We start from the raw sequence: 288,358 nt of genomic DNA, 5'->3' as shown, positions 1-288,358 counted from the left end.
GTTACAATGATTCCATATGTGCTATTTTATAGTTTTGATGTCTTGACTATTATTCTACAATGTAGAAAATAGTAAAACTAAAGAAACCCTTGAAGGAGTATGCGTTCTAAAACTTTTGACCGGTAGTGCATGTATACACTGTATTTTAGTCTGTTCTGCTCTGACATCGCTCGTCCATATGTATATCGTCCTAATTCCTTCCTACTTAGATTTGTGTGTATATGTTGTGTAATTTGTTAGATTACAGCACTGTCGGAGCTAGAAGCACAAGCATTTCACTACACCCGCAATAACATCTAATCACATGTATGTGACCAATAAAATTTGACTTGAGTTGTTTCTGGACGGGCTTAGAGAAGCGGTGAGACGACTGCAAAGGCAATGCAATTCGCTTGTTAGATAGCAACGTAACACTTATAGGAAGTGTGTTTCTTCAACTGCCATATTCAATAAAATAACGGGAATGAAATCAGAGGGGAACAGAAATGCTACATATCTGTAATAACAGAAAGACACAAAACATGTTATACGTTCTGGAACGAGTCCTGTTGCCGCACAAAACAATACGTTAGGACATAGCCATACCTAGCTAGCTATAAATATGTTACCGTTCCCCCCAGACATGTGTTTTTACATGTCTCGCCACTGCAGTAACCGGGAACTTTGATAGGGTGATCGAAAACGGCAACTATTTTTGCTGACGTGTACGTTGTCGAACAAGACTGGAGACCTATTTAGAAGTAACACCACAAATCAAAGTTTGTCGCGTACACATATGAGCAGATGTTAAAGCAGGTGGAGTGAAATGCTTATTTAGAGCTCCAGCAGTGCTGTAAGTATACAATACTATTACACAAATCCCCCCCCCTCCAAAAGGAAGCAAGACATTAACAAATATCAGAGCGAGAGCTAAGACCTTTATAACTAAAATTAAGACACACCACAGCCTGTCGTTTCAAATGGGAACACATATGCCATAGTGGCCAGAACAAGAAAGGAGGTGGGCAGAAAAATTACATTACATTAAAAGTAAACATTACTCACAACAGTGCCAAAATACATGTCTATAATATGTGGCAAGAACAATTGTGAAGTTTTTGTAATTACCTGGATTTCTGCATAAATTGGTCATAACATTTGATCTGAGCTTCACCGAATTCACAACAATTAACAAAGTCTTTAAACTAATAACGCATAATTGTTTGTGCGTTTTCATGTCTTTATTGAACACAACGTGTAAACATTCACAGTGCAGGGTGGGAACAAGTTTGCGAACCCTTGGATTTAATAGCCGGTTGGCCCTCCTTCGGCAGCAATAACCTAAAAAAATAAAAAATAATCTGTAGTTGCGGATCAGACCTCCGTCGATGATAGCAAGCTGTCCAGGCCCCGAGGCAGCTCAAACCATGATGCTCCCTTCACCATACTTTACAGTTGGGATGAGGTTGATGTGTGCTGGGCCTTTTTTTCTCCAGTGTTGTGTTCCTTCCAAACAACTCAACTGTAGTTTCATCTGTCCACAGAATGTTTTGCCAGTAGCGCTGTGGAACAACCAGGTACTCTTTTGTGAACTTCAGACATGCAACAATGTTTTTTTTGGACAGCAGTGGCTTCTTCCGTGGTGTCCTCCCATGAACACCATTCTTGTTTAGTATTTTACGTATCGTATACTCGTCAATAGAGATGTTAGCATGTTCCAAAGATTTCTGTAAGTCTTTAACTGACACAAGGATTATTCTTAACTTCATTGAGCATTCTGCACTGTGCTCTTGCAGTCATCTTTGCAGGACAGCCACTCCTAGGGAGAGTAGTAACAGTGTTGAACTTGTTCTCAACTAGCATACCTGGTTAAATAAAGGTGAAATAAATAAAAATGTATAGACAATTTGTCTTACCGTGGACTGATGAACATCAAGGCTTTTAGAGATACTTTTGTAACCTTTTCCAGCTTTATGCAAGTCAACAGTTCTTAATCTTAGGTCTTCTGAGATCTCTTGTTTGAGGCATGTGAATAGCAAACTCAAATGTTGTGAGTGTATTTATAGGACAGGGCAGCTCTAACCAACATATTCAATCTGGTCTCATTGATTGGACTCCAGGTTAGCGGACTCCTGACTCCAATTAGCTTTTGAAGAAGTCATTAGCCTAGGGGCTCACATACGTTTTCCAACCTACACTGTGAATGTTTAAATGATGTATTCAATATAGACAAGAAAAATACAATAATTTGTGTGTTATTAGTCTAAGCACATTGTGTTTGTCTATTATTGTGACTTAGATGATCAGATCAAAGTTTATGGCCAATTTATGCAGAAATCCAGGTAATTCCAAACGGTTCGCATACTTTTTCTTGCCCTGTACAGTAACGATAGTTCAAGTTAAAAAAGGGAAAATAAACATAAATATGGGTTGTATTTACAATGGTGTTTGTTCTTCACTCGTTGCCCTTTTCTTGTTGTGAACAGGTCACACATCTTGCTGCTGTGATTGCACACTGTAGTATTTCACTCAATAGATATGGGAGTTTATCAAAATTGGATTTGTTTTCTGTGGGTCTGTGTAATCTGAGGGAAATATGTGTCTCATATTTGGTAGTGAGTGGACAAGCCAACCGGATGCTTCACATTTATACATCCGGTGAAATATGTCTCATTGTTCTGTCTGTGACGAAAGGTACCTGTCCTCTGTGTCCTGTAAGAGTGTAGTTCCCATTGCGCTATAACATAATGTATGTAGCCAGTTCCTCAGCGTAGCCACTAAGCAAGAGCCAGTACAGAGAAGTTGTCAGGAGCTGCGCATTGTGTTACTTTATTGTAGGGAAACCAGAGCACACAATTATTTTATTGAGTCTATTCCAGCCAACGTCTATATCCTCTGAATAAGCCTATCAGAGACACTAGTCACATTATACATACAATACATATACAAATGAGCTAGCTACTATAAGCATGATTATTACAAAATATTTAAATCACACTAATTCAAGGCTTTTTATTTACACTTGAAACATCAAACTCATGCATCAGAACAGGGCCCAGGGGTCTTGTATGGACCAACTTAAAAAATAAACATTATTGGGTGTAATTTTAAAAGTAATTTTTATATATATTTATTCACTCAACAAACACAATGACTAAACTACCATTCGATGTGTTACATCAGTGCTTATAGCTTTCATTATTTCCAACTCTCGCCCCTAAAAGCATTGCAGGGATAACTGTTCCCCACTATGTTAGAAGTTCAGAACACAGGGACAACATTTTTCATTACTAACATCTATATAGTCTCAAAAATCCGAGACCTTGGGAGCACATGACAATGGAACATTGTGGGAGGCAACACATCTGTCTTCAGATACTAGAACATCTATACACAAAAAAATGCAATCAAAGCACAAAAAAAAGAATCCCTTGACTTGAATTTGCTCAGTGTTCTTTCCTGTCATGTGCTTTCAAAAGTTCTGTCCGACTGAAAGCTTTCTCGCATCTTAAACATTTGTAGGGCTTCTCTCCCGTGTGAGTCATCATGTGTCTTTTCCGTACCCTTAAGTCAGAAAAGTTTCTCCCACAGACAGAACACGGATACGGCTTCTCCCCCGTATGAGTTCGCATGTGTCGAGTGATATAACAATTTTGCGTAAAACCCTTCCCACAGATTTTGCACTTATATGGCCGCTCTCCAGTATGATATCTCATGTGTACCCTCAGTTCCTTTGGAGATCTGAAACCCTTCCCGCACTCTGACTCTGTGCATTTAAAAGGCCTCTCCTGAGTGTGAATCAGGTCATGCCTTGTCAATGAGGACATGCTAAGAAACAGCTTACCGCAGTATGTGCATGGATAACGCACCCCAGCATGACAGATTTTCACATGACTTACCAATGCCCTCTTCTCCCCGTAAGATTTGTCACACTGGGAGCAGGAGTGTTTATCTTCGGGTTTGCTGTGAACATTTAGCATGTGGTTTCTCAGCGTTGTTATGTTGATAAAGCCTTTTCCACACTCCCAGCAAAGGCATTTCTCTCCTGTGTGTATTCTTTCATGTTCGGCAAGAGTCGTTGATGATTTACATTTCTTTGGACAGTGGGAACACTGGTAAGGGAGAGTGTGAGTCCTCTCGTGCCTGACAAGATCTGATAACTCAGTGTAGCTTTTCTCACAGTAGGTGCAGAGGAATGGCCCGCTGAATTTATGGACATCCAGATAGTGTTTCTTGATGGGCCTGACACCATTGAAGCTGTTTTCACACATGGTGCATTTCAAAGGGTTGTGCACCAGCTTATGCCTGTCAAGCTTTTCTATGTCTGCGAACATCCTTCCGCAAATGCAGCACACTTTTGACTCTTTCTGTTTTAGGTTCTGGATAGGCTCCCCTGTGTGGATTTTCTGGTGCCGCTTCATGTCTGCACTTCGACTGAAAGTCTTCTCACAAATCTGGCACTGCTTGAATGTATATTTTTCAGAAAATTCTGTGTCGGTTTGTTTCTGTTCTTGTGTTAGAAATGTCTTCATCTTCAGCCCTCTGTTTCTTCTTACTGGTAAAAAAGGCAATAATATCAGGTTGGTAGTGTCAACCCTTTGTAGATCCACTGAGGGCTGGTAAAGCACAGAGGATATGATCACAGACTTGCTGTTGATTACGCTAAGCATTTGTTCTCCATGACTTCCACTGGCTTTGTGTGTCTTTATTTTACGCTTTTTGAAAGATCTCTTTTTCCCGACACTTAAATCTTCAAAAGGCTGCACCATCCCGTCTTCCCCGATAACCATCACCGTTTCGTACTTTGGTTCCACCTTGCCTGTCTCGGGGTCCACAAACTCTGCATCATCCTCATCACTAACAGAGGATCTTTTGTTTTTCTCACATTCCCCTGACCTGCTATCCACCCCCTCTTCTCTTTCTTTTACATCCATACTTTTTCTTTCTTTCTCCACCTCTGTTGCAATCACCACCCGTTCCACAGGAGGAAGACAGAGAGCTGAGAGAATGCAGTCCCCATCGGTGGAAGATGGAGGGTCTGTGAAAGAAGGAAAAAGGGAACCAAAACTCAACCCAGTAATGCTCAATAGAAGTAATTTGCCATTGGGTGTGTCAAAACGAATCCATCATATTAAGCATGAAAATTATGGGTTCTGTGAGATGCCTACCATGGTTGTCCAGCGGGCCAAGGTCTCTGTGGTACTGAAGTAGGGTTTTCATCTGCTGAGGGTGAGACACAGACTCAACACATTCCTCCAGAACAGAGGGAACATCGCTGAGCAACAAGGCAGCCTGACACAACGAGGAATACAGAGTTAGAAGGAATATAGGTAGAATTCACACAATGCCTAAGTGTCAAGTCCATGGTTCCTCTATACCAGTGGTCTCTAACCTTTTCTAGCATGAGAGTTACCTTTAAAAATGAAACATGTCAAAAGCTACTTGTTTTGTTCTAGCTTTCGAATAGAAACAATGTTCTCTTCTCCTGCGCAACTCTTCACCAGGTCCTTAGTGTACAAGAGAAAGTAGTACACTATGTTTTCTGTCAATATACCTGGTAAAATAATGGTTAATAAACAACTTCCACCTGCAATTTTTATCCTCAAATTACATTTTCCGTTAAAATAAAAAACCTGGTTTTAGATTTTTTTGTTTTTCACTCTCAAAATTACAATTGTTCATAGAAAAACAACAAAATGTGATGTTCTGAGTCCATATCAATGGCTAATTCCCCTTTAATCCCATCAGATGACCATTTATTTTTAGGTCTGGAAGAAAACTAACAAATTTGGTTCTTCAAGTGTAATTCCCCTTTAATTGCGCATCTGGCAAGTGAGGAATGTGCGAAGGTTCTGTACTGCTGCTGCTCATTTCATGGCAAAGTGTGCAAATAACAAATAATAGATACAAATTATATACTTCTGCCAGGTAAGCCTACATTGCAGTTAACATTTTATTGAGAAGGTTTGGCTGCATATTTCTGTCAACCCACAAGACAGTTATCACATCAACTGGCTACACACAGAGTGATAGACAAACGTGTGCACCACACACAAGCAATATTTCTGGAAATAAAGATATTGTGTTAGGTTTGGCTTTTTAAGTCAATAGTGGCTAACAAGGGGTGGGATCATGTTAATGTTGCGTTGATTAGATAGTTGCTAGGAGCTTGCGGTGTCTGTTACTCGTGAGTTTTGTTTGTCAGTTTGCCGTGGAACACGTGAAAAATGCATGTACTTTCAGAATTGTTAGGCAAGCTACTCATAGTATGGCTGCGATCGACCTGTTGAAGACCCCTCCTCTATACGAGTTTAGTTTATTTCTACTAGTACCTGTTGGAAGTTTGATACAGGAACTAGCTTCTCAAGTCTCGAAAGAAATTGCCACATGAGTTTCTGAATGGCTGCATCATAACTGGGACCAAATTCTACAGGAAAAACATCCTAAAACAGAGTAAAGAAATATGAGCTATGAAAACCTCTCAGAAGATATTATTATTTAAATTGTTGAAATACAGTAATGTGAAAATGATCCATGGCTATTCCATACCCTCATACTGACTGACCTGGAAGAAATGTTCTCTCTCATCAGGGTCTTTTAGAAGGGTTTGAACCAGCCCCAGGAAGTTGGATTCAGATAATCCTACCTCTGCATCCGTCGCCTGAAACACAGAATATAAACATGTTGCCTTCATCAGGACATCTAGATGATAGCTTGTCATTTAGGCTGCATATATTTTTTCCATAATGTATCATTGTCTTATAAGAAATACACTACATGAGCAAAAGTATGTGGACATTTACAGTTGGCACTATGCATTCGGCAGGTAGCTTTCTTCTGGTATCCACCAAACCTAGATTAGTCTGTCAGACTGCCAGATGGTGAAGTGTGATTCATCACGCCAAAGAACGCATTTCCACTGCTCCAGAGTCCAATGGCGGCGAGCTTTACACTACTCCAGCCGACACTTGGCATTGCGCATGGTGATCTTAGGCTTGGGTGCGGCTGCTCGGCCATGGAAACCCATTTCATGAAGCTCCCGACGAACAATTATTGTGCTGACGTTGCTTCCAGAGGCAGTTTGAGCACTCGATGGTCCCGTTCTGTGAGCTTGTGTGGCCTACCACTTCGGGGCTAAGACGTCGTTGCTCCTAGATGTTTCCACTTCACAATAACAGCACTTACAGTGGACCGGGGCAGCTCTAGCAGGGCAGAAATTTGACAAACTGACTTGTTGGAAAGGTGGCATCCTATGACGGTGCCACGTTGAAAGTCACTTAGCTCTTCAGTAAGGCCATTCTACTGACAATGTTTGTCAATGAAGACTGCATGGTTGTGTGCTCAATTTTATACACCTGTCAGTAACGGGTGTGGCTGAAATAGCGGAATCCACTCATTTGAAGGGGTGTCCACATACTTTTGTATATATCGTGTATTACTGACTGATTTAGATATTAGCTGAGTCTCTGCCCTAAGGAGCTCACCTGTGTCCCCCAGAGAGGTGTGAGGGTCTGTATCCTGTCCAGGTGTGGCTGAATGGTCTGGAGGTCTGTGATCGGCTTGGAGCGACACAACTCTAGGACCAGCTGAAACCAGCGCAAACCAGTTAGGATACTTATTTGGGACAATAAACATGACTAAATGTGATCATATGCCATCGTTCCCCACATAATGATGAACACTAGTTCCATCCCTCACCCGTGCTCGAAGACCCAGAATAAGTTGGGCCCTCTGTCTGTGGTTCAGAAGCTCTGGAACCATCTCTGTGACCATGGTAACAAACTCATCCAGCATCCCATAATCCATCACGTGTCTCTGCTGGACCGTCTGCCAGATGGCAGCTGAGACCAGCCGCAGTGGTGGGACCATGAGGCGCAGAGAGTGGAGAGGAAGACCTGAAAAAGAGAAGTTGACTTAGTTTTTCACAAATCAATGTATAAGCACCTATTATTGCACATCACAAAACACTCTAGCTTGTGTAACTATTTTTACAATTCTATGTGATTCATTGTCGAGAATGTTGTGAGTGTGAGAAACATCATTCATCCAGAAACAACCCCTAGGTCTTTCCCTTATTAGAATAATTGAGTCTTCCTTTTGATTAACGTAGGGGAGTTGAACAAAGCGTGGATCTACAATAAAGAGGACAGGTAGTAAGGATTGTTTCTGGATGGGCCTAGAGATGCGGTGAAACGACTGTGCAAAGTAGCAAAGGAATGTTTGCTAGCTAGCAAGCCAACACTTCAAGGAAGTTTATTTCTTCAACTGCTTACTGTATTTAATAAAAGAACGGGCATGAAATGTTGCACATCTGCAATAACAACTGAAAAAGGACATGCAAAACATATTTTAGACGTTCTGAAACGAGTCCAGTTACCGTACGAAACAGTAAGAAGTTAGACATAAATATATATATCTAACGTTAGCAAGTATGTCCGATATAGCTCTAGTATCGTAGCTATAAACATTTTACCATTCCCCCCAGACATTTGTTTTTGCATATCTCTCCACTGCAGTCACACCAGACACCTGGAAATGCAATAAGGTGATCGAAAATAACAACTACTTTTGCCGATATGTGCCACTGTGCGTGCGTTCTCGAACAAGACTGTGGGGGACCTATTAAGATGTAACACATGAGGTCCTTGTAAATATGTAGTTCCCTTCTTCCTTCGATGAGGTTTAAAACGGCGGTTGGCATCCAATAAATGTTGCATTACCATGAAGTCAAATCGAATTGTATCAGTAACATGCGCCGAATACAACAGGTGTAGACCGTACAGTGAAATGATTACTTTCGAGCCCCTAACCAACAATGCTTTAAAAAAAATACTTATAAGAAATAAAAGTAACAAATAATTAAAGAGGCAGCAGTAAAACAACAATAGCGACACTACATACAGGGGGGTGCCGGGGTAATATGTAACGTTACATGTAGGTAGAGTTATTAAAGTGACTCCACAAATTTCTTGTTAACAAACTATAGTTTTGGCAAGACGGTAAGGACATCTACTGTGTGCATGACACAAGTCATTTTCCCAACAATTGTTTACAGATTATTTCACTTGTAATTCACTGTATCACAATTCCAGTGGGTCAGAAGTTAACATACACTAAGTTGACTGTGCCTTTAAACAGCTTGGAAAATTCCAGAAAATTATGTAATGGCTTTAGAAGCTTCTGATAGGCTAATTGACATTAATTTAGTCAATTGGAGGTGTACTTGTGGATGTATTTCAAGGCCTACCTTCAAACTCAGTGCCTCTTTGCTTGACATCATGGGAAAATCAAAAGAAATCAGCCAAGACCTCAGAAATAAATTGTAGACCTCCACAAGTCTGGTTCATCCTTGCGAGCAATTTCCAAACGCCTGAAGGTACCACATTCATCTGTACAAGCAATAGTACGCAAGTATAAACACCATGGGACCACGCAGCCGTCATACCGCTTAGGAAAGAGACACATTCTATCTCCTAGAGATGAACGTACTTTGGTGTGAAAAGTGCAAATCAATACCAGAAAAACAGCAAAGGACCTTGTGAAGATGCTGGAGTAAACGGGCACAAAAGTATCTATATCCACAATAAAACGAGTCCTATATCGGCATAACCTGAAAGGCCGCTCAGCAAGGAAGAAGCCACTGCTCCAAAACCACCATAAAACAGCCAGACTACAGTTTGCAACTGCACATGGGGACAAAGATCATACTTTTTGGAGAAATGTCCTCTGGTCTGACGAAACAAAAATAGAACTGTTTGGCCATAATGACTATCGTTGTTTGGAGGAAAAAGGGGGAGGCTTGCAAGCTGAAGAACACCATCCCAACCGTGAAGCACGGGGGTGGCAGAATTATGTTGTGGGAGTTCTTTGCTGCAGGGGGGACTGGTGCACTTCACAAAATAGATGGCATCATGGGGTAGGAAAAGTATGTGGCTATATTGAAGCAACATCTCAAGACATTAGTCAGGAAGTTAAAGCTTGGTCGCAAATGGGTCTTCCAAATGGACAATGACCCCAAGAATACTTCCAAAGTCGAGGCAAAATGGCTTAAGGACAACAAAGTCAAGGTATTGAAGTGGCCATCACAAAACCCTGACCTCAATCCCATTGAAAATTTGTGGGCAGAACTGAAAAACGTGAGTGAGCAAGGAGGCCTTCAAACCTGACTCGTTACACCAGCTCTGTCAGGAGGAATGGGCCAAAGTTCACCCAACTTATTGTGGGATGCTTGTGGAAGGCTACCTGACACGTTTGACCCAAGTTAAACAATTTAAAGGCAATGCTACCAAATAGTAATTGACTGTATGTAAACTTCTGAACCACTGGGAATGTGATGAAAGAAATAAAAGCTGAAGTAAATCATTCTCTCTACTATTATTCTGACATTTCACATTCTTAAAATAAAGTGGTGACCCTAACTGACCTAAAACAGGGAATGTTTTACTAGGATTAAATGTCAGGAATTGTGAAAAACTGAGTTTAAATGTATTTGGCTAAGGTGTAGGTAAACTTCTGACTTCAACTATATATGTTCTATTATTACTTTGTCGGGCAAAGAATCAACATCAAAAGTCAAAAGAGCAGACAAGGACTCTTCTGTTTCACCACTCACGCCACCCTGTCTGCGTCGCACCAAAGGACGAGCATCACAAACACCCGGAATCTTTACCTTCAGTTGGTCAACTTTTATATTTACTGATACCCTGTTATCACACCTTTCATTGGTGCCCTTTTCTTGAGAACAAAACAATTCATGTTTCTTGCACCCATTCGCTTAATGAGGAGCACCTTCTCCATCTGACCGGCAGTAACACAAACAATTATCACAAGACCACTTCTGTTTATCCTCACCGATTCCACAGCACCCAACTCTGTTTTCACCCACCGTGAAACCACAAATGGATCAGCCAAAAGGCAAGAGTCCACTTTTTCCATAAACTTCACTCCTACTGTCACAGACGCATCTTTATCCTGACCCTTGGTGTAAGCTTTGGGCTAAGAGAACTTCACCACACCTAGCACCTCAGATACTTCACCCTCATTCACTTCCATTTCTCCTCCTGTCGTCAGCTCACTCTGCTCACACTTTCTACCATTCTTCTTTAACAAACCATCTCCCTTTTTTCTGCAATTTTTAACCTACTCAAGCTCACCCTCTTGCTCCCTCTCTCTCTTAGGCCTCCTCTGCCTCTCTTTTTCCCTCCATTCCTCTTCTGTATTCCAAGTATACGTCTCCTTATGATAATACTGCACTTTTCCTGACATACATCTTATTCATGCCTTCTCAAGGGAACCCATTTAACCGTACAATCAGCACGAACCCCTTGGGATGTAGCGCTCAACAGTGCATCCCACTTATAAAGCAGCTGCTTTGTCTTGATGCTCTTCTTTTCTGTGTAGTTCCCATTGAGCTAAAATCGAATTGATGTAGTTCATCAGTGTAACCACTAAGCAAGAGCCAGCACAGAGTCAGGAGCTGTGCGGTGTTATTGAAAATGTATTTCACCTTTATTTAACCAGGTAGGCTAGTTGAGAACAAGTTCTCATTTGCAACTGCGTGTGTTAATTTATTTTTAGGGGAACCATTGCAGATTATTTTATTGAGTCTATTCCAGCCAATTTACAGTGACTTCAGAAAGTATTCAGACCCCTTCCCTTTTTACACATTTTGTTACATTACAGCCTTGTTCTAAAATGGTTTTTAAAAAAAAGTTTTCTCGGGAATCTACACACAATACCCCATAATGACAAAGTGAAAACAGGTTTTTAGAAGTGTTTGCAAATGTATTAAAATTCAAAAACAGAAATACCTTATTTACATAAGTATTCAGACTGTTTGCTATGAGACTCAAAATTGAGCACAGGATGCACCTGTTTCCATTGATCATCCTTTAGATGTTTCTACAACTTGATTGGAGTCTACCTGTGGTAAATTCAATTGATTGGACATGATTTAGAAAGGCACACACCTGTCTATATAAGGTCTCACAGTTGACAGTGCATGCCAGAGCAAAACCAAGCCATGAGGTCAAAGGAATTGTCCGTAGAGCTCCGAGACAGGATTGTGTCGAGGCACAGATCTGGGAAAAGGTACCACAAAATGTCTGCAGCATTGAAGGTCCCAAGAACACAGTGGCCTCCATCATTCTTAAATGGAAGAAGTTTGGAACCACCAAGACTCTTCCTAGAGCTGGCTGCCTGGCCAAACTGAGCAATCGGGAGAGAATGGCCTTGGTCAGGGAGGTGACCAAGACCAGATGGTCACTCTCTGGGAGAACCTTCCAGAAGGACACCCATCTCTGCAGCATTCCACAAATCAGGCCTTTATGGTAGTGGGCTGTCATATATCTTTTACTGAGGAGTGGTTTCTGTCTGGCAGCAGCTCTGTCTGGCAGAAGCCACTCCTCAGTAAAAGGCACATGACAGCCTGTTTGGGGTTTGCCAAAAGGCACCTAAAGCCTATCAGACCATGAGAAACAAGATTCTCTGGTCTGATGAAACCAAGATTGAACTCTTTGGCCTGAATGCCAAGCGCCACATCTGGAAGAAACCTGGTGAAGCATGATGGTGGCAGCATCATGCTGTGGGGATGTTTTTCAGCGGCAGGGACGAGGAGACTAGTCAGGATTGAGGCAAAGATGAATGAAGCAAAGGACAGAGACATCCTTGATGAAAACCTGCTCCAGAGTGCTCAGGACTTCAGACTGGGGTGAAGGTTCACCTTCTAACAGGATAACGACACTAAGCACACAGCCAAGACAATGCAGGACTGGCTTCGGGACAAGTCTCTGAATGTCCTTGAGTGGCCCAGCCAGAGCTCGGATTTGAACCCGATTGAACATCTCTGGAGAGACCTAAAAATAGCTGTGCAGCAACGCTCCCCATCCAACCTAACAGAGCTTGAAAGGATCTGCAGAGAATAATGGGAGAAACTCCCCAAATACAGGTGTGAATACTTCCCGAAGGCACTGTATTCATTCTTGTAATAAGCCTAACAGAGACAGTGGTCACATTACAAACAATAAATATGCAATAAGCTACTTTAAGCATGATTATTAAAAAAGACGTTTCAATCACGCTCATTCAAGGCCTTTTATTTACACTTGAAACATCAAACTTATGTATGAGAACAGGCCAGAGGGTCTCATGAGGTACAATAAAAAAATAAACATGATTTGGTGTGATTTTATGTTGTCTCATTAAAAAATATATAAATATGGATAGATTTTTTATTTTCTTTTGGAAAAGTTTTATTGTTGCATTTCCTTTACTAACAGCTCATATTTTTGTACATCATTTTATACACATAAAAACGGCATAAAAGCATAAAAAACAGCATTTGAATATTACATTTCAATTTGTTAAAAAGTACATGTTGTTAGAAACAACCATGAATAAAATATTTTATTTCTTGTAAAACATCCAATCTGTAAAGGCCATTTAAAATGTGCACAAATTATTTAACAAAGATGAAACATTTTTAAGACATGAAAACATGTTAAAAAGTCACTTTATTCAAAAAGCTGTCTTCGTCCTTTGTACAGGAACGGGGTGGGTCCTTATCAAACTCGCCTCCTTCTGCTCTTCCGGATCAATTACTGTCCTGTCCTTTGGGGCCCAGAGGAGATCCCTCCCCTAGGTGCATCGCCCTAGGCGCCGCAGCGCTGTCAGGCCGTCGCCGCCGGGACCTTGGGTGTTGTGGGGGACCCTTCGCCTGGAGTCGAGGCCCCGTTTCTTCTGTACCACCCCGGGGGGGTGGTCTCTACTCGTTTTGCTACCAGCAGGTTGCGGGAGGACCACAGTGCATCCTTCAGACACGCGAAGGTGGGCCAGAGCTTAGTGAAGGCCTTCGGTGGAATAGGCCTTCGACCCACCCCATACAGCACAAGCTGGGGCGTTAGGTCCTCCCCTGCTGGCAGACACAGGGACATCAGGGGGCCTGCTTCCTTCCACAGGTCCCTGGCGGCTCTGCACTCCCAGAGCAAGTGCCTCACCGACTCATCTTGGCCGCAGCCTGGTCGGGGGCACGCGGGTGTCCTCGCCATGCCCCGGGTGTGCATAACGGCCCTGACCGGGATAATCTCATGGGCGACCATCCAGGACAGGTCCCGGTGCCGGTTCAGCAGAGCAGGATAGGCCACGTTGCGCCAAACCGTTGTGGGCTCGCCTGTAGCAAGCCTGCGCACTGGACACACTGGTTCCCGCTCCTGCACAAGAGAGAGAAGAGAGCGGTGTTTAGTTAAAACTGTGACTGCCTCTTTTTCCAGTTTAAAATGTCTTAAAAACTTTTGGAGCTGGACGTAGTGTGTGGGGAGCAGGAAGGAGACTGGGGCTCCCAGGTCGACTGGGATCAGCCTCAGGGTCCTGAGGTAAGATCCCAGCCTGAACTGTGCGAGGGCCTGGGTCTTGTTGTTGACCGGGGAGGTTGCAAGAGTGAGGTGTAACGGTGTGCAGTGGCTGCCCAGGAACAAATAGAGGTCAGGCAAGCCTTCCCCCCTCGGACCTGGGCCTCTTGACCACCTCACTCTTCAGCCTCTCCCACTTGCTTCCCCCACAGGAAGTGAAAGACCATTCATTCCAGAGCTAAAAGAGTTGTTCGTGGGGAGGTAAAAACAGAACTGATTAATATAAGTAAAATCACAGCTTTAATGATTAAAACCTTGCCCTCAAAAGTCAGCTATCGAAGTCCCCAAAAACCCAGTCTCTGTCTTACTGTTCCCAGGATCCCACTCCAGTTGTCGCTTCCTCGTCCCTCCTGGTCAAACTTTACCCCCAGTACCCTTATGTCAGTCATTTTAACTGTCAGTGGTAGTCTGGTCAAGTCCGGGTCTGCCAACGGTCCGAAAAATTGGGCCTCTGTCTTGTCTCTGTTCAGTCTCGCCCCAGAGGCTCGTCCGTACCAGTCAGTCCTGTCCAGGATCCTGTCGACAGATAAAATGTTGGTGCATAAAATGTTGACGTCGTCCATGTAAAATACGCACTTGGCGGTCATCCCCCCACTCCCCGGGATACCCACCCCACTGATCTGTTGGTCCTTTCGCAAGACCTGTGCCAGTGGTTCGATGCAGGCCACAAACAGAAGAAGAGATAACGGGCACCCCTGATAGAGGCCGCAGTGTACTCCCACTGCTTTTGACAAATGCCCATTTACAAGGATTTTAGTGGTAATGTCACCATACAGCAATCCCACCAAAGCTAGAAACCTTTCAGGGAACTCCATTTTTTGCAGTACCTTGAAGAGGTACTGGTGCGAGACCCGATCAAAAGCTTTTTCAAAATCTAAATTTAGGACTACAAGCCGCATGTTTCTGTCTCTCGCATAACAGATGGCATCTCTGATCAGTATCAGGCTGTCAGTGATCTTCCTTCCGGGAATGGCACAGGTTTGGTCCGGGTGGATCACCTCCCCTAAAACACAAGACATTCTGAGTGTTAAAACCTTAGTAATAAGTTTACAGTCAAAATTTAAAAGGGTAATCGGACTCCAGTTTTTCAGGTCAGTCCTGTCATTTTCCTTGTGTAAAAGGGTTACGATACCTACTCTAAAACTGTCAGGTAGTTTGTTGAGTTGTTCAAAGTCAGTAAAAACAATCAGAAGTTCATCACAAATATGGATAGATACAACAAACACATTGTGCGTGTTCCAGCAGATCACTTTTGTCAAGACGTTGACCAAGGTTAGTCACCGCCTTTTGAAGTGTGTTGCATTATGGGTATACACATTTTTACGATTACATCTACTGCATGACCTTTACAACAACCATGATCAAAAGATCATGCCTTTTTGATTGCAGTCGACTGGAAATTTCTGCAGTTGCCCCATCAACTGCAACTTAAAGTCGGAACCAAAGCATTGCGGGAGACAACCTTCTTCAGTTTTTTTTGGAAGCAAAATGTTCATAAATAGTTGATGTCTCCACCTATCATTGGTTATTATCAATGCATCTTTACTGTTTTGTGTGGATGACAATTTAGAGCTTAAATATAGCATAAATATTTTTCAAATACTGCAGAACTGTCATTCGCCATGGATGTTAAAAAAAATACTAATAAGCTGAGCTGACTGAGCCTACTTCTGTGGGTGCTCGAGGTTATCAGGAAAGAGAAACCAGACACATGTTCATTCCTCATCTGGAGCACTACAAACAAAGGACAATGAAAACATTTACAAAACTCGTAATGGTCATAAAATAAACCAAAACTTGTTTCTTACATGTGTAGCAGGTTGTAAACGACGCAAACAAATTTTCCAGTCTGAGAATGAGAACAACAAATTACTGTATACTAGGGATAGGCGTCCCATCAACGGGACAGTTGTAAATCATGCAGCGCCGTGTGTCACGATCGCAGATTTTGGAGAAACAAAAAATGTCGGTACATATAAGTGTCTTATATCGGCCGAAAGCTTAAATTCTTGTTAATATAATTGCACTGTCCAATTTACAGTAGCTATTACTGCGAAAAAATGCCATGCTATTGTTTGAGGAGAGCTCCTAACAACAATACACTTTTTCACTGCGATAGGTTTGATAAATTCACCTCTGAAGATGAAATGTGTAGTTACATTCTGAAATCTTGCTCTGATTTATCATCCAAAGGGTCTCAGAGATAACATGAAGTGTTGCTTTGTTAGATAGAATCATTTTTCATATCCTAAAAAGGTCCATGTAGCATGCACGATCGATTTTGTATTTCCATTCGTTCAATTTACAAAGAAAGGAATCTGTGAAAATCTAACCCTACATGTTGTTTCAACCAGTCAAATCACGTTCGTATTTATTCCTCAGAGATCCTAGAACGTAACCAGACTTCACTATATCATTAGGAGTGTAGTATATCCTATAGGACACCAAATTTGGTCAGAGAGCGACCCTTTCATGGCGCGCCAATGATGCGGGCGGTCTTCACTTGATTGACTGTAACTTTGTCAAATAAGCAAATAAGCACCAATCAAACAAAGCTAGCTAGATAGCCAATGAACTGGGCTTTCAGGGAGTAAACCCTGTATCTGTCGCAAAATTTTGCTGCTAACCTTGTGCGACAGCAAGCCTTTTCCTTTTGGACAAAAATTACAAGAATATGGAGAGTTATGAAGTTATGAAAACTGGGTGTTTTGCAAATGTTGAACTTACAATATGGCTACTAATACTGGAAAAGCTAAATCAAAGTCCAAGTATACAGATTTGACGATATTCTTGCAGAAAAATGTAATGTAAATGTCCCCTTCGCGATTTGCCCAAATGTACCTGGGTGACACACTAAATGTTATGTAGCTTGCTCATACTTCAAGTTATCAGTCTGAAACTTTGCACATACAATGCTGCCCTCTGGTGGACACCATCGGAACTACAACCAGAGTGATGGCTAGATTTGGGACCTTTCAAAGATGGTGGTAGAAAAAAAGTTGTTGTTATTTTCCTTTGTATTTTCTTCTACCAGATCTATTGTGTTATATTCTCCTACATTCAATTCACATTTCCACAAACTTCAAAGTGTTTCCTTTCAAATGGTACCAAGAATATGCATATCCTTGCTTCAGGGCCTGAGCGACAAGCAGTTAGATTTGGGTATGTGATTTTAGGCGAAAATTGAAAAAAAGGGGGCTTTCCTGTCGGGTCGCGTCAATTCGAATCTGGTATTAGGATATAAACAAACCATGCAACTTAGTTTTGCAATGATTATTTAATTAATCTTTAAGTAAATAGAATGATAGTACAAATGGAAAATATGATGTTCGTATATACGGTCTCACTGTAACACCATGCAGGGCAAAACAGCGAAGAGAACGTCACATCCTTTGTTCTCCCTTATATACTCTGACAGAGATAGTTCCCGCTCATTGCTGGCCTGTCAGAGCGAGGATGAGCGTGGTTTAAACTTCCTCATCCTATCGTCGGCGTGCAGGCTGGTCCCAGCCCCGTGACGCACTTCCTGTTGCCGGGTGTAGTTCTTGTCTTCAGCAGTTGACTTATCCCTAGTTTATATACTTAATATTGGAGCATAGCTCCTCCGTTTTATATATATATATATATATATATATATATATATATATATATATATATATATATATATATATATATATATATATATATATATATAATATAACGGAGAAGCTATGCTACAATATTAAGTATATATATATATATATATATATATATATATATATATATATATATATATATATATATATATATATGCAAACAAATAGCCAGTTCAACCCTAACAATCCCGAAGAAGATTTATTTTAATACATGCTTTTAACATAAATGTATGTAACCATATGACGGGGGATTAATGGTACATTAACTAGGCCTACTGGTGACCTATATAATGGGGGAATTGATAAAATAATAAATAAAGGGCAAACTCACACAATGAAACAATGAATGTGCAAGGTATTACGGGGAGAAAGCTGTGCGCATTCTGGAGAGCTGTGCATGCATTCTGGAGAGAGATGTGCCATATCTTTGCCACACACCCCTCTCCACACACCCCTCTCCAGGACTACCTGGTATGATGACTCCTTGCTGTCCCCAGTCCACCTGGCCGTGCTGCTGCTCCAGTTTCAACTGTTCTGCCTGCGGCTATGGAACCCTGACCTGTTCACCGGACGTGCTTGTTGCACCCTCGACAACTACTATGATTATTATTATTTGACCATGCTGGTCATTTATGAACATTTTAACATTTTAACATTTTGACCATGTTCTGTTTTAATATCCACCCTGCACAGCCAGAAGAGGACTGGCCACCCCTCATAGCCTGGTTCCTCTCTAGGTTTCTTCCTAGGTTTTTGGCCTTTCTAGGGAGTTTTTCCTAGGGAGTTTTTCCTAGCCACCGTGCTTCTTTCACATGCTTTGCTTGCTGTTTGGGGTTTTAGGCTGGGTTTCTGTACAGCACTTTGAGAATATCAGCTGATGTACGAAGGGCTATATAAAAATAAATTTGATTTGATTTGATTTGATTTGTTGCAACATTTTCAATTATACTCAAGACACATTATCTTTACACATATTTTAGATCCTTATCACTGACAGCGCAACTCAATCATCTAGACCTATTGCCACGCAATTTGCTGGCTTCCAAAACACACTTGTGATTTCAAACACAGCTACTTTTTAAAAGAAGCTAATGACCCTCTGTGGCGAAGTCATGCTCCCTGGCGAAGTATTTTGAATTATTTATTTAGAAAGCATTAATTATAGCCTATAATTTTGGCGAAACATCAATTTACTTTAGGCGAATCCACTTTCCTTTACTATTCGCAAGGGGCTGAAACCTGAGATCTGTTTATAATGACGAGATTGTCATGTCTCCGCCCTGGGAGTCTTCATCCCAAAGGCGGAAGGCAGGAGACAAGTTTAGGTCTGCATATTATGCAGACGAGCCCTCAGCGGTCTACTCGCATTAATATTTTTAATGACCGGTATACACCCACACCATTCTGTTGTTTGGGTACGCCCACACAATTCCAACACACAAAAGCTGCATTTTAATATGCTTAATTTTCCTTCCAAAAGGTAATTATTTCACTCATATTGTAATTAATTATATGAACAAAAATATAAACACAACCTGCAACAATTTCAAAGATTTTACTTCATATGAGGAAATAAATCAATTGAAATAAATTCATTAGGCCCTATTCACATGACTGGGAATACGTACATGATTCTCTTGGTTACAGATACCTTAAAAAAAAAAAGGCCATCCCAATGTGCCTCAGGATCTCGTCGCGGTATTTTTGAGCATTCAAACTGCCAATCGATAAAATGTAATTGTGTTTCGTTATCCGAAGTTTATGCCTGCCCATACCATAACCCCACCATGGGGCACTCTGTTCACAATGTTGACATCAGCAAACCACTCGCCCACGCGACGCCATACACATGGTCTGCAGATGTGAGGACTCTTATTTTGCAGAAAATAATCTGGGCTCGTGCTGCCAGCGTAATATCCTGCTGCTAGGAGAACAGCTAATGATCGCGTGCTAAAGTAGGAGTTGACTGTACTGATAGTGACACTGTTGTCTGTGGTGATAGAGTTAACTTTGGAGTTGGCCATACTGATAAATGCATAGATCAGTATAATTTGACAACAGATGATAAATTAAAATAAGTCTGTTTAATCACCAAATCTGACACATAAACTGTATGGCAGTGGCAGGGATGTTGGCAAGGATCAGAAAGTTGACCAAAAATAAAATGAGGGTACAATAACATTGTCTGGATTATCATGCCCTTTCAAATTGCAAAACATTCCATTATGCAGCATAATTAAACCTTTTAGTTCATATTTTGGTTGGAAGTTGCCAAAACGTTGCAATGGCTAATTGGAAAACCCATTGTCACTAAACATCGTGTAAAAATTCTTATGAATATGTGGGACAAGAATAGAAATAATCAGATTAAGGAACAGGTCGAGTTGACCAACCCTTTGAGCTGTCACCTATACAGTACATTCGGAAAGTATTCAGCCCCGCTGACTTTTTCCACGTTTCGTTACGTTACAGCCTTATTCTAAAATGGATTTAAAGAAATGGCCCTCAACAATCTACACACAATGCCCCATAATGACAAATATATATTTTTTGTTGTTGTTGTTGCAAATGTATTAAAAATAAACAGAATTATCACATTTACATAAGCATTCAGACCCTTTACTCAGTACTTTGTTGAAGCGCCTTTGGTAGCGATTACAGCCTCGAGTCTTCTTGGGTATGACGCTACAAGCTTGGCACATCTGAATTTAGGGAGTTTCTCCCATTCTTCTCTGCAGATCCTCTCAAGCTCTGTCAGGTTGTATGGGGAGCGTCTCTGCACAGCTATTTTCAGGTCTCTTCAGAGATGTTCGATCGGGTTCAAGTCCGGGCTCTGGCTTGGCCACTCAAGGACATTCAGAGACTTGTCCTGAAGCCACTCCTGCATTGTCTTGGCTGTGTGCTTAGGGTCGTTGTCCTGCTGGAAGGTGAACCTTCACCACAGTCTGAGGTCTTGAGCACTCTGTACAATGCTCTGTTCATCTTTCCCCCAATCCTGACTAGTCTCCCAGCCCCTGCCACTGAAAAACAGCTCCACAGCCTGATACTGCCACCACCATTCTTCACCATAGGGATGGTGCCAGGGTTCCTCCAGACGTGGCGCTTGGCATTCAGGCCAAAGAGTTCAATCTTGGTTTCATCAGACCAGAGAATCTTGTTTCTCATGGTCTGAGAGTCCTTTAGGTGCCTTTTGGCAAACTCCAATCGGGCTGTAATGTGCCTTTTACTGAGGAGTGGTTCCGTCTGGCCAATCTACCATAAAGGCCTGATTGGTGAAGTGCTGCAGAGATGGTTGTCCTTCTGGAAGGTTCTCCTATCTCCACAGAGGAACTCAAGAGCCCTGCCAGAATGACCATCTGGGTTCTTGGTCACCTCCCTGATCAAGGCCATTCTCTCCTGATTGCTCAGTTTGGCCAGGCGGCCAGCTCTAGGAAGAGTCTTGGTGGTTCCAAACCTCTTCCAGTTAAGAATGATGGAGGCCACTGTGTTCTTGGGGACCTTCAATGCTGACGAAATTCTTTGGTACCTTTCCCCAGATCTGTGCCTCCACACAATCCTGTCTCGGAGCTCTACGGACAATTCCTTTGACCTCCTGGCTTGGTTTTTGCTCTGACATACACTGTCAAATGTGGGACCTTATATAGACAGGTGTGTGTCTTTCCAAATCATGTCCAATCAATTGAATTTACCACAGGTAGACTCCAATCAAGTTGTAGAAACATCTCAAGGATGATCAATGGAAACATGATGCACCTGAGCTCAACTTCGAGTCTCATAGCAAAGGGTCTGAATACTTATGTAAAAGAGGTATTTATGTTTTTATTTGTTATAAATTTGCACAAAAAACTAATTTCTCTCAAATTTTGTGCACAAGTGTGTTTACTTCCCTCTTAGTGAGCATTCTCTTTTGCCTAGATAATCCATCCATATGACAAGTGTGGCATATCAAGAAGATGATTAAACAGCATGCTCATTACACATTACCTTGTGCTGGGGTCAATAAAAGGCCACTCTTAAATGTGCAGTTTTTCCACAATAACGCCACAGATGTCTCAAGTTGAGGGAGCGTGCAATTGGCATGCTGACTGCAGGAATGTCCACCAGAACTGTTAACAGAGAATTGAATGTTTATTTCTCTACCATAAGCCGCCTCCAACGTCGTTTTAGAGAATTTGGCAGTACATCCAACCGGCCTTACAACCGCAGACCACGAATAATCACACCAGCCTAGGCTACTTCACCTGTGGGATCGTCTGAGACCAGACACCCGAACAGCTGATGAAACAGTGTGTTTGCACAACCGAAGATTTTCTGCACAAACTGTCAGAAACAGTCTCAGGGAAGCTCATCTTTGTGCTCGTTGTCCTCAGCAGGGTCTTGAACTGACTGCAGTTTGGCATCGTAACCGACTGCAGTGGGCAAACGTTCACCTCCGATGGCCACTGGCACGCTGGAGAAGTGTGCTCTTCCTGGATTAATCCCTATTTCAACTCTACCGGGCAGATGGCAGACATTGTTTATGGCATCGTGTGGGTGAGCGGTTTGTTGATGTCAATGTTGTGAACAGAGTGCCCCATGGTGGCGGTGGGGTTATGCTATGGGCAGGCAGAAGCAACGGACAACGAACACAATTGCATGTTATCGATGGCAATATGAATTTACAGAGATACCGTGACGAGATCCTGAGGCCCATTGTTGTGCCATTCATCCGCCGTCATCACCTCATGTTTCAGCATGAAAATGTACAGCTTCATGTCGCAAGGATGTGTACACATTCCTGGAAGCTGAAAATGTCCCAGTTCTTCCAAGGCCTACATACTCACCAGACATCTCACCCATTTAAGCATGTTTGGGATGCTTTGGATAGATGGGTACGACAGTGTGTTCCAGTTCCCGCCAATATCCACCAACTTCACACAGTCTCTGAAGAAGAGTGGGACAACATTTCACAGGCCACAATTAACAGCCTGACCAACTCTATGCGAAGGAGACGTGTCACGCTGCATGAGGCAAATGGTGGTCACACCAGAAGCGGACTGGTTTTCTGATCCACACCCCTACCTTTTTTTTAAGGTATATGTGACCAACAGATGCATATCTGTATTCCCAGTCATGTGATATCCATAGATTAGGGCCTAATGCATTTCATTTGACTGATTTTCCTTGTATGAACTGTAACTCAGTAAAATCTTTGAAATTGTTGCATGTTGCCTTTATATTTTTGTTCAGTGTAGATGTAGGGGACATTGCCATTTATTCTCTATTTAACCATTGTCTTTCATTAATCATCTTCATTTTCTTGATACTCTGTCTTCCACCGACGGGGACTGCATTCTCTCTGCTCTCTGTCTCCCTCCTGTAGAAAGGGTGGTGATTGCAACAGAACAGACAGAGTCAGAAACACCAGTATCATCCTTGAATGTCTTCATGGATACATTCACCAAAGAGTTGGAGGTGGACTCTGCAACATTGACAGAGTACACAGAGATGGAACCGGGGACAAGTATGGATGTAGTAGAAAGAGAGGAGAGGGTGGAATGTGAGAGAAACAACAAACTATCTATAGAGTTTGCTGACCTTGTGGACCATGAGGACATGGAGGTTCATGCCGGTAATGAAGAAGAGAAGGTTGTGGGGAACTCCTCGAGGCCACCAGTACACCACAGGACCCATCTTAGCAACCTAGCCAGACCAAAACACACAAACAGTAAAAAGTATGCCGCATTTGCAAAAAGTGTTTGCCAAAATCTAGCAGCATGAAAGTTCACATGAGATCCCACTCAGATCTGCACCTTCACACATGTCCTCATTGTGAGAAGAAATTAATGTTCCTAATAACACTAAGCGCACAAGAACTCACCGCCAACCCACTCTTCTGTGCTCTGTGCAGAAAGATGTTCGCAGACCCCCCAAAAATAGAAATGGATCAGCTGGTATTTTATTTTCTTATTTAACTCGGCAAGTCAGTTAAGAACAAATTATTATTTACAATGACGGCCTGCCGGGGAACAGTGGGTTAACTGCCTTGTTCAAGAGCAAAATGAACAGATTTTTACCTTGTCAGCTTGGGGATTTGATCCAGCAACCTTTCGGTTACTGGCCCAATGCTCTAACCACTAAACCACTGACAAAACAAAGCTGAAATTGCACATGCTGTGTGTTCATAGCAAAGCCGAAGATAAACTCTTCTGCTTCCAGTATGACAAATCTTATGGTGGAAAGAAGGCGTTGTGGCAACCTGTCATGAGCAAAATCCATCCACCTGATAGGTGTGGCATATCAAGATGCTGATTAAAGAGCATGATCATTACACAGGTGCACCTTGTTCTGGGTACAATAAAAGGCCACTCTAAAATGTGCAGTTTTGTCACACAACGCAATGCCACAGATGTCTCAAGTTTTGAGGGAGCGTGCAATTGCCAGTGAAATTCTTAGATTGGGGCCTAATGAATTTATTTCAATTGACAGATTTCCTTATGACCTGTAACTCAGTAAAATATTTGAAAATGGTGCATGTTGCATATATATTTTTGTTCAGTATAATTGATACGTATACACCAATCAAACACAGGGAGGAGGAGAAATGCAGTGAAATGTAAATATGGTAAGGAATGTGTCACACAGCACAAGAAACCCTAAACTGTTTTGTTTCTGTAAATCACAAAATAACAGCAAACAGCAAGGATTGTGTTGACTCTCCAGATAGTCAAAATGATGTTGAATCTTCTATTTTTCTATGCAACTCAGAATCATGACAAGTTAAGTAGAGTGACTGCAAAATGGATTTAGTCTTAAAGGGAACTGTGACACAGTTATACATTCTATTGTTTGTGACAAGGTCAAAATTAAAAATGGTACAAAGAGATAATGTAAATAAGGCTCAGGTACAAAACCTATTGCCTGCCTGTTGAGAGTTTAAATGAGGGAATGTCAACTGCTCAGAGAAGACCCTCAGACTGTCAACTTAATATGCAAAATGTACACACTTTTGAGGATAAAGAACCTGTTTCTGACGAATGGGAGAGGATCCCTTCAGAAAGAAGTGGTAGGTATTTTAAAAAGTTCTCATGGGTGGGCCTATTTGCACCGCCGAGAAGCGGGGTCCAGAACAGTCGGATCCGCAGCCTCTGCCTTTTAAAAAAACATAGCAGTTGTGGTGTTGATGTGCTTATAAGAGGGCAATATGGATACACTATTTCACAATGGCATGCGAGACTATGTTTTACATGAGTTATCAGAGAGGAAATTACTTAGTTGAATGAAGTTAAGGTTTTAATTTTATTTATTTCACCTTTATTTAACCAGGTAGGCAAGTTGAGAACAATTTCTCATTTACAATTGCGACCTGGCCAAGATAAAGCAAAGCAGTTCGACACAGAGTTACACATGGAGTAAAACAAACATGCAGTCAATAATACAGTATAAAAATAAGTCTATATACAATGTGAGTAAATGAGGTGAGATAAGGGAGGTAAAGGCCATGGTGGCAAAGTAAACACAATATAGCAAGTAAAACACTGGAATGGTAGATTTGTAGTGGAAGAAAGTGCAAAGTAGAAATAGAAATAATGGGGTGCAAAGGAGCAAAAATAAATAAATAAATAAATACAGTAGGGGAAGAGGTAGTTGTTTGGGCTAAATTATAGATGGGCTAAGTACAGGTGCAGTGACCTGTGAGCTGCTCTGACAGCTGGTGCTTAAAGCTAGTGAGGGAGATAAGTGTTTCAGTCATTGGCAGCAGAGAACTGGAAGGAGAGACGGCCAAAGGAGGAATTGGCTTTGGGGGTGACCAGAGAGATATACCTGCTGGAGCGTGTGCTACAGGTGGGTGCTGCTATGGTGACCAGTGAGCGGAGATAAGGGGGGATTTTACCTAGCAGGGTCTTGTAGATGACCTGGAGCCAGTGGGTTTGGCGACGAGTATGAAGCGAGGGCCAGCCAACAAGAGCGTACAGGTCGCAGTGGTGGGTAGTATATGGGGCTTTGGTGACAAAACGGATGGCACTGTGATAGACTGCATCCAGTTTATTGAGTAGGGTATTGGAGGCTATTTTGTAAATGACATCGCCGAAGTCGAGGATCGGTAGGATGGTCAGTTTTACGAGGGTATGTTTGGCAGCATGAGTGAAGGATGCTTTGTTGCGAAATAGGAAGCCAATTCTAGATTTAATTTTGGATTGGAGATGTTTGATGTGAGTCTGGAAGGAGAGTTTAAAGTCTAACCAGACACCTAGGTATTTGTAGTTGTCCACATATTCTAAGTCAGAAACGTCCAGAGTAGTGATGCTGGATGGGCGGGCAGGTGCAGGCAGCGATCGGTTGAAGAGCATGCATTTAGTTTTACTTGTATTTAAGAGCAGTTGGAGGCCACGGAAGGAGAGTTGTATGGCATTGAAGAGCGTCTGGACGGTTGTTAACACAGTGTCCAAAGAAGGGCAAGAAGTATACAGAATGGTGTCGTCTGCGTAGAGGTGGATCAGAGAATCACCAGCAGCAAGAGCGACATCATTGATGTATACAGAGAAAAGAGTTGGCCCAAGAATTGAACCCTGTGGCACCCCCATAGAGTCTAACAGAGGCCCGGACAACATGCCATCCGATTTGACACATTGAACTCTATCAGAGAAGTAGTTCGTGAACCAGGCGAGGCAATCATTTGAGAAACCAAGGCTATTGAGTCTGCCGATAAGGGTGTGGTGATTGACAGAGTCGAAAGCCTTGGCCAGGTCAATGAATACGGCAGCACAGTATTGTTTCTTATTGATGGCGGTTACGATATCGTTTAGGACCTTGAGCGTGGCTGAGATGCACCCATGACCAGCTCTGAAACCAGATTGCATAGCGGAGAAGGTGCGGTGGGATTCGAAAGAGTCGGTAATCTGTTTTTTGACTTGGCTTTCGAAGACCTTAGAAAGGCAGGGTAGGATAGATATAGGTCTGTAGCAGTTTGGGTCAAGAGTGTCCCCCCCTTTAAAGAGGGGATGATAGCAGCTGCTTTCCAATCTTTGGGAATCTCAGACGACACGAAAGAGAGGTTGAACAGGCTAGTAATAGGGGTTGCAACAATTTTGGCAGATCATTTTAGAAAGAAAGGGTCCAGATTGTCTAGCCTGGCCGATTTGTAGGGGTCCAGATTTTGCAGCTCTTTCAGAACATCAGCTGACTGGATTTGGGAGGAGAAATGGGTAAGGCTTGGGCGAGTTGCTGTGGGGGGTGCAGTGCTGTTGACCGGAGTAGGGGTAACCAGGTGGAAAGCATGGCCAGCCGTAGAAAAATGCTTATTGAAATTCTCAATTATAGTGGATTTATCAGTGGTGACAGAGTTTCCTATCCTCAGTGCAGTGGGCAGCTGGGAGGAGGTGTTCTTATTCTCCATGGACTACAGTATCCCAGAACTTTTTTGAGTTTGTGTTGCAGGAAGCAAATTTCTGCTTGAAAAAGCTAGCCTTGGCTTTTCTAACTGCCTGTGTATATTGGTTTCTAACTTCCCTGAAAAGTTGCATATCACTGGGGCTGTTCGATGCTAATGCAGAACGCCACAGGATGTTTTTGTGTTGGTTAAGGGCAGTCAGGTCTGGAGAGAACCAAGGGCTATATCTGTCCCTGGTTCTACATTTCTTGAATGGGGAATTCTTATTTAAGATGGGGAGGAAGGCATTTTTTTTAAATAACCAGGCATCCTGTACTGAAGGGATGAGGTCAATATCCTTCCAGGATACCCGGGCCAGGTTGATTAGAAAGGCTTGCTCGCTGAAGTGTTTCAGGGTGCGTTTGACAGTGATGAGTGGAGGTCGTTTGACCGCTGACCCATTACGGATGCAGGCAATGAGGCAGTGATCGCTGAGATCTTGGTTGAAAACAGCAGAGGTGTATTTAGAGTGCAAGTTGGTTAGGATGATATCTATGAGGGTGCCCGTGTTTACGGCTTTGGGGTGGTACCTGGTAGGTTCATTGATAATTTGTGTGAGATTGAGGGCATCAAGCTTAGATTGTAGGATGGCTGGGGTGTTAAGCATGTCCCAGTTTAGGTCACCTAGCAGCACGAGCTCTGAAGATAGATGGGGGGCAATCAGTTCACATATGGTGTCCAGAGCACAGCTGGGGGCAGAGGATGGTCTATAGCAGGCGGCAGGGAAGAGAGACTTGTTTTTAGAGAGATGGGTTTTTAAAAGTAGAAGTTCAAATTCTTTGGTACAGACCTGGATAGTAGGACAGAATTCTGCAGGCTATCTCTGCAGTAGATTGCAACACCGCCCCCTTTGGCCGTTCTATCTTGTCTGAAAATGTTGTAGTTAGGGATGAAGATTTTAGAGTTTTTGGTGGTGTTCCTAAGCCAGGATTCAGACACGGCTAGGACATCCGGGTTGGCAGAGTGTGCTAAAGCAGTGAATAAAACAAACTTAGGGAGGAGGCTTCTAATGTTAACATGCATGAAACCAAGGCTATTACGGTTACAGAAGTCATGAAAAGAGAGCACCTGGGGAATAGGAGTGGAGCTAGGCACTGCAGGGCCTGGATTCACCTCTACATCACCAGAGGAACAGAGGAGGAGTAGGATAAGGGTATGGCTAAAAGCTATGAGAATTGGTTGTCTATGATGTCCGGAATAGAGAGTAAAAGGAGCAGGTTTCTGGGGGCGATAAAATAGCTTCAAGGTATAATGTACAGACAAAGGTATGGTAGGATGTGAATACAGTGGAGGTAAACCTAGGCATTGAGTGATGATGAGAGAGATATTATCTGTAGAAACATCATTGAAACTAGAAGATGTCATAGCATGTGTGGGTGGTGGAACTGAAAGGTTAGATAAGGTATAATGAGCAGGGCTAGAGGCTCTACAGTGAAATAAGCCAATAAACACTAACCAGAACAGCAATGGACAAGGCATATTGACATTAAGGAGAGGCATGCTTAGCCGAGTGATCATAAGGGTCCAGTGAGATTCAGACAGCTAGCCGGGCCATAGGTAGCAAGCTGGCAGAAGATGGAGGGAGGTCTGTTTTTAGCCACCTCGTGTGTTTCCGTCGGTAGATTAGTGGGGTTCCGTGTGGTAGGGGGGACCAATCCAATTGGAAAAATAGTTATAGTTATAGTGGCCCAAGAAAATTGTCCGATAGACCTATTCAGATAGCAGCCGATAAGACAGCTAACGATTAGCGGGCCGCAGATGGGCGTTCAGGCTATGTCGCGATGGAGGGGCCAGTTGGATAACTCCCTCGGGCAGATAACGTCGGTAGTCCAGTCGTGAAGGCCCAATGGGGCTCTGCATCGGCAGTAAAACGGACCCGGATAGGTGATTGTAGCCCAGGAGTGGCTGATGGAACTCTTCAGCTGGCTAGCTCCGGAATAATGGATGTTAGCTCCGGGACTGACGTTAGCCAATAGTCACTCGGATAGCAGCTACTTGGCTGCAAGATCCAGGTGTAAATATCCAGAGCTTGCGGTAGAAATCCAGGGATATGGAGAGAAAATAGGTCCATTATGTTCTAGTCTGAGTCGCGTTGTACAAAACTGGCGATAGCTTTTCGAGCTAAGGGATAGCTGATGACCTCCAACCGTGGTTAGCTGAATTCTAACGTTAGCTAGTGAACTGGCTAACTTCTGGCTAGCTTCTGTTGTGGATTTCAGATTTGAGGTAAATAATACTTTTAGTTTTTTTTTTAATTGGTGAGGCAGGAGAGTGTTTTGAGGTAGAGTTTTTAGAAAAATATATATAAAAAGATATGCGAAGGAAAGATGTAAATACACTGCTCCAAAAAATAAAGGGAACACTTAAACAACACAATGTAACTCCAAAGTCAATCACACTTCTGTGAAATCAAACTGTCCACTTAGGAAGCAACACTGATTGACAATAAATTTCACATGCTGTTGTGCAAATGTAATAGACAACAGGTGGAAATTATAGGCAATTAGCAAGACACCCCAATAAAGGAGTGGTTCTGCAGGTGGTGACCACAGACCACTTCTCAGTTCCTATGCTTCCTGGCTGATGTTTTGGTCACTGGCGGTGCTTTCACTCTAGTGGTAGCATGAGACGGAGTCTACAACCCACACAAGTGGCTCAGGTAGTACAGCTCATCCAGGATGGCACATCAATGCGAGCTGTGGCAAGAAGGTTTGCTGTGTCTGTCAGCGTAGTGTCCAGAGCATGGAGGCGCTACCAGAAGACAGGCCAGTACATGAGGAGACGTGGAGGAGGCCGTAGGAGGGCAACAACCCAGCAGCAGGACCGCTACCTCCGCCTTTGTGCAAGGAGGAGCAGGAGGAGCACTGCCAGAGCCCTGCAAAATGACCTCCAGCAGGCCACAAATGTACATGTGTCTGCTCAAACGGTCAGAAACAGACTCCATGAGGGTGGTATGAGGGCCCGACGTCCACAGGTGGGGGTTGTGCTTACAGCCCAACACCGTGCAGGACGTTTGGCATTTGCCAGAGAACACCAAGATTGGCAAATTCGCCACTGGTGCCCTATGCTCTTCACAGATGAAAGCAGGTTCACACTGAGCACATGTGACAGACGTGACAGAGTCTGGAGACGCCGTGGAGAACGTTCTGCTGCCTGCAACATCCTCCAGCATGACCGGTTTGGCGGTGGGTCAGTCATGGTGTGGGGTGGCATTTCTTTGGGGGGCCGCACAGCCCTCCATGTGCTCGCCAGAGATAGCCTGACTGCCATTAGGTACCGAGATGAGATCCTCAGACCCCTTGTGAGACCATATGCTGGTGCGGTTGGCCCTGGGTTCCTCCTAATGCAAGACAATGCTAGACCTCATGTGGCTGGAGTGTGTCAGCAGTTCCTGCAAGAGGAAGCCATTGATGCTATGGACTGGCCCGCCCGTTCCCCAGACCTGAATCCAATTGAGCACATCTGGGACATCATGTCTTGCTCCATCCACCAACGCCACATTGCACCACAGACTGTCCAGAAGTTGGCGGATGCTTTAGTCCAGGTCTGGGAGGAGATCCCTCAGGAGCCATCCGCCACCTCATCAGGAGCATGCCCAGGCGTTGTAGGGAGGTCATACAGGCACGTGGAGGCCACACAAACTACTGAGCCTAATTTTGACTTTTTTTAAGGACATTACATCAAAGTTGGATCAGCCTGTAGTGTGGTTTTCCACTTTAATTTTGAGTGTGACTCCAAATCCAGACCTCCATGCGTTGATAAATTGGATTTCCATTGATTATTTTTGTGTGATTTTGTTGTCAGCACATTCAACTATGTAAAGAAAAAAGTATTTAATAAGATTATTTCATTCATTCAGATCTAGGATGTATTATTTTAGTGTTCCCTTTATTTTTTTGAGCAGTGTATATATATATACACGGGACACGACAAGACGAAGACAAAGGATGTCTGACTGCTATGCCATCTTGGAGAAATACCATGTGGATCGGACTCTACTGGAAGACTTCTAACAGAATGCGGCAGTGGTCCAATGTGGACCCCTTTCCATACTGTGTGTCTGAGCCTCAACTGGGTGCTAGTAACTGCTGCTCCCTGACCTGTAAGGCACACATTATACAGCACACTGATGAAATTAAGCTATAGGCTTAATAATTAAATAATATTTAAATATAAATATGTTTTTTATTTAATGTAGTGGTGGGCACCAATATGGATAATTTGATATATCAATACATGATATCGATATGAGCAAGGCATTTCGTGATATTGCTTTATTCTTCCTGTTAAGTGTAAAAAAAAGCATACATGACACAGGCTGCTTAACAACAAAAAAAAGAACACTAAAACAAAAACGGGCTGCTTAGCATACTTAATTTTCTGCTCATGGGACATCAACTGTAGATGGGCTTCCCATCGTATTAAAACTGGTTAAGTAGATTTATGCCACCAGAACACATCTGGCCCATGGGAAATCCACAAGCAGTTGTCTGGACATCACTGAAAACTTCAGTTGCAATGTATGTACCATGAATCACAACTGATATTGTTATAGTATTTCCATACTGGTGCCCATCACTACTTTAATGGATTTATTCAATGAGTGATTGTAATAACTGAATGTATCATAGACTGTGTCAGACCATACATTTTTAACTGACACATTTATTGAAATGGGTGATTGAAACGAACGAATGCATCAAAGTGTGTTAGATCATTCATTTTTTGCCAAAACATTTTATGATTTTTAGATGCACTATTGTAAAGTGGTTGTTCCACTGGATATTATAAGGTGAATGCACCAATTTGTAAGTCGCTCTGGATAAGAGCGTCTGCTAAATGACTTAAATGTTAAATGTTATGAAATGGGGGACTGTAATGAATGAATGTATCCTAGAGGTAGTTTTACCATTAATTTGAACTGACACATTTTATAAAATTGGTGACTAGTGATGGTGTACCTATAGCCTGCTTGATATTTATTGCGAATGAATTGTAAATAAACAAGATTTTAATTTTGACTAAAAAGTTTGCTTATGTGTTGATGTCAGGACCATGGACAGCACTCGGTCATTTGAAGGTGATTTCTACTGACTGCACTGAGTACTCCCGACCACACTTTTACCTCTGCACATAAAATCATTTTTTCCCTCTATAAGCCACTACGTAATTTATCGGTCTACAGTGTATTGCATTGGGACCAATGGAGATGGTGGAGTAGAAAGTGTTGCTCGGCATATAAACCTCAACTGCTATGAAAGAACACCATATATAGATTTTACAGACCATAATGAGTAATACCAACCCCACTTTTACTTCAGCAGAATAGTTTAGTTTAAACCAATGTATTTCATAAACAGTGTATTGCATTTGGGGAATTTATTTGACCTTGGAAAATATTTTTAAACCCAAATGTGTTGCAAATATCACTTAAATATGAACAAATATGTATCATTGTTAATGTATAGACACGTTTTCATTTCATGAATAAATACAGGTTAATTATAATGTTATAGTATTACGTGGAGGACGTTTATTTTGAAAATGTCCTAAATTCCGGAAGTAACGTTACATTTATAATGTTGCTAACGAGACCGTCGAGATTGACCAACTAACCCAAGAAAGACCAGAGCCTGTCGTTTCCAATAGGGAAAAATGAATCATCGTGAGAAGAACAAACAAGGAGGTGGGCAGAGCCAAGCACGAGCTAGTGAGATTTTATTGGCGCGTTCTAGCATTTATTTGCACATTTGCGTTAGGGAACGCCTACTCTGAAGTGGCGTGTGCAATATCTCAATTCTCCCTTGCACACAAAACAACGCAAAGGGTCATGCATACAAATCGCAGAACTCTCTGTTACACGTTTTAGAAACTGAATACTGTATAGAGATCAAATGATTAATCGATGAGAACATTTGCAGAACGTTGGCCAAAACCCATCTCGCGCCATTATCTCGCACTGTGTTTCTTCTGGTAGTGAGTGGAAACGCGAACCGGATGCTTCACATTTATACATCCGGTGAAATACCTGGCTCATTGTTGTATCTGTGGTCAAAGTGGACGAGACGCTGAATCGCTTCCCGTCTGTATTAGTGACGGCCAGATGCTGAAGAAACACTGCCGGTACTCTTTTGACATTTTAGTCTTGCTGCACTAAATTTCACTTCGAGGCGTCGGCATCTATACTTTTCAACAGCCAATTTCTTCTACACTTCACCCAATAACAATTACTTATTCTGAGGGCATTTTCGATCAAATAATGGCAAATTCCGTTGCCTTTCACACTCAGCTAGCCTCCATCATGGAGGTTTTGGCTAACGCGGCCGTGGCTGAAATCTGCGAGCTTGTTGACAATGGCTATGCGGTCCTGCATTTGGAGATATCTCAAGGGCAGAAGGAGAATGAAGCGTTGAGGAGAAAACTACGGATGATGGAGCTGAAAGTGTCTCGTGCGAGTGCCATGAGAGCAGGAATGGGAAGCTCAATCCTCGCGCACAGTCGCTTTCGAACTCACGTTGGCATGGAATCGAAAAGGACATCAAGCAGTAAGATTAGCGTTCCAATAGAGAGCAATAGTAATGGCGTCTTTTTGTAGGCACTAACTCCGCCTATAGGAAATTAATTGCGTTTTTGTAGAGTTTTTGGATAAACGCCGAAAATGTCTACAAGCGTACATTTTATACGTTTTGTTCTGAGATAATCTTCATCAGCTAGTCACTTTTTAAAACCTTTAAGCATTTATGTAATATAAAAAAGCACAAAGGCTTCATAATTCATAAAGGTAAGGTAAACTGACTGATATTTTCTTATAGAACAAAACGTGTAATATCTCCTAAACCTGTGTTAAACGTTGAAAATAAGGTCTGAGTTTATCCCAAAACCCAATTTCCCCCATCGGAATAGTGCCCCACAGTGGACACGTCATAAAACCCATACTATCTAATGGTCAACACGGAAATAGTTCCAGTCTGTTTTTTTCACTATTAATTCCCATAGGGGATTTTAGATCCACTTCAAACAAGGTTTGTTTCATGTGGGCTTTCCCGGGCGAGACGTTTTGAAAACTGTAAATCTCTCTGACAAGGTGACTTTTATAAATATGTTCCGCTCTATTTACTCTCAGATTCGAAAATGCTAATTAGCAAATAGTGAACCATACATACATATGTCTTTCATATGTAACATATAAACGTCTAACTTGAAGTAAAGATACAATTATTTCTTCGTCAATACCACAAACCCGGGACATCGAAGAGCACCATATTAACTATCATTAATACCCGAGCGTGCACAGATTATTCTGCTTGTCCATTTTGGGAATTAGACCATCACAAATAACACAATGTAAAACAGCATATTGCGATTTATGGTGGGTGAGTTAAAAATGGAGAAAAAAATGGCTACGGTAGGTTAAATATAAAATACTGTGTCAACTCAAGTAGAATGAGAAATGCACTCAACAGACTCAAAACAAGGTAGCCATGCCAAAACGCAGCTTTTTCAACACCCTTCTTGTCAATTTAACAGGTCCATTTTGCTGCTGTCAATTGTGAGCAGCACATTTGACACTGCATTGTCAAAACCCCAGAATAAGCAGCAGGACAGCATTACACAGGTGAAAAAAAGTAGCAAAAACAGTAGTACACAGCCACACTTTTAAACGTGTTACTGAGTCTAGATGTTATCAAATCAGGAGAACAACAAGTGAAAGAAGCAGCATAGGGAAAATGGGTGCAGGTAGGGTGGACCATGGGGCATAAAAGGCCATGTGGAATATGGGGTAGCTAGAGGGATTGTTGGCCATGGAATAAATATAAAATGGTTTGCTTCTGCACCCCTTTTAGGTCGTTGTCACATATCCGGCCCGTGTCCAGTTATACTCGGGGTCTCAGCGCGTGTTCCTCGACATCATTCCGTCTCCGTTGCAGCCTCGTGGTCATTGTGTGTCTGAATCACATTAAAGACGTTGACTGATCACAGCATTTCCACAAAAAGAGCCATACCCAATACAACTTAAGCATTGAGGACAGAATTTTGTTGACAACATGGTGGTTCACACTGTCTACTGTGTGAATAATGGAAGAATCTTACCCCAGCTGTAGGTCCATTTGAGTGTGTGGTCACTTAGGCCTGCACATCAACCAGTACTGGGACCATTGGAGACTTGGGATGCTTGCTCAAGTTCTGCTTGAATGTCTTCGGGTCTGTGTCTAGAAAGGTCAAGTACAACATAGAGGAAGTTAATCTGTGGCTTTGATTGACTTGAAATTTTACACAAATGATAAACTAATTGAGTCGGCAAGGCTCGACTAACTTTTTTCATCACTGTCCCAGAATCATCTGGAAGTGCAATTTAAACTGTCCCAAACTGAAGATGAACCTTCCCATAATAAAATACTTATTAAAAAAAATAAACATTGATATGCCAACATGGGCCTACTCTAGGACCTAGGTCATTCACAGTGATTTAAAAGGCTAATATGAGTAGACTACTGCCGAAATGGATCAGTGAGGCTGTGAACTGAGCCAGAAATTCACATAACAAAAATTGCCTCTAAAAGGGCCATTGGAATAGTATTTCCATCTATTTTACATAAATGTAGATGCATAATTAGCCTACATGTAAATATGTCACCTAGGTTATATGCATATTGGCTACAGCCTCTCATGTCCACGCTGACATGAGGGACACTAGAAAATGTAGGCAAACTTGAATGAGACTTAAATATAGGCTCACCGCCAGTCATGTTTGACAATTATCAAGTAAGATAATTAACACATTAGCGTCTAAAGGTTTGATTCTGTTGACATAGCTTTCTCGAGGCACAGTTAGTTTAGATCAAATGGTCACAAGAGCGGAGAGTGAAGGACAGTGTCTGTTGCGCACTGCACACATCACACACCTTCAAATCCGAACGGAGGCAGTCAGCATTTTGAAACTATTTAACCATAAAGGTGATTGTTTAAAACCTGGAAGTTGTCCTTTTTTAGGCATATCTTAGCTTGTTTCAAAGTACCCTATAGCCAAAATCAGATCATAGAAATGTTGAGGGAATTGTTTATAAAAACGTCCTTATGCCATAGAAACCAGCATTTCTATGTTCTATTGGTTTTCAAACCAACTTTCTCTATTTTCCAGAAGGCAAAGACAAAATCCTAGTCATATTAGTAACCCAAGCTAGTTGTTGCATCTTTAGATCTCTCCTCTTTCTAAATTTCTAACTGATATTTTCATCTTTGTCACATCAAACCTGCTCACATGTGTAGTGCATTTATTTTTTATATCTTTATTTTTGTAGAACTGTGTGTTCCTGCTAATTGTATTTTGGAACATTTACGCTAGGCTACTGCTGTGTGTGCATTTCTGTGCTTATAATGTGAACAAAATAATAGTTTATCAACATTTTAAGCTAAACCTTTTGATATATTGCGCATTTGCCTCATTGCTTTTAAAATTGTACAGTAGTTGTATGCATTTTGGATCTATTGTCTCAGAACTACATATTTTTTTATCGTCGACGGGACAACCTCAATTTCGAGACCTGGCTACATACCCAGAGAGAAAGTACATCGTTCGATCCTCTCTCCCTCTCTCTGAAACTGTTGGATGATTGTTTCTCAGTTTCTCACCTTTCCTGTGTTGGCTCTAGTAATGATTGGTAGGTCTAGGGGCGGTCAGGATACAACAAACGAGGCAAACAAGAATTATGAGGGAGAAGTATGTAGCTAGCGAGTTAATTAGTTAGTTTTTCTCACATCACTTGTCATGACTACCTGCTGCAGCACTCTGTCAACTCTGGCCCACCCCTCCCTCCCCACCACTCAATTACTCACGCACTAATCAACAGCCTGCCTCACTGCCTGACTGTCAGCAGTAGCAGGTAACAGTGAAATTAAAATAATTAAAGAGAAATGCAATTTAGAAGTAGCCAAAAAACCTGCAAACCACGACCAATACATTTTCACCCACAACATCGTTTTCAAAGTAGCCCAATTTTGCAAGAAAACCACGGACATGGCAACCCTGCTCATTGGCCAAACCCTATGGAGAAATTAATTTGATTTCTTTTGTTGCAATTAGTGTATATGTATTTTGGGGATAAACACAGAAAATTAGGTATGTGGGAAACACAGGCTTAGGAGATCTGATATGTTTTGTTCTGAGAATCTTCATCAGCTAACGTCACTTTTGTAATCAAAACCAACACATAACGGCTTCATAATTCCGAAAGTTCATGTCTATTATCCCATAGAACAAAACGTATAAGATCTCCTAAGCCTGTGTTAACCGCAGACCTTTATTTTTGTTGTTTATCCCAAAATCCCATTCCCCAATGGGAATGGCTGAAGAACCAGAGGTAACTCATTTCAGTTTTTTTAGGACTAGAAACTGGCGAGCGCTATAGAACATATAGTAGCTACATTTATTGGTTACATCATTTTAGAAATGAACTTATCAAGACACCATTGATAAAGTGTGTTGTGTGTGAATGTAAACAATTTCTCTTGTCTGCTAATTTTAGGCGAGGTACATTGTCAGAGAGAAGTTGATTCCCAGTTGGTCACCAGCCTGTTTAGGGACGGAAAGTCCTCAGGTGATACTGGACAGACTACCACACAGAGAAAGGTAAGCATTTGTCCACACTTGTTTCAGAAAGGGCAGCCTAATATTTCAGTGGTTATCAACATAACCTAGGTCTGAATGTAAATATGACATATAGCTTACCCATGCTAGTGGTAATCTTGCAATCGGCCTGTTTTACCTGTTTACTGTTCTGTTAGTGTTCATGTGTTACATCATTTTTCAGCTGTCTTTGACTGTGACTGTACAGAGTACATTTTCTCACAGTTAGTGGATTATTCCCAGTTATAAACTGTGTGGTTCCAGCCCTGAATGCTGATTGGCAGACAGCCATGGTATATCAGACTGTATACCATGGGTATGACAAAACATTTATTTTTGTTTTACGTTGGTAACCAGTTCATAATAGAAATAAGGCACCTCAGGGGTTTGTGATATATGGCTAATATACCACGGCTAAGGGTTGTGTCCAGGCACTCCACGTTGCGTTGTGCATAAGAACAGCACTTAGCCGTGGTATATTGGTCATATACCACACCTCCTCGGGCCTTATTGCTTAATTATATCTTGCGTCCCAATTGATTTTACCCAACCTTGTGTCCAACAGCCTGCTGCGTTGGATGAGATAAAGCCCAAATCACTTACCATCAAAGAGGAGAGGCAGGAAGAAGCCTGGGACAATCATGACCAACGAGAGAGACTGAGTACCGGTAATTAAATGGGAGACGGGCTTAATACAGTGTTTTCATTATGCCTTTTGGAAAGAAGTGTTGTATTACACACATCTCACTCCACTTAGGTTCAGGGCTGTACCATTTATCCTTTTCCCATAAATATGTTATACTGGGAAAAAAACATGATAAATTAATACTGTCATGTAAAATGATTGCAATAATGTTAGACTGCATACAATTCATAATTTGATTTAATTATAAGTACAACTGATTTCATGCCAATATTTTTGGCGTTCATATAGACGATAAATGGCTCATCCTTTGACTGATTTGTGATATTTGATAACCTTCATGAGCATCCAGTTCATAGTGATTCACATACTGTTGTTGATTTTGTAGGCGCTTTAAATCACAGTATTGATGGAGGAGAAAGGCATTCCAACATCGTCACAGAGGCTACTCAACCAATCAGCAAACAGGAGAATGCCAGCTCTTGTAAATGGGTGAGTGGCGAAACCGACAACAATGAAAACCTGAGTGTGAACAAAAGATCTCAAACCCCAGCATTGGAAGATGGTGATGGAATACTTGACCATGTGGGCTTTGATTGTATGATGTTTGAGCCCCCCAGACAACTTGGGGCCCTTAGCACCCAGGGTCCTGGGGCTGATCTTCCCGAGTGCTCTTACTCTCATGTGGATGTTGTACATATTAATTCTGATTCAGAGAATAGTTTTCCCTTTTCGATGAACAAGGTGAGTCGCTCCATAACTGAGCAAAAACAACCTGTAGCTTACAGAGACAATAGACAGAGGGTGCCGTTGCCCTCAGATGAGCCTCACATGACTGTGCGAAAAGGCATGGAGACTGGATCCAATGCCTTGGTAATGACGGATGGTTGGGTCTCCCATGACAGTCATAATAACGACGCTGTGAATTACAACCAAGACGGCACAGCAGGTAACCGGTTCATTTGTACTTTCTGTGGTAAGACTTTGGCTTGTCTGAAGAACCTCAAGACACACCTTAGGGTTCACACCGGGGAGAAGCCGTTTAGCTGCATGCAGTGCGGGAAGCGCTTCTCCGACTCCAGCAACCTCAAGCGACACCAGAGCGTTCACACAGGGGAGAGACGCTATGGCTGCAGCCACTGTGGCAAGCGCTTCGCCCAGTCGGGGCACCTTAAAGTGCACCTTAGCGTACACACAGGATGTAAGCAGTTCAGATGCCCACAGTGTGGAAAGACTTTCATATCGGCCAATCACCTCAAGAGACACATCAGTGTCCACGATGGAGAAGAAAGTATTTTACCAACCACTTTTCAGTGAGTGAAAGCATACCCAAACGTGCTTCAGCCCAGCTTGAACAAAAAAGGAATCGGGGGCTCGACTGAAGGAGATGATCATCCAAAAAGTATTCCATACACTTTTGAATGAGTGTTTTTGTAACTTATATCATTGAAGTTGTTTATCACTCATCCTCAGCCCACTGTGTGAAAATCAGTTTGCGGACCCAAGGTGTCTCATCAGACACAACTGTTCACACAGGAGAAAGACCCTCCATCTGCATACAGTCTGGGTGAGGAGCTTACTGCGAAACACAACCTTACACTTCACCTATAGAGAAACCATTCTGGTTGCTCAAGTGCTGGAGATGTATTGTCACTGACTATACCAGGAACACGATCATGAATAATTCTACTTTTTAACATTTTGACTGAACACATTTTTGTCTGTAGGCTATTTGTCATTTACAGTTTAGGAGTAGTCTTATAACGAAACAAAAACAATGGAATCAACAAATAATTTGTGTGCGTCCATTAATATTAATATTTCAAGTGCTGCAAGCAATATATGAAAGGTGCAGTACAAACAGTTACAACTATTGTTAATGTAAAAAATGCTACCTCTCTTTAGGAAAAACACTCCTCCAAGCCAATCACTAGTCAAATGCTATCTCGCAAAGGCTCACATATGACATTTTTGTAATAAGTATTCTGTTGCACACATTATTTTTTTCAGAATTGCCCCTGAAAATGGATGTTTTTGTGAAATAAACATTTTTAAGAAAAAGGCCACCATATTCCTGACTTTCTTGACTCTCATCCAGTAGGATGCAGAACCAGCTTCTCGTCAGCAACGCTAAAGAAGCACTTCCGGGTCATGTAATTTCTGAAATCTTCAAAAGTCTCCCACGTAATAGTAGAAGTGTCAATAACCTGTATTTATTCATGATATATGAAAATTGTCTAAACATTAACAATGAATTATATTTAAGTGAAATTTGCATTAAAGTTTGGTTTTTAAAACTTGTTCCAGGGTCAAATAAAGAATAACGCATATCGAAATACAGCACATACAATCAATATGTTCTCCTGTACAGTGCAATATTTGTATGTCCATAAAACTACTATAGACCCTAGAATACAAAACTGATAACTTTGAACAAAAAGCTAGATCATAGGAAGTGTTGCTGGCTTTTCACTCTGCCCCTTCCATAGCCCACAATGCAACACACTATATGGCCAGCCAGCAGCATACCACCCTGCATCCAACTGCTGGCATGCTACAAAAGCTAAGCATGGTTGGTCCCTGGATGGGTGACCAGATGCTGCTGGAGGTGGTGTTGGAGGGCCAGTAGGAGGCATTCTTTCCTCCGGGGAGGCATTCTTTCCTCCGGTCAAAAAATAAATAAAGATCCCAATGCCTCAGGGCAGTGATTCGGGACATTGCTCTGCATGGTGCCGTCTTTCAGATGTGACGTTAAACGGGTTTCCTACCTCTCTGGACACTAAAGATCCATGGCACTTAACATACCATCATGGCCACCTAATGATCCTCAGCTTCCAATTGGCTTATTCATCTCCTCTCCTGAGTCACTATTTCCCAGGTCGTGGCTTTAAATAAGAATGTGTTCTCAGTCAACTTACCTGGTAAAATAAGGGTTATACTATTTTTTTTTATATATATATATATATATATATATATATATATATATATATATATTTTACTGTAGAGAATAATTTTACTGCCTGTCTCAGATAAACTGGGGTGGAAAATACTCAGTAGGGTCTCTACTAACCAAACATAATCAGTTTTGGAGGGGGACTTTGTCGTACAGATTGTTGCTGGCTTTCACTCCACCACCTCCATTGCCGCCAGTGGATAGATGCAGCTACATGTAGCTGATATAATGGAAGTCCTGTGGGCAAAGAGTTGAACAACTTTTGCAGGGATGGGGAGCATTCAAGCAAAGAAGATGAAGATTCTGTAAAACAGTCTTGTGCTGTTATGAAGGTAGATGACTAATAATGTGACAAAATGTATAATATCTCTTACCTGGGAAATGTTTACTACGGTTTCAGGCACCCTAGTTAAAATGCAGTACGTTACAGCCTTATTCTAAAATGGATTAAATATTTTCCCCCGCAACCTACACACAATACCCCATAATGACAGCAAAAACAGGATTTTAGACATTTTTGCTAATTTATTAAAAATAAGAAACAGAAATATCTTATTTACATAAGTATTCAGAGTCTCTCCCATATTTAACCTAGATAGTTTGTGTGTATGTATTGATATGTAGGCAATGTGCCTTTTTAATACATTTTTTTTAAATTGATGTAGTTCTTGTCTATTCATTTTATGTATTATGTTTTGTGTTTTGCGTGGACCCCAGGAAGAGTAGCTGCTGCTTTTGCAACAGCTAATGGGGATCCTAATAAAATACAAATACCAAGACCCTTTGCTATCAGACTCAAACTTGAGCTCAGATGCATCCTGTTTCCATTGATCATCCTTGAGATGTCTTGATTGGAGTCCACCTGTGGTAAATTCAGTTGATTGGACATTATTTGGAAAGGTACACACCTGTCTATATAAGGTGCCACAGTTGACAGTGCATGTCGGAGCATAAACCAAGCCATGAGGTCGAAGGAATTGTCCGTAGAGCTTCGAGACAGGATTCTGTGGAGGCACAGTTTTGGGGAATGATGCCAAAAAATGTCTGAAGCTTCGAAGGTCCCCAAGAACACAGTGGCCTCCATCATTCTTAAATGGATAAAGTTTGGAAGCACCAAGACTCTTCCTAGAGCTGGCCGACCGGCCAAACTGAGCAATCGGCGGAGAAGGGGCTTGGTCAGGGAGGTGACCAAGAACCTGATAGTCACTCTGACAGAGCTCCACAGTTCCTCTGTGGAGATGGGAGAACCTTCCAGAAGTACAACCGTTTCTGCAGCACTTCACCAATCAGGCCTTTATAGTAGAGTGGCCAGACGGAACCACTCATCAGTAAAAGGCACATGACAGCCCGGTTGGAGTTTGCCAAAAGGCACCTGAAGGACTCTCAGACCATGAGAAACAGGATTCTCTGGTCTGATGAAACCTATATTGAACTCTTTGGCCTGAATGTCAAGCGTCACGACTGGAGGAAACCTGGCACCATCCCTATGGTGAATCATGGTGGTGGCAGCATTATGCTGTGGGGATGTTTTTCAGTGGCAGGGACTATGAGACTAGTCAGGATCAAGGGAAAGATGAATGGAACAAAGTACAGAGAGATCCTTGATGAAAACCTGCTCCGGATCGTTCAGGACCGCAGACTGGGGGCGAAGATTCACCTTCCAACAGGACAATGACCCTAAGCACAAAGCCAATACAACGCAGCAGTGACTTCGGGACAGGTCTGAATGTCCTTGAATGGCCCAGCCAGAGCCCGGACTTGAACACGATCGAACATCTCTGGAGAGACCTGAAAATTGCTGTGTAGGGACGCTCCCCATCCAACCTGACAGAGCTTGAGAGGATCTGCCGAAAAGATTGGGAAAAACTCCCCAAATACAGGTGTGCCAACTTGTGGCGTCACATCCAATAAGACTTGAGGCTGTAATCACTGCCAAAGGTGCTTCAATAAAGTACTGAGTAAAGGGTCTGAATACTTATGTAAATGTGACATTTCAGTTGTTTATTTTTAATACATTTGCAAAAATGTCTAAACTATTTTTGCTTTGTCATTATGGGGTATTGTGTGTAGAGTGATGGGGGGAAATAAACAATTTAATCTGTTTTAGAATAAGGCTGTAATGTAACAATGTGGAAAAAGTCAAGGGGTCTGAATATTTTCTGAATACACTGTATATATTTTGTCCTTGGTCTGCCATGGCTTGGAGAAACAGAATATTACAGTTCTTCAGATCACGTTGATAAGATAGTCTCGAACTGTGCTCGTCCAGTTTATTCTCCAGTGATTGAACGTTCGCCAATAGAACGGTTCATCCACTCGCCGACGTAGTCTCGTCAGGTATCCCGCAGGCCGTCCTCTATAACAATACAGACCGTACTAACGTAATTATCTATGAGACGTCATATTATTGAAAGCTTTTAAGAAAGAATGAATCTGGTTCCCTTACAGTATATGGTGAAGGAGATGAATAAGCCTGAGTGCATCCAATTCAAAGAGGAAAGACAGGAGGACACCATAAGCCTACAGAATGACTCAAGGACAAAAGGTGGGTGCTTATATTTGTCCTATTTCACACATGCACAAGTGTGTATTATTAATACGCATGTGTGAATTGAAAATGTGTTTTTTGCATATCCCACTCTCCCTGAGACACCCTCGGCGAGTGGGGTCAAGGCCATGGTCTGCCATTCAACGTCGACCGTGGAGCAATTAGGATTAAGTGCCTTGCTCAAGTGCAGATCGACAGATTTTGCACTTTGTCGGCTCAGGGAGAGTAAGTGCAATGCAGGCCTATAATAAAATGTAAAATGCCAATCGTATGGAATGGATGATTTATCTATACTAAAAAATACCACCCCATCTTAGAATGATTTCTCCAAAAGTCAAGGAAAGGCAATTATCCACAATTTAGTATATTTCATCAATTATTTCCTCTCTATAGGCAGTGTTGAATCAGGTGCTGATGAAGACCAAAGGGGTGCGATTGGACACACTCAGACCGACAGTCTCTTTGAGGACTATGATCCGCACATCAACGCAGACCAAGAGAGGGAGCGCAAGATCCAGAAGTTTCAGCATACGAATGTTGCACACCGTGTACGGAGGCAGGGATACTCAGGCTTTTGGACACCAAGAAGCACTGAAACAGATTCTGAGGATCCAGCTTGCTCTTATTCTGAGGAAATTAGCCCCACTCATGTCAAAGCTCACACAAAGCAACAACAACAGACTTCCGTAGCTGAGGAAAGCAATTTGTTCGCTGTTGAATCTCACAATGTGAAACCAGTGTCTGCAATGCTTGATTCTGAACCCTATGAAGAAAAATATAAATCTAGCAGTAATGATAATGATTATTATGATAATGATAGCAGTAATAATTTGCATCCGCAAAACAGCATCTCTTATGAGACTAGTGAAAACTTTGGAAATCTTGCTGGGAGGTGTTTCTCTAACAGTCAAGTAAATATTAGAGGGAACACAGCAAGGCCAAAGGTGGGCATAGTTCAACGCTACATGGCAGGACATAAAATACAACACGGGGTTGGCAAGCGAGAAAAACGGTTTGTTTGTGGCTTCTGCAGAAAAAGTTTCACTTGTCCAAAGTATCTTCAGTCTCACCAGCGGGTTCACACGGGAGAAAAACCCTTCAGCTGCTCTCAGTGTGGGAAGAGGTTCGGCCAAGCTGTTTATCTGAAGAAACATCAGAACGTCCACACGGGAGAGAAACCATTTGTTTGCCTACTGTGTGGAAAGCAGTTTGCGGATGCAAGTAATCTCATCAGACACAAGAGTGTTCATACAGGAGAAAGACCCTTCATCTGAATACAATACTATGCATTGCTTGTTTTGTCACATAATCTGAAATTAGTCGAAATATTCTCATTTTTGCAACCAGGAAATGACGGAGTGATTCCTGCATATTGCACCTTTTAATATTCATATTTCAGAAGTGCTGTAAGCAATATATGAAAGGTGTAAAACAAACAGCGATTGTTACAACTATTCGTAATCTGAAAAAATACTACCTCTATTTAGGAAAACCACTCGTCCAAGCCAATCACTCGAGTAAAATGATATCCCACAAAGGCTCACATATCACATTTTTGAACAATTTAAGAAATGCCACCACATTCCTGACTTTCTAGGTTCTCATCCAGTTAGGATACAGAACCAGTATCTTGTCAGCAACAGTTAATCACACCAGGCTGTTGGAAGTTCTGACATTTTCAATATAAAAGCACCCCACGTAATAGTGGAAAAGTGTCAATAACCTGTATTTATTCATGATATGAAAATACATTTTCTAAACATTAATAATGATTTATATTTGTTCATATTTAAGTGACATCTGCATTAAATGTGGATTTTAAATTGTTTTCTAAGGTCAAATAAAGAGTAACATTTCTGTATGCAGAACATACAAATATTGCACTGTACAGGAAGAAATGTGGGTCCAGTCTACTCACTATAGTCCCTAGAATACAAAATAGATGAGTTTGAACAAAAATCTAGGTCATAAGAAGTGTTGCTGGATTTTTATTCCTCCCCCTCCATAGCCTCCAATGCAATTCACTGTATTTGGAATACATATTGGACTGTAGAGAATACACTTTACACCCTGTCTCAAATAAACTGGGGTGGAAAACATACTCAGTAGGGTCTCTACTAACCAAATATGGTAGTCTGGACCCTGATTTTATGGACACACAATCGATTGTTTTCCCCGCACATTGATACATTTGTACTGTATAATGTCCAGGCACCCCACATTAAGCTGTTTGACCACAGTAAAAGTCCAGTAATACTTGCTATGACCTAGCTTTTTGTTCAAACTCATTTGTTTTGTATTCTAGGGACTCTAGTGAGTAGACTGGACCCTGGTTTCATGGACACACAATCAATAGTTTTCCCTGTACAGTGTAATATTTGTACCGTATAGTGTCCAGGCATCCCATTTCAAGCTGTTTGACCACAGTAAAAGTCCAACAACACTTCCTTTTACCTAGATTTTTGTTCACCCACCATTTGTATTCTAGGGACTCTAGTGAGTAGACTGGACCCTGGTTTTATGGACACACAATCAATAGTTTTTCCCTGTACAGTGCAATTTGTTTGTGCAATACAACAAAAATACAGTAAGACTTTGCTTAAACACTACATTTCAAAATTGCATCCTTGAACAATAGCACCAGTAAATTAACAAGATGTATATAATAAAAATGCTTTATCTTTATTTTATTAAAGGTTTTTTAACCAGTAGACTATTATGTTCCTTACATTCATTTACTTAAGCTCCAACCATTTCTCAATGAGCTGCAATTTATATTTTTTTCTTATATAAAGTAGAAACTCTTTTTAGTTTAGAGTTTTCCCCAATGTAGTTATAATTTTGTAACAATTTTAATATTATGTACTTTGCAAAGCTGCAAAAAAGATTGATTTGAATCATACACAGCGTTTTACTGCAGACTTTTATTTTGAAGGCCAAATACAAAAACCGGAAGTCTTAATGTGGCTAGATGAAGCTACATGTTGCTGATATATCTGGAGTCCCGTGGGTAAAGAGTTGAACAATAAAAAAAACATCCCACGTTATGTCAAGATCATGACTTATTTATCTCATGAGCACTACATAACAAAAGTTGTTTTGTCGAGATACGAGATAGAAAGGTTCCAAGCATAATCCATTAATTTGTTCGGATGCACGATCACATCATCAAGGAGTCCTGTGACAGCTTTGATCAAAAATCTGGGCATTTAAGCCCTGAACGATGCCGGACAGTCAGCTCTGACTCCCAGGCTTCGTTCAGCCCCCAAGACCACTGCATGTCAAATCAAATCAAATGTATTTGTCACATACACATGGTTAGCAGGTGTTAATGCAAGCGTAGCAAAATGCTTGTGCTTCTAGTTCCGACCATGCAGTAATATCTAACAAGTAATCTACCAATTCCACAAGAACTACCTTGTACACACAAGTGTAAAGGAATGAATACGAATATGTACATAAAAATATATAAATGAGTGATGGCCGAACGGCATAGGCAAGATGAAATAGATGGTATGGAGTACAGTATATACATATGAGATGAGTATTGTAGGGTATGAAAACATATAAAGCGGCATTGTTTAAGGTGGCTAGTGATACATTACATCAGGATGGCAAGATGCAGTAGATGGAATAGAGTACAGTATATACATATGAGATGAGTAATGTAGGTTATGAAAACATATAAAGTGGCATTGTTTAAAGTGGCTAGTGATACATCTAATTATATCAAGATGGCAAGATGCAGTAGATGGTATGGCGTACAGTATATACATATGAGATTAATAATGTAGGTTATGTAAACATTATCTAATATAAATAATATAAAGTGGCAAGTGATAAATTGATTACATACATTTTCCCATTATAAAAGTGGCTTGAGTTGAGTCAGTATGTTGGCAGCAGCCACTCAATGTTAGTGATGGCTGTTTAACAGTCTGATGGCCTTGAGATAGAAGCTGTTTTTCAGTCTCTCGGTCCCAGCTTTGATGCACCTGTACTGACCTCGCCTTCTGGATGATAACGGGGTGAACAGACAGTGGCTCGAGTGGTTGCTGTCCTTGATGATCTTTTTGGCCTTCCTGTGACATCGGATGGTGTAGGTGTCCTGGAGGGCAGGTAGTTTGCACCCGGTGATGCATTGTGCAGACCTCACTACCCTCTGGAGAGCCTTCCAGTTATGGGCGGAGCAGCTGCCGTACCAGGTGGTGATACAGCCCGACAGGATGCTCTCGATTGTGCATCTGTAAAAGTTTGTGAGTGTTTTTGGTGACAAGCCAAATTTCTTCAGCCTCCTGAGGTTGAAGAGGCGCTGCTGCGCCTTCTTCACCACGCTGTCATTGTGGGTGGACCATTTCAGTTTGTCCGTGATGTGTACGCCGAGGAACTTAAAACTCTCCACCCTCTCCACTACTGTCCCGTCAATGTAGATAGGGGGCTGCTCCCTCTGCTGTTTCCTGAAGTCCACGATCATCTCTTTTGTTTTGTTGACATTGAGTGCGAGGTTATTTTCCTGACACCACACTCCGAGGGCCCTCACCTCCTCCCTGTAGGCCGTCTCGTCATTGTTGGTAATGAAGCCTACCACTGTAGTGTCGTCTGCAAACTTGATGATTGAGTTGGATGCGTGCATGGCCACGCAGTCGTGGGTGAACATGGAGTACAGAAGAGGGCTGAGAACGCACCCTTGTGGGGACCCAGTGTTGAGGATCAGCGGGGTGGAGATGTTGTTACCTACCCTCACCACCTGGGGGCGGCCCGTCAGGAAGTCCAGGACCCAGTTGCACAGGGCGGGGTCGAGACCCAGGGTCTCGAGCTTAATGACGAGTTTGGAGGGTACTATGGTGTTAAATGCTGAGCTGTAATCGATGAACAGCATTCTTACATAGGTATTCCTCTTGTCCAGATGGGTTAGGGCAGTGTGCAGTGTGATGGCGATTGCGTCGTCTGTGGACCTATTGGGTCGGTAAACAAATTGGAGTGGGTCTAGGGTGTCAGGTAGGGTGGAGGTGATATGATCCTTGACTAGTCTCTCAAAGCACTTCATGATGATGGAAGTGAGTGCTACAGGGCGATAGTCATTTAGCTCAGTTACCTTAGCTTTCTTGGGAACAGGAACAATGGTGGCCCTCTTGAAGCATGTGGGGACAGCAGACTGGGATAAGGATTGATTGAATATGTCCGTAAACACACCAGCCAGCTGGTCTGCACATGCTCTGAGGACGCGGCCGGGGATGCCGTCTGGGCCTGCAGCCTTGCGAGGGTTAATACGTTTAAATGTTTTACTCGCGTTGGCTGCAGTGAAGGAGAGCCCGCAAGTTTTGGTAGCAGGCCGTGTTAGTGGCACTGTATTGTCCTCAAAGCGAGCAAAAAACTTGTTTAGTCTGTCTGAGAGCAAGGCATCGTGATCCGCGACGGGGCTGATTTTTCTTTTGTAGTCCGTGATTGACTGTAGACCCTGCCACATACCTCTCGTGTCTGAGCCGTTGAATTGCGACTTGTTTGATTGCCTTGCGGAGGGAATAGCTACACTGTTTATATTCGGTCATGTTTCCAGTCACTTTGCCCTGATTAAAAACAGTGGTTCGCGCGTTCAGTTTTGCGCGAATGCTGCCATCAATCCACGGTTTCTGAAAGGCCGCTCAGCAAGGAAGAAGCCACTGCTCCAAAACCGCCATAAAAAAGCCAGACTACGGTTTGCAACTGCACATGGTGACAAAGATCGTACTTTTTGGAGAAATGTCCTCTGGTCTGATGAAACAAACTGTTTGGCCATAATGACCGTCGTTATGTTTAGAGGCTTGCAAGCCGAAGAACACCATCCCAACCATGAAGCACAGGGGTGGCAGCATCATGTTGTGGGGGTGCTTTGCTGTAGGAGGGACTGGTGCGCTTCACAAAATCATCATGAGGAAGTAAAATTATGTGGATATATTGAAGCAACATCTCAAGACAGCAGTCAGGAAGTTAAAGCTTGGACGCAAATGGGTCTTCCAAATGGACAATGACCCCAAGCATGCTTCCAAAGTTGTGGCAAAATGGCTTAAGGACAACAAAGTCAAGGCATTGGAGTGGCCATCACAAAACCCTGACCTCAATCCTATAGAAAATTTGTGAGCAGAACTGAAAAAGTGTGTGTGAGCAAGGAGGCCTACAATCCTGACTCAGTTACACCAGCTCTGTCAGGAGGAATGGGCCAAAATTCACCCAACTTATTGTGGGAAGCTTGTGGAAGGCTACCCGAAACGTTTGACCCAAGTTAAACAATTTAAAGGCAATGCTACCAAATACTAATTCATTGTACATAAACCTCTGACCCACTGGGAATGTGATGAAAGAAATAAAAGCTGAAATATATAATTCTCTCTACTATTATTCTGACATTTCACATTCTTAAAATAAAGTGGTGATCCTAACTGACCTAAGACAGGGAATTTTTACTAGGATTAAATGTCAGGAATTGTGAAAAACTGAGTTTAAATGTATTTGGCTAAGGTGTATGTAAACTTCCGACCTCAACTGTATATGCCTCGTCACAATTATATCTCGGAGCTCTACGGACAGTTTCTTGGACTTCATGGTATAGTTTCTGGTCTGGCATTCACTGTCGACAGGTGTGTTTCTTTCTAAACCATGTCCAAACAATTGAATTGGCAACAGGTGGACTCCAAACAAGTTGTAGTGACATCTCAAGGATGATCAAAGAAAATTGGATGCACCTCAGCTCAATTTGGAGTGTTATAGAAAAGGGGTGTGAATACTTGTGTAAATGAGATTTTTCTGTATTTCATTTTCTAAAAAGATGTTTTCACTTTGTCATTATTGTCACGCCCTGATCTGTTTCACCTGTCTTTGGGATTGTCTCCACCCACCTCCAGGCGTCACCCGTTTTCCCCATTAGTCCCTGGGTATTTATTCCAGTGTTCCCTGTTTGTCTGTTGCCAGTTCGTCTTGTCAAGTCAACCAGTGTGTTTTTTCCGTGCTTCTGCTTTTTCTTATCTCTCTTTTGCTAGTCCGCCCGGTTTTGACTGTTGCCTGCCTTGACTCTGAACCCACCTGCCTGACCAAATTGCCTGCCCTGACCTTGAGCCTGCCTGCCACTCTGTACCTCCTGGACTCTGACCTTGTTTATGATCTTTTGCCTGTCCACGGCCATTCTCTCGCCTGCCCCTTGGATTATAACAAATATCAGAGACTCGAACCATCTGCCTCCCGTGTCTGCATCTGGGTCTTTCCCTGTGCCCTTATAATAATGTGGCAGTCAGAAAATTTAATCAGCGGTGACTGCCAAGCAAATAACTGCTGGTCTCACGGTAATTGACCGTTAATTAACATAAACGCATTTAGCATCTCCTGGCTTCCACACAGCCTTTGGAACATCTACATTTTAAATAGTCTAATAACTCCATATAAAATAGCCTACACCTTCACAATAAATCAGTTATTTATTATAGACGGGTCTAAATAAACATGATATGAAGAACATGCAGTCTATTTCAGAAAAACCGAATAGCATGTGTTAGGTCCTGATCTGGCTATGCCATATGGCTGTAGGCTATACTAGTTCATTTAGCAGACAAGATTTGCTTAAAATTCTGTGGAACAGATTATTGTATGAAGAATACAACAATTGAACAAAGCTGAATTGAATAGAAAGGTGAATGTTCCATTGGCGGGAAAACGCCATTATCAAAAGTGACCGCAAATGCGATTATGCATGTAATGCTTTTATTATAAAGGTGCATTTTTATGGTGAAAATAATCTTCCCCAAACATTAAACTCATGCGCTGCTTATGTATGCAAGGTAGGCTCTACACTCCTTGTAAAGTGGATTAATGTGCTTAATTTTAAGTTATCCTCTTCAGCGTCTGATCCCGTTAGCGGGATCAAAATCCAGCGAAAAATCATATCGCCAATTAGCATTAAAAAAAATCATCATTTAAAAAAAAAAAAAAATTATAATTTATTTTTATTTTTATAGATACACCTCTCCTGAATCGACCCACGTCGTCCGATTTCAAAAAGGTTTTACAGGAAAAGCAAATCATTAGATTATGTTAGATGAGTCCATCGTAAAAAGCAGCAACATAGCCATTTTCCGACCAACCACTTGCATCACAAATAATCAAAAAACAGCTAAATGCAGCACTAACCTTTTACAAACTTCATCAGATGACACACCTAGGACATCATGTTATACAATGCATGCATTCTTTTGTTCAATAAAGGTCATATTTATATATAAAAACAGCATTTTACATCGGCGCGTAACGTTGACTGACTATTTTCCCCTCAAATGCGTCCCGGGAAACAGCGCATAATTCCATTTATTACTATTCGAAAACGATTTTTTAAATTTATATTGTCAATCTAACATTTATAGATGAATATCTCTTGAGAACACCTGTCATACCAGATTTTAAATTAACTTTACTGGGTAATCACACTTTGCGATAAAAGGAGATGCGATACACAGAAAATGAGCTAATAAACCGAGCTCGGCGCCATCTTGGAACAATCGCATGTCACATCTCATCTTGTATAATATTGTCAATAATCGCCTACCTTTAGTTGTCTTCATCAGAAAGCACTTCCAGGAATCCCAGGTCCACAACAGATGTATTTTCGGTCGAAAAAGTCCTTCCTTCACGTTCCATTAGCCTGCTGTTGGTAGCGCGTCCTAGGGCTCTCTCCAAATTCTCCGACGTGCGCAGCCTGAAGTTTCGCCTGTAGGTTCGTTCAAACATGTCAAACGTTGTAAAACATTAATCTTCAGGGCCTGTAACACCAAGAGAGCCAATAAGATTCGAGGGGGATGATTTCATTGTGTTTCAAACCGTTTACAAAGGTGGGGGTAGACATGGCCGCCGGCGTCATAATGGTGATGGCCCATCCCCTGTGACCAATTTCCAATGCGTGTCATTCACTGAGTTTCGACTGTATAAGGCTCAAACCACTGTGAAAAGACTGGCGACATCTAGTGGAAGCAATAGGAAGTGCTCACTGAACCATTGTTAACGGTGTGATTAATAGGGAAAGATGAGAAGTCGAGTCCACAATTCAGAATTCCACTTCCTGTTTCAATCGGTCTCGGGGTTTTGACTGCCATTTGAGTTCTGTTATACTCACAGACACCATTCAAACAGTTTTAGAAACTTTAGGGTGTTTTCTATCCATATATAATAAGTATATGCATGCCCTAGCTTCTGAGTTTGATTAGTAGGCCGTTGAAAATGGGAACGATTTTTTTTCAAAATGCGCTGTGGCGCCCCCTATCCTAGGGTATCCTCAAGAGGTTTTAAATGACCACTTTAGTTGTGATACAAACATTATCAAAACATATAGGCCTATGTGTGCAACTATTATTAGAAAAAGTTGCAAAAAAATTGTCATTGTTTCTTACCTTAGGCTGGGCATTATTCACAAGTGATAATATATCATTCATAAGTGAAAGGCTAATATTGTCACCCATCAGAATTTTATTGATTTAATCTTGTCTTTACATATACTAAATAATATACAGTACCAGTCAAATGTTTGGACACACCTACTCATTCAAGGGTTTTTCTTTATTGTTACTATTTTCTACATTGTAGAATATTAGTGAGGACATCAAAACTACGAAATAACACATATGGAATCATGTAGTAACCAAAAAAGTTTTAAACAAATCTAAATACACTGCTCAAAAAAATAAAGGGAACACTAAAATAACACATCCTAGATCTGAATGAATGAAATAATCTTATTAAATACTTTTTTCTTTACATAGTTGAATGTGCTGACAACAAAATCACACAAATAATCAATGGAAATCCAATATATCAACCCATGGAGGTCTGGATTTGGAGTCACACTCAAAATTAAAGTGGAAAACCACACTACAGGCTGATCCAACTTTGATGTAATGTCCTTAAAACAAGTCAAAATGAGGCTCAGTAGTGTGTGTGGCCTCCAGGTGCCTGTATGACCTCCCTACAACGCCTGGGCATGCTCCTGATGAGGTGGCGGATGGTCTCCAGAGGGATCTCCTCCCAGACCTGGACTAAAGCATCCGCCAACTCCTGGACAGTCTGTGGTGCAACGTGGTGTTGGACATGATGTCCCAGATGTGCTCAATTGGATTCAGGTCTGGGGAACAGACGGGCCAGTCCATAGCATCAATGCCTTCCTCTTGCAGGAACTGCTGACACACTCCAGCCACATGAGGTCTAGCATTGTCTTGCATTAGGAGGAACCCAGGGCCAACCGCACCAGCATATGGTCTCACAAGGGGTCTGAGGATCTCATCTCGGTACCTAATGGCAGTCAGGCTACCTCTGGCGAGCACATGGAAGGCTGTGCGGCCCCGCAAAGAAATGCCACCCCACACCATGACTGACCCACCGCCAAACCGGTCATGCTGGAGGATGTTGCAGGCAGCAGAACGTTCTCCACGGCGTCTCCAGACTCTGTCACGTCTGTCACATGTGCTCAGTGTGAACCTGCTTTCATCTGTGAAGAGCACAGGGCGCCAGTGGCGAATTTGCCAATCTTGGTGTTCTCTGGCAAATGCCAAACGTCCTGCACGGTGTTGGGCTGTAAGCACAACCCCCACCTGTGGACGTCGGGCCCTAATACCACCCTCATGGAGTCTGTTTCTGACCGTTTGAGCAGACACATGCACATTTGTGGCCTGCTGGAGGTCATTTTGCAGGGCTCTGGCAGTGCTCCTCCTGCTCCTCCTTGCACAAAGGCGGAGGTAGCGGTCCTGCTGCTGGGTTGTTGCCCTCCTACGGCCTCCTCCACGTCTCCTGATGTACTGGCCTGTCTCCTGGTAGCGCCTCCATGCTCTGGACACTACGCTGACAGACACAGCAAACCTTCTTGCCACAGCTCGCATTGATGTGCCATCCTGGATGAGCTGCACTACCTGAGCCACTTGTGTGGGTTGTAGACTCCGTCTCATGCTACCACTAGAGTGAAAGCACTGCCAGCATTCAAAAGTGACCAAAACATCAGCCAGGAAGCATAGGAACTGAGAAGTGGTCTGTGGTCACCACCTGCAGAACCACTCCTTTATTGGGGGTGTCTTGCTAATTGCCTATAATTTTCACCTGTTGTCTATTCCATTTGCACAACAGCATGTGAAATGTATTGTCAATCAGTGTTGCTTCCTAAGTGGACAGTTTGATTTCACAGAAGTGTGATTGACTTTGGAGTTACATTGTGTTGTTTAAGTGTTCCCTTTATTTTTTTGAGCAGTGTATATTTTAGATTCTTCAATGTAGCCACCCTTTGCCTTGATGACAGCTTTGCACACTCTTGGCATTCTTTCAACCAGCTTCACCTGAAATGCTTTTGCAACAGTCTTGAAGCAGTTCCTACATATGCTGAGCACTTGTTGGCTGCTTTTCCTTCACTCTGCGGTCCAACTCATCCCAAACCATCTCAATTAGACGGTAGCGTCTCACCTGGCCAAAATCTGGTGAAATTGCAGAGTGCGAAATTCAAAAATACCAAATTCAAATATTGAACATTCTTGAAAATGTGTTATACATCAAAATAAAGCTTAACTTCTTGTTAATCCAGCCGCTGTGTCAGATTTCAAAAAAGCTTTACGGTGAAAGCAAACCATGCGATTATCTGAGGACAGCGCCCCCATACAAACACATGTAAATCATATTTCAACCAGGCAGGGGAGCCACAAAAGTCAGAAATAGCGATATATTTAATGCCTTACCTTTTGAAGATCTTCTTCTGCTGGCACTCCAAAATGTCCCAGAAACATCACAAATGGTCCTTTTGTTCGATAAGGTCCTTCTTTATGTCCCAAAATTGTCAATTTATTTGGCACGTTTGATTCAGAAATACACTGGTTTCAACTTGCCCAACATGCCTACAAAGTATCTAATAAGTTACCTGTAAACTTGGTCCAAACATGTCACACAATGTTCCTAATCCAATCTCAGGTACCCTAAAACGTAAATAATCGATAAAATTTAAGACGGAATAAACTGTTTCTAATACCGGATAAAAACAACGTGAAGCGTGCTCCAGTTCACGCGTACCAAAACAGTAGAGTCCACCTGGAGTGACACTTACAATGAATAGGACTACTTCTTTATTTCTCAAAAGAAAAACATCAAAGAATTTCTAAAGACTGTTGACATCTAGTGGAAGCCATAGGAACTGCAACCAGGTTCCTAATAATAAGGGTATCCCATAGAAAGTCACTGAAAAATCCAATGACCTCAATTTTTTCCCCCTGGATGGTTTGTCCTCGGGGTTTCGCCTGCCATATCAGTTCTGTTATACTCACAGACATTATTTTAACAGTTTTTTAGAAACTTTAGAGTGTTTTCTATCCAAATCTACCAATTATATGCATATCCTAGCTTCTGGGCCTGAGTAACAGGCAGTTTACTTTGGGCACGCTTTTCATCCGGAGGTGAAAATACTGCCCCCTACCCAAGAGAGGTTAACATCTCGGACTCAGCGACCGCCTGCAGGGAGAAACTTTGTTATCGGGGCAGAGGAAAAAGAGGGAGGAGCATCGGGGCTAGTCGCATTAGAAGGGGTGGGAGATGAGGAAATGTTGGATGGCAAGGAGGCATGGCTGAGTCAAATAGGAATCCTGACTTAATGAAGTGGTGATTAAAGAGCTCAGCCATGTGCTTCTTGTCAGTAACAACCACATCATCAACTTTAAGGGACATGGGCAGCTGTGAGGAGGGTTTATTCTCCAGGTCTTTAACCATTTTCTATAACTTCTTGGGGTTAGACCCACAGAGAGAGAACTGCTCCTTAAAGTAACTAACTTTGGCATTCCGTTTTGCCTGCGTGCACTTATTTCTCATTTGCCTGAACGAGAGCCAGTCAGCCTGAGTGTGTGTGTGCCGAGTGTTTTTCGACAAATGCAATTCTTGAGGCGGAGTAACTCTGCAAGATCACGGTCGAATCAGGGGCTGAACCTGTTTTTAATTCTCATTTTCTTTTTGGAGGTGTGTTTGTTAACAATACCACTGAAAATATAAAAAAAGAAGGTCCAAGACAGAGGGGATCAAGCTGATTCTATACCAATTGACAGAGGCCAGGTCATGAAGGAGGCTTGCTCATTAAAGTTTTTTTTACGAGGCGTCTATGACAGGTTGTTTCCCTGAGCAGCCATTATGAACACAGGCTGTAAAACAGTGATCACTAAGGTCATTACAGAAAACACCAGACTGATACCTATCAGGATTATTTGTGAGGATAACATCGAGGAGAGTAGCCTTTTTCTGGGTGTTTGGAGTCATACCTTGTGGGATTGGTAATAATCTGAGAAAGATTTAGGGAGTCCCATTGCTTTAGGACCTGGTCAGGTGGTTTAAGCATGTCCCAGTTTAGGTCACCTATCAGGACAAATTCCGACTTAGTGTAAGGGGCCAGGAGTGAGCTTAGGGCAGGTAGGGTACAGGCCGGTGCTGATGAAGGACGATAACACCCAGCAACAGTCAACAAAGAGCTATTTGGAAGTATAATGCTTAAAACCAGCAAATCAAATTGTTTAGGGACAGACTTGGTGGAGACAACCGAGCACTGAAGGTAAAGATTGCCACTCCCCCACCTTTGGAAGATCTGTCTTGCCGAAAAAGGTTATAACCAGAAAGGTTAACATCAGTATTCAAAACACTCTTCCTTAACCACATTTCAGTAATGACCAACACATCTGGATTGGAGCTGTGAACCCACTTTCAATTGATCAATTTTAGGTAATAAGGTTCTTGTGTTAACGTGCAGAAAACCCAGGCTTTTACGAGAGCAGAAATCAGTGAAGCAGATATCAGAGCACAAGTCAGAATTTGGGGTACCTGCACCAGACAGGGGGAGGGAGACAAGCCAGGGCAAACGGTGAACAGATCACCAGGTGGAATCCAAGCAGCAATGCAGTAGGCAACGGGAGTAGGTGTCACAGCCACTTGGGAGAAGATTTTATTTCTGGAGGCAGATTTCTTGTAGAAAATGCTAGTCTCTGAACAGCGGGAGTGGGCTTCAAAGGCCTCTGGATTTTGGTCAGGTAGCCTGTTAGACTCCTGCCATTTGTTGAGATCAAAGGCTTCGACACCTCTCACGTCACACCTCAGTGCTAATTGAAGTTGTATCTGGTCTGTCTCAGTTCCAGGTTGGATGGTGTCCTCAGGTCTCTGCTGTTTGTTTGCCAGAGCACCCTCTATATAGCTTGGAAAAAGGAATCCTTGTTAACAGTAACCCCTCAAGGTAATTTTGTCCAAAATTAGGTTGTAGGTTTGGAGTTTTGATCTGGAGTGAAGGTTATGCTTTGGAGGGTAGCATCCTGTATATGTCCCTGCTGAAAAATCCAAGTTTATCTAACTCCAAATCTATCTTTTTGTAAAAAAAATGTTAAAATGTGAGAGCTCACATGCAGCTGTCTCTCTCTCCCTTCCTTTGTATCTTGAAGAAACTTAAATTTTCCGTATTGACTGACCTTCATGTCTTAAAGTAATGATTGACTGCCGTTTTTCTTTGCTTATTTGAGCTGTTCTTGCCATAATATGGACTTGGTCTTTTACCAAATAGGGCTATCTTCTGTATACCACCCCTACCTTGTCACAACACAACTGATTGGCTCAAATGCAGTAAGAAGGAAAGAAATTCCAAAATTGTACTTTTAACAAGGCACACCTGTTAATTGAAATGCATTCCAGGGATCAAATAAAAGTATTTGATCCCTTGCTGATTTTGTATGTTTGCCCACTGACAAAGAAATGATCAGTCTATAATTTTAATGGTAGGTTTATTTGAACAGTGAGAGACAGAATAACAACAACAAAAAATCCAGAAAAACGCATGTCAAAAATGTTATAAACTGATTTGCATTTTAATGAGGGAAATAAGTATTTGACCCCTCTGCAAAACATGACTTAGTACTTGGTGGCAAAACCCTTGTTGGCAATCACAGAGGTCAGACGTTTCTTGTAGTTGGCCAACAGGTTTGCACACATCTCAGGAGGGATTTTGTCCCACTCCTCTTTGCAGATCTTCTCCAAGTCATTAAGGTTTCGAGGCTGACGTTTGGCAACTCGAGGTTAACATGTCTTAAAGTAATGATTAACTGTCGTTTCTCTTTGCTTATTTGAGCTGTTCTTGCCGTAATATGGACCTGGTCTTTTACCAAATAGGGCTATCTTCTGTATACCACCCCTACTGTGTCACAACACAATTTCAATTCTAGATTAGACAACTGCAATGCTCTACTTTCTGGTTACCCGGATAAAGCACTAAATACACTTCAATTAGTGCTAAACACGGCTGCAAGAATCTTGACTAGAACCAAAAAAATAATCTCATTATTACGCCAGTGCTAGCCTCTCTACACTGGCTTCCTGTTAAGGCTAGGGCTGATTTTAAGGTTTTACTACTAACCTACAAAGCATTACATGGGCTTGCTCCTACCTATCTCTCTGATTTGGTCCTGCCGTACATACCTACTCGTACGCTACGGTCACAAGACGCAGGCCTCCTTATTGTCCCTAGAATTTCTAAGCAAACAGCTGGAGGCAGGGCTTTCTCCTATGGAGCTCCATTTTAATGGAACGGTCTGCCTATCCATGTGAGAGATACAGTCTTGGTCTCAACCTTTAAGTCTTTATTGAAGACTCATCTCTTCAATAGGTCCTATGATTGAGTGTAGCCCAGGGATGTGAAGGTGAAAGGAAACGCACTGGAGCAATGAACCGCACTTGCTGTCTCCACTGGGATTCTCTGCCTCTAACCCTATTACGGGGGCTGAATCACGGGCTTACTGGTGCGCTTCCATGCCGTCCCGAGGAGGGGTACGTCACTTGAGTGGGTTGAGTCACTGACGTAATCTTCCTGTCCGGGTTCGCGCCCACCCTCGGGTTCGTGCCGTGGGGGAGATCTTCGTGGGCTATACTGTCTCAGGGTAGTAAGTTTGTGGTTGAAGATATCCCTCTACTGGTGTGGGGGCTGTGCTTTGGCAAAGTGGGTTATATCCTGCCTGGTTGGCCCTATCCAAGGGTATCGTCGCGGATGGGGCCACAGTGTCTCCTGACCCCTCCTGTCTCAGCCTCCAGTATTTATGCTGCAATAGTTTGTGTCGGGGGGCTAGGGTCAGTCTGTTATATCTGGAGTATTTCTCCTGTCTTTTCCGGTGTCCTGTGTAAATGTAAGTATGCTCCCTCTAATTCCCTCTCTCTCTTTCCATCCCCTCCCGGAGGACCTGAGCCCTGGGACCATGCCTCAGGACTACCTGGCCTGATGACCTTGCTGTCCCCAGTCCACCTGGTCGTACTGCTGCTCCAGTTTCAACTGTTCTGCCTGCGGCTATGGAACCCTGACCTTGTCCCGGACCTGCTGTTTTCGACTCTCTCTCTCTCTACCGCACCTGCTGTCTGGAACTCTGAATGCTCGGGTATGAAAAGCCAACTGATATTTACTCCTGATGTGCTGACCTGTTGCACCCTCTACAACCACTTATTATGGTCATCTATGAGCATTTGAACATCTTGGCCATGTACTGTTATAATCTAAACCCGGCACAACCAGAAGAGGACTGGCCACCCCTCAGAGCATGGTTCCTCTCTAGGTTTCTTCCTAGATTCCTGCCTTTCTAGGGAGTTTTTCCTAGCCATCGTGCTTCTACATCTGCATTGCTTGCTGTTTGGGGTTTTAGGCTGGGTTTATGTGGAGTACTTTATGACCTCGGCTGATGTAAAAAGGGTTTTAAAAATACATTTGCTTGATTGGTCAGTTAAGTTGGCTAATGTTCTCAACATTTATCTGGCTAACTAACCTCAAACTTTCCAAATGCCAGTTGTTTTTTGGTTACAGCTCACGAAGTACACTTCATCACCTTCTCACCCCCGTCTCCGTGGTCAGGCTTCTCACCTACCTCTTCGTTATCGTTCAGGGGATGTGCTGCTGTAACTGGCAAACTGCCTTTCCACTCTCCGCTGTCTTTCCAGAGTGTACGTAGATGCTGTAACTAGCAAATTGGTTGTCTCTTCTCTCTTCAGTCGCATTCTGTTATGTGAACAATTGGCTGAGCCTTCGACACAGACAGTATTGCTCCAAATGCGCATCACTCGTTCGCATACAGCAAGTAGTAATCCAAAGCCCCCCCCCGTCCAAACTTTTCTCACCGGACCTATGTTCTCAAGTCACCTATTTTGGATTCAAAACGGCAAATTTCGCCCAAAAGGTGACTAGTTTGCATCCCTGATAAAGGTATCCGGATCTCGCCATAAGCTCCCAGATAAGTAAGGCCAGGCCAGTTGTGTGTTTCTGCCCTATGTTTTACCACACAACCCAGTTGTTAGTGATGCTAATGTCGTGTTTGATTTTTTTTATTGTGTCGGGTCTTTTTAATTTGGTTGTGAACTGGGTAGGCAGAATGATGGAAATGTTTGAGATGTTTTTAAATGGTTTCTGAAGTACAGGGACAGAAAATACTTAATGGTGTTGAATGACCTTTGTCCTGACTTTCAGGTGAGGCCTGATCGACCTAACTTGAAATGATAGAGACATTAGGTGAGATTTAAGTATAATATGAATGAGGGACACCTGTCTCTAGACTATTTTACCATTACCTTATGGGATACAATTATTTCCTTATGGAATTATCAAGTGTTGTAATTCTTAATTCTAATTTGATTTGTTATTCTAATAAAAAATAAAAAAATTGTAACAGTAATTTTGGGGGAATTTCACAATTTTCACCCATATTAACCTCTATGGGCTAGGTGGGACGTTAGCGTCCCACTCTATTCAACAGCCAGTGGAATCGCGTGGCGCGAAAAACAAATACCTCAAAAATGCAATAATTTCAATATTTCAAACATATGACTATTTTACACCATTTGAAAGATAAGATTCTCGTTAATCTAACCACATTGTCCGATTTCAAAAAGGCTTTACAGCGAAAGCAAAACATTTGATTATGTTAGGAGAGTACATAGACACAAATAACCACACAGCCATTTTTCAAGCAAGCATATGTCACAAAAACCCAAAACACAGCTAAATGCAGCACTAACCTTTGATGATCTTCATCAGATGACACTCCTAGGACATTATGTTATACAATACATGCATGTTTTGTTCAATCAAGTTCATATTTATATCAAAAAACAGCTTTTTACATTGGCGTGTGATGTTCAGAAATTGTATTCCTACCGAAAACTTCTGGTGAATTTACTAAATTACTCATGATAAATGCTGACAAAATACATAAGAATTATAGATACAGAACTCCTTTATGCAATCGCTATGTCAGATTTTAAAATAGCTTTTCGGCGAAAGCACATTTTGCAATATTCTGAGTACATAGCTCAGCCATCACGGCTAGCTAATTTGACATCCACCAAGTTTGGCCCTCACCAAATACTATTAGAAAAATTGGATTACCTTTGCTGTTCTTCGTCAGAATGCACTCCCAGGACTGCTACTTCCACAACAAATGTGGTTTTTGTTACAAGTAATCCATAGTTATGTGCAAATATCCCCGTTTTGTTCGTGCGTTCAGGTCACTATCCAAAGGGTAACGCGCGAGCGCATTTTGAGACAAACATTTTCAAAATGTTCCTTTACCGTACTTAGAAGCATGTCAAACGCTGTTTAAAATCATTTTTTATGGTATTTTTCTTGTAAAATAGCGATAATATTCTAACAGGACAATGCTGTATTCATTCAAAAAGGAAGAGAAAAAATGGCGAGGTCTCGTGAATGCGCATTTCCCATCTCTTAGCCACCAGGCAGTCCACTGACAAACTGTGCTCCTGTACTCTGCCCGGAGACAGGAGACGCGTCAATCCGGTTTCTGAAGACTTTAGAGAGCCAATGGAAGCCTTAGAAAGTGTCACGTAACAGCTCAGATACTGTAATTTCGATAGAGATGCAACAGAAGGACTACAAATTGTCAGACAGGCCACTTCCTGCTTGGAATTTTCTCAGGTTTTTGCTTGCCATATGAGTTCTGTTATACTCACAGACACCATTCAAACAGTTTTAGAAACTTTAGAGTGTTTTCTATCCAAATCTACTAATAATATGCATATTCTCGTTTCTGGGATAGAGTAGTAACCAGTTTAAATCGGGTACATTTTTTTATCCGGCCGTGAAAATACTGCCCCCTAGCCCAGACAGGTTAAGAGAGACAAAGCAAAAAAACAGCACTCACTTACACATGCCTGCACATATATATATATATATACACACATACCCATATACATACATACATACATACATACATACATACATACATACATACATACATACATACATACATACACCATCTTTTTCTCCCCGCTTGGCGCTTCTCTCACCCCATTCCCATCATTGCGTCTCTCAATACATACATTTTAAACAAACATACAAACAGAAATTAAACAAAAAAGCTCAGTTTAAACCAAGAAGTTAGGTTCCTCACATGGAACGTACAGTGTAATTCTGAAATGCATAGCTCACCACCATTCTAAGAGAATCCTTGCAGCATAATAGCTGATACCTCAGGTTCTAGGTAATTTAGATAAGGTTCCCATACTTTGTAGGACTGATCTGTTTTAGAATGCAATTTACATGTCAGATATTCTAGTGGCACCCATTCAAATAGTATCTTATGCCAGTCTTTAATAGAAGGAACCTTATCACTAATCCACTGTAAAAGGATGTTTTTCCTCACTGCGAAGGTAAGGATGTTGTAAAGCCTCCTCTTACCCACAGAAGTAACATGCCTACTAGGGAGACCTAACAGTAAAGAAACTGGGTCCAATTCTAGATCGACCCCTAGGATCTTTTCAATTTCTTGCAGAACACCAGACCAGTATCTTTGTATTTTGGTACATGACCATAAACAATGTGTTAGGGTGCCTGTATCAGTTTTACTTTAAGACACGGAGGAGAAGAAGAAGAGGGGCTAAAAGCATGTCTGCGATTTGGGGATATATGCAATCTGTGTATTATTCTTAATTGGATTCCTCTAGTACGATTACATATAGATATTGTTTTTGCATATCTCCAAATGTCCTCCCACATCTCTTCGTCAATAGTAACAGACAATAATTTCTCCCACGCTTGTTTTACCCTCTGTGTGTCGACAGCAGAAAAGGACCTTAAAGCATCATAAAACAGACTTACAGACATTTTCCTTTGTGGGAAAAAAAGCATTATTTCAATGACAGACATATCAGGGTTACCAATTAAGGTGGTGCTCTTCAGAATATAATGTCTTACTTGTAGGAAGTGGAAAAAGTCCTGCTTTGGGAGTCGATATTTCTCGACCATCCGCTCAAATGACAATAAAATTATATCAGCAATTAAGTCAATTAGTCTGGGTATTCCCTTATTAAGCCAAAAGTTAAAGCCAGCATCCAGCAATCCTGGACCAAAATCTGTGTTGTTAAGAATTGGGGTAAGAGCAGAGGTTAGTTTGGACCTTCCCAAAAAACGTTGAATTGACCTTCATACTTTGAGTGTGTTAAGTGTAATGGGATTATTGCAGTGATCTTCTACAGACTTGAAACTTCTGAAAAATAAAATATCCTTTAAGGGGTATTTTGAAAGAGAAGTCTCTGTCTAACCAAATAGAGGAGTCATCCAGTCAGAAATATAACATAGGTGGGCACACCATTGATAACCTGATATTGGGCAGGTCCAAGCCACCCATAGAACTTGGCAGCTGCAACATTGCCATCTTAAGTCTTGGCTTGCATTTACTCCATATAAAGGAACTTAGTCATCCATTTACATCCTTTATTACCTTATTGGAGAGTAATATTGGGATCATTTGGATTGGGTAAAGTAGTCTAGGTAAAATGTTCATTTTCAAGAGGGATATTCTACCCAACAATGAAATCAGAAGAGTTCCAGCGCTCCAAATCCTGTCTTATTGTATCAAACAAGGGAACAAAATTGGCATTGCACATTTTCTGGAATTTAGGAGTTACAAATATACCCAGATACGTAAAACCTAAGGGAGACCATTTAAACGGGTAGGGGGGAGAAGTATTAGGTACAGAGTGAAGGTTACAAAGTGGCATAGCCGCTGATTTAGTTAAGTTAATCTTGTAGCCTGGGAATTCGCTGAATAATTCAATAATATTAATAAGAGATGTAATTGAAGTCTCGGACTAGAGATGAATATCAGGACATCATCAGCATACAAGCTTATTTTATGGTGAACATCACCAATGAGCAGCCCCTGTATAGCAGGCCTCGGCCAGTGGTTCCATAACAAGTGCAAATAGGAGAGGGGACAAAGGACAGCCCTGTCTGGTACCTCTGTATATAGAGAAGCTATTTGCCCTTAACCTGTTATGGCTAGGGGGCAGTATTTTCACGGCTGGATAAAAAACATACCCGATTTAATCTGGTTATTACTACTGCCCAGAAACTAGAATATGCATATAATTATTGGCTTTGGATAGAAAACACCCTAAAGTTTCTAAAACTGTTTGAATGGTGTCTGTGAGTATAACAGAACTCATATGGCAGGCAAAAACCTGAGAAGATTCCAAACAGGAAGTACCCTCTCTGACCATTCCTTGGGCTTCTTGGCTCTGTTTTATTGAACATTTAGGATCTTTGCTGTAACGTGACACTTCCGACGGCTCCCATAGGCTCTCAGAACCCGGGAAAAAGCTGAATGATGTAATTCCAGCTGCTGGCTGAAAAACTTTAGCGCCTTGGTTAAGTGGTCTATCAGAGGACCATCAGACTGAGGCTCGTGCACGAGGGGATCCCATGTTTTTATTTTCTCTCTCTTTGAACGTAAACACGCTTTCCCGGTCAGAATATTATCGCTTTTTTACGAGAAAAATGGCATAAAAATTGATTTTAAACAGCGGTTGACATGCTTCGAAGTACGGTAGGAATGGAAGCCTTAGAAAATGTCACGTTACAGCAGAGATGTCGTATTTTCGATAGAGATGCAACAGAAGGATAACAAATTGTCAGACAGGGCACTTCCTGTATGGCATCTTCTCAGGTTTTGGCCTGCCATATGAGTTCTGTTATACTCACAGACACCATTCAAACAGTTTTAGAAACTTTAGAGTGTTTGCTATCCAAATCTACTAATTATATGCATATTCTCGTTTCTGGACAAGAGTAGTAACCAGTTTAAATCGGGTACGTTTTTTATCCGGCCGTGCAAATACTGCCTCCTAGCCCCAACAGGTTAAACTCTGTAATAAAATATGATGTGAATGTATGGTCTTTAAGAATGATTGTATTCAACCTCCAATGTCTTGACAGATTGAATGCCCCGTTGAGTTTTATGTCCAGGATCACCTCCGCATGATCAGATATGACTATGCTTCCTATCCTGGCGGATAAAACAGACTGCAAAGACGTTCTGGGAATAAAAAAGTAATCTATTCTAGTCTGACATCCATGAGGTGCGGAGAAAAAAGTGAACTCTCTGTTGGAGGGATGAAAAGTTCTCCAAACATCAGCATACCCAAGATCATCACAAATAGATTTAAGTGACTTAGCTTGAGGAGAGAGTGAAGCTATACCGCTGGGAAACTTATCAATAAGGGGGTTCAACAAGCAATTCAAATCTCCTCCAACCACTGCAGTGTCTGAGTTTAATTCTGAAAAGTCTAGAAATACCTTAGTGAGGAAATCGGGGGGTGGTCAGGGGGGAAGTAAATATTCATTATGGAAATGTTCTGCCCTTGTAAAGTACCATTAATTATAACAAAGCGACGAAATGTATCTTTCACACAATTCAACACCTTAAGTGGTAGGTTATTTTTCACAAGAATTGCTACACCTCTACTTCTGGATGTAAATGATGAGGAAAAACACTTGACCAAACCCCCCTTGTTGCAATTTCAGATGCTCCTTATCATCCAAATGAGTTTCTTGCAACAGGGCAATATCAATATTTTATTTTTTCCCAAAAAAATACAGTACCTTCTTCCTTTTAATGGGGTTATGGCTCCCTCCAATGTTCCATGTACATACACGCAGTCTGTTACCTGCCATTGCACTTTGACCATTCAATATCCAGACTGAATTTTACTGTAAAAATGGGGTGGTACCTTTTTCCATGTGTTGAACTCTCTTCTATCTCACCGAGCATAAACAAATGATATGAACCCTGAACTCGAACTATACTAAACCCAAAAATTAAACATGTAAAGATCCAGAAGGGGGTTTTCCCACTAGCTAACATGCAGGGGATTTCAACTTTCCAACGTAGACTCTTAAGTCTGCATTGCCACTCAATAGCCTCATCCTTTATATACATGGAAATGAAACTCAATAGAAGAAGATTGAGGCTCTTCCACCTAAAACCAAGCCTGGGCACCAATGTAGATTCACACATATCTCAGTCTGAGCTATAGTGGCAGTTACTTTTAGCAAGAAAAATAATAAAGATATGAATATTACTGAACAGGAGCACGTGAGAACTCACACCACTGTTTCATGATCAGATTCAAATAAAAAAAGTTTTCCAATGCTACGGAGGAGCAGCTTACAGTTATTTACCCAAGAGAGTCAATAAACACAGCAGCCTCTTCAGGTGTGTAGAGTTTTTTGTTTTTAGGCGATGCGTTGACCATAATCTTCAATATGGCCGGGTACGGCAGTGCATAGTCCATCTTCATTCTCTTGAGTCGAGCCTTCTCCTCATCAAACGCTTTGCGTCTTTGTACAACCGCTGTGGAATAATCATTGAAGAATGAGACCTTTGGACCTTTACGTTGACTACCATCAGAACCGATGTTTCTAGCCGCATCCATGACGCACTGCTTGTCGGTGAAGTTGTGGAACTTTATAACCACTGGCCGTGGGCGCTGGTTGGGACCAGGTATCGGTGCTTGAGAGTGTCATGACGTTGCCCTCTTTCTGGGTACAGCGAACACAGTTGAACCCCCTCCCTCTGCACCAGGCCTTTTCTATGCACCATCCCCCGACCTCTATACTTCTGACACTGCTGTGGTGAGAGGGGTCGTAAAATTCTAAAGGAGAATGTCCTGCCGCATGGCCCAGTTTTGAGACAGAGAGGTGTTTCATAGAGAGACAAAGGAATTCTTCCAACTCACAGAATTGGGGAACCGAATGACATTTATGTTCTGGAGAAGGTATAAAAGATCGGTGAAGAATCCAGCTACGAACTGGTCCACTTGGTACAATTTTGTGATACTCATTAGAGACAATAGTGCCATATTACCATACTAAGGTTTATATAATAGCCTCAGCTATGGGACTTGCATCTAAATGGTTGTATACAATGATTTAATAAGATTAAAGCTATTTGGAATATGTTGAGAGGCTATGTACTGATGTTAATGTGATAGAATTGTATTTCTGTTCAAAGCTTAACTCAGTCATCGGCACGCCCCCAGGGACACAGACAAGACCTGGCGTTCATGAGACAGCCTTTTTCTGTCATTCCGAATAAAACCCCCACCCAGGGTTATTTTCTTTAGACCAGCTTACCTCAGAAGAGAGAGCAGACCAGCTTAACTCAGAAGAGAGAGCAGACCAGCTTACCTCAGAAGAGAGAGCCAAGGTTTGACCATGCATCCCTCTACTGAACTTTAACCATACCACGTGGTTAAACTTTTAGACGATCGATACCGACAGAATAATAACAAGTCTTTGATATTAATTAATAGTCTGCAGCTAGAAATTTGATATCATCGAACGCGAAGACCGACGAAACATGCATTCTATAACGACATTAATGAATGTCGCTTTGAAAGATCCATTCTAACCGAGAGAGAGAGAACACGGACAAAAAAACTCTCCAACAGGACAAAAACTCTCCAACAAGGATCCCGACGACACACAGAGCATAAATATATATTGATTGCAATTGTTCCCGAATGAGTGAGCGTTCATGTGCAAAGGTTTAGCATATCAATTGTTAATATTTATCAACTCTGTAGGGTCTTCTCAGCTGACCCCCCCCCTTGTTTGTTTAAACAACCCGCCATGCCGGTTTAGCCCACTAGGGAACATTACTCTACCAATTCTTTGTGACGATAACTACTGTTTGTATGTTTTCTGTGAATTACTTTGTTTAGTAAATAAATTATTTTAAGACAGTTGATGTATGGATGACTTAGTAAAGACTGGGTTCTTGCAGATACAACAATTTACAACGTTTGGAATGAGACTGGACGCGAGGTAAAATACACCATTTAAACCAGAAGATAATCAGCCTATACTATAATATAATATAATATAATATATAATGTTATAATATAGGAAAGTTATATTAGAAAAATTATAACTTTGTAATCTGAATATTTTCCTTGGTGCCCCGATCTCCTAGTTAATTACAGTTAAACGATTAATCAGTTTAATCGCGTGATAATAATAACAGGGAGTTATTTTGATAAACTTGTCTTCAGTTAATGGTGCCCAAAGACACGACAAGAGCGATGGGCTCTGTCCAGCTTCACACGACCAGCCTTAGTGTCCATTTGTAGGTAGCCAGGGATCCATTCCTCAAAAGAATTTACTGAACGTGTCCCTTCAGAATTTTCCGGGAGTCCCACAACACGGATATTGCATCTGCGTCCTCGATTATCCAAGTCGTCAATGTGCTCCGCCATTTCGCACACCTGTTTCTCAAGTGCCTTTATCTTAGTGTCCATAGATGTAGTTGAAGTTTCCACAGTAGCAATTCTTCCTTCCGCCTCATCCACACATTTGACAACCCTCTGTAGTTCAGCTGAATGGCCTGCTATTGCTTCCATGTCCTATCCCACCGATCACTTTAGTAATGTTATCCGTCATCCTTTGAATCACCAGGTCCATTGTGCCTGGATCCGCAATGGTGTAAGCTTGGATAACGTTAGCTAACTCCTCCTGCACATCCACAGCGATGGTGGTTTTGGTCGAGTTCTTAGTAGTTCTGTTGGGCATGTTGTCGGGGACTTTTGAGAAATAGCCATCAAGACTCATTGTAGGATAACTTATTTAGCCAATTCTACCACTTTTTCAAGCTAGGTGATTAATGTAAAAATATAAATTTACGAATGACACGGGAGCTCGCTGAAACACAGTGTTTCAATAAACTGTTTATTTGTGGTATCAGGTTGATTTTGGAGGTCTAAACACAGGAAAAATCATGGTAATTTAGGTTAAAAATGCATTGAGATACCGATCTGTCATTAACCTCTTACATCTAGACGTTCCGCTAGCGGAACACCTGCTCCAATATCCAATGATGGGCGTGGCGCGAAATAGAAACTCCTCTAAAATCTGAAAACTTCCATTTTTCAAACATATGACTATTTTACAGCATTTTAAAGACAAGACTCTCGTTAATCTAACCACACTGTCCGATTTCAAAAAGGCTTTACAGCGAAAGCAAAACATTAGATTATGTCAGCAGAGTACCCAGCCAGAAATAATCAGACACCCATTTTTCAAGCTAGCATATAATGTCACAAAAAACAAAACCACAGCTAAATGCAGCACTAACCTTTGATGATCTTCATCAGATGACAACCCTAGGACATTATGTTATACAATGCATGCATGTTTTGTTCAATCAAGTTCATATTTATATCAAAAACCAGCTTTTTTACATTAGCATGTGACGTTCAGAACTAGCATACCCCCCGCAAACATCCGGTGAATTTACTAAATGACTCAATATAAACGTTCACAAAAAACATAACAATTATTTAAAGAATTATAGATACAGAACTCCTCTATGCACTCGATATGTCCGATTTTAAAATAGCTTTTCGGTGAAAGCACATTTTGCAATATTCTCAGTAGATAGCCCAGCCATCACGGCTAGCTATTTAGACACCGACCAAGTTTAGCCCTGACCAAACTCCGATTTACTATTACAAAAGTTTGATTACCTTTGTTGTCTTCGTCAGAATGCACTCCCAGGACTGCTACTTAAATAACAAATGTTGGTTTGGTCCAAAATAATCCATCGTTATATCCAAATAGCGGCGTTTTGTTCGTGCGTACTAGACACTATCCGAAGTGTAAATAAGGGTTACGAGCATGGCGCAATATGTGACAAAAGATTTCTAAATATTCCATTACCGTACTTCGAAGCATGTCAACCGCTGTTTAAAATCATTTTTTATGTCATTTTTCTCGTAAAAAAGCGATAATATTCCGACCGGGAATCTGCGTTTAGGTAAACAGAGGAAAGAAAACAAAGCATTCGGTCGACGCGGGCACGCGCCTGAGTCTCACAGTACTGTAACCAGCCACTACCCAAACGCGCTACTTTGTTTCAACCAGAGCCTGCAAAGCCACGATTCAGCTTTTTGCCGCCTTCTGAGAGACCATGTGAGCCGTAGGAAGTGTCACGTAACAGCAGAGATCCTTTGTAATGGATAGAGATGGCAAAGAAGGCCAAGAAATGGTCAGACAGGGTACTTCCTGTACAGAATCTTCTCAGGTTTTGGCCTGCCAAATGAGTTCTGTTATACTCATAGACACCATTCAAACAGTTTTAGAAACTTTGGAGTGTTTTCTATCCAAAGCTAATAATTATATGCATATTCTAGTTTCTGGGCAGGAGTAATAATCAGATTAAATCGGGTACGTTTTTTATCCGGCTGTGAAAATACTGCCCCCTATCCATAACAGGTTAACATGCCACTCGCGACAGTAAAACGGGGACAAACGGGGTCCGTAATGAGAAAAGTTAATATCTGTAATATAAGTAGTACGTACTGTTTATGTATTTTCCCTGTTTGTAAATGTACATTCTAACAGTGTCAGTTGAGGGTCTTGAATTTGAGTGATAGACTCAATGTGAAGCACTAAGGACTGTCATTCTAAATTTGGGTTGGATAAGTTATGAAGTGTTTAATAATGATTCGGAAAGGAGAGAAAGAGAGACGCTGCCCCTAAGCTGTGAGGAGAGCACAAAGTGAAGGGAGTGTGCACTACTCGGATTTATTGAGTCTATGGAGGATTTCGTCCAAGGAAACTTTCTGTTAGTGTCCTCTGAGAGGGAGGTTATTAGAGAACCACTAAAACAGATGATAGCTTGGGTTAACTATGAGGGGGTATTTGATAGTAGGGGTTTAATTTTACCATGCCATCAGATTCCTAATGTTAAAGCGTATCAATACATATGGCTTGCTGGATGATACAGTACAATTAATTACGTACAAGGCTCATAGTCTGTCTTGCTTTGACACCCGAGGATGAAGACTAGCATTCCATTGGCATAGAACAGAACGGATGGACGGTTCTTTCCCCAGTCTTATTCGCATCAAGGGTGGTGTGAAATTATTAAACATGTATTTTCTCTCTTCCCTGTTCAAGACAATACAGTTGAAGTCAGAAGTTTACATACACTTATGTTGGAGTCATTAAAACTAGTTTTTCAACCACTCCACAAATGTCTTGTTAACAAACTATAGTTTTGTCAAGTCGGTTAGGACATCTACTTTGTGCATGACACAAGTAATTTTTCCAACAATTGTTTACAGACAGATTATTTCACTTCTAACTCACTGTATCACAATTCCAGTGGGTCAGAAGTTTACATACACTAAGTTGACTGTGCCTTTAAACAGCTTGGAAAATTCCAGAAAATGCTTCTGATAGGCTAATTGACATCATTTGAGTCAATTGGAGGTGTACCTGTGGAAGTATTTCAAGGCCTACCTTAAAACTCTGTCTCCTAGAGATAAACGTACTTTGGTGTGAAAAGTGCAAATAAATGCTAGAACAACAGCAAAGGACCTTGTGAAGATGCTGGTACAAAAGTATCTATATCCACAGTAAAACGAGTCCTATATCGACATAACCTGAAAGGCCGCTCAGCAAGGAAGAAGCCACTGCTCCAAAACCACCATTAAAAAAAGCCAGACTACGGTTTGGAACTGCACACGGGGACAAAGATCATACTTTCTGAAGAAATGTCCTCTGGTCTGATGAAACAAAAACAACTGTTTGGCCATAATGACCATTGTTATGTTTGGAGGAAAAAGGGTGAGGCTTGCTAGCCGAAGAACAGCATCCCAACCATGAAGCACGGGGGTTGCAGCATCATGTTGTGGGGGTGCTTTTCTGCAGGAGGGACTGGTGCACTTCACAAAATAGATGGCATCACGAGGAAGGGAAAAGTATGTGGATATATTGAAGCAACATCTCAAGACATCAGTCAGGAAGTTAAAGCTTGGTCGCAAATGGGTCTTCCAAAAGGACAATGACCACAAGCATACTTCCAAAGTTGTGGCAAAATGGCTTAAGGACAACAAAGTCAAGGTATTGGAGTGGCCATCACAAAGCCCTGACCTCAACCCTATAGAAAATTTGTGGCCAGAACTGAAAAAGAGTATGCGAGCATGGAGGCCTACAAACCTGACTCAGATAACCAGCTCTGTCAGGAGGAATGGGCCAAAATTCACCCAACTTATTGTGGGAAGCTTGTGGAAGGCTACCTGACATGTTTGACCCAAGTTAAACCATTTTTAAAGGTAATGCTACCAAACACTAATTGAGGGTATGTAAACTTCTGACCCACTAGGAATGTGATGAAAGAAATACAAGCTGAAATAAATCATTCTCTCTACTGTAATTCTGACATTTCAGGGACAGGGAATTTTTACTCATTAAATGTCAGGAATTGGGAAAAACTGAGCTTAAATGTATTTGGCTAAGGTGTATGTAAGCTTCTGACTTCAACTGTATGTTTTCTAGGTGTCATGGAACGAGTGATCATTGTTCCAGAGGAGGGATTGTTGGAGATTGACTTTAGAAGTGACTAATGTGTTATGGGTAAGATGGAATGACTTATGTGCGAATGTATTTGTGGCCGGAGGCAAGGTATTGGAGACAGGATGTTTGCATAAGGGTGTTAATTGCAGTCTGGCAAGACCGTCATCAGTGTATTATGTGGAGTCCCAAAAACCAAGGCATTAACATTATAGGGAATTGGGAGAGCGGAATGGAATGTGACTGAGGAGATCTGTGTGGCTCATAAATTAAGGAAGGAGGTAGTATATCACTCCGCTGTGTATAATGATATCAGGAAATAGCTCGTAGGAGAGGAAGGACAGCTAACTGTGCACAATATAGAGACTACGAAGTTAAATTGAAAGTCACACACACCCAGATCATGGTGGGAGTAGCAGAGATAGTGTGATCATTTCAGGCACCATTGTCAAATTTCAATGATGGGTTCGTCAAAGGTACAATGCTTATGGATGCTATAGTAACAGCATGGAACTGGACTATAGTGCAAATTAGGAGATTTTGAAGTTTTCATCATGGGCAGTATTAGTAGTAGCAGGGGTTACCTTAGTGGCATTGTTGGGATATCATCTTCTGAGGGCATTGATGTGAAATGTATGTACAGTGCTGAGTTACCTCAAGATGAGGTAAAGTTGATTAGGGCCACCGCACGTGTATATCGATCGGGTGGCCATGGAGGAGATTTACATTTACATTTAAGTCATTTAGCAGACGCTCTTATCCAGAGCGACTTACAAATTGGTGCATTCACCTTATGATATCCAGTGGAACAACCACTTTACAATAGTGCATCTAAATCTTTTAAGGGGGGGGGGGGTTAGAAGGATTACTTTATCCTATCCTAGGTATTCCTTAAAGAGGTGGGGTTTCAGGTGTCTCCGGAAGGTGGTGATTGACTCCGCTGTCCTGGCGTCGTGAGGGAGCTTGTTCCACCATTGGGGTGCCAGAGCAGCGAACAGTTTTGACTGGGCTGAGCGGGAACTGTGCTTCCTCAGAGGTAGGGAGGCGAGCAGGCCAGAGGTGGATGAACGCAGTGCCCTTGTTTGGGTGTAGGGCCTGATCAGAGCCTGAAGGTATGGAGGTGCCGTTCCCTTCACAGCTCCGTAGGCAATCACCATGGTCTTGTAGCGGATGCGAGCTTCAACTGGAAGCCAGTGGAGAGAGCGGAGGAGCGGGGTGACGTGAGAGAACTTGGGAAGGTTGAACACCAGACGGGCTGCGGCGTTCTGGATGAGTTGTAGGGGTTTAATGGCACAGGCAGGGAGCCCAGCCAACAGCGAGTTGCAGTAATCCAGACGGGAGATGACAAGTGCCTGGATTAGGACCTGCGCCGCTTCCTGTGTGAGGCAGGGTCGTACTCTGCGAATGTTGTAGAGCATGAACCTACAGGATCGGGTCACCGCCTTGATGTTAGTGGAGAACGACAGGGTGTTGTCCAGGATCACGCCAAGGTTCTTAGCACTCTGGGAGGAGGACACAAGGGAGTTGTCAACTGTGATGGCGAGATCATGGAACGGGCAGTCCTTCCCCGGGAGGAAGAGCAGCTCCGTCTTGCCGAGGTTCAGCTTGAGGTGGTGATCCGTCATCCATACTGATATGTCTGACAGACATGCAGAGATGCGATTCGCCGCCTGGTTATCAGAAGGGGGAAAGGAGAAGATTAATTGTGTGTCGTCTGCATAGCAATGATAGGAGAGACCATGTGAGGATATGACAGAGCCAAGTGACTTGGTGTATAGCGAGAATAGGAGAGGGCCTAGAACAGAGCCCTGGGGGACACCAGTGGTGAGAGCGCATGGTGCGGAGACAGATTCTCGCCACGCCACCTGGTAGGAGCGACCTGTCAGGTAGGACGCAATCCAAGCATGGGCCGCGCCGGAGATGCCCAACCCGGAGAGGGTGGAGAGGAGGATCTGATGGTTCACAGTATCAAAGGCAGCAGATAGGTCTAGAAGGATGAGAGCAGAGGAGAGAGAGTTAGCTTTAGCAGTGCGGAGAGCCTCCGTGACACAGAGAAGAGCAGTCTCAGTTGAATGCCCAGTCTTGAAACCTGACTGATTAGGATCAAGAAGGTCATTCTGAGAGAGATAGCAGGAGAGCTGGCCAAGGACGGCACGTTCAAGAGTTTTGGAGAGAAAAGAAAGAAGGGATACTGGTCTGTAGTTGTTGACATCGGAGGGATCGAGTGTAGGTTTTTTCAGAAGGGGTGCAACTCTCGCTCTCTTGAAGACGGAAGGGACGTAGCCAGCGGTCAAGGATGAATTGATGAGCGAGGTGAGGTAGGGGAGAAGGTCTACGGAAATGGTCTGGAGAAGAGAGGAGGGGATAGGGTCAAGTGGGCAGGTTGTTGGGCGGCCGGCCGTCACAAGACGCGAGATTTCATCTGGAGAGAGAGGGGAGAAAGAGGTCAAAGCACAGGGTAGGGCAGTGTGAGCAGGACCAGCGGTGTCGTTTGACTTAGCAAACGAGGATCGGATATCGTCAACCTTCTTTTCAAAATGGTTGACGAAGTCATCCGCAGAGAGGGAGGAGGGGGGGGGGAGGGGGAGGAGGATTCAGGAGGGAGGAGAAGGTAGTAAAGAGCTTCCTAGGGTTAGAGGCAGATGCTTGGAATTTAGAGTGGTAGAAAGTGGCTTTAGCAGCAGAGACAGAAGAGGAGAATGTAGAGAGGAGGGAGTGAAAGGATGCCAGGTCCGCAGGGAGGCGAGTTTTCCTCCATTTCCGCTCGGCTGCCCGGAGCCCTGTTCTGTGAGCTCGTAGTGAGTCGTCGAGCCACGGAGCAGGAGGGGAGGACCGAGCCGGCCTGGAGGATAGGGGACAGAGAAAATCAAAGGATGCAGAAAGGGAGGAGAGCAGGGTTGAGGAGGCAGAATCAGGAGATAGGTTGGAGAAGGTTTGAGCAGAGGGAAGAGATGATAAGATGGAAGAGGAGAGAGTAGCGGGAGAGAGAGAGCGAAGGTTGGGACGGCGCAATACCATCCGAGTAGGGGCAGAGTGAGAAGTGTTGGATGAGAGCAAGAGGGAAAAGGATACAAGGTAGTGGTCGGAGATTTGGAGGGGAGTTGCAATGAGATTAGTGGAAGAACAGCATCTAGTAAAGATGAGGTCAAGCGTATTGCCTGCCTTGTGAGTAGGGGGGGAAGGTGAGAGGGTGAGGTCAAAAGAGGAGAGGAGTGGAAAGAAGGAGGCAGAGAGGAATGAGTCAAAGGTAGACGTGGGGAGGTTAAAGTCACCCAGAACTGTGAGAGGTGAGCCATCTTCAGGAAAGGAACTTATCAAGGCGTCAAGCTCATTGATGAACTCTCCAAGGGAACCTGGAGGGCGATAAATGATAAGGATGTTAAGGTTGAAAGGGCTGGTAACTGTGACAGCATGGAATTCAAATGAGGAGATAGACAGATGGGTCAGGGGAGAAAGAGAGAATGTCCACTTGTGAGAGATGAGGATTCCAGTGCCACCACCCCGCTGGCTCGATGCTCTAGGGGTATGCGAGAACACGTGGGCAGACGAAGAGAGAGCAGTAGGAGTAGCAGTGTTATCTGTGGTAATCCATGTTTCCGTCAGCGCCAGGAAGTCTAGGGACTGGAGGGTAGCATAGGCTGAGATGAACTCAGCCTTGTTGGCTGCAGACCGGCAGAGATGGGGAGCGAAGTGAAAATGACATGGCTTGGGAACACCTCTTGGAACCTGTGGCCGGACGGGGGAAGACTGGGTGAAAGCATGAGGTTTTTTAGGGCCTTCATGTTTGTGGTCCCCAGCAGAACAGTATCCTGAAGGTATAGAGTCAGGTGAAGAGTAGGAATCATCATGTTATCAAACTTTGGTTTTTCTTATATAATTATGCATAGCTTAGCACATTTTTTATACTTGTTATATTTTGTTTTTTCTTTTCAAGTCTTGCTATCACTCTCTTATGAACCAGAAGGAGAAAAATAAAATAAAAAATTGTTTATGTAATTTCCAAGTTTATATAATGTTGAACAGTGGAATTATTGTTCAAAAAGGGGGGACTGATGGGTTCTGACTTCTAAACTTGAAAATATGAAATATCCTTATTCATGTCACTGAGGGATAGAGGGGAATGCAGAATGTTAACATTCTGTTCAGAATATGTTATTGTTAGACATCAGGTATCCTATGGAAAAGAGAAGGTCCACAGTCTGTTACAAGTCAACAGGACAGCCGTGAGTTGGGGAGGAGTGAGGAATTTGGGCCGAGGTCAGGTCAGATGAAGTGAGAAAGAACAGGCATCACTAAAGTCCAGTCTAGCAACCGAGATGTATTGACTGTCCAGATGTTTAAGGAGGAGACTCAGCATAGGACGAAGGTTAAATACCAGTGCTTGTGTAAATATGTCTTTGTCTTATGCAACCGTGACCTAGTGGGTGAATAAATTTGGTTTGAGCTTTACTAGTCGTCTGAGTTTTTACTCTATTTATTTAGAACCTAACACTGGTAATGTGAATGTGTCTTTCAAATCTTGGAATGTTCTTAAACCATTATTGTCCATGATATCTGCAAGGATACGGATGCCACATCTGAACCATTGGGGGGGATGCAAAAGGCCGCCCTCCAGATCACAAGGCATTATTGTGAAATACTGGAGTATGGACATGCCATTTTGATTCCCAGTTACATTGTTTTTCAATTGTACACCAAATAGAAATTATGTGAGCAATAATAGGACCAAAGCGTAGGTTACATTGTTTAAGGTGTGTGTGTGTGTATATATATATATATCAGTAAAGACCACCTCTTCCAGGGCAATAGGAGACACCACATTTCTCTCTATACTCAGCCAGAAAGCTGAAGAATCATGTCTAAACCAATTTAGGATGGGGTGAAATGCTAGTGCAGCAATCGATTGTTTTTCTTGTGCAGTGCAAATTGTTTGTGCAATACAACACAAATACAATAAGACTTTTCTGAAACATTACATTTCAAAATGTGATTTAAAGGGGAATGGAAACACTTTAGGACGTGATATCCCATGTATAAATACAGTAAAGTACACACACTAAAGGGAGAAAAAAAATGGTCTGACAAAATAGTGTTTCTTAGACACAATTGCAAGCTTCAAGGAGTTGGTTTGATGGTAAGTGGCGATGTCAGCAGTAAGACTGTCAAGACTCACCTGGACCACCTATTGTGGCCTTTTGTTAAGTAAATTAGCCTAAAAGGAGACTGGAGTGCCACTTTAATGTGGATAGATCATAGAGATAGATATAGGACATATTTGTATATGTGACATTATAGTGTCTGTAAAAGCATGGGCAGCGCCATTGAGGCTATCTCCCTTTTAAAGCAGGGGTTGGAACCAAAATAATTTTCTGATTGTTTTGATCTGAACAGAACCATTATTTTTGGGGGTCAATTCCACTGTTCGGAAAAGCAAAATAATGTTCTGAACCGGTTCGAAACAAAAAAAGTACTGGTTTATATCGTTCCTTTTTAATGCTCTGAAATCTTTATTTTATTTAGCTCAACATTAAAATTACTTCACCAATCAGTGTGGATAGAGCAGCTTGCTATGGAGCAGGCAGGCTATTTTATCTGTATAGGAAAGTCGATAAGAGCTAATTGTATTTTGCCATAACAGCATGGTTAAATCATGATGAAAGACAAACAAACACTGTGCTGCCAGTCACTATGGACAGACAAGTGTAGGCCACGAGATGCAACTGACATTTTGCGGGTGGGGAGAAAGCGAAAGTGGGTGGAGTAGGAGGCTTCGCTTGAAGCGCTGGTCATATTGTTATGACATGCATTATATGAATTAGGCCCACAGAATTACACCTCTGGAGGAGCGGCTTCTATGGAGGAACTTTGAATGTTTTTGAACTTCCGAGAGTTGGCTTAACGTTGGACCAGAGCTAACGTTAGCTAGCTAGCTAACAAGCTTGTGTGTGCAGAGCAGCACGAGAATTAAAAACACACCTTACCTTTTTGTAGTTAATAAATCCAATGTGAAATGTGATAATGTCTTCAGTTGGCTACAGAAACGTATGCTTCGGAGGGGGAGGGCAGGTAGTACACTGTCAAAGATTTCCAGCTGGCAGGCAGACACTGGAATAAGTTTGAGTGACAGAGTGAGGGCTTTGCATAGGCACTTTGTTGCGATTTTTGTGGGACTGGGAAAAAATGCAGCGAACAAAAAATAACTTTATTAACCAGTTCCCATGCATTTTTAAATAATGGTTCTGTTCTGGAACAGTATAAATCACTTTCATTGCCGGTTCTGATTCTGTTCCTCATATAATTGTTATTATTGGTTCTGTTCCATTCCGTTTAAAAGTAGTACATTTTCTTCCTATATCTACTTTAGTGGTGGATGGCAATGTCCATGCTAAAATGGGCAATGTCCATGAGTCCCCTATCTATCTCTATGGGATAGATGCAGCTACATCAGAGATTTGGATTTAATGAGGAGATGCCTAACAATGGGATTCGTTGTCTACAGAGCGGAACGGCAGGCTGTCAACTACCGCCTGTTCTCAATGGAGAGTGAGATGCTATGCTATCCTCATGAATATGCATAGGCCGTCTCGAATTTCTACAGGGACAGCACTGATATAAAGTGTTTTTTTCCGGGTTAAGCTGGCGGGTGTTAAGGAGCGCGGTTAGGCGGGTCATGTTTCGGAGGCCGTGGGGGGGGGGGGGGGGGGGGGGGGGGCAGCGATGAGACAAGATCGAAAATTGGGGAGAAAAAGGGTGTAAATATAACAATAATAAATTTATAACATCAATTTTAAGGGCCAATTCTGGAAAAAAAGAATGTGTGCAAAAGAATACATATTTAAAAATGTCATGTGAGCCTTTGTGAGATATAATTTTACTAGAGTTTTTTGTAAGTCGCTCTGGATAAGAGCGTCTGCTAAATGACTTAAATGTAATGTAAATGTAGAGTGATTGGCTTGGAGGACTGTTTTTTCTAAGGAGGTAGTATTTTTTATATTAATAATAATAATAGTAGTAACAATCACTGTTTGTATGGCACCTTTCATATATTGCTTAAGCACTTTTGAAATATGAATCACACATTTTGTTACAATAGTCCTCAAATGTAAATGACAAATAGCCTACAGACAAAATGTGTTCAGTAAAAATGTTTAAACAATTTAATCATTCATGACTAATTGTGTTCATGGTATGCTGACAATACAATCTCCAGCACTTGAGCAACCTGAATGTTCTCTCTAGGTGAATTCTAAGGTTGTGCTTTTGCAGCAAACCTCTCCCCAGACTGTATTCAGATGAAGGGTCTTTCTCCTGTATGAACACTCTTGTATCTAATGAGATTACTTGAGTCCACTAATTGCTTTCCACACAGTAGGCAAACAAATGGTTTCTCTCGTGTGGACGTTCTGATGTTTCTTCAGATAACCAGGTTGGCTGAACCTTGTGGTGGAAGAATCAGAATTAGTTGTGTAACATAGATAATTAAGATGTCTTATCTGCATAATATGCTTATGTGATATACTTGTTATTAGAATGTATCCCTTCGTACTCTTGTGTTGGCAGTTGCACTTCTTCCTTCAGTTGGGGCTCAGTCACTTGGGGCCCAGAGAGGAGAGGTCAGGCTTGTCTTTCACATGTCCCTGGTGCTATGCAGAATATCAGAAAGGGAAGAGGGCAGGAGGGAACATTGTCTTCATATGTGAATGTGTTTACCTATTCTTAAACCATGTGAAGGGATGGCGTGAATAATGGGGAACCAATTACTTGTCTCCACAATGTCTGTGCGCCAGTCACTCCCTCCTTTGGCATTGGGGGATGTGTGTGGTAGTGTCTGGAACCATTGTATGGCATCTCTGATGTTGCACTTATCCTGGGCTAGTGTATGACCTAGAGGCTCACTACCCTCAGTGACCTTGTCCAGGAGTGGGGTCAAGAAGGGGTTTTACTTGAGATGGGAGTATCTGGAGTTGACAATTGATTTATGCCATTGGATGAGTTGGTGTTTCTGTGCTATGAAGTACCAGGAACGAGACTGGAACCTCGTCTTAGGGGCCAAACTGAACGATAATTAATAGCGAATGCTATCTGGCTACACCTTTCTCATTTAAAAAGTCTCACCTTGTGATCCGTTCAAAACATCTGTGGTTTGTTATGTCGACTAGGGGGTGAATCTTTGCTATAAAAGATCTCAGTAGCCTTTGTCTCGCCGCTCTCAACGGATCATCAGAAACGGTGATTCGTCGACAAGCCATTGCTATTGCAAAGCTCTCACTATTAAAGATTTTGTTTAAGTATAACTCTGACTTGTGTGATAAGTTTGTCTCTCCTCATTTGATAGTAAAGAAATGAACCACCACAACCTCTACCCACACAGAGCAGCTGAAGGGTTTCTCTCCTGCGTGAACCCGCTGGTGAGACTGAAGATACTTAAGACAAATTAAGCTTTTTCTGTAGAAAAACAAAATGTTTTACTTGCTTGCAAACCCTGTGTTACATTTTATATCCTGGAAGAGATGGAGACCAGCACACTGTCGAAAAAAGGAAAACATCCAAAACTGAGCCTTGAATGGAAAATCAAGATATTTATTAGAACATGGTGCCCAAAAAATCATAGTGCAAGAAAGGTTTAAACAAAACAGGTCATCCTCAGTGTAAATCGTCGGCACACAAAGTTGCTCATCCGTGTCCTAGTCTATTATACCAGTACTGCATTTTAACTAGGGTGCCTAAAACCGTAGTAAACATTTCCCAGACAAGAGATATTATGGACTGTCACATTATTAGTCATCTACCTTCATAACAGCACAAGACTGTTTTACAGAATCTTCATTTTCTTTGCTTGGATGCTCCCAAACCTGCAAAAGTTGTTCCAACACTTTTGCCCACAGGACTTCCATTATATCAGCAGCATGTACAGTTGAAGTCGGAAGTTTACATACACCTTAGCCAAATACATTTAAACTCAGTTTTTCACAATTCCTGACATTTAATCCTAGTAAAAATTCCCCGTCTTAGGTCAGTTGGGATCACCACTTTATTTTAAGAATGTAAAATGTCAGAATAACAGTAGAGAGAATTATTTATTTCAGCTTGTATTTCTTTCATCACATTCCCAGTGGGTCAAAAGTTTACATACACTCAATTACTATTTGGTAGCATTGCCTTTAAATTGTTTAACTTGGGTCAAACGTTTCGGGTAGCCTTCCACAAGCTTCCCACAATAAGTTGGGTGAATTTTGGCCCACTCCTCCTGACAGAGCTGGTCTAACTGAGTCAGGTGTGCAGTTCCAAACCGTAGTCTGGCTTTTTTAATGGCGGTTTTGGAGCAGTGGCTTCTTCCTTGCTGAGCGGCCTTTCAGGCTATGTCGATGTAGGACTCATTTTACTGTGGATATAGATACTTTTGTACCCGTTTCCTCCAGCATCGTCACAAGGGTCTTTGCTGTTGTTCTGGGATTGATTTGCATTTTTCGCACCAAAGTACGTTCATCTCTAGGAGACAGAACGCTTCTCCTTCCTGAGTGGTATGACGGCTGCGTGGTCCCATGGTGTTTATACTTGCGTACTATTGTTTGTACAGATGAATGTGGTACCTTCAGGCGTTTGGAAATTGCTTCCAAGGATGAACCAGACTTGTGGAGGTCTACATTTGTTTTTACTGAGGTCTTGGCTGATTTCTTTTGATTTTCCCATTGAAATACATCCAAAGGTACACCTCCAATTGGCTCAAATTATGTCAATTAGCCTATCAGAAGCTTCTAAAGCCATGACATCATATTCTGGAATTTTCCAAGCTGTTTAAAGGCACAGTCAACTTAGTGTATGTAAACTTCTGACCCACTGGAATTCTAAGTTAAATAATCTGTCTGTAAACAATTGTTGGAAAAATTACTTGTGTCATGCACAAAGTAGTCCTAACCGACTTGACAAAACTATAGTTTGTTAACAAAAAATGTGTGGTTGAAAAACGAGTTTTAATGACTCCAACCTAAGTGTATGTAAACGTCTGACTTCAACTGTAGCTGCATCTATCCAAATTAAAAACTTCAAGTTTTCAGATTTTGCTTTCAAAATTAAAAGTCCACTGTAAACGCTATGTGTATTATAAGAAATCAAGATTTTTTGTAGATTTGCATAATGCTAGAACTGTTACAAAATGACAGCCAACTTCATCATGGAAAAATCTAAACCAAAGACAATTACTACTTTATATATGATAAATAATATTATAAATTGGAGCACATTGAGAAATGGTTGGAGCTTAAGTCAATTCATGTAAGGAACATAATAGTCTACTGGTAAGAAAATAAAACATAATACAAAAAAAAAAGATTGTATAATTACTGTTAATTTACTGGTGCGATTGTTCAAGAATGCCTTTTGAAATGTAATGTTTAAGCAAAGTCTTACAGTATTTTTGTTGTATTGCACAAACAAATTGCACTATACAGGTAAAACCTATTGATGGTGTGTTCATAAAACCATGGTCCAGTCTACTCACTTGAGTTCCTAGTATACAAAACAGTTTGAGCAAAAAGCTAGGTCAATGGAAGTGTTGCTGGCCTTTTACTGTGTTCAAACAGCTAAAGTGGAGTGCCTGAACAGTACAAAAACAGCCCTGTACAGAAAAAAAATTGTGTGTGCATAAAACCAGAGTCCAGTCTACCATATTTGGTTAGTAGAGAACCTACTGACTATTTTCCACATCACTTAAGCTGAGACAGGTAATAAAGTTTATTCTCTACAGTCTAATATGTATTCCATATTCGGTCAATTGCAATGGCCGCTATGGAGGGGGAAGAGTAAAAAGCCAGCAACACTTCTTATGACCTAGCTTTTTGTTCAAACTCATCTGCTTTGAATTCTCGGGACTATAGTGAGTAGACTGGACCCTGGTTTTATGGAGACACAATCAATAGTTTTTCCTGTACAGTGCAATATTTGTATACAGAAATGTGTTATTATTTGACCTTGGAACATGTTTTAAAACCCAACTAATACTAATCTCACTTAAATATGAACAAAAATGAATAATTATGATTGTTTAGGCAATCATTTTTCATATGCCATGACTAAATACAGGTTATTTACACTTTTCTACTATTAGAAATTCTACTATTCAGAAATTTCATGACCCGGAAGTGCTTACTTAGTGTTGCTGACGAGAGGCTGGTTCTGCATCCTACTGGATGAGTCAAGAAAGTCAGCAATGTACTGGCCTTTTTCTTACAATTGTTTATTTCACAAAAACACATTTTCAGAGGAAATGTTTACAAAAATAATGTGTGCAAGATAATTCATATTTCCAAATGTCATACATGGGCCTTTGGGAGATATCATTTTACTTGACTGGTTGGCTTGGAGGAGTGTTTTTCCTAAAAGAGGTAGTATTTTTTATATTACTACTACTACTACTACTACTACTACTACTACTACTACTAATAATAATAGTAGTAACAATCAGTTTGTATTGTTCATATATTTCTTGCAGCACTTTTGAAATAATAATGGAGGTACACATACAAAATCATTTGTTTTAATTCCATTCCTTTTGTTATAAGACTACTCCTAAACTGTAAATAACAAATAGCCCAATAGAGACAAAATGTGTTCAGTCAAAATGTTCAAGTAGAATTATTCATGAATAGGTATACTCAGTGACAATACAATCTCCAGCACTAGAGCAACCAGAATAGTTTCTCTCTAGGTGAATTTTAAGAATGTGCTTCGCAGCAAACCTCTCACCACACTGTATGTAGTATCCGGTGTGACTAATGAGATTACTTTGAGTCCACAAACTGCTTTTCACACAGTGGGCTGAGGATGAGTGATAAACAACTTCAATGATAAGAGTTACAAAAACACTAATTCAAAAGTGTATGGAATACTTTTTGGATGATTAACTCCTTCAGTCGAGCACCCAATTCCTTTTTTGTTCAAGCTGGGCTGAAGCACGTTTGGGTATGCTTTCACTCACTGAAAAGTGGTTGGTAAAATACTTTCTTCTCCATCGTGGACACTGATGTGTCTCTTGAGGTGATTGGCCGATATGAAAGTCTTTTCACACTGTGGGCATCGGAACTGCTTGCATCCTTTATGTATGCTAAGGTGGACTTTGAGTGAGCCTGACTGGGCGAAGCGCTTGCCGCAGTGGCTGCAGCCATAGCGTCTCTCCCCTGTGTGAACGCTCTGGTGTCGCTTGAGGTTGCTGGAGTCGGAGAAGCGCTTCCCGCACTGCATGCAGCTGAACGGCTTCTCCCCAGTGTGAACCCTAAGGTGTGTCTTGAGGTTCTTCAGACAAGCCAAAGTCTTACCACAGAAAGTACAAATGAACCGGTTACCTGCTGTGCCGTCTTGGTTGTAATTCACAGCGTCGTTATTATGACTGTCATGGGAGACCCAACCATCCGTCATTACCAAGGCATTGGATCCAGTCTCCATGCCTTTTCGCACAGTCATGTGAGGCTCATCTGAGGGCAACGGCACCCTCTGTCTATTGTCTCTGTAAGCTACAGGTTGTTTTTGCTCAGTTATGGAGCGACTCACCTTGTTCATCGAAAAGGGAAAACTATTCTCTGAATCAGAATTAATATGTACAACATCCACATGAGAGTAAGAGCACTCGGGAAGATCAGCCCCAGGACCCTGGGTGTTAAGGGTCCCAAGTTGTCTGGGGGGCTCAAACATCATACAATCAAAGCCCACATGGTCAAGTATTCCATCACCATCTTCCAATGCTGGGGTTTGAGATCTTTTGTTCACACTCAGATTTTCATTTGATTCTGGCAAGAGGCTGTTGTCCGTTTCACCACTCACCCATATACAAGAGCTGGCGTTTTCCTGTTTGCTGATTGATTGAGCAGCCTCCGTGTCGATGTTGGAATGCCTTTCTCCTCCAACACTGGGATTTAAAGCTCCTACAACATCAACAACACAGTGTGTGAATCACTGAACTGGATGCTAATGAAGGTAATCAAATACTACACATCAGTCAAAGGATATGAGCAATTTCTGAGAAATGTATTAGTATAAATCTAGTCTATATGAAAGCCAAAAATATTGGCATGAAATCTGTTCTACTTATAATTAAATCAATTTATGAATTGTATGCAGTACAGTCTAACATTATTGCAATCATTTTACATGACAGTATTCATTTATCATGTTTTTTTCCCAAAAGGCATAATGAAAACACTGTATTAAGCCCGTCTCCCATTTAATTACCGGTACTCAGTCTCTCTCGTTGGTCATGATTGTCCCAGGCTTCTTCCTGCCTCTCCTCTTTGATGGTAAGTGATTTGGGCTTTATCTCATCCAACGCAGCAGGCTGTTGGACACAAGGTTGGGTAAAATCAATTGGGACGCAAGATATAATTAAGCAATAAGGCCCGAGGAGGTGTGGTATATGACCAATATACCACGGCTAAAGGCTGTTCTTAGGCGCGACGCATCGCTGAGTGCCTGGACACAGCCCTTAGCCGTGGTATATTGGCCATATACCACAAACCCCCGAGGTGCCTTATTGCTATTATAAAACTGGTTACCAACGTAATTAGCGCAGTAAAACTAAATGTTTTGTCATACCCATGGTATACAGTCTGATATACCATGGCTGTCTGCCAATCAGCATTCAGGGCTGGAACCACACAGTTTATAACTGGGAATAATCCACTAACTGTGAGAAAATGTACTCTGTACAGTCACAGTCAAAGACAGCTGAAAAATGATGTAACACATGAACACTAACAGAACAGTAAACAGGTAAAACAGGATTGCAAGATTACCACTTGCATGGGTAAGCTATACGTCATATTTACATTCAGACCTAGGTTATGTTGATAACCACTGAAATATTAGGCTGCCCTTTCTGAAACAAGTGTGGACAAATGCTTACCTTTCTCTGTGTGGTAGTCTGTCCAGTATCACCTGAGGACTTTCCGTCCCTAAACAGGCTGGTGACCAACTGGGAATCAACTCCTCTCCGACAATGTACCTCGCCTAAAATTAGCAGACAAGATAAATTGTTTACATTCACACACAACACACTTTATCAATGGTGTCTTGATAAGTTAATTTCTAAAATGATGTAACCGATACATGTAGTTAGTATGTGTTCTATTGGAACGCTAATCTTACTGCTTGATGTCCTTTTCGATTCCATGCCAAAGTGAGTTCGAGAACGACTGTGCGCGAGGATTGAGCTTCCCATTCCCGCTCTCGGAGCACTCGCACGAGACACTTTCAGCTCCATCATCCGTAGTTTTCTCCTCAACGCTTCATTCTCCTTCTGCCCTTGAGATATCTCCAAATGCAGGACCGCATAGCCATTGTCAACAAGCTCGCAGATTTCAGCCACGGCGGCGTTAGCCAAAACCTCCATGATGGAGGCTAGCTGAGTGTGAAAAGCAACGTCATTTGCCATTATTTGACCGAAAATGGTCTTCGAAAAAGTAATTATTAATGGACGTGTAGTGTAGAAGCAATATACTGTTGATAAGTACAGCTAGATGCAGACACCTCGAAATCAAATTTAGTGTAGTTCACTAAAAAGTAAACAGAGGACCACCAGCGTCTGTCGCCTTTTCTTCTTTGATAAGGTTTAATGACAGTTGGCATCCAATAAATGTTGCATTACCGCCACCTACTAGACTGGAGTACAACTCCCTTATACTTTGCTTGAAAAAAAATAATAAAAAAATACCTTATCATCTACACCACTCACAAAAAAATCTAATAATAAAAAAGTAACACCACCAAACTCCACGATTTAATTGTATTTAGTCCTACCTCAGGCCAACAACCTGAAAGGATGGGAAACCCTGTAACTCTTCTGATGTCAAGTCTCGTATACCCAAATATCTCTCTGCAGCTGCCAACATAACCTAAATTTTCTGCGACTTACATTCCATCCGTGCAGTACAGTTGATAACCATTTCAATAAATGCTAAAAATCAAATCTTACTGAAACATATATCAATTGTTGGCCTATCCCTCTGTACTGGTACAGATCTACTACACACACCACTCCTTAACGTACGTCCTCTCAGGATCCCTCCCCCTTGACCCATCTTCCTCTACTTTCTTCACTGCCTCAGCATATGACAACTTCTGCACTACTCTAACCCTGGAAACCTCAACCTGCTTCTCTCACACGGGACATTTCTGATCTCCAGCCCCATGGGCACCCCTACAATTAACACATACCACTACTTTCCCCAATTTCTTCTTCTTCTTTTAGCTTTATTGGCAGACTACAATCGATACGGTGTATTGCTGCCACCTACTGTACGGGTAGTGAAAAAAGGGTCTTCTTCTTCGTGGTATACAAAGATGTTTTATAACTAACCCAAGATAGACCAGAGCCTGTCGTTTCCAATGGGAGCAAATCAATTAAATCATAGTGGGCAGAACAAGAACAAGCAAGGAGGTGAACAGGGCCAAGCACGAGCTAGTGAGATCCTATTGGCGCGTTCTAGCATTTAATTGTATATTTCTGTTATGGAACGCCTACAATCAATCAATCAAATGTCTTTATAAAGCCCTTTTTACATCATCCAATGTCACAAAGTGCTATACAGAAACCCAGCCTAAAACCCCCAAACAGCAAGCAATGTGATGTGCGAGTGTGCAATAACTAAATTCGCCTTTGCACTCCTCAACAACATTTTTTTTTTTTACTTTGGCAAAAGGTAAAGTCTACAAAACGCAGTCCACTCTGTTTGTTACAGATTCTAGTTTTGGAAACAGAAAATGTTGTGGAGATCAAATGTTTCATTGATGAGAAAATTTGCAGAATGGCCAAAATCCATATTGGCCATGTTCTCCCCCTGCCGGCCACTAGGCTTCCTCCCACCACCATATTTGGTAGCGAGTGGAAATGCCAACTGGATGCTTCACATTTATACATCTGGTGAAACATCTGTATGGAGCAAGATACCTGCCAAAAGGTTTCACGTACGTATCGTTAGGCTCGTAAGAAAATCCATATGTAAATTGTTAGGATCGTAAGAAAAGCCATGCATGAAACATTACACGTAAATGTAAAATTACGTCTGTGAACATACAAACACCATGTTGCGATTACGGACTAACATTTTAGGCTTGAACAAATCATGTGTTGCAATTCTGATGTACAATAATACCTTTTAGAGTTTTGGCAGTTTCATCTCACCTACAAAAAAATGTACACCAAACGGCCTGTGAGGAGTGCTACGAGAACAAGCATAACACAGTAAAAAAAACAGAAGTCAAGGAAACCGGAAAGAGTTATCCTGCACGTTTTCAAGTTAAAAGTCTCTATTCTCTATTACTCAGTTGAGTTTACTTCACATTTAGGTAGCTAACGTAATGGATTTGTTTGCCAGCGTGAGTCTAGATAGCACTAGCTGTATTGTGCCTACAACAGTGAAGTTTCAGTCCGCTAGGTGTATCTCCACAGCATGGGCATCCCCATGCATGCACCTTATTAAAACATGACTAATCCAATATCGCACCATCCCATTCACTGGGCTCTGTCTGCAATCATAACCAGTAGTATCTACCAGGAATAATAAATCATAACCAGTAGTATCTACCAGTAATAATGAATCATAACCAGTAGTATCTACCAGGAATAATGAAACATAGAATAATAATAGATGTTAGGTGAATCTATGAATTATGTATAAACACTGGAGTCTTTGCTACTGTTTATTTCATCTCTCAAAATCTGGCCAAAGCATATTCTTTAGGATTGGTTAATATGAATTTTAAATAATTGCAAATTATTTAACCGGGGTCATGAACTTGTGGACTTTGAAATGAACAAGGGAGAGGTTAAATGTTGACTAAGTCTGGCATAAGCTTATTCCAACACTTTACGATAACTCTGTTGCAGTGGTCTTAGGTCGTCTCCGTATAGGCTATTCCCTCCATCGCGACACTGCTGCCCAGTTGAAGAGCTTGTGATCTTCATGCAGAACCACAGCATCATGCGCCTTCAGAAAAGCACCCCTCAGCCTCAGAAGATGCCCTTCTGTAGCCATAGAGTAATTATACCCTAATGTAAGCCTATTTGGCTACTAGCCAAATAAAGTGCAGAGTATGCATGATGCGTGCAACTTGTTTATTTATAAAGCACTTCTTTTAAAACTACCTCCATATATATCATCATTAATTTCCACTAGATATACTAATTTTAAACCAGATCACAGATGTGGATTACATTAGAGACTCCTGCGGTCTCCACAGAGTTGGGTAGGACTGCCTTTAGTTCCTTTGCGCCTTATTTATGGAACAAACTGCAGATCCAACTTAAGTTAGACACTCTGGTGTCCCTTGCCCATTTCAGAAATGTTATGGAGGATCAATATGATGTTGTCTGTGATTGTTTCTGTTGAATTGTGTCTTTGTTTTGTATGTTTGAAATGTTCTTGTCTGTATGCCTAAAACTGTACACGTCAACATGTTTACACAGGGCACAGCCGTAAAAGAGATCCAGGTCTCAGTCTGTATTCCCTGTTAAAATAAAGATTTGTAAAAAAATATATATATATAAACTTGTCATTCCAACATATTTGAACATTTAATTCATCCTTCATTCAGTTCAGTGAGTCAGTATGTCATCCATTCAGTAATTTGTTTGAGTTGCAATAGGAACTAAATCAAAGAGAATAGAACACATCCATTTCATTATTGAAATCCATGTGTGTATTTAAAATTATGTTATTTAGCCTATCACTTTAATAATTCAACGTTTTAATTTAGGCATATCCAAATAAAAAATAGTCTTTCTACTTGTAGGCATTGCAATTTCGGCTATCATTTTGGGTACTGGTGTCTTGCGGAATAATTTTTGAATTCTATTTGTGTTTTAGAACTTTTTATTATTATAAGACTCCCCTTAAAAAGAGACAATAGCTCACAGGCCTCTAAAAGTAGCAGATAAATCTGGCACTCTGTTTGATAAGCAAAGTTATTGTAAATTAATAAATCTTGTGACTAAGCTAAATAAAGGAAAGAAGAAGGGATTCTATCAGCACAAAATGTATTAAGTAAAGGGTGATGGGAAAAACTGTGGAGAACGTTGAACACTATTATGGGTAGGAATTTAAACATGTCTGCCTCTTTTGTTGAATCAGAGGGTATATTACAAAACCACATGACATCACAAACTACTTTCATGAATATTTTACAGGCAAAGTGGACAAGTTGAGGAATGCTATGATTCCAACTTATGTCATATACCCTTATAAAAGATTGTATCATGAAGGAGAGGCATTGCATGTTTGAATTTCATACACGTAGATCCCCTGAACGCAGCTCACTTTCCAGCTCACACTCTCAAACACATAGATCCCCTGAACGTAGCTCAATCTCCAGATCCCAATCACCTGAATTCTGATCACCTGTTCACACACCTGTATGTCATTATCACACACTATTTAGTTCAGTTCTTTGCACCCCATCATTGTGAGGCATTGTTTGTTTTTGACACACTTCTATTTGGAGTGCTGTTTTACTCCTCCTGTGTTTTACTCCTCCTTGTGTTTTACTCCTCCTTGTGTTTTACTCCTCCTTGTGTTTTACTCCTCCTTGTGTTTTACTCCTCCTTGTGTTTTACTCCTCCTTGTGTTTTACTCCTCCTTGTGTTTTACTCCTCCTGTGTATGATAGTTTTTTGCCTGCCTCACTAATGAAGCCTTTTACCTATTCCCTGCCTGTACTTTAGCCTATCGGATTTCCTGTTATCAACCTATTGCCTGATCTCCTGGATGACGTTACTAGCCTTTTCCCTGCCTGTACTGTTGCCTTTTTGGACCCACTGTGTATGACCTTCTGCCTGCCCCTGGACCCAGTTACCTACCTCCTCCTGTGGTCCTTTACAATGAACACCTGCTGCGCCCTGCGCTTGAAACCAGCTCTGTCTCCCATCGTGTTCATTACATGCACCTGTACCCATAGCGCCTCTAATCCATTCCACATTAAGTCTGTATGTTGTTTTGCTGTAATATGACTCTGGATGAAACTGCACCTCCACCCCATATCTATTTCTGTCCCTCCTGAACAAATTGTTTCCATGTACAGAGATCTCAGCATCCTCAAAAGTAGAGTCCAAGTGAGTCTCTGATATTGCCAATACATGAATATTGTTTGACTGCACTAGACAGCATATTTAATGAATTTTGTTCCTTAAACTACATATATTCAAGTGAGTAATTAACAGACATTTCTTTGGTAGATTTACAGTATTTATATGTCCAAACATGAATCAGCAGTTGGAATCTGAGAGAGAAAGTCAGTGTGTGTGGGGGTCTGGAATTACTTGTCTGTCGCTCCTCCTAACTCCTTGAGAGGGAGGGTTAACAATCAGTTTGTCATACCTCAGATATGCTATGTCACCTCGTTCTCGTGCAGCCTTCATAGCTGGTATTAGTTTTGACGGACTGCATCTGAGAAATCCTCATTGATGACGATGAAGGACCCTTTAAGAATTTCACTACAATTGACCTGGGTCTGGTTCCATTGGCACCATCAGTGCCCTCTGGTTTCCCAGACCAGTGAGCACGTTCCAGCTCAACCTGTTGATCCAATTGTAGCTCCTCAGAAAACAGATTTCGAACTTTGTCCTCTGATTCAGCCCATGTCTCACTTTGGCTCTCCTGGATACCATCTATTATAAGATTATTTCTCCTCGATTGTCCATCCAGGTAATCAGCCTTCCCAGACATGTTCTGGAGGGCCTCCCTGACTGTGGTGATTTCATTCCGCATAGAGGAACAGTTTCTGGAAAGTGTATCCTGTGTGGTCTTCAATACATCCACATCCTTCTGTGTGAACTGAAGGCTGGTTTTAATGTCTGGTACATCTTTAGTCAGGTCGTCCAGCCGTTTGTTGGTAGACTCCATGATCATTTGTATGAAGCTTTTAAAGTTATTTTCCTGCTGAAGTATCTTTTCCTTATAGAAAACGTTCTGCTTCTCCAAGAGTTCACGTACCTGCCCAGCAGAGATGTGATCCTCGTCTTTTTTCGAAGGAATGATAGTACTGATAGTAGGACGAGCCCGCTATTCACTCCGTGAAATGAGAGACACCGGCAGTAGAAAATTCTGGAAATCGGAGGTCCTAAAACTGAGACAAATAAAAGTGCAGCCCTAGCCACAAGGGCTAACCGCTTAGCGTGCTTGGTATCCGGCAATAGTAGACCAGGTTGCCTAGCTTGATTGCTAGCAGCTAGGTTAGCTGCTTCGCCAATGTAGTACCACCTTGTTTGAGCAAGGATCCTGGGACATATATCAGCGGTCCCAGCGTTAACGCTAAATGCGTCCCAGGATCCAGATATGAATAGGAAAACTATAGTAAACTTGTATTAGTTAACTAGGTAGTTTGTTAAAGTAAAACAAACCAAGTCTCTAGTCTTGTACTGATCGTGTTGGTGATGTCGTCCTGCGTAGTCCCATAGAGTGTCTCATAGGGTGGCGCACAATTGGCCCAGCGTCGTCCGGCGTGATGGGGTTGTGCAAGGCAAAAGGCTAGAACAAGCCTTTACTAAAACAACTGTCAAAATGCCTAATATAAGGCCTACAGTCCATTCTCCCAAATACTGGGAAAAAAGTGTGATTCATTAGGTTACATTATCAACACAGTAGCCCCAAGCAGATATAAAAAATATATGCAATTATGTGGCCATTAAATAACACACAACATCATGGCATATTTAGATAGCGGAATAGGCCTAGCCTAAATAATATAAACTTTTTTGCCGCTCAGGCGGTTATTTTAGAAAAGGCTCTTCTGTGTCTATAATTCTCACACAAGTCATTTGCTGAAGGCCCATCTATTGGTATAACGCCGTTATTGAATGCAGTTCTAAAACAAGCTCTAACGTCTGGGCTGGAGTTGCTTGATTGACTTGCTAACTTCGACTAGCTATGTTCGGTTCATGTCCTTTGCAGATGTGGGGCGGCAGGTAGCCTAGTGGTTAGAGCGTTGGACTAGTAACCGAAGGTTGCAAGATAGAATCCCCGAGCTGACAAGGTAAAAATCAGTCGTTCTGCCCCTGAACAAGGCAGGTAACTGTTCCTAGGCCGTCATTGTAAATAAGAATTTGTTCTTAACTGACATGCCTTGTTAAACAAAGGTTAAATAGAAAATGCCACATTACTGACAAAAGTTTTTAAGTTTAAAAAAGCTCTGTATCCGAGTAAAGGAAGAATTTGTAAGTCGCTCTGGATAAGAGCGTCTACTAAATGACCTACATGTAAATGTAAAATGTAAGATTTGAATGTGTAAATTTTCATTCATAGTCTTAACATAGGATTTGAACGTTTACAGATCTAATTTTACGTTTCACGTATTGGCTTCTCTTGCGATCCTAACAATATGGATTTTCTTATGATCTGAACAATACATATGTTCAACCTTTTGGCAGCTATCTCAGGGACAAAGTTGTGGAGAAGTACAGATCAGGGTTGGGTTATAAAAACAAATCTGAAACTTTGAACATCCCACGGAGCACCATTAAATCCATTATTAAAAAATTGAAAGAATATGGCACCACAACAAACCTGCCAAGAGAGGGCCACCCACCAAAACTCACGGACCATGCAAGGTGGGCATTAATCAGAGAGGCAACAGAGACCAAAGATAACCCTGAAGGAGCTGCAAAGCTCCACAGCGGAGATTGGAGTATCTGTCCATTGGACCACTTTAAGCCGTACACTCCACAGAGCTGGGCTTTACGGAAGTGTGGCCAGAAAAAAGCCATTGCTTAAAGAAAAAAATAAGCAAGCACTCTTTGTGTTCGCCAAAAGGCATGTGGGAGACTCCCCAAACATATGGAAGAAGGTACTCTTGTCAGATGAGACTAAAATGTAGCTTTTTGGCCATCAAGGAAAACGCTATGTCTGGTGCAAACCCAACACTTCTCATCACCCAGAGAACACCATCCCCACAGTGAAGCATGGTGGTGGCAGCATCATGCTGTGGGGATTTTTTTCATTGGCAGGGACTGGGAAACTGGTCAGAATTGAAGGAATGATGGATGGCGCTAAATTCAGGGAAATTCTAGAGGGAAACATGTTTCAGTCTTCCAGAGATTTGAGACTGGGGCGGAGGTTCACCTTCCAGCAGGACAAACACTCGAGTGGTTTAAGGGGAAATATTTGAATGTCTTGGAATGGCCTAGTCAAAGCCCAGACCTCAATCCAATTGAGAATCTGTGGTATGACTTAAAGATTGCTGTACACAAGCGGAACCAATCCAACTTGAAGGAGCTGGAGCAGTTTTGCCTTGAAGAATGGGCAAAAGTCCCAGTGGCTAGATGTGCCAAGCTTATAGGGACATACCCCCAAGAGACTTGCAGCTGTAATTGCTGCAGAAGGTGGCTCTACAAAGTATTGACTTTGGGGGGGGGGTGAATAGTTATGTGTAACCGATGTGAAATGGCTAGTTAGTTAGCGGTGGTGCGCGCTAATAGCGTTTCAATCGGTGACGTCACTCGCTCTGAGACCTGAAGTGGTTGTTCCCCTTGCGTTGCAAGAGCCGCGGCTTTTGTGGCGCGATGGGTAACGATGCTTCGTGGGTGTCAGTTGTTGATGTGTGCAAGGGTCCCTGGTTCGAGCCCGGGTTGGGGTGAAGAGAGGGACGGAACCTACACTGTTACATATGCACGCTCAAGTTTTCTGTTTTTTTGTCTTATTTCTTGTTTGTTTCACAGGAAGAAATATTTAGCATCTTGTGTAAATCAAATGATACAAACCCCCCAAAAATATATTTTAATTCCAGGTTGTAAGGCAACAAAATAGGAAAAATGCCAAGGGGGGTGAATACTTTCGCAAGCCACTGTACGTCACACATTTTGGGCACTAGGTGTGGCCATATAGCCTTTCCCCATCTTCTTTTTATTCTTTGAGGTTTATTGGCAGACTACAACCGATAAGGTGTATTGCCGCCACCTACTGTACGGCGTTGTAAACAATAGAAAAAAATCCAATGTAAGTGGTGAAAAAAAAAATATACAAAAATAGACACTTTAAAAACCATCCCACTCCTCCAGTCACAGTCCAATTCAAATCACATCCCTACATGCTCAGGGGCCTGTGAGGGTGGAACATTCTTCGACAGGATTCCTTGCATGGTCTCAGCTGTAAAATCACTGATTCACAAAATACGTTCAGCTGCTCTCACAATGATGCCAATTTTCTCCGATTGCTTCTCTATTTGCCCTGTGCAGTTTATGGACATTGCAATAAATGATACAAAGTCCACCTTTTTAAATTCATCACTCAACAAGAAGATCTGATTTCATTACTATTAAAACAGGACCGAGGTGGTAAGTATAAAGATCCAGTCCATTTAAAAAACTGGAGGCCTCTTACACTTCAATGTTGTGATGCGAAAATCCTGCCGAAATGCATAGCACATAGAATAAAAAAGGTTTTACCAGATAGTTAATTCTGATCAGACAGGTTTTTTACATGGACGATTTATTGGAGATAAGACAATTAAGACAATTACTTGAAACAATTGAACATTATGAAACATCAAAGATCAAAGATACCAGGCCTGGTCTTCACAGCAGATTTTGAAAAGGCATTTGACAAAGTACTACAAGAGTTTATATACATATGCCTGGATTAGTTTAATTTCAGTGAATCTCTTATACGATTGGTTAAAGTTATGTACAGCAACCCCAGATGTAAAATAGTAAATAATGGTTACTTCTCAGAAAGTATTGGGCTTTTAGGAGGAGTAAAACAAGGCTGTCCGTTGTCTCCATATCTATTTATTATGGCCATTGAAATGCTAGCTATTAAAATTAGATCCAACAAGAACATCAAGGGGTTAGAAATCCAGGGGATAAAAACAAAAGTGTCAATGTATGCCGGTGACTCAAGTTTTTCTAAAGTCTGCAATCTGGATCCCTGCACAGTCTCATTGAAGATCTTGATAACTTTTCTAGCCTCTCTGGACTAAAACCTAATTATGACAAGTGTACCATATTACATATTGGATCGTTAAAAGACACAGTGTTTACACTACCTTGTAGTTTACCAATAAAATGGGCGGATGGTGAAGTAGACATACTTGGTATTCACATCTCAAAAAATATGAATTAACTTACCACAATCGATTTCAATAAAGTTTGCAAAAATAGATAAGATTCTGTAAACATGGAGAGGTAAATAGTTGTCTTTTTATGGTAAAATCACGTTGATGAACTCTTTGGTCCTATTACAGTTTACTTACTTACTAATGGCGCTGTCTACTCCAGTCGACTAATTTTTTAAATCCTATGAGAAAAATTTCTCTACAGCCAATATGTATTCCATATACAGTGAATTGCATTGGGGGCTAAGGAGGGGGCTGAGTAAAAGCCAGCAACAGTCTGTACGACACAGTCCCCCTCCAAAACGAATTATGTTTGGTTAGTAGAAACCCCACTGAGTATTTTCCACCCCAGTTTATTTGAGACAGGTAGTAAAGTTGTTTTTTCTCTACAGTCCAATATGTATTCCATATACAATGAATTGCATTGGAGGCTATGGAGGGGCGGAGTAAAAAGCCAGCAACACTTAAAATGACCTAGCTTTTGTTCAAACTCATCTGTTTTGTATTGTAGGGACTATAGTGAGTAGACTGGACCCTGGTTTTATAGAGACACAATCAATAGTTTTTCCTGTACAGTGCAATATTTGTATGTGCGGTATACAGAAATGTTATTCTTAGTTTATTTGACTTTGGAACGTGTTTGTTTTGAAACCCACATTTAATGCAAATTTCACTTAAATATGAACAAATATGAATAAGTATTAATGTTTATACAATTATGTTTACTCTATTATGAATAAATACAACTTATTGACACTTTTCTAATATTACGTGGGGGACTTTTATTTCGAAAATGACAGAAATTCCGTGGCCCGGAAATGCTTTTTTTAGTGTTGCCAAAGATTTGTATAACTAAACCAAGATAGACCACAGCCTGTCGTTTCAAATGGGAACAGATGAGTCATAGTGGACAGAACAAGCAAGAAGGTGGGCAGAGCCAAGCACAAGCTACCGAGATCCTATTGCCCGATCTAGCATACATATGTATATTTCCGTTACCGAACGCCTACTATGTGAAATGCGCGTGTGCTATACTTTTTTACAACTTTGGCGAAGGCTAAAGTCTACAAAACTTAGTCCACTCTATTCATAACATATTCTAGTTTTGGGAACAGAACACTGCATTGAGATCAAATGTTTAACCGATGAGAACATTTGCAGAATGTAGGCCAAAATCCATCTCTTTCCATCTTCTCCCACTGCTCGCTAGTGGGCTTCCTCTCACTACCATATTTGATACTGAGTGGAATCGCCAAGCGAATTCTTCATATTTATACATCCAGTGAAATATCTGTCTCATTGTTCTATCTGTGGTGTTGCTGACGATACGCTGGTCATGGTGACAGTTCCCGCACAATGCAGCAGGAAGTTAGTCATAGCTTGCTACACGTCCTACCTAACTCCAGTAGCGTATGTATAATTAAGCAATAAGGCACGACGGGGTGTGGTATATGGCCAATATACCACGGCTAAGGGCTGCTCTTACGTACGACACATCGCAGGGTGCCTGGACACAGCCCTTTTTAGCCGTGGTATATTGGCCATATACCACAAACACCAGAGGTGCCGTATTGCTATTATAAACTGGTTACCAACGTAATTAGCGCAGTCAAACTAAATGTTTTCTCATACCCGTGGTATATGTCAGCCAATCAGCATTCAGGGCTGGAACCACACAGTTAATAACTACAAATATGCTACCTCCCCAGAAATGTCTCTGTGCACCTTGCCTCTCCACTTAACGTTAAGTCACACCAGACAACTGAAACTGTGTTATATTTACATTACATTTTAGTAATTTAGCAGACGCTCTTATCCAGAGCGACTTACAGTAGTGAATGCATACATTTCATTTCATGCATTTTTTTTTTGTACTGGCCCCCCGTGGGAATCGAACCCACAACCCTGGCGTTGCACACACCATGCAGGCGTTGCAAACACCTTGCGCTACCAACTGAGCCGCAGGGAAGCCGTTCAGGTGTTCGAAAATGCCATCCATCTCTGCCGATGTGTGGTGTGGGGTGTGAATTGTTTAATAAAGGTTAAAGAAAAAAGAAAACAATGAATTGTTGGACAAGACTGTGTGGGAACTATTTAGATGTAACACAGGAAGCAAACGTGTATTTCCAGATTTTTGCCCCCTATCTTTTTTTGTAGGTTTATGGTGCTTTCAAGACAACTTGGGAACTCGGATAAAAACGAGGTCGAATCATGACGTCAGCGAACTTCAGGTCGGAAAGTCGGAGCTCTAGAAAGAGGCCCGGAATTGGAATTCCGGGTGGATGACTGTTGAAAACGATTTTTCCTAGTTCCTAGTTGTTTTGAATGCACAGAACTCGGAAATGTGATATTTCCCAGTTGTTTTGAACGCAGCATTGGTAGGCTGGCAGTCTTCAGATGCGACCGTCACAAGACAATTCGAATTGAGCTGAAAGTATTTGCACAACGGATTAAGATGTCGAATGAATAACATGTGGACTCCAAAAGGTCACCACGCCTTCAGGTTTGTGTGTTTGTTATGTTTGGACCTGAAGGTATGCACTGCGTGTGCTATCACAATTGGATACTCTGGCTAGCTTATCTAATATTACATCTGTCTAACAACTTGAAAATCTAGTGACCAGTTAGTGAACAACCAGGCTGCCGCAGGCACTTTTCCCATAGCTGCCAAATCTGTTGCGTTATTGTTAGTATGTGTCATCTACAGCTGAGGACATTGCTTTTTGTAGCGTGGGTGTTGGGCTACATCGCCTTTCTGCTCGCTACTAGAAAGATGTGGACAGGGAAATACGTGCGCAGTCCACTCGCTCGTTCACTTTTCATGAACATGATAGGCGAAAGCGAAGAAGCCGGACAAGAAACCCAAGAGGTAAGTGTCTAACTACAGAGTTACCTTTAAACAAAGAAACAACTATTTACTGGCAGAATATCACACTTCTCCCTGACATCATTTTGCCGAAGTGAGCATTTTAAAGGAAAAATTGTGCATTCAGCAAGAACCAGCGACTGTAGTTCCTTGGTTGCCAGGTGGAATAGAAGTCATATTTATCAAATATTAAAGAGCTTTTATTTTATGTCATTGTTTATGAAGAGATTGACACAAATAACCGCATAAACCAGTGTTGTGGTAATAACCACCTCCAATTTCTCCTCCTTTCCCCTCCCTGCTCCTCAGTGGTACAAGTGCTCTCCAGACCTGTTGGGGGAGGTGGTTAGGCCTCTGTTTGTGCAGAGCCATCTGGACCAGGACACCCAGGCTTTTCTGAGACGCAGCATAGAAAAGTCTGGCTGGATGTTCACCCAGTTCTACCACTCCTTCATCTCCACTGTCCTCAGCCCCCTGGTGTCACGCACATCCATCAATGGGTAGGTAAACACAGTGTTTTAATGCTGTCATTCTCTGTCTTTCTCATGCCCTACAGTTTTGGGTCTCTGCTTGTTCTTTTCTCGCCTCTTTCAATATTTTTTGTCCAGGTGCCGTACCCCTCACTCATTATTCTCCTTTCTCTACTTCTCTCCCAGGTTCCTAGGTCGTGGCTCGATGTTTGTGTTCTCTGCGGATCAGCTCCAGCAGCTGCTTCGCATCGCCCCCGAGTGGCGAGGGGAGAGACTGCTGGACCTAGGGGCCGGGGATGGGGGCGTCACTGAGGTGATGGGATCCCACTTCAGAGAGGTCTACGCCACTGAGGTTTCTCCTCCCATGAAGTGGCACCTCCAGAGGAAGAAGTACAGGTAAGTGATACACACACATTATACACCACACAGTCTCTGATGTTCTCTTCCTTCTCTTAGGCTTTTAGGCATTGATGAATGGCAGCATACTGGGTTCCAGTATGACCTGATCAGCTGTCTGAACCTGCTGGACCGCTGTGACGACCCCCTGGATCTCCTCAGGGGCATCCACCGCTCACTGGTGCCCAGCACGGGAAGACTCATCCTGGCCGCTGTCCTGCCCTTCCAGCCCTGGGTGGAGATAGGTGAGATGGAGCACAGATCAGTGATACAGGTTGACGACTTAGGGCCATGTCCTTACTTGAGACTTCCAGCTAAATCATATGTTGATGTCAATGAGATATTTGTGTGAATGTGTATGGAACTGCTTTCGTCCTTTCGGGCTGGATAGTCACAGTATTTCAAATAAAATGTATGGGGACACGTAGAATACTTTTATTGTTTTGGCTGCCACAAGGCCTTTTCTAGATTGGTCTCCTGAATCTGTGTATTTTCTGTCTCTAGGTGGGAAGTGGCAGCGCCCTAGAGAGCACATCAAAGTGAAGGGGAAGAAATGGGAGGAGCAAGTCACCAACCTGTCCAATGAGGTGTTCCGGGAAGTGGGGTTTGAGGTGGAGGCAGTGACTCGGCTGCCGTACCTGTGTGAGGGAGACATGTACAAAGATTACTATGTACTGGATGATGCTGTCTTCGTCCTGAAACCTGTGGAGGAGTGAAGTCAGTTACTGTATCTTGAGGTGCATCTCAATTATCCAAATTTGCATCCTTGTCTCCTTCCTCCATCTGCATTATCTTAAAACAACCAACCGTCCTTCCAACGGGACTGAACCATAGATAATGGGCTGGTTCCACACTGTAGGCGACTGCTGACTGACTGATCTACAAATTATTTGGCACCATAAATAACAACTCGTTTTATTATTTTTAGATCGTTCGGTCAGTCACCATTTACCCACAATGCATCATGGATTTGATGCTTTCAAACACGGCCAATGATAGTCCTCTAGAGGCCAAAAGGCTGTATTAGCATGGGCAGCGCCATTTAGGGCTTCCACCATTTTAATGTTGTCAACTGGGTGGGACTTCCAACTTAATTGGCTGATTCCTATTGGTGACCCTGTTGGAGTCATGCCCAACCCAGTCATCAGTAGGGATCAGCCAATCGTGAAGAAAATGGACATTGCCTCAATGCTGCTATAATAGCACAGATACAAAGAGGAGTCCTAGGGACTGGACAAGAGGCTTTTGCCATGTTGCTTTTACCCATCCTCTGTTTTCAGATGAGTGCAGACCGAAGAGAGGAAGCAACTTTAGACTATTGAGATGCATCAGCAGACCTTTCTTAGAGCATCTGTGTACAGTAGATACAGTAGAAAGCTATCTGACTGGCTGCTGGATTTGTATTGAATTAGTGGAGGATAAGTAAGATTTTCTTAATTACATTGAGAGTATTTATCATTTACATTACCACTTTATCTCTAAAGTCAGCTGGGGAATCCTGGTTTGAAACTCGGGTAGCTCCACTGTTTACCAACTGTCGTGTCATACTGTGTCATACCTCTACATTCTAAGCAACAAAAAAAACAACACAAAATGGATGTTTGCCATTGAATATAATAACTTGATTGGAATATAACAACACAGCTTTGTAAATGATAGGGAGGATCTCATCTTCTGTGCCAACATATCACTGTGGAAATTGTCTGTTCTTGGTTTAAGTATAGTGATGTAAATGTATTGTCTTATTCTGGGTTAGTTGGTTATTTCCCCAATAATAACATTGTGATACTGTACATATGAACCGGTTGATCTAATTGATTTAGTCAAGCACAGATGGAGGGAATTCCCCCCCCCCCCCCCTATTTGTCTTAAGGTTTAACTATAAGCACACTGTTTCTAACTGTTGTATTATCAACTGGGCAGTAACGTTCTGTTACAATGACATCGGGATTGATTATTTATAGCAATGTGAGGCCTTGTCAGTGAATATCTCCCATCTACAGTTTTTTAGGCAGCAGAACAAGTTTACTTTAATGTTCCAGTCAGTGTATTTTACGTAAAGTAACATCACCTCAACATTTAAAATATTTATAAAGTGCAGTGGACATTTGAGATGACGTATGTGCAGTATGTATCAGATAGGATGTCATTTGCATGAAGGATGTCTTGGATGCCAGTGTAATGTATTATGTGCATTTGAGTGACTTAGTCTATTTAAGCTTATTTGAATATACTCTCCAATGTAGTTGTTAAATCCAATGTCAAATTCTCAGTTCGGTCTGTGGATTAGTTCGTTTTTAAAATAAATATACTAGTTAAAAATAATGAATAGAAATTCAATTTCTGTGATCACGGACGTGCCCCTCCTACGGGCGTGTCCCATTGCGCGAACGTAAAGTTTTTCCCGACTTGCATTTGGGCGCCGCTATCTTTGGCCACGTCGCGCATTACTCGACATTTTCCCATTCAGACCGATGAAAAAGTATATTTAGGTGCCTGACAGAACCTCTTGTAAGGTTTTAAAACGGTCAGTAACGGGGGCTAGAAGGTCGAATTTGTTTTGACGGGCATAAGTTCGTACTAGCGAAGGCAAAGCCGCCTGCAACACCCAGCAGAATCATGAACATTTTCAGACTCACCGGCGATCTTTCCCATTTAGCAGCCATCATTATTCTACTTCTAAAAATATGGAAAACCAGGTCCTGTGCCGGTGAGTAAGATTCCCATTTGGAGTATTTGCAGGCTGCACATATCTCCGATTGATGTCTTCATTCCAGCTAGCAACGTTTCCTTGCAGTGGATTCTTGTGTTGACAAGTTAGCTCGGTAATGACGTTAGCGCTTGCGGCTTTATCAAACCAGATTGTTAACATTGATGCTAGCACGGCCTTGTTAACAATGTTGGGAAAGGCCGAAATACACCTAGCCAAATTAAATCACCCAAATCCCAGTGATCACGACACATTTGGTTGGTTATCGTTAGTTAGCTTGTACAACTAATTAACAAGAAACAAACAACTAGTTGACTCTCCCATTCATTTACTGACCAGCTAGCTGCTAGTGTTGTCAGGCAACAGATCTGCGCATGTCAGTCTGGGGTTACCCATCAGTGCAGCGGGCGCCACTATTAACCCGTTTCCGTGTGTGATATGCCATGCATCAGGTAGCCTAGTGGCTAGATCGAATCCCCGAGCTGACAAGGTAAAAATGTCGTTCTGCCCCTGTACAAGGCAGTTAACCCACTTCCTAGGCCGTAATTGCAAATAAGAATTTGTTCTTAACTGACTTGGCTAGATAAATAACGGTAAAACAAAAATAAATAAAATTATCCCTGTTGTAGTACAGAAACTGGGAACTCGGAAACAAACGCGCTCAGATTGGGAAAAATCGTTATGGCCGGCCATCCAACTCGGAATTCCAACTCGAAAACGTACGCCTCTTTCTAGTCTAGACTTTCCGACCTTAATCGTCACTGACGTCATGATTTGACCTGGTATTTTTCCGAGTTCCCAGTTGATTTGAACGCCGACGCTACCCTGGCCTGACCTGTGACGTGGCAGCTCTTTTATTAAACGCGGATAAGAAAAATAGCTGTCGAATGCACAGCTAGAGCAGAATATTGACTTTACCATATACAAAGTTAAATTAGTTCAATTCCAATGTCCCCTGGGAATACAAGGTTTGTTGTGTGAACTGGTTTGGGGTTGAAGGTCAGGTTTAGGATGCATTATCTGAGCTGTCAGTCACCACTGACACCTGTCATGTATCAACAACTTGAGCTTGGCCCACAAGAGTTTGGATTTGTGACACCAATTCCAGTCAGGCAAAAATCTGTTTATGCTCAGGTACTGGGCCTGTCATTAGGAACATAACCACACCACTGCAAGCACTGAAGTTGAATACGTTCTTTAGTATACTCAAGACTAGCGGTGTTATTAATGTATTGGGAGGTTGACCACAAGTGGGTGTGAGGGGACATGTTTCCACTTGACAGTGTTTGCAGGCAGGCCTTCTGAGGGGCAGCTGTGAGTCTATGCCTGTTTAGATTGCCTGTAATAAAACACCTTGGAAGTCTTACAGTTCTTATCACAGTCATCACTATCTGGCCATGCTAGCGAGGACATAGACCCTACACCAGGCTTAACTGGGTTAGCCTGTGAAATGGGATAAAATTTGCTTGCCAGGTTTGGATTCCTATCAAGAGGCCACCACAGTCCCTGTTCCTCCCTGGGAAGTTACACTGATCTGACTGACACCAACCCTGTCACGTCACATCAGTGGTCATTCTAAGGAAGGATGCACAACAATTTCAGATGAAGGACAAGAAGAGGAAGTATGAAGTCCTTAAGGCTTTTGAGATGCACTCTTGGGGGACTGTTGTGAGTTTGGCAGAGAAAAGCAACATCTGACGTCTCATACACCTGTTGGTTGGTTGTCTCTCTGACAGGTATCTCCGGGAAGAGTCAGATCCTGTTCGCCTTGTTGTTCACCACGCGCTACCTGGACCTGCTCACCTCCTTCATCTCCCTCTACAACACCACCATGAAGGTGAGACACCCACACCATAGACCCCCTCACCTCCATGAGGTGGCAGGCTCATCCTCTTACAGCTCTTTGTGCAAGCAACACGCCCCACCCCTGCTCTGTAGTAGAGCGATCTACTCACGAGTCAATATTGAAGTACTGATAAGTTGACACACCCTTGTATATCCAAGGTTCATTGGTGTATGTGAGTGGGTGTGTCAAACGTTTACCTCCAACTATGGATACCGCTAGTTAGTAATTTTTAAAACCCAACAAGCAGATCATTTGCTACATTTTCTCATCTGTATCTGAGGTTGCTTTCAGTAAGATGTCAACAGTGCCTTCAAAAACTATTCAAAACCCTTCATTTATTCAACATTTTGTTACAGCCTGAATATAAAATGTTCTATTTTTCTCACCCCTCTACACACAGTACCGCATGACAGTGAAAACATGTTTGCAAATGTGTTTAAAATGAAATACAGAAATAACTAATTTACTTAAGTATTGACATCCATTTGCTATGACACTCCAAATTGAGCTCAGGTGCATCCAATTTCCTTTGATCTTTCTTCCTGTCACAACTTGTTTGGATGTGATTTAGAAAGAAACACACCTGTCTATATAAGGTCCCACAGTTGACAGTGCATGTCAGAGCAGAAACTATACCATGAAGTTGAAGGAACAGTCCATAGATTTGCAAGATGAAATTGTGATGATGCATACAGTGGCAAGAAAAAGTATGCGAACTCTTTGGAATTACCTGGATTTCTGTATAAATTTGACTAAATCTGTTCATCTTAAGTCACAACAATAGACAAACATAACACACAAATTATTGTATTTTTCTTGTCTATATTGAATACATAATTTAAACATTCACAGTGTAGGTTGGAAAATGTATGTGAACCCCTAGGCTAATGACTTCTCCAAAAGCTAATTGGAGTCAGGAGTCCGCTAACCTGGAGTCCAATGAGACGAGATTGGAGATTTTGGTTAGAGCTGCCTTGCCCCATTAAACACTTTTTTTTGAGTTTGCTCAAAGCATTGCCTGAGAAGAACCAGGCCTCGAACAAAAGAGATCTCAGAAGACCTAAGGTTAGGAATTGTTAACTTGCATAAAGCTGGAAAGGATTACAAAAGTATCTCTAAAAGCCTTGATGTTCATCAGTCCACGGTAAGACAAACTGTCTATAAATTGGAAAGTTCAGCACTGTTGCTACTCTCCCTAGGAGTGGCCGTCCTGCAAAGATGACTGCAAGAACACAGTGCAGAATGCTCAATGAGGTTAAGAATCCTAGAGCGTCAGCTAAAGACTTACAGAAATCTCTGGAACATGCTAACATCTCTGTTGACGAGTCTACGATACATAAAACACTAAACAAGAATGGTGTTCATGGGAGAACACCACGGAAGAAGCCACTGCTGTGCAAAAAAACCCATTTCTGCACGAAAAAAAGGCACAGAACACCAACATCAAAACCTCATCCCAACTGTGAGGTTAAGAAGAATTCTAGCGTGTCAGCTAAAGACTAAGCATCTTCTGCAAGTCTTTCTCTAACATCTGAGTCTACAATATGTAAAACACTAAAGAAGAATGGTGTTTGTGGGAGGACACCATAGAAGAAGCCACTGCTGTCAAAAAAAAACATTACTGCATGTCTGAAGTTCGCAAAAGAGTACCTGGTTGTTCCACAGTGCTACTGGCAAAATATTCTGTGGACAGATGAAACTACAGTTGAGTAGTTTGGAAGGAACACACAACACTGTGTGGAGAAAAAAAGGCCCAGCACACCAACATCAAATCCTCATCCCAACTGTAAAGTATGGTGGAGGGAGCATCATGGTTTGGGGCTGCTTTGCTGCCTCAGGACCTGGACAGCTTGCTATCATCAACAGAAAAATGAATTCCCAAGTTTATCAAGACATTTTGCAGTTGGATGTCCACAGGACAACAACCCAAAACACACAAGTAAATCAACAACAGAATTGCTTCAACAGAAGAAAATACGCCTTCTGGAGTGGCCCAGTCAGAGTCCTGACCTCAACCCGATTGAGATGCTGTGGCATGACCTCAAGAGAGCAGTTCACACCAGACATCCCAAGAATATTGCTGAACTGAAGCAGTTTTGTAAAGAGGAATGGTCCAAAATTCCTCCTGACCGTTGTGCAGGTCTGATCCGCAACTACAGAAAACGTTTGGTTGAGGTTATTGCTGCCAACGGAGGGTCAACCTGTTATTAAATCCAAGGGTTCATACTTTTTCAACCCTGCACTGTGAATATGTACACGGTGTGTTCAAGAAAGACATGAAAGTATAGTTGTTTGTGTTATTAGTTTAAGCAGACTGTCTATTGTTGTGACTTAGATGAAGATCATAACATTTTATGATCAATTTATGCAGAAATCCAGGTAATTCTAAAGGGTTCACGTTCTTTTTCTTCCTACTGTATATCTGGGGAAGGGTATAAAAATTTCTAGAGTGTTGAAAATTTCCACAGTGGTCTCCATTGGGAAATGGAAAAAAACATGAACTACCCAGACTCTGCCTAGCTGGCTGTCCAACCAAACTGAGTACCGGGCAAGAAGGACCTTGGTCAGGGAGGTGACCAATAACCCAATGACCACTCTGACAGAACTACACAGTTCCTTGGCTGAGATGGGAGAACCTGCTGGAAGGACAACAGTCTCTACAGCACTTCACCAATCTGGGCCTTGAGAGAGTGGCCAGATGGAAGGCAATCCTGCGAAAAAGGCAGGTGAAAGACATGCTGACTGGACCGCGTGCGTCATCGTGCGCATGTTGATTTTTGTCTAGACGCGACCAGGACACGCTGGTTGAAATATCAAAACGAACTCCGAAACAATTATATTAATTTGGGGACTGGTCGAAAAGCATTAAATATTCATGGCAATTTAGCTAGCGTACTGTTGCTAGCTAATTTGTCCTGGGATATAAACATTGAGTTGTAATTTTACGTGAAATACACAATGTCCTCTACTCCGACAATTAAAGGTAAACAGAGTTAGTTTCTAGTAATCTCTTCTTTGAACTTTATATGGCGGTTGGCAACCGACTAAGGTGCATCACCACCAACTGAACTGGAGTGTAGACCTCAGTTAATTGTTCAATCACCCACGTGGGTATATGCTCTTAAACCAATGAAGAGATGGGACTTTCAGCTATTTTAGCGCCTGGCCATGTAGACACGAGTGAGCAGTGTGGATACAATGATTGAATAACATGTGTAATTTTATTTTGCAACGCTCGTCGTGCACGTAACGCAAGTGCTGTGGTCAGCATGAAAGGCAAAATATTCTCTGGTCTGAGACAAAAATATAACTGTTTGGCCTGAATGCAAGTGCTATGTCTGGAGAACCAGGCACAGCTCATCACACTTCTAACACCATCCCTACCGTGAAGCGTGGTGGCAGCATCATGCTATGGGGATGCTTTTCAGTAGCAGAGACTAGGAGCCAAGTACAGGGACATCCCAGATGTGAATCCTATTGAAAATCTGTGGAAGAACTTGATCGCTGTTCACCGCAGCTCCCCATCTAACTTAAAAGAGCTTGAGAAAATCTACAAGGAAGAATGGTAGAAAATCCCCAAATCCAGATGTGCAAAGCTGATAGACATACAGCACCAAAGACAACTCAAAGCTGTAATTGCCGCCAAAGGTGCTTCTACAAAGTGTGAATTCTTAAGTAAATTGTATGTTTATGCATTTCATTTTCAATAGTTGCTAACATTTTCACTTTGTCATTATGGGGTTATTGTGTGTAGATGGATGAGAGAATCTATTTTAATATACACTGCTCAAAAAAATAAAGGGAACACTTAAACAACACAATGTAACTCCATGTCAATCACACTTCTGTGAAATCAAACTGTCCACTTAGGAAGCAACACTGATTGACAATACATTTCACATGCTGTTGTGCAAATGGAATAGACAACAGGTGGAAATTATAGGCAATTAGCAAGACACCCCCAATAAAGGAGTGGTTCTGCAGGCGGGGACCACAGACCACTTCTCAGTTCTTATGCTTCCTGGCTGATGTTTTGGTCACTTTTGAATGCTGGTGGTGCTTTCACTCTAGTGGTAGCATGAGACGGAGTCTACAACCCACACAAGTGGCTCAGGTAGTGCAGCTCATCCAGGATGGCACATCAATGCGAGCTGTGGCAAGAAGGTTTCGCTGTGTCTGTCAGCGTAGTGTCCAGAGCATGGAGGCGCTACCAGGAGACAGGCCAGTACATCAGGAGACGTGGAGGAGGCCGTAGGAGGGCAACAACCCAGCAGCAGGACCGCTACCTCCGCCTTTGTGCAAGGAGGAGCACTGCCAGAGCCCTGCAAAATGACCTCCAGTAGGCCACAAATGTGCATGTGTCTGCTCAAACGGTCAGAAACAGACTCCATGAGGGTGGTATGAGGGCCCGACGTCCACAGGTGGGGGTTGTGCTTACAGCCCAACACCGTGCAGGACGTTTGGCATTTGCCAGAGAACACCAAGATTGGCAAATTCGCCACTGGCGCCCTGTGCTCTTCACAGATGAAAGCAGGTTCACACTGAGCACATGTGACAGACGTGACAGAGTCTGGAGACGCCATGGAGAACTTTCTGTTGCCTGCAACATCCTCCAGCATGACCGGTTTGGCGGTGGGTCAGTCATGGTGTGGGGTGGCATTTCTTTGGGGGGCCGCACAGCCCTCCATGTGCTCGCCAGAGGTAGCCTGACTGCCATTAGGTACCGAGATGAGATCCTCAGACCCCTTGTGAGACCATATGCTGGTGCGGTTGGCCCTGGGTTCCTCCTAATGCAAGACAATGCTAGACCTCATGTGGCTGGAGTGTGTCAGCAGTTCCTGCTAGAGGAAGGCATTGATGCTATGGACTGGCCCGCCCGTTCCCCAGACCTGAATCCAATTGAGCACATCTGGGACATCATGTCTCGCTCCATCCACCGATGCCACGTTGCGCCACAGACTGTCCAGGAGTTGGCGGATGCTTTAGTCCAGGTCTGGAAGGAGATACCTCAGGAGAACATCCGCCACCTCATCAGGAGCATGCCCAGGCGTTGTAGGGCACACACACTACTGAGCCTCATTTTGACTTGTTTTAAGGACATTACATCAAAGTTGGACCAGCCTGTAGTGTGGTTTTCCACTTTAATTTTGAGTGTGACTCCAAATCCAGACCTCCATGCGTTGATAAATTGGATTTCCATTGATTATTTTTGTGTGATTTTGTTGTCAGCACATTCAACTATGTAAAGAAAAAAGTATTTAATAAGATTATTTATTTCATTCAGATCTAGGATGTGTTGTTTAAGTGTTCCCTTTATTTTTTTGAGCAGTATATTTTCAGGATATAACACACCGAGGAATAAGTCAATGGGTATGAATACTTTCTGAAGACTCTGGTTAACTCTGGTCTGCAACCTTTTCTAGTGTGTGTGTGTGTGTGTGTGTGTGTGTGTGTGTGTGTGTGTGTGTGTGTGTATATATTTCTTAACTTTAGAGCTTGCAAAAGGTTGAACTTTTTTTATAGCTTTCAAATTGGCACATTCTTCTCTACCCTGCAACTCTTCCCTGGGTCTGTGATGTACAATATGTTTTCTGTCAATATATCTGCTAAATAATCTAAGGGGACCCCATAAAATGTTTAGTATTTTCCCAAATTCAGTTTGCTGTTTTTATTTTGTTACTCAATATTACATTTTCATTGTTTCGCTATGAGTAATTGTATGTTCTGAGTCCATGAAAATATTTAAATTGCATCAGAAGACCATTGAGGTCTGATTTACATTTCTGTTGGTTGGTGTAATTCCCATTTAATTGCTCGTCTAGCAAGAGAGGAATGTGGAGGTCTAGCAATGTTCTGCTGTTGGCCTACTGCCGCTGCACGTCATGGCAGTTTGAGAAACAATGGCCACCCAATGATTATGTGTATCAATATAGTGCTGTCAGGTAAGCCTACTTTGCAGTTAACATTTCAATGAGATTTGAGTTTTTGGGGGAAACTCATTCGGTCTACCCACAAGATGGTTATCATTAGCATCGCTAACTGTCTTGATAGACACGCGCACACCAAACACACGGCGGCAATATTGCTGAACATTTATTGGCGGATGTTACATTTGGCTTTTTAAGGCAATAGTGGCTGACAAGAGGTGGGATAATGTCAATGTGGCTTTGATTGGATAGTAGCTGGGAGATTTATGTTTGACAGTTTGCATCGGAACACTTTCAATGCATGTACTTTCAGAATTGATTGGCGAGTTACTCATAGGTGAGCTGCGAGCTAATCTACCTGTTGGAGACCCCTGGGTTCAAGTAATTTGGATGTAAACACACACACTCGCCTTCCAAGTTTACAGTGAAGGGATCATCTAATCAGAGTGCTGTATGTATCCTCACCCTTGACTAGTGGATTGTATTATGTTTCAGGTCATTTACATTGGCTGTGCGTATGCCACCGTGTACCTGATCTACACTAAGTTCAAGGCCACCTACGACGGTAACCATGACACCTTCAGAGTGGAATTCCTGGTCGTCCCCGTGGGAGGGCTGGCTTTCCTTGTCAACCACGACTTCTCTCCTCTCGAGGTAAGGCACCACACACACACACACACACACACACACACACACACACACACCGTCTCGGTATGATAAGTGCATACTGCATCAGTGTCTTATACAGCAACTGATTTAGAGCCACACACTCCACCTCTCTCTCTCTCTCTCTCTCTCTCTCTCTCTCCCCCCCCCCCCCCCCCATCTTCTCTCCCTCCAGATCCTGTGGACGTTCTCCATCTACTTGGAGTCGGTGGCCATCTTGCCACAGCTCTTCATGATCAGTAAGACTGGCGAGGCAGAGACTATCACCACCCACTACCTGTTCTTCCTGGGCCTGTACCGGGCTCTCTACCTCATCAACTGGATCTGGCGCTTCTATTTCGAGGGGTTCTTCGACATGATCGCTATCGTGGCCGGTGTCGTTCAGACAATCCTCTATTGCGACTTCTTCTATCTGTATGTAACGAAAGGTGAGTCGAGTTGCAGTCTTCCAACTTATTTCCTAAGTACGTTTGGTGCCAAGTGTGACGCTGTAGTGTCCTTTTACTCCTCTTACAGTCGCTGAAACTGTTACAAAAAGTGCTTAAGAGTAATGCCCCATTCACATCGTGACTTATTTCATTATGCCGTATGCCATCTTCATGCAATCTGGTTCCGCTACTGGACGGCGAGCATAGAAACCCTATGCTTCTCCATCCAGTAATGGAACCAGATTGCATGAAGATGACAACGCAAGACAAGATTGAGGAGAGTCTCTAGTCAGAGATCACATTTATTTTGGAAGATTGCAAAACGACTTTCATTCTCGACAGGAGAAACATTGTTTCAGGTGATAAAACATTTTATTTTAGTGCTTCCTAAACTTGTTTATCAAATTTCCTAACAAGTTAAACTAGCTTACGGTAGCTAAAAGCTAGGCTGAAGATATTGTAGCTAGCGACCTACACCTAATAATTAGAATAAAAAACAAACTCAAATGGGAGGCAAGTTATATAGAATAATGGGCTAACGGTCAACGTGTATTTAACAATACTATTAAAATAGTACTCACTTATAGGAATGATTGTTTACGAGCCACTAGCTATCCCATAAAACCATTGCTGAAAATCACCTGTACTTAGCTTCTTGTTTTTATTTAATTTCTCGTTTGTTTTTGTTCTACGTTATTTTTAGTGCTACATTGATATTGATTACTGCATTGTTGGGATTAGAGCTTGCTAGAAAGTCATTTCACTGTACTTGTACACGGACTCTGGCTGCGCTGAAGCACACTGATGACAACGCAAAGTTTGGAAAAAAATGTAGAAGTATGCACATCCGTTTCCTTCAACTGCAGGGTGCGCTGTGATAACACTGTTGCATACGGTCCCCATTTAAATGACATCCGGCACATCTCTACAGACTGCTCAGATGTAATGTGAATGAGGCATTAAGTATTCTATGAGGTACTGGTTTTGACAAAAAGCAAAATGTAAGAAAATGGGGCTGGGTGTATCGCGCAATGGTGACTTAATGCGGCCGTGCAGCGTAAATAAGCTAGCATGAACTTTGACTTGTGAGTCTAGTGTCATCTTACCCCGTTCTATATTAACTGGGAGCTATAATGGTTCAGCATTTGTATACGTTGGCTAACTAACCAGGCACTTCACTCCTACTCTCAATGTGGAAGCCTAGGGTCTTAAAGTCCAGTATATATGATTGGCTTGTCACTTTCAACACTCACCAGGAGCCTCTGGTATCTGTTGTTACAGATGTGAAGAAAATGTGCTGAGCATCGGTGGAACAGGAGCATTGAACCTAAACATCTCTCCTCTGTTTCAGTACTGAAAGGAAAGAAGCTGAGTCTGCCAGCATAAGTGCCAAAGATCATCGATTTGGCAGACTCGTGGACGGCGCGACAAAGGAAACCATTGCTGCCATCCCACCCCCTCTACTACCCCCACCAGTGTAAGATGCGTGAGACAGAGAGCGAGACTTTTACAGTTTGTCCTGTCTCCTGACCACTATCAGCGACACCCATGGGCCTGTTCAGGGAGGTGCAAACGTAAGGGCTCTCAGAAAGAAATGTACTGTGTAGAACAGATGATTATGTAGAACTAGAAAATAGTTGTCAGCTCAATTCATTATATTTCTATCTGCAACGCTTTGAATGCTTCACCTCGCTGAATACACCCCAGAATCAACCTGAAGAGGCCATCCTGCAGCTTTCAGTTTGATACATCTTGCCTTTTTTTATCACTCTGTATAAAGGAATAATTTTTCTACATAAGTGTACTCTGATTTGACACATTAGCGAAAGAGTTGAAAACAAATTGCCTTTGATTTGGCACTGTAAAATATTGGAGCCAACTTCTTGGGGTGGGATATTAACTTAAACTGTTTGTAAGAGTATTTGCTATCTCAAATGTACATAGTATTTTTTTCCTGAATCCCAATGGAGCGGCAGTGTAATGGAGGCGTTGTATCCCTTGGCTTTGTCTGGAAAACCTTTTTGTTTTATTTGTCTTTCTGACCCAGTGTACATTCCTGTATAAAGACGGCAGTTAAAACTGTTCATGTCCTAGTCAATACTTAATATTACCCCAAACTGACTTTAATGTATTTTTTTGAATGAAGTTGGAATTTACCAGTAACTGTCACCTGTTATTTGAATTAACTGTACATTTTCAGTGGATATGAGATCTCACTCAGAGCCCCAAAGATGTTTTCACTGATACAGTAACTGCTGCATCTGCATTGCTGTAAATGGCTTTCATTTCAATTCACATTTACGTCAACATTTTCTTACAATGGGCTAGCTATATTTATCATAGTCTGTCATTTCAAAATGGCTCTTCTGAAATTAGTTCATTCAATGGCAATATACTGTAGGCTACCAAGGCAGAAATCAGCTCCTGAAGCCATTCATGTTCTATTCAGATATTTTGTGTGTCTTTCCTTTCAATAAAAGATCATGTCCATAGACTTGTCTGCATATTGTTGAGCTCACTTTAGAAGAGATCTAGCTGTTTATTTTTGTGACAAACATGATTCTACGGGCATTGTTAACCTCCCTGGGCAAGGTGGGACGTTTGCGTCCCACCTAGTCAACAGCCAGTGGAATCGTGTGGCGCGAAATACAAATAGCTCAAATGCTATAACTTCAATTTCTCAAACGTATGACTATTTTACACCATTTTAAAGACTCTCGTTAATCTAACCACACTGTCCGATTTCAAAAAGGCTTTACAACGAAAGCAAAACATTAGATTGTCAGGAGAGTACCCTGCCAAAAATAATCACTTAGCCATTTTCAAAGCATGCATATGTCACAAAAACCAAAACCACAGCTAAATGCAGCACTAACCTTTGATGATCATCAGATGACACTCCTAGGACATTATGTTATACAATACATGCATGTTTTGTTCAATTAAGTTCATATTTATATCAAAAAAACGCTTTTTACATTAGCATGTGATGTTCAGAACTAGCATACCCACCGCAAACTTCCAGTGAATTTACTAAATTACTCACGATTAACGTTCACAAAATACAAATTATTTTAAGAATGATAGATACAGAACTCCTTTATGCAATCGCGGTGTCAGATTTTAAAATAGCTTTTCGGAGAAAGCACATTTTGCAATATTCTGAGTAGATAGCCTGGCCATCACAGCTAGCTAATTTGACACCCAAGTTTGGCCCTCACCAAACTCAGATTTACTATTAGAAAAATTGGATTATCTTTGCTGTTCTTTGTCAGAATGCACTCCCAGGACTTCTACTTCAACAACAAATGTTGTTTTGGTTCGAAATAATCCATAGTTATATTGAAATAGCTCCGTTTTGTTCGTGCCTTGAGGTCAGTATCCGAAGGGTGACGCACGGGCGCATTTTGTGACAAATTTCAAAATATTCCATTACCGTACTTCGAAGCATGTCAAACGCTGTTTAAAATCAATTTTTATGCGATTTTTCTCTTGTAAAATAGCGATAATATTCCAACCGGGCGACGTTGTATTCGTTCAAAGAGAGAAAATGGAGTCCTCTCGTGCATGCGCGCTCCAGTGTCAGTGTTCCCTGCCTGACCACACAAACACTCCGGCTGTTTTTTCGCCCAGAGACTGCAGAGCTCTCATTCCACTTTCTGGTGCCTTCTTAGAGCCAATGGAAGCCTTAGAAAATGTCACGTTACAGCAGAGATGCTGTATTTTTGATAGACATGCCCTAGAAGGACAACAAATTGTCAGACAGCACTTCCTGCATGGAATCTCAGGTTTTGGCCTGCCATATGAGTTCTGTTATACTCAGACACCATTCAAACAGTTTTAGAAATTTTAGAGTGTTTTCTATCCAAATCTACTAATTATATGCATATTCTCGTTTCTGGGTAAGAGTAGTAACCAGTTTAAATCGGGTACGTTTTTTTTTTATCCGGCCGTGAAAATACTGCCCCCTAGCCCCAACAGGTTAAATTGGAACCAGAATGAGTAGACATCTGCCATGACTTTGTCTTCACATGCAGTCCTGCCAAATAAAGGATACGTTTTTTTCCCCTGAACTTTCTTTTTGCATGATGTTGCCATCAAAGATTTTACAGGAAACATTGACTCTGGCTTCCTGACTTGACTGAATGAGAAGTGAGAGAGGTGTTGAGATGACTGTACTTTATTAATCGCAGGAGAAATTAATCACTACAGCCTTAGTAAAAAATTAAATGCAACATTATGCATGTTCAATTCAGGCAGCGTTATTTGCTACTGGCTACATAATAAGCTACATATTTTGCAGTTCATTTACAGTTGGATAAGATAAGCATTTATATAACATTGACTAATAAGCTGGGTGGAATTTGTCTTGATGAGTCCGCAAACGGTCTCTACGATTGAAAGCTTTCCCGCAATCCATACATTGGTAGGGCTTCTCTCCCGTGTGAGTTTTTATGTGTCTGCTCAACTGATGGGAGGTGCCGAAGGACTTGTCACAGGTGGGACACGGATAAGGCTTCTCCCCGGTATGACTTCGTCGGTGTATGGTGAGATAATGGGCTTGAACGAAACCCTTCCCACAGTCCTTGCACTTGAATGGCCGCTCTCCAGTATGGTATCTCATGTGTATCCTCAGTTCAGATGCTGATTTGAAAACCCTTGTACACTCCTTATATGTGCAGGAATAAGGATTCTCCCCTGTGTGAATCAGCACGTGTCTTGCCAATGGGGCAGGGCTGTAGAACCCCTTACCACAGTAGGAACACGGGTAACGCACCCCTTTGTGGTAAACATTCTCATGCATCTTCATTTGACCTTTGTCCCTGAAAACTTTAGTACACTGGGAACAAGGGATGCGTTTCACCTGAGGAGTGTGAACACGATTCATGTGAGATTTCAGAATCCCCTTAGATTGGAAGGTCTTACCACACTCCCAGCAAAGGCAAGGTTTCTCTCCCGTGTGATTTCTCTGGTGTGTAACAAGAGCACTTTCAAAATGGAACTTCTTTGGACAGTGGGAGCACTTGTATGGGGGCTCCCCGCCAGTGTGAATCCTCTGGTGTCTGATGAGAGCTGCTAAATCAGCGTAGCTTCTCTCACAGTAGGTGCAGCGGAATGGACCACTGAACTGATGGTCATCGACGTAGTGTCTGGAGAGGTACCTTATCACATTGAAGCTCTTCTCACACATGGTGCATTGAACCGGTTTGTGCTCTACCTTGTGTACTGCAAGTGTTTCTTGGTCTGGGAACATCCTTCGGCAATAGGCGCAGCGGAGCGGGTTGTGGATGCGCTTGTGTGCCGTCAGTGTGGATTTTAGCCCAAATTCCTTACCACATTCATTACACTTATGGACTTTCTTTTCCCCTAATTCAACAGGTTCACCCTTCTTCACCTTGCAGAACAGTCTCATGTGCCTCCTCAACACAAAGTCAAACTTGTACTTCGACCCACAACGAGGGCAAACATGTGGGCGCTCATCTGAGTGAGATAGAATGTGATATCGCAGGTATCCCAATATAAATTTATGGCAAATAGGACACCTTGCACAACGTTTGGATGATCCTATAGGTGCGCTGGGTTCCGGGGAAGAAGATTCAGTTGCATTGGTGGAGGACGACTCACTGTCCTTAGGCGTTTCCTCAATAGGAAATACACATCTTTCAATATGTTTCTGGAAGCTTCTCAAGGTCTTGTAAATCTTCTTACAGGTGGGACATCGATAGGGCCAGTCACCAGTGTGAGTCACCATGTGTTTCCTCAAGACTGCAGGACGCTGAACGACCTTACCACACACCTTGCATGTCCTACGCTCCAGGGACCTTTTGGCCCTTGCGGATGACCCCTCCACAGAATGCATGTAGGTGAAGGCAGAATTCTGTTTGCTCAGAGTGGCAGAGAGTTGTAGGATTTCTGGTTCACATTTCACGCTCTGCTGGTGTGTACTGCCCGATGGCCCTGGGTCTGTCTGACCCGTAGCTGGAAGACCACTGCTCTCTCCAAGCTCCCCTTGTTGACGACTCAGAAACAGACAAGCCTCTTCATGAGCCTTCACACTGTAATCGTGCTTGAAAGTCCTCTCACAGTTACTACATTGATGGATGCCTTTCTTCGGATGGGACTCCATGTGGATCTTCAGTTCGGAAGGGTTAGGGAAGACCTGTTCGCACACTCTGCACTTTTTGGGCTCGGTGTGGATAATCTGATGCCGCTTCATGCTCGAACTTGTGGCTAAAGTTTTCCCACAAACAGGACATGTCTTGCAGACAATGCGTTTTAGTTTTTTTTCGTTTTGTGCTGGCGGACGTGGTAAAATTTTCTTCAACATCAGACCCTTGTATTGCATTACTGATATGGACGCCTCACTTTCCTCAGGCGTTTCCTCAACAGGAAAGACACATTTTTCAGTATGTTCCTGGAAGCTTCCCAAGGTCTTGTAAATCTTCTTACAGGTAGGACATTGAAAGGGCCAGTCACCAGTGTGAGTCACCATGTGTTTCCTCAAGACTGCAGGACGCTGAACGACCTTACCACACACCTTGCATGTCCTACGCTCCAGGGACCTTTTGGCTCTCCCAACCTTTTGACTGGATTTGGGGGCCTGTGTTACATTAGCGATAACAACCCCTTGTAGGTCCACTGAGGGCTTTTGTATCATGGAGGACATGATTGCTTCAGACACGCCTATGCTTATCTTTTGTCCAGGTTTGACTGTTATTCTGCATTTTTCACCATGGGTTTCCCCTTTCTTTTGGGGGTGCTTTTTGAGAAGTTTGAAAGGCTTCTCTATCCCATCTTCCCCTATAACCATCACTGTTTCATACTCCGGATCTCTCTCTGTCACTTGGTCAGCAAACTCTGCATCATCCTCTGCCTCCTCGTCACTAACAGAGGATCTTTTGTTTTTCTCACATTCCCCTGACCTGCTATCCACCCTCTCTTCTCTTTCTTTTACATCCATACTTTTTCCTTCTTTCTCCACCTCTGTTGCAATCACCACCCATTCCACAGGAGGAAGACAGAGAGCTGAGAGAATGCAGTCCCCATCGGTGGAAGATGGAGGGTCTGTGAAAGAAGGAAAAAGGGAACCAAAACTCAACCCAGTAATGCTCAATAGAAGTAATTTGCCATTGGGTGTGTCAAAACGAATCCATCATATTAAGCATGAAAATGATGGATTCTGTGAGATGCCTACCATGGTTGTCCAGCTGGCCGAGGTCTCTGTGGTACTGAAGTAGGGTTTTCAGCTGCTGAGGGTGAGACACAGATTCAACACATTCCTCCAGAACAGAGGGAACATCGCCGAGCAGCGAGGAAGCCTGACAATGAGGGATACTGTTAGGCTAGGAGATTCCCGCCAAGCCCATGGTTCCTCTATACGATTTTATTTCTACTAGTACCTGTTGGAAGTTTGACATGGGAAGCAGCTTCTCAAGTCTCGAAAGAAATTGCCACATGAGATTCTGTATGGCTGCGTCATAACTGGGACCAAATTCTACAGGAAAAACATCCTAAAACAGAGTAAAGAAATATGAGCTATGAAACCTCTCAGAGGAGACTATTTCATTTGTGGAAATGACACACAGCTATTTCATACCCACTGACCTGAAAGAAATGATTCCTCTCATCTGGGTCTTTCAGAAGGGTCTGAACCAGCCCCAGGAAGTTGGATTCAGATAACCCTACCTCTGCATCAGTCGCCTGAAACACAGAATATAAACATGTTGCCTTCATCAGGACATTTAGATGATAACATGTCATTCAGGCTGCATATGTTTTTGCCATAATGTATCATTGTTAGTGATGCACCGATATTACATTTTTGGCTGAAATCGATATCCAATATTTTCCTTGACAAAACATTTGATAACGATAACCGATATTTTAAATTTTAACGTCCTTTTAAGCATTCTAGTACAGTTAAATTGTTAACACACACGGACGCAGTGGTCTAAGGCACTGCATGTCAGTGTAAGAGGCGTAACAACAGTCCCTGGTTCGAATCCAGGTTGTATCACATCCGGTCGTGATTGGGAGTCCCATAGTGCGGCGCACAATTGGCCCAGTGTCGTCCGGGCAATCATTGTAAATAAGAATTACTTCTTAACTGACTTGCCTAGTTAAAAAAAGGTTACACACACACACACCACACTGACCAAAAAGCTATTTTGTTGGCATTTGCGTATGTCCCCATTACCAGTAAAACATAATCAAAACTTATTTCTTTCACATACTTGCTGTGCTGGTTCGTTGTTCAGTCGTTTCATTCTCAACCAGGATTTCTATGGAACGCTGTTTGGGTCTTTGCGTGTCAAAAAAGATACACGTCAAATAACACTATTTGACATGTCAAATAAGCTTGTTGACCAACCAGGACCTGAATATGCATTCATTAATTTTTACACGTTGATTACACTATCCCTCGTATTTCATATGTCACAACGATTCATCGATACATATGCTATGATGCTGGTAAAGTTGTCTCACGCACCTACAGTGCTGGTCATAAAAAAAAGCTAGCAAGCTCATGGATGCAAACAATGTTCTTCCCCAAAAACATAGCAAAACAATCTGTTTCAGTAGCTATAGTTAGTTAGCAAACTAGATAGCTAGTTGTCATCTAAAATAATTTATAAAACAGTTCTTATTTGATTAAATCGTGGTCGGACACATCTATGCCAAGCTAGGCACAATATGGATTAGCCACAATAGTGGACTTTGCAGTTAGCCTTCAAAATAAAACTATGGCATAATTCTACTATTTGTATTCATTTGCATCACTGTCAATGACATTCTTTTATTTGGAAGGCAAACCGCAAATTCCACTATTGTGCCAAATCCTTATTGTTGCTAGCTTCACAACACGATCCGCCTCACTAGCCAGATGAAGCTAGCTGGCTGCTTATAACATTAGCTTTGGGCAACAGGGTTAAGTAGCTGGCTAGCTATTTATTTTCATGAACTGAAGTTCAATTTCAATAAGCAAGTGGCAACCTTGCTAATACTTACTCACAAGGATTCCTAAATCATTGCTAAGAATAATGAAAATGACTGCAGTTTCTACTGGTCATTGTTTTCAGGCTGGTTGTATTGATGCTAGCTAGGTGCCAAGCTAAAGCTAACTACCCCAGAATTTGCGGTTGAACAAGTGATGCTTTATTACCAATGCGGTATTGTAAACACATCGTTCGTGGCTGGTGTTTGCAGACTTTTTTGTACAGTTTTGACAGTGCTACTGTATCTTTGTTGACACGCAAAAACCCAAACGGTGTTCCATAGTATGCATGTCGTGAAGCGAATAGCAGTGAAGCTTCTACTGCGTAACTCCGGTAGGGCAACATCTGAAAAATAGCGCACTCGGTGCTTGACCAGTCGGCTTAAGCCAACATGACCCACGACAGAGAACGGTTGGCTTTAATGGACTTCATCTTTGAGTTGTCTCGCTGAAATGTTCTTACTCTTTCAAACGACTGCTCCATTTGTTCACTGCTCAATCCACACAGCAGACATTGTGTGGACTAGGTTAGGAATGCTGTGTTGCACGTGTAGCGCAAAATTTTACGTGCCGTTATTACGTCATGTACCTAAGTTATATAGGTATGCACTAGAGGTCGACCGATTAATCGGAATGGCCGAATAATTAGGGCCGATTTCAAGTTTTCATAACAATCGGAAATCGGTATTTTTGGACACCGATTGTGGCGGTTTTTTTTGGTTTTTTTTACACCTTTATTTAACTCGGCAAGTCAGTTAAGAACACATTCTTATTTTCAATGACGTCCTAGGAACGGTGGGTTAACCGCCTTGTTCAGGGGCAGAACGACAGATTTTTACCTTGTCAGCTCGGGGATTCGTTTTTGCAACCTTCTGGTTGGGGCGGCAGTTAGCCTAGTGGTTAGAGTGTTGGACTGGTAACCGAAAGGTTGCAAGATCGAATCCCCGAGCCGACAAGGTAAAATTCTGCCGTTCTGCCCCTGAACAAGGCAGTTAACCCACTGTTCCTAGGCAGTCATTGAAAATAAGAATTTGTTCTTAACTGACTTGCCTAGTTAAATAAAGGTAAAATAAAAATAGTCCAACGCTCTAACCACCTGCCTTACATTGCACTCCACGAGGAGCCCGCGTGGCAGGCTGACTACCTGTTACGCGAGGGCAGCAAGAAGAAAAAGTTGCTAGCTAGCATTAAACTTATCTTATAAAAAAACAATAATTCTTAACATAATCACTAGTTAACTACACATGGTTGATGATATTACTAGTTTATCTAGCGTGTCCTGCTTTGCATATAATCGATGCGGTGCCTGTTAATTTCTCATCGAATCATAGCCTACTTCGACAAACAGGTGATGATTTAGCACTGTCGTTGCACCAATGTGTACCTAACCATAAACATCAATGCCTTTCTTTAAAATCAATATATATATTTTTCAACCTGCATATTTAGTTAATATTGCCTACTAACATGAATTTCTTATAATTAGGGAAATTGTGTCACTTCTCTTGCGTTCCATGCAAGCAGTCAGGGTATATGCAGCAGTTTGCGCCGCCTGGCTCGTTGCGAACTGTGTGAAGTTAATTTATTCCTAACAAAGACCGTAATTAATTTGCCAGAATTTACCATAATTATGACATAACATTGAAGGTTGTACAATGTAACAGCAATATTTAGACTTAGGGATGCCACCCGTTAGATAAAATACGGAACGGTTCCGTATATCACTGAAAGAATAAACGTTTTGTTTTCGAAATGATAGTTTCCGGATTCTACCATATTAATGACCAAAGGCTCGTATTTGTGTGTGTTATGTTATAATTAAGTCTGATTTGTTATTTGATAGAGCAGTCTGACTGAACGATGGTAGGCAGCAGCAGGCTCGTAAGCATTCATTCAAACAGCACTTTCGTGCGTTTGCCAGCAGCTCTTCGCTGTGCTTCAAGCATTGAGCTGTTTATGACTTCAAGCCTATCAACTCCCGAGATTAGGCTGGTGTAACCGATGTGAAATGGCTAGCCAGTTAGAAGGGTGCGAGCTAAAAGCGTTTCAATTGGTGACGTCACTCGCCTTGAGACTTGGAGTAGTTGTTCCACTTGCTCTGCAAGGGCTGCGGCTTTTGTGGAGCGATGGGTAACGATGCTTTGAGGGTGGCTGTTGTCGATGTGTTCCTGGTTCGAGCCCAGGTAGGGGGGAGGAGAGGGACGGAAGCTATACTCTTACACTGTCAATACTAAAGTGCCTATAAGAACAGTCAAAAGGTATATGAAATACAAATTGCATAGAGAGAAATAGTCCTTTAATAACTACAACCTTAAACTTCTTACCTGGGAATATTGAAGACTCATGTTAAAAGGAACCACCATGTTCTCATGTTCTAAGCAAGGAACTTAAACGTTAGCTTTTTTACATGGCACATATTGCACTTTTACTTTCTTCTCCAACACTGTGTTTTTGCATTATTTAAACCAAATTGAACATGTTTCATTATTTATGTATTATATTAAGTTAAAATAAGTGTTCATTCAGTATTGTTGTAATTGTCATTATTACAAAAATTATTTTTTGAAATGCAAAACAAATTTGGCCGATTAGTTGGTTATGGCTTTTTTTGGTCCTCCACTAATCGGTATTGGCGTTGAAAAATCATAATTGGTCAACCTCTAGTATGCACGGTAGCTTTGACATCGGTTTTTAACATCGGTGTTAAACTAGACATCGGGTCGATACCGATGTTGGCATTTTGGGCTAATGTCGTCCGTTTCCGATATGCTCACCAATATATCGTGCATCTCTAATCAATGTCTTAACAAAAATATGCCTATGACTGACTGATTTAAACAATAGCTGAGTCTCTGCCCTAAGCAGCTCACCTGTGTCCCCCAGAGAGGTGTGAGGGTCTGTATCCTGTCCAGGTGTGGCTGAATGGTCTGGAGGTCTGTGATCGGCTTGGAACGACACAACTCTAGGACCAGCTGAAACCAGCGCAAACAAGTCGGGAGACTTATTTGAGACAAAGATGACTAAATATTTTCATATTACATCATTCCCCACATAATGCAGCAGAGAACTGGAAGGAAAGGCAGCCAAAGGAAGTGTTGGCTTTGGGGATGACCAGTGAAATATACCTGCTGGAGCGCTTGCTACAAATGGGTGTTGCTATGGTGACCAGTGAGCTGAGATAAGGCAGGGCTTTACCTAGCAAAGACTTATAGATTCCCTGTTGCCTGTGGGTTTGGTGACGAATATTTTTATTTATTTTTTATTTCACCTTTATTTAACCAGGTAGGCAAGTTGAGAACAAGTTCTCATTTACAATTGCGACCTGGCCAAGATAAAGCAAAACAGTTCGACAACATACAACAACACAGAGTTACACATGGAGTAAAACAAATATACAGTCAATAATACAGTAGAAAATAAGTCTATGTACAATGTGAGCAAATGAGGTGAGATAAGGGAGGTAAAGGCAAAAAAAAGTCCATGGTGGCAAAGTAAATACAATATAGCAAGTAAAACACTGGAATGGTAGATTTGTAGTAGAAGAAAGCGAGGTCCAGCCAACGAGAGCCTACAGGTCGCAGTGGTGGGTAGTATATGGGGGCTTTGGTGACAAAATGGATGGCACTGTGATAGACTACATCCAGTTTGCTGAGTAGTGTGTTGGAGGCTATTTTCTAAATGACATTGCCAAAGTCAAGGATCGGTAGGATAGTCAGTTTTACCAGGGTATGTTTGGCAGCATGAGTGAAGGAGGCTTTGTTGCGAAATACGAAGCCGATTCTAGATTTAATTTTGGATTGGAGATGCTTAATGTGAGTCTGGAAGGAGAGTTTACAGTCTAACCAGACACCTAGGTATTTGTAGTTGTCCACATATTCTAGGTCAGAACCGTCCAGAGTAGTGATGTTAGTCGGGCGGGCGGGCGGGGGCAGCAATCAGTTGAAGAGTATGCATTTAGTTTTACTTGCATTTAAAAGCAGTTGGAGGCCACGGAAGGAGTGTTGTATGGCATTGAAGCTCGTTTGGAGGTTTGTTAACACAGTGTCCAAAGAAAGGCCAGATGTATACAGAATGGTGTCATCTGCGTAGAGGTGGATCAGAGAATCACCAGCATCTAGCGACATCATTGATATATACAGAGGAAAGAGTCGGCCCGAGAATTGAACCCTGTGGCACCCCCATAGAGACTGCCAGAGGTCCGGACAACAGGCCCTCCGATTTGACACACTGAACCCTATCTGAGAAGTAGTTGGTGAACGAGGCGAGGCAGTCATTTGAGAAACCAAGGCTATTGAGTCTGCCGATAAGAATGCGGTGATTGACAGAGTCGAAAGTCTTGGCCAGGTCGATGAAGACGGCTGCACAGTACTGTCTTTTATCGATGGCGGTTATGATATTGTTTAGGACCTTGAGCGTGACTGAGGTGCACCCATGACCAGCTCGGAAACCAGATTGCAGAAGGTACGGCGGGATTCGAAATGGTCGGTGATCTCTTTGTTAACTTGGCTTTTCGAAGATTTTACAAAGGCAGGGCAGGATGGATATATAGGTCAATAACAGTTTGGGTCTAGAGTGTCTCCCCCTTTGAAGAGGGGGATGACTGCGGCAGCTTTCCAGTCTTTGGGGATCTCAGACAATACGAAAGAGAGGTTGAACAGGCTAGTAATAGGGTTTGCAACAATTTCAGCGAATAATTTTAGAAAGAGAGGGTCCAGATTATCTAGCCCAGCTGATTTGTAGGGATCCAGATTTTGCCGCTCTTTCAGGTCCTGTGTGGCTCAGTTGGTAGAGCATGGTGTTTGCAACGCCAGGGTTGTGGGTTCGATTCCCACGGGGGACCAGTACGGAGAAAGAAATGCATGAAATGTATGCATTCACTACTGTAAGCCGCTCTGGATAAGAGCATCTGCTAAATGACTAAAATGTAATGTAAAATGTATGATGAGCACTAGTTCTGTCTCTTCTTCTCACCCTTGCTCGAAGACCCAGAATAAGTTGGGCCCTCTGTCTGAGGTTCAGAAGCTCTGGAACCATCTCCGTGACCATGGTAACAAACTCCTCCAGCATCCCATAATCCATCACGTGTCTCTGCTGGATTGTTTGCCAGATGGCTGCAGAGACCAGCCGCAGTGGTGGAATCATGAGGCGCAGAGAGGGGAGAGGAAGAGGGGGACCTGAAACACAGAAGTTGACTTAGTTGTTCACAAATCAATTTATAAGTACCTATTATTGCACATTACATCAAACTCTAGCAGGATGAACAAACTATAAAACACTAAAAGATGTGAGAACGATGAGCAACTATTAGTTAATGAATCAAATATATTTTATAAAGCCCTTATTACATCAGCAGTTGTCACTAAGGGCTATACAGATACCCAGCCTACAACCCCAAAATGCAAGTAATGCAGTTGCAACTGACTGTGATAAATATATGTTCTTTGTTTATGTTCTTCAACATTCGGTTTCAGGAAGTTAGCCACTTTGTTAGCTAGCTCGTCATGTAGCTGCTATACTGATTTCTTTATATCCACTGTCTAGCTACCTCTTTAGCTAAAAGTCCTGTTTTACCTTTTCCCCCATGGATGCGTCTTTCCATATTGAGTGTTCCTTGCCGTTACATCCGAAAACCGTAGGTGTGAAAATGATGTTAATAATAGCCACGTTTACTCGTAAGTTTGCACCCCAAAAAAATGTTAGGTCGTTACGTTATCTTTTGTAACTCAATCAAAGATGGTGGCTCAATGGTCGTTAATGGAACCTATTTTACATCCGTGTGGAAGCTATATCGACATTGCAATGGTTCCGCACAAGCTCGCTAGAGCAAAACAAAAAAATAACTCGCTGCGCAGAACTTTTGAGCAGCGCGATCAATTCCATACGGAATAATTTTAGAGCAGGACTGCCGACAAGCGCTTCCGTTAATAGCGCAATGACAAAGATGTTCTATTATATTGACAAGATAGTCGAGCAACCACTCAACAATGGAAATAATCCGATTAGTAACAACCTAACTAATATTCGATCAAATAAGACACACGTAGCAATTAAATGTTTTTGTTGACCAAATTCGATACTCTCATTGACCTCCATACATAAAATCCTCACTTCGTGGTTTTATTTTCGTGGACAGATTTTGGGCGGAGTAAACTCTCTTACTTCGCCTCTTCCTCTCTGTCAATGAGCGCTTCCCGAGGCAAATCTTTGGCGCCTCACATTCATGAACTTTAAGACCGGAAATTAATTTGATAAACCATAAAACAACACCACAATTTTTGAGTATAGATGTGACTGGAGCGAATACCACACGATGAGCGGACACATTTCAGGAAAAAATGGTAAAATGCAGTAGAATTTGTGATCCAAACTAGTAACGCTACAGAGAAGCTAGCTATCTAACTTAGCTAACGTTAGCCAGCGAAGTGCACGTCCTTTTCTCTTTTACCTAACGCTAGCCAGTGAAGTTCACGCTCTTTGCTAAACCTGCGAACTGTCCGGGTCGAATTGCATTTATTTTAGCCATGTGTAGCTTTACCAAAGAACTCAAGCTAGCTAGTCATGTATTAGCTTAGCCATCCACCATCCATGTTTGCATTGTTCATCGCAGCGTAGAACGACTGCCCCTTCTCATTAATGGCACGAAGTTCAAGGCCAACCGCGATAATGCAGGCTGTTGTTTCCAGAAAGCAGGGGACTGATTTAACACCCCGTGCCTAGATGTTTTACTACATTCTGGAGTAAATGGAGATTCTAGAAGTAGCCTGCCCCACACATTTTTGGGATTTAAAGGTATACTTCGGCTTCTTGCAAATTAAGCTTTTTATCTACTTTCCCAGAGTCAAATGACCGTGTGGATGCCATTTCTATGTATCTGTGTCCAGTATGAAGGAAGTTGGATGTAGTTTTGTGAGCCAATGCCAACTGGCGTTAGCGCAATGATTGGACGTCTATTGGTATTTTTATTTTACTTAACTTGGCAAGTCGGTTAAGGACAAAGTCTTATTTACACCGGCTAAATCTGGATGATGCTGGGCCAATTGTGCGCCGCCCTATGGGACTCCCAAGCACAGACGGTTGTGATACAGCCTGGAATCGAACCAGGGTGTCTGTGGCGACGTCTCAATTACTTAGATGCAGTGTCTTAGACCGCTGTGGCACTCGGGAACCCACTAAGGGTATCTGTTAAGTTAGTTAACAGTTACACCAGCACGAGTTAGCAACTTCCCTCAAACTGCAGGCTGAGACATAACAATTGTGTCCAAGAGTTAAGCTGACTGGGGAAGTACACAAATCGCCTCATTGCCATAATCCCAAAGTATCTCTTTAACTGTTTTCATTGATACATTTTATGGTAACAAAAACAGAATAGAACATTTGATCACTTTTCTGTAGAGGTGTGGGCAGAATGTTTTAATCTTTTGCAGTGACTTCTTCAAACAAAATGCATGCATATAGCGAGTGCCAAACACTGGCCTTTCATTCTGCAAGATTTGTTTATTGAACAATTTAAAAGTAAATGCTGCCTACAGCCCACATGTCTATGCAAAAGGTGAATTGTTTTCTATTTTGTTTTATTAGAAACACAATCATGTATTATCTCCTGCCTTGGTATAGACTCTGAGATTAAGTAGGCTACTATGTTGAGCTCCTATTGCACAGCAATACTGTAGCCTACCCATACTGGGCAGCACCCACTCGTAGCACGCGCTCCAGTAGGTATATCTCACTGGTCACCCCCAAAGCCAATTCCTCCTTTGGTCGTCTTTCCTTCCAGTTCTCTGCTGCCAATGACTGGAACAAACTGCAAAAATCTCTGAAGCTGGAGACTCAGATAACCATCACTAGCTTTAAGCACCAGCTGTCAGAGCAGCTCACAGATCACTGCACCTGTACATAGCCCATCTGTAAACAGCCCATCTATCTACCTACCTCATCCCCATACTTTATTTATTTATCTTGCTCCTTTGCACCCCAGTATCTCTACTTGCACATTCATCTTCTGCACATCTACCATTCCAGTGTTTAATTGCTATATTGTAATTACTTTGCCACCATGGCCTATTTATTGCCTCAACTTACCTCATTTGCACTCACTGTATATAGACTTTTTGTTTTCTTTTGTTCTACTCTATTATTGACTGTATGTTTTGTTTATTCCATGTGTAACTCTGTGTTGTTGTATGTGTCGAATTGCTATGCTTTATCTTGGCCAGGTCGCAGTTACAAATGAGAACTTGTTCTCAACTAGCCTACCTGGTTAAATAAAGGGAAAATAAATAAATACTGTCATAGACTACCGGTCTATTTACGTTTGAGCATGGTTGGCAATTGAATGAGCGACGAATAAATGGTAGCCTAATATTTATTGTGGAGCGGGAATACACAAGTCTTGTCAGAAAAAGAGAGACATGCCCTGCAATATGATTATGATTTAGGCCTACATTAAAAAAAAAGTAAAATAAATGGCTCCTGAGTGGTGCAGCTGTCTAAGGCACTGCATCTCAGTGCAAGAGGTGTCACTACAGTCCCTGGTAAAAATCCAGGCTGTATCACATCCGGGCAAAATAAAAGTGGTTAGCACCCCCGTATCTAATTGATAAGCTGTTGTCAAAGCTGAAATGAGTATGACATCCGGGCATTTTAAAGTATACTACATTTTGGAAATGTTAAACTTTGTTCTACTGTTTAGGACGCTTCCTTGAGGAGCTCAAAAATCTCATTCAATGTTTCCAAAAACTGCTCCATGAAGCAAGATGGTGAAGCGTTAAAACGACACTACTTGATCTTGAAATGTGCAACTGAGACTTCACATAGGAAACAATGGGGTGGCGTTATTGATGACTCAGTCTATGGTTCGTCTGAACGGAATCAGTTGTAACAAAACTGGCATTGCTGTCCTCGTCAACCAAGTTCTCTGTTTTCAGGTCCCCCTCTTCCTCTCCCCTCTCTGCGCCTCATGGTTCCACCACTGCGGCTGGTCTCAGCAGCCATCTGGCAAACGGTCCAGCAGAGACAAGTGATGGATTATGGGATGCTGGAGGAGTTTGTTACCATGGTCACAGAGATGGTTCCAGAGCTTCTGAATCACAGTCAGAGGGCCCAACTTATTCTGGGTCTTCGAGCACGTGTGAGGAAGGGGGGGGTGGGCTAGTGTTAATCAAACCATTGGATAGATGAGATGATCATATTTAGTATTCTTGTACCCACTATGTCTCCTGACTGGTTTTCTCTGGTTTCAGCTGGTCCTGGAGTTGTGTTGCTCCAAGCCAATCACAGACCTCCAGACCATTCAGCCACACCTGGACAGGATACAGACCCTCACACCTCTCTGGGGGACACAGGTGAGCTGCTTAGGGCAGAGACTCAGCTAATGTCTAAATCAGTCAGTCTTAGCGATATTTCTGATAAGACATTGGTGCATTTTTGTAAAAACATATGCAGCCTAAATGACAAGTTATCGTCTAGATGTCCTAATGGAGGCAACATGTTTATATTCTGTGTTTCAGGCGACTGATGCAGAGGTAGGGTTATCTGAATCCAACTTCCTGGGGCTGGTTCAAACCCTTCTGAAAGACCCTGATGAGAGAGAACATTTCTTCCAGGTCAGTCAGTATGTGGGTTATGTAATAGCATTGGGCCATTTCCTCAAGACTGCTGTGTATTTCAACAATTTAAATAATCTCTTCTGAGAGGTTTCCATAGCTCATATTTCTTTACACTGTTTTAGGATGTTTTTCCTGTAGAATTTGGTCCCAGTTATGACGAAGCTATCCAGAAACTCGTATGGCAATTTCTTTCGAGACTTGAGAAGCTGCTTCCCGTATCAAGTTTCCAACAGGTACTAGTAGAAATAAACTAAGATCATATAGAGGAACCATGGACTTGACATTTAGGCACTGTGGGAATTCTACCTATATTCCTTCTAACTCTGTATTCGTCATTGTCAGGCTTCCTCGCTGCTCAGCAATGTTCCCTCTGTTCTGGAGGAATGTGTTGAGTCTGTGTCTCACCCTCAAGAGTTGAAAACCCTGCTTCAGTACCACAGAGACCTCGGCCTGCTAGACAACCATGGTAGGCATCTTTCAGGACTCATGTAGATGTTAGATTTTTTTTCAGTTGGGGACATTAACATTTATTCTTTATTTAACCATACTATCCTTTTCTAGATACTCTGTCTTCCACCGACGGGGACTGCATTCTCTCTGCTCTCTGTCTCCCTCCTGTAGAAAGGGTGGTGATTGCAACAGAACAGACAGAGTCAGAAACACCAGTATCATCCTTGAATGTCTTCATGGATACATTCACCAAAGAGTTGGAGGTGGACTCTGCAACATTGACAGAGTACACAGAGATGGAACCGGGGACAAGTATGGATGTAGTAGAAAGAGAGGAGAGCGTGGAATGTGAGAGAAAGGAAAATAAGGAGGATGATGATGCAGAGTTTGCTGACCCAGAGACTGAAGAGGTGGAACCAGTGTATGAAACTGTGACGGTTTTAGGGGAAGATGGGACGATGGAGCCTTTAGTCAAGAAGAATAAGCTCAAAAGGCACAAAAGAGAGAGAAGTGATGCCAGTGGCATGCCTCATGGAAAGAAACACAGAGAACCTAGCCCTGCAGAAATGAAAAGCATAGACCTGTCTGATAGGATCATAACATCCATGCTTCACAAGCCCTCAGTGGAGATACAAAGGATTAATACCACTAACCTAACATTGCCCTTAAGACCAGTGAGAAGAAACAGGGGGTGTAAGATGAAGACATTGCTAGCAGGAGAATGGAAACAAGCCAAAACTGAATTTTCAGAAGAGAAACGCAGTGTCTGCAAAAGAGTTAAAACACCCCAAAACCCCAATACATGCACAGTGTGTGGACGTGTCTTATCCCGCTTTTCAGACATGAAAAAGCACATGCAAACCCATAACAACGGTCGCACCTATCAATGTCGCAATTGTCAGAAGACTTTCAAGCACTTGTACAATTTGCAAACTCACAGAAAGTCATGTCTGTTTGGAACAGAGCAAAAAGAGGAGGTTCCCTCTGGAGAGGGCAGTAGTACTCCGTTTACTACGTGTGAGACAGAATTCGCACAATCCTCCATAGACCGTAGAACGTGCAAAGTGTGCGGCAAGATTGTGCATCGCATTGGATACTTGAGTACCCACATGAAGATTCACTCAGAGAATCGCCACTGTTCTCTCGGAGAAGCGGAAACAGTCCAGAAACCATCACCTGAAGGAGGGGTCACAGAGCCGTCCAGTGGTCTTCCTCTTGAGGCAACACCTGAGGACAGTGACTCGTCCTTCACCAGCAGTACACACCAGGACCTGTCTTACGACCCAGAACCCAGCCAGATCAAAAGACCCAAGTGTTCCAGCACAGCAAAGAAGCCTGACCGAAAAACTTTCCAAAAACATATTTGCCGTATTTGTGGTAAAAGCGTGACTGCTGGCGCCTTTGAGTATCACATGAGAACTCACTCAGGCGAGCGCCCTTTCTCCTGCCCTCATCCTCAGTGTGGGATGAAGTTCATACACAGCGGAGGTTTGAGGGCCCATCTCAGACGCTACTGCAAGGTTCAGACAGTTGACGCTGCTGAGCTCGACAGCTTCGACATACGTTTTGAGTGTGACAAATGTGAGAAGACATTCACTATCCAATCAAAACTAAGGAAACACAAACTTATCCACGGCCCGCTCTACTGCGCAGGGTGCAGAAAGGTATTGCCTGACTTACAAACTTTAACCAGACACAAGCTCTGGCACCGGCCTGTTCAGTGCAGCATGTGTGAGGAGAGCTTCATGCTCACAAACCTCAGAACGCACTATCTGGATGTCCATAAGTTCAGCGGGCCGTTCGTCTGCACCCATTGTCCGAAAAGCTACAAGAAGTTCCATTCCCTCATCAAACACGAGATGGTTCACACCGGGAACCTCCCCTTACAGTGCTCCCAGTGTCCAAAAAGATTCATCTACAATTATGACCTAGTCGAACACGAGAAAAGGCACTCTGACGACAGGCCTTGTCTCTGCTGGGAGTGTGGCAAGGCCTTTTACACCAACATTGACCTGAAACAACACATGCAGAATAGCCATGGTGAAAAATCCACAGAGTATCGCTTCCCGTGCCGCCATTGTGGGAAACCTTTCAGGCTTAGTAATTCCCGTGCGAACCACGAGAAGACTCAGCACGGTGGGGTGCGTTACCCGTGTACGTACTGTGGTAAGCAGTTTGTTTGTGCAGATTCGTTGAAAAGGCATGATCTGATTCACACGGGGGAGAGGCCTTTTAAATGCAATCATAAGAATTGTGATAAGGCTTTCAGGTCGAGAGCTGAACTAAAGATACACATGAGATACCATACTGGAGAGCGGCCGTTCAAGTGCAACGTCTGTGGAAAGGGCTTTGTTCAAGCCAATTTTCTCACTACGCACTACAGGACTCACACAGGGGAGAAGCCGTATTCATGTTCCCTCTGTGACAAACGCTTTAACTACCATGACTCCCTGAAGAGACACATGTCTACACACTCAAACGAGAAGCCTTATAAGTGCCTGGATTGTGGAAAAGCTTTCGAACGTAAAACGCTGTTGAATGTACATCAACGATCATGTACATCATAGTATTGAAATGTAATTTTTTTTTGCATAATATAACAGAAGATGTGTACAGAGTTGATAAGATTGTAGCCTGATAAATAATTTCCCTGTTTTTTTGTTTAACATGGTCAATCTGTAAATGTTATTTTCATATTACTGCAGTTATACTTTTCTTCCATAAGTGACATTTTAATAAAAGTAGAATACAATACATAATTGGAGTTGTATGGTTTTGTGTATGTGTAACCACACACACTAGGAGCTCAGATGCAAAAATGTAACGTCTGTTTTAATATATGAGAATTAACCAATGATATCAGGCCACACCCGGCCATGATTACAGACACCTGTGTGTCTTTTGAGATTATATAAACGAGTCACCCCGCAGTATTTGTCATTATACCCTGATGAAGACAGCTTGTCTGTCGAAACGTTGGACATTCAATTTTTGCATCTGAGCTCCTAGAGTGTGCGGCTCTCCTTTTATTTTTCAAGTGTTCCACTCCGATAGCCAGCGCCTCGTCTAAATAGGTGTGCGTTTCTTTCGCCTCTAGATTTGTGTGTGTAACCATGGTCCTTTAGTCACTCTCTTTGCCTCAACCTGGGCTACATTGCACACAGCCTGGCCTATAAAAATAATTTAGTATGCAAGTATTTTTTACATTGTCTTGTGCTTAGAACACAAAACAATTAAAGTACTTGGAGACTTTATTTTTCTTATGAAAACGCCATAACAGAATTCGCTCATTCAACACAAATCTCATGAACCTCATGGAAATATGCAAATGTTGGACAACCGATGTGGAACTGATATTCACATCACATCGTTTGATTGGGGTCTTTTAACAGTCGGACACAATCACAAGAAAAACATTTCGAGCAGCCTATGAGTAGCTTTGTTGTCTGCTCCTATACTGTACTGTCAGCCTGCTAACTATATTAATCATTCTTTTTGGGAGCTTTTTTTGTACTTTTCCTCAAATGTATAAATCTACGTTGACGATGGCTTCCAGGAATTTACCAGGAATTAAATGACAGGTCAAGCTGGTGCGCAATCGCAGTATCATTAGCGCACTGCTTGATAAATTAGCTAGCAAATTGAATTCAACGAAGCAAAAATGATCTAGCTGTTTTTTGTTACAAATCCGTGACATTACAATTAGATTGTGAAGAAGTGTGCGGTAGTTTAGCTATAAACGAACTCTTAAAATTGCGGCCGGTGACGTTCTAGCTAGCGAACCAGTCCAATGTCAACACATTAACGACGTCCCCTTGGCTTTACATCAACAACAATTGGTCGATCGAGGGTGTTGCGAAATGGCAATCTTTAAAAAGTAGTGTTTCTTCACCCAGAGATAACAATTCAGAATTTCTAACGTTGGCCAGTTAGCTAGCTGTTCACTTTTATTTGCTAGATAGGGAGATTTCTCTATGTCAAGATGCCTGGAATGGTAGCGTTTGGCCGGCGATGGGGAATTGCGAGCGACGATCTGGTCTTCCCCGGCTCCTTTGAGCTGTTCGTCAGGGTTCTATGGTAAGTGTTGTTACCACACAATTAAACTTGTCCTATCAAAAGTGAGCTCGACATTAATGGTACGATATTTAAACGGAGGGATGATTCATAAGTGTTGTCATTTCCCACGTGCAGTATTAAAGACTGCTGTCAGTCATAGCTACCTCGATCCCACACTCTGTAACAACTAGCAAGGCAGCTGCTGAAGGCCTATTCTCTCCTCTTGGTTTGTATTTATTTAAATCGAAAATTATAAAAGCAAGAAAATCTATGTTATCCTCCTTGCTATGCCCAACCCACAACCACACCCTTCCAAAGGTTGCTGCAGTGACCTCTGCTGGTATTGCATTGATGTTTTAATGATCTAATAAAATCAATATGTACCTCTGTCCTGCCCTACAGGTGGATAGGGACACTGGCACTGTACACTCTCCATAAGGGGAAGTTTGACTGTTCTGGTGGGAGAGTTCTACACAGCTACCTGGTGGTTCTACTCATCCTGTTGGCTTTCATCATCCTGTCTCTATGTGCCATCGTCTACGTCAGCGCTCAAGGTGAATCCGGCACACTTTTACTGTTATGATATGATGAGGAATTTACATGAATTATCCACAGAGTTTAGAATTGGTGTGATATGTCAATTGTTTTTGTTTACCACTCATAATAATATATTAAAAATAAACAGGTCTGTTTATCATAACATATATCGTCAACATGGAACTCATCTCTGATTGCTTTGTTTCCCTAGGGACTATCACTAACCCAGGCCCGCGACGCTCCATCCCGGTGCTGGTGTACGTGCGGGCGATGCTGTACGTCCCTGAGATAATTTGGGCCATCCTGGGGGCCATCTGGGTGTCTGATGACAGCCACGGCTGTCGGCCTGCTGAGGTGGGGGCCGTCATCGCTGCAGTGGTCGCCAGGTGGGTTGGAAGAACTCATTTTTTTCCCCCCTGAACGTATACTGTGGTATGTTTACGTGTGGTTAAGGGCAACACATATAGGCCTACATGCCCCATGAATACACATTGTCAGTTTACATGATGTGAAACATTCTCCCGTCTCCCTCCCTGGCAGTTGGATTCTGCTGCTGTCCACAGGGGTGGGGGTGCTGTTTGTGTTCGACCCGCTAGGCACCACCCATCCTGGGTCTCAGTCCCAGGAGCTGCTGGGAGTAAGGGACCTGGAGAGCAGTCAGGGCTCCCAGCTCCTGTCCACTGCCCGCTCCGTGGCTGTCAGGGTGTGGGAGAGCAGGCTGAGGCTCCTCTGCTGCTGCCTGCCTCGGGATGAGAGCCACAGAGCTGCCTTCTCCAGCATAGCTCAGCTTGTCAGTGGATTCTTCTCGGTAAGTAAAGGAAACAGGGTGTGTGTACGTGCATGCACATCTTGTTCATTTTTTAAGTAATCATGTTTTCTTTGTGTAATTGTAGGATACAGACCTGGTTCCCAGTGACATCGCAGCAGGTCTGGCTCTGCTACACCAGGAGCAGGATAAGATGGAGCAGTGTAGAGATCCAGACGAGGCCCTATCTCACAGTCCCTCATCACCTATCGTAAGTACTGGAGTCAGTCAATTAATCAGTGAGTCTGTCAATCAATCAATCAGTTGCCTTGGTGTCTGTGTTTTCCGTAGGCAGAAGATCTTCAGGCAGAGCTGGAGAAGGCAGCCCACTGTATGCAATTTGCTGTAGCTGCATATGGCTGGCCCATGTATGTCTACTCCAACCCTCTCACCGGAGCCTGCAAACTCAGCAGGGACTGGTAAGACTGTGGTACCTCTAATTTAATGTGCTCATCGATTTTTGAGCCGGGGTATGAAAGTAATTTGTCCTACATATTTGTTAACAGCAATATCAAAAACACTGGACATCAGTGTATTAAGCAACTACATGAACAAAAACACAAGCACACATATGTACTGTAAACACATACAGTGGCAAGAAAAAGTATGTGAACCCTTTGGAATTACCTGGATTTCTGCACTAATTGGTCATTCAATTTTTATCTGATCTTCATCTAAGTCACAACAATAGTCAAACACAGTGTGTTTAAACTAATAACACACAAATTATTGTATTTTTCTTGTCTGTATTGAATACATAATTTAAACATTCACAGTGTAGGTTGGAAAATGTATGTGAACCCATAGGCTTCTCCAAAAACTAATTGGAGTCAGGAGTCCGCTAACCTGGAGTCCAATCAATCAGGTGAGATTGGAGATGTTGGTTAGAGCTGCCCTATAAAAACACTCACACAATTTGAGTTTGCTATTCACAAGAAGCATTGCCTGATGTGAACCATGCCTCCAACAAGAGATCTCAGAAAACCTAAGATTAAGAATTGTTAACTTGCATAAAGCTGGAAAGGGTTACAAAAGTATCTCTAAAAGCCTTGATGTTCATCAGTCCACGGTAAGACAAATTGTCTATAAATGGAGAAAGTTCAGCACTGTTACTACTCTCCCTAGGAGTGGCCATCCTGCAAAGATGACTGCAAGAGCACAGTGCAGAATGCTCAATGAAGTTAAGAATAATCCTTGTGTCAGTTAAAGACTTACAGAAATCTCTGGAACATGCTAACATCTCTATTGACGAGTATACGATACGTAAAATGCTAAACAAGAATGGTGTTCATGGGAGGACACCATGGAAGAAGCCACTGCTGTCCAAAAAATACTTTGCTGCACGTCTGAGGTTGGCAAAAGAGTACCTGGTTGTTCCACAGCGCTACTGGCAAAATATTCTGTGGACAGATGAAACTACAGTTGAGTTGTTTGGAAGGAACACAACACTGGAGAAAAAAAGGCCCAGCACACATCAACCTCATCCCAACTGTAAAGTATGGTGGAGGGAGCATCATGGTTTGGGGCTGCTTTGCTGCCTCAGGGCCTGGACAGCTCGCTATCATCGTCCAGAAAAATGAATTCCCAAGTTTATCAAGACATTTTGCAGGAGAATGTAAGGCTATCTGTCCACCAATTGAAGCTCAACAGAAGTTGAGTGATGCAACAGGACAACGACCCAAAACACACAAGTAAATCAACAACAGAATTGCTTCAACAGAAGAAAATATGCCTTCTGGAGTGGCCCAGTCAAAGTCCTGACCTCCACCTGATTGAGATGCTGTGGCATGACCTCAAGAGAGCAGTTCACACCAGACATCCCAAGAATATTGCTGAACTGAAACAGTTTTGGAAAGACGAATGGTCCAAAATTCCTCCTGACCGTTGTGCCGGTCTGAACTGTAACGACAGAAAACATTTGGTTGAGTTTATTGCTGCCAAAGGAGGCTCAACCAGTTATTTAATCCAAAGGTTCACATACTTGTTCTCACCCTGCACTGTGAATGTTTACACGGTGTGTTCAATAAAGCCATGAAAACGTATAATTGTTTGTGTTATTAGTTTAAGCAGACTGTTTGTCTATTGTTGTGACTTAGATGATCAGACCACATTTTATGACCAATTTATGCAGAAATCCAGGTATTTCCAAAGGCTTCACATACTTTTTATTGCCACTGTATGTACTGTAAACACCTATATGCCCATATACTGTATGTTTCAGCTGTAAGACCCAGTCTGCTGAGTATGACATTGTCGGAGGAGACAATATGGGCTGCCATTTCTCCTCCGTCCTCCACAGCACCGGCCTACAGTACAGAGACTTCATCTACGTTAGCTTTCACAACCAGGTACTTCAACTCAGGGCAAATCTCAAGTGAGATCCTATTCCCCCATTAGTGTGCTGCTCGTTGGCCAGTGTTGAATTCTCTAGTACTGATAAATATAACTCTGTCTGTTCCAGATCTATGAGATTCCGTTCTTTGTGGCTCTGGACCATAAGAGAGAGGCAGTACTGGTGGCTATCAGAGGAACACTGTCACTACGGGTGAGACTTCTCATCACTCCAAACCTCCTGTCTATCCATCTCAATCTTTCACTAGTTAATGTACATTTCTGTGTAGGATTTGCTGACTGACCTGTCTGCAGACTGTGAGAACCTGCCAGTAGAGGGAGTGTCAGGAACATGCTATGCTCACAAGGTGGGTGCAATAATCACATTACATTTACATTTTAGTCAGTTAGCAGTCGCTCTCATCCAGAATGACTTACAGTAGTGAGTGGGTACCTTTTCGTACTGGCCCCCGTGGGAATCGAACCCACAACCCTGGTGCTGCCAGCGGGGCCACGGGACTAAACTTAACTTCTATTGAGCTTTAATTTCTTTGAATTTCTATCATATCATAACTCATCTGCGAAGGGAGGTATTGGTAGACATGAGCTGGTGTAACCTCTTATGTTCCACAGGGCATGTCTCAGGCAGCCAGCTACATCTGTAAGAAACTCCTCAACGACGGCATTCTAAACCAGGCTTTCACCATCGCACCTGTAAGAACCCTTACCTTTCCTCTTTCAGAGAAAGTACATTAGTTGTATATAACCGTAAAAGCACCAACTGTGTGTGTTTGTGTGTTTTTTCAGGAGTACAAGCTAGTCATCACAGGCCACAGTCTTGGAGGGGGTACAGCCTCTCTCCTGGCCATTCTATTACGGAGCTCCTTTCCCACCCTGCGGTGTTACGCCTTCTCTCCACCAGGGGGACTCATGAGGTAACAAGTTCAACACACGTAAAAAGAATGCATGCTTAGCATTACATCAAGCGTTGTTTTAACTTGGTGTAATGTACATAGTATTAGATTGATTTCCCTCTGTGCTCTCTCTGCAGTAAAGCCCTGGCTGATTACTCCAAGGAGTTTGTAGTGTCTGTGGTGCTGGGGAAGGACTTGGTGCCAAGGTGAGGAGGAGAGGAGCCCCTCTCAACCCATCCCTCTGGTTATGGAGACCCTCTGTGCTCCCATGTTTATCTCAGACAAATTGTTTCCCTGAAACAAACTGTGTTCTATTAATGAGTTTCTGTTATGAGTTTCTCACTATTACACATTATTTGGGGCGGCAGGTAGCCTACTAGTGGTTAGAGCGTTGGACTAGTAACCGATAGGTTGCAAGATCGAATCCCCGAGCTGACAAGGTAAAAATCTGTCGTTTTGCCCCTGAACAAGGCAGTTGACCCACTGTTCCTAGGCTGTCATTGAAAATAAGAATTTGTTCTTAACTGACTTGCCTAGTTAAATAAAGGTTAAAAAAATTATAATTATACTACTACACACAGTGGACCAGGATAGGGACTGGGAAACACTTGTTCCTCCGCATGTAATAATAATATGGGCCATTTAGCTGATGCTTTTCATCCAGTGACTTAGTCATGCGTACATACATTTTACGTATGGATGGCCCCGGAAATCGAACCCATAACCCTAGCAGTGCATGCTCTACCGACTGATCTACAGAGGACCATGCTCTACCGACTGATCTACAGAGGACCATGCTCTACCGACTGATCTACAGAGGACCATGCTCTACCGACTGATCTACAGAGGACCATGTTCTACCGACTGATCTACAGAGGACCATGCTCTACCGACTGATCTACAGAGGACCATGCTCTACCGACTGATCTACAGAGGACCATGCTCTACCGACTGATCTACAGAGGACCATGCTCTACCGACTGATCTACAGAGGACCATGCTCTACCGACTGATCTACAGAGGACCATGCTCTACCGACTGATCTACAGAGGACCATGCTCTACCGACTGATCTACAGAGGACCATGCTCTACCGACTGATCTACAGAGGACCAATCTAGAATTGGCTTCCTATTTCGCAACAAAGCCTCCTTCACTCATGCTGCCAAACTTACCCTCGTTAAACTGATTATCCTACCGATCCTTGACTTCAGCGATGTCATTTACAAATTAGCCTCCAACACTCTACTCAGACTGCATCCAATTTGCTATCACAGTGTCATCCGTTTTGTCACCAAAGCCCCATATACTACCCACCACTGCGACCTGTATGCTCTCGTTGGCTGGTCCTCGCTACATTTTCGCCGCCAAACCCACTGGCTCCAGGTCATCTATAAGTCTTTGCAAGGTAAAGCTCCGCCTTATCTCAGCTCACTGGTCACCATAGCAACACCCACCAGTAGCACGCGCTCCAGCAGGTATATTTCAGTGGTCATCCCCAAAGCCAACACCTCTTTTGGCCGCCTTTCCTTCCAGTTCTCTGCTGCCAATGACTGGAACGAATTGCAAAAATCTCTGAAGTTGGAGACTTATATCTCCCTCATTAACTTTAAGCGTCAGCTGTCAGAGCAGCTTACTGATCGCTGCAGCTGTACACAGCCCATCTGTAAATATCCCAACCAACCTACCTACCTCATCCCGTTTTTGTTTTTCTGCTCTTTTGCACACCAGTATTTCTACTTTCACATCCTCATTTGCACATATATCACTCCAGTGTAAATTGCTAAATTGTAATTACTTCGCCACTTGGCCTATTTATTGCCTTACCTCCTTACTTCATTTGCACACACTGTATACAGATTTTTCAATTGTGTTATTGACTGTACGTTTGTTTATCCCATGTGTAACTCTGTTGTTTTTGTTGCATTGCTTTGCTTTATGTTGGTCAGCTGGCAGTTGTAAATGAGAACTTGTTCTCAACTGGCCTACCTGGTTAAATAAAATGTTTTTAAAAAATGCTCTACCGACTGAGCTGCAGAGGACCATGCTCTACCGACTCAGTGTGTCGACTCCAGTGGAAACTCCTGATTTCTGAGTCTGAATGTGAAAGGGCTATGGTGTACGATGGAGACGATATATTTAGGATCTGTCCCCTTGTTACAGGCACACAGAAAAGGACAGCAACTCCACCGCCCTCTCAAACTATTTTTTTCTCTCCGAGTTAGCGTTCAAGTGCTTGTTCTGTGTTTTGTTGAAAGGCTGCACAGATTACATTTTCTCTCTCTCCTCCATCTCTCAGGTTGAGTTATCCCAACATGGAGGACTTGAAGAGGAGAATACTAAAAATGGTTTCTAATTGCAATAAGCCCAAGGTGAGAACATTATCATTCAAATCCAAAATTAAGTTTATTATGAGTAAAATGATATGGGCAGAATCCTAACTTTGGAGAGGGACCTTGATGATTTCTGATGACTTCTTCCTTCTCCTTTTCTCTCCCACTCCCTCTCAGTACCGTATCCTGCTCCAGGGCTGTTGGTATGAGTTGTTTGGGGGAGAGCCTGATGACTTCCCTACTGAGATGGACAACAGACGGAAGGAGGAGCTTAACCAACCGCTTTTGGGGGAGGAGTCACTGCTGATTCGCAGCTCATCGTCCTATCAAGGCTTGGCTTCCGAGGAGTCACCTGTACACGGCTCCCACCTGCCACTTTTCTTACCGGGACGTATACTGCACATTACAGAGGACGGGCCGTCACGGAGGTGTGTATGAGGCACACACACACAAAGTTAACTTTTTTACAACCAGATCTGTATTTAGGATTTTATAGAAGTGTTCAGACACTTTTTGTGATGTCACTTGTTTTTGAGAAACTTAGTCCAACCGGTGAGACTTCCTCGTTCTGAAGTATGGGGGCTCGTACAAAACATGAACAAATGCTCCAAAAACACCCAAAGACATCCTTTTAGAAACGGAAACACTCTCAGTATAGTGATGCGGGTCTTTTAGATGTTGTACACATGAAATTGTGTGATTCCGACTTTATCTGCAACGTTATGTTCCATTTTGTTGCGACTTGAGTGATACCTCTCCCTCCATTCTCCACGCGGCCTACACAGAGAATGGAACACCTGGATAGGGGAAACTGCTTGAGTCATACAAAATGGAATATAACGTTACTGAAGTTCAGAAGTACACCATTTTGGTTGTAAAAAAAAAAAGTACATTTCTCCTTGCATGGAGTCTTTAATGTTATTTTGAAATCATCACTTTGTCGTAATAAATCACTGTTTATTTATTGAAAATAATTTTGGATCATTTATTTCCCTGAGCCTCCTTTGTTTCTTGAAATGCTCAGGCTGATCGTATGGGCATTAGGAAACAAATTTTAAGATACAGTTGAAGTCGGAAGTTTACATACACTTAGGTTGGGGTCATTAAAACTCGTTTTTCAACCACTCCACAAATTTCTTGTTAACAAACTACAGTTTTGGCAAGTCAGTTAGGACATCTACTTTGTGCATGACACAAGTAATTTTTCCAACAATTGTTTACAGATTATTTCACTTATCCACTGTATCACAATTCCAGTGGGTCAGAAGTTTACATACACTAAGTTGACTGTGCCTTTAAACAGCTTGGAAAACTCCAGAAAATTATGCCATGGCTTTAGAAGCTTCTGATAGGCTAAGTGACTTAATTTGAGTCAATTGGAAGTGTACCTGTGGATGTATTTCAAGGCCTACCTTCAAACTCAGTGCCTCTTTGCTTGACATCATGGGAAAATCAAAATAAATCAGCCAAAGACCTCAGGAAAATAAATTGTAGACCTCCACAAGTCTGGTTCATCCTTGGGAGCAATTTCCAAATGCCTGACGGTACCACGTTCATCTGTACAAACAATAGTACGCAAGTATAAACACTATGGGACCACGCAGCCGTCATACCGCGCAGGAAGGAGACGAGTTCTGTCTTCTAGAGATGAACGTACTTTGGTGCGAAAAGTGCAAATCAATCCCAGAACAACAGCAAAGGACCTTGTGAAGATGCTGGAGGAAACCGGTACAAAAGTATCTATATCCACAGTAAAACAAGTCCTATATCGACATGACCTGAAAGGCTGCTCAGCAAGGAAGAAGCCACTACTCCAAAACCACCATAAAAAAGCCAGACTACGGTTTGCAACTGCACATGGAGACAAAGAAAATACTTTTTGGAGAAATTTCCTCTGGTCTGATGAAACAAAAATAGGACTGTTTAGCCATAATGACCATCGTTATGTTTGTAGGAAAAAGGGGGAGGCTTACTAGCCGAAGAACTCCATCCCAACCGTGAAGCACGGGGGTTGCAGCATCATGTTGTGGGGGTGCTTTGCTGCAGGAGGGACTGGTGCACTACACAAAATAGATAGCATCATGAGGAGGAAAATTGTGGATCTATTGAAGCAACATTTCAAGACATCAGTCAGGAAGATAAAGCTTGGTCGCAACTGGGTCTTCCAAATGGACAATTACCCCAAGCATACTTCCAAAGTTGTGGCAAAATGGCTTAAGGACAACAAAGTCAAGGTATTGGAGTGGCCATCACAAAGCCCTGACCTCAATCCTATAGAACATTTGTGGGCAGAACTGAAAAAAGCTTGTGTGAGCAAGGAGGCCTACAAACCTGACTCAGTTACACCAGCTCTGTCAGGAGGAATGGGCTAAAATTCACCCAGCTTATTCTGGGAAGCTTGTGGAAGGCTACCCGACACGTTTGACCCAAGTTAAACAATTTAAAGGCAATGCTACCAAATACTAATTGAGTGTATGTACATTTCTGACCCACTGGGAATGTGATGAAAGAAATACAAGCTGAAATAAGTAATTCTCTCTACTATTATTCTGACATTTCACATTCTTAAAATAAAGTGGTGATCCTAACTGACCTAAGACGGGGAATTTTTACTTGGATTAAATGTCAGGAATTGTGAAAAACTGAGTTTAAATGTATTTGGCTAAGGTGTAGGTAAACTTCTGACTTCAACTGTATTTACAAACACAGCAATGATTGGCTGATAGGACGGTTTCGAGCCTACCCCCTTGCCCAGATGAATAGTCATGGTCTATTATAATCAGATCACATTGTGACACACACATTCCAGGATTTTTTTTCAAACAGCTCTTACACAAAAAGGGCATTAATTATCATTTTCACAATTTATTTTTGACCTCCGTGTGGAAATATGAAGAAGGATAAACAACAGGAAAATCACGTTAACTACACTGCCCCTTTAAGTACATTACATCCATGTCTGCCTTTGTCATTGACCAAAGTCCTCCACTTTTTCTCTCCCTTCCCTCCTCCTAGGTCCTGTTTTTCCCAGGTGCGTTACCGGGTGGAGTGGTCCAGTGAAACGGCGTTCCGTAGTGTTCTCATCAGCCCCAGGATGATGGCCGACCACATGCCTGACGCTGTGCTCCTGTCGCTTCGCAGTCTGACACAGGACAGGCCCTTCAACCTCTGCCCCTCGTCGCTTAGCAACAGCCACCTCAACGTCATCTGATACACACACACACACACACACACACACACACACACACACACACACACCACACACCTGAACAGGACAAGCCTGACTGTCTTTCGCTAGTCTGACCCCATTCTGTCCCCAGTCCTTCTGTTCCAGTCCTGTTTCTTCCTTTCCCCTGTCTTAAGTCCCCCCCAGCTTCTGTCCTTGTTTTGTCCCCACCCCATGAGGGGTTCTTCAACAGCCAAGTCAAAGGGGCAAGACAATTAGACTCATCAATAAAAGGAATGTGCAGGACTGTCTTTCTCACTGACTTTGGAAAGGGGGTTGCAATTTGATTATTTATTTGTTGTCATAATTTGTTGCCAATTCATTGGTTATTGCTTTCTTCTTTTGAGTAATTCCATGAAAAACTGTCAGTGTCATTAACATCAATTGTGCTTTGTGTACATAGTTAGATATTATTGCAGTGTAACTGTAATTCCAAAAGTGTACATGCAGATTTTATTTTGACTATTTTTTTTATGTTGCTGGTTTTGAAGAGATTGTTGATTGTTTAACTGTGGTTTGTCTTTGTTCTGTGCTGAATGTCTGAGACTTGAGGAAGAAATTGTTCTGGACCACAGATCTAAGATCAGATTATCCTCCCCCTAACCATTAGGGTGATGAACAATATCTGACCCTGTGTAAGTGGTTGGGGACAACTTCTACCTCCTCAAAGATCAGGGTGAATAGTGCCTATGCATCGCATAACAATAAGTCTCATCAATACTCTCGATGCTTGACCAGTGTTTTGTTTTGCTCCTTGTATGCAGTGCATGAAACAAGTTCATTTGCATGAAAACAACTTCCGGGTGATACGAGGTAACCTAAATTACTCCAGTTTCCTAACACATTTTCTGTTCATTTGCTATTTACATATTACATCATCAGGTAATTCAACATTGATAACAGAAAGTCAAAGTAATGTAGTAGTTTACATCCTGAATTGTGTATTATTTAGTTTGACGATACAAATAAAAGCATGTCATGTTTCTGTAGTTATTTTTGTATCTGGAGGCAGCTTACGTTATTTATCAAACATTTGCAAAGTACCGAAGCAGATTTTTTAGACTACCTGTTGAGCTAAAACAACAGTACATTGATGAGGCACATTGAATAAAGATGGCCAATTACAGATATGACCAATATTGATGTGAATGAAAACTGGCACAAATTACAAAATGTTTCCAAAATATCCAAAATGATAAAATTTTCCCCCCTCATGCCCAGCCCTCTTTTAGCATGTGACGTCACCATGACGGGGGCCAGTCAACAACACAGAAGCTCATCTGTTGGGAAGTCGAGAGGGTAACTAAAAAGCGGAGCCAAGTAGCAAGCAAGATACTTTTCTATTTAGCACCCTTGTAAGTCAACTGTCCATAGGAGAAAGGGACCGCAACTTGTTGAAAGTCGTTCATTTTACTATTGTTTATCTTCTCCGTAGCTAATGGTAACGCGGTTATATTTTAGGGACACTATTTGGTCTCGCTGCACCACAGAACTATAAGGTGGGTTGCTGCTGGCAGGCTTTCACAAGTAGCGTAACGTTTTCCTCGGCTGCTGTTAGCCCGCTAGCTGGCGAGAAGAGAGTGGGACAAGAAAATGGAGTTGGACGATGGAGTTCTTTACCAGGACGACTCTGGCAGTTCGGCGATGATGTCTGAACGGGTTTCGGGTCTGGCGAGCTCAATTTACCGAGAGTTTGAACGGTTGATATGTCAGTACGACGAGGACGTTGTGAAAGAACTCATGCCGCTCGTCGTCGCAGTGTTGGAGAACTTGGACGCAGTGTTCGCGGACAACCAGGAGCACGAAGTCGAGTTGGAGCTTCTGAAAGAGGATAACGAACAACTTGTTACCCAGTATGAACGGGAGAAATCGCTCAGAAAATCTACAGAAGAGGTGGGTTTGAGTCCTCGACTGTCAAAGAGGGAAAAGGACAAGAGTTCGTTGATGGAAAAGCTTTGCATGCTTCCAACTGCTAGACCACTTAAGTTAGCTTTGACAGTTCAAGCACAAGTAATATTCCACAACAAGCAGCGCATACATACTGTACCCAATACTGTATGTAGCTAGTAAGTTTTCCAATTTGAGATAACTTGCACCTAGTAGTGCATGTTTCTTAGGAGAACTTGCGAACCATTTGCTAGCTATATATTCGCTTGTTTGTTCGCTAGCTTTAATCCCCTAATATGCTAGCATGCATGCAATCTATGGCAATGTTAGTAGCCTGTAAGCTAACCTTAAAGCTATAGCAGTCTGAAGCTAGGAAGATACTGTCATCTGGCTGCAACAGCTGATACACATGACTCATTTAGCACTGTTGCAAATATTATGGCCGGTGACACATTACTGTACTTAAATAATTTACACTATACAAATACAGCTTCACCCAAGGAGAATTACATGTTTCTCATATAAAAGACCCACCACTCCGGTCAGGACGGAGTGGTGGGTCTCGGCTGACTCCTTTTAGGTCACAGCTCCAGATAGCTGTAAACAGGGTTGCCAGGTCTAGCAAAAAATGTGTAGCCCAATGACCCATCAAAAACGGCTCACATGTCCGGGAAAACAAGCCCAACATTATTTTTCTGCAGCAAAAGACTGGCATTTATCCAAGAAACCAAAAGACTGGCATCATTTATCCAAGAAACCCTTTTTCGATAATGCTATGAGCGAATTAGGAAGGAATATCGCTGCAACGAAGTAGGCTAAGAAGCAAAATGTGGTTTTCCTTTAAAATAATAATTACAGTGAGTTTAAGAATGTCAGAAGAGAAAATATAATTTGTCCATATTAGATCATTTTCCATCAATGGATGTTGATTATCTTGTTTTGACTTCTATGATTAAGCAATAAGGCCCGATGAGGTGTGGTATTTTGCCAATATACCACTGCTGAGGACTGTTCTTAGGACACAGCCCAACGCCCTGGTATATTGGCCATATACCACAAACCACTGCCTTATTGCTATTATAAACTGGTTACCAACGTAATTAAAACAGTAAAGGTCATTTTTTGTCATACTCATGGTACATGGTCTGATATACCATTGCGTTCAACCAATCAGCATTCAGGGCTCAAACAACCCAGTTTATAATTGTAAATAAATCCAGTTTGCATGTACATAACTACAGATCCATCCGACAGGAGAGTTTGAGTGATAAAAGTTGGACAGACATAAAAAAAATGAGTCTTTGGCAATTTTCTGGCAATTGTGCTGTTATGTGCCAGATGTTAAGACTACAACCCGTTACAAATTGCCTATTTGCGAGTGATGCATTTCAATAGGCATAGACTGGCTACTGACTAAAATCTGAGTTAATAATTGCAATTCAACTTTGCCATGGCTTGCTGAGCTAGATGCAGGTAGCCTATGGCTCCTGATATCCCAGTATCTCATTTTAGGGAAAAGTCCACAATGAAACTGACATTAAATGTGGAGAATGATATATTTGCGATAGAGCTTTGACCATGATTACAATTGATTACTTCCAATTTAATTAAACATGGCTATTAATAATATCATAATAACACAAGGCTACAACAACAAACTGAAGTTATAAGCTATTTATTAAATCTGTTTGCCAGTTCTGGTAGGTTACACAAGTGTCACAAATTGATTTTCAATGACTCCAGTGATATTGTAATTTCAACATATTTATTGTATCGAATTGTAGGCTACAGTAGCCTATTAATAGCCTACTGGATGGCCAACAGATGAAAAACTATCGTTCTCCATATTTAACGTCAGTTTTTGTGGATTTTTTCCCCCCATAACAGAAGCACGTAACATAACTTCCATTTCAAATTTTACTCGTGCAGGACTCAAGTCCCAAGAACTGAGCATGCATAAAACCCTATGCTTGATATGGTTTTCCATAAGAAATGTTGACATTAGAATGCAGTTTATTTATACCACCTCTGAGCGAATTTATCTAAAGCGCTCTAGTGCGCCTAAAGTCGTTTTCCAGTGCTTTGTTGCCGTTATATCAGTTCTTACGCTTTAATATGTTTTATGGAAAAAGATTTGAAAATAAGTGTCTCCACAATGACCAATGTAAATAGCCTACCTACAACTGGCAAGAAGTTGCCATGATGTGTGCGAGTGCTGCTCTATCTTTGTGAATCAGTTGCCCGCTGCAGCAGTCTCAACCAGTGCTCTCAACACTCACTCAGTAACAGCCTACCTCACTGCCTGATAGTCAGCAGCAGCAGGTTATATTCTTTTATTTTTTTAAGAGAAATGCCATGGCGGCCACAGTGCAATTTAGAAGTATCCCAAAAACCCGCAACCCACAACATTGTTTTGAAAGTAGCCCAATTTCACAAGGGAACCGCAAACATGGCAATAAGTATGGCTAGGTTCAAGCTTTCTGGCTAGAGACATTTATCTGGTTGACTTCCTACTCTCTTTCCCTTTCATATACAAACCAAAATCCCACGAATTTACTATGCCCAATTTTTATACAAGCTTTTTTTTGTATATCTGAAAGTGGTAATGTGTAAAAACCATGGAAAATGAAGAGCCACCTATACCCATTTCAGACAGAAGATGTGTTATATTGTGTAAAAATAAATTAAAAAAAAAAAAAAAAATATATATATTGATAGAGCCATGTTTATAACCCCATTTCAAGCAGCCCCTTATTTATCACTTTGTTGCAGGTATAGCAAGATGGCGCTGAAACATAGGGCAGCCGTTATTCTTGCTCCATGAACAACTTTGCAGTTTTTCGTTTTTTTATGTGTTATTTCTTACATTGCTAGCTCAAATGTTTTGTGTTATTACATACAACCGGAAATAACTTTTGGATATCAGAGCGGCGGTAACTCACCAGCATTACGACCAGGAATACGACTTTCCCGAATTGGATCCTTTGTTTGTACCCCCAGGGCAATTGAACTTATTCCAGAGGCTGCTCCAAAACACCGCTGGCGGAGAAGAGGTATTCGTAGTGGACTCCTAGTCCGACTCAGGAGGCGTGCACACCACCCACTGCTTCTGAGTATATTACTCACTAATGTTCAGGCTCTGGATAATAAAGTTGACGAGCTCAGGGCGAGGATTTCCTTCAAGAGAGACATCAGGGATTGTAACATATTCTGTTGAGAGCATCCTGTCGGGCTGTATCACCGTCTGGGACGGCAACTGCACCGCCCGCAACCACAGGGCTCTCCAGAAGGTGGTGTGGTCTGCCCAACGCACCCGATGTCACAGGAAGGCCAGAAAGATCATCAAGGACAACAATCACCCGACCAACTGCCTTTTCACCCACGCTACCATCCAGAAGGCAAGGTCGGTACAGGTGCATCAAAGCTGGGACCGAGAGACTGAAAGAAGCAGTTTATCTCAAGGCCATCAGACTGTTAAATAGCCATCACTTGGACTTAAGAGGCTGCTGCCCTATATACATCGACTTGAAATCACTGGCCACTTTAATAATTGGAACACTAGTCACTTTATTAATGTTTACATATTTTGCACTACTCATATGTATATACTGTATTATATTCTGTTTTAGTCTATGCCGCTTCGATGTTGCTCGTCCAAATATTTATTTATTCTTAATGCCATTCCTTTACTTTAAATGTGTGTATTGTTAGATATTACTGCACTGTTGGCGCTAGAAACACAAGCATTTCTGCTAAACCTGTATGCGACCAATAAAATTTGATTTTGATTCATACATACCTACTGATATGTATAAAAAGGGGCAACTGGCAAATTGGTGAGTTGGTGGGGGGTGTAAAACAATGGGGTCAGTTTGCATTTCAAATTAGGGAAGTGTTAAACAATGGAAGTGTTCATGAGTTTACCTGCAAAAAGCAGAAAACCATTCACACAGATCTGATACCTGTATTTTGGTTACAGGGTCTGTGAAAATGCAGGAATCATGAGTAGGTCTTTAGGTGGCATTTCATTTCCATTTATTTTACCCCCTACCCCTTTCAGATATGAAAAGGCTGGTATAAAAAGCAGGCATGGTCATTTATTGGGATTTAGGAGTCCTGTGTGGCTCACTTGGTAGAGCATGGTGCTTGCAACGCCAGGGTTGTGGGATCAATTCCCACTGGGGACAGTACGAAAATATATGTACTCGCTCTGGATAAGAGCGTCTGCAAATGACAAACCTTTTTATATGTATGTGTACCTGTCTGAAGGTTGGACACACCTACTCATTCAAGGGTTTTTCTTTATTTTTACTATTTTCTACATTGTAGAATAGTGAAGACATCAACTAGGAAATTACACATGGAATCATGTAGTAACCAAAAAAGTGTTAAACAAATCTAAATATATTTACAATTCTTCAAAGTAGCGACCTTTTGCCTTGATGACAGCTTTACACACTCCTGGTATTCTCTCAACCAGGTTAACAGTCCTGAAGGAGTTCTCACATACGCTGAGCACTTGTTGGCTGCTTTTCCTTCTCAATTGGGTCGAGGTTGAGTGATTTGTGGAGACCAGGTCATCTGATGCAGCACTCCATCCCTTTCCTTCTTGGTCAAATAGCTCTTACACAGCCTGAATGATGCTGAGACTCAGATTTTTCACTTTAAAATGTATGCTAAACCAAAATCTTTATTTTCACAGACACTGTAACCAAAATACACGTATTGGGTCTGTGTGAATGGTTCTCTGCATTTTGCAGGTAAACTCATGACCACTTCCATTTAACAACACCTACCTGCTAGAAAGTGGTAAATAAGGGGCTGTTTGAAATGGGGTCATATAAACCTTGCCTTAAATATGTTGACAGGTAATATAGTACATCTTCTGTCATTCCCCTTAGGTGGAGCTCCATTTGTATGGTGTAAATTACTGAAGTACAGTAATGTTGTCACAACCATAATATTATGTGTAACCTTGTCATCAGCTGTTGCATCCAGATGACATATCCTCCTAGCTTCAGACTGCTCTCTTTCGCTCTCCTGCTGCAACTGAACAGTTGTTTGTTCTGCCACCAACGCATTATGCAGTCTATCTACTACTCTCTTTCTGTCCCCCTGTTGCTCTCTCTCTCTCTCTCCCCCAGTTCTCTGCCTTTCACCCACTAGGCTATCCATATGTTTGTTCTCTGTCTCTTTATAATCACGCTGTTCTAGTGTGGTTGTATTTCACCCCCCCCCCCCCCCCCCCCAACCCCCGTCTGTGTCGTTGAACTCTCTTTATTCCCATAACTACTGTTGTGGAAAATTCGATCCAAAGATTAAGGCAAAGACTATTCAATGATATAATAGAATAATCTTTAACACAAGCAGCTACAAGGGGAGCTCTATCTCTGATTTCACAGGGATGAACTCCAAGAAGAAATGGTTACATGTCCCTTATATAGTGGGAGGTGATAATACAATCATATCATTTGCACAACAGTTCTTTGAATAAAAGCAACTGTTCCAGAACACAATGGCCTTGTGTTAGGCTGCAGACATACCAGGAGTCTATGAAAAGCATAACAACACAGAACATATCCCTTGAAGTTACAACAGCTCACCCTAAATTCTGCCACCACACCGCCAAATTGAAAGCTCCTTTCCTCTCCTATAGATGGGTTAATTTACAGATCAGGTGATCCTTGTTTAGCAGTTGACAGCAGCAATGCTGTTGGCTTGACCTGTTTTTAAATGTGTTTTGCTTTCTCTGAGCATGGTTTAGGAGACCTCTTTTGTAGTGTTGGTTATGGATTGTGTGTGGTCCTGTGCCCTTCAACTTCATTCACTATTCGTGTTAACTCCCAAATAACACCACTTAGACAACATTTGAAGGTCACAGTGTAATGTTCCAAATCTGCGACTTATCTCTCACTTTGTCTTGTCACGGCATTCTCTGCCATTAGCCACCAATACTGAGAGCTCTTGTAGTACACTGAGTATGTAGGCCTAGTTTTTATTAGACATGTCATGATTTGCACACTAGGTAGGTCTGGGAAGGGACAGGTGTGTGTGTGTGTGTGTGTGTGTGTGTGGTGTGTTTGTGTGTGTGTGTGTGTGTCCCTCCAGTCATTTGCTTTGCACTGCTCTTGACGTTCTCCTCAGAGTTGCAGTTCATTGGCATGTGGAATTACAACAAGAATCGAGACGGTTCGTAAGTAGTTAATAAACGGGGAAAGTACTTCATAAGCACTTTATAAACAAATAGAAAAAGCATGAGTCCAATGTTAAATTCTATACCAGTGTGATGCCTAGGTGTTTACTTCGAGGTTGAAAACTGCGTCTGCTTAATTTGCTTTACATACAGGCCTGGCTAACTCAGTCATGTTGTTCGTTAGGCTCTAGAAAACCCATTCACATTCGCAGGACTGTAAAAACCCAGACACCTGCTAGGCTGTAAGTAGAGACATGATGGTTCTCAGTTAGTGAGCAACACTGCAGATGAACACCCCGGTCACAAGTACTTCTACAACCCATTCAATACTATTGGGACTCAAGCAACAGACAGACCCAAACAGTCTCAGTAAATCTAGTGTTGCACTGGTCTCTCCCAGAGCTGAACCCAGAGGAACTCTTCCGAGATGGACTGTTACTCTTCACTACAGACGGAGAGGGGAAGAGAGCAGGGCCAGGCAGGAAATTCCTGTGAAAACAAGACTTCCTGAGTTCCTCTCTCTGCCCAGGATACTCCTGGGGCACATTCCTCAAGACATCCTGAGGTCACGGACCGGTTCAGGATGATGTCAGAGGGTTATGTCATTTGTCAGATCCACAGCACACTCATGCCTTTTCCACCATATCCCAGTTGTCAGTTCACAGCGGTTATCAGGAGCGACTAAAAAAGCATGTCATTGAATTGGGGCTGGAAAACCGAGGTCGGGGCGAGTTTGCACTTATCTGAAGCGAACTTTCCAGGAGTCGTCCTTGTCCTACTAGTCAGTGGATGTGTGACGAATAGGTTTATAGATGCGTCAAACCCAGGTTCTAGGCCAGCTGTGTCAGTTTCTCACAGGTTTATAGACGTGTCAAACCCAGGTTCTAGGCCAGCTGTGTCAGTTTCTCACAGGTTTATAGACGCGTCAAACCCAGGCTCTAGTCCAGCTGTGTCAGTTTCTCACAGGTTTATAGACGTGTCAAACCCAGGCTCTAGTCCAGCTGTGTCAGTTTCTCACAGGTTTATAGACGTGTCAAACCCAGGCTCTAGGCCAGCTGTGTCAGTTTCTCACAGGTTTATAGACGTGTCAAACCCAGGCTCTAGGCCAGCTGTGTCAGTTTCTCACAGGTTTATAGACACGTCAAACTAGGGCTGGGCGATATGGCAACTAAATTATCACGATATACGCTACCGTTCAAAGGTTTGGGATCAATTAGAAGTGTCCTTGTTTTTGAAAGAAAATAACTTTTTGTCCATTTTTTAAATAACATCAAATTGATCAGAAATACAGTGTAGACAATGTTAATGTTGTAAATGACTATTGTAGCTGGAAACAGCAGATAAAAAAAAAAAAATCGGCGTACAGAGTCCCATTATCAGCAACCATCACTCATGTCTTCCAATGGCATGTTGTGTTAGCTAATCCAAGTTTATAATTTTAAAAGGCTAATTGATCATTAGAAAATTGCAAAAGGGTTATGTTAGCACAGCTGAAAACTGTTGTTCTGATTAAAGAAGCAATAAAGCGTGCCTTCTTTAGACTGGTTGATTATCTGGAGCATCAGCATTTGGGCTCAATTACAGGCTCAAAATGGCCAGAAACAAAGCACTTTCTTCTGAAACTTGTCAGTCTATTCTTGTTCTGAGAAATGAAGGCTATTCCATGCGAGAAATTGCCAAGAAACTGAAGATCTCGTACAATGTTGTGTACTACTCCCTTCACAGAACAGCGCAAACTGGCTCTAACCAGAATAGAAAGAGTGGGAGGCCCCGGTGCACAACTGAGCAAGAGGAAAAGTACATTGGTGTGTAGTTTGAGAAACAGATGCCTCACAAGTCCTCAACTGGCAGCTTCATTAAATAGTACCCGCAAAACACCAGTTTCAACGTCAACAGTGAAGAGGCAACTCCTGGATGCTGGCCTTCTAGGCAGAGATCCTCTGTCCGGTGGCTGTTTCTTTTGCCCATCTTGATCATTTATTTTTATTGGCCAGTCTGAGATATGGCTTTTTCTTTGCAACTCTGCCTAGAAGGCCAGCGTCCTGGAGTCGCCTCTTCACTGTTGATGTTGAGACTGGTGTTTTGCAGGTACTATTTAATGATCAACTTGATGTTATTTTAATGGACAAAAAATTTGCTTTTCTTGCAAAAACAAGGACATTTCTAAGTGACCCCAAACTTTTGAACAGGTGTGTTTGGGGTCACTTAGAAATGTCCTTATTTTTGCAAGAAAAGCAACTTTTTGTTGTTGTCCATTATCACGATATTAATCAAATAATGTTTAAAAGGTGGGTTTGGGTTTTCATGTCCCTCATTGACCATCTCTGAGACAGCTCTTGCTTTTATGTGGCCCACCTTCTCCTGTTTGATGTAATGTGTTTTCAACCGAGGGTCGACCAACGAGGCTATGTCCAGGAGGTCATCTGTGGCTAGGTCATCATATTTATCATTTGTTTTGATGGTTTGGGTGAGCCCTGTTTCCTGACCTCTGTATTGAACAGGTATAGTACTGGCTTCAGGTAAGACACACTGACATAAGACTCACCAGACAGAGCATCTGTGAATTCTAGGAGTTGGGTCAATGCCTGGTTGATGGACTCAAGAACATCTATATCTGTATAGGTGGGAGCTAAGTGCCGGGTCGTCTTGTCACTGGACAAGACCTGTGAAATGGCTCTCTCCTACTCCAGTACTCTTTGCACCATCTTTTGATGTGATCCCCACCTGGTAGGTGGCTCTGTCACCAACTTGTGTAGGTTGTGTTCTTTTTGATCAACTGCCAGGTCTCTAATTTTCCACCAATAGGGAAAGGCACCTACCACTTTCTTACACACACCAATTGCTTGATCCACACGTTTGTCTCTACCCACTCTCTGTAAGAGAAATCAAGACATTTTAATAAAATATTAAAATCACAATAATCCCTTTAGTTATGTACAAATGTAATATTTAACTTAATCACTTGATGAAAAAAAATGCACATTTAGTTTATTCTATCCAATCACTTCAATATACACAATTGACAAGGTTACTTACCAATGGCCAAGTGCAGACGATGTCCAAAACATTGCAGTCGGGGTCCATTTGATTTGAGCGCCTTCACAATGTTCGCACCACTATCCGTTGTAACTCAGACCTGTCTGTCTTGACTGAGTCCCCAGGAGGCGAGAGCGTCAATGAGCCCCTCTGCTATAGCTTCACCCGTGTGGTCATCTGGAAAGTATGATGTTTGAAGGCATTTATTACGAAGATTCCACTGTCAATATAGTGGAAAGTGAGGCTAATTTAAGGCTCTGATGTGCGACTAGACCACAGATCGGTAGTAGTAGCAAAATACATCAAATCTGTCTTGAGCTGTTCCTCAACTTTTTCCCTACACTCGGCGTAGTTTAGGCAGTGCGATGTGAGAGAAATGTTTGCGGCCAGGGAGCACGTACCTGGGGTCAATTTAAATTGATAAGCCACTTGAAACCTTACTTTTCGACTGTGCTAATTGGTAGCATGTCCTTAGCAATGCAATGCATACTAGCGTTTGTGATGTCCTTGTGTCTTTTCGATGTTTGCTTGTAGGGTATAAACGCTGTCAGTGTTGACTGCTTCGGGCGAACATCCCTAGATTGGCTGGTGCTTGAGGGGCGTTTATCAATATCGCAGCGCAAACTCAAACTTTATGCATTTTCCAAAGAGTGATTTTGCTTCAGATGGTGAAAAAGGTTTGTCGTATTACCAGACTTGGTAGCCACCTGTCTACGGCATGATTTGCTCTGCTCTTTGTCGGACTTCAAAAAGCCAAACCACTTCCAAATAACTGAAACATTTGGACCCTTTTTTATCAATAATTTCTTCGAGGGAAGCTGCTTCTTCTCCATGGCTATTACTGCCACTGTTTTTGCCTAAATTACACATTTTTCGTGGTTAATAGTGGCTCCTCCATCACTCGAGGTGCTAAGTGGTTTTTAGTGGGCGTATACCTCTCCACGTGCATATTGTCACTTTTCCGCACGTTCCTGCTACATCACAGAGGTGAAATGGACTGCTGTACCTAATTATTCTATATCGACATTGTTGAAAAAGTAATCTAAACGTTTTTATATCGTTATTGAGGGAAGTAGTTACCTCTATTGATTTATCGCCCAGCACTACGTCAAACCCAGGCTCTAGTCCAGCTGTCAGTTTGTCACACTACTGTACTAAAACAAACCCCACAGTCGGTCAGCCCCTACTTTGCTGTAGTTAGCTGATGAGAGGGTGAACAGAGCAGACCCTCCCTAAGCTATGGGCCTGTTAAAGGCAGGAGCTCTTACTCTCTTGCATCTGTACCCAGGATGAGTAGGAGCAGTCAGGACTGACACACACACACCACATACAGAGAGCCAGGACTACCAACGTGGCTCTCTGGATTAGACCTAAATTTCTGCTGTAAAACGACGTGCTGTTTCAATTAACCTACTTGTGTAACCGACCAGGTATTGAACCAGATTCATCAGTTGAAATGAAGTTAGCCCCACAGTTGAATTTCACAGCCTAAACCATTCATATTGTGTTTGTTGATTTGGACAATGATCGGGATGTTTGATGTTGAGCCAGTTCTGATTTCATATTATTGTCAATTGGGATTTAAAAAAATGATAACGGGCTTTAATTGAATACCCCCTGGCTGTTATTGACTTGTTGAAAGTGAAAAGGTCTTCGTGTTCCTGTTCACATGATGTTTGTTCTTATAGTGTTGTCTCACTGGAAGTTCACAGACGCTCTGACAGATCGTGTTGTGACCTGCTCCAACCCCAGACACATCAATGCACGCACAATACACACACACACACTCACACACACACTTGACCCTCAAACCAAGGAACACATTTATAACACAATATTTTAAGTTGATTGCGTGTTTAATAAACACCCTCAAATCTAACTCTTCAGGATCTTGCCAACCACAGATGCATGACCCCTTTTAGTGACTTCCAGATCTGTGATATCTGATCTCCTTTCTGGCAGCGCCATCCTGCTAACCCAGCTGCCCTGTTCTACCCAGGCAGCAACCCAAAGAAGACTCCGTGCACTTAATAAAACTCCCCGTCAATATAATGTGGATACACTGGGGCACTTTGTGCGTGTGAGAGAGAAAGAGAGCTGTGTGAGATGGAGCGTGTGTGTGTCTGTGTGATAGAGCTGTGTGTGTGTGTGTGAGAGCGCTGTGTGTGTGTGAGAGAGAGAGAGGGAGAGTTTGTGTGTGTGTGAAGGGACAAAGGGAGCATTATGCATGGTCAGGAGGAGAGGGGGAAGAGGAGGTAGATGGAGACTAGAGAAACTCTTTCTCTGGAGCGTTGTCTTATGAACACCCAACTATGGGTCATATGATGAGCAGCACGGAGAAAGTGTGTGTGTGTGTGGGGGGGGGGGGAGTCTAAGGGATTAGGAAGAGGGGGTGAGATTCTAGGGATTGATGTTGGGTATTATGCTTTTATGACAGTTAAAACCATATGTGACGAGCAGCCTTGTGTTTAGTGTTGTTGACAGATCAAGTCCCCCTCCTTGCTGCTCTCCCAGCCCTCTTGTCCAGTCCAGGCCTCATGTAGCCTAATGCTCTTATTAGATTTGCTGTTTTACTTGGAGTTTACTGTGAGGAAGTCTGTCTTTTCTTTACTGCCCTTCAGACCCTCTCTCATACCTTCCCACATCGTTTTCTTAATCCATTTCTCTCTTTCTTGCCCTCTCGTCCTCATGCTGTTCTTATGGTTTCCTAACCATTTGAACAGGGCCTTGAATACACCTGCAGCCAAACTAATGATTTAATGTTCGTCAAAGGCATTCTGAGGAATGCCTTCATCTGCTTTCTGACACAGAAAGTTGCCTTCATGTAGAGAAGAGCCTATTTGTTCCAGTAGGCCTCCGGCAGAGCAGGGGACTCGGGTGAGTCAATCCCGTAGCAGATGACTGCTCATCCCACCCGATGGGCTCAGGTCGATAAGCCCTTCATCCACACACAGCTCTATGATCACAAGACTCAAGACTGTTTACGTGTGTCTGCGGTAAATGAGGGCAGACTTTAGTTCCAGCCTTGTGTTATAACACCGGATTCACCTCAATCTAGTGTCAGGTGTGTTGGTGCTGGGCCAGACCCAAAGCCTTCAACACCACTCTAACAGGTCTCTAAACTGTCACCGGCTGGTTCAGCTCTTTTACTGTATGTTTGTAATAAGCTAGGTGGTATGCAGTTGCTCTTTGAGGGTGGGTGTGTCACACACTGCTCTAAGCTGCGAAGTAGACCATTGAAGGGCCTCCAGAGTGGCGCAGAGGTCTAAGACACAGCATCGCAGTGCTATCTGCGTCACTACAGATCCTGGTTCGATCCCAGTCTGTGTCGCAGCCGGCCGCGACCGGGAGACCCATGAGGTGGCGCACAATTGGCTCAGCGTCGTCCGGGTTAGGGGAGGGTTTGGCCGGCTGGGTTGTCCTTGTCCCATCGCGCTCTAGCGACTCCTGTGGCGGGCAGGGTGCAGTGCACGCTGACACAGTCATGGCCAAAGGTTTTGAGAATGACACATTAATTTCCTCAAAGTTTGCTGCTTCAGTGTATTTAGATATTTTTGTCAGATGTTACTATGGAATACTGAAGTATAATTACAAGCATTTCATAAGTGTCAAAGGCTTTTATTGACAAGTACATGAAGTTGATGCAGAGTCAATATTTGCAGTGTTGACCCTTCTTTTTCAAGACCTCTGCAATCTGCCCTGGCATGCTGTCAATTAACTTCTGGGCCACATCCTGACTGATGGCAGCCCATCCTTGCATAATCAATGCTTGGAGTTTGTCAGAGTGTGTGGGTTTTTGTTTGTCCACCCACCTCTTGAGGATTGACTACAAGTTCTCAATGGGATTAAGGTCTGGGGAGTTTCTGGACATGGACCCAAAATATCGATGTTTTGTTCCCCGAGCCACTTAGTTATCACGTTTGCCTTATGGCAAGGTGCTCCATCATGCTGGAAAAGGCATTGTTCGTCACCAAACTGTTCCTGGATGGTTGGGAGAAGTTGCTCTCGGAGGATGTGTTGGTACCATTCTTTATTCATGTCTGTTTTCTTAAGCAAAATTGTGAGTGAGCCCACTCCCTTGGCTGAGAAGCAACCCCACACATGAATGGTCTCAGGATGCTTTACTGTTGGCATGACACAGGACTGATGGTAGCGCTCACCTTGTCTTCTCCGGACAAGCTTTTTTCCGGATGCCCCAAACAATCAGAAAGGGGATTCATCAGAGAAAATGACTTTACCTCAGTCCTCAGCAGTCCAATCCCTGTACCTTTTGCAGAATATCAGCCTGTCCCTGATGTTTTTCCTGGAGAGAAGTGGCTTCTTTGCTGCCCTTCTTGACACCAGGCCATCCTCAAAGTCTTCGCCTCACTGTGCGTGCAGATGCACTCACACCTGCCTGCTGCCATTCCTGAGCAAGCTCTGTACTGGTGGTGCCCCGATCCTGCAGCTGAATCAACTTTAGGAGACGGCCCTGGCGCTTGCTGGACTTTCTTGGCCGCCCTGAAGCCTTCTTCACAACAATTGAACCGCTCTCCTTGAAGTTTTTGATGATCCGATAAATGGTTGATTTAGGTGCAATCTTACTCGCAGCAATATCCTTGCCTGTGAAGCCCTTTTTGTGCAAAGCAATGATGACGGCATGTGTTTCTTTGCAGGTAACCATGTTTGACAGAGGAAGAACAATGATTCCAAGCACCACCCTCCTTTTGAAGCTTCCAGTCTGTTATTCGAACTCAATCAGCATGACGGTGATCCCCAGCCTTGTCCTCACTCACACCTGTGTTAACGAGAGAATCACTGACATGATGTCAGCTGGTCCTTTTGTGGCAGGGCTGAAATGCAGTGGAAATATGTTTTGGGGATTCAGTTCATTTGCATGGCAAAAAGGGACTTTGCAATTCATCTGATCACTCTTCATAACATTCTGGAGTATATACAAATTGCCATCATACAAACTGCGGCAGCAGACTTTGAAAATGAATATTTGTGTCATTCTCAACTTTTGGCCACGACTGTACAGTGTTTCCTCCAACACATTGGTGCGGCTGGCTTCCGGGTTAAGCGAGCATTGTGTTAACTACCAATTGGATATCGCGACATTGGGGGGAAAAAAGGGTTATTTAAAATAAAATAAAATAAAAAGTAGACAGTTGATCAGTATGTGTTGGGAGGGTTTATGTCTCGCTAGGTTATGTCATAACTCCTCAGCCTGTTTTTGCTAGCAGCGGCAGAGAGAGTTCTCCAGTTACAGACAGATTCTCTCATTCCCATCAACGGAAAAACTACAACAATTGTCGATCTGAAGATACTGGTGCTGAGCTCTAATGGATAACAACAAGAAGACTTACTGCCGGACACTGATCTGTCAGTACAACACACACACACACACACACTCTGGTGTGTGTGGGCACCAAGGAGCTGGCGCTCTGAACCTGTTGTCTGACATCCACTGAATGGAACTGAAGACCGACTGACTCTTCATGTTGACCTCAGACCTGTTACACAGACACAAAACAACACACTGAATGGAGCTGCAGACAGACACACACAAAACAACACACTGAATGGAGCTGCAGGCAGACACACACAAAACAACACACTGAATGGAGCTGCAGGCAGACACACACAAAACAACACACTGAATGGAGCTGCAGGCAGACACACACAAAACAACACACTGAATGGAGCTGCAGGCAGACACACACAAAACAACACACTGAATGGAGCTGCAGGCAGACACACACACAGGCAGACAGGTGGGTTTTGTCTCATTGATCTCACTCCAGATTTGAGTCAGTCCCTAGTCTCTCGCAATTCACTTCTCTGTGTGTGTGTGTGTGTGTGTGTGTGTGTGTGTGTGTGTGTGTGTGTGTGTGTGTGTGTGTGCGTGTGTGTGTGTGTGTGTGTGTGTGTGTGTGTGTGCGTGTGTGTCTCTAAGGATCACAGGAGGTGGTGGCAGAATGAATCTGACAAACATGATGCATACAGCTAGCAATGTGTCCTGTCTGTTGGCTAGAGATCAATGACCTTTCTCACAAGTACTTAACACACATGGACACATGCCATTGTGTTATACATAGTGTTTTAACAACTCTGTCTGTCTGTAGAGGTACATGGTGTTTGAGGACAGTCAGGACATGGAGAAGAAGGACCTTCAGGGTCGACTGGTGATGCTGGAGTCTCACACACGTCAAATGGAGCTCAAGACCAGGAACTACTCAGACCAGAGTGAGTCTTAACAAACACACAAACGAACAGATTCATACTGTGGTGGTTAATTTCTTTATTATCAAATGAGGAGAGACAAACTTGTCACACAAGTCAGAGTTATACTTAAACTAAATCTTTAATCACTTATTAATAAGGGAGCAGGTCAATACAACACACACACATAAAGTGAATTGATTGAGTGCTCTACGATAATGATGGCTTGTCGACGAATCACCCTCAGATGATTCGTTGAGAGCCCCGAGACAAAAGGAAAACGGTATTTTTATAGCCAAGATACACCCCTTTCAACCTACATGACGAACAACAGATGTATAGAATGGGTCACAAGGGTTAAGATTTGTATGAAAGTTACTTATAATTCACAGCAGACAGTATCTGCTGTAAAAACAGTTCTCATTGTGTAGACTCCAAGGTCTGACCCTGGGGTCATCTCTCCCTGGTACCTTATAGAACAGAAGCGTTAACTCGTGCTCTGGAATGCAGTCTCTTTAGGTTTTGTCACCCAAAAGACATGGTAAATCTCCTGTCAGTGTTATCTCCCAGAGGCCCATCCTCAGTAGAACACCCACAGATGAGCGTTCTAACAACCCCTTATTCTGTTGCATAAAACAACCATTTGATGCAATAAAGGTATTATAAAATAATCTTGTAATTTCACCCATAATACTCAATCAGTTACATAATTGATCAATCATTGTCTTTTAGGACTGGAGCTGTGAACCTTTAATCAGTGTCTCCCCTAAGATTATTTTCAGCAGTGGTGGGGGGTTTGTTCGGAGGTGTCTAATTTTGTAAAAAAAAATTGGTGTCTATAAGGGGGTTGTTTGGAGGGTGTCTATAAGGGGGTTGTTTGGAGGGTGTCTAAGTGCAGTCTTCAATAGAGACTTTAATTTAATTCTGCATCACACATCAAAGTAAGTTTATTCCGGTCTGCTGAGTTGGTGTTTGACTCGGATCGGGTTAACTAACCACTTTATGGGGAAGTACAGTGGGGGGAAAAAGTATTTGATCCCCTGCTGATTTTGTATGTTTGCCCACTGACAAAGAAATGATCAGTCTATCATTTTAGTGGTAGGTTTATTTGAACAGTGAGAGACAGAATAACAACAAAAATATAGAGAAAAACGCATGTCAAAAATGTTATAAATTGATTTGCATTTTAATGAGGGAAATAAGTATTTGACCCCCTCTCAATCAGAAAGATTTCTGGCTCCCAGGTGTCTTTTATACAGGTAACGAGCTGAGATTAGGAGCACACTCTTAAAGGGAGTGCTCCTAACCGCAGCTTGTTACCTGTATATCAAGACACCTGTCCACAGAAGCAATCAATCAATCAGATTCCAAACTCTCCACCATGGCCAAGACCAAAGAGCTCTCCAAGGATGTCAGGGACAAGATTGTAGACCTACACAGGCTGGAATGGGCTACAAGACCATCGCCAAGCAGCTTGGTGAGAAGTTGACAACAGTTGGTGCGATTATTCGCAAATGGAAGAAACACAAAATAACTGTCAATATCCCTTGGCCTGGGGCTCCATGCAAGATCTCACCTCGTGGAGTTGCAATGATCATGAGAAAGGTGAGGAATCAGCCCAGAACTACACGGGAGGATCTTGTCAATGATCTCAAGGCAGCTGGGACCATAGTCACCAAGAAAACAATTGGTAACACACTACGCCGTGAAGGACTGAAATCCTGCTGCGCCCGCAAGGTCCCCCTGCTCAAGAATACATATACATGCCCGTCTGAAGTTTGCAAATGAACATCTGAATGTTTCAGAGGACGACTGGGTGAAAGTGTTGTGGTCAGATGAGACCAAAATGGAGCTCTTTGGCATCAACTCAACTCGCCGTGTTTGAAGGAGGAGGAATGCTGCCTATGACCCCAAGAACACCATCCCCACCGTCAAACATGGAGGTGGAAACATTATGCTTTGGGGGTGTTTTTATGCTAAAGGGACAGGACATCTTCACCACATAATTTGACGGGGCCATGTACCGTCAAATCTTGGGTGAGAACCTCCTTCCCTTAGCCAGGGCATTGAAAATGGGTCGTGGATGGGTATTCCAGCATGACAATGACCCAAAACACACAGCCAAGGCAACAAAGGAGTGGCTCGAGAAGAAGCACATTAAGGTCCTGGAGTGGCCTAGCCAGTCTCCAGACCTTAATCCCATAGAAAATCTGTGGAGGGAGCTGAAGGTTCGAGTTGCCAAACGTCAGCCTCGAAACCTTAATGACTTGGAGAAGATCTGCAAAGAGGAGTGGGACAAAATCCCTCCTGAGATGTGTGCAAACCTGGTGGCCAACCACAAGAAACGTCTGACCTCTGTGATTGCCAACAAGGGTTTTGCCACCAAGTACTAAGTCATGTTTTGCAGAGGGGTCAAATACTTATTTCCCTCATTTAAAATGCAAATCAATTTATAACATTTTTTACATGCATTTTTCTGGATTTGTTTGTTGTTATTCTGTCTCTCACTGTTCATATAAACCTACCATTTAAAATTATAGACTGATCATTTCTTTGTCAGTGGGCAAACGTACGAAATCAGCAGGGGATGAAATACTTTCCCCCCCCACTGTACATGTATAGCGCTCTGCCAACTGACCCTGACTGAGTGCACACACACACACACACACACACACACACACACACACACACACACTGCCGGACTTGATATTCACCAACACTCACCGCCAGGTCCACAGGCCTTGTTCTCTCCAATGTTGTCTTTCTCCCCCTGTCACCACCTCTTCCTTTCTTTTATTTCACTTCTTTCAGCCGTTTGTTATATATATATAATATATATCTCACTCACTAGATAGGGAGAGGCTGAGCAGTAATACGCATGTGTTGAGTCATTTAGATGTGAGAACACTCCTCATGAGGCCAGCTCATAGTTCAGATTGCTCATCAGGTGTGGGTAGAGTAGATGATGAACAGGACAGATCTAGTAGACCGCAAGCCCTAAACACACTTCCACTTTCCAATACACACACAGCAGGTGAATTCCTTAAGGGTTATTTCTGTCTGTTCATTCTCTACTTGGTTCCTCTTTGTCTACCAGTAGTCACTTGTCATGGTAACTCACAAATCACATAGACAGCAGAGCTAGGCATTCACTAAACCACCTCTGATGGTCTGGGTTTGAAGCCTGTGTTCTACTGAAGCAAATCCCAGACCTATATCATATTCCACTAAGAGCCAAAGACAGAAAAACACAGTCCGCTGTTAGCCGTGCTATCATAGAGAAATGTAAAGGGGGGTAGCAGATTTGATTTAGATAACTGTGTTAGCATTTACTGACACAAACACCTCACGCTGTGTTGGGAGGGTCATTGTCAGTGACCAGATGGTATGCCTGCTTGGGTTAGTGTCTCTGATTCACACATTCTGCCTTTTGTGAAGGCATTGGTCGAGTTCGTTTCGCATGGCCCGGGTGGGCGGAGTTAGCTAATTTTAGACCATTCCATTGGTCCTTTAATTGAAATCTCCACCCACCCAGGGCACCGGGCCTTGCAAATACAAATTCCACCATAGTTAGGCTGGGCAGTCATCTGAACACTCACACAGGATATTGTCATGGTGTTTTCACTATAAACAGTCCAAGCCAGCCAAGTTTCCTACAGTGGATTAAGTTACAGAGCTCAGAGCTATGTGTTATACTGAAATAGAGTAGAGTTGATTCTAATGTATGCTAGTGTGTTTGGGTTCCTGCTTGAGCTTTTTTTATCGTACAGTTTAAACATGGCTTCCGAGTGTGTGATGAATGGTACGACTTTGTGTATGAAACGGCATAGAATTCCTGACATTTTTCATAGGGAAACGTTTTTACTCATGGCAGGATTATGGCTGCTCAGGGACCCCTAACCCAAAGCGGTGTAAAATATCTCTGCATGACTGTTTGAGTGAGCCAGACAGTGTTGTTACTAGTGCACGAATGACACCTGGTGGTCATGCATTGCTACTACAACTGACAGCAGTTTGGTACTTTATTTGGTTTCTCATCTTGGAAGCCTGTTTTTAGAAGGATATTACTGATGTTCGCGCACAGATGTTACTGATGTTCGCGGACAGATGTTACTGATGTTCGCAGACAGATGTTACTGATGTTCCAAGATTGCATTCACTTTTAACTAACTGGACACAAAAGGCTTTTCTATGTTCTTTATAACAGTTAGTGTTATTTTGCCTCATTGACCATGTTATGTTTTAACTGAGATCACACGTTCTCTCTTTCAGTCGGTAGAATGGAGGAACGAGAAGCCGAGTTGAAGAAAGAGTACAATGCCCTCCACCAGAGGCACACCGAGGTATGAGGAGGGAAGGGAAGTGTGTTATAGTGCGTGTTGGGGTCAATTTTATATCAATTCAGAAATTACAATGAAATTCCAATTCTCTTCCAATGCTTTTCAGTTAGGAAAATGTGGAATTGGAATTTAGTTTACTTTCAGAATTGACTCCATCCGTGATTGGGACTGTTCCATTCTTTCCATTGTGCTGGGAAAACTAAAATCAAGTAAAACTCAAGTATTTGTAACTATATGACATATGTTTGAGACCCAGGTCTGCAGACTATTGCATCCTATTCTTAAGAGAGACTCCCTACATTTTAAATATGTTGCCTCAACTCAGTCTGTCTAAAGTTTGTTTTCCATAATGTATTACACATTGGCCCAGACGCCAAAACAAACCACTCTTGCCTGCATAGAGAACGACATTTTAAATATGGAAGGAAATTAGATTTTAGAAACTGGCACAGTTGACAGCTGAATACGCCACATGCCAGGAGGCTGTCTGTTCCAGCTGTACGTGGTACCCCACATGCCAGGAGGCTGTCTGTTCCAGCTGTACCACACATGCCAGGAGGATGTCTGTTCCAGCTGTACCCGGTACCCCACATGCCAGGAGGCTGTCTGTTCCAGCTGTACCCCACATGCCAGGAGGCTGTCTGTTCCAGCTGTACGTGGTACCCCACATGCCAGGAGGCTGTCTGTTCCAGCTGTACCACACATGCCAGGAGGCTGTCTGTTCCAGCTGTACCCGGTACCCCACATGCCAGGAGGCTGTCTGTTCCAGCTGTACCCCACATGCCAGGAGGCTGGCTGTTCCAGCTGTACATGGTACACCACATGCCAGGAGCCTGTCTGTTCCAGCTGTACGTGGTACCCCACATGCCAGGAGGCTGTCTGTTCCAGCTGTACCACACATGCCAGGAGGCTGTCTGTTCCAGCTGTACCCGGTACCCCACATGCCAGGAGGCTGTCTGTTCCAGCTGTACCCCACATGCCAGGAGGCTGTCTGTTCCAGCTGTACGTGGTACCCCACATGCCAGGAGGCTGTCTGTTCCAGCTGTACGTGGTACCCCACATGCCAGGAGGCTGTCTGTTCCAGCTGTACCCGGTACCCCACATGCCAGGAGGCTGTCTGTTCCAGCTGTACCCCACATGCCAGGAGGCTGGCTGTTCCAGCTGTACATGGTACACCACATGCCAGGAGCCTGTCTGTTCCAGCTGTACGTGGTACCCCACATGCCAGGAGGCTGTCTGTTCCAGCTGTACCACACATGCCAGGAGGCTGTCTGTTCCAGCTGTACCCGGTACCCCACATGCCAGGAGGCTGTCTGTTCCAGCTGTACCCCACATGCCAGGAGGCTGTCTGTTCCAGCTGTACGTGGTACCCCACATGCCAGGAGGCTGTCTGTTCCAGCTGTACGTGGTACCCCACATGCCAGGAGGCTGTCTGTTCCAGCTGTACGTGGTACCCCACATGCCAGGAGACTGTCTCTTCCAGCTGTACCCGGTACCCCACATGCCAGGAGGCTGTCTGTTCCAGCTGTACCCCACATGCCAGGAGGCTGGCTGTTCCAGCTGTACATGGTACCCCACATGCCAGGAGACTGGCTGTTCCAGCTGTACGTGGTACCCCACATGCCAGGAGGCTGTCTGTTCCAGCTGTACCCCACATGCCAGGAGGCTGTCTGTTCCAGCTGTACGTGGTACCCCACATGCCAGGAGGCTGTCTGTTCCAGCTGTACCCCACATGCCAGGAGGCTGTCTGTTCCAGCTGTACGTGGTACCCCACATGCCAGGAGACTGTCTCTTCCAGCTGTACCCGGTACCCCACATGCCAGGAGGCTGTCTGTTCCAGCTGTACCCCACATGCCAGGAGGCTGTCTGTTCCAGCTGTACCCCACATGCCAGGAGGCTGTCTGTTCCAGCTGTACCCCACATGCCAGGAGGCTGTCTGTTCCAGCTGTACCCCACATGCCAGGAGGCTGTCTGTTCCAGCTGTACCCCACATGCCAGGAGGCTGTCTGTTCCAGCTGTACCCCACATGCCAGGAGGCTGTCTGTTCCAGCTGTACTCCACATGCCAGGAGGCTGTCTGTTCCAGCTGTACATGGTACCCCACATGCCAGGAGGCTGTCTGTTCCAGCTGTACCCCACATGCCCGGAGGCTGGCTGTTCCAGCTGTACCCCACATGCCAGGAGGCTGTCTGTTCCAGCTGTACCCCACATGCCAGGAGGCTGTCTGTTCCAGCTGTACCCCACATGCCAGGAGGCTGTCTGTTCCAGCTGTACCCCACATGCCAGGAGGCTGTCTGTTCCAGCTGTACCCCACATGCCAGGAGGCTGTCTGTTCCAGCTGTATATGGATACAAAAACCTCATAAGAAACACTAGGCATCATGGCCATTTTCAACAATGTATTTGAATAGGGATACTCCCTGTCCAAGCTAATCCCCCCCCCCGTCTCCCTGTGGTATGTCCTATGCAGATGATCCACAGTTACATGGAGCACTTGGAACGTACCAAACACCAGCAGGAGACACCCTCGGACACAAGCACAAGCAGATCAAGGTAAGGTCATTTACAGCACCAGTCAAAAGTTTGGACACACCTGCAATTAAGGGTTTTTCAATATTTTACTATTTTCTACATTGTAGAATAATAGTGAAGACATCAACTATGTAATAACACATTTGGAATCATGTAGTAAACAAATCAAAATATATTTGAGATTCTTCAAAGTAGCCACCTTTTGCCTTGATGAAAACTTTGCACCCTCTTGGCATTCTCTCAACCAGCTTCACATGGAATGCATTTCAATTAACAGGTGTGCCTTGTTAAACGTTTCTCTTTGGAATTTCTTTCCTTAATGCTTCTGAGCATATCAGTTGTGTTGTGACAAGGTAGGGGTGGTATGCAGAAGATGACTCTATTTGGTAAAAGACCAAGTCCGTAATTATGGCAAGAACAGCTCAATGAACAGTCCATCATTACTTTAAGACATGAAGTTCAGTCAATCTGGAAAATGTCAAGAACTTTGAAAGTTTCTTCAAGTGCAGTTGTAAAAACCACAGGAAAGGAAGACCCAGATTTACCTCTGCTGCAGAGGATAAGTTCATTAGAGTTAACTGCCCCTCAGATTGCAGCCCAAATAAATGCTTCACAGAGTTCAAGTAACGGACACACATCAACATCAACTGTTCAGAGGAGACTGCGTGAATCAGGCCTTCATGGTTGAATTGCTGCAAAGAAACCACTACTAAAGGACACCAATAATAAGAAGACTTGCTTGGGCCAAGAAAAATGAGCAATGGACATTAGACCGGTGGAAATCTGTCCTTTGGTCTGATGAGTCCAAATTGGAGATTTTTGGTTCTAACTGCCGTGTCTTTGTGAGACGCAGAGTAGGTGAACGGATGATCTGCGCATGTGTGGTTCCCACCGTGAAGCATGGAGGAGGAGGTGTGACGTTGTGGGGGTGTTTTGCTGGTGACACTGTCTGTCATTTATTTAGAATTCAAGGCACACTTAACCAGCATGGTTACCATAGACATTTTACATTTACATTTTAGACATTTAGCAGACGCTCTTATCCAGAGCGACTTACATAGCTTCACAGATCTTCATTGTAAAGGGTTTAAACACTGTTTCCCATGATTGTTCAATGAATCATAAACAATTAATGAACATGCACCTGTGGACCGGTCGTTAAGACACTAACAGCTTACAGACGGTAGGCAATTAAGGTCACAGTTATGAAAACTTATAACACTAAAGAGGACTTTCTACTGACTCTGAAAAACGGCAAAAGAAAGATGCCGAGGGTCCCTGCTCATCAGCGTGAACGTGCCTTAGGCATGCTGCAAGGAGGCATGAGGACTGCAGATATGGCCAGGGCAATAAATTGCAATGTCTGTACTGTGAGACGCCTAAGACGGCGCTACAGGGAGACAGGACGGACAGCTGATCGTCCTTGCAGTGGCATACCACGTGTAACAACACCTGCACAGGATCGATACATCTGAACATTACACTTGCGGGACAGGATGGCAACAACTGCCTGAGTTACACCAAGAATGCACAATCCCTCCATCAGTGCTCAGACTGTCCGCAATAGGCTCAGAGGCTGGACTGGGGGCTTGCAGGCCTGTTGTAAGGCAGTTCCTCACCAGACATTACCGGCAACAACGTCGCCTATGGGCACAAACCTGCTGTCGCTGGATCAGACAGGACTGGCAAAAAGTGCTCTTCACTGACGAGTCGCGGTTTTGTCTCACCAGGGTTGATGGTTGGATTCGCGTTTATCGTTGAAGGAATGAGCGTTACACCGAGGCCTGTACTCTGGAGTGGGATCAATTTGGAGGTGGAGGGTCCGTCATGGTCTGGGGCCGTGTGTCACAGCATCATCGGACTGAGCTTGTCATTGCAGGCAATCTAAACACTGCATTACAGGGAAGACATCCTCCTCCCTCATGTGGTGCCCTTCCTGTAGGCTCATCCTGACATGACCCTCCAGCATGACAATGCCACCAGCCATACTGCTCGCTCTGTGCGTGATTTCCTGCAAGACAGGAATGTCAGTGTTCTGCCATGGCCAGCGAAGAGCCCGGATCTCAATCCCATTGAGCACGTCTGGGACCTGTTGGATCGGAGGGTGAGGGCTTGGGCCATTTCTCCCAGAAATGTCCGGGAACTTGCAGGTGCCTTGGTAGAAGAGTGGGGTAACATCTCAAAGCAACAACTGGCAAATCTGGTGCAGTCCATGAGGAGGAGATGTACTGCAGTACTTAGTATCTGGTGTGGCCACCAGCTGCATTGACTGTTACTTTTGATTTTGACCCCCCCCTTTGTTCAGGGACACATTATTCAATTTCTGTTAGTCACATGTCTGTGGAACTTGTTCAGTTTGTCTGTTGAATCTTGTTATGTTCATAGAAATATTTACACATGTTAAGTTTGCTGAAAATAAACGCAGTTGACAGTGAGAGGACTTTTCTTTTTTTGCTGAGTTTATTTTGATTTGTTTAACACTTTGTTTTTAGTTACTACATGATTCCATATGTGTTATTTCCTAGTTTTGATATCTTCACTATTCTACAATGTATAAAATAGTAAAAATAAAGAAAAACCCTTGAATGAGTAGGTGTGTCCAAACTTTTGACTGGTACTGTATACAACTATCAAAGTCCCATGCCAAAATCACTGCGTGTACAGTATCATATAGCAGTGTTTCCCAAATACACTGCTGGTTTGTGGCCAGTACATCCTGGGTAGCGTGTGTGTTTTTGTATTTTAGTATACAGTGTCCGTATCAGTATAGCACATCAAGATTCATTGGCATAGTTGGCTCCTCACCCTGAGAGAGTAAGTTGATGTGAGGTGCTTCATCACTTCAGGCAACACTCCTATGCTTGCTGCTCTCCACAGGCAGTTCAATGTAGGTCAGCACCTGATGGAGAAAAGAAGAGCGGAGAGGGCAGGCAAGGAAATGGGAGAGGGGATGGGGAGAGGGCAAGCGAGGAGGGGATGGGATGGGCAGAGCAGAGGGAGAGGGCAGGCAAAAGAGGAGAGGATAGGTGATGACATTTTAGTGGATCTGAGTTGAAGGGAGTGGAGGAGGATGAAGAGGAGATTGGGATATAGAGATTGAGTGGGACTATTATGTTGTGTATATAAACCAGCCAGAAGTTGTCAGCTGCAGTAATCTCAGTGTGATGATTAGAGGGATTCAGAGCTGTAGTGTGTTAGTCTGCTGAGCAGATCAGACTAGTGAGTGAAACGGAAGTGAAAAGAGGTCATGGTCTCACCCTGGATAAGCCTCCGTTTTTGAATGGTCTAGAGAGGGATGTTTACTTTGACCACTACATCAAAGCAGATTGTGATGCTTTTTAGATTGAAACAGATTTAAACATTTTGTTTTTGTTCACAAGGCACTCATTTGTGATTTTCAGCGGTTTCCCCTAACACAGGTGTTACATTATGTGTGTGGCAGCAGCCCTCCAGTCTTTCAGTAGTAGCAGGCGCTGCCATTATCCACAGGTTTGTCCTCCCAGTCTCTCCCTGGCTCAGCCAATCAGCATCGAGCTGGGAGGAGGCATATGTTACCAGCTCTAATGCTGCCTCAGCATCCGAAAGGGAGGGATAAGGGGGGTGGGAGGCGGGGGGAAAGAGAAAGAGGGAGGGGAGAGCGAGAATTCTAGACTGTACAGCGGCAGCGGTGTCGCAGCTTAGCAAAGAAAGAAGGACAAGCAAGAGTATCGTCTGACAGAAAGAAGATACAATACATCAAAGAGTGGAGAAAGGGAAAACCGCCGCGAAGCCAGTGTCCACTCTCTCTCTCTCTCTCTGCATGATGTCACAGTAGTGTTGAACTGAAGCCGGCATCACTCAACAGTAGCAGTTGCTGCTCTGTCTCTCTCTGCCGCCACCACCGCTGCTGCTAATGGGATTGCTGCTGCTGTTGTTGTTTCTGTGGCCGTCGCTCGTTGGCCTGCTGGTCTGAGCTCACATAACTCGAGACCGCTCTACTCTGAACCAGATCTCCTGTACCTGACCATTCTTCTCACTCCAGCAGTCAGCGACAGACCATGTGTATGTCAGGTGTACTTTGTTGACAGACACCAAGGGGAAGTATACTTCTTTGCGTTGTGATCCAGGGACAGTGTGTAAAAGCTTCAGAGGCGTGTGTTTTAGCCTCCCTCCCCTGGTCCCGGCAGTGTGGGACGCTGGGCCATGTTCAGGGAGGGCCATGAGCCCGGGGCGTATACTGTTGTTTGTCTTTGGCTTTGTGGGGGGGGCCGTGGTCATTAACTCTGCCGTGCTGGTCTCTCTGTCTGTCCTGCTGCTGGTGCACTACTCTGTCTCTACTGGCCTCCCTGCCCTGCCCGCCCTGCCACGACCCAACAGGTACTGTGCGTGTGTGTGTGTGTGTGTGTGTGTGTGTGTGTGAGAGACAGAAACGCAGCCTACTTTAAGTCGCCTCACTCCTGAAGGTAACTCTCTGTGAAAGGGATAGGTGTGTTTACCTCTTTCTCCTTCCTGTCCTCTTCTCCATCTCTGCTCTTTCTCTGTTCCTACTCTGTCCTCTTATCCTCTCTTCTCCTTGTTTCACGCTGTCCATTCTCTGCTTAAGTCACCTGTACATTTATCTGCTTGCTTACCCCTCTAACTCCACCTCATCCCTCTTTCCCTTGCTTGTTTACTTCCTGTGGGGTAAAGCCAGTTGCCATTATATTAACATGTGGTTACCATGCTGTTGCTGTGTTTATGACAGACAGACAGGCATTATGGTTCTGCAGGCTGAAAGTAGGTCAGGTGAGAGAACCTTCTCAGACAGTAGATACTCAGACACACTCATCCATTCTAACATTGCATATTATTTACGTTAATGTATAATTTATTTATACAGTTGATCCCATTTGATAAATAAAACATCTCCTTTACAAGAGGGACCTGTCACAGCTGTATGCTATTTTTGGTTTTAGGATATTTCTGTGAGAGTTGAAAAAATATAGTTGATTTTTAGTTAAGCTTCTCTCCAGTTTATGTCCAATGGCAGGCAGTGAGGCCTGTCTTTGTCTCTCCAAAGTGGTGTGTCGATTGTCTATGGGCTGCTATTAAGTACAGCTTGCTCTTTTTAACATGGAAGCCATTGTTTCTGCCTACGGTACTTTACTGTTAGCTCCTCATTGATGTGGGTGGGTTAATATTGAGCTCCACTTCCATTGATGTTTAAAGTAGGCTTGGGCGGTGTACCGTTTACTGGAGTATTTAGAAATTGCCACGGGAGGGTTTTTCAATACCTTTTGGAACTCTTTCAAATCAAATGTTATTTGTCACATGTGCCGAATACAATAGGTACCTTACAGTGAAATGCTTACTTACAAGCCCTTAACCAACAATGCAGTTCAATAAATGGAGTTAAGAAAATATGTTCTAGATAAACTAAACTAAAAAAAAAATGGAATAAAAAGTAACACAACAAAATAACGAGGCCATATAGGGGGTTCCGGTAGTCTAAGTAATTTGTACATATAGGTAGTGGTAAAGTGACTATGTATAGATAACAAACTGTGTGTGTGTGTGTGTGTGTGTGTGTGTGTGTGTCAATGTAAATAGTCTGGGTGGCCATTTGATTAATTGTTTTGCAGTCTTACAGCTTGGGGGTAGAAGCTGTTAAGGAGCGTTTTGGACCTAGACTTGACGCTCCGGTACCGCTTGCCGTGCGGTAGCAGAGAGAACAGTCTCTAAGACTTGGGTGACTGGAGTCTTTGCCCTAGTATATAGGTCCTGGATGGCAGGAAGCTTGGCCCCAGTGATGTACTGGGCCATAAGCAATACCCTCTGTGGTGCCTTAGTCGGATGCCGAGCATTTGCCATACCAGGCGGTGATGCAACTGGTCAGGATGCTCTCAATGGTGCAGCTGTTGAACTTTTTTAGGATCTAGGGACCCATGCCAAATCTTTTCAGTCTCCTGAGGGGGAAAAGGTTTTGTCGTGCCCTCTTCGTGACTGGCTTGGTGTGTTTGGACCATGATAGTTTGTTGGTGAGATGAACACCAAGAAACTTGAAGCTCTAGACCCGCTCCACTACAGCCCCGTTGATGTGAATGGGGGCGTGTTATGCCCTCCTTTTCCATCCTCTTCCACGATCAGCTCTTTTGTCTTGCTCACATTGAGGGAGAGGTTGTTGTCCTGCCACCACACTGCCAGGTCTCTGACCTCCTCCCTATAGGCTACCTCATCGTTGTCGGTGATCAGGCCTACCACTTTTGTCGTCAGCAAACTTAATGATGGTGTTGGAGTCGTGCTTAGCCACACAGTCTTGGGTGAACAGGGAGGATAGGAGGGGACTAATCAGGCACACCTGAGGGGCCCCAGTGTTGAGGATCAGGGTCCTTAGCTTAGTGATGAGTTTTGTGAGCACTGTGGTGTTTGAATGCTGAGCTGTAGTCAATGAACAGCATTCTCACATAGGTGTTCCTTTTTGTCCAGGTGGGAGAGGGCAGCGTGGAGTGCGATTGAGATTGCGTCATCTGTGGATCTGATGGTATGCGAATTAGGGTTTCTGGGATGATGGTGTTGATGTGAGCCATGACCAGCCCTTCAAAGCACTTAATGGCTACCGACGTGAGTGCTACGGGGCGGTATTCATTTAGGCAGGTTCCCTATGCTTTCTTGGGCACAGGGAATATGGTGGTCTGCTTGAAACATGTCGATATTACAGATTTGGTCAGGGAGAGGTTGAAAATGTCAACGAGACACTTGCCAGTTGGTCCAGACATGCTCTGAGTACATGTCCTGGTAATCCGTCTGGCCCTCCAGCCTTGTGCGGCAGCAGGTAGCCTAGTGGTTAGAGCATTGTTCTAGTAACCGGAAGGTTGCAAGATCAAATCCCCGAGCTGACAAGGTACAAATCTGTCGGTCTGCCACTGAACAAGGCAGTTAACCTACTGTTCCTAGGCCGTCATTGAAAATAAGAATTAGTTAGTTAAATAAAGGTTAAAGGTAAAATAAAAAAATTAGATACATTTTTTTAACCTGTTTTAAAGGTCTTGCTCACATCGGCTAGGGAGAGCGTGATCACCCAGTCGTCCGGAACAGCTGGTGCTCTCATGCATGCTTCAGTGTTGCTTGCCTTGAATCGAGCGTAAAAGGCATTTAGCCTTTCTGGTAGGCTCACGTCACTGGGCAGCTTGCGGCTGGGTGTCCCTTTGTAGTCCGTAATAGTTTGCAAGTCCTGCCACATCCAACGAGCGTCGGAGCCAGTGTAGTATGATTCAATCTTAGTCCTGTATTGAAGCTTTGCTTGTTTGATGGTTCGTCTGAGGGCATAGCGGGATTTCCTAATAGCGTCCGGATTAGTGTCCCCCTCCTTGAAAGCGGCAGCTCTAGCCTTTAGCTCGGTGCGGATGTTGCATGTAATCCATGGCTTCTGGTTGGGATATGCACGTGTGGGGACGACGTCGTAGATGCACTTATTGATGAAGCCGGTGACTGAGGTGGTATCCTCCTCAATGCCATTAGATGAATCCCGGAACATATTCCAGTCTGTGCTAGCAAAACTGTCCTGTAGCGTAGCATCTGCGTCATCTGACCACTTCCATATTAAGCGAGTCACTGGTACTTCTTTATTTTTAGCTTGTAAGCAGGAATCAGGAGTATATAATTATGGTCAGATTTGTCAATTGGTGTGGGAGGGAGTGCTTTGTATGCGTCTGTGTGTGGAGTAAAGGTGGTCTAGAGTTTATTTTCCTCTGGTTGCACATGTGACATGCTGGTAGAAATTAGAGGTTGACCGATTAATCGGCATGGCCGATTAGTTAGGGCCGATTTCAAGTTTTCATAACAATCGGTAATCGCCATTTTTGGACGCCGAATTTTGCCGATTACATTGCAATCCACGATGAGACTGCATGGCAGGCTGACCACCTGTTACGCGAGTGCAGCATCAAAAGGACCTGGTGGCTGCAAGGAGCCAAGGTAAATTGCTAGCTAGCATTAAACTTATCTTATTAAAAACATTCAGTCTTAACATAATCACTAGTTAACTACACATTGTTGATGATATTATTAGTTTAACTAGCTTGTCCTGCGTTGCATATAATCAATGCGGTGCCTGTTCATTTATCATGGAATCACAGCCTACTTCAACTTCGCCAAACGGGTGATAATTTAACAAAAGCGCATTTGCGAAATAAGCACTATCGTTGCACCAATGTACCTAACCATAAACATCAATGCCTTTCTTAAAATCAATACACAAGTATATTTTTTTAAACCTGCATATTTAGTTAAAAGAAATTCATGTTAGCAGGCAATATTAACTAGGGAAATTGTATCACTTCTCTTGCATTCAGTGCAAGCAGAGTCAGGGTATATGCAGCAGTTTGGGCCGCCTGGCTCGTTGGGAACTGTCTGAAGACCATTTCTTCCTAACAAAGACCATAATTAATTTGCCAGAATTTTACAGAATTACAACATAACATTGAAGGTTGTGCAATGTAACAGCAATATTTAGACTTAGGGTTGCCACCCGTTCAATAAAATACGGAACGGTTCCATATTTCAATGAAAGAATAAACTTTTTGATTACGAAATGATAGTTTCCGGATTTGACCATATTAATGACCTAAGGCTCGTATTTCTGTGTTTATATTATAATTATGTCTATGATTTGATAGAGCAGTCTGACTGAGCAGTCTGACTGAGCGGTGGAAGGCAGCAGCAGGCTCGTAACCATTAAATCAAACGGCGCTTTCCTGCGTTTGCCAGCAGCTCTTAGCAATGCTTGAAGCACAGCGCTGTTTATGACTTGAAGCCTATCAACTTCCGAGATTAGGCTGGCAATACATAGTGCCTATAAGAACATCCAATAGTCAAAGGTGTATATAAAATACAATAATAGTTGACGCGTCATAATGCCTATAATAATGACAACCTAAAACTTAACTGGGATTTTTTTATTTCACCTTTATTTAACCAGGTAGGCAAGTTGAGAACAAGTTCTCATTTACAATTGCGACCTGGCCAAGATAAAGCAAAGCAGTTCGACACATACAACTACACAGAGTTACACATGGAGTAAAACAAACATACAGTAGAAAAATAAGTCTATATATGTACAATGTGAGCAAATGAAGTGAAATAAGGGAATTAAAGGCAAAAAAGTCCATGGTGGCAAAGGAAATACAATATAGCAAGTAAAACACTGGAATGGCAGATTTGTAGTGGAAGAAAGTGCAAAGTAGAAATAGAAATAATGGGTTGCAAAGGAGCAAAATAAATAAATACAGTAGGGGAAGACGTAGTTGTTTGGGCTAAATTATAGATGGGCTATGTGCAGTGATCTGTGAGCTGCTCTGACAGCTGGTGCTTAAAGCTAGTGAGGGAGATAAGTGTTTCCAGTTTCAGAGATTTTTGTAGTTCGTTCCAGTCATTGGCAGCAGAGAACTGGAAGGAGAGACGGCCAAAGGAGGTATTGGCTTTGGGGGTGACCAGAGAGATATACCTGCTGGAGCGCGTGCTACAGGTGGGTGCTGCCCAGTATGGGTAGGCTACAGTATTGCTGTGCAATAGGAGCTCAACATAGTAGCCTACTTAATCTCAGAGTGAGCGGAGATAAGGGGGGACTTTACCTAGCAAGGTCTTGTAAATGACCTGGAGCCAGTGGGTTTGGCGACGAGTATGAAGCGAGGGCCAGCCAACGACAGCATACAGGTCGCAGTGGTGGGTAGTATATGGGGCTTTGGTGACAAAACGGATGGCACTGTGAAAGACTGCATCCCGTTTATTGAGTAGGGTATTGGAGGCTATTTTGTAAATGACGTAGCCGAAGTCGAGGATCGGTAGGATGGTCAGTTTTACGAGGGTATGTTTGGCAGCATGAGTGAAGGATGCTTTGTTTTGCGAAATAGGAAGCCAATTCTAGATTTAACTTTGGATTGGAGATGTTTGATGTGAGTCTGGAAGGAGAGTTTACAGTCTAACCAGACACCTAGAATATGTGGACAACTACAAATACCTAAGTCAGAACCGTCCAGAGTAGTGATGCTGGACGGGCGGGCAGGTGCAGGCAGTGATCGGTTGAAGAGCATGCATTTAGTTTTACTTGTATTTAAGAGCAGTTGGAGGCCACGGAAGGAGAGTTGTATGGCATTGAAGCTCGTCTGGAGGGTTGTTAACAGTGTCCAAAGAAGGGCCAGAAGTATACAGAATGGTGTCGTCTGCGTAGAGGTGGATCAGAGAATCACCAGCAGCAAGAGCGACATCATTGATGTATACAGAGAAACGAGTTGGCCCAAGAATTGAACCCTGTGGCACCCCCATAGAGACTACCAGAGGCCCGGACAACAGGCCATCCGATTTGACACATTGAACTCTATCAGAGAAGTAGTTGGTGAACCAGGCGAGGCAATCATTTGAGAAACCAAAGCTATTGAGTCTGCCGATGAGGATGTGGTGATTGACAAAGTCGAAAGCCTTGGCCAGGTCAATGAATACGGCAGCACAGTATTGTTTCTTATCGATGGCGGTTACAATATCGTTTTGGACCTTGAGCGTGGCTGAGGTGCACCCATGACCAGCTCTGAAACCAGATTGCATAGCGGAGAAGGTGCTGTGGGATTCGAAATGGTCGGTAATTTGTTTGTTGACTTGGCTTTCGAAGAACTTAGAAAGGCAGGGTAGGATAGATATAGGTCTGTAGCAGTTTGGGTCAAGAGTGTCCCCTCCTTTGAAGAGGGGGATGACAGCAGCAGCTTTCCAATCTTTTGGAATCTCAGACGACACGAAAGAGGTTGAACAGGCTAGTAATAGGTGTTGCAACAATTTCGGCAGATTATTTTAGAAAGAAAGGGTCCAGATTGTCTAGCCCGGCTGATTTGTAGGGGTCCAGATCTTGCAGCTCTTTCAGAACATCAGCTGACTGGATTTGGGAGAAGGAGAAATGGGTAAGGCTTGGGCGAGTAGCTGTGGGGGGGTGCAGTGCTGTTGACCGCGGTAGGGGTAGCCAGGTGGAAAGCATGGCCAGCCGTAGAAAAATGCTTCTTGAAATTCTCAATTATAGTGGATTTATCGGAGGTGACAGAGTTTCCTATCCTCAGTGCAGTGGGCAGCTGGGAGGAGGTGTTCTTATTCTCCATGGACTTTACAGTGTCTCAGAACTTTTTTGAGTTTGTGTTGCAGGAAGCAAATTTCTGCTTGAAAAAGCTAGCCTTGGCTTTTCTGCCTGTGTATATTGGTTTTTAACTTCCCTGAAAAGTTGCATATCACGGGGGCGGTTTGATGCTAATGCAGAACGCCACAGGATGTTTTTGTGTTGGTTAAGGGCAGTCGGGTCTGGAGAGAACCAAGGGCTATATCTGTTCTTGGTTCTACATTTCTTGAATGGGGCATGCTTATTTAAGATGGTGAGAAAGGCATTTAAAAAAATAACCAGGCATCCTCTACTGACGGGATGAGTTCAATATCCTTCCAGGATACCCGGGCCAGGTCGATTAGAAAGGCTTGCTCGCTGAAACGTTTCAGGGAGCGTTTGACAGTGATGAGTGGAGGTCGTTTGACCCCTGACCCATTACGGATGCAGGCAATGAGGCAGTGATCGCTGAGATCTTGGTTGAGAACAGCAGAGGTGTATTTAGAGGGCAAGTTGGTTAGGATGATATCTATGAGGGTGCCCTTGTTTACGGCTTTGGGGTGGTACCTGGTAGGTTCATTGATAATTTGTGTGAGATTGAGGGCATCAAGCTTAGATTGTAGGATGGCTGGGGTGTTAAGCATGTCCCAGTTTAGGTCACCTAGCAGCACGAGCTCTGAAGATAGATGGGGGGGGCAATCAGTTCACATATGGTGTCCAGAGCACAGCTGGGGGTAGAGGGTGGTCTATAGCAGGCGGCAACGGTGAGAGACTTGTTTTTAGAGAGATGGATTTTTAAAAGTAGAAGTTCAAATTGTTTGGGTACAGACCTGGGTAGTAGGACAGAACTCTGCAGGCTATCTCTGCAGTAGATTGCAACACCGCCCCCTTTGGCCCGTTCTATCTTGTCTGAAAATGTTGTAGTTAGGGATGAAGATTTTAGAGTTTTTGGTGGTGTTCCTAAGCCAGGATTCAGACACGGCTAGGACATCCGGGTTGGCAGAGTGTGCTAAAGCAGTGAATAAAACAAACTTAGGGAGAAGGCTTCTAATGTTAACATGCATGAAACCAAGGCTATTACGGTTACAGAAGTCATCAAAAGAGAGCGCCTGGGGAATAGGAGTAGAGCTAGGCACTGCAGGGCCTGGATTCACCTCTACATCACCGGAGGAGTAGGATAAGGGTACGGCTAAAAGCTATGAGAATTGGTCGTCTATGACGTCCAGAATAGAGAGTTAAAGGAGCAGGTTTCTGGGGGCGATAAAATAGCTTCAAGGTATAATGTACAGACAAAGGTATGGTAGGATTTGAATACAGTGGAGGTAAACCTTGGCATTGAGTGATGATGAGAGAGATATTGGAATATGGAAGACTCATGTTAAATGGAACCACCAGCTTTCATATGTTCTGAGCAAGGAACTTAAACGTTAGCTTTTTTACATGGCACATATTGCACTTGTACTTTCTTCTCCTACACTGCGTTGTTGCATTATTTAAACCAAATTGAACATGTTTCATTATTTATTTGAGACTACATTTATTTTATTTATGTATTATATTAAGTTAAAATAAGTGTTCATTGTTTATTCGGTGTTGTTGTAGTTGTCATTATTACAAATACATACAGTGAGGGGGAAAAAAGTATTTGATCCCCTGCTGATTTTGTACGTTTGCCCACTGACAAAGAAATGAGCAGTCTATAATTTTAATGGTAGGTTTATTTGAAAAGTGAGAGACAGAATAACAACAAAAAATCCAGAAAAACGCATGTCAAAAATGTTATAAATTGATTTGCAGTTTAATGAGGGAAATAAGTATTTGACCCCCTCTCAATCAGAAAGATTTCTGGCTCCCAGGTGTCTTTTATATAGGTAACGAGCTGAGATTAGGAGCACACTCTTAAAGGGAGTGCTCCTAATCTCAGTTTGTTACCTGTATAAAAGACACCTGTCCACAGAAGCAATCAATCAGATTCCAAACTCTCACCATGGCCAAGACCAAAGAGCTCTCCAAGGATGTCAGGGACAAGATTGTAGACCTACACAAGGCTGGAATGGGCTACAAGACCATCGCCAAGCAGCTTGGTGAGAAGGTGACAACAGTTGGTGCGATTATTCGCAAATGGAAGAAACACAAAAGAACTGTCAATCTCCCTCGGTTTGGGGCTCCATGCAAGATCTCACCTTGTGGAGTTGCAATGATCATGAGAAAGGTGAGGAATCAGCCCAGAACTACACGGGAGGATCTTGTCAATGATTTCAAGGCAGCTGGGACCATATTCACCAAGAAAACAATTGGTAACACACTGCGCCGTGAAGGACTGAAATCCTGCAGCGCCCGCAAGGTCCCCCTGCTCAAGAAAGCACATATACATGCCCGTCTGAAGTTTGCCAATGAACATTGAATGATTCAGAGGACAACTGGGTGAAAGTGTTGTGGTCAGATGAGACCAAAATGGAGCTCTTTGGCATCAACTCAACTCGCCGTGTTTGGAGGAGGAGGAATGATGCCTATGACCCCAAGAACACCATCCCCACCGTCAAACATGGAGGTGGAAACATTATGCTTTGGGGATGTTTTTCTGCTAAGGGGACAGGACAACTTCACCGCATCAAAGGGACGATGGACGGGGCCATGTACCGTCAAATCTTGGGTGAGAACCTCCTTCCCTTAGCCAGGTCATTGAAAATGGGTCGTGGATGGGTATTCCAGCATGACAATGACCCAAAACACACGGCCAAGGCAACAAAGGAGTGGCTCAAGAAGAAGCACATTAACCTCTTACGTCTAGACGTTCCGCTAGCGGAACACCTGCTCCAATATCCAATGATAGGCGTGGCGCGAATTACAAATTCCTCAAAAATACAAAAACTTCCATTTTTCAAACATATGACTATTTCACAGCATTTTAAAGACAAGACTCTCCTTTATCTAACCACACTGTCCGATTTCAAAAAGGCTTTACAGCGAAAGCAAAACATTAGATTATGTCAGCAGACTACCCAGCCAGAAATAATCAGACACCCATTAATCAAGCTAGCATATAATGTCACAAAAACCCAGAAGACAGCTAAATGCAGCACTAACCTTTGATGATCTTCATCAGATGACACATCTAGGACATTATGTTATACAATACATGCATGTTTTGTTCAATCAAGTTCATATTTATATCAAAAAACAGCTTTTTACATTAGCATGTGATGTTCCGAACTAGCATACCCCCCGCAAACTTCCGGGGAATTTACTAACAATTTACTAAATTACTCACGATAAACGTTCACAAAAAGCAGAACAATTATTTTAAGAATTATAGATACAGAACTCCTCTATGCACTCGATATGTCCGATTTTAAAATAGCTTTTTGGTGAAAGCACATTTTGCAATATTCTAAGTACATAGCCCAGCCATCACGGGCTAGCTATTTAGACACCTGGCCAGTTTAGCCTTCACCAAAATCAGATTTACTATTATAAAAGTTTGATTACCTTTTGTTGTCTTCGTCAGAATGCACTCCCAGGACTGCTACTTCAATAACAAATGTTGGTTTGGTCCCAAATAATCCATCGTTATATCCGAATAGCGCCGTTTTTGTTCGTGCGTTCCAGAAACTATCCGAAATGGTAAATCAGGGTCGCACGCATGGCGCAATTCGTGACAAAAAAATTCTAAATATTCCATTACCGTACTTCGAAGCATGTCAACCGCTGTTTAAAATCAATTTTTATGCAATTTATCTCGTAAAAAAGCTATAATATTCCGACCGGGAATCTCCTTTTCGGCAAACAGAGGAAAAATCACAAAGACGGGGGCGGCCAGGGCACGCGCCTAAGCCCACAGTCCCTTGATCGGCCACTTGAGAAAGGCGATAATGTGTTTCAGCCTGGGGCTGGGATGACGACATTCTGTTTTTTTCCCGGGCTCTGAGAGCCTATGGAAGACATAGGAAGTGTCACGTTAGAGCAGAGATCCTTTGTAAAAGATAGAGATGGCAAAGAAGTTCAAGAAATGGTCAGACAGGCCACTTCCTGTAAAGGAATCTCTCAGGTTTTGACCTGCCATTTGAGTTCTGTTATACTCACAGACACCATTCAAACAGTTTTAGAAACTTTGGAGTGTTTTCTATCCAAAGCCAATAATTATATGCATATTTTAGTTACTGGGCAGGAGTAGTAACCAGATTAAAGCGGGTACGTTTTTTTATCCAGCCGTGAAAATACTGCCCCCTAGCCATAACAGATTAAGGTCCTGGAGTGGCCTAGCCAGTCTCCAGACCTTAATCCCATAGAAAATCTGTGGAGGGAGCTGAAGGTTCGAGTTGCCAAACGTCAGCCTCGAAACCTTAATGACTTGGAGAAGATCTGCAAAGATGAGTGGGACAAAATCCCTCCTGAGATGTGTGCAAACCTGGTGGCCAACTACAAGAAACGTCTGACCTCTGTGATTGCCATCATGTTTTGCAGAGGGGTCAAATACTTATTTCCCTCATTAAAATGCAATTCAATTTATAACAATTTTGACATGCGTTTTTTTTCTGGATTTTTTTGTTATTCTGTCTCTCACTGTTCAAATAAACCTAACATTAAAATTATAGGCTGATCGTTTCTTTGTCAGTGGGCAAATGTACAAAATCAGCAGGGGATCAAATACTTTTTTCCCTCACTGTATATATATAAAAATCGGCAGATTAATCGGTATCGGGTTTTTGTGGGTCCTCCAATAATCGGAATCGGCATGGAAAAATCATAATCGGTCAACCTCTAGTAGAAATGAGATGAAAACGGATTTAAGTTCATAGCTCAATGACTCACACAAAGTGCAAATAAGGGGAAAAAATGACCCTATGGAGATGTGACCAACAATCCATCTCTTCTCCCCGTCTTTATTCCTCCCCCTCTTCTTTCTCTGAATCCAGGAAGGAACGTCCCATCTCCATGGGGTTATTCCAGTTACCAGGAAGTGATTTGACCCCTGACCCGCAGAGGGAAACTGTGGAAACGCCGTCTGAATCCTGGAGATATAACGACCTGAGCCACCCTCACTCCAACACCAGCCTTAAGGTAACAATCTACTTCCCACCTGTCAATCGCTTTTCTCAGATGCCAACATTGTTCTAACATGCAGCCACTGTTTTGGACAGACTTTTCACAAATTCACTGTGTGAGTACAAAGTGTACTCGGTGGTTTAATTCTGCAATCTAAGATGAATGACCGTACCCTCAGACCTGACCATCCCCCATGCCTGCTCTCCTCTTAGTATTTCCCAGAACTCTGAGGGGTGACGTAAGGCAGGGGTAATTTGGCCCAGAGTAGATACTCTGTGTCTTTGTGGAAACATACGCTTTCAACCCGTCACTCTGCCGAAGGATGGGAAGGCTTATTGAAAAGGAAGCTTGATTCAGTGCGTCTGCAGTACCAAAGCACAATTGAGAGGGAGACTTGAATCAGTGTGCCTGGAATGCCTAAGCAGGGGGGTGGGGTAAGAGTGTGTCTGTGTGTGGCTGAGGGCCCATGGAGAGAGAGGAAGTGGTACCATTTGGGGCCAGGAGCAGGGGAAGAGTAGAACAGAGGAGAGAGGGAGAGAACAGGGGTAGAGGGGAACAGAGGAGCGAGAGAAGAGGGGAAGAGTCTAACAGAGAAACAGGACAGAGTGTCTGAGCAGACGGAAGGACTGCTTTCTGCCGGGGCCACGCTAGAACCTCCCCACTGTTGCCCATAGAAACCACGCTGTGAGAAAGGTTCTATCATGAATACTCATTCATGATGGGCTGATTTGAAGTATTCATTTGTTGTGATATTTTTCTACACGGGGGGCAAATGGAATGATTCAGGTACCAGGAAGAGGGGTCTTTCATGTCAGAAGTTGCAAGACAACATTTGACGTAAGATATAGGACTGGCACTTAAGTTTCATCTACTTATGTTGAAGCTCAGTCCTGGCTGCTGCTAAATCATATTTTCTACAAAATCCTCCTCCCTTCTCTCTATCAAACCTTTGCTTTCTTTATCCCTGATCCCACTAAACTGTCTCTTTCTCACTTTAGATGCCTCTGGCACAATAGAGGTGTCACTGTGGATCTCTCACGCTGAGTTTTTAGCACACACACACAGCCTTTTCATCAGGCTCCCACACTTCAGACTCACAGGGATGCCTTTGTGTGACACCTCCGATTCGACATTTCCAAAAGATTTACAGTTTTTGGTTACACTCCTCCCCCCTCTCCCACTCTCTCTTTCTCCCTCTCCCCCGCCGATTCGATCTGTCTCAAGTTTGCACACAAACCAGTGTTTCCCATAGGATTTGTTTTCAGTACTTCAACCACTCCACAAATGTATTGTTAACAAACCTTAGTTTTGGCAGGTCGGTTAGGACATTTACTTTGTGCATGACACAAGTCATTTTTCCAGCAATTGTTTACAAACAGGTTATTTCACTTATAATTCACTGTATCACAATTCCAGTGGGTCAGACGTTTACATACACTAAGTTGACTGTGCCTTTAAACAGCTTTGGAAATTCCAGATAATGATGTCATGTCTTTAGAAGCTTCTGATAGGCTAATTGACTTCATTTGAGTCAATTGGAGGTGTACCTGTGGATGTATTTCAAGGCCTACCTTCAAACGCAGTGCGTCTTTGCTTGACATCATGGGAAAAATCAAAAATCAACCAAGACCTAAGAAAAAAAATGGTGGACCTCCACAAGTCTGGTTCATCCTTGTGAGCAATTTCCAAAGGCCTGAAGGTACCACGTCCATGTGTACAAACAATAGTACGCAAGTATAAACACCATGGGACCACGCAGCCGTCATACCGCTCAGGAAGGGAGACGCATTCTGTCTCCTAGTGATGAACGTACTTAGGTGCAAGAATGTGCAAATCAATCCCAGAACAACAGCACAGAACCTTGTGAAGATGCTGGAGGAAACGGGTACAAAAGTATCTCTATCCACAGTAAAACGAGTCCTATATTGACATAACCTGAAAGGCCGCTCAGCAAGGAAGAAGCCACTGCTCAAAAACCACCATAAAAAAGCCAGACTACGGTTTGCAACTGCAACTATTCCATGCGAGAAATTGCCAAGATGCTGGCCTTCTAGGCATAGTTTCTCTGTCTCTTTCTCTGTCTGTGTTCTTTTGCCCATCTTAATCTTTTCTTTTTATTGGCCAGCCTGAGATATGGCTTTTTCTTTGCAACTCTGCCTAGAAGGCCAGCATCCTGGAGTCGCCTCTTCACTGTTGATGTTGAGACTGGTGTTTTGCGGGTACTGTTTAATGAAGCTGCCAGTTCCCACTCTTTCTGTTCTGGTTAGAACCAGTTTGCGCTGTTCTGTGAAGGGAGTAGTACACAGCGTTGTACGAGATCTTCAGTTGAGGACTTGAGGCATCCGTTTCTCAAACTGGCAATAGCCTTCATTTCTCAGAACAAGAATAGACTGACGAGTTGTTGAAGAAAGTTATTTGTTTCTGGCCATTTTGAGCCTGTAATCGAACCCACAAATGCTAATGCTCCAGATACTCAACTAGTCTAAAGAAGGCCAGTTTTATTGCTTCTTTAACAGCACAACCGTTTTCAGCTGTGCTAACATAATTGCAAAATGTTTTTTTAATGATCAGTTAGACTTTAAACATGATCAACTTGGATTAGCTAACACAACGTGCCATTGGAACACAGAAGTGATGGTTGCTGATAATGGGCCTTTACGCCTACAGTGACTGGCAAAAATATTCACCCCTCTTGGCATTTTTCCTATTTTGTTGCCTTACAACCTGAAATTAAAATTATTTTTTTGGCGGGCATGTATCATGTGATTTACACCAATATGCCTACCACTTTGAAGATGCAAAATATTTTTGGTGAAACAAACAAGAAATAAGACAAAAACTGAACTTGAGCGTGCATAACTATTCACCCCCACCCCCAAAGTCAATACTTTGTAGAGCCACCTTCTGCAGCAATTACAGCTGCAATTCTCTTGGGGTATGTCTCTAAGTTTGGCTCATCTAGCCATTGGGATTTTTGCCCATTCTTCAAGCTCTTTCAAGTTGGATGGGTTCTGCTGGATTGAGGTCTGGGCTTTGACTAGGCCATTCCAAGATATTCAAATATTTCCCCTTAAACCACTCGAGTGTTGCTTTAGCAGTATGCTTAGGGTCATTGTCCTGCTGGAAGGTGAACGTCCGTTCTAGTCTCAAATCTCTGGAAGACTGAAACGGGTTTCCCTCAAGAATTTACCTGAATTTAGCGACATCCATCATTCCTTCAATTCTGACCAGTTTCCCAGTCCCTGCCAATGAAAACATCCCCACAGCATGATGCTGCCACCACCATGCTTCACTGTGGGGATAGTGTTCTCGGTGTGATGAGAGGTGTTGGATTTGCGCCAGACATGGTGTTTTCCTTGATGGCCAAAAAGCGACATTTTAGTCTCATCTGACCAGAGTACCTTCTTCCATATATTTGGAGAGTCTCCCACATGCCTTTTTGGTGTTCGCCAAAAGTGTTTGCTTATTTTTTTTCTTAAAGAAATGACTTTTTCTCTGGCCACTCTTCCGTAAAGCCCAGCTCTGTGGAGTGTACGGCTTAGTGGTCCTATGGACAGATACTCCAATTTTCGTAGTGGAGCTTTGCAGCTCCTTCTGGGTTATTTTTGGTCTCTTTGTTGCCTCTCTGATTAATGCCCTCCTTGCCTTGTCTGTGAGTTTTGGTGGGCAGCCCTCTCTTGGCAGGTTTGTTGTGGTGTCATATTCTTTCATTTTTTTATAATGGATTTAATGGTGCTCCATGGGATGTTTTTAAAAGTTTCTGATATTTTTTTATAACCCAACCCTGATCTGTACTTCTCTACAACTTTGTCCTTGACCTGTTTGGAGAGCTCCTTGGTATTCATGGTGCCCCTTGTTTGGTGGTGTTGCAGAATATGGGGCCTTTCAGAACGTGTGTGTGTGTGCATGTATGTATGTATGTACGTACACACACACACACACACACACACACACACACACACACACACACACACACACACACACGTTCTGAAAGGCCCCATATTCTGCAACACCACCAAATATATATATATACTGAGATCATGTGACACTTAGATTGCACACAGGTGGACTTCATTTAACTAATTATGTGACTTCTGAAGGTAATTGGTTTCACCAGATCTTATTTAGGGGCTTCATAGCAAGGGGGTTGAATACATATGCACACACCACTTTTCTGCACATTTCTTTAGGATTTTTTTTTAAAATAAGTTATTTTTTTCACTTCACCAATTTGGACTATTTTTGATCAATTTGATGTTATTTTAATGGAAAAATGTTTGATTTTTCTTTCAAAACACGGACATTTCTAAGTGACCCTAAACTTTTGAATGGTAATGTACACACACACACACACACACACACACACACACACACACACACACACACACACACACACACAGTACCAGTCAAACGTTTGGACACCTACTCATTCAAGGGTTTTTCTTTATTTTCACTATTTTCTACATTGTAGAATAATAGTGAAGACATTAAAACTATGAAATAACACATGGAATCATGTAGTAACCAAAACGGTGTTAAACAAATAAACATATTTGAGATTCTTCAAAGTAGCCACCCTTTGCCTGGATGGCAACTGCACACACTTCTCTCAACCAGCTTCATGAGGTAGTCACCTGGAATGCATTTCAATTAACAGGTGTGCGTTTTGAGCCAATCAGTTGTGTTTTGACAAGGTAGGGTGGTATGCTATTGGTAAAAGACCAAGTCCATATTATGGTAAGAAATGCTCGAATAAGCAAAGAGAAACGACAGTCCATTACTTTAAGACATGAAGTTCAGTCAATCCGTTAAATTTCAAGTGCAGTTGCAAAAACCATCAAGTGCAATGATGAAACTGGCTCTCATGAGGACCGCCACAGAGTTACCTCTGCTGCAGAAGATAAGTTCATTAGAGTTAACTACACCTCAGATTGCAGTCCAAATAAATGCTTCACAGAGTTCAAGTAACAGAAACATCTCAACATCAACTGTTCAGAGGAGACTACATGAATCAGGCCTTCATGGTCAAATTGCTACAAAGAAACCACTACTAAAGGACACCAATAAGAAGAGGAGACTTGCTTGGGCCAAGAAACACGAGCAATGGACATTAGACCAGTGGAAATCTGTCATTTTGGTCTGAGTCCAAATTTGAGATTTTGGGTTCCAACCGCCTTGTCATTGTGAGATGCAGAGTAGGTGACCGGATGATCTCCTCATGTGTGGTTCCCACCGTGAAGCATGGAGGAGGTGGTGTGGTGGTGCTTTTCTGGTGACACTGTCTGTGATTTTATTTAGAATTCAAGGCACACTTAACCAGCATGGCTGCCACAGCATTCTGCAGCGATACGCCATCCCATCTGGTTTGTGCTTAGTGGGCCTATCATTTGTTTTTCAACAGGACAATGACCCAACACACCTCCAGGCTTTGTAAGGGCTATTTGACCAAAAAGGAGTGGGATGGAGAGCTGCATCAGATGACCTGGCCTCCACAATCACCTGACCTCAACCTGTTTTGGATGAGTTGAACTGCAACAATGTAAAAGATTTTACTGAGTTACAGTTCGTATAAGGAAATCAGTCAATTGAAATAAATTCATTAGGCCTTAATCTATGGATTTCACATGACTGGAGGGCATAGGCCCACCCACTTGGGAGCTGGGATTGTGAGGCCGGTTGGATGTACTGCCAAATTCTCTAAAATTATGTTGGAGGCAGTTTATGGTAGAGAAATTAACATTTAATTCTCTGGCAGCAGCTCTGGTAGATATTCCTGCAGCCAGCATGCCAATTGCAATCTCCCGCAACTTGTGCCATTTTGACATCTGTGGCATTGTGTTGTGTGACAAACCTGCACATTTTAAAGTGGCCCTTTATTGTCCACAACACAAGGTGCACCTGTGTAATGATCATGCTGTTTAATCAGCTTCTTGATATGCCAGACCTGTCAGGTGGATGGATTATCTTGGCACAGGAAACATGTTGCGTTTTTATTTTTGTTCAGTGTGTGTATATATAGATAGATACTTAATTAATGACTTTGCAATAATCTTGTTTGAACATAAATCTGCTGTTCTATCTCTTCTGATTGCCCCTCCCCTTGTAATCTTTATACCTCTGTGTTTTGATTATGTGGCCAGTTGTGATCGCGGCTCTAAAACAGGCCTTCGTTGTAATTTTTCTCTTAACCAGTTGGGGGCACCAGACTCCCCAAGCAGATGGCAGAGGCATTCAGCCAATCAGCAGGCTGAACAGAACCAGGTCCAAACTACCGTGTTGTTGTTTTTATGGCCTGTAATTGCTGTGTTGTTGACGACGACGATGTCGTCTAATCATAAAAGCTTAATCTAGCCTTTATGCCACCGTAGATCATAGTACATTGCCAGCTGCATGCAACCCAAGCAGGTTACTCACCTGGACCGTGGTGTGACCATGGGGCTGAATCTTAAATGATCCCTATGTAGTGCATTACTTTTAGCCCTATGGGACTCTGACCAAAAGTAGTGCACTATATAGGGAGTAGGGTGCCATTTCAGATGGATCGCAGTCTTTCAGGGGTTCAGTCGGCTTGCTAGGATTACTAATGCGTAGAGGGCACCACCTGTACTTCAACCCAATCAACTAGCCTTAGCTGTAGAATATATTACAACATGTTTGTTTTGTTTTCTAACTGTGTGATCTAACAACTTTGATTTGAATTGAGGTGTTTTTCTGGTTGGTTTAAACTGCATTTAGTTTTCTTGGTTTGTTTTATGCACTTTTATACCATTGCCTTTATACCACTGCCTTTTGACTGAGCATTAATGGTTTTGTTGCATTGGCTAACTTTTTTTCAAATATGCTTATTCCTTTTTGAGAGAAAGAAGCTGACTTGAGATATAGCACTTGACCATCTGTCATTTATTTAATTTATTCTTCCTCCTCCTCTTTCTCTTCGGTAGGATGAGATGTCAAATGCTAACCGTGGAGGCTCCAAGTCTAACCCACCTATGTCTCCTAAAGGGGGCTCCAAGTCGGGGACCCCCATGTCCAGCCAAGGAGGAGGCTCCAAAATGTCCTCGCAACAAGGTGGCTCTAAATCGGCTACCCTGATGTCTTCTCAAGGAGAGTCCAAATCCGGTACCCCTATTTCATCTCAAGGGGTGGACTCAAAGTCGGTTACCTCAATGTCCACGCAAAGTGGCGGCTCCAAATCTGTCACCCCAATGTCCAGTCAAGGGGGCGGGTCTATGTCGGCCACTCCCATGTCTACTTCCGCATCTGATGTTGCCATGGCATCTGTGGGCACGCCCCACCAGGAAGAGTTAGAGGAAGTGTGCGAGGGTCTGAACAGGAACCTGGACAGAAGCGACAGGAAGCCAGAGAACATCAGCAGTAAGAACACCACAGTACACGAGGGACAGGACTCCGAGCTGAGAGGAGCAGGAGTCAGAGGAGGGTCAGAACCTCTCACAGGTCAGTACTGCAGCTACAGGGCATAAACTGAGATAACATGGGGATTGGCTATGTTGGGGGACTTGGATTTTGTTACGTTAGAAAACATACTAAAATGTGTTTGGCATCACATTGGCCTCACCACTGTATTCACCATGTCAAACATTCCCAGAAGGATAGTACATGTTATTCCATCTCCTCTCCATCTACATGTTATTCCATCTCCTCTCCAGACGCAGCAGATGATAACACTGAGTCATCAGAGGTGCAGTCCATCATAGAGTCCACTCCTGAACTGGACATGGACCTCAGTGGCTACAAAGATGCCAGGTAGGGTCAACAGGAACTAGTGTTTCTATAGCCATCTCTGCATCTCTATCCTGAACACTCAATCATCATTTATCTGTCAAACTGTACAGACAATCGCTTCCAGCTTGGTGATTGCAGCCGGATATGAAAACAAACACTTTATTTTATGATGCAGTGTATTGAAGCTGTGGTCACTCAGATGACCTCCCGCTCTCTCCCTCCCCCATCCATCTCTCCCCCCTTCCTCCTCCCATCCCTCTCTCCAGTACTCCTTCTAAAGGAGTAGGTATAGAAAACATGGCGTTCGACAGGAACACAGAGTCTTTGTTTGCGGAGCTGTCCTCGGCAGGACCCGACATGGAAGTAGACATAGCAGACATGGACGAGGGGGCCGACCTGCTCGGTAAGACACGCCCACCTTAGACACTTGCCGCTCACCTATTCCAAGACCATCATCTCATACCCACGCCTTGGGTAAATCTGGAGAACTCTACCTCAGTCCCAAATGAATGGCAAAAACTCAACTGGCACTTGTGTGTACTTGCCATATATACTAGGATGGACTCCCCTATTTGCCATTTCTCCCCTATCACATTAACTTTATTTCCATACTGCATACTTCATCTCATTATTTTATATTTTTCTTGGTTCTTCTCTTCAGATGAGTTTTCTGGTGTGTATCAACCATTCCATTCACCCCCTTTGCACTTTCTCCCCTATCACTCATCACCCTCTCCCTAGTTCTCCCTTAGCTTCCCTTAGCTTTCTCCCCTATCACTCATCACCCTCTCCCTAGTTCTCCCTTAGCTTCCCTTAGCTTTCTCCCCTATCACTCATCACCCTCTCCCTAGTTCTCCCTTAGCTTCCCTTAGCTTTCTCCCCTATCACTCATCACCCTCTCCCTAGTTCTCCCTTAGCTTCCCTTAGCTTTCTCCCCTATCACTCATCACCCTCTCCCTAGTTCTCCCTTAGCTTCCCTTAGCTTTCTCCCCTATCACTCATCACCCTCTCCCTAGTTCTCCCTTAGCTTCCCTTAGCTTTCTCCCCTATCACTCATCACCCTCTCCCTAGTTCTCCCTTAGCTTCCCTTAGCTTTCTCCCCTATCACTCATCACCCTCTCCCTAGTTCTCCCTTAGCTTCCCTTAGCTTTCTCCCCTATCACTCATCACCCTCTCCCTAGTTCTCCCTTAGCTTCCCTTAGCTTTCTCCCCTATCACTCATCACCCTCTCCCTAGTTCTCCCTTAGCTTCCCTTAGCTTTCTCCCCTATCACTCATCACCCTCTCCCTAGTTCTCCCTTAGCTTCCCTTAGCTTTCTCCCCTATCACTCATCACCCTCTCCCTAGTTCTCCCTTAGCTTCCAAACTGAAATATACAGTGGGTCTCCCTCTTAGTCAGGTTGTAGGTTAGGTGTTCTTTAGGCTGTATATTGACCTGGTAGAGTCCCCATAGAGTCAAGTTGTAAGACAATCTTGTCAAGTTAATCAGTTTTGTTTTCTACCTCACATTGCCAGCGTGGGTGTCAGACTCAGACCTTAACTTTCTTGGTAAGACTGAAGGAGTGTGTATCATGTTGTTTTATATCGTTCCATTTCAGACTGGAGGAATTCCCATTTCTTATTAAAAACGTTTCCTTTTCATCCCTCCTTTTCTTCGAAGGTATGGGCCGTGAAGTAGAGCACCTCATCCATGAGAACACTCAGCTGCTGGAGACCAAGTAAGGCGTGTTTTCAAATCACCTGCATCCATGCTCAAGAAATCAATGGAACATTATACATGTGCCAGAGCAAGAATGTCCCACGTTGTGTAGTAAATTCACACTACTGCCACCTTCTGGTCACGGAGGGATTTATCTTTCATCAAAGAGTTCACCTAGTGCAGTGTTTCTGCATCCTGGTATCAAAGGGGTGCACATTTCTGTTTTTGTCCTAGCACTAAACACCCAACTCCATTAATCAAAGTTTTGATTATGAGTTGATTAGTGGAATCAGGTGTGTAATGCTAGGACAAAAACAGAAATGTGCACCCCTTTGGGTCCCCAGGACCAGGATGCAGAATCACTGGGTGTAGGGCCTAATGATCGTGCTGACTAATCTGTCCTCACGGTTGCGTCAGAAATGCGTTGAACGTGGTGAAGAATGACCTGATAGCGCGCGTAGATGAGCTGTCGTGTGAGAAGGAGGCGCTGCAGGGAGAGCTAGAGGCTGTGACTCAGGCCAAGACCAGACTGGAGGAGAAAAACAAGGAGCTAGAGGAGGAACTCAGGAGGTCAGTCTTTACTCTGCCTTCCTTCTCTCTGTCTGTTCGTTCCCCTGTTGAGATTAATATGGGATCCCCAGGCATCTCCAGTGTGTGTCTGTTGTGTGTGTTCATCTCAAGCATGTGTGTGTCTGGTGTGTGTGTTCATCACATGGTTTGTTTCTCTCTTAGGATTCGGGTGGCAGAGAAAGACAAAGTGAAGACCAAGAGTGAGAACAGTGAGGAAGATGTGAGTTGTGTGTGTGTGAGTTGTTTGTGTGTGTGAGTTGTTTGTGGACGTGTGTGTCTAATGAGGGTGCTGATACCACTCCTGGCAGGCGGATGTTCCCACGGCTCAGAGGAAGAGGTTTACCAGAGTAGAGATGGCCAGAGTCCTGATGGAGAGGAACCAGTACAAGGAGAGACTGATGGAGCTACAGGAAGCTGTACGATGGACAGAGATGATACGGTGAGAAGAGGGGGGAGGAAGTGAGAGGGAGGGAGGAGGGGAATCTTGTAACTAAGAGCCAATTTATGCTTGATTCAAAATGTGGTTGTTGGCTTCGTATGGATGGTGTGACGCAGTAGCGGAGCCTCCGGAGGCATGCAAAGGCCAAATTTAGTGCCGCTGTGGGCCTCCCAAATTTTGTAACAATGCGGAGGGCTCCGTATAGCTCCACATTGACATGATTGGTTGACGGTAGGTGGCGGCTGGAGGTCCTGTATAAACACAAACTCACTTGACGACAGCTCTGCTCAACAGATCTGCGCTGCTCTGTGAAGCGCAGGAAGTATGAATGCCCTGACTTCTGCAGAGGCCGCATGACCGCCAATGCAGACGTCGGATTGACCAAGCAGCGCCTTTAAAGCTGAGCTACTCCAAAACAAAGTGATGCATATTGAAGAGTTTTTGTCTCCTGTGTTCCACCCACACATTGTTCTTATTGATAAACAAGCACCCCTTCTAGTGCGTTCCCTCCTTGGCGATTCTCGCTAGTTGAGTAACAAGATCGTTTTTGTCTCAGCTGAATAGTGATGACTCCATGAAATATGTTGTTATCTTCCCTCAGAGCGTCTAGAGAGAACCCTGCCGCCGCAGACAAGAAGAAATCCAGCATCTGGCAGTTGTAAGATTCCCTTCTTTTTCACCACCACTCCTTTCCTACTACCACTCCTTTCCTACTACCACTCCTTTCCTACCACCACTCCTTTCCTACCACCACTCCTTTCCTACCACCACTCCTTTCCTACCACCACTCCTTTCCTACTACCACTCCTTTCCTGCTACCACTCCTTTCCTGCTACCACTCCTTTCCTGCTACCACTCCTTTCCTACCACCACTCCTTTCCTGCCACCACTCCTTTCCTGCTACCACTCCTTTCCTGCTACCACTCCTTTCCTGCTACCACTCCTTTTCTGCTACCACTCCTTTTCTGCTACCACTCCTTTTCTGCTACCACTCCTTTCCTGCTATCCCCCTTTCCTGCTATCCCTCTTTTTCTACTACCCCCCCTTCCTACTATCCCCTCCTTTCCTACTATCCCCTCCTTTCCTACTATCCCCTCCTTTCCTACTATCCCCTCCTTTTCTACTATCCCCTCCTTTTCTACTATCCCCTCCTTTTCTACTATCCCCTCCTTTCCCTACTATCCCTCCTTTTCTACTATCCCCTCCTTTCCCTACTATCCCTCCTTTTCTACTATCCCCTCCTTTTCTACTATCCCCTCCTTTTCTACTATCCCCTCCTTTTCTACTATCCCCTCCTACTACCACTACTTTCTATCTAATTTTCTTTACTTTTTTCCTTTTTGTCTCTGCTTTTCGCCATACACTCCTCATCTCAGAGGTGTCATACCATACCTGATGCTAAAGTCACTACGATGATTGTTGACCATCATTGATTCTGTTTTCCCCTTTTTGTTTTACATTTTTTCTTTATTTTTAAAAAAATCACGTTTTGATCTCCAGCGTGTAGGTAAACTTTTGCTATGCTAAGGGTCTTCTTCAATCTGGTTTTTAACAAACAACATTAACAAAACATGCAGGGAGTGCCTGCCTGATCAGGGAATGGCTTTTTACTTCAAGTGACATTTTGTTTTCATTTAAAGTCGGAGTGAGTTCACATTTTTTGAAAACTCCCAAGGGAAACCAACACTTATCCTCTTTGTCAAAAGTTTTGAATACGATTCACCTACAATCAGAAGGGGTGTGTGTGTGTGTGTGTGTGTGTGTACCTAGTACACATATTAAAAATATTTAACTGAAATGTCTTGTAAATGGCCATTTCCCAATACAGGCTGTCCCTGTTGAGTTTCAGTAGGAATGGCTATGGTGTGTGGTTCATTTATGAATGACATGTATTGTTTGAGAGGGGTGTAATGCATCTGACTAATAATTTACTTATATTTTAGGCAGAGGGTAAAGCATTTATTTGTTGCGTGAAATGTTAAATGCATGTTTATTTATGAAGAAATCCCTTGTCTTTCCTGTTGCCCTCTGGTCCCTCTGTCTCTGTTATCATGCCTGTGGTTGTCGTTGGATGTCATATGTGTGTAGGAGGTGTGTTGGGATGTGGGAGGGTGTGTGTGATGGGGTTGGGATGAGGAGAAAGAGGGCATACGGTGAAATAGATGGTTGTATTTCAGAGTCAGATGCAGTATGCCATCTGTGATTGGACAGATTTCTGAATTGACACAGTGAGGTTGTTACCAAGAGGGTAGGCTATTTTCTGCTATATGGAGAGGGTCATGAAGTCTATGTTTTGACCTGATGGACTGTAGATATTTGATCTTAAACAGAAAGAATCCTGATATTTTTGGATCTAGTCTTCTCATCTCACTCTTACTTAACAAGCGTTGTCTAGAGCTGGGATTAGCAGTAATAGTTTAACTTTTGTTGTGTTCTGTGTTGACATACTAACTGCCTGGTTCGTGTTACAGTATTAACCAATGCATTCCCTGCTCTCCCATCCCCTGTAAAATTGCTGAGTGGAGACTGGCTCGCTGTTAAACCCTCCTTTTGGTCATTGTTGTAGTCTTGGGGGGGGGGGGGTAAATCAACCCTTGATTTTAATATTTATCCCTTAAACCCTGCCGCTGCTGCTTTGTCCACCCCTCTATATGTCTCTGTCTGCTCTTTCTTTCTACCTTCTCCATCCCTGTATCCCTCTCTCCATCCCTCCCTCCGTCTTCCAGTTTCAGCCGGTTGTTCAGTTCAAGTGGCGGAGCAGCTAAGAAACCAGCGGAGGCGGCTCCAGTCAATGTGAAGTACAACGCCCCCTCGTCCCAGGTCCAGCCCTCCGTGAAGAAGAAGAGTGCAGCGCTTCAACAGTTACCCAGTGACAAGAGCAAGGCCTTCGACTTCCTCAATGAGGAGTGAGTATTAGAGACATCTACTCATCTGTCCATTCACTCATGATCCACCCAATTATTAATGCAGCTTTTCACTCATTCGAGATTTAATCCTCCTTTGGCCCACCTCCATGCCCCTATCCATTCAGTTTATTTATCTATCTACGCCAGATTGTGTGTCCAGAATAGATGGGATGTTTTTTTATGCATTCCACCCCCCCCGTTCAGGTCTGAGGCAGGCAACATGGTGTCTCGTAGGGAGCAGAAGAGAGCCCAGTACAGACAGGTGAAAGCCCACGTTGAGAAGGAAGAGGACGGCCGGGTACAGGCCTACGGGTGGAGCCTGCCGCAGAAATTCAAGGTAGTTGAAGTCTCTTTGTGGGTTACTTAATATGGCTGACTTTTAATATACGGGCTGTAGGTTACGTGAGGTTAGGTTAAGCGACTCCAGGTATTTTGACCACACAATTTTATTTTACAGGTGGCCAACGGTGGTCAGACGTCAGAGAACAAGATGAAGAATCTACCTGTTCCGGTCTACCTCCGACCACTGGATGAGAAAGATGCTACCATGAAGGTGTGTATACCAGAGTATGTGAACTGGAGTGGAGCTGGAGCGGAGTGTCCCCCAATTTGACTGGAGCGTGGAGCGAGTTTCCCAAAGGCTGGAGCTTCGGCCTTCTCGCCCGCTCCAGTAGCGCTCCAGTAGCGTTCACTTCACAAGCTCAGGCCATGCCCAGCCCAGCATGCATTTGTAGTCTACTTGTGTGCTGCTAATAGCCCCTTGCTTTAGTTTCTGTCATCTAGTATGCTAAATATTTTCAGAAAGAAACTGAAAACACACAGGTGCAAAATCAAGATGACTTACAAAGATAAGAAGGTCCAAGCACAAGAGGGTGTGTGGTGATGTAGTGTCCACAACTAAAGAATCATTATGGGGTCAGAAAAGACTGGTATCCCGAAAGCATGATAGTGTACTTAGTACGTGTAGATGCTAACAGAAAGGAACGAGGTGGGTAGCTAGCTGTGTCATTGTAGCAAAGTATTTATAAACTAAAAATCAGATCTCTTTAAGTTTGGTTCATTTTTGTTCTATTATCTATACAATGGGCCATCATTGATTTTTATTTTCTTTCTTTATTGATTTATTTCAACTTTTATTTAACCAGGAAGGCAAGTTGAGAACAAGTTCTCATTTACAATTGCGACCTGGCCAAGATAAAGCAAGCAGTTTGACACATATAACAACACAGAGTTACACATGGAGTAAAACAAACATACAGTCAATAATATAGTAGAAAAATAAGTCTATATACAATGTGAGCAAATGAGGTGAGATAAGGGAGGTAAAGGCAAAAAAGGCCATGGTGGCGAAGTAAATACAATATAGCAAGTAAAACACTGGAATGGTAGATTTGTAGGGGAAGATAGTAGAAATAGAAATAATTGGGTGCAAAGGAGCAAAATAAATAAATACAGTAGGGGAAGAGGTAGTTGATTGGGCTAAATTATAGATGGGCTATGTTGGTGAACCAGGCGAGGCAATCATTTGAGAAACCAAGGCATTTTGGCCCAATAGGCCGGGCATATTACCTCTTTCAAGGAGCTTTATCTGTTTTGATAGGGTTATTTTACCTAAAATCCTTTTAGGCCTACCTACAAAAAAGAAAAAGAAAAACGCATTCCTGCCCAACCTGGCAAGAACGGCCCAAAGGGTGTTTAGCGTCCCCAGTGGTTCTGCAAGTGCTTAGAGGGTATTCTCCGCTGCTGGCCTGTTCTCCAGGCACTGTAGACTGAGCCTAATAAGGCATTTTTTTGTTTAATTTCTAATGAATTCTAAGTCAAAGTGTATATATATATATATATATATATATATATATATATATATGCAATTTATAGAATATAATTCTTTAATATGTTGGGTTGTAGTTTAAAATACTTTCTACACTAGAAGTTAATGGTTACATGTATGAGGAATGTATATGGTGGGGTCAATGGAGGGTGGATAAGAAGTATGGGTCTGGAGAGTTACTAATTAAGGGAAAAGGAAATCACTTGGTTGCGGTCACTGATAAGGTTGGATAGCAATGGATTAGTGAGGAATGTGGGCCGAGGTCAGGTCAGATGAAGGCAGAAGGAACAGTTTAATTTTATTTTTTATTATTACACGTAACTTAACATGCCTGGCAACAAAGATGTAGTGTTTAGAGGTGCAAGGAGGAGACTCCGCCTAAAGGAGGGTATAAATACTCGTGCTGGGTTAGACATGTCTTTGTCTTTTCAGCTGTTTGACCCAATGGGTGAACAAACTTGGTTTAAGCTTTGATTAGTTGTCCGTTAGGTTCTGACAAACAGAGTGAAAAACTAACAAATACAGCGAAATGTTGTTTTCAAATGCTGAGCACTTTATGTCCCTGACAGCCTGGTGTAGCCCTCGCTAATGCTTCACAATGTATTTCTTTGTAGCCTATAGCCTTGACATTTTTTAAATAATATAGGCTAAGTAATTCAATTTTGTTCCTTCTTAGTCTCCCTGTCTGGCTCCTGACCTATTTAGTGTTTATGTGCTGTTTAATATGACATGTAGCCTATTTGAAATGATGAGCGCTTCTTACATTCATCTTTTCATGTTTATTCAAATACTTTTCCTTCAGATCATATGGTTTGGTTTCAATACTTCAAAACAAAATGGTAGGTCTGGGTGGTCACAAAAATAGATGGGTGTTGGTTCAATTGTGATTTTTAATGAATGGAGCGAATTTGGAGCAGCAGGTTCTCTTCCTGTGAGCGATGAGTGGTTTTTAGCAGAGCGGTAAGAAAGGACCGCTCAGCTCCGCTCACAAACTGGTCTGTACACCTATTCTTACCTTTGTATGTCTCTCTATATACAGGGACATATTGCTAACTGTGTGTCTCCCTCCCGTAGCTGTGGTGTGCTGTCGGTGTGAACCTGTCAGGGGGTAAGACTCGTGACGGGGGGTCAATAGTAGGAGCCAGTGTGTTCTACAGTGACCTGACCAGCCCTGGTCCTGAGAGCCGTCGCAGGAAGGTAGGATCACAGAGCAGTCTGGACAAACTGGACCAGGACCTGAAGGTACATGTACACAACACACATGGTCAGCCAGCACACACACACACACACACACACACACACACACAAATGCGCTCATACAATACAGGCATGCTCATACAATACAGGCACGCTCATACAATACAGGCACGCTCATACAATACAGGCACGCTCATACAATACAGGCACGCTCATACAATACTGGTGTGTAGGAGCAGGAGAAGGAGCTGCATCACCAGGAGGAGCTGTCCTCTCTGGTCTGGATCTGTACCAGTACTCAGGCCACCACTAAGGTCATCGTCATCGACGCCAACCAGCCTGGGAACGTCCTGGAGAACTTCTTTGTCTGCAACTCCCACGTCCTCTGCATGGCCAGCGTGCCAGGTCTGTGTTTGTGTGCGTTTTTATATGATCACTCAAGACCAAGCCAAATACGTATATGTATTTTGATTGTAGCTAACCATAACATGTTTGTTTGTACATGTTTATATATGGTGGTCTTTGGTGTATATGTGCTTGCGTGTGTGTCAGGTGCCAGAGAGACCGACTACCCAGCAGGGGAGGAGGTACCCCATAACCCGGAGGCGGGGTCGGGTGCTGAGGGCGGGACTCTCGAAGCCAGCACAACCAGTAGTGGCTCAGGGGGCGAAGCTGGAGTGCTGGCAGGGATCAATGTGGTTGGCTGCTCTACCGAGGGGGCGGTGGCTACCCCCCAGACAGCAAGCACAGAGAATGAGACAGACGCAGGTAAGAGACGTCCCTCTGAAGTTTCTACTGATCTAGTCACACTGGACTGATGTGCCGAGTTAGTGGATACTTTGCTAGTTCCAGAAGTGGGTGATTGCTGGGTTTGCTAGCTAGAGGTCATGGACCCGGACCTGAACGAACCCGAGAACAATCAGACCGCAACCCAAATGGAACCTAGACCCGATTTGGACCGGAGTGACAAAAATGTTATGTTTATCAGCCAAGTTGGTCTACTGGTTAAGAAGTAGGTCTTTATATGTCGGCTAGGCCTTCTATAAGTTAATACATTCACCTTATTAGCATAAAATAAATATGCTATAGTCTATGCAGAGCTGTGGTCAGGTCCATTCAGTCTGTCAGCTGTAGTTACATCGACCGAGACCCGATGACAATCAAACAGGACCCGACCCGGTCCCGAAGGACAAGTTAGAACTGTTGGGTATATCAGGCCCACTCGGACCAGTGAAGACCTCTAAACTAAACCCTTTCACCCCACTTTCTCCATGGAATGATCCACTGAATTCCTAGGTGTACCCTACAGGGTTATAGAAATGTGATTTGGGCAATTGGTTCCCAAATGGGATTCCCTCTCTCCTCCCTGTGTAGACTCCAAGGCTGCAGAGGAGGCTACTGAAGCTACAGAGGCCAGTGCAGGTCCTGCAGGTCCGGAACATGACTTAAGTCAGAGGGGAGTCTACACTGAACATGTCTTCACTGACCCTCTGGGTGTTCAGAGTACTAGCCCTGGGAAGTCGCCAGCCAACTACACACAGAGGTATGGACAAACACGGACAAACAAAAACACACACAAACACTCATTATAACATCCTGTTTCCATTCTCAGGGAGTCTGATCTGGTGAAGGATGGTGTGAGCTCCAACCCTAACCCAGAGGAACAGGACCTGATGAGAGAAGAAGCCCAGAAGATGAGCAGTGTTTTACCCACCATGTGGCTAGGGGCACAGAATGGATGGTGAGATGCCAATCTGCTAATGAATCAATCAGATCTGTTTATCAATCTCATATTGATCCCATTAGTCAAACTGTTGTGTGTTTCAGTGTGTACGTGCACTCGTCAGTGGCCCAGTGGAGGAAGTGTCTCCACTCTATAAAGCTGAAGGACTCTGTCCTGGGCATCGTCCATGTGAAGGGGAGAGTGTTGGTGTCTCTGGCTGATGGAACACTGGCTATCTTCCACAGAGGAGTGGGTAAGGCTGACGTGTTTCCATATGCTTTCTTACATGTGTTTGTGTGTCCGTTGATCTACTTGAATCCCATAAAAGGGGATTCAACTGTTTTTGCTTTGTCATTATTGGGTATTGTGTGTAGATTGAGGGTGGGGGGAAAAATTATTTAATCCATTTTAGAATAAGGCTGTAACATAACAGTGGAAAAAGTCAAGGGGTCTTAATGCTTTCTGAATGCACTGTATATGCTGGTGCTAACCCCACCCCTTCCCCTCCAGATGGTCAGTGGGATCTGACCAACTACCACCTGTTAGACCTGGGCAGACCCCACCACTCTATCCGCTGTATGACTGTGGTTCACGACAAGGTCTGGTGTGGCTTCAGGAACAAGATCTACGTGGTCCAGCCCAAAGCCATGAAGATAGAGGCACGCCTGACACACACACGGAATCATGCAGGCTCAGACGGACTGACTGGTATACTAAACACACAGGCTCTGACGGACTGACTCGCATACTGAACACACAGGCTCAGACGGACTGACTCGCATACTGAACACACAGGCTCAGACGGACTGACTCGCATACTGAACACACAGGCTCAGACGGACTGACTCGCATACTGAACACACAGGCTCAGACGGACTGACTCGCATACTGAACACACAGGCTCAGACGGACTGACTCGCATACTGAACACACAGGCTCAGACGGACTGACTCGCATACTGAACACACACGCTCAGACGGACTGACTCGCATACTGAACACACAGGCTCAGACGGACTGACTCGCATACTGAACACACAGGCTCAGACGGACTGACTCGCATACTAAACACACAGGCTCAGACGGACTGACTCGCATACTAAACACACAGGCTCAGACGGACTGACTCGCATACTAAACACACAGGCTCAGACGGACTGACTCGCGTACTGACTCGCATACTAAACACACAGGCTCAGACGGACTGACTCGCCTACTGAACACACAGGCTCAGACGGACTGACTCGCCTACTGAACACACAGGCTCAGGCGGACTGACTCGCCTACTGAACACACAGGCTCAGGCGGACTGACTCGCCTACTGAACACACAGGCTCAGGCGGACTGACTCGCCTACTGAACACACAGGCTCAGGCGGACTGACTCGCCTACTGAACACACAGGCTCAGGCGGACTGACTCGCCTACTGAACACACAGGCTCAGGCGGACTGACTCGCCTACTGAACACACAGGCTCAGGCGGACTGACTCGCCTACTGAACACACAGGCTCAGGCGGACTGACTCGCCTACTGAACACACAGGCTCAGGCGGACTGACTCGCCTACTGAACACACAGGCTCAGGCGGACTGACTCGCCTACTGAACACACAGGCTCAGGCGGACTGACTCGCCTACTGAACACACAAGCTCAGGCGGACTGACTCGCCTACTGAACACACAGGCTCAGGCGGACTGACTCGCGTACTGAACACACAGGCTCAGGCGGACTGACTCGCCTACTGAACACACAGGCTCAGACGGACTGACTCGCCTACTGAACACACAGGCTCAGACGGACTGACTCGCCTACTGAACACACAGGCTCAGACGGACTGACTCGCCTACTGAACACACAGGCTCAGACGGACTGACTCGCCTACTGAACACACAGGCTCAGACGGACTGACTCGCGTACTGAACACACAGGCTCAGATGGACTGACTCGCGTACTGAACACACAGGCTCAGATGGACTGACTCGCGTACTGAACACACAAGTTTAACCATCCACAGATTATAGTTGTAACCCTCCTCTCCTTTTCCATCCTCTCTCATCTCTCTCCCCCCGTAGAAGTCATTTGATGCCCACCCCCGTAAGGAGAGCCAGGTGAGACAGCTGGCATGGGATGGAGATGGTATCTGGGTGTCGATCCGACTGGACTCTACTCTGAGACTGTTCCACGCCCACACACATCAACACCTGCAGGACGTCGACATAGAACCCTACGTCAGCAAGATGCTGGGTGAGGAACCCAGGGCATTTAAACACCTGTTGTTGTGTTCTATGCTTCTAATGCAACTTGTTTGAGTTTGTTTCCTCGTTAGCTGATTAATATGGGACAGGGAGTCATGGCGTTAGAAAGCCCAAGTCATGTACAGGAAATATAGACCCGTACTTCATTCTTTATTTTCTAAATAATGAGTCATGTTAATCTCCCTCAGGTACGGGGAAGCTGGGCTTCTCGTTTGTTAGGATCACAGCTCTCATGGTGTCCTGTAACCGTCTCTGGGTCGGCACCGGCAATGGTGTTATCATCTCTATACCTCTCACTGACAGTAAGGGGAAGTAATGCATCTCTCTCTCCATCACCGTCTCTTTCCCCTCTCTCTATGTAATTATTCATTTCTCTCTCATCCCTCCATCTATTCACCCTTTCTCTATTTAATGATTAATCTCTCTCTCGCTCTGTCTCTAGCCAATAAGGTGACGGCGGGGCCAGGTAAACCTGGTGGAGTGATCCGTGTGTATGGTGATGAAAACAGTGACAAGGTGACAGCTGGAACCTCTGTACCCTTCTGCTCCATGGCTCACGCTCAGCTCTGTTTCCATGGTCACCGAGATGCCGTCAAGTTCTTCACGGCTGTCCCAGGTAATTTCACTTCTCTTCCCTCTCTTCTTCTCCTCCTCCTGCCTTTTAACTGGATGAAGGTCCTCCCTCCCCCAGGTCAGGTGATCCCGTCAGGTGCTGGCGGAGCAGCAGAGGTGGGGAGTGACAAGGGGGTAGAGGAGCACCCTCAACAACAGCAGGAAAGGTCTGTTCTAGTGATGAGTGGTGGAGAGGGATACATCGACTTCAGGATGGGTGAGTTGGCTAGGACCATCATATCAGACAATCAATTGACAAGTACTGTCTGTATATGACAGGGCATGAAAACATACAGATTTGTATAAATTGAAGTGGCTTAATGTTTGTCTGTGTGTAGGTGACGAGGCTGGGGAGACTGAGGAGCCACTGGATGAGCACACTCTGAAGCTGCAGCCGTTCCTGGCTAAAGCTGAGAGGAGTCACCTGATCGTCTGGCAGGTCATGGGCAGTCAGGCCTGAACTTTTAACCCTTGATCTCTAACCCTGCCACAGAGATGAAGAATGGGAGGAGCCTGCTCGAAGCAGGAACAAAGCTGGCCAATCAGATTCACTCTTCTGCATGTTTCTTTTTGTTTTACGGTTATTTTTTATTTAATTTGTAATTTTACTGATTGTATTGAATTTTAAATCTGATACAAGCCTGTTGCTCTTTTATTATTATTATTATTATTATTATTATTACTACTACTACTACTATTATTGAAAACAAAATCATTTCTGTTTATTTAATTTGTCATGTTTTGCACTTGGTTTTATATTGTATGCCTAGTGTCCAACCCCTCTGTACAAATACTGCGTGGTGATTGGTGGGAATCGATGTAGGTTCAGGGTGTGTCTTTGGCCACACCCCTGTCCTCATCTTTGCTTCCTTTCAGTAAAGGACCGATTGGACAGAGGAGACAATACTGTATGAAACTGTACGAGACACCTGCACACAGGAGAATAATGATGTTGGTGTTTGAACTGCAAAACCAAATCAACCGCATGATGTCCAATAAGAAAGCAAGTATTACAGAACGATCCAGCGATGGAGCCAATCCTGTGTGTCCTAAATGATACAGGTGTGCTCTTCTTGCATGATCATTTTTATTTTATTTTGTGAGAACATGGATGTTGATTGTACGCAATACAGTTTAATCAATTGTCAGTTTTCTGGACTTGGGATCAGTGTTGTTCTCCATGACTATGGTCTATGGAAAACCTGATAGATCGCAGATCAATCATGTCTGTAGCTGCAGGGTCAGAAAATCGCCCTATTCCAATAACTAAAAATGCATCCACTCTTCCTAGGGGTAATTACAACTGGGTTGGATTGATGATTGAGACACATTAGTAGTTAATTACAGGGTTGCACTTTAAGTGTGTTGGAACAGGGTCTCTGACTTTAGTTTCTGGGCCGCTGCTCTCCCATCCTGCTCTCCCATCTTCCTTCCCATCAGCTAGAGCTTGCAGACATTTTACAAAAATCAACTGTTGCCTTAGGTTTGAAAGTAAAAGAAAGGAAATGTTTAAAACTACATTATGGACTTTTGAAGTGTGACTGATTATGTATACCTATGTGAAAGAATGTTACCAAAGGAAAACTAATTTCAGTTGATCAGAATAAAGTAAATGTACAGCGTTGTAGCAGCATTTTCAACCCGTCTCTCTGTAGATACAATAACATTTTGACAGACCGTCTTTGTTATAAGGTTCATGGTGTATGGATAGATAAATATATTTTTAAGCCATCATCTCTGCAAATGCAGAGATGTGATTGTGTATAATAGCTGGTTTCTCTGCTTTTGGAGTCTTTTGTATGCTGAGAGTAGATGTTACCCATAGGCACAGATCTAGGATCAATTTACCCTCCGCAAATCCCAACGTGAACAATTAGGGGAGGAACTACTCAACACTGACATTAGATGAGCGTCTAGGGGCAACGTCTTCCTTTTGTACACTGGGGACAGGGTGACTGATCTCTGACCAAACAGGATCCCTCCTGATAGGTTGATATGATACTGAAGCCTATTTGTATTATTGACTTTTTGTATGTTTGTCTTTTCGACCCTAATCTGTGGTTGCGTCTAGATGGGGAGTGAGGTGTCATTTAATCTGTGGTTGCGTCTAGATGGGGAGTAAGGTGTCATTTAATCTGTGGTTGCGTCTAGATGGGGAGTAAGGTGACATTTAATCTGTGGTTGCGTCTAGATGGGGAGTAAGGTGACATTTAATCTGTGGTTGCGTCTAGATGGGGAGTAAGGTGTCATTTAATCTGTGGTTGCGTCTAGATGGGGAGTAAGGTGACATTTAATCTGTGGTTGCGTCTAGATGGGGAGTAAGGTGACATTTAATCTGTGGTTGCGTCTAGATGGGGAGTAAGGTGTCATTTAATCTGTGGTTGCGTCTAGATGCGGAGTAAGGTGTCATTTAATCTGTGGTTGCGTCTAGATGCGGAGTAAGGTGTCATTTAATCTGTGGTTGCGTCTAGATGGGGAGTAAGGTGTCATTTAATCTGTGGTTGCGTCTAGATGGGGAGTAAGGTGACATTTAATCTGTGGTTGCGTCTAGATGGGGAGTAAGGTGACATTTAATCTGTGGTTGCGTCTAGATGCGGAGTAAGGTGTCATTGAATCTGTGGTTGCGTCTAGATGGGGAGTAAGGTGTCATTTAATCTGTGGTTGCGTCTAGATGCGGAGTAAGGTGTCATTTAATCTGTGGTTGCGTCTAGATGCGGTGTAAGGTGTCATTTGACACACTCGGCCGGTGTCTCTGGTCTGTGTACCAGCAGATTGTGCTGGTGAGTTTTACTACGGTGTCTGTCCTGAGGAGTGAACGAGGGCGTGTGTGTGTGTGTGTGTGTGTGTGTGTGTGTGTGTGTGTGTGTGTGTGTGTGTGTGTGTGTGTGTGTGTGTGTGTGTGTGTGTGTGTGTGTGTGTGTGTGTGTGTGTGTGTGCCTTTGTGCCGGTCTGTGTGTGTCTGTCTGTCTGCTCTCCAGGAGAAGAGATGCTTCATATCGCAGTTTAGCCATTTCAGTATTTATTTCTATGAAAGAGTCTTTGCGGTTCAGAATGTAACTTTGTACAATATGAAATATGACTATATGAATATAAATTGTATATGAAACATTGAAATGGCTTGGTTTTATTGTTTTGACAATGATTGTAATTGGAATGGTTGAATTAGAGAGAGACTACTGCGCTATACACTACCCTGCTTGTACAAAACATTAAAAACACCTTCCTAATATTGAGTTGCACCCCTTTTTGCCCTCAGAACAGCCTCAATTCGTCTGGGCATGGACTCTACAAGGTGTCCAATGCATACGACAGTTGTGTCAAGTTTGCTGGATGTCCTTTGGGTGGTGGTGGACCAATCTTGATACACACAGGAAACTGTTGTGAAAAACCATTCTTACCCATTTATCCTCTGAATGGCACACATACACAATCCATGTCTCAATTGCCTTGAGGATTAAAAATCATATTTTAACCTGTTTCCTCCCCTTCATCTACACTGATTTGAAGTGGCTTTAACAAGTGGCATCAATAAGCTTTCAACTGGATTCACCTTGTCAGTCTGTCATGGAAAGAGCAGGTGTTCCTGATGTTTTGTACACTCCAAAGGGGGATGTTGAGTGTGCTGGGTGGAAGTTGGCATTAAGCACAGATCTGGGGCCAGTGTATCTTCACAAAATCCTTCATTACTGCTCAGGAAAATGTGAAACTGACTTCAGGTCAGTGCCTAAGATCAACTTCTTCCAACTCCTGTGTTGATGAACAGGTCAAGGTCACCCCCAAAACTTGTGTTGCCGTGACTATGGTTGTCCCCAGTGACAGTTCATCCATCACCTATCTATGTACTGATACAGCATATCTTTAGCCTTTCATTATTTTAACAATCAATTAAACTGACTTGTGGGGAAACTTGTGTCTCCTCCACTTTTGGCTTTTTACAAGATTTCCAAGAATTTTGGAAGCACTGTCAGCTGCTCTTTAACAGACCTGGGTCTTTCCAATACATGAGGTGTGTTTAAAATCGACCTCTTGAAATGTACATTTTTTTTTAAATAAAAAAAACCGCATACATGCAGTGAGCTCAAAGTATTGGGACAGTGACAAATACTTTAATTTGAGGGTATTTTCATCCATATCGAGTGAACCATTTAGGAATTACAGCACTTTTTGTACATGGTATCTCATAGCTCTGGTTCATCGTGAGTCTCATGTAACGCCCTGGACCAGAGCTAATCGGGTACCAGTGTCCAAGAGGTTGTTACAATCACAGCTGCATTCTGTAGATCACTCAAACTCAACTCTGGACCTCGAAGCCAGTACCACTACGTGATTTCATTGTTGCCCTCTCATTGGGAACTGATTTAGACCTGGGACACCAGGTGGGTGCAATTAATTATCAGGTAGAACCGAAAACCAGCAGGCTCGAACCTCGTAGGATCGGAGTTGAATCACCCTGGAATAGAGTATAGCGATACTACGCCTGTAGTAGTTTTAGTGACCACTAGATTGCACCATTGTCTTGTGTATGTAGTCAACCTCTTCAGGAGTACTTAGTCACTATGCAAGCTCAATGCTCTATGGCAGAGAAAAATACTTGCTTGCTTTATGTGCATGTAACACTGGGATTCCTGACCTGGCGTGGGATCAGGAACCGTTTAACCTGAGAAATTCTAACACTTCCGGGAATGTTTCAAATAACTTCGATTTTAGGTGAGAGTCAAAAGAAGCCCGTGCAACTAGTGTAGGCTAGTCATTTAAATTGGATGCGTTTTAGATTATTCTTAATATTAATTTGACAAAGGCTGTGTAGAGAAATACAGTATGCTACTGATTTGATCATTGTACAAAGCCAAATGCGTGGCCTGTCTGACTGTGCACTGGACAGGAGCTGTCCACTCCGCTGTGGTGCTGAATATAAGAACGTTTGGGATGGCGCGAATCCGGGTGCCACAGCCACGATCATCCCAGAGCAACGCGCAAGAGAAGCAACGTGATTAGGGAATTGTAAAGAAACAGTGATAAATTAAAACTCCAATAATAGGCTAATAACTTGGGCCAATACATCTGGAATGTCAATCAGTGTACCTTGCTGGGAGGGTTTTCCCGCGATCGTGTAGGATTTGAGACGTCATGATGATGCTCACTCTTATTGGTTAAGGGACTGCCATGTTCTGAATTAGCATAAAGGACGCATCTGGAAAAGGATCCACTTGGGGGTAAGCTGGTGATGCGTCACAGCCCTTGGTGAAAGAGAGAAAAAAAAAACTCAAAATATCGACAAACCTGCGAATCAATGCGTACCAATGGCAACGAAACCATTCGTGATCTCAAAACGGAACTCAAACGTGCTACAGGTGATTCGAGGCATGAGCATTGGAATCGAAGATATCCGGGGTCCCAAGTTCCATAAACAACTTATACAAACGTTCCATAGAAACTTGACATGGAGTATTAGCGGTTGAAGTCCTACCTCGTGTAGAGAAGAGCACAATATTTCACCACGTCACTCCTCGAGACCATGAAACAGCACCGAATGTGAGCGCGAGGGAGTGAAACAAGAACAAGTTGAGGCTGAGAAATCCACCAACCGCCGAAGAAGCCAGCAGCCTCGCGCGCTGTCAGAAAATCACAAGGAGAAAAGTTCCAATCCTGCTGCCCCTTTGTCTTTCGCATCGCGTAAGTGAACTAAAAAACAGCTACATAAATGTACAGGGACAGTATTATCTGTCTTGCTGAGATATCAGAATAGCAGCAGAGAACTGAGGAAAATAAAACAACTGCTGTTTTGTATTGACAACAACAATAATAGCAGATCATCATGGATACAGGGGGGTCCTCCGGGCTGGCCAAATCAGCCGCTGTAAAACTGTCCGAGATGGGAGAAAGAACGAAACAGTTTGGCAACGCAATGAAAGCCCCCGACCATCAAAGACGGATCATTTTAGTGATAGTCTGCGTGGCTCTTCTTCTAGACAATATGCTCTATATGGTTATAGTCCCGATTATTCCCGACTACCTTGCTGATTTAGAGCTTGAGCAAGCAGAGCACGTCCACGTAGTTATCCATCCTAATTCTTCAATCAACAGCACAATGAGCTCAGCCCAAGCTAAAAGCAACAGGGACAATTTAGACGTCCAAATAGGAGTACTTTTTGCGTCGAAGGCTATCTTGCAGCTCTTGGTGAACCCTTTGTCAGGAACTTTCATAGACCGCGTTGGATACGACATTCCACTCCTCATAGGATTAACCGTCATGTTCTTTTCCACATGCATATTTGCTTTCGCTGAGAACTACGCGACGCTGTTTTTTGCCCGTAGTTTGCAAGGTCTGGGCTCAGCTTTCGCCGACACCTCAGGAATTGCCATGATCGCAGATAAATACACCGAAGAATCGGAGAGAAGTAAAGCCCTTGGTATCGCCCTGGCGTTCATCTCTTTCGGGAGCCTGGTAGCGCCTCCCTTCGGGGGTATCCTGTACGAGTTTGCCGGTAAAAGAGTACCGTTTATCGTTCTCGCAGTTGTTTGCCTTATAGACGGGATTCTGCTCTTGACCGTGATCAAGCCGTTCTCGAACAGGACTAGAGACAATATGCCGGTGGGTACCCCCATCTACAAACTAATGGTTGACCCCTACATAGCTGTCGTGGCAGGTGCCCTAACAGTGTGCAACATCCCCCTGGCCTTTCTGGAGCCCACCATAGCCAACTGGATGGAGAGCACCATGCATTCAACTAAGTGGGAAATGGGATTATGTTGGCTGCCTGCTTTCTTCCCACATGTTCTGGGTGTCTACATGACCGTCAAACTGGCTTCTAAGTACCCCAACCTGCAGTGGTTCTATGGAGCCTTGGGCATGGTCATTATCGGGGCCAGCTCGTGCACCGTTCCAGCATGCAAAACATTCGGCCAGTTAATCGCCCCGTTATGCGGCATATGTTTCGGCATCGCTCTCGTGGACACTGCCCTGTTGCCAACACTTGCCTTTCTGGTCGACGTGCGTCATGTGTCCGTGTACGGCAGCGTCTACGCTTTAGCTGACATCTCCTATTCTGTCGCGTATGCCATGGGTCCTATCGTGGCGGGGAACATAGTGCACAACTATGGGTTTGTCCAACTCAACTTGGGCATGGGCCTCGTCAATGTCCTGTACGCACCGGCCCTTCTGCTGCTCCGGAATGTGTGCCAAATGAAGCCGTCCTACTCCGAGAGAGATAACCTGTTGGTGGACGATGATGAACCTGAGGGTCTGTATGATACCATGAAGATGGAGGAGCGGAAAGGCAAGAAGAAGGGTTATAGTTCGGCAGGAAACTGCTTGCCCGTGGTGGTGGTGGATGAGAATGGAGGGTTTGACCCGTTTAGAGCACAAACACGTGCCTCTTCAGAGGAATCCTTTGGTCCAGAGTACAGTTAGAATACTCAGAGTACAGCTAGAATACTTTATCACAACATAGAACTATAGCTAGAATGGAGTACAACTTAGAACGTCCCCGAATACACTGAGAGTTCGAGAGTTAGGACTTATGGACCTGCCAAAAGAGGGTAGACAGTCACTTCACTCTGTAAAATACTCATGTGCAATATAGAAATACCCAATCACCCAATCATACTTGTGTGACCAGTTTCCAAAGTTGATTTAATTTAATCGTAATTGAACAAGTCTTCTCTGTATGTATTGTTTCTTATGGTCGTCTAAATGGAGTACTATTGTGAGAGGTCTATCAAATACAGTTGACTATGTGTGCATTACTACTGCACAGTATTGTAAAAAAGTAAATAGATAAATGTATGTACAAGATTATATTGATATTATAAATACACGTCCAACTGCCAACGCATCAACTAGCCTTTTGTGCAAAAACAACAACTCTTTTTTAGTACTGGCAACCATTGATTTCCTTTCTTAATTTCGTTGACATATTGACTATCATTTGTATTTTGCTTTTGTTTTGTTTTCCTTTTCCATATCTAACATCGAAACGTTGCCTAATTGTGACCTCTGTATTTTTGTAATTTCATTTTGGGATGTTTTTGTTTTTCTTCGTAAAATGTAGTGTATTATAAACAAATGCGTGTTGTACATATGTGGATATTTACATAGTAAATGATTCAATTGTATTTGGGCCTATGCATATTTGAGTGTGTGCGTGATGTATGCGTGTATGTTGAAACGGTGTATTGTCAAAACGTAATGAAGTGATTATCCGTCATAGCTCATTAACAACTTCCTAAATTGAGCACATATATGTTAATATATCGATAATAGTTATAATAAAATTGTATTTAAATATAACGTGTTTTGTGTGTGTCATAATTATTTATAGGGAGATTATAAAATCATCTTTAAATCCTACTTGTTATTCAGTTCTGAATCAAACGAAGAGCGTTTGATTAGGTGCGTAATGGTAGCTAGTTAGCAATGTTACCAAATTAACTGGTTGATAGAAATCCTTAATGTTGGCTGTCCTACACCCAATCCCTATGTTGAAGAGAATAGACAAGACCCCGTCGGATCCTGATTGAATCAACAGTTTAGTTACAGACATTAGTTAACAATCTCTATTACAAACATTACAATTTCTGTGCGTAATTTTGATTTAGGTGTAAACGCTTTGTAATCAGAGATTTGAGAGAAAATGACAGTTACAGGGGTGGATTGTTATTCAACCCATACTGTAAAGATAACCAACGAATAGTTTGCCCTTTTGAAATACGGGTATTGAATATGATACTTCAACCAACTGATTGTTTCACTGTGGGGTTTATAGATGACATCATTCATCAAAAGCTTTACGCACGAGAGACAAAGAGAGAGAGTGCGTGTTTTATGGGTGTGTGAGTGAGAGGGGCAGAGAGAGAGAGAGAGCGAGAGAGAGAGAGAAATGCGAATCGTATTCTTATTATTTAAGAATGATATAGTTCCTGTAACGTCATGTAAACGTCTACTTGGTGGTGCGTAAAGTCATGGTGCAACTAGCTGGTGCTCAGCGCTGTCCGTGGTTCTGAAAGTTGACACGCGCTGTGAAAGCTCGCAGCAGACGCCCCACAAGGAGAACGGTTCTAACGATATTGTCCTCTCCACAACCAAGTGTAGGTAGTCAAGCTATTCGTTGATTTTCAGCTCTCAAACTCAGAAAAAGCCCCTTCTTTCCCCCGACACACTCTAAACTCAACAATAAAGTCATACGGGCTAACCCGCTTGTAGCTACTACTATCTCAAGATCAGTTTCATACTTTGTCAGAGGTGGGCAGGGGAAGCAAGCCAAGCTGTCAAATAATATGTTCCACGAATAGATTTCGATGGGAGGAGTTTGCTGCTTGCGGGGTAGGTAGAGACAGACAAACACCTAGTGCATCTTTACTAAGCAAGCGCGCTTTAAAAGTCAAAGCCTTGCAATGGGTGTGAGCTAGGAGTGAATATCATGAAGAGTGAGACAGAATGGGGAACGATCATTCGTTCGCGTCAAAGGATTTAGTTATGTTAGTTCTATGCACGTACGCGGGACACTATTTCATCTTGTTGCAAACCTTTTTGACCTATTGAGGAGTGAAGGAGGGCATCCATTTCTCAGGTAAGCGGAAATCTTTTCTCTGATTCTCATCATTCACAAATATGCCTAGTTCAGTAAGTTAACAGGTGCACGATGTGCTTAGTTTGGATGACTTGGAAGGAGACAGCTCCTCGATTAATACTTATGGAAAGATTGTGATTGTGGTTATGTATCTATAATGTATCTATGCTGAATACAATAATATATTATATTTAACACTAATACATACCATATCAACACCTGGTGATAAGATTTTGGTTTTTAAATAACATTTATAATACGAACTCGACAGTGACAGTTCAAATGTAGCAATCCTATTTTAAAGTAATCCCTTTTTTTCATTTGTTTTGAATGATTTGGATGTACCGGCTTCATGCAGAAGGCTGAACTTCAACCAACTCTTGTGAGTTTGTATTCCTCCTGACCGATCCTGACTGGATAACAACATGCCCATCCTGGAGAGAGAGCCGCCGAAAGGCCGAAGGGAAAGCTATGTATGAAAGTCTTAGGTTATATATATATATATCGATATACTAATACTCTTTATGCACTAGATCATGTAGCCCGATACATTATAGTTTTTTAAAACACTGAGGGTAATGAATTGTTTAATAAGGATTGTGTCTGGCTGTAACTTGCTATCAACTATTTCTAAATCAAATCTTTGCTTTATCTATACGGGTATATTCTGAAAATGTAGGCTTTATCGGACAACATTATAAGGGGAATTGTAATAGGTCTATGTTATTCAGGTCGTCGCAAAAGTGAGTAACAATAACTGAATCGATAGTCATTTATTGGTGGATAATTAGCATAATCTAAAATCTGTTTGCTTTACTTGTTTCACTCAGTTTCCATTGCTGCTGTTTTATCACAATGTTGCTTGTGACTGACAAAGTACCGTTGCCGAGACACTATTTTAGGGAATTCGTTTCTTACCTTGATATGTACCACAGTCCTTTTTGTAGCCTTAATTGTTTTCCAAAGTATGCATTTATTGATACAAATTGGCTTCTTACTTGTAATATTTCGTAACAAATTGTAATGAGAAGTGATTTTCATGAGTGTCTTGCAGAACTAACGCACAGATTATCAATAGAAAAAGTATGCAGCAACAAGCTTGAAAGCTATTCCAAGTGTAACAGGTACAGGCGCTGCCATGGGACTGGAAAGAACATGGATGCTGAAACGCTGGGTCCTTGTACTGACCGCTAGGGGCAGAAACTAGAGAACTTGAAGGCTTTTATTACACTGGTATTAACAAAACTGGGAAATTAAAATACCCTCTCAGACTTGATGTAATGCAAATGTATGATCCAACACAGAGCTTTGGAAGCCGTGATACTTGCGCCCAAATTATTGTTCTCTGTCTAAACCTTTATCATGTAAAAGCCAATTTATCGAGGCTTTTTTTGTTGGAAGATATACACATTCTGCGAATTGTAAAGAATACCGAGAAGCAATCCGGGAAGTCAAACGTCTCAACAATTCACGTTTCTGTTGCCAGAGCACTTTAGCTATATGCTACTAGAATTTACACAGCACCATTGGTTTAGGTTAAGGCGAATATGAACGAAGCACAAGCCCGTGGTGTGACACTTCAATTGCCCACTGGGGATCAATTAATTAAACAAAATTGAATTCTTAACGATACGATTCTAATGGATCTCCCCCAAGAGTGGCCATTCGCTTGGGGCTAATTCCAAGGTAAAATATCACCAACCTATCCATTCAATCATACCTATTTCACATTTGATTTACACACTAAAAATAAGGGTTCCTTAAAGGTCTTTGGGAAGGGTGGTGGTTCTATGTGGAACCATAATGACCCAAATAATCCCTTCGAGCCCTTCAATGGTTATTTGCAGTTCAGATAAGGGTTCTTTCCTCTTTTAGTGATGATTAACATGTAGGGCAGTTGGTTCATTAGAATATGTTGTGGGCGTGGTTTGTGCAACCGTGAGTGAGAGTGTCATTCCAGTTTGTTTAATCTGTTGTGTTGTATTATAATGTGTTACTTATGCCTATGGCCAGTGATTGTGTCTTGTTATAGACTCAGATATGGCCTTGTGTCAATTGAGAACGGTTGTCTAAATGCTGGCACACTTTATTCAACCCATCAATAAAAACAGTAGTAAAGTCTTGCAGAAGTTTAACAATGCATTATGGCTATTAAACCCTAATTAAAAACACTGTATTGTTCTTCAAAGAACATTTCAGATTGAAAACATTATTTATAGAGCCATTCTCCATAAATGTTCTATATAGCACCAAAAAGGGTTCCACTATGGTTACAAGCCATTTTTTAACCCTTATTTGACACTATATAGAACCCTTTTATTTTAGTGTGTAGGTAACCCATTCTTACACTGGCAAGAATGACAGAACGGATTCAAACATATCAGGCCAAATTAGGACAAATAATTAGTCAACACTCAACACACTTACTCCCACTCCATATACAGCACTTTCCATTAGCATTTTATTCAATATAAAATAACCATAGCTGTTTCGATCAAAAGGAGCGTTTTCGTATCCCACAGGGCGCTGTAAAATTAATTCTCGACTTGGCTTCAAGCAGTTCGAATGAATAATTCACTCAGGTTCTAAGAATACAAGCTTTAAAGAGAAACTTCAGGAAGAAAATGAGGTATTTTAATGCTCAGACGAATGAATACATGCCTACAGGCAGGAAAACAGCTTCTTATAATGATGAACACATTTTGTCCTTTTGGGTGCAGCATCACTGAGTCAATATTTATCCCAATCCAACCATTACAGAGGGTCTGATTGATTGATTGATTGATCTCACAATGTTAGGTCCTGCCCAAGGTGCCTGTCCCACCCCTGAAGCAGACTCTGGACATGTACCTGAGCTGTATGAAACACCTGGTGAAGGAGGAACAATATCAGAAGACTAAAGCCATCGTGGTGAAGTTTGGAGAGCCAGGCGGCACTGGAGAGCTGCTGCAGAAGAAACTACTGGAGAGGAGTGACAAGACATACAACTGGGTAAACTCCCTCCCTCACTCAGACAAACACTGTGTCCCAAATGGCACCCTATTGCCTATATAATGCAAGGGCTCTGGTCAAAGGTAGTGTGCACTATAGGGAATAAGGTGTCATTTGGGAGGCAGATAAGACCCTCAGTAAATGTAAACATTCAAATACATTCTGTTAGCCACTGTGGGAGTGTGATCCTTGTTAGGTTTCTATTGTTCTGAAACAGAAGTCAGATTTGGTGTGAGATGGGATGCCAGTTTACCTTTTAGTTCCCACATGTGTGAAGCATGCAAAGTAGTATACCCTTATACTTCTACACTCTTAGAAAAAAAAGGTGCTATCTAGAATATTTTTGTTGCAATTAGAACCCTTTTAGTTCCAGGTAGAACCCTTTTGATTCCAGGTGGAACCCTTTTGGGTTCCATGTACAGTGCCTTCAGAAAGTATTTACACCCCTTGACTTTTTCCATATTTTGTTATGTTACAGGCTGAATTTAAAATGGATTACATTTAGATTTAATGTCACTAACCTATACACAATACCCCATCATGTCAAAGTTGAATTCTGTTTTTCCAAATGTTTCCAAATGAATTAAAAAATAAAATTCTGAAATGTATTGAGTCAATAAGTCTTCAAGCCCTTTGTTATGGCAAGCTTAAATACGTTCAGGAGTAAAAATGTGCTTAACAAGTCACATAACAAGTTGCAGGACAATAATAGTGCTTAACATAATTGTTTAATGACTACTTCATCTCTGTACCCCAGATATACAATTATCTGTAATGTCCCTCAGTCGAGCAGTGAATTTAAAACATAGATTGAATCACAAAGACCAGGAAGCTTTTTCAATGTTTCGCAGAGATGAGTAAAAAAAATAAAAAAGTAAGCAGACATTGAATATCCCTTTGAGCACAGTGAAGTTATTAATTACACTTTGGATGGTGTATCAATACACCCAGTCACTACAAAGATACAGGCGTCCTTCCTAACTCAGTTGCCGAAGAGGAAGGAAACCGCTCAGGGATTTTACCATGAGGCCAATGGTGACTTAAAAAACAGTTACAGAGTTTAATGGCTGTGATAGGAGAAAACTGAGGATGGATAAACAATATTGTAGTTACTCCACAATACTAACCTAATTGACAGAGTGAAAAGAAGGAAGACTGTACAGAATAAAATATTCCAAAACATGCATCCTGTTCGCAACAAGGCATGAAAGTAATACTGAAATAATTAAATTTTTGTCCTGAATACAAAGGGTTATGTTTGGGGCAAATCCAATACTGAGTACCACTCTCCATATTTTCAAGTAAAGTGGTGGCTGCATCATGTTATGGGTATGTTTGTAATCGTTATGGACTGGGGAGTTTTTTCAGGATAAAACATTTACTGACTGGAGCTAAGCAAAGGCAAAATCCTATAGGAAAACCTGGTTCAGTCTGCTTTCCACCAGACACTGGGAGATGAATTCTCCTTTCAGCCAGACAATACCCTAAAAACACATGGCCAATATACACTAGAGTTGCTTATCAAGAAGACAGTGAATGTTCCTGAGTGGCCGAGTTACATTTTTTACTTAAATCTACTTGAATAATTTTGAAAATAATAAATTGGCAAATGTTGCACAATCCAGGTGTGGAAAGCTCTTAGAGACTTACCCAGAAAGACTCACAGTTGTAATCACTGTCAAAAGTGCTTCTACAAATGATTGACTCAGGGGTGTGAATACTTATGTAAATGAGATATTTCTGTATTTAATTTTCAATACATTTGCTACAATTTCTAAAAACATGTTTTCACTTTGAAATTCTGGGGTATTGTGTGTAGATGGGTGAGAAAAAATATATGTAATCCATTTGGAATTCAGGCTGTAACACAACAAAATGTGGAATAAGTCAAGGGGTATGAATTCTTTCTGAAGGCACTGTAGAACCCTTTCTACAGAATATTCTACATGGAACCCAAAAGGGTTCTACATGGAACCCAAAAGGGTTCTACATGGAACCAAAAAGGGTCTTACCTGGAACCAAAAAAGGTGTTCCTATGGGGACAGCCAGATAACCCTTTTGAAACCCTTTTTTCTAAGAGTGTACAGTATACTTCGACATCACTTCAGGTTGAAACATTGTAGAGCACAAGTAGAAGTAAACACGACCTAAAGGTGTGATATATCAGGAGTGTGTCGATAACGGAAAGCTAAACAATCTCCTTTGATAACCCATTGGAGACCTGTCCATAAAGACTGTAGAGTCTCCACACTGTGATTGAAGACACTATCAACTCCATAAATGGCCCAATACACTTGGACCATCAATAACAGCTGGCAACGGAAGGAGGAAAGAACTAAAGCTGTGGCCATAGATCTATCAGATCTGCCACTTGGTGTCTGCAGGACCGATCCATCACTGGCCACTTAGATGATCAGTCAGTCCTGAATTAAAGTAGCTTTCTGATATCTATCAAACTCCCACTCCTCCACCACAGCCTCTCTCCTCCTCGAGTTCTTTTGTCCTCTCTTTCTCTCTGTTATCTATCAAACTCCCACTCATCCTGCTGCAGCCTCTCTCCTCTTCTCCTCTAGTCCTTTTGTCCTCTCTTTCTCTCTGTTCTCTATCAAACTCCCACTCATCCTGCTGCAGCCTCTCTCCTCTTCTCCTCTAGTCCTTTTGTCCTCTCTTTCTCTCTGTTCTCTATCAAACTCCCACTCATCCTGCAGCAGCCTCTCTCCTCCTCTCCTCCTGTAGTCTTTTTGTCCTCTCTTTCTCTCTGTTCTCTATCAAACTCCCACTCCTGCTGCAGCCTCTCTCCTCCTCTCCTCCTGTAGTCTTTTTGTCCTCTCTTTCTCTCTGTTCTCTATCAAACTCCCACTCCTCCTGCTGCAGCCTCTCACCTCCTCTACTCCCCTCCATCTTGCTATGATATTCAGTGCACTCAAGATAGTGATGGCTTCTCACACTGATGCCCATGAGATTCCCTTCTAAGAATACCCTTTCAGTAATGTGTTTAAAGCCAGTTCAACAAAGCCACAGTTTAAAAACCTGCAGGAGCAGTATTTGGCACCTTGTCAACATGGATGTACAAAGTGGAGGCCTTGTGCCTGTTCTCCCTCTCTCTCTCGCCATCTCTGTCTCTCGCTCTCTCAGGTTTATGACTACTGGCTAGAAGATATGTATTTGAATCAGAGATTGGCCCTACCAGTCAACTCCAATCCTGCCATGGTCTTCCCAAAACAAAACTTTAAAGATCGCAAAGACTCGCTCAGGTATGTGAAATATTCCCTCAGGTATGTGAAAGACTCAGTCAAGTATGTGACAGACTCACTTCCTCAGTGTGAATAAGATTAGTGCTGTTTGACTGACAACCAGTTGGATTATACTTGACAACAGGGCGTAATGTACATACTGTAGTAATCTCGGCACCCAAAACCAAATCAGCTACTCTGACGAGAGACTATGTACATTGAGATGATTTTGACTGTTTGAACTAGGTACTTACTTATTTAGATAGTTAATCATTTCTTTGTTGTTGCATTTTCTCATCCTGAATCCCTCCACAACTAGAAGCTGTCCAACTATATAATGGTAAATACAATATACAGAGTACAATATTGTATTATACTGCAATATACAATGGTGCTGGTGCAATGCAATACATGGCTACTATGCTTCCTGTCCTGTACTGTAAACCAAACTTGGTGAGAGATTTACAACAATGTTTTCAGCAGGCATAAACCAAACCAGATTTACAACAATGTTTTCAGCATGCATAAACCAAACCAGATTTACAACAATGTTTTCAGCACGCATAAACCAAACCAGATTTACAACAATGTTTTCAGCATGCATAAACCAAACCAGATTTACAACAATGTTTTCAGCATGCATAAACCAAACCAGATTTACAACAATGTTTTCAGCATGCATAAACCAAACCAGATTTACAACAATGTTTTCAGCAGGCATAAACCAAACCAGATTTACAACAATGTTTTCAGCAGGCATAAACCAAACCAGATTTACAACAATGTTTTCAGCAGGCATAAACCAAACCAGATTTACAACAATGTTTTCAGCATGCATAAACCAAACCAGATTTACAACAATGTTTTCAGCAGGCATAAACCAAACCAGATTTACAAGCTGCAATATGTGGAGAGTATCAGTAGCCAGTCTGCATCATCTCTTCTCTACATCTCTGCTGCTTATTAAATGAGCTGTGGTCTGCCAGCCTAACAGACAACACACAAACACACACACACACACACACACACACACACACACACACACACACACACACACACACACACACACACACACACACACACACACACACACACACACACACACACGCACACACACACGCACACACGCATACACACACACACGCAAGACCATCCAGATACAGACTGTGTACTGTAAGTCAACATTGGCTTTTGTCAGCTCACAGTGAGCTAAGTGAAAACTAGCAGGACCTTCAGAACAGCCTCCTAATAGACCGACAGAGGCTCTTATTAGATTGGGAGTGAAAGATCTAAGCAGTCCGCTGAGACTGGTGGCCTGCTTAGCTGGCTGCCCTCCTCCTCCCCATCCTCAGCCTCCATCCAGGGGTGTGGTGGTGAATGTGTGGTTGGGGTAATAAGTATCTGTGTGTGTATGTTTGTGTGTCTGTGTGGTGTAGCCCACTTTGTATATTGATCTGGGGTTTGAACACATAAACACTGAGACAAATGACAGAAAACACCAGGGTTGACGTGGCACTGTGTTTTGCTCCCTATCTAGATACACACGCACGCACGGAAACACACACACTCACGCAAACACATACAACACGCGCACACACGTGCACGCACACACACGCACACACACACGCGCACCCATACACACACAGCATAGCCCTATAATCTAGTAGAAATGTAATTATAGCTCTCCAATGAGGAAGGGGGGGAGGGGGCATTTGAAGCATCATGAGCAGATGGAGATGTTAAAGTAACAGCCTGTAACTGTTTGTCAATCAGTGTATGTGGATATTTAAATTAGGAATATGGATAAATAAAATATCCACATGCAGAACTATTATATAGTTACAATTCAGTAATACATATTTTAATTATTTATTTAACCAGGCAAGTCAGTTAAGAACAAATTCTTATTTACAATCAAGGCCTAGGAACAGTGGGTTAACTGCCTTTTTCAGGGACAGAATGACAGATTTTTACCTTGTCAGTTCGGGGATTCGATCTAGCCACCTTTCGGTTACTGGCCCATTGCTCTAACCACTAGGCTACCTCCCTCCCATATATACTGTACATATATGGAGAAAAGTGTAAGAAGAAGAGTATATTGTAGAGTATAGTATATAGTATATTGTAGAGTATAGTGTGGAGTATAGTGTGGAGTATATTGTAGAGTATTATGTGGAGTATATGGTAGAGTATAGTATATAGTATATTGTAGAGTATGGCGTGGAGTATATTGTAGAGTATAGTGTAGAGTATAGTGTGGAGTACAGTGTAGAGTATAGTGCAGAGTATAGTGTAGAGTGTATTGTAGAGTATATCGCTGAGTATATCGTAGAGTGTAGTGTAGAGTATATTGTAGCATATATTGTGGAGTGTTATGTGGAGTACATGGTAGAGTATAGTATATAGTACAGTGTAGAGTATAGTGTGGAGTATAGTATACAGTATATAGTATATTGTAGAGTATAGTGTGGAGTATAGTGTAGAGTATAGTGTAGAGTATATTGTAGAGGGTAGTGTAGAGTATATTGTAGAGTATTTTGTGGAGTATATGGCAGAGTGTAGTATATAGTATATTGTAGAGTATAGTGTAGAGTATATTGTAGACTATAGTGTATAGTATATTGTAGAGTATAGTGTATAGTATAGTGTAGAGTATATTGCAGAGTATTGTGTGGAGTGTATGGCAGAGTGTAGTATATAGTATATTGTATAGAATAGTGGGGAGTATATTGTAGACTCTAGTGTATAGTATATTGTTGAGTATAGTGTAGAGTATAGTGTAGTATATTGTAGAGTATTGTGTGGAGTATATGGTAGAGTGTAGTATTTTGTAAATTGTGGAGTATAGTGTAGAGTATATTGTGGAGTACAGTGTAGAGTATAGTGTAGATTATATTGTAGAATATAGTGGAGAGTATAGTGTGGAGTATATTGTAGAGTATCATGCAGAGCGTAGTGCGGAGTATAGTGTGGAGTATAGTGTAGAGTATAGTGTAGAGTATATTGTAGAGTATGGTGTAGAGTATAGTGCATAGTATAGTGTATATTGTAGAGTATATCGCTGAGTATATCGTAGAGCATAATGTAGAGTATATTGTAGAGTATATTGTAGAGTATAGTGTAGAGTATATTGTATGTTGTAAATTGCATAAGAAGAGTATATTTTAATAATGGATGCCAGTAATTAAATGACTCTACTGTTACATGTACACTTTGTATTGTGCCAGTCTTATTGATGTTGTGTGCTGTGTGCTAAATCAGTCTTTCTATTCTCCATCTTCTCAGATTCGCTGCTCACCTCATCACAGGAGTTCTGGAGTACAAGGAACGTATTGACACGTGAGTGCCCTTAAATACAGTTTGTCCACCTTATAGCGCTTCTATTCTATTCTATACTGTAGAAGGAGAGTATGAAGATAATCTATATTCTAGAATATAAAGGGGGAAAATAACATTTTTATTTATAAACACAATATACAGACAATCTAGAACAGGGGTATTCAACTCTTATCTTATGAGGTCCAGAGCCTGCTGGTTTTCTGTTCTACCTGATATCTAATTGCACACACCTGGTGTCCCAGGTCTAAATCAGTCCCTGATTAGAAGAGAACAATTAAAAAATGCAGTGGAACTGGCTTCGAGGTTCAGAGTTGAGTTTGAAGGATCTAGAATGTAAGTGGATAAAACAGCTCTGTAGAGCAGCTGAGGTTGTCTGAGGTCCCATGCCTCTGTGTCTCTGTGTGTTTCCTGGGCCTGCTGCCTGACACGTGGGCGTTGCCTGTGGACTATTTATCATAAACACAAATAACACATAGAAACAGAGTATACAGACCTCATCTAGAAAATAAAACAAACAAGTATTTATTTATTTCTACAGAAACAGAGTACACATACCATGTAGAATATAAATGTCCTCTCCAGAGCAGCTGAGGGTTGTCTGAGTCTCTGTGTCTGTGTGTCTCCTGGGCCTTGGGGTCTGACAGGCGGGTGTTGCCTGTGGACTTTGCTCGGGGCCAGCTGGCTGGGACCCCTCTGTGTATGAAGCAGTATTACCGTCTCTTCAACACATATCGTCTGCCCGGCCACAAGAGGGATACCCTCGTCATCCACAAGCCTGGGTCGACTGAGCAGGAGTACATCATCGTGGCATGCAAGAACCAGGTCAGAGAGAGACTAATCCATAGCGGCGTGATTGAAATGTAAAGGTCATTTCCGATTGAGCCGACGTATGCAGCGTTTACCGTGAATGCAGTCTAAGCGAACGCGGAAACATTGCCTTTAAATTTATATTATGCTGTAGCGCAGGTCTTTAGCGCTACAGATTGAATTGAGCCCTAAGATTGCGTATCAAATGGCACCCTTTTCCTATCCTTATGGACCCTGGTCAAAAATAGTGCATTATATCAAATCTAATTATACAATTTTCTTCGTCACATGCTTCGTAAACAACAGGTGTGGACTAACAGTGAAATGCTTATTTGCGGGCCCTTCCCAATAATGCAGATAGAAAGAAAAGAGAGAAATAATAGAAAAGTCAAACACATAATAATAAAACTAATAATAAATATAAAATGAGTAACGATAGCTTGGCTATATACACGGGGTACCAGTACTGAGTCCATGTGCAGGGGTACGAGGTAATTGAGATGGATATGTACATATAGGTAGGGATAAAGTGACAGATAATAAACAGTAGCAGCAGTGTATGTGATGAGTCAAAAAGGTTAGTGCAAAAAGGCTCAATGCAAATAGTCCTGGAAGCTATTTGGTTAACTATTTAAAGCTCCAATATACTTTTTGGACGACCCGACCAAATTCACATAGAAAGGTGAGTTTTAGATCTGTCATTCTCATTGAAAGCAAGTGTAAGAAGCGGTAGATCTGTTTAATATGCACTATTTCTATGCTTCCCGTTCTTAAGTTTCATTTTTGCATCTTTTACTTTCTGTTTTTTACACCAGCTCCAGCTGAAAATACTATATTTTTGATTATGGAAAAGATATTTCACAACGGTTTAGATGGTACAATGATTCTCTATACTTGAATGTTTTGTCACATAAACATAAAATTAGGTGAACTATTAGAATTTTAGCAACCAGGAAATGGTGGAGCGATTTCTGCATAGTGTACCTTTTAATTAACTATTTTTCAGTCTTATGGCTTGGGGGGTAGAAGCTGTTCAGGGTCCTGTTGGTTCCAGACTTGGTGCATCGGTACCACTTTCCGTGTGGTAGCAGAGAGAACAGTCTATGACTTGGGTGGTTGGAGTTTTTGACAATTTTTAGGGCCTTCCTTTGACATCGCCTGGTAGATCCTGGATGGTAGGGAGCTCGGCCCCAGTGATGTCCTGGGCTGTATGCACTACCTTCTGTAGCGCCTTGTGGTCGGATGCCAAGCAGTTGCCATACCAAGCGGTGATACAGAAGTCAAGATGCTCTCAATGCTGCAGCTGAAAACTCCTCAGTGATGTGGACACAGAGGAACTTGAAGCTCTTGACCCGCTCTACTACAGCTCTGTCGATGTGAATGTGGGAGTGCTACCACGTTGTGTCTTCTGCAAATTTCATGATGGGTGTTGGAGTTGTGTGCGACCATGCAGTCATGGGTGAACAGGGAGTACAGGAAGGGACTAAACACGCACCCTTGGGGAGCCCCCGTGTTGAGTGTCAGCATGGCGGATGTGTGGTTGCCTACCCTCACCACCTCGGGGCGGACCATCAGGAAGTCCAGTTGCAGGAGGTGTTCAGTCCCAATGTCTTAGCTTAGTGATAAGTTTGGACGGCACTATAGTGTTGAACGCTGAGCATTCTCACATACAGTGCCTTCTGAAAGTATTCGGACCCCATTTTGTTACATTACAGACTTATTCTAAAATTGATTTTAAAAAAAATTCCTCTTCAATCTACACACAATACCCCATAATGACAAAATAAAAACAGGTTGTTATACATTTTTGCAAATTTATTACAAAAAAAGTAAATAATCACATTAACATACATACCCTTTACTCAGTACTTTGTTGAAGCACCTTTGGCAGCAATTACAGCATTGAGTCTTTTTGGGTATGACACTATAAGCTTGGCACACCTGTGTTTGCGGAGTTTCTCCCATTCTTCTCTGTAGATCTTCTCAAGCTCTGTCAGGTTGAATTGGGAGCGTTGCTACACATCTATTTTCAGGTCTCTCCAGAGATGTTCAATCGGGTTCAAGTCCTGGCTCTTGCTGGGTCACTCAAGGACATTCAGAGACTTGTCCCGAAGCCACTCCTGCGTTATCTTGGCTGTGTGCTTAGGATTGTTGTCCTCTTGGAAGATGAACCTTCGCCCCAGTCTGAGGTCCTCTGGAGCAGGTTTTCATCAAGGATCTCCATGTACTTTGCTCTGTTCATCTTTTCCTTGATTCTGACTAGTCTCCCAGTCCCTGCCGCTGAAAAACATCCCCACAGCATGATGCTGCCACCACCATGCTTCACCGTAGGGATAGTGCCAGGCTTCCTCCAGACGTGACGCTTGGCATTCAGGCCAAAGAGTTCAATCTTGGTTTCGTCAGAACAGAGAATCTTGTTTCTCATGGTCTGTGAGTTTTTAGGTGCCTTTTGGCAAACTCCAAGCAGGCTGTCATGTGCATTTTACTGAGGAGTGAGTGGCTTCCGTCTGGCCGCTCTACCACAAAGTCCTGATTAGTGGAATTCTGCAGAGATGGTTGTCCTTCTGGAATGTTCTCCCACCTCCACAGAGGAACTCTAGAGCTCTGTAGGAGTAACCATCGGGTTCTTGGTCACCTCCATGACCAAGGCCCTTCTCCCCTGACTGCTCAGTTTGGCCAGGCGGCCAGCTCTAGGAAGAGTCTTGGTGGTTCCAAACTTCTTCCATTTAAGAATGATGGAGGCCACTGTGTTGTTGGGCACCTTCAATGCTGCCGACATTTTCTGGTACCCTTCCCCAGATCTGTGCCTCGACACAATCCTGTCTCGGAGCTCCACGGACAATTCCTTCAACTTCATGGCTTGGTTTTTGCTCTGACATGCACTGTCAACTGTGGGACCAGCAGCAGGACTTTAGTTAGCTGTCTACCGTATGGACCGATGTACAGCAGGACTTTAGTTAGCATGCTACCGTATGGACCGATGTACAGCAGGACTTTAGCTAGCTGTCTACCGTATGGACCGATGTACAGCAGGACTTTAGTTAGCATGCTACCGTATGGACCGATGTACAGCAGGACTTTAGTTAGCTGTCTACCGTATGGACCGATGTACAGCAGGACTTTAGTTAGCCTGCTACCGTATGGAGCGATGTACAGCAGGACTTTAGCTAGCTGTCTACCGTATGGACCGATGTACAGCAGGACTTTAGTTAGCCTGCTACCGTATGGACCGATGTACAGCAGGACTTTAGCTAGCCAGCTACCGTATGGACCGATGTACAGCAGGACTTTAGCTAGCCAGCTACCGTATGGACCGATGTACAGCAGGACTTTAGCTAGCTGTCTACCGTATGGACCGATGTACAGCAGGACTTTAGTTAGCATGCTACCGTATGGACCGATGTACAGCAGGACTTTAGCTAGCCAGCTACCGTATGGACCGATGTACAGCAGGACTTTAGCTAGCTGTCTACCGTATGGACCGATGTACAGCAGGACTTTAGCTAGCTGTCTACCGTATGGACCGATGTACAGCAGGACTTTAGTTAGCATGCTACCGTATGGACCGATGTACAGCAGGACTTTAGCTAGCTGTCTACCGTATGGACCGATGTACAGCAGGACTTTAGTTAGCCAGCTACCGTATGGACCGATGTACAGCAGGACTTTAGCTAGCCAGCTACCGTATGGACCGATGTACAGCAGGACTTTAGCTAGCTGTCTACCGTATGGACCGATGTACAGCAGGACTTTAGCTAGCTGTCTACCGTATGGACCGATGTACAGCAGGACTTTAGTTAGCATGCTACCGTATGGACCGATGTACAGCAGGACTTTAGCTAGCTGTCTACCGTATGGACCGATGTACAGCAGGACTTTAGTTAGCCTGCTACCGTATGGACCGATGTACAGCAGGACTTTCGTTAGCCTGCTACCGTATGGACCGATGTACAGCAGGACTTTAGTTAGCCTGCTACCGTATGGACCGATGTACAGCAGGACTTTAGTTAGCATGCTACCGTATGGACCGATGTACAGCAGGACTTTAGTTAGCATGCTACCGTATGGACCGATGTACAGCAGAAGTTTAGTTAGCATGCTACCGTATGGACCGATGTATAGCAGGACTTTAGTTAGCATGCTACCGTATGGACCGATGTATAGCAGGACTTTAGTTAGCCTGCTACCGTATGGACCGATGTATAGCAGGACTTTAGTTAGCATGCTACCGTATGGACCGATGTACAGCAGGACTTTAGCTAGTTGTCTACCGTATGGACCGATGTACAGCAGGACTTTAGTTAGCATGCTACCGTATGGACCGATGTACAGCAGGACTTTAGTTAGCCTGCTACCGTATGGACCGATGTACAGCAGGACTTTAGTTAGCCAGCTACCGTATGGACCGATGTACAGCAGGACTTTAGTTAGCATGCTACCGTATGGACCGATGTACAGCAGGACTTTAGTTAGCATGCTACCGTATGGACCGATGTACAGCAGGATTTTAGATTAATCTATTTTGAGGTCCTATAATAAAGCACATCAAATCAGATGTATGTTTTAACCTGTAAATATTCTAACACCTTTTAATGTTCATAACAAATTTCCCCTCGGGGACAATAAAATTAATCCTAATCCAAACATTTTTGTTTTTCCTCTTCTCAGTTCTTTGTGTTGGACCTAGTGGTAAATAAGAAAAAGCTGAAAGAAATGGACATCTTAACCCAGTTGGAGAAGATAGTGAAGATGGCGGAGAACTCAGAGGAGAGACAGCCTCCATTTGGTCTGCTGACGTCTGATGGAAGAACAGAATGGGCCCAGGCTAGAGAAGTGCTGATCAAAGGTTTCACTTCAGACACCTTACAGTCTGCATTATATCATAACTATAATAATAACGCAGATATCAAGTGATTATATCCTCATAGTAATAACTCAAAATAAATCACGGCAAGACTATGAAAACATATATGTTTGCATAAACTGACCTAGTCTGTCTGTCTCCCTTCCTCCCTCCCTCCCTCCCTTAGATTCAGTAAACAGAGAGTCATTGGCTGTGATTGAGAAGTGTCTATGTGTGTTGTGTCTGGACAACCCCAGTGGGATGGAGGTTGGGGATACCAGCCGAGCCCTGCTGATGCTCCATGGAGGAGGCCATGAGAAGATGGGGGCGAACCGCTGGTATGACAAGCCAATGCAGGTAAGGCCATGCCAATGGCACTACGACCCATATTCATAAAGTGTCTCAGACTCCGAGTGCTGATCTAGGACCAGTTTTTCCTTTTACAGAAGATAATACAGAATAAGATAATATGGATGGGGTTGACCTGATCCTAGATCAGCACTTATAAATAAAGGCCCGGAGCCCGTGGAATGGAGTAGATAGAAGCGTAGACAGTTCCATGTAGGATGTGTAACCCTCCTCTCTTTCAGTTTATTGTAGGGGAGGACGGAGTCTGCGGAACGGTGTGCGAGCACTCACCCTTCGAGGGCATCGTTCTGGTGGCATGTACTGAATACCTGATGAAATTTATGTAAGCAAAAGAACAAAACATGAATGCATCCGTATGGTGGTAGATTTATGTGGAGTTGACAACTGGTATCCCCCAAGGTTCTATTGTGGGTTCTGTGCAATATAGTTAACAGTCAGTTTATTACATTACATCTTAAATCAGATCTTTCACATTTACAGCTAATGTATTATTTGAGGTTTGTCATAAAGCAGCATGCTGTTGATGAATAATACATTTATAAATAATAATACATGATTCTAAGGAAGTCATGTGACGTGCTCTCTCCACAGGACTGGAAGTCCCTCCAAGATGGGGAGGGCCACCAGCGTGTCGGAGCTTCCTACTCCTGCCAGACTGCTCTGGAAGACCACACCTCACATCCAGGGCCTTCTGAAGGCCTCTGCTGAGAGACTACAGAGGTAAGACACACACCCACACACCCACACACACACACACACACACACACACACACACACACACACACACACACACACACACACACACACACACACACACACACACACACACACACACACACACACACACACACACACACACACACACACACACACACACAGCATAGCATAGCCCTGGCATCTAGTAATCTACCCTTAATCTTACCCCCTCACTACAATAACCAGCATTTTGAATCCAAACGTTGTTTCATATTCATCCATGTTTTCTATTCCTCAGGCTGGTTAGAGATCTGGACATGGATGTGCACAAGTTTGAGGTCTATGGAAAAGAATTCATCAAGAAACAGAAGATGAGCCCAGATGCATACATACAGGTGGCTCTACAACTGGCATTCTACAGGTACAGTACACCTGTATGAAATGTATCTAAAATGACAAGTGGTTGGTTGTTTTGACAAATTAAGACTTATTATACTGTATCAGCACACTATTCATTTTAATACTTAATGACAGTAATTTTAAAACAACAAAAACCTCAAGGAACTTTGTTTCGTTGGTCACACATAAGTGAATTTATGGAAGTGTCTCCATTGATATACAGTAATTATATATTTTTTCTTTTTGATTTCTCAGATGCAATGGAAGGCTGGTGTCCACTTATGAAAGTGCGTCTATCCGTCGTTTCCATGAGGGCCGGGTGGACAACATCCGCTCAGCTACCTCCGAGGCTCTGGCCTTTGTGAAGGCCATGACGGACGAGAAGGCATCTCTCTCTGTGAGTCATTTTTCTTACTTAGACCCCCAATTACTGGGCTACTCCCATTATACTGTTCATCATGTCCTCTTAACTGGTGCCACCGCCTCCCTCCCACCAGAGTCGAGAGTTCGTTGTTCCAGCCATAAACACACAAGCAATGCACAGAAGCACACACACACACACACACACACACACACACACACACACACACACACACACCCACACACACACACACACACACACACACACACACACACACACACACACACACACACACCCCCCCCCGCAGCTGATCCCTCTACATATTTCAAGCATAATCTCTCATATGACTCCTTGTCTCCTCTCATAACATGTTCAAGGTGGAGTAATCATATTTAGCTCATAAGACTTAATGTAATTATTTATTGTGATCTTGTTTGTATTCAATTTTACAGGATTCTGAAAAGATGAAACGATTGTGGGATGCAATTAACGCCCAGACAAATTACACAATCACAGTAAGTGCAGATATTTGAATAAATTATCCATTGCATAAGTCCATTTGATAAAGAGAAACATCTTATTTAAGGCCTAGATTCAATCAGATCAAGCATTAACCGGCGATAGCTGATGTTTTGCCGTTGTTGGCGGTGGAACGGCATTGGAGCTGTCAAATCAGAGCAGCTGCTCTTGTGATCCTTGTCACGAAGCCACACCCGCATTAAAAGTTCAGAATGAGAGAGTGTAGCCTATATAGAAATAATGATGCTCAAATTGAAAATCATTAAACTAAATAATGAGGATTTCTATCAGCCTAATCGAGGTGTAGATTACATCTCACATTCCAGTGTTCGAACTTGTAAACAAGGCTGCATGGGATTTCTCTTAATGCAACTCTGTGCTGCCAGTGGCAATGTCCGCTTTAGTTATAATGCCGGTAGCCACTTGTGGATTTGACAGCTCTAACGCAGTTCCACCTCAGACACCGCCAAAAGCTATGCAGATGTTGGCTAAAACAGATCTGATTGAATTGGGCCCTAACTAGCTTAAATACATGGAGCGCTAAGGGTTCTTGGTGTTTCACAGGCTATTACAGGGTTGGGAATAGACAATCACCTTCTAGGACTCAGAGAGATCGCACAAGAGCTCAAGATGGAGACGCCGGAGATCTTCACAGATGAAACCTATGTGGCCAGTAACCAGTTCATTCTCTCCACGAGTCAGGTATACCCTCTAGTCATTGCTTTGCTATGTGGCTATTGCTAGTGCAGCCATAATATATACTATATAATATGTGCAATTTAGCAGACGCTTTTATCCAAAATCATGCATGCATACCTCTAATCTCAGTATTTGACAAGCAGCTAGATGACAATAACATTATTTCAACCAATTGTGTTATAACTATTTACTACATATATATCATCTATGAAGTAATCAGTAACAGTTTATATAACTACTTATAAATCCCTAGTTAAAGTATACCTGAGTATACCTAAGTAGATGGCAGTAGCAATTTTAGCAATATTAACACCGAGCTAAAGGCTAGAGCTGCCGCTTTCAAGGAGCGGGACACTAATCTGGACACTTGTAAGAAATCCCACTATGCCCTCCGATGAACCATCAAACAGGCAAAGCGTTAATACCTGCCTAATTGACTACCGCCCCGTAGCACTCACGTCTGTAGCCATTAAGTGCTTTGAAAGGCTGGTCTTGGCTCACACAACACCATCAACACCATCATCCCGGAAATCCTAGACCCACTCCAAATTGCATACTGCCCCAACAAATCCACAAAGATAACACAATCAAAATTACACTCCACACGGCCCTGTCCCACCTGGACAAAAGAAACATCTATGTGAGAATGCTGTTCATTGACTACAGCTCAGTGTTCAACACCATAGTGCCCACAAAGCTCATCACTAAGTTAAGGACCCTGAGACTAAACACTTCCCTCTGAAACTAGATCCTGGACTTCCTGGTGGGCCACTCTCAGGTGGTAAGGCAACAACACATCTGCCACGCTGATCCACAACACGGGGGCCCCTCAGGGGTGCGTGCTCAGTCCCCCTCCTGTACTCCCTGTTCACCCACAACTGTGTGGCCAAGCACGACTCCAACACCATCATTAAGTTTGCTGACGACACAACGGTGGTAGGCCTGATCACCGACAATGATGAGAGCCTATAGGGAGGAAGTCAAAGACCTGGCAGTGTGGTGCCAGGACAAAAAATTCTACCTCAACGTGAGCAAGACAAAGGAGCTGATCGTGGACTACAGGAAAAGGAGGGCCGAACACACCCCCATTCACATCGATTGGGCTGTAGTGGAGCGGGTCGAGAGCTTCAAGTTCCTTGGTGTCCATATCACCAATGAACTAACACGGTCCAAACACACCAAGACAGTCGTGAAGAGGGCATGACAACATCTATTTCCACTCAGGAGACTGAAAAGATTTGGCATGGGTCCCCAGATCCTCAAAAATTTCTACAGCTGCAACATCGAGAGCATCCTGACCGGTTGTATCACCTCCTGGTATTGCAACTGCTCGGCATCCGACCATAAGGTGCTACAGAGGGTAGTGCGTATGGCCCAGTACATCACTCGGGCCAAGCTTCCTGCCATCCAGGACCTCTATACTAGGTGTTGTTAGAGGAAGGCCCCAACATTTTTTAAAGACTCCAGTCACTCAAGTCATAGACTGTTCTCTCTGCTACCGCATGGAAAGCAGTACCAGAGCGCCAAGTATAGGTCCAAAAGGATCCTTAACAGCTTCTACCCCTAAGCCATAAGACCGCTGAACAGTTAATCAAATGGCCACCCAGACTATTTGCATTGACCCCCCCCAACCCCACTGCTGCTACTCGCTGTTTATTATCTATGCCTAGTCACTTTACCCCTACCTACATGTACAAATTGCCTGAACTACCTCGACTAACCTGTACCCTCACACATTGACTCCGTACCAGTACCCCCTGCTGTGCTCACTTGAACAGGAAGGTGGTGCGGCGGTCCTTGTTGTGGGCAAATTTTGTCATCAAACTTTGTCATCAAAGTCTGGCATTCTCTGAATTTATGATGCTTTCAAGACAAATGGGAACTCGAAAAAAAACATGGTCGAATCATGATGTCAGTGATCTTCAAGTCAGAGCTCTAGAAAGAGGCGCGAGTTCCTGACTTTGAATTCCCAGTTGGATGACCGTTCAAAACATATTTTCCCAGTCGGAGCTAGTTTTTTTTATGAGTTCCCAGTTGTCTTGAATTCACTGAAGTCTGAGATTTCCCAGTTCCAAGTTTCCAGTTGTCTTGAATTCACTGAAGTCTGAGATTTCCCAGTTCCAAGTTCCCAGTTGTCTTGAATTCACTGAAGTCTGAGATTTCCCAGTTCCAAGTTTCCAGTTGTTTTGAACGTGGCAGAAGTCATGCTGGATTGACAGCATGGCCAATGTATTCAACCTTTTCTGGTCCATGGTGTTGCATGTGAATGTTTATCCTTTTAAGCTTGGAAGAGAGACCCTTAAACCCAGACTTGGACTACACACCCTCTCCACTGAATAGCAGGCTAGTGACTGCTTTGCAATGCTTGCAGTTAGCCCCTGATTCCTTCCAACCCATCATTGTTGAATTTGAATGTTTATGTCCAATAGCCGATGAGCACCGATACGTTTTATCTCATTTCTCTTCATATGACAAGGATTGAAAAGGATTTGCCAGTAGATTGTCGACTTGATTCATGATAATGACTGCTTGTCTAGCTTGCCAGCTAAGATTTTGAAAGTATGATATTGACATGATCAGTCCAGTCAAAGCTACGGTAGATTTGACATTATTTTATCTGCACCCAAGGATCTTGAGCTTTCTTGGATGGGCATTATCAATCCCTACACTCTGTGTTGTTCGCTGGCTGCCCCTCCACCACAGAAAGCACTGATCTAGGCTGAAACACCTGCATTTTGGAGCTGCCTTACACAAGAAAGCAAAAAAGAGACCATGCTTGTGTGTGGCTTTATTAACAGAATTATTATTTACATTGTTTGCAAACTGATATGTAACACATATTAATGCCAAAATAACATGCAAAACAGACAACAAAAAGGTGCCCCACCTGCCCTGAATGACGGGGCAGGTAGATGGGTATTAACCACTGGTAGATAAGTATTAACCACTGGTAGATGGGTATTAACCACTGGTAGATGGGTATTAACCACTGGTAGATGGGTATTAACTGGTATACATCCTCCTCAGGTCCCAACCACAGTGGAGATGTTCTGCTGCTATGGCCCGGTTGTTCCTAACGGGTACGGGTGCTGCTACAACCCCCAGTCAGACCACCTCCTCTTCAGCGTGACCAGCTTCCACGGTAGCACCGAGACCTGCTCGGCAGTGTTCATCAAGGCTCTGGACGAGGGCCTCGTAGAGATGAGGGATCTGTGCAGGAAGAGTAATAAGCCTCAGAGCAGCGCTGCTCCTGCTGCCTCGAAGGTGGTTGAGAATAACCAAGGAGCAGGCAGCAAGCTTCCAAGCACACTTCAGAAAACAGGGAAGTAATTCATACCAATGTAGCTTTACAGTGTCCATATTATGACAGCTTCAGAGTCACACTCAACTTCTGACGCATCCCGGTATGTCGTAAAAGGAGCGTTAACTAGTTGTCCTGTGTGCATTTTCATGTTTGTGCAATCAGGTTTTTGTTTTACAACTTATTTTCTCAATTCAATCAGAAAATATGAAGCCTTAACTATGTAGCTATGTACATAAAACTAAGAGTTAAAAAATGTAGCTATAATGACTACAAAGAATTAAACATGGAAAAAAACATAGATGTAGACTCTCATTCATCATTGACACTGTGTGGGAGTCTAGACAGAGCAGAGATATCTGGTCTACTAATAGGAAACTAAAGCCATGCCTGCTATTTCAGCACTGTAGTGACGGACAGCTCCTCTTCACCGAGAGGATGAATGAACTAGCTCCTAAATCATCTCAGTGTATGTACGCTCAACATATATTCATCAGCTTTGTTGAAACAACTCCTAAATATATACCGGAATATACCATTATTTTTCACATTTGTCATGCAAACAATCATATTGTAACTAATGGGATTAAAGTAAACTAGGTTTAAGATCGTCAATATAAGGACGATGGCAAAAAGGGATTTCTATCAGGTAAAGTCTAAAGGATGACAGGCACTTTAATGTTCTATATTTTTTACTTACGTTTGTTAAGAAATTATATGAAATACATGATATGTGAAGAATAACAGTTGACGGATATACAGGAGCTCATTGCTTGGGAAAAAAAATACTTCAATGATTCTTAATTCAGTAGCAACAGTTGGTATGTATCAGTATATTTGTGCTGTGAACCATATTTGTCATGTCCTATATGTGTATATGTGACGCAATAGTTTGAGTAATGAAAACGTCTGTGTTACCTACTGCATCTGTTCAGTAGGATGAACTGAGCTTTACTCACTAAGTTCAGTAGGATGAACTGAGCTTTACTCACTAAGTGGTGATAATGTAACGTGAATCATTATGTGTCTGTTTTTATAGTATACTTGTTGTAGTGTAGAAACATTAAGAATAAAATACAGTCATTCAAGGCTATACTGTGCAATAATAAAATAGCTTACGCAGGCAAGGCTTGCACATGCAATTCATTTGAAATCTATTCATTATCTTAGCTATTTTTGGTACTCAGCAATATTTTGGTCACAGTAGAATGTAGAACGTGTTAGAACATATAATACAGTAATGTCCTCTTGTGTGTAATAGAGAAGTGTCTTATTGTAACAATCAAAACCCTGCATGTTTTTGATGATGGTCTCATGTTCGAAACCTGTCAGTTTGTCCTCGTAAATGTCTCATTACTATCACAAATATCGAAGTCAAGAGTGATTAAATGTTAATTGTTACTGTTACATGTTATTGTTGTTTTGTGTTAATAATGTATTTTGCTGGACATTTGAATGTGAACCAGGTGACAGTGCAAGTATTTTATCAGATGTACTTCTCACTTTATACCTCACATATTCACCCTCTCCTCCTTTCTCTCTCTAGTTCCCTATGCATGCACAATGAGGAAAAAAAGTCTTAGAAATGCACGTTAAGTGCACTTAAAAAATCTTAAAAATCTATTCAAAAATGTCTACTTGTATTTGTACCTGTAAATGAGTCCATACAAAACGTAAACAGATTTGCCTTAAACGCTTGACTGATACGCTTACAGTACAGTATTTCTAAAGGTATTTCCATAGGTATAGGTAGTAGAGATTATGTGCAGGATTGTCTCACACCGTTTCATTAAGTGGATGTGATGATTCTGTGGAAGAAGAAATGTGTTACCTGTTTGTGTGACGTATGCAAATGATTGGGAATGTAGTAGTGGTGTTGATATGCTGGTTTTTGAGTTTCTTATTTTGATTGCTTCACTAATGGCACCCTTTTCCTTTTATATTGCACAACTTTTGACCAGGACTTTGCTCAAAAGTAGTGCACTATATAGGGAATAGGCTGCCATTTGGGATAAATGCTTTCTCTATATATTGATAATGGTCTAATGTGTGGTTCCACTCATATTATGGAATCTAAGGCATTGATTCAATCAGTAGCGCAGAATATCAGCGTTATAGCTTGATTCACATTTAAAGGCAATGTTTCCCCTTTCACGACGCCCTCTATTCACGGTAAACGCTGCATATGTCAGCTCAATCGGAAATTAACTTTACATTTCAACCACGCTACAATGCAGATCTTCAGCGCTACGGATTGAATCGAGCCCTAAGTCCATGCTCATGTTATCGTTAGTGATAGGGAGAGTACTGTAGTTTGTGCTGTATCAATTGTATTTATTTGATATAGTCAATTGAATTTTCAGTGAATACATACAAATCTAGTAAAACATTGAAAAGCTTATTTATTTTTGTAGTTAAATACATACATTTATTTTCATCCAAAAATCGATATGATATATACACTTGAATTGTATTGGAGATATTTATGAGAATATATTGTAACCTTTTGCTGTGTAGAGAATACTGCGATAAATAAAATGCATTCCAAAATATCACGAGGCTAGCATCGCCTTTGAATAACACACTCAATTCCTAGGTCAATCCTCAGCTGTGAATGGGGGTGCAAGAGAGCGAGTGTATCCCAAATGGCACCCTATTCCCTACATAATGCTCTAACATGAAAGTACTGCACTCTATAGGGAATAGGGTGCCATTTGGGACAAACAAGGACACAATCCGTTAAATATAAAGTATATGGGAGTAGCCTACAGTATACTGTAGTAAGTCTCTCTAATGAACATCTATGTGTCAACTGCCACAATAATTGGAGGTATAACAACCAGCCTGTTTTGCCTGAGTCAATCTGTGTGTATTATAAGGTCACATTTCTAACCCAGAGAAATATCAAAACTAGAATGGAGATCCATTCATGGGTATATTCAAAATGGACGCCGGTCCATCCATCACAGAACATAGACTTGAATGGGTATCTCTATTCTACTCATTCAATTTCAATGTTTTACCCATTCCATAGACGGGTTGGTTGTTAAGCCACAAAACCTATGCGTGCGCAACTATGGGGCAAAACAGACGAGGTTGGCTTAGATTTTTGACAACATGTAAACTATATTTAGTTTCAATGTTTATTGAAAACATAAATACATTTGCACAATGAACACTTGTTGTCTCTCAAATGCATCATTACAGTTGTTGGTTACTTAGCTAGCCAATGTTAGCGTTATTAGCATTGACATAAAATCAGTCAAAACAAGACATGGTATAAAGAACAAGATAAAACAAGCTTAAACAACCCACCTACGATTCCCTAAATGGCAGCTTCTTGTCATTGTTGCTAGCTATCTGATCGTTCAGAATCATAACAATACGCGGCTTGTGGCCACATCGATGCAGGCTTCATTTTCGTGACGTTGTCAGCCAACCCATCAAATACAGCAGATGGCTTAGTTCCACTGGCATCTGATTGGGTCTAAATTATTTTATGTGAGAGAGATACACACACTATGAAACTGTACCTCACATTAGCACAACAGACAGGAAGCCTATGAGCTCTGGAGCTTTCCAGAGAATTATCTAAGTTGATATATTATATGACAGTATTTCTCAACTCCAGTCCTTGAATACCAATGGACTACCGAGTGTCACAGCGGTCTAAGACACTGTGTTAGAGGTGTCACTACAGACCCTGGTTCGATTCCAGGCTGTATCACAACCGGGCCGTAATTGGGGGTACCATAGGGTGGTGCACAATTGGCCCAGCATTGTCCAGTGTAGGCCGTCATTGTAAATAAGAATTTGTTCTTAACTGACATTTCTAGTTAAATAAATAAAATCCCCCGAACAGCACACATTTTTGTTGCAGTACATCTTTTTGTTGTGGCCCCGGACAAGCACAACTGATTCAACTTGTCAAGGATTTGATGATTAGTTGACAGGTAGAAATAGGTGTGCTTGTCCATGACCACAACAAAAGTATGTACTGTTGGGGGTACTGGAAGACCGGAGTTTGGAAACATTCAGATATGATATTGTATTTAATTATATAAATTCTATGAATTTGTACAAATGACTACATAAAATGATGGATGTCACTTTCCCCACATTCTGGCACCTTAAAGCACCTGAAATGAACTGAGAAGAGCTGAAAAGAAAAACTTGACAACACAAAATTTAAACAGGTCCTGGAAGGTGACAATGCTCCAGTACCGGAGACAAAATGTTCCATTATACTAGATTATCCACACATGCACCTTAACATTTTTATATTTTTGTACCCCAGAGAACAATATTGTACCCTAACTGTACCCTTATTTCTGAGAATGTGGTAGAGTGTGTGTTATAATAATAATCATAATAATAATAATAATAATAACAATGATATTTAATTAAGCAGACGCTTTTATCTAAAGTGACTTAGTCATGCGTGCATATAGTTTACGTATCGAACCCATTATCCTAAAGCTGGAAGTGCCATGCTCTACCAACTGAGCTGTTGACTAGGCAGCCGTTGACCAGTCCAGTCCAGACGGACTTGGACAGGTTAGGATCCATGGATGTAGGAAGCCCACCTGTGGATGGGTGATGTGGGAACATCAGTGCCTCTCGGTGTCTGCCACGCAGCAGACAGAGAGACAGGCTCACCTGCTGACTGCTATTGACTGACTAGTGCTCAGAGCTGACCTCTACACTGTTGTTTACATCTCTACCCTGTTAGGAGACAGGCTGATTATGTGGTTCTGTTATGAAACAGTGTTCTAGAGCAGAGCATAGTAGAGTAGAGTGGAGTGGAGAAGAGTAACAGACTCATTTACCCAAAGCAACAAACAGAACTGTCAACATGGACAGGGACACATATATTCAATACTTGTGGGCCATGCAGGAATTGAACTATAACCCCTGCTGCTATTTGTATTTGTATTTATTATGGATCCCCATTCCCACTCTTCCTGGGGTCCAGCAAAATTAAGGCAGTTTATACAATTTATTTTTATTTTAATAAAATACCCATTTGAAAGCAAATGGGTATTTTTAGGTCCATTACTGAGAGACATACACTGTTAATACAGTACTAGCCTATTCTATTCTGTTTTATTATTTTCTATTTTATTCTATTCTATTGTCTCAGACAGGATAGAAACTAGACGAGTCCAAATGCCCAGCCCACACACAGTTTGTTCATAATTACCATTTATTCAATAGGCTGTCCTTTGTCATCATTTGTACAGTATTCAGCTCTAATGTTGCAACGGCTGATCACCCTTTAGTTTGAATCACCTTCTCTAATTGAGCATTTGCACATGGATCAGAAATGATAGCCACAAGGAAACCATGAGTCCATTCAATGGGCAATTATCCTGTTTCATACCAACCAAAACTAGAACTGTCATCTAAATATGTTGTTCAACTCCATTGATTTATGAATATGATTCAGAGCTTCAACAACAGTCATGATGCAGCCAGTCATCTCTGAAAAGCAAACTGAGCATGATGACATTTCTATTTCTTTCCGGAAATGAATCTAGATGTGCATCTCAAATGGCATACTGTATAGTGCACTACTTTTGACCAGTGCTGTATGGGCCCTAGTCAAAAGTAGTGCACTAAATAGGGAATAGGGTGTCATTTGGGACACACAATAGATAGCAAACATTCTCACACAGTCGCCTTGTGTTTCAGTTATTCAGACAATTCAGTCAGTGACATTTATAAGTAAATTCAAAGAAAATAATACTGTCTACCACACTAGACTGCCATTCTTAAAATCGTTCAATTAAGCCAGACTATGGCTGTCTGTTTTCCTCACTAAAGGATCTTGATAATAACCTTCCTGGCATTTCTGAAGGAGCTGTTCTTGAGGAAGAGGTTCCTATCTGGCTCCGTTTTTATACAACGTCTCAGAGCCTAATTGGCCGAGAAGTGAAGGCCTATTAACTAATAGCTATCTTTTACAGTTATATGCCAAGAGCTGAGTCAAGGACTGCATCTCAAATGGCACCCTATTCACTATTTACTGCACTATGGGTAAAGAAGTGCACTAAATAGGGAAAAGAGTGCCATTTGGGATGCAGACCAGGTATTGTAATGTATCCCCACCTCAGAACTTAGATCTCAGAACTCCATTTAAAAGTCAGATAGAAGTACAAGTACTGATATGTACCTCTTGTCACTTTATCCAATCATCCATAGACATTCGTACACTGAAAAGTATTTGATTTATTTCATTTTGACTGGTTGCTTTTAAGACTTGGACTACTTTGAAAGAGTTGTATTATTAATGTTTGCTATAGAATGGAAATGATACTGTATCCATATAAAGCATTGAAAATAAACCCTAGTAATGGTTGAGTGCTCTTTCTGCATATGAATAACCATAGAAACTAATCACATCCCAAAAACAGATAAGGATGGGATTGGAAAATGTCGGTAACCTTCCCAAAATTACCAGGTTTTCCAGAAATTCTGGTCGGAGGTATCTTTATTTCCTGCTTATAAAAAAAGTTATGGTAGAAGACATCATTTTCACAATGCGGCCTTCTACTGTCAGAAAGATTCTCTTCAAACACTTATCTTCAGTGTGTTACTATTACTATAACGTTTTTTAATTCTATGGTTTGACAAGAGGTAAAGCCTGAGAATCTCTTTCAGTGTCATTTCATACTATACATTGTATCATGCTTACTCAATTTTTAATGGCACCTATGCGTTTATTTGCTTACAGTACCTAAACAGATATCAACCGCATTTCAGCTCTAATCCAAATGGTATTACTATAAATATATCTAAACAGTGTTGGCAACATGTGCTTCATATCCTCATGGTTCTAAACAGTGTTGGCAACACGTGATTCATATCCTCATGGTTCTAAACAGTGTTGGCAACACGTGATTCATATCCTCATGGTTCTAAACAGTGTTGGCAACACGTGATTCATATCCTCATGGTTCTAAATAGTGTTGGCAACACGTGATTCATATCCTCATGGTTCTAAACAGTGTTGGCAACACGTGATTCATATCCTCATCTTTCTAAACAGTGTTGGCAACACGTGATTCATATCCTCATCTTTCTAAACAGTGTTGGCAACACGTGATTCATATCCTCATGGTTCTAAACAGTGTTGGCAACACGTGATTCATATCCTCATGGTTCTAAACAGTGTTGGCAACAGGTGATTCATATCCTCATGGTTCTAAACAGTGTTGGCAACACGTGATTCATATCCTCATGGTTCTAAACAGTGTTGGCAACACGTGATGGTTCTAAACAGTGTTGGCAACACGTGATTCATATCCTCATCTTTCTAAACAGTGTTGGCAACACGTGATTCATATCCTCATCTTTCTAAACAGTGTTGGCAACATGTGATTCATATCCTCATGGTTCTAAACAGTGTTGGCAACATGTGATTCATATCCTCATCTTTCTAAACAGTGTTGGCAACATGTGATTCATATCCTCATGGTTCTAAACAGTGTTGGCAACATGTGATTCATATCCTCATCTTTCTAAACAGTGTTGGCAACACGTGATTCATATCCTCATCTTTCTAAACAGTGTTGGCAACACGTGATTCATATCCTCATCTTTCTAAACAGTGTTGGCAACACATGATTCATATCCTCATCTTTCTAAACAATGTTGGCAACATGTGATTCATATCCTCATGGTTCTAAACAGTGTTGGCAACACGCGATTCATATCCTCATGGTTCTAAACAGTGTTGGCAACACGTGATTCATATCCTCATGGTTCTAAACAGTGTTGGCAACACGTGATTCATATCCTCATGGTTCTAAACAGTGTTGGCAACACGTGATTCATATCCTCATGGTTCTAAACAGTGTCTGCAACACGTGATTCATATCCTCATGGTTCTAAACAGTGTTGGCAACATGTGCTTCATATCCTCATCTTTCTAAACAGTGTTGGCAACACATGATTCATATCCTCATCGTAAAATCAATAACCAATTTGAGGGTTGACATTGTGGAGTGGTTCCAGATTGCAGGCCATGCTTAGACATGGGTGTAAATCTTAGCCTGTTGGACACGGTGCAGGACGAGGATGCCATTGGAGTGATTTATGCTTTCGTGTGTGTGCGTGTGTGTGTGTGTGTGTGTGCCGCAGCGTTCGGGCTCCTACTAAATGACCGGGGCTAATTTGAGTGGTCTCCGAGGTAGATAGAGGCCCTTGGTGACCAGCGGGAGGGGCTGGTTGGTAAAACAGCACGGTGTGTGTGTGTGTGTGTGTGTGTGTGTGTGTGTGTGTGTGTGTGTGTGTGTGTGTGTGTGTGTGTGTGTGTAGAAAGGTACGTGACGTGAGGCAGGCGGGGGTCTTAGTCATCAACAGGAAAGGCCCCAGCAGGGCTCTGATTAGTAAGGAGATAAGAACCCCTAATGAGGGACCCACTAGCATCTTCATCTGTATCATTCACACCCATCATCATCATCAGGTCTGATTCCTATTTTCCACTGTTTTCCCGTCCTCAGAAAAAAAAAATAGTACTGTACTCAGTTGGAAGTGAATAGAGAAGACTGTGTGATTTTACTGTACCATTCGTATAGATTTGGATAGACATTTTGTTTATGCAAACTGTGCCCACGATACAACAAGACAGGACACCCTTCTGGAATACAGCCTTGAACAGGATAAGGGACTGTATATATATCCCCCTAAACCAACTCAGCTATCACACTCTGCATCTCTCTCTCTCTCTCGCTCTCTCAATCCCTCAAGAGAGTTTTGACCAGGGTGCAGAGAGAAAGAGAGAGGGAGAGAAGAGAGAGAGAAAGAGTGAGATGGAGAGATATGGAGAGAGAGAAACAGAGAGAGAAAGAGAGAGCGAGATGGAGAGAGAGAAAGAGAGAGAGATAGAGAGAGATGCAGAGCGAGCAGCCACATGACTAGATGAGAGTTGAGAGTCTCTCAGGAGAATAAGTGGTTGTGCCAGGCTGTCATCTTAAGAGGAGACTCAACCATCCACAAAAGCATTACAAGGAGACAATCATTTAATTCTAATCTTCGCATCAGAGTAACGATTCTGGGCTGCCTGCCCTGGTCTCACAGCGTAGCATGAGAGGAGAGCAGCTCAGAGAGGAGAAGAGAGGAGAGCCAGTTGCATAAGTCTCCACTATATAGATCAATCCGAGTCGCCAGGACAGAGAGAGAAGTTAAGATAGAAAGCTCCTCATTAAGGACAGTGCATAGTGACTCCTCTACTGCTTGCCTCACAAGACCCGTCTCACTGATGCATATTTGTGGACTGGTGAGTTCTCTGAAGGACATTGCATCATAGTCGTCATGACTTGTAGGTGAACAGAGACTGTATATACGCCACTAATATCCCACTTGTCAAGGGAGGGTAAACCAGAATGCAGAAGTTTGCAGTTTACATGCATGTAGACTGTCATTTAGGTCATATGGACCTATACTGCTGTTAAGGTCCTTTCCCCCCAACTTTCTTCTTCTGTGTACAGATGATTTGTGAGAGGGGGGGAAAAAGTTGGATGGAGGGAGAGCGATGGAGGGAATGGGATGGAGGGAGAGGGATGGAAAGAGAGGGATGGAAGGAGTGGGATGGAGGGAGAGGGATGGAGGGAGAGGGATGGAAGGAGTGGGATGGAGGGAGAGGGATGGAAGGAGTGGGATGGAAGGAGTGGGATGGAGGGAGAGGGATGGAAGGAGTGGGATGGAGGGAGAGGGATGGAGGGAGAGGGATGGAAGGAGTGGGATGGAAGGAGAGGGATGGAGGGAGAGGGATGGAAGGAGTGGGATGGAAGGAGAGGGATGGAAGGAGAGGGATGGAGGGAGAGGGATGGAAGGAGAGGGATGGAGGTAGAGGGATGGAGGGAGAGGGATGGAAGGAGAGGGATGGAAGGAGAGGGATGGAGGGAGAGGGATGGAAGGAGAGGGATGGAGGGAGAGGGATGGAGGGAGAGGGATGGAAGGAGTGGGATGGAAGGAGTGGGATGGAAGGAGAGGGATGGAGGGAGAGGGATGGAAGGAGTGGGATGGAAGGAGAGGGATGGAGGGAGAGGGATGGAGGGAGTGGGAATGGGAGGAGAGGGATGGAGGGAGAGGAAGGAGGGAGAGGGATGGAGGGAGTGGGATAGAAGGAGTGGGATGGAGGGAGAGGGATGGAAGGAGTGAGATGAGGGAGAGGGATGGAAGGACTGGGATGGAAGGAGTGGGATGGAAGGAGTGGGATGGAAGGAGAGGGATGGAGGGAGAGGAATGAGGGAGAGGGATGGAGGGAGATGGATGGAAGGAGAGAGATGAGGGAGAGGAGTGAGGGAGAGGGAGGGATGGAGGGAGACGGATGGAAGGAGAGAGATGGAGGGAGAGGAATGAGGGAGAGGGATGGAGGGAGAGAGATGGAGGGAGAGGAATGAGGGAGAGGGATGGAGGGAGAGGAATGAGGGAGAGGGATGGGGGAGGGGGATGGAAGGAGAGAGATGGAGGGAGAGGAATGAGGGAGAGGGATGGAGGGAGAGGAATGAGGGAGAGGGATGGAGGGAGAGGGATGGAAGGAGAGGGATGGAAGGAGTGAGATGGAGGGAGAGGGATGGAAGGAGTGGGATGGAGGGAGAGGAATGAGGGAGAGGGATGGAGGGAGGGGGATGGAAGAAGAGGGATGGAAGGAGAGGGATGGAGGGAGAGGAATGGAGGGAGAGGGAAGGAGGAAGAGGGAGGGATGGAAGGAGTGGGATGGAAGGAGAGGAATGAGGGAGAGGGATGGAGGGAGGGGGATGGAAGAAGAGGGATGGAAGGAGAGGGATGGAGGGAGAGGAATGGAGGGAGAGGAAGGGATGGAAGAAGTGGGATGTAAGAGGGAGGAAGGGAGAGTCAGCAGCAGGGCAGGAGAGGCTGACTGAGGAGAGAAAAGGAGTGAGTAGAGCTTCATTACAGACCGTGGATGATCCCAGCACTCTGTCCCAGACGAGAGAGGAGACAAACAGAGGCTCTCCCCAAAGTCCAAGCCCACCACAACCCCACAGCAGACCCCCATCCTCACAACCAACAGCCGCCCCTCCAGCCGCTCCCCAGCCCAACGACCACAGTCCCCCAACCAACCTCCACATACGCCCCCCCACCCCCAGCCAACTCCATACCACCAACCCCCATCCCCAGCCTCTCCCCAGCCAACATTACATCTCCGCATCCACCCCTCAGCCAACCATCACTTCTCCATAGCTTTTAGCTACTCCATCAATCAGTCCTCATCCCACAACCACATTCCATAGAGCATCTGATCACTACTCGCTAGCCCACAACACCGGCCGGCAACCAACGACTCAGCCAATTATAGTGATCCATTAAAGCATGAGCAACTGACGGGTGCACAAAAAGATGGAAGCACCGCCCCAATGCCACGGCAACGGTAGCCAATGTGTTCCAGTGCTCCATCTACAGCCAGCCAGTTTGTTGTTGTTGACAGAGAGAGAAGAGACAAAAGCTATTCTGCTGTTGATACACGTCCTGTCCTCCGACCAGGGGAGGAGAATAAATCACAAGGCCAGAACGAGTGGAGAGGAGAGATTAATAATGTCTTGCTTGGTGTGTTTGGGTTGTGTCAAGCCTCACCTTTTCTATGTTCCTTAAAAAGAGGTAATGTCCCAATTGGCACCCTATTCCCTACATAGTACACTAGCGGCCTTATAAAAATAAAAACAACAGTAAAAAGACAGTGAGAAATAACAGTAAAAAGGCTATATACAGTAGCGAGGCTATATACAGACACCGGTTAGTCAGGCTAATTGAGGTAGTATGTACATGTAGGTATGGTCAAAGTGACTATGCATGTATGATAAACAGAGAGTAGCAGTAGCGTAAAAGAGGGGATGGGGGGGGACAATGCAAATAGTCCGGGTAGCCATTTGATTACTTGTTCAGAAGTCTTGTCTTGGGGGCTGTTGAGAAGCCATTCGGTCCTAGACTTGGCGCTCCGGTACCGCTTGCCATGCAGTAGTAGAGAGAACATTCTATGACTGGGGTGGCTGAGGTCTTTGACAATTTTTAGGGCCTTCCTCTGACACCACCTGGTGTAGAGGTCCTGGATGGCAGGTAGCTTAGCCCCAGTGATGTACTGGGCCGTAGGCACTACCCTCTGTAGTGCCTTGCGGTCGGAGGTCGAGCAGTTGCCATACCAAGCAGTGATGCAACCAGTCTGGATGCTCTCGATGTTTCAGCTGTAGAACCTTTTGAGGATCTGAGGACCCATGCCAAATCTTTTTAGTTTCCTGAGGGGGAATAGGCTTTGTCGTGCCCTTTTCACGACTGTCTTGGTGTTTTTGGACCATTGTAGTTTGTTGTTGATGTGGACACCAAGGAACTTGAAGCTCTCAACCTGCTCCACTACAGCCCCGTCGATGAGAATGGGGGCGTGCTCGGTCCTCCTTTTCCTGTAGTCCACAATCATCTCCTTTGTCTTGATTATGATAGGTTGTTATTCTGGCACCACCCGGCCAGGTCTCTGACCTCCTCCCTACAGGCTGTTTCGTCATTGTCAGTGATCAGCCCTATCACTGTTGTGTCGTCGGCAAACTTAATGATGGTGTTGGAGTCGTGCCTGGCTACAATGTCGTGGGTGAACAGGGAGTACAGGAGGGGACTGAGCATGCACCCCTGAGGGGCTCCACCCTTGAGGATCAGTGTGGCGGATGTGTTGCTACCTACCCTCACCACCTGGGGGCAGCCCGCCAGGAAGTCCAGGATCCCGTTGCAGAGGGAGGTGTTTAGTCCCAGGATCCTTAGCTTAGTGATGAGCTTTGAGGGTACTATGGTGTTGAACGCTGAGCTGTAGTCAATGAACTACATTCTCACATAGGTGTTCCTTTTGTCCAGGTGGGAAAGGGAAGTGTGGAGTGCAATAGAGATTGCGTCATCTGTGGATCTGTTTGGGCGGTATGCAAGTTGGAGTGGGTCTAGGGTTTCTGTGATAATGGTGTTAATGTGAACCATTACCAGCCTTTAAAAAAACTTCATGGCTTCAGACGTGAGTGCTACGGGTCTGTAGTCATTTAGGCAGATTTCCTTAGTGTTCTTGGGCACAGGGACTATGGTGGTCTGCTTGAAACATGTTGTTATTACAAACTCAATCAGGGACATGTTGAAAATGTCAGTGAAGACACCTGCCAGCTGGTCAGCACATGCCCGGAGCACACGTCCTGGTAATCCGTCTGGCCTCGCAGCCTTGTTATTGTTGACCTGTTTAAAGGTCTTACTCATGTCGGTTTCAGAGAGCGTGATCACGCAGTCATCCGGAACACCTGATGCTCTCATGCATGCCTCAGTGTTGCTTGCCTCGAAGCAATTTAGCTTATCTGGTAGGCTCGTGTCACTGGGCAGATCACGGCTGTGCTTCCCTTTGTAGTCTGTAATGGTTTGCAAGCCCTGCCACATAATACAAGCATCAGAGCCAGTGTAGTACAATTTACTCTTAGCCCTGTATTGGCACTTTGCCTGTTTGATGGTTCATCAGACAGCATAGTAGGATTTCTTATAAGCTCCAGGTTAGTTAAGAACAAATTCTTATTTACAATGATGGCCTACCCTGGACAACACTGGGCAAGCTGTATGCCACCCTATGGGACTCCCAATCACAGCCAGATGTGATACAGCCTGGAGTCGAACCAGGGACTGAGATTCAGTGCCTTAGACCACTGCGCCACTCGGGAGCCACATCATAGAAAGCAGGACACATGGGAGTCTTTGATCAAACGCACACATTACACAGTATGGCCCACTAGGGATCCCAGTGCAATAAGCTTCTTACCCACAACACACTGGCAAATTATGAGATATGATAAGAGAGCATTAAAAAACCAATGGGCCATACAGCCCATAAAGTAACATTGGTGCTTTTCACAGCTAGGCTATGGCTCAGGAGCTTTACCTCAGACTTTGTGTGCATTCCAAATGGCTCCCTATTCCCATATAGTGCACTCATTTTGACTAGAGCCCTATGGGCCATAGTAAAAAGTAGTCAATAGGAAGAAGGGTCCCATTTGGGATGTAGCCTCTGTTTACAAGTGAGTTGTTTATATTTACTTCCAGAGGGCTGTTATGTGAAGACTGCAGGAGGAAGTGGAGGTAGTGAAGGTATATAGCAAGATGACGCTTTTAAAGTAATGAGTCCTTCTTTGATAGGAGGCTGGGGACAGGACAGCATTGGTTGGTGACAGAGAGAGAGAGAGAAAGAGAGGAGGAAGAGAGAGGGAGTGAGAGAAGGAAGAAAGAGAGAAAGAGAGAGAGAGCGAAAAAGAGAGAGAGAGAGGTACTCCATCATGGCGGAGGCTAGGAAACTCATCCTATGATCCTAAATCACAGTGTTATTGCTCTAAACAGATCACAGCACCAAGATGGCTCCCCTGAGACCACTGCTCGGCTCCAGGTTTATAGGTTACTTGGGTAATTGAACAGCAGGAGGTAAAAGGTTTAATACACCAATCTGTTAAGGGAAGTGTAGCCTCAACTACTCACTAAACCATGGGTAGATGGAGCCTTTTCATTTTTATTTTTTTCCTCTCCGTCTCTCTCTCTTTCTATCCATCTCTCTCTGTCTTTTCCTTGCTAGATCTCTTTTATCTACTTCTCTCGTTCTTTCTCTCGCTCCTTGTTGATGTGTTCTTGTTGTGAAGGGGCGTTAGAGGGATGGAGAGACGGAGGGATGGTATCATAAGTGGGATGTATGTCTCAGTGTAAATAAGCCTGCCACACAGCACAGATGGGGTCCTTGCTGTGGGATGGTGATGGTCCTGTAGCTACTGCAGAGTAGAGGGATGGCTGTGTCTTCACTTTATTGCTTTTAGAAGGGAAACTTGTCAGGAAAACTAGCTCTGAGCAGGCTGGAGTGGGGACAATGAATGACAATTTTTGGAGAGTGGCCATATAACTGCAAATTGTCTCCACATGTTTACAGTTACCCAAAAGAAACACATATCAAAAGTTGTGTTAAAACAAACTGGAAGGAACTGTTCTCATTTGCATATGGTTGAGTTTGGTTATTGCCAGGTCACTGTGTTGCCTCTGGGAAGATGTCACAGTAGGCAATGTTCTTCGCTTCCAGTATGCTTGTGACGATTGTCACCTAAGCTAAAGTTAGGCTTGATTATGAATAACCAGACAATGTTGATGAAACTGTTTATTAGACGGACATGTACTTTCTGAATATAATGTGGAATTAGCGATGTATAGTATTTCAATGTCTTGCTTGTTGATCACCTGCAAACGTGTGGTTGAATGCCGTCAATGGGTTTGTGTGAACAAAACCTGTGGTCATGCGTCGCCCAGTATAGAACTTTATCACAGGAGGTTGGTGGCACCTTAATTGGGGAGAACGGGCTTGTGGTAATGACTGGAGAGGAATTCGTGGAATGGTATCAAATATATCAAACACATGGTTTCCAGGTGTTTGATACCATTCCATTTGCTCCGTTACGGACATTATTATCTGCCGTTCTCCCCTCCGCAGCCTCCTGTGAACTTTATGTTCATGTATTTATGATCAGGAAGTACAACTGCGATGTAATGATGTTTGATGATTAAATTGTGAGGGTTATCCTTAAATGTAGATGCTTACCTTGTTTTCCTTGTTTATTGAAGAGGGTTCATTTCCTGGTCTGAGAATTGACAATCAAGAGCGCATAGAGCAGGGGTGTCAAACTGATTCCACAGAGGGCCTAGTGTCTGCTGGTTTTTGTTTTTTTCTTTCAATTAAGACCTAGACAACCAGATGAGGGAAGTTCCTTACTAATCAGTGACGTTAATTCATCAAGCAAGTCCAAACCATTAGTGTGGGAATTGGAAAGGATATGGTCACGTGTCAAATGTTTGCAGACGGGAGAAGTATGATATTGAAGATGTAACTGTGGTGGGGATCATACTCCGGACTTCCTTGAGTGCCCTGTTAGGTGGAACGAGGTAGAGGTGTTAAGGATCAAGGCTGTACAGCAGGTCTCCTATATGGAGGCAGTGAAGACGGTCGAAGGGGCAAGAGGCAACAGTGTTGAAGATATGGCGGTAGATGCATTGCAACCACTTACTAGTGTTTGAAGTCAATTGAGTGATCTGGATACACTCATTGTGAAGAATGTAGATTGCGTGGCGTTTATAGCCACAGTGATTAATTGTACAGCACAAGGGTCTAAGAAGCTGGACATCATCATATCTGCAGCCGAGAAGTTTTTGGGGCTCCAAGACTTCACGGCAGAAGCACTGCAAGGACTATTGTTGTTAGGAAATGTCCCGCCCTCACTGGGGTCTTTTGAGCCTGTGTTGTTTTAGTTTAGTTCATTTATTTTTTGATAGCTTGCATGATATTTTATTTATTTTCACCCACTTTATTTACTTTTTGGAGATCCTTATTATTCGCCCGAACAGTAGGTTGTGGAATGCACATCAAATTGTTGCGAACGCCATTATACTATAGAAGAACAAGAAGAATGGACACTGTCCTCTGTGGAATGAGTTTGACACACATGGCATACAGTATTGTAGTGCGGAGGTAGCTTATCTAAAGCATGGGTTTAGCACAGTTATTGATATGTGTGCTGTTATAAATACATATGTTAATTATTTAAACATGTATGTATGATATTTGCTTTGAATGTTCATTGACCAGATATGTATAATGTTTTCCCATTGGTCAGTTGCATCATGGGTATTTGTATTTAGGCACCTGTCATTTCTTTGTTTGTGGGACAGAGTCAGGGTAAGGTTGGCATGTTGTCGGGTTAAACAGGCATATTATTGAGACTGGGGTTTCCCGTTGAAAGAGCTCTACTTATTTTGATGAACATTGTCTTTGATCGACGTCACAAATGGTGTCAGACGTTCCGGAAACCCCCGCCACAGTGAGGAGTGCAGTCAAGCTGTAAGATGGAGGAAGGTGATGTGAGGCTCGAGTTGGCAAACACTGCTGACTGGTGGCTGACCACAGAGGATGACCTGTTCAAAGGGGCTACAGAGGTCATCAGGGCCTCTTTCCGAGGAATTCCCACAGGCCTGGCAGCACTGGGCAGACATTTACCTGGCCAACTCACCGCTGGAGCAGGTCATCCAAGTGTAGCGGTTTCTGCTAGAGGTGATGGGGCGAGGCCTGTCTCTGGGGAAGGAGCTGTGTGACTGTGATACCTTCCCAGGCAGCTCAATTCGGATATTCTTTTCACTAATAGGTATTTTGACCAATCAGATCAGCTCTGAAAAACTTCTGAAGTGAAAAGACCTGATGTGATTGGTCAAGATCAATTAGCTGAAAAAAATATCAGAATTGGGCTGCCTGTGTAAATGGAGCCTAGGAGAAGCTGTGCATGTGACTGGGAAGTCTTACCTTGTGGCAAAGACTGATGTTACCACTGCAACAAGCACGGACACATACTGGCTACCTGCGTGTTCCATGGAGGTCCGAGGCCACCCACTGTAGAGGCCCCACAGTCAAGGCCTGTATCGATGATAAGATCTCCTTTGCTGGAAGGGGAGGATGAGCCTTGACGGTCTACTGGTGAGAGCCCTGTCATTGATCTACTGCTCTCTGCTGGGGGTGAGTCTGAGCTGCAGTGCTGAACTCCTGATGGAGGTGGCAGTTTCTGAGCCGATGATGGTTCCAGTGTTTTTATCCTCTGAAGGAGGGGAGGGTGCAGAGCTTCCTGTCTCTGTACCAGCTGTGCTACAGGCTGTGGTGCCCGAGACGAGACCCTAGTGGCGCTGCAGGTTTCTGTTGATGAGCTGGTGGCTAGCCAGCAGTCCTTGCCAATACTGCTGAGCGGATGGATGGCGGTGGGGTGGAGTCTCTGCCTGTTGCTGCCTGTTAAGAGTGAAGAGCCTCGCTCGCCACTTCCTATGAGTTGTGACATTACTGCGCTGTGCGCTGGGGAGGGGTCTGACCCTGTCCTTGGGTCTGCTGGGGTACTAGCAGTAGAAATTGAACATGGCTTACCTGCTCTGCAAATGATGACTGTGCCAAAAAGGGTGGACACGTCCTCGCCAATCAAGCAGCTCAGTGGCGGTCTGTTTTCTGACCTGGGCTTAAAGCTCAAGATGAAATCATCCAAAGTTCATGTTCTCATTGTTTCAGATGATGTTGCTCAGTCTTGTGTTCCACCTGTGTTCAGTTATGCAGTGTCAGTACTCTGGTCAGTTAAAATACCTGCATGCTCCTGTTCTTGTAATGTCTGGTTATACACTGTTCTGTGAAGGAGTAGTACACAGCATTGTACGCAATTTTCAGTTTCTTGGCAATTTCTCGTATGGAATAGCCTTAATTTCTCAGAACAAGAATAGACTGACGAGTTTCAGAAGAAAGTTCTTTGTTTCTGGCCATTTTGAGCCTATAATCGAACACACAAATGCTGATGCTCCAGATACTCAACTAGTCTAAAGAAGGCCAGTTTTATTGCTTCTTAAATCATGGCAACCGTTTTCAGCTGTGCTAAGATAATTGCAAAATAATTTTCTAATGATCAATTAGCCTTTTAAAATTATGAACTTGGATTAGCTAACACAACGTGCCATTGGAACACAGGAGTGATGGATGGTTATAATGGGCCTCTGTATGCCTATGTAGATATTCCATAAAAATCAGCTGTTTCCAGCTACAATAGTCATTTACATTAACAATGTCTACTCTGTATTTCTGATCAATTTGATGTTATTTTAATGGACCAAAAAAAAAAAAAAATTCACAAACAAGGACATTTCTAAGTGACCCAAAACTTTTAAATGGTAGTGTATGTCAAAAGCCCTCGACAGCTCTACTACTAGTCAACGTGTCTACAGCTAGAGATGTTAGGGCTGCCAGGGATTCCAGGACCAGGGCATCCCCCCTCCACATCTCCCCCTTCACCCCCAGGCAGAGAGCTGTTCACTGGGGCTGTGGCATGGTGTGCTGCCCTGCCCTGCCCTGCCACCCCCAGCCCAGCAGTGACAGCTCCTTAATGAGCCTAGTGCATGGAGAGGACCTGGAGGTTCACTCTGCCAATACAACACTGACTAGCCTGACAGCCACTCAACCCCCTGTTTACAAAGCCAGTGGAGGTCCACTTTGCCAATACAACACTGACTAGCCTGACAGCCACTCAGCCCCCTGTTTACAAAGCCAGTGGAGGTCCTTGCCACACACTCCCACACACACACTCTCTCTATTCTCTCCACAGGCCAGTGTCACAAATCCTGCTCAGCCAAAGGTACAGACCCCACTGTATAACATTAACAGTGATAAATAAATATGGCGTGGAAAGGACTGCACCTGACCAGTAACTACCCAAATCTAACAAAGTCGAAACAACAATCCCTCTGCAAAACTTCCTTGCTAGACTGCAACTTTCTCCACTGAAAAGTCTTATTTCCCCCTCTGAAACAGATGTGTAGGGAATCTAATCATATCCTAAAAAAATTATCAAGGGCCAAAACCTGGCAAAATGTCTCCTTTGAAATGTGGAAGAAAACATCTGTCAATGGCTGCTTTGATATGACAGAAACACAGCTGTCTCTGCTACGCTGTTAACTTTGGTTGACTTCCATAGCTTTGCATGGCAATATAGTCAACATTATACTGCACACCTGTTCTCTCCCTCACGGCCTTACCGAACCCTAGGATTCCAACATCCTGATCCTATTAGAAACTCTCATGCAATTTTTAAAGCTAAAATAATGTTCCCTTGTGTTCCCGTAATAAGCTGCTGCCTGTGGCACTTTGAAATCACTGCCAGAGGAGAGAGAGAGAGAGAGGGAGGAAAATAGAGAATCTGTTTCGCTTTCTGATATGATTGGTCGACTAGTGTGGACACAGCAGATGGTGTTATGTAGTGCATGGAGAGAAGACGTTGCAACAAGTGTGCAATTACAGGCCCAACGAGGTGCTACTGCTGGGGTTCAAAACAAGCTCCAGGAGAGAAAGATTATTCAATGGCAATGCAAAACTAGACTTCAAATCCAGCCTGTGCCATTGGACAGTTTTGGGCTGAGTCCCAAATGGCACCCTTCCCCTATATAGTTTGCTACTTTTGACCAGAGCCTGTATAGGGAATAGGGTGCTATTTGGGAAGCAGCCTGCATTTATGCCCCCCTTGACTTGACAACGAAAATGGTAATTCAATGTTATAATCATCATGCTACTGTCTTGTGAAATGCTGACAATCAGTTTATTTTTGCAGCCCCTAAGTGGTAAGCACTAGTGTCATATTATTATGTGAATGTGATCATATACACGTATCATTACTGTCAAAAAGTTAATTTGGCAATAATATGTCATCTTTCCCACGCAGACGCCAGACCATTTCATTTGCTCACCCAGCTGTTTTGTTACACTTGGTGAAATAGTGTGTTTTATTTACTGAATGTCTTCAACCAGGCGTCATACTAAACTCAGATGTATGGTATTGGGTCCTCCTGCTTGGCCATCACCGCTCAGCTGCTTCATACTTCACCTCCAGCTACCTCAGTCAATATCCATCCTCCCTCACTGTCATCAAGATGAGAAAAAAAGAAACTCAGCAAATGCCGGATGTGATTTCCCAAACCAAACTATTTTCGCTGCATGGCCTTGAGCGTGTCTGAACTCTGACCTAAATATTTCACTTTCATTCTGTCTTCCTCTTTGTCCTCTGCTTTATCCTCCTCTCTTATCCTCTGCGGATTTTCAGAGGTAGGAACGGTGCCACTGTTCCTGCCCGGGTAGTGTGTGAGTATAATTTGTCTCTCCTGTGGCCCTGGCTGTAAACGCTGAGATGGTTCCTGGTCCAAAGGCAACTTCCTCCTTCAGAACCACTGATTCTGCAGTATTCTGATTATAACCTCGAGTCCAACAATGAGGAGAATACACGAAGGAGGAGTGGAAATCCGAACCATCAGCAATGCTATTGTTTATGTGTTCTAAACAGGCTAGCCTACAATAGCATAGCACTCACTAGTATCATACTCATTGTCACACTATGCATATGCATAGGGTTGATACTCATTTAAGGGCCAAAACAACTCTTGCTAACCCCTACCTTGTGTAACAACTGTTTGGCTGATGTTGCAATGTCAAAGATGAACTGGACCAAAGACGATTTAGCGAAATACCCTGCACTTCAAACTATTTGTATTGACGCCCATTGAGTACGTTGCCCGTGTGTTGTCAATGGGCTGTGCAGTGCATTCTGGGAGATTCTGGTTCAAGGAGTCAATTGGCCTATGAGTCAACTTGTTCTCTGTAAAATCGTATATATTTGGAATTGTGACATTACATACTCTGGAGCTAAATAAGCAGTTCCTCAACTTTCTACAAGGGATGCTCCAAGCATTATTCATTTCTCCACTCACTGGCCAAAAAGATTAGCATCTTCTCATTTCTTGGAGTATCTTTGACTGTACCGTCATCCAATGTGCTAGCAACCCTCCAGCAAGAGGTAGCAGTGATGGAAGCTTGCCAAAATACCAATTTCTTAATGAATCCCTTCGATGATTAATTAGCTGTATCATCTGAATAATTTCTTTTGATATTCATTTTTTTCCAGTCTTGTCAGTTACTGTAGCTACCAGTATCTAAGTTTTGAAATTGGTAGGTGCTAATGCCATAACATTGTGATGCACTTCGCATAAAGCTATCCTAGTTATTGAAACAATTAACATGAACAAAACTAGGGAAAATAAAAATAAAGTGTACAAAACATGAAGAACACCTGCTCTATTCATGACAGACTGACCAACTAAATAATAGGAAGATGTCCTTAATGTTTTGTACACTCAGTGTACAGTTGAAGTTGGAAGTTTACATACACTTAGGTTGGAATCATTAAAACTCATCCACAAATTTCTTGTTAACAAACTATAGTTTTGGCAAGTCGGTTAGGGCATCTACTTTGTGCATGACACAAGTAATTTTTCCAACAATTGTTTACTGACAGATTATTTAACTTATAATTCACTGTATCACAATTCCAGAAGTTTACATACACTAAGTTGACTGTGCCTTTAAACATCTACTGTGTGCATGACACAAGTCCTTTTGTTTACAGACAGATTATTTCACTTATAATTTACTGTGTCACAATTCCAGTGGGTCAGACGTTTACATACACTAAGTTGACTGTGCCTTTAAACAGCTTGGAAAATTCCAGAAAATAATGTCATGGCTTTAGCAGCTTCTGATAGGCTAATTGACATCATTTGAGTCAATTGGAGGTGTACCTGTGGATGTATTTCAAGGCCTACCTTCAAACTAGGTGCCTCTTTGCTTGACATCATGGGAAAATAAAAAGAAATCAGCTAAGACCTCAGAAGAAAAGTGTAGACCTCCACAAGTCTGGTTTATCCTTGGGAGCAATTTCCAAACGCCTGAATGTACCATGTTCCTCTGTACAAACAATAGTACGCAAGTATAAAGACCATGGGACCATGCTGCCATCATACCGTTCAGGAAGGAGATGCGTTCTGTCTCCTAGAAATGAACGTACTTTGGTGCGAAAAGTGCAAAGCAATCCCAGAACAGACAGGGAATTTTTCCTAGGATTAAATGTCAGGAATTGTGAGTTTAAATGTATTTGGCTAAGGTGTATGTAAACTTATGACTTCAACTGTATATGGTTATGTATTTTTATGTCTTTTGCCTTGAATCGATAGATAATTTAAAGGAACCAAATAAAAATTGTTGCATGAAACAGATCAATATTCCGTTGATAATGTCTCTTATCTGGAGCCAATGGAAGCTTGAAACCATCCTCCACGTACTGTAGAGATTCATCAGTTATTATCAAATATACTATGCAAATGCTATGCAAATAAGATCAATATGAATTTCAACATCTTGGCTATTCACTATAAATACAACTACGTTAGCAATTACCTTTTGGGATACAGCTGTATAAATGACATAAAAATTGAATTGCTTTTTTTCCCAGAATGAACTTCAGTTGTGGCAAGTTGAATAAGGTTAAATATATAGTAGGCATATAACAGCAACATTCACATGACTGATACAAATCCTGACAAGGTATATACAAGATAAATGTAAGTCACAAAAAACGTTTTAATTAAAGAGCCGTGTTGTACAAGATAAACACAAGTCACGCATACATTTTCATTTTAAAGCCATACTGATGCCGGTATAATACTGTTAGTGGCTCTCTTGGGGTTTAAGAGGTAAAGACCGGAGTCTGTTCCCAGATGGCAGTACATATTGGCAGTTCAGTGGATGTGTAAGATCCATAATGATTTCTTCACCCCTCTTACGTGCTCTCGTTGTAAATGTCTTGGATAGCCTTTTGCTTTCTCCCTACAATCTTACCACTGTCCTGCACAACCCCCTCCAGGGTATTCTGACTTGCCCATGTTAGGGAGCCAAACCAGGCAACGACACTAAATGTTAAAACAGGCTCTATAAAACATCTGTAAAAGGACTAAATAATCAACTCCACTCTACTGTACCTCAAAAGGAATAAATAGCCCACAATAGTAAACATGTCTTATATAATACATTTTCTGTGGCACAACTGTCATGGTTAATGTATTTACTTCTGTGAGATAACAGTTGGTTTGTTTAGCGGCTGATGATGCAGGCATAGAAATAGAATGAATAGAATCACTATTTCTATGGATACAGGTTGGGTTGAGGCTGCTTCAACGGTAGCAGTGGTGGGTTGGTGAGCTCTGGTTTCAGGATCCCTCTTTGTCTGTCCAGACACCATCCTCCTCTCAGTCTCAGTCTCTCTCTCAGTGTCTCTCTCTCAGTGTCTCTCTCTCAGTGTCTCTCAGTGTCTCAGTGTCTCAGTGTCTCTCTCTCAGTGTCTCAGTGTCTCTCAGTGTCTCAGTGTCTCAGTGCTCTCTCTCAGTGTCTCAGTGTCTCAGTGTCTCTCAGTGTCTCAGTGTCTCAGTGTCTCTCTCTCAGTGTCTCAGTGTCTCAGTGTCTCTCTCTCAGTGTCTCAGTGTCTCAGTGTCTCTCTCTCAGTGTCTCTCTCTCAGTGTCTCAGTGTCTCTCTCTCTCTCTCTCAGTGTCTCTATCTCTCTCTCTCTCAGTGTCTCTCTCTCTCTCAGTGTCTCTCTCTCTCTCTCGTGTCTCTCTCTCTCTGTGTCTCTCTCTCTCTCAGTGTCTCTCTCTCAGTCTCTCTCTCTCTCTCTCTCTCTCTCTCTGACAAGCCAGTCCACCCCCAAAAAGCACTCCCTACAGGAGTTAGCCTCACAGTGTTTGACTTCTCTTAGCTTTATTCAAAACACTCACAGCAAATACAGTTGAAGTAGGAAGTTTACATACACCTTCGCCAAATACATTTCAACTCAGTTTTTCACAATTCCTGACATTTAATCCAAGTAAAAATTCCCTGTCTTAGGTCAGTTAGGATCACCACTTTATTTTAAGAATGTGAAATGTCAGAATAATAGTAGCGAGAATGATTTATTTCAGCTTTTATGTCTTTCATCACATTCCCAGTGGGTCAGAAGTTTACATACACTCAATTAGTATTTGGTAGCATTGCCTTTAAATTGTTTAACTTGGGTCAAACGTTTCGGGTAGCCTTCCACAAGCTTCCCACAATAAGTTGGGAGAATTTTGGCCCATTCCTCCTGACAGAGCTGGTGTAACTGAGTCAGGTTTGTAGGCCTCCTTGCTCACACACGCTTTTTCAGTTCTGCCCACAAATTTTCTATAGGATTGAGGTCAGGGCTTTGTGATGGCCACTCCAATACCTTGACTTTGTTGTCCTTAAGCCATTTTGCCACAACTTTGGAAGTATGCTTGGGGTAATTGTCCATTTGGAAGACCCATTTGCAACCAAGCTTTATGTGCTGTTGCAAACCGTAGTCTGGCTTTTTTATGGCGGTTTTTGAGCAGTGGCTTCTTCCTTGCTGAGAGGCCTAAACCGCTTGGAAAATTCCAGAAAATTATGTCATGGCTTTAGAAGCTTCTGATAGGCTAATTGACATAATTTGAGTCATTTGGAGGTGTACCTGTGGATGTATTTCAAGGCCTACCTTCAAACTCGCGTTCTGTCTCCTAGAGATGAACGTACTTTGGTGCGAAAAGTGCAAATCAATCCCATAACAACAGCAAAGGACCTTGTGAAGATGCTGGAGGAAGCATGTACAAAAGTATCTATATCCACAGTAAAACGAGTCCTATGTCGACATAACCTGAAAGGCCACTCAGCAAGGAAGAAGCCACTGCTCTAAAACCACCATAAAAATGCCAGACTTTTTCTTAAAATAAAGTGGTGATCCTAACTGACCTATGACAGGGAATTTTTATTCGGATTAAATGTCAGGAATTGTGAAAGACTAAGTTTAAATGTATTTGGCTAAGGTGTATGTAAACTTCTGACTTCAACTGTACATGATCTCAACATTGTAATGATTCTTTATGACACGAAAGCTTAGCAGTTACAGTAAGATATGAAGCCTTTGCAGTACAGGGCTCCCCCTAATCAATGTTTAGCACTACTCTAAACGTGAGATGGTAAGCAAGATATCAAGCTTTAATTTATGATAATGCTGTGCAAAAACTGGCCCTGATCACTTACATGATAAACATGTACTTGATCATGTTTGGTGACAGATGGTGTCTGAAAGGTCACAGACACAGACGTATGGGGTCCCATCAAATAAGGAACAATCCATGAGCTTCTCTGCTTTGCTCTGGAGGGTCTCCCTTGTGAAGGCTGCCACCAAAGAGCCTTTTGATATCAGCATGCTACAGAGGTAGACCCCCACACCAGGCTCTAATTCCATAGACACACAGCCCCCTTCCCTGTGGATGGAGGGAGATATTGCTGTCATTCACATATACCTGGTGAGCAGTCGATACTCAACACCCTGGGGAAGCATTCGTTGGATATTCATCCTGTTTCGTATACAGTAATTATTATACAATACAGGATCGGGGCGTTTATTCCTCATACAAACAAATGATCTATTAATATCTCAAATGCCTTTGAAAAGCTAAATCATGCATTCTCCATCAATAATACCAAAGATTGTCTATTATAAGGACAAGATAGTCGAGTGACTGCACTACTTTAAAAATGGTGGAAGCTTCATTGGCATTGTCCATGCTAAAACAGGTTATATCCATGATGAGTACTCCATCTTTCCCTATTACAACAGGCACAACTCGATATATATATATATTTTTTTTCAAAGTTGCCGAAATGCATTCGTAACAACCTAACCATTACGAAACACCTATTCAATGAAATAAGCTTCACGTAGCAAATGTTTAATTACATTTTTTGTTGTCGCCACTCTCTCATTGACCTCCATAAAAAAATTAATTACTTCGTGGGCTTATTTTCGTGGACAGATTTTGGGCTGAATAAAACCTCTCACTTGCCTCTTCCTCTCTGATAATACTATCCTTTTATGAGTGTTTGGATATTTCACAACTGATTAGACACTAAACCAAAATCAATAAAAACTGTAGAAAGAGTCGTGTTTGTGTCTTTCTTCACAAAACATCACCAATATCAGCTCTTGTTATCTTTGACAGCTTTGAACATCTTTTATCAAAAAACTGAGAGACACTTCACACACTGTAGGGGAGAGTTGGGTAAGTTGAGCCAAAGGGGTAAATTGAGCACCCTTGTTTCTAGGAAACCATACACAAAATGAACCATCTGACCAAATATTTAGGAAGAGGTAATCATTTCATGGAGTCTGTGAAGGAAGAAACCACATGGAAAAAGTAGTAGGCAAGTTAGGTACAAAAAAACTATTTTCACCAAGTCAAATCAATTTGTTTTGAGGTTTCATGATGCTTGCGTCTAAACCAAAGTAGATACTTTTAAGATTGTTCTATACATCAGTTGGGGTCTATAAGCTTCAATATGAGCGTCCAGTGTGCGCTCTGAACACTCCGAAAGCGAAAAGCTCTGAATTTACAAACAGAAAATCTGACAACTCTCTGAGTTTACAAACACGCAGAGCACACTCTGGCGCTCTAGATTAAATTTACGACACACCCGTAGTATAAATCAGCCTTTAGTCTTGACATCTTTGGTTGTTTAGTACATTGCCTCACATGTGAATCCTTAAAGAGATGGGTGGGGCTAAAGCTTAAGAGGGTGTGAACGATGTTGAATGGGTGTAGACAAAGAAGAGCTCTCCAGTAAGTACCAAAATATTCAAGGACCATTTTCTCAAAAGTTAAGTTACAAGTTTTCAACTTTCAAAGAATAATTACTTTCCCATTGTTCCTCAACTGAAGTGTATGATATACCATTTTCTAGCTCTGAGTCTTTACTTTTATCCAATGTAAAAAAACGCTGTCAAATTTTGCTACATAAGACCGAATTGTGCCTGTCGGTCACATAATAGGGAATAGGGTGTCATTTGGGATGCAGTCCTGCTCTTGATTCATATGAAAATAAGACACATTTGTAGCTGGCAGGGAAATCAACCCTCATCCTCCCTCTAGCTAACAGCCTGACTGAGACTGACTAGATCTTGTCGTTACTTAATGAGGTGTCATGTACAGTTTATATAAAAGGTATGACCTTATTAAACTAACAGTGAAAGGGCAAGACGATGTTTCTGAGAGGATTTAAAACATTAAAGCTGAGCTGTATGGGGACTGGAACTACCTGGGACTCGGCCTGTCTATAACCTAATGTCCACCGGAATAGAACCGTCAGTCATTGACGTTGTTAAGGTGTCATTATAACCTGTGCCGTTGTTTCTGTGAATATAATTCATGGACATTTTTGTAGGGGTTGATACATTTTTTGTTTGGGCAAATCAAGTCATTTTATAGTGTAAATTACAAACCTTATGAAGTATTAAAAAAGCCATTTGAAAGACAGTACAATGTTATATTCAGTATTGGTGCCTAGGATCATACTACAAACTGAAGACAGAAACAATTATTATTAAACAATTATTGTCCGAAATAATTTGTAAAAAATTGTAATCAATCGCACAAAACATTTCAAAACCAGTTTCTCACTTTTCAATGTTTCAAGATGTTGAGATATACAGTATTATCTATCTTAATAAAAGAATGTTTTAATACAGTCTGAGATGCAGACGCAGCAGACCTACTGTTTTTAGTTGAAAAAAATCACATATAATTATTGAACATTAATCTACTTAAACGAGGTCCATGGTCAAGATATTCTGAAATATTTTAAAGAAAATAAATGATCATGGCACACACACATGATCATTCCCGCATACAGTAAGCTTCTATCCAGTGTGGAAAAGAGGGTAACTAGCCAAAGACTGATGATCATTTCCCTAAGAGCAACTGGAAAAATCTAGCTTTAAATCCAAATCTCTTTTAGAGATTGCTCTGAGCTCTCTCCTCTCTGAGAACTGCTCTATTCATTATTTCCTTTTACTGGATTTCTGACAACCAATTCAATTAGTCTGGATATGTGTGGGCGTAAAAAAAAAGGAAACATGACAGACTCAAAAGATGGATGGCAACCTTTGCTTCACCATTAAAAATCACAATCTCACCGTATCGAAGCTCCATCCATTTGTTTATTAGCTACTACCAGCAGAATTAAAAGACTAACTTTCACTGGAATGTCACGCGGGGAATAGCGGACTGAAACACTTCCTCTGCCATTCTATTAAAATGTATTTCTCCATGAACTTCGAAATTAACAGCCAACAGTGGACAGCGGATGACGTATCAAATGGCATTTCCTCCATTTACTTTTATGGTCATAAATAGAAATGTATGAATCACAAGAAGGTAATAGATCATCTATGGACCTGTGTTACTGTAGCTTTTCAGTATGGTGAGGGAGAGATGGTGACTCATCGTCCACCTGACCTTAGTGGCAGTCTGTGGGGACGGTCTGTCTGGCTTCTGTGGCACGGGGGGTATAGGGGGTGGCGCCTGTGTGTGTGTGTGTCTATGGTCTAGGGGGAGCCAGAGCCGACCTCCTGGTAAATGAAGGAGTAGAGGCTGATGTCAGGATGGCGGGTGAGGCAGCTCTGACACACTGAGCTGTAGTACTGACCCAGGAGACCAAACACATCCCTAAAAACAAGAGACAGATACAAATGCTGGATCTTAATTTGACCAGTTTCCCACAGCAGGAAAATAATCCTGCAGCAAAAGGAAATATTAATTATTGTGTAGATTATAATTCATGGACATTTTTGTAGGGGTTGATACATTTTTCTTTAGGGAAAATCAAGTCTGACATTTTATAGTGTAAATTAGAATCCTTTTTAAACCTTGAATATACTACAAGTTTGCATTTCCTACTGTGCATTTCTTACTGCATCAATAGAGTGATCAAATTAAAATACTATATATACATAATAATATATATATATATAATAATACCATTCACCAAGCACCAAAGTGTCTGACCTAATGCAAGACCAGCTGAGCATCTAACAGAGGACAAACGTTCAAACATTGTATTGTCATTTTTATTGATTGTACAGTTTATGTGATTTAGTAAAACCAATTGTTCACCAAAAATACATCATACTATAGTCAATATCATCACGAGGTGTTTGACTTTGCAATGTGCAAAATCCTCCAATGCATTTCAGTTTTGTATGTAAAGAGCCATGGGATTACACTAGACATGGAGAGCAAAAAACAACAGACTACAGTACAAACTTCAGTCATTCATTCATTCATTCCTTCATTCATTCATTCATTCATCAAAGTAAAGGGTCTGATGTGAGCCGAGGGAGTACCGTAGAAATGCTTGAGAGGGAGATGTGTTTTTAATACGAGAAGCTGCAGATCAGACTTTTCCCAGATCAGACTACTCCAGGCTGTTTATTCCCCGGACTAAAGATCCGGAAGCTTCTGCGTATGTGCGGAACCCGTTGTGGATCACGTTCTGGATCACATTTTGCGCCTGTTTATTCTCTACTCATATAGAACAGGCTACTCTGTTGAATGGTGCTTGTTTAATAAAGTTAGATCAAACTGAATCAATGTCTGGCTGAATCAATGTATTCTACATAACAGAACTGAATTTAGTAGCATAGTATAACATTACTGTAAGACAACAACACCGCATTTTTCTTTCATGTGGCCAAAACTCAACAGCGTGCACCACTAGGCAAAATAGACAGGTAGGCTACGCTACAGAACACCATCTGCTCTAAAATACGCTCACTGTACATCATTCAAAACAACACTTTAGATTACTTCAAAACTACACTGTATAACTCAAGAAGATCTAAATGCATATCCCCATGAATCTGATTGAGATCAAATTTATTTTATTTAACTAGGCAAGTTAATTAAGAACAAATTCTTATTTACAAAGACAGCCTAGGAACAGTGGGTTAACTGTCTTGTTCAGGGGCAGAACGACAGATTTATACCTTGTCAGCTCAGGGATTTTAACTTGCAACCTTTCGGTTACTAGTCCAACGCTCTAACCACTAGGATACACTGCCACCCCAATGGTTGGTGTGCAGATGCTACATGGGCGTTTCACCTGTAACACTTGAAGAACTATCAATTAAAGTGAAGGGAAGGAGACCACAACAATTATGTGCTTAAAGTAGAGGTAAAGAAACACCTGTAGAAGCTTCAGGATAAAAATGTCTGAGATAAGTCAGATACGCAGCCTTTTTAATAATCAAATGCCTTTCAGTATTACAGTATAGAGAGAGCACCAACCATGTGAGGGTTAGGGACATGGTAGTACACATCAGATATAGAGAAGGACTGTGTGTGTGTGTGTGTGTGTGTGTGTGTGTGTGTGTGTGTGTGTGTGTGTGTGTGTGTGTGTGTGTGTGTGTGTGTGTGTGTGTGTGTGTGTGTGTGTGTGTGTGTGTGTGGCTTACCTACGCTGACTTGTCTCTGTGTGAGGAAGGAGTGCATGTGAGGAAGGAGTGCATGGTGTGGAAGTCTGTCATCAGGTCGCTGTCACCGAAGGTGAAGTAGGCCACGTCTCGGCCCGCCTCGGCAGCTGCCAGCATCTGGAGCAGAGCTGGAGGGGGGGGGAGATAGAGAGAGGGAGAGATGGACCGATGCTTTCTACAGACGCAGTACAACACTGGATGACAGGATCATAGGGTTCATGTCCTAAAGACAGCAACAACTCTCACACAACCAGATACAGCCAGCTCAATTTCAACTGGCTGTGGAAGTCATTGTCTCAAACCAGGGCTGAACTTGAATGTTAAAGGTATACAATGAGTGTACAAAACATTAGGAACACCTGCTATTTCCATGGTAAAGACTGACCAGGGGAAAGCTATGATCCCTTATTGATGTTAAATCCACTTCAATCAGTTTAGATGAAGGGGAGGAGACAGGTAAAATAAGGATTTTTAGGCCTTGAGACAATTTAGATATGGCTTGTGTATGTGTGCCATTCAGAGGGTGAATGGGCAAGACAAAAGATGTGTCATTGAAAGGGGTATGGTAGTAGGTGCCAGGCTCACCAGTTTGAGTGTGTCAAAAACTGGTCCACCACCCAAGGACATCCAGCCAACTTGACACAACTGTGGGAAGCATTGGAGTCAACATGGGCCAACATCCCTGTGGAACGCTTTTCGAAACCGTGTAGAGTACATTTACTGATGAATTGAGGCTGTTCTGAGGGCAAAGGGGGTGCAACTCAATGTTAGGAAGGTGTTCCTAATGTTTAGTACACTCAATGAATGATCTGAGGATAGGTTGATTTCACCCCCACTTCCTCAGTCCCCCACTGAGGAGCCAGCCCTAGAACGGGGGGCGGCAGGGTCTGGCCCCAGAGACAAGTGCATGTTTAATAAAGAGACTGGAAATAAAGTCTGCTGATTAATGAAGCAAGCGCGTACAGAGAGAAGCAACGGTAACAAGCTACGGACATTGCTGAATAAACATCTTCAACAGTGGGGGCTGAAGCTGATTTATTTTTCTTTCACAGACTTTCCTTTCCTCCTTTTCCCTGTTGTCATCACTCTTTCAACTATTCCCACAATTCTAAGTATGGATGGAGCTATTTGAGCGAGACCAGGTAAATAGAGGGGCACATTGGGCTCTATTAAGTTTCTGTTCTCCCCAGAGGCATGCCATTATGAAGACAGTGGGGTAACAACACTGCCAGTTGACTTCATAGAGAGAGGGGCCCTCCCTGTCTGGCTCTGGACTGATGCTAGGCTAATTAACTAACTGGGGTGCATGCTGATATATATATACATAAGGAAGTACCGATGACGAAGGTGGAAAGAAGGAAGAGAATAGGATAAAAACAGAGGAAGATTTTGGCAATTAAGTCCTTTTTATACTTACCCAGAGCCAGATGAACTCATTGATACTATTTTTATGTCTACCGTTCTGGTAGACTTCCAGTCATTTGTTTTTTGCTTTTTGAATGAAATATTATGATATATACCCACTGATTATTGAAGGATATAACCCAAATACAGTGGCAAGAAAAAGTATGTGAACCCTTTGGAATTACCTGGATTTCTGCATAAATTGGTCATCAAATTTGATCTGATCTTCATCTAAGTCACAACAATAGACAAACATAGTGTGCTTACACACAAATTATTGTATTCTTCTTGTCAATAATGAATACATAATTTAAACATTCACAGTGCAGGTTGGAAAAAGTATGTGAACCCCTAGGCTAATGACTTCTCCAAAAGCTAATTGGAGTCAGGAGTCAGCTAACCTGGAGTCCAATCAATGAGACAAGATTGGAGATGTTGGTTAGAGCTGCCTTGCTCTATAAAAAAACACTCACAAAATTTGAGTTTGCTATTCAGAAGAAGCATTGCCTGATGTGAACCATGCCTCGAACAAAATAGATCTCAGAAGACCTAAGATCAAGAATTGTTGACTTGCATAAAGCTGGAAAGGGTTACAAAATTATCTCTAAAAGCCTTGATGTTCATCAGTCCACGGTAAGACAAACTGTCTATAAATTGGAAAGTTCAGCACTGTTGCTACTCTCCCTAGGAGTGGCCGTCCTGCAAAGATGACTGCAAGAGCACAGTGCAGAATGCTCAATGAGGTTAAGAAGAATCCTAGAGCGTCAGTTAAAGACTTACAGAAATCTCTGGAACATGCTAACATCTCTGTTGACGAGTCTACGATACATAAAACACTAAACAAGAATGGTGTTCATGGGAGAACACCACGGAAGAAGCCACTGCTGTCCAAAAAAAACATTTCTGCACGAAAAAAAGGCACAGAACACCAACATCAAAACCTCATCCCAACTGTGAGGTTAAGAAGAATTCTAGCGTGTCAGCTAAAGACTAAGCATCTTCTGCAAGTCTTTCTCTAACATCTGAGTCTACAATACGTAAAACACTAAAGAAGAATGGTGTTTGTGGGAGGACACCACGGAAGAAGCCACCGCTGTGCAAAAAAAACATTTCTGCACGAAAAAAAGGCACAGCACACCAACATCAAAACCTCATCCCAACTGTAAAGTGTAGTGTGGTTGCATCATGGTTTGGGGCTGCTTTGCTGCCTCAGGGCCTGGACAGTTTGCTATCATTGACGGAAAAATAAATTCCCAAGTTTATCAAGACATTTAGCAGGAGAATGTTAGGCTATCTGTCCGTCAATTGAAGCTCAACAGAAGTTAAGTGATGCAACAGGACAACAACCCAAAACACAGAAGTAAATCAACAACTGAATGGCTTCAACAGAAGAAAATACACCTGCTGGAGGGGCCCAGTCAAAGTCCTGACCTCCACCTGATTGAGATGCTGTGGCATGACCTCAAGAGAGCAGTTCACACCAGACATCCCAAGAATATTGCTGAACTGAAGCAGTTTTGTAAAGAGGAATAGTCCAAAATTCCTCCTGACCGTTGTGCAGGTCTGATCCGCAACTACAGAAAAGGTTTGTTTGAGGTTATTGCTGCCAAAGGAGGATCAACCAGTTATTAAATCCAAGGGTTCACATACTTTTTCAATCCTGCACTGTGAATGTTTACACGGTGTGTTCAACAAATACATGAAAACATATAAATGTTTGTGTGTTATTAGTTTAAGCAGTCTGTGTTTGTCTATTGTTGTAACCTAGATGAAGATCAGACCGAATTTTATGACCAATTTCCATTTGTATTTCCAAAGGGTTCACATACTTTTTCTTGCCACTGTATTTGGGTTCCATTTGTTTGATGCCATTCCATTTGCTCCTTTCCAGACATTATTATGAGACGTCCTCCCCTCAGCAGCCTCCACTGTCCCAGATATATGCCTCATCACAATTCTATCTCAATCTACGGACATTTCTTGGACTTCATGGTATAGTGTCTGCTCTGACATGAACTGTCAACTGTGGGACCTTAGATAGGTGTGGTAATTTCAAAATCATGTCCAAACAACTGAATTGGCCACAGGGGATTCCAATTAAGTTGTGGTGACATCTCAAGGATGATCAAAGGAAATTGGATGCACCTGAGATTAATTTGGTGTGAATCCTGATGTAGAGTGCATTCGGAAAGTTTTCAGACCACTTGACTTTTTCCACAGCCTTATTCTAAAATTAATTAAAACCACATTTTTCTTAATTTATCTACACACAATATCCCATAATGTCAAAGCGAATACAGGTTTTTAGAATTTTTGTGCAAATTTATCAAAATAAAAACAACTAAATATCTTATTTAAATACGTTTTCAGACCCTTCGCTATAATGCATCCTGTTTCCATTGATCATCCTACAACTTGATTGGAGTCCACCTGTGGTAAATTCAAATGATTGGACATGATTTGGAAAGGCACACACATGTATATATAAGGTTCCACAGTTGACAGTGCATGTCACAGCAACATCCAAGCCATGAGTTTGAAGAAATTGTCTGTAGAGCTCCAAGACAGGATAGGGGGAAGGATACCAAAACATTTCTGCAGCATTGAAGGTCCCCAAGAACACAGTGGCCTCCATCATTCTTAAATGGAAGAAGTTTGGAATCACCAAACTTCCTAGAGCTGGCTGCCTGGCCAAACTGAGAAATCGGGGGAGAAGGTCCTAGATCAAAGAGGTGACCAAGAACCCAATTGTCACTCTGACAGAGCTCCAGAGTTCCGCTGTGGAAATGGGAGAACCTTCCAAAAGAACAACCAACTCTGCAGCACTCTACCAATCAGGCCTAACCTAACTGAGGAATTCAATTTAACCTTGCGCAATACCCTAGATGCAGTTGCACCCCTAAAAACTAAAAACATTTGTCATAAGAAACTAGCTCCCTGGTATACAGAAAATACACGAGCTCTGAAGCAAGCTTCCAGAAAATTGGAACGGAAATGGCGCCACACCAAACTGAAAGTCTTCCGGCTAGCTTGGAAAGACAGTACCGTGCAGTATCGAAGAGCCCTCACTGCTGCTCGATCATCCTATTTTCTAACTTAATTGAGGAAAATAAGAACAATCTGAAATTTATTTTTGATACTGTCGCAAAGCTAACTAAAAAGCAGCATTCCCCAAGAGAGGATGGCTTTCACTTCAGCAGTAATAAATTCATGAACTTCTTTGAGGAAAAGATCATGATCATTAGAAAGCAAATTACGGACTCCTCTTTAAATCTGCATATTCCTCCAAAGCTCCGTTGTCCTGAGTCTGCACAACTCTGCCAGGACCTAGGATCAAGGGAGACACTAAAGTGTTTTAGTACTATATCTCTTGACACAATTATGAAAATAATTATGGCCTCTAAACCTTCAAGCTGCATACTGCACCCTATTCCAACTAAACTACTGAAAGAGCTGCTTCCTGTGCTTGGCCCTCCTATGTTGAACATATTAAACAGCTTTCTATCCACCGGATGTGTACCAAACTCACTAAAAGTGGCAGTAATAAAGCCTCTCTTGAAAAAGCCAAATCTTGACCCAGAAAATATAAAAAACATCGGCCTATATCGAATCTTCCATTCCTCTCAAAATGTTTCAAAAAAGCTGTTGCGCAGCAACTCACTGCCTTCCTGAAGACAAACAATGTATACGAAACGCGTCAGTCTGGTTTTAGACCTCATCATAGCACTGAGACTGCACTTGTGAAGGTGGTAAATTACCTTTTAATGGCGTCAGACCGAGGCTCTGCATCTGTCCTTGTGCGCCTAGATCTTAGTGCTGTTTTTGATACCATCGATCACCACATTCTTTTGGAGAGATTGGAAACCCAAATTGTTCTGCATGGACAAGTTCTGGCCTGGTTTAGATCTTATCTGTCGGAAAGATATCAGTTTGTCTCTGTGAATGGTTTGTCCTCTGACAAATCAACTGTAAATTTCGGTGTTCCTCAAGGTTCCGTTTTTGGACCACTATTGTTTTCACAATATATTTTACCTCTTGGGGATGTCATTCGAAAACATAATGTTAAATTTCACTGCTATGCGGATGACACACAGCTGTACATTTCAATGAAACATGGTGAAGCCCCAAAATTGCTCTCGCCAGAAGCCTGTGTTTCAGACATAATGAAGTGGATTGCAAACTTTCTACTTTTAAAACCTCTTAGGGCTAGGGGGCAGTATTTTCACAGCCGGATGAAAAACGTACCCAAATTAAACTGGTTACTACTCTTGCCCAGAAAATAGAATATGCATATTATTAGTAGATTTGGATCGAAAACACTCTGAAGTTTCTAAAACTGTTTGAATGGTGTCTGTGAGTATAACAGAACTCATATGGCAGGCAAAAACCTGAGAAAATTTCAACCAGGAAGGGGAAGGTCTGAGAATTGTAGTTCTACTTTTGAATCCCTAGAGAAACTACAAATACTTAGGGGTCACGTTGCACTTCCTAATGCTTCCATTGGCTGTCAAAAGCCCTCAGAAAGTTGTTTCATCCGTATCCAGTAACCGGGCAGAATATAGGAGCTCAGTTACTGAGTGGCCTGCCTGGCAACAAAGGGATTGGAAATGCACGGTCATGCGAGCGCGCCTTTCCTTATTTTTCTTCTGAAATGAATACGCTATTGTCCAGTTGGAATATTATTGCAATTCTACATTAAAAATACCATAAAGATTGATCGTAAACAACGTTTGACATGCTTCTAAGTATGGTAATGGAACATTTTGACTTTTTGTGTCTCAAATTACGTTCGCGCGTTATGCATTTGGATAGTGACCTGAACGCACAAACAAAACGGAGGTATTTGGACATAAATATGGATTATTTGGAACAAAAACAACATTTCTTGTGGAAGTAGCAGTCCTGGGAGTGCATTCTGACGAAGATCAGCAAAGGTAATACAATATTTCTAATACTAATTCTGAGTATAGGTTGCCCCGAACTTGGCGGGTGTCTGAATAGCTCGCCGTGATGGCTGAGCTATGTACTCAGAATATTGAAAAATGTGCTTTTGCCGAAAAGCTATTTTAAAATCTGACACAGCGGTTGCATCAAGGAGTACTGTATCTATAATTCTTAAAAGAATTGTTATGTATTTTGTCAACGTTTATGATGAGTATTTCTGTAATATTTGTGCTCATTCACAGGAAGTTCTGGAGGCTAAACATTTTCTGAACATCACGCGCCAATGTAAAATGCTGTTTTTGGATATAACTATGAACTTTATCAAACAAAACATACATGTATTGTGTAACATGATGTCCTAGGAGTGTCATCTGATGAAGATCGTCAAAGGTTAGTGCTTCATTTAGCTGTGTTTTCGGTTTTTGTGACATATCTCCTTACTTGGAAAATGGCTGTGTGGTTATTTTTGTCTATGTACTCTCCTAACATAATGTCATATTTTGCTTTCGCTGTAAAGCCTTTTTGAAATCGGACAATGTGGTTACATTAACCTGTTTGGGCTTGGGGGCAGTATTGAGAATTTTGGAAAAAATATGTGCCCATTTTTAACTGCCTCCTACACCAACTCAGAAGCTAGAATATGCATATTATTATCAGGTTTGGATAGAAAACACCCTAAAGTTTCTAAAACTGTTTGAATGGTGTCTGTGAGTATAACAGAACTCCTATGGCAGGCAAAAACCTGACAAGGTTTCATGCAGGAAGTGGCCTGTCTGACAAGGAGTCGTGCGTCTTGCATCTGTTTATTGAAGAGTAAGGATCTTAGCTGTAACGTGACAATTCCCAGGGCTCCAATAGGCTCTCAGAACCCGGGAAAAACCTGAACGATGACGAGGCAGCCTCTGGCTGAAACAGATTATCGCCTTATCCAAGTGGCCGATCAGAGGACCATTGAATGAGGCGCGTGCACGATTCGCCCCCGTGGAGAAATTTCATTCGGCTGTTTAGCTTATTGCAGATTCCCGGTCGGAATATTATCGCTTTTCTACGAGATAAATGGCATAAAAATTGGTTTTAAACAGCGGTTGACATGCTTCGAAGTACGGTAATGGAATATTGAGACATTTTTTGTCACGCCATGCGCCATGCGCACGACCGTTATTTACCATTCGTATAGTGTCTAGAACGCACGAACAAAACAGAGGATATTTGGATATAACGATGGATTATTTGGGACCAAACCTACATTTGTTATTGAAGTAGAAGTCCTGGGAGTGCATTCTGACGAAGAACAGGAAAGGTAAGAACATTTTTCTTATAGGAAATAGGATTTTGGTGAAGGCTAATCTTGCCGGGTGTCTAAATAGCTAGCCGTGATGGCTGGGCTATGTACTTAGAATATTGCAAAATGTGCTTCATCCGAAAAGCTATTTTAAAATCGGACATATCGAGTGCATAGAGGAGTAATGTATCTATAATTCTTAAAATAATTGTTATGCTTTTTGTGAACGTTTATCGTGAGTAATTTAGCAAACTGTTAGTAAATTCCCCGGAAGTTTGCGGCGGTATGCTTTTTCTGAACGTCACATGCTAATGTAAAAAGCTGTTTTTTGATATAAATATGAACTTGATTGAACAGACATGCATGTATTGTATAACATAATGTCCTAGGTGTGTCATCTGATGAAGATCATAAAAGGTTAGTGCTGCATTTAGCTGTGGTTTGGGTTTTTGTGACATTATATGCTAGCTTGAAAAATGAGTGTCTGATTATTTCTGGCTGGGCACTCTCCTGACATAATCTAATGTTTTGCTTTCGTTGTAAAGCCTTTTTGAAATCGGACAGTGTGGTTAGATTAAGGAGAGTCTTGTCTTTAAATAGCTGTAAAGTAGTCATATGTTTGAGAAATTGAAGTAATAGTATTTCAAACGATTCAAAAATCGCGCCACTGAATTCAGGTGGCTGTTACGTAGGTGGGACGAATTCGTCCCGCCTTGCCCATAGAGGTTAAGGAGAAGTGTATCTTTAAAATGGTGTAAAATAGTCGTATGTTTGAGAAATTGAAATTGTTAGATTTTTGCTGTTTTGAATTTCGCGCCATGCTATCTTGTCAAACAATCCCGTTAACGGGATCCTATCTCGAAGGGGTCCCCAATTAAACTCGGACAAAACAGAGATGCTTGTTCTAGGTCCCAAGAAACAAAGAGATCTTCTGTTGAATCTGACAATTAATCTTGATGGTTGTACAGTCGTCTCAAATAAAACTGTGAAGGACCTCGGCATTACTCTGGACCCTGATCTCTCTTTTGAAGAACATATCAAGACTGTTTCAAGGACAGCTTTTTTCCATCTACGTAACATTGCAAAAATCTGAAACTTTCTGTCCAAAAATGATGCAGAAAAATTTATGAATGAATGCTCTACTTTCCGGCTACCCGGATAAAGCAATAAATAAACTTCAGTTAGTGCTAAATACGGCTGCTAGAATCCTGACTAGAACCAAAAAAATGTGATCATATTACTCCAGTGCTAGCCTCCCTACACTGGCTTCCTGTTAAGGCAAGGACTGATTTCAAGGTTTTACTGCTAACCTACAAAGCATTACATGGGCTTTCTCCTACCTATCTTTCCGATTTGGTCCTGCCGTACATACCTACACGTACGCTACGGTCACAAGACGCAGGCCTCCTAATTGTCCCTAGAATTTCTAAGCAAACAGCTGGAGGCAGGGCTTTCTCCTATAGAGCTCTATGGAATGGTCTGCCTACCCATGTGAGAGACGCAGACTCGGTCTCAACCTTTAAGTCTACTGAAGACTCATCTCTTCAGTAGGTCCTATGATTAAGTGTAGTCTGGCCCAGGAGTGTGAAGGTGAACGGAAAGGCACTGGAGCAACGAACCGCACTTGCTGTCTCTGCCTGGCCGGTTCCCCTCTCTCCACTGGGATTCTCTGCCTCTAACCCTTTTACAGGGGCTGAGTCACTGGCTTATTGATGTTCTTCCATGCCGTCCCTAGGAGGGGTGCGTCACTTGAGTGGGTTGAGTCACTGACGTGGTCTTCCTGTCTGGGTTGGCTCCCCCCCTTGGGTTGTGCCGTGGCGGAAATCTTTGTGGGCTATATTCGGCCTTGTCTCAGGATGGTAAGTTGGTGGTTGAAGATATCCCTTTAGTGGTGTGGGGGCTGTGCTTTGGCAAAGTGGGTGGGGTTATATCCTGCCTGTTTGGCCCTGTCCAGGGGTATCATCGGATGGGGCCACAGTGTCTCCTGACCCCTCCTGTCTCAGCCTCCAGTTTTTATGCTTCAGTAGTTTATGTGTCGGGGGGCTAGGGTCAGTCTGTTATATCTGGAGTATTTCTCCTGTCTTATCCGGTGTCCTGTGTGAATTTAAGTATGCTCTCTCTAATTCTCTCTTTCTTTCTCTCTCTCTCTCAGAGGACCTGAGCCCTAGGACCATGCCTCAGGACTACCTGGCATGATTACTCCTTGCTGTCCCCAGTCCACCTGGCCGTTCTGCTGCTCCAGTTTCAACTGTTCTGCCTGCGGCTATGGAACCCTGACCTGTTCACCGGATGTCCTACCTGTCTCAGACCTGCTGTTTTCAACTCTCTAGAGACAGCAGGAGTGGTAGAGATACTCTCAATGATCGGCTATGAAAAGCCAACTGACATTTACTCTTGAGATGTTGACTTGTTGCACCCTCGACAACTACTGTGATTATTATTATTTGACCATGCTGGTCATTTATGAACATTTGAACATCTTGGCCATGTTCTGTTATAATCTCCACCAAGCACAGCCAGAAGAGGACTGGCCACCCCTCATAGCCTGGTTCCTCTCTATGTTTCTTCCTAGGTTTTGGCCTTTCTAGGGAGTTTTTCCTAGCCACCGTGCTTCTACACCTGCATTGCTTGCTGTTTGGGGTTTTAGGCTGCGTTTCTGTACAGCACTTTGAGATATCAGCTGATGTAAGAAGGGCTATATAAATACATTTGATTTGATTTAGAGTGGCCAGACGGAAGCCACTCCTCAGTAAAAGGCACACGACAGCCCGCTTGGAGTTTGCCAAAAGGCACTTAAAGTACTCTCATACCTGATGAAACCAAGATTGAACTCTGGCCTGAATACCAAGCGTCACGTCTGAAGGAAACCTGGCACCATTTCTACGGTGAAGCACAGTGGTGGAGGCATGGACTGGGAAACTAGTCAGGACCGGGGGAAAGATAAACAGAGCAAAGTACAGAGAGATCCTTGGTGAAAACCTGCTCCAGAGCGCTCAAGACCTCAGACTAGGGTGTAGGTTCACCTTCCAACAGGACAACTATCCTAAGCACACAGCCAAGACAACGCAGGAGTGGCTTCTGGACAAGTCTCTAAATGTCCTTGAGTGGCCCAGTCAGAACCGGACATCAACCCGATTGAACATCTCTGGAGAGACCTGAAAATAGCTGTGCAGCAACGCTCCCCATCCAACCTGACAGAGCTTGAGAGGATCTACAGAGTAGAATGGGAGAAACTCCCCAAATACAGGTGTGCCAAGCTTGTAGTGTCATACCCAAGAAGACTCGAGGCTGCCAAAGGTTCTTCAATAAAGTACTGAGTAAAGGGTCCGAATACTTAAGTAAATGTGATGTTTCCGTTATTTATTTTTAATACATTTGCAAAAAATTCTAAAAAACAGTTTTTGCTTATGGAGTATTGTGTGCAGATAGATGAAGAAAAAACGATTGAATCCATTTGAGAATAAGGCTGTAACGTTACAAAATGTGGATAAAGTCAAGGGGTCTGAATACTTCCGAATGCAATGTTATTCAGCTTTTTCTAAATTTAATTTTAAATACATTTGCCAAAATTGCTGAAAACATGTTATAACTTTTTTCTTATCGGGTATTGTGTTTAGATGGGTGTGAAAAAAAAACTTTTAATCCATTTTGAATTCAGGCTGTTCAGGCTGTTACAAATGTGGATTAAGTCTAAGGGTATGAATACCTTCTGAAGGCACTGTAGGTCCATAATGGATAGGTGGGCTGGGGCAGGCGATCAATTCCCCTATTAATGAAAAATATTAACGTTGTCATTTGATCAATAAGAGGTGGGCAGACAAATAGGTCTTAAGTAAATGAACGTGTTCCATAGCCAAGACTAACCAGAGAAAGTCCATACTAACTGGCCTGTGTCCCAAATGGCACCAAATGGCACTCTATTTAGTGCACTATACTAAACAAATGGAGTGCACTATATTATAGGGGATAGGGTGCCTTTGGGACTCATACAGGGCCTGTTGGAGCTTGGCTTTTCATACTCGTCTCTCCTTTACTCAGCAGCGCAGTCCACTTTGGACCATGACAACACAGAGTTACAGAAGAAGAATGTTCATTCTTAAAAGTCTAAGCCATTGGGGGTGGGGGGTTCTAAGTGGACATATATAATTGTTTTATGATGGTCATACTATGGATCATATAGCTATTTGATTTAACATTTTAGGTATTAAAATATTACAATTACATTGATAAAATATTGAATTTGGCCTTTACTACTACAGACCAGAGGAACGCATTGAACAACATTAATGAATGGCAGCGGTCTAAGGCATCTCAGTGCTAGACACGTCACTACAGACATCTTGTTTCGAATCCAGGCTATATCACAACCGGCCGTGATTGGGAGTCCCATATAGCGGCGCACAATTGGCCCAGCATTGTCCGGGTTTGGCCAGTGTAGGACGTCATTGTAAATAAGAATTTGTTCTTAATTGACTTGGCTAGTTAAAAAAAGGTTAAATAAAAAAGGTTTTGAAGTGTCTGTCCTACAGTATCAGTCAAACGTTTGGACACACCTACTCATTCAAGGGGTTTTCTTTATTTTTACTATTTTCTACATTGTAGAATAATAGTGAAGACATCAAAACTATGAAATAACACATCTGGAATCATGTAGTAACCAAAAAAGTGTAAAACAAATCAAAACATATTTTATATTTGAGATTCTTCTTAGTAGCCACCCTTTGTCTTGATGACAGCTTTGCACACTCTTGGGATTCTTTCAACCAGCTTCATGAGGTAGTCACCTAGAATGCATTTCAATGAATGTACACTGCTCAAAAAAATAAAGGGAACACTTAAACAACACAATGTAACTCCAAGTCAATCACACTTCTGTGAAATCAAACTGTCCACTTAGGAAGCAACACTGATTGACAATACATTTCACATGCTGTTGTGCAAATGGAATAGACAACAGGTGGAAATTACAGGCAATTAGCAAGACACCCCCAATAAAGGAGTGGTTCTGCAGGTGGGGACCACAGACCACTTCTCAGTTCCTATGCTTCCTGGCTGATGTTTTGGTCACTTTTGAATGCTGGCGGTGCTTTCACTCTAGTGGTAGCATGAGACGGAGTCTACAACCCACACAAGTGGCTCAGGTAGTGCAGCTCATCCAGGATGGCACATCAATGCGAGCTGTGGCAAGAAGGTTTGCTGTGTCTGTCAGCGTAGTGTCCAGAGCATGGAGGCGCTACCAGGGGACAGGCCAGTACATCAGGAGACGTGGAGGAGGCCGTAGGAGGGCAACAACCCAGCAGCAGAACTGCTACCTCCGCCTTTGTGCAAGGAGGAGCAGGAGAAGCACTGCCAGAGCCCTGCAAAATGACCTCCAGCAGGCCACAAATGTGCATGTGTCTGCTCAAACGGTCAGAAACAGACTCCATGAGGGTGGTATGAGGGCCCGACGTCCACAGGTGGGGGTTGAGGGGTGGCATTTCTTTGGGGGGCCGCACAGCCCTCCATGTGCTTGCCAGAGGTAGCCTGACTGCCGTTAGGTACCGAGATGAGATCCTCAGACCCCTTGTGAGACCATATGCTGGTGCAGTTGCCCCTGGGTTCCTCCTAATGCAAGACAATGCTAGACCTCATGTGGCTGGAGTGTGTCAGCAGTTCCTGCAAGAGGAAGGCATTGATGCTATGGACTGGCCTGCCCGTTCCCCAGACCTGAATCCAATTGAGCACATCTGGCACATCATGTCTCGCTCCATCCACAAACGCCACGTTGCACCACAGACTGTCCAGGAGTTGGCGGATGCTTTAGTCCAGGTCTGGGAGGAGATCCCTCAGGAGACCATCCGCCACCTCATCAGGAGCATGCCCAAGCGTTGTAGGGAGGTCATACAGGCAGGTGGAGGCCACACACACTACTGAGCCTCATTTTGACTTGTTTTAAGGACATTACATCAAAGTTGGATCAGCCTGTAGTGTGTTTTTCCACTTTAATTTTGAGTGTGCATCCAAATCCAAACCTCCATGGATTGATAAATTGGATTTCCATTGATTATTTTTGTGTGATTTTGTTGTCAGCACATTCAACTATGTAAAGAAAAAAGTATTTAATAAGATTATTTCTTTCATTCAGATCTAGGATGTGTTGTTTAAGTGTTCCCTTTATTTTTTTGAGCAGTATATGTGCCTTGTTAAAAGTGAATTTGTGGGATTTCTTTGCTTTTAATGCATTTGAGCCCATCAGTCGTGTTGTGACAAGGTAGGGGTGGTATACAGAAGATAGCCCTATCGGTAAAAGACCAAGTCCATATTATGCCAACAAAACCTCAAATAAGCAAAGAGAAATGACAGTCCATCATTACTTTAAGACATGAAGGTCAGTCAGTACGGAAAATTGGAAAAGTGCAGTCGCAAAAATCATCAAGCGCTATGATGAAACTGGCTCTCATGAGGACCGCCACAGGAAAGGAAGACCCAGAGTTCATTAGAGTTACCAGCCTCAGAAATTGCAGCCCAAATAAGTGCTTCACGTAACAGACACATCTCAACATCAACTGTTCAGAGGAGACTGCTTGAATCAGGCCTTCATGGTTGAATTACTGCAAACAAACAACTACTAGAGGACACCAATAAGAAGAAGAGACTTGCTTGGGCCAAGAAACAAAAGCAATGGACATTAGGCCGGTGGAAATCTGTCCTTTGGTCTGATGAGTCCAAATTTGGGATTTTTTGTTTCAATCGTTGTGTCTTTGTGAGATGCCGAGTAGGTGAACGGATGATCACCGCATGTGTGGTTCCCACCGTGAAGCATGGAGGAGGAGGTGTGATGGTGTGGGGGTGCTTTACTGGTGACACTGTCAGTGACTTATTTAAAATTCAAGGCACACTTAACCAACAATGCTACCACAGCATTCTGCAGTGATACGCCATCTCATCTGGTTTGCGCTTAGTGGGACTATCATTTGTTTTTCAACAGGACAATGATCCAACACACCTCCAGGCTGTGTAAGGCTATTTGACCAAGAAGGAGAGGGATGGAGCGCTGCATCAGATGACCTGGCCTCCACAATCACCCGACCTCAACCCAATTGAGATGGTTTGGGAGGAGTTGGACCACAGAGTGAAGGAAAAGCAGCCAACATGTCACGTCCTGACCAGTAAAGGGGTCCTTTTGTTATTGTAGTATGGTCAGGACGTGGCAGGGGTGTGTTTGTTTTGTGTTGTTGGGATTTTGGGGTACTGTTCTATGTCATGTATTTCTATGTTCAGGGTTTTGGTTTGGCCTTCAATTGGAGGCAGCTGTTCTTCGTTGCCTCTAATTGGAGGCCATATTTAAGTAGGGGTTTTCAGCTTGTGTTTTGTGGGTGGTTGTTTCCATGTATAGTCATAGTACCTTACAGGACTGTTTTTCGTCGTTGTTTTGTTTCAGTGTTTTGTTTCCTCTTAATAAATAAGAAGATGAGCATTCACATACCCGCTGCGTTTTGGTCCACTCAATACGACGTTTGTGACACAACAAGTGCTCAGCATATGTGGGAACTCCTTCAAGATTGTTGGAAAAGCATTCCAGGTGAATCTGGTTGAGGGAATGCAAAGAGTGTGCAAAGTTGTCATCAAGGCAAAGGGTGGCTACTTTGAAGAATCTAAAATCTAAAATATATTTTGATTTGTTGTATCTTTTTTGGTTAGTACATGATTCCATATGTGTTATTTCCTAGTTTTGATGTTGTCAGTATTATTCTACAATGTAGAAAATAGTAAAAATAAAGAAAAACCCTTAAATGAGTAGGTGTGTCCAAACTTTTGACTGGTACTGTATATCTAGGAGATATAAGACAGCTCAATAAAAATATATATATATATATTGTTTTTTTACACATATTTAAACCCTTTTTTTGGGTAACAACAAAACTACCTCCATACTTCCATCCATTTTTTAAAATCAGTACCGGTTACCTTCAGACGACTCCCGTGATACTTGAGGGGGTCATAGAGCAAAATAGAGAACACCATCGTGTTCGTGAGAATCTCCACTTTTCACAGGGATTGTAGCCCAAACGGTTCGGACGCTATAAACAGAAGTTAGCACAATGACTGTACCGACTTCAGATGGGTTCCCTGACACTTGTGGGGGTCGTAGAGCAAAACGGAGAACACTATTGTGACAGTCTCCCCTTTCCATAGATTGGTCATAATTTCTAGGTCAAACCGTTCAGACACTACAGACGTTTTTGTGAGAAGACAGATTTTTGGGATGTCTCATGGTCTGACAAACTCCACTCCAGCTCTGTCAGTGCGACATCGGCAGATGTGGTTGATTGATAAGCATCCAATGCAAAAACATATCTTTAGCTTAAATTTTTTGATTTTGATAGGGATTCTTTTATTATGTTAGATCGACTCTTGGGGGTTTTAAAATTTCATGGATTATTCAGAATATGTGTTTTTCATGTTATACTGATAGGGGCCATTTTTGGTAGCACTTTATAATAACTCCACATAATAATTCCACGTAATAAAGCTTTGATAATTGATTTGTAAATAGTTTATTCACCATGTATTAATCTTTACTTTGGTAATGTTAGTAAAGCAGTTATTCACACATTTATAAACAACTTTTACAGTATGTAATAATGATTTATACAATCATCATAAGATGTTTAATATAGGTCCTTATAAAACATGTACTAATCATTTGTTAAGTATTTTTGCATGTCTTCATCTAAAATGAGGGCTATTTATACCTTATAAATACCTTACAAATGTTTTGAGTGATATTATTGCTCATCCATTATAAAAATTCTTTATTACGTGGAGTTACCCCAGCCACCCCACAGCCCCAGTTCCCTGAAGCAACCGCAGAGAGATTCTGACTCCTTTCCCCCGAGCGGGAGAAACCACATTACACCTGAGGGAGAAGGGAGAGGGAGCAGGAGAAAGGAAGAGAGAGTGACTTTAGAGAAGATATACAAAAAACAAGACCAAAAAAAGCAGCCAGACATTTATCAAATTAACTCAAACAATGGGGACCATATAATGTGTAGTGGTGATAAACAATGGGGACCATGTAAAGTGCAGTGGTGATATACAATGGGGACCATATAATGTGCAGTGGTGATAAACAATGGGACCATGTAAAGTGCAGTGGGGATAAACAATTGGGGCCATATAAAGTGCAGTGGTGATAAACAATGGGGGCCATATAAAGTGCAGTGGTGATAAACAATGGGGGCCATATAAAGTGCAGTGGGAATAAACAATGAGGGCCATATAAAGTGCAGTGGTGATAAACAATGGGGACCATATAAAGTGCAGTGGTGATAAACAATGGGCCCATGTAAAATGCACTGGTGAGAAATAAACTGAACCCTTCAGTTGGTCAATGCTGATATGACATTATGCCAAGTCAACAGATCATCAGTCATGGCAGGCCTGGCTACCAGTAAGTGAGTCGAAGATGATATCTAATTTAAGTACAGTAAAGCCGGAAGGAAGCTGCCTATTTAGCCGCAGGATCACTGTTCAGGGTAGTTCCACGTCACAGGTTACTGGTATGTTTCATAATACAATCATGAGAACTCCAGTATAATCCCATACATTCACACATACATTGGCAAGAAAAAGTATGTGAACCCTTTGGAATTACCTGGATTTCTGCATAGATTTGTCATAAAATTTGATCTGATCTTCGTCAAAACAATAGACAAACACAGTCTGCTTAAAGTAATAACACACAACAATTATATGTTTGCATGTCTTTATTGAACACATTGTGTAAATATTCACAGTGCAGGGTGGGAAAAGTATGTGAACCCTTGGATTTAATAACTGGTTGACCCTCCTTTTTGCAGCAATAACCTCAACCATAAATTTTCTGTTGTTGCGGATCAGACCTGCACAACGGTCAGGAGGAATTTTGGACCATTCCTCTTTACAAAACTGTATCAGTTCAGCAATATTCTTGGAATGTCTGGTGTGAACCAGTCTTTTAAGGTCATGCAACAGCATCTTAATCGGGTTGAGGTCAGGACTTTGACTGGGCCACTCCAGAAGGCATATTTTCTTCTGTTGAAGCCATTCGATTGTTGATTTACTTCTGTGTTTTTTGTCGTTGTCCTGTTGCATCACTTAACTTCTGTTGAGCTTAAATTGGCGGAGAGATAGCCTTACATTTTCCTGCAAAATGTCTTGATAAACTTGGGAATTCATTTTTCTGTTATTGATAGCAAGCTGTCCAGGCCCTGAGGCAGCAAAGCAGCCCCAAACCATGATGCAACCACACTACACTTTACAGTTGGGATGAGGTTTTGATGTTGGTGTTCTGTGCATTTCTTTCTCCACACATAGTGTTGTGTGTTCCTTCCAAACAACACAACTTAGTTTCATCTGTCCACAGAATATTTTGCCAGTAGCGCTGTAGAACATCCAGGTACTCTTTTGCCAACCTCAGACGTGCAGCAAAGTTTTTTTTGGACAGCAGTGGCTTCTTCCGTGGTGTCCTCCCATGAACACCATTCTTGTTTAGTATTTTACGTATCGTAGACTCATCAACAAAGATGTTAGCATGTCCCAGAGATTTCTGTAAGTCTTTAGCTGACGCTCTAGGATTCTTCTTAACTTCATTGAGCATTCTGCACTGTGCTCTTGCAGTCATCTTTGCACTCTCCTAGGGAGAGTAGCAACAATGCTGAACTTTCTCCATTTATAGACAGTTTGTCTTATCGTGGACTGATGAACATCAAAGCTTTTAGAGATACTTTTGTAACCATTTCCTGCTTTATGCAAGTCAACAATTCTTGATCTTAGGTTTTTTGAGATCTCTTTTCTTCAAGGCATGGTTCACATCAGGCAATACTTCTTGTGAATAGCAAACTGAAATTGTGTGAGTGTTTCTATAGGGCAGGGCAGCTCTGACCAACATTTCCAATCTAGTCTCATTGATTGGACTCCAGGTTAGCTGACTCCTGACTCCAATTAGCTTTTGGAGAAGTCATTAGCCTAGGGGTTCACATACTTTTTC

At 42.8% G+C, this 288,358-nt stretch overlaps 11 protein-coding genes across 23 annotated transcripts; 8 read left to right on the top strand and 3 right to left on the bottom strand.

Annotated features, from left to right (window-relative positions):
- Positions 1-2,781: 2,781 nt before the first annotated feature.
- LOC106608911 (TERF1-interacting nuclear factor 2) lies at positions 2,782-8,612 on the bottom strand. 2 transcript variants are annotated; one of them, XM_014207123.3, is made up of 7 exons: positions 8,453-8,612; positions 7,678-7,874; positions 7,464-7,565; positions 6,545-6,640; positions 6,312-6,422; positions 5,148-5,271; positions 2,782-5,017 (listed from the first exon to the last, which is right to left on the bottom strand). In XM_014207123.3, exons 1-7 carry the CDS (start codon positions 8,478-8,480, stop codon positions 3,426-3,428), a joined length of 2,250 nt encoding a protein of 749 aa, XP_014062598.3. In that variant the 5' UTR covers positions 8,481-8,612; the 3' UTR covers positions 2,782-3,425. The 2 variants fall into 2 exon arrangements, with proteins under 2 accessions (XP_014062598.3, XP_045579757.1); XM_045723801.2 differs by lacking the exons at positions 2,782-5,017; positions 5,148-5,271 and having other exon boundaries at positions 5,914-6,422.
- A 24,689-nt stretch (positions 8,613-33,301) lies between these two features.
- On the top strand, positions 33,302-46,907 carry LOC106609046 (uncharacterized). 4 transcript variants are annotated; one of them, XM_014207420.3, is made up of 7 exons: positions 33,424-33,973; positions 37,952-38,055; positions 38,618-38,720; positions 39,084-39,187; positions 44,097-44,193; positions 44,298-44,421; positions 44,590-46,907. In XM_014207420.3, the coding sequence occupies exons 1-7, from the start codon at positions 33,688-33,690 to the stop codon at positions 44,597-44,599; spliced, it is 828 nt and encodes a 275-aa protein (XP_014062895.3). In that variant the 5' UTR covers positions 33,424-33,687; the 3' UTR covers positions 44,600-46,907. The 4 variants fall into 4 exon arrangements, 3 of the variants coding, with proteins under 3 accessions (XP_014062904.3, XP_014062866.3, XP_014062895.3); XR_014392940.1 differs by having other exon boundaries at positions 33,302-33,551; positions 44,097-44,421; XM_014207391.3 differs by lacking the exon at positions 44,298-44,421 and having other exon boundaries at positions 33,413-33,973.
- A 35,525-nt stretch (positions 46,908-82,432) lies between these two features.
- LOC106609125 (uncharacterized) lies at positions 82,433-90,110 on the bottom strand. 2 transcript variants are annotated; one of them, XM_014207594.3, is made up of 5 exons: positions 90,013-90,110; positions 88,007-88,262; positions 87,765-87,868; positions 87,095-87,197; positions 82,433-86,787 (listed from the first exon to the last, which is right to left on the bottom strand). In XM_014207594.3, the coding sequence occupies exons 2-5, from the start codon at positions 88,248-88,250 to the stop codon at positions 85,844-85,846; spliced, it is 1,395 nt and encodes a 464-aa protein (XP_014063069.1). In that variant the 5' UTR covers positions 88,251-88,262; positions 90,013-90,110; the 3' UTR covers positions 82,433-85,843. The 2 variants fall into 2 exon arrangements, with proteins under 2 accessions (XP_014063069.1, XP_014063059.1); XM_014207584.3 differs by lacking the exon at positions 90,013-90,110 and having other exon boundaries at positions 88,007-89,983.
- Positions 90,111-100,174: 10,064 nt separating this feature from the next.
- mettl9 (methyltransferase 9, His-X-His N1-histidine) lies at positions 100,175-104,016 on the top strand. 2 transcript variants are annotated; one of them, XM_082964583.1, is made up of 6 exons: positions 100,175-100,462; positions 100,667-100,828; positions 101,135-101,325; positions 101,482-101,691; positions 101,752-101,936; positions 102,196-103,803. In XM_082964583.1, the coding sequence occupies exons 2-6, from the start codon at positions 100,733-100,735 to the stop codon at positions 102,405-102,407; spliced, it is 894 nt and encodes a 297-aa protein (XP_082820709.1). In that variant the 5' UTR covers positions 100,175-100,462; positions 100,667-100,732; the 3' UTR covers positions 102,408-103,803.
- Positions 104,017-104,086: 70 nt separating this feature from the next.
- On the top strand, positions 104,087-115,762 carry LOC106609135 (ER lumen protein-retaining receptor 2). The gene is made up of 5 exons (XM_014207612.3): positions 104,087-104,401; positions 106,138-106,238; positions 112,670-112,828; positions 113,016-113,268; positions 114,620-115,762. The coding sequence occupies exons 1-5, from the start codon at positions 104,311-104,313 to the stop codon at positions 114,652-114,654; spliced, it is 639 nt and encodes a 212-aa protein (XP_014063087.1). The 5' UTR covers positions 104,087-104,310; the 3' UTR covers positions 114,655-115,762.
- A 1,670-nt stretch (positions 115,763-117,432) lies between these two features.
- LOC106609099 (uncharacterized) lies at positions 117,433-128,164 on the bottom strand. Of its 2 annotated transcripts, none has more exons than XM_014207507.3 (7): positions 127,835-128,164; positions 127,235-127,437; positions 125,134-125,235; positions 120,874-120,969; positions 120,669-120,779; positions 120,464-120,587; positions 117,433-120,333 (listed from the first exon to the last, which is right to left on the bottom strand). In XM_014207507.3, the coding sequence occupies exons 1-7, from the start codon at positions 127,860-127,862 to the stop codon at positions 117,614-117,616; spliced, it is 3,384 nt and encodes a 1,127-aa protein (XP_014062982.3). In that variant the 5' UTR covers positions 127,863-128,164; the 3' UTR covers positions 117,433-117,613. The 2 variants fall into 2 exon arrangements, with proteins under 2 accessions (XP_014062982.3, XP_014062990.3); XM_014207515.3 differs by having other exon boundaries at positions 120,464-120,518.
- Positions 128,165-128,409: 245 nt separating this feature from the next.
- Positions 128,410-135,077, top strand: LOC106609110 (uncharacterized). Of its 3 annotated transcripts, none has more exons than XM_014207556.3 (7): positions 128,410-128,601; positions 131,188-131,390; positions 131,503-131,604; positions 131,770-131,865; positions 131,991-132,101; positions 132,211-132,334; positions 132,490-135,077. In XM_014207556.3, exons 1-7 carry the CDS (start codon positions 128,574-128,576, stop codon positions 134,883-134,885), a joined length of 3,060 nt encoding a protein of 1,019 aa, XP_014063031.1. In that variant the 5' UTR covers positions 128,410-128,573; the 3' UTR covers positions 134,886-135,077. The 3 variants fall into 3 exon arrangements, with proteins under 3 accessions (XP_014063031.1, XP_014063011.1, XP_082833871.1); XM_014207536.3 differs by having other exon boundaries at positions 128,411-128,601; positions 132,430-135,077; XM_082977745.1 differs by lacking the exon at positions 128,410-128,601 and adding an exon at positions 128,919-129,052 and having other exon boundaries at positions 132,430-135,077.
- A 487-nt stretch (positions 135,078-135,564) lies between these two features.
- Positions 135,565-147,508, top strand: LOC106609120 (diacylglycerol lipase-beta). The gene is made up of 15 exons (XM_014207570.3): positions 135,565-136,395; positions 136,777-136,928; positions 137,123-137,297; positions 137,452-137,719; positions 137,805-137,927; positions 138,008-138,135; positions 139,938-140,064; positions 140,178-140,261; positions 140,338-140,415; positions 140,681-140,761; positions 140,855-140,982; positions 141,099-141,167; positions 143,260-143,332; positions 143,471-143,721; positions 146,309-147,508. Exons 1-15 carry the CDS (start codon positions 136,301-136,303, stop codon positions 146,502-146,504), a joined length of 2,028 nt encoding a protein of 675 aa, XP_014063045.1. The 5' UTR covers positions 135,565-136,300; the 3' UTR covers positions 146,505-147,508.
- A 267-nt stretch (positions 147,509-147,775) lies between these two features.
- LOC106609079 (C-Jun-amino-terminal kinase-interacting protein 4) lies at positions 147,776-211,040 on the top strand. 4 transcript variants are annotated; one of them, XM_014207478.3, is made up of 29 exons: positions 147,776-148,412; positions 163,743-163,863; positions 168,112-168,182; positions 170,648-170,730; positions 186,712-186,856; positions 193,034-193,102; positions 193,783-194,296; positions 194,509-194,605; positions 194,851-194,987; positions 196,244-196,301; positions 196,700-196,852; positions 197,015-197,072; positions 197,161-197,291; positions 197,893-197,949; positions 200,018-200,197; positions 200,402-200,534; positions 200,655-200,750; positions 203,100-203,267; positions 203,456-203,627; positions 203,775-203,990; positions 204,597-204,765; positions 204,835-204,963; positions 205,050-205,198; positions 205,456-205,604; positions 207,017-207,188; positions 207,388-207,501; positions 207,642-207,815; positions 207,891-208,028; positions 208,150-211,040. In XM_014207478.3, exons 1-29 carry the CDS (start codon positions 148,113-148,115, stop codon positions 208,269-208,271), a joined length of 4,275 nt encoding a protein of 1,424 aa, XP_014062953.1. In that variant the 5' UTR covers positions 147,776-148,112; the 3' UTR covers positions 208,272-211,040. The 4 variants fall into 4 exon arrangements, with proteins under 4 accessions (XP_014062953.1, XP_082833856.1, XP_082833866.1 ...); XM_082977730.1 differs by lacking the exon at positions 193,034-193,102; XM_082977740.1 differs by lacking the exons at positions 147,776-148,412; positions 163,743-163,863; positions 168,112-168,182; positions 170,648-170,730 and adding an exon at positions 174,358-175,065.
- A 1,521-nt stretch (positions 211,041-212,561) lies between these two features.
- LOC106609148 (putative vesicular acetylcholine transporter-A) lies at positions 212,562-216,101 on the top strand. Its single transcript, XM_014207632.3, has one exon. The coding sequence runs from the start codon at positions 213,627-213,629 to the stop codon at positions 215,220-215,222; it is 1,596 nt and encodes a 531-aa protein (XP_014063107.1). The 5' UTR covers positions 212,562-213,626; the 3' UTR covers positions 215,223-216,101.
- A 1,109-nt stretch (positions 216,102-217,210) lies between these two features.
- LOC106609157 (choline O-acetyltransferase) lies at positions 217,211-239,721 on the top strand. The gene is made up of 15 exons (XM_014207642.3): positions 217,211-217,380; positions 217,739-217,853; positions 220,180-220,371; positions 223,507-223,625; positions 226,890-226,943; positions 227,588-227,765; positions 232,419-232,596; positions 232,781-232,950; positions 233,184-233,284; positions 233,554-233,682; positions 233,957-234,079; positions 234,313-234,454; positions 234,871-234,933; positions 235,502-235,639; positions 238,664-239,721. Exons 2-15 carry the CDS (start codon positions 217,806-217,808, stop codon positions 238,964-238,966), a joined length of 1,938 nt encoding a protein of 645 aa, XP_014063117.1. The 5' UTR covers positions 217,211-217,380; positions 217,739-217,805; the 3' UTR covers positions 238,967-239,721.
- Positions 239,722-288,358: the final 48,637 nt, after the last annotated feature.

Source organism: Salmo salar, chromosome 01 (assembly GCF_965601325.2).
Source record: "Salmo salar chromosome 01, fSalSal1, whole genome shotgun sequence".
NCBI classification, from domain to species: Eukaryota; Metazoa; Chordata; class Actinopteri; order Salmoniformes; family Salmonidae; genus Salmo; species Salmo salar.
This window is presented reverse-complemented; position numbering and strand designations above follow the sequence as displayed.

What these genes read in the sequence shown, in the direction of transcription:
- LOC106608911 (XM_014207123.3), bottom strand. Translation starts at nt 8,480, where the DNA reads ATGCAAAAACAAATGTCTGGGGGGAATG. An exon ending in AGAGAGAACATTTCTTCCAG is followed by an intron (nt 6,423 to 6,544) that starts GTCAGTCAGTAT and finishes ACTCTGTTTTAG; the next exon opens with GATGTTTTTCCTGTAGAATT. An exon ending in TGGCCCGCTGGACAACCATG is followed by an intron (nt 5,018 to 5,147) that starts GTAGGCATCTCA and finishes CTTCTTTCACAG; the next exon opens with ACCCTCCATCTTCCACCGAT.
- LOC106609046 (XM_014207391.3), top strand. Translation starts at nt 33,688, where the DNA reads ATGGCAAATTCCGTTGCCTTTCACACTCAGCTAGCCTCCATCATGGAG. An exon ending in AGACTACCACACAGAGAAAG is followed by an intron (nt 38,056 to 38,617) that starts GTAAGCATTTGT and finishes TGTGTCCAACAG; the next exon opens with CCTGCTGCGTTGGATGAGAT. An exon ending in ATGCCAGCTCTTGTAAATGG is followed by an intron (nt 39,188 to 44,096) that starts GTGAGTGGCGAA and finishes GTTCCCTTACAG; the next exon opens with TATATGGTGAAGGAGATGAA.
- LOC106609125 (XM_014207584.3), bottom strand. Translation starts at nt 88,292, where the DNA reads ATGGCAAATGACGTTGCTTTTCACACTCAGCTAGCCTCCATCATGGAG. An exon ending in AGACTACCACACAGAGAAAG is followed by an intron (nt 87,198 to 87,764) that starts GTAAGCATTTGT and finishes TGTGTCCAACAG; the next exon opens with CCTGCTGCGTTGGATGAGAT. An exon ending in ACGAGAGAGACTGAGTACCG is followed by an intron (nt 86,788 to 87,094) that starts GTAATTAAATGG and finishes TTGATGTTGTAG; the next exon opens with GAGCTTTAAATCCCAGTGTT.
- mettl9 (XM_082964583.1), top strand. Translation starts at nt 100,733, where the DNA reads ATGTGGACAGGGAAATACGTGCGCAGTCCACTCGCTCGTTCACTTTTC. An exon ending in TCACGCACATCCATCAATGG is followed by an intron (nt 101,326 to 101,481) that starts GTAGGTAAACAC and finishes CTTCTCTCCCAG; the next exon opens with GTTCCTAGGTCGTGGCTCGA. An exon ending in CCAGCCCTGGGTGGAGATAG is followed by an intron (nt 101,937 to 102,195) that starts GTGAGATGGAGC and finishes TTCTGTCTCTAG; the next exon opens with GTGGGAAGTGGCAGCGCCCT.
- LOC106609135 (XM_014207612.3), top strand. Translation starts at nt 104,311, where the DNA reads ATGAACATTTTCAGACTCACCGGCGATCTTTCCCATTTAGCAGCCATC. An exon ending in GAAAACCAGGTCCTGTGCCG is followed by an intron (nt 104,402 to 106,137) that starts GTGAGTAAGATT and finishes TCTCTCTGACAG; the next exon opens with GTATCTCCGGGAAGAGTCAG. An exon ending in ACGACTTCTCTCCTCTCGAG is followed by an intron (nt 112,829 to 113,015) that starts GTAAGGCACCAC and finishes CTCTCCCTCCAG; the next exon opens with ATCCTGTGGACGTTCTCCAT.
- LOC106609099 (XM_014207507.3), bottom strand. Translation starts at nt 127,862, where the DNA reads ATGGAAAGACGCATCCATGGGGGAAAAG. An exon ending in TTCTGGGTCTTCGAGCAAGG is followed by an intron (nt 125,236 to 127,234) that starts GTGAGAAGAAGA and finishes CGCTGGTTTCAG; the next exon opens with CTGGTCCTAGAGTTGTGTCG. An exon ending in CCATGTCAAACTTCCAACAG is followed by an intron (nt 120,588 to 120,668) that starts GTACTAGTAGAA and finishes CCTCATTGTCAG; the next exon opens with GCTTCCTCGCTGCTCGGCGA.
- LOC106609110 (XM_014207536.3), top strand. Translation starts at nt 128,574, where the DNA reads ATGAGCGGACACATTTCAGGAAAAAATG. An exon ending in ACACATTTCAGGAAAAAATG is followed by an intron (nt 128,602 to 131,187) that starts GTAAAATGCAGT and finishes CTCTGTTTTCAG; the next exon opens with GTCCCCCTCTTCCTCTCCCC. An exon ending in TTCTGGGTCTTCGAGCACGT is followed by an intron (nt 131,391 to 131,502) that starts GTGAGGAAGGGG and finishes CTCTGGTTTCAG; the next exon opens with CTGGTCCTGGAGTTGTGTTG.
- LOC106609120 (XM_014207570.3), top strand. Translation starts at nt 136,301, where the DNA reads ATGCCTGGAATGGTAGCGTTTGGCCGGCGATGGGGAATTGCGAGCGAC. An exon ending in ACGTTAGCTTTCACAACCAG is followed by an intron (nt 140,065 to 140,177) that starts GTACTTCAACTC and finishes TGTCTGTTCCAG; the next exon opens with ATCTATGAGATTCCGTTCTT. An exon ending in GAGGAACACTGTCACTACGG is followed by an intron (nt 140,262 to 140,337) that starts GTGAGACTTCTC and finishes ATTTCTGTGTAG; the next exon opens with GATTTGCTGACTGACCTGTC.
- LOC106609079 (XM_014207478.3), top strand. Translation starts at nt 148,113, where the DNA reads ATGGAGTTGGACGATGGAGTTCTTTACCAGGACGACTCTGGCAGTTCG. An exon ending in AGGGTCAGAACCTCTCACAG is followed by an intron (nt 194,297 to 194,508) that starts GTCAGTACTGCA and finishes TCTCCTCTCCAG; the next exon opens with ACGCAGCAGATGATAACACT. An exon ending in CTAGGGGCACAGAATGGATG is followed by an intron (nt 204,964 to 205,049) that starts GTGAGATGCCAA and finishes TGTGTGTTTCAG; the next exon opens with TGTGTACGTGCACTCGTCAG.
- LOC106609148 (XM_014207632.3), top strand. Translation starts at nt 213,627, where the DNA reads ATGGATACAGGGGGGTCCTCCGGGCTGGCCAAATCAGCCGCTGTAAAA.
- LOC106609157 (XM_014207642.3), top strand. Translation starts at nt 217,806, where the DNA reads ATGCCCATCCTGGAGAGAGAGCCGCCGAAAGGCCGAAGGGAAAGCTAT. An exon ending in AAGGCCGAAGGGAAAGCTAT is followed by an intron (nt 217,854 to 220,179) that starts GTATGAAAGTCT and finishes TCACAATGTTAG; the next exon opens with GTCCTGCCCAAGGTGCCTGT. An exon ending in TACAAGGAACGTATTGACAC is followed by an intron (nt 226,944 to 227,587) that starts GTGAGTGCCCTT and finishes GGGGTCTGACAG; the next exon opens with GCGGGTGTTGCCTGTGGACT.